The following is a 288,358-nucleotide window of genomic DNA, read 5'->3' as shown; positions in this document are numbered from 1 at the left end:
TCTTGACATGTGCTCCAGGTTGAGAGAAGAATCGTAGCTGACCGCTGTGCTGTTGGTGTCTTTTTCTCCCCCGAGCTCCGGTATTTCCTTGTACAATAAACTCTGTCGTTGAACCCCGACTCTGACTTCGAGGCTGATGATTTCCCCCATAACACTGCTTAAGAGGAATAACAATATGCATTGAAGGATCAAGAGTCAATCTCACACCAAGGACTGGTTTGGTTCTGATGATGACACCACTGCAGTCACAAAGCATGACAGCATTCACTATCCACATTGACCAACGAAGGATGGTCACTTGGTTGAGGGAATGGATTGCAGCCGTTCAAGAAGGCAGGTCCCCACCACTTTCTCAAGGGCAACTTGGAATGGGTAAGAACTGCTGGCCCAGCCAACAACAAGCATCATGTAAACTAATTTTAAAAAGTCGGTATTTGACTCTTTTGACAAAGAAATGATCAATCAATATCATCCAGAAATTTGATGGGAAAAGTAGAATAATGTTTTATTGAATTAATCCCTTACAAAAATGTGTGACAGTTGTTATTGACCATAAGGGCCCACTATAGATTTTGGTCTCTAGCACTCGCAAGTTTAGCCTGTCAGATGGCTCATTTAGCTATGCAATATCTAACATGACACTTGCAACATTTTTTGCAATAGCTCTATTTGCTAAGGAAGAATAAAGTGGATCATAATTGACAACATTTCAACAATACAATCTCTACTTCTGTAATGTGCCATAGCTTGTTGCAAAAAGTCTGTCCACAGCAAACGATTCACCTCCCTGAAGATTTAAATACTTTCAGCCTTACTTGATATATTTGTCAGGCATTGGTGAATTCTTCCAGCAGCCTTTTGCAAGTTCCTTCTGAATTTTTTTCATGAGCTAGCAAATGCCATGAGGTTAAATAAGAAGCATTATTAAACCTACCATTTCCACAGTACATTACAGTATGAACAATAATTCCCATGGTAACAAGAGTTTATAGTTGGGCCAGGGAAAGAAATCTTGGGTTCAGGTGCTTCTCCCTTTTCCTGGTAGTCAAAAAAGAATTGAACTTTTTTTATCGACTTAGCTAAAAAGCTTGACATTTATACTGTGTTACACTTCTAAAGGTGAACAAAAGCTCAGGTTTCATCATAAAATACTTTACAAAAGTGACGTTGTCAGACAATTGCACACAAGGTGGTCATTCTTATTATATATCCAGCTCTGTTCCTTTGAAGCTGACTCCATGAAATATTCAGATAATATCAACATTCAAAGGACTTGAACCTCACGACAAGTACCTTAAATACCAGTAGCTCTGTAGACATTTTGGGTATATGGATGCACAAACAAGAATCTGCAATATCCTTACTAGTTACCACTTTGCCTTTAAACTATAAGCCATATGACACAGAAAAGTCATAATTTTGTAGAAATGCCAGTATTTACATTGGCACAAGACACGATGTATTAGTCAATAACAAAACTTTTTGTGTCAATATAACAGACACACAACTCTACACACATAAATACATCCTTTTAACCACAGACTGATGAAGCCACAATTAATATATTGTCATTACATATACACAAAGCTGGAAGATTTTAACTAGGCAGTTACTACTCTTTTATTACATCTCAGATCAAAAGCACGTGCTAAAATTTAACAATTGTCATGGGGTTCATAATAATAGCATCCATCAAAATTTGACCAGATAGTAGCTTGTGAATTTTATAGCCTTAAGGTAAAGATTCCACATTCATTTGCAAACAGTTCATTACCTCAGTGATTTCATATTTTCCTGGTTCGTTGAATGGTGCTTTCATTGATAGTTTTGAAACTTTAAAAAAAAATCTTGTTTGCAGCCTCCCTCTCTTTCACCCACTTCCCTTTCAGCATCCCAAATGACAAAGGTTTACGGCCATTTGAATTAAAATGCTTCTCCACATCTCAGGCTTGCATATATTCTGAGATTGTGAACTTATGTTCTAGCTTCTCCAATGAGAAAAATACTTTCCTAGCATTTATCCTATTCTGCACTTCTCACAGATCTAATCTACTCAATCTTTCTTCATAGGAGAATCCTATAGCTATCCTGAGGATAAATGTGTGGTTATCCACTTTGGTGGCAAGAACAGGACGACAGATTACTACCTAAATGGAGTCAATTTAGGTAAAGGGGCAGTACAACAAGATCTAGGTGTTCTTGTACATCAGTCAATGAAAGCAAGCATGCAGATACAGCAGGTAGTGAAGAAAGCTAATAGCATGCTGGCCTTCATAACAAGAGGAATTGAGTATAGAAGCAAAGAGGTCCTTCTGCAGCTGTACAGGGCCCTGGTGAGACAGCACCTGGAATATTGTGCGCAGTTTTGGTCTCCAAATTTGAGGAATGACATTCTGGCTATTGAGGGAGTGCAGTGTAGGTTCACGAGGTCAATTCCTGGAATGGCGGGACTATCTTACGCTGAAAGATTGAAGTGACTGGGCTTGCATACACTTGAGTTTAGAAGGCTGATAGGGGGATCTGATTGAGACGTATGAGATTATTAAAGGATTGGACACTCTGGAGGCAGGAAACACGTTTCCACTGATGGGTGAGTCCCGAACCAGAGGACACAGTTTAAAAATAAGGGGTAGGCCATTTAGAACAGAGTTGAGGAGAAACTTCTTCACCCAGAGAGTGGTGGGTGTACGGAATGCTCTGCCCCAGAAGGCAATGGAGGCCAAATCTCTGGACACTTTCAAAAAAGAGTTGGATAGAGCTCTTAAGGATAGTGGAATCAAGGGTTATGGGGATAAGGCAGGAACAGGATACTGATTAAGGATGATCAGCCATGATCATATTGAATGGTGGTGCAGGCTCAAAGGGCAGAATGGCCTACTCTTGCACCTATTGTCTATTGTCTATAATCCCTTGAGCCCAAGAACCAGCCAGTAAAGCTTATATGTTCTTCCTCCCAAACAAATATGTTTTTCCTGAGGGAAAGAAATAAACAAGCACCCAGTGATTCTCACCATTGCCCTGAATGATCGTAGTAAGACTTTTTTACTCTTATATTCCAAATCCTTTGTAATGAAACTTAATTGTTATCTTCCTAATTGTTTAGTACAATTGAATATTAATTTTCTATAATTCATGTACAAAGATGCCCAGGTGTCTTTGAATACAAACATTTCCCAATCTCTCATCATTCAAAAAACACACATCTGTAAAATGTTTCTCATTGATGTAGAAAACCCTACACATTGCCACATTGTGTTCCATCTGTTTTGTTCTTGCTCAGCCATCCAACCCCTCTTTGTCTCCTCCTCCACTGCACTATTTTTCAACAAACTTAATTGTTTGTGTCCAGTTTCAGTTTAAACAAAAATAAAGAACTTTTTTTTAATCTTGTTAAGTTTCACCTGAATTGGGACACAATTAACAAAAATTAGCCATGGTGATTAATTTAATCAGGCGAAATGGTCAGTATTTTAGGAAGGCCAAGTTCCAGGAGAGAGCTTCGTAAAATAGGGTTAAAAAAACACAGAAATTTGATTTGTGCCAGACAGACTTTATTGTTAAGTTTCCACAATCTGTTGCACAGGTAGCAAAAATATTTTTTCTTTCTCTTTCTGTCTCATGCACTTCACACCTCCATGTCCCTCAGTTGATGTTCATTCTTTTTATGTATATGTCTTATTTATCATTATCTTTCTTTCTGTAGGTAACCCTTACTATGGGTGGAATTTTCACCATTTTGAATGAAGTCCAGTAGCAGGAGAGATTTTTGGGGGAGAAACCAAAGCTTTGATAGAATTGAAAAGACCTCCAAATTTTCTGGCAATGTGGCGCCTAATTGGTGACCAACAGTTTCAACCAGGTTAGGATCCTGATTAAGGAGATTCCATCTGCTATGAAGTTGCAATCAGAGACCAGCAGATCAGCAATGGCATGGACGGTTCTGTGACTGCTGCCCATACAACAACCAGGCTGGAGGACAACTCATGAAGCAAGTGATCGGTGATGAGCGATGTGGGCTGAAAGAGTCACCATAGGGTTTGGAAGCAAAAGCAGGAGTATGCTTTTAATTGGTCACCTTTCGACTTATGACTCTGCTCTAGATGATGCACAGAATATTGCACAGTGGAAAGGAACCCCCCAAAATCCACCTACCTGTAGACACACACACACACACACGCATGCCCATGCACGCGTGCACACACACATGCATGCCTGTGCGCGTGCGCGCGCGCACACACACACACACACACACACACACGCACAAAATTGGTGATTGCCAGCCAGCCCACACTGACTTGCCAATGTGGTGGGCCAACTCTTAAAGATCCAAATAAAAATCAAAAAGAACTGCGGATGCTATAAATTGGAAATAAAAACAGAAATTGTTGGAAAATCTCAACTTTCTGGCTGTATCTGTGGAGAGAAATCAGAGTTAACATTTCTTCAGAGGAAGGGTCACTTGTTTGTTATCTGTCGCACCTGGAGGTGTGATAATTGCAGCCCAGGCAGGACAGTGTGGAAATCTAAAAAGTCATTGACAAGTTGGTGGAGTGGGTGGGTAGGAGCAGGTGAAGTTCAACACAGAGAAGTGTGAGGTAATGTATTTTGGTCGGAAGAACACTGAAAGATAATATAAAATAGGGGACACAATTCTAAAGAGGGTGCAGGAGCAGAGGGACTTAATGGTTCATGTGCACATATCATTGGTGGCAGGACAGGTGAGAGTGCAGTAAATAAAATGGACAGTGTTCTTGGCTTTATTGATAGGAGCATAGAGTAGAAGAGCAAGGAAGTAATGTTGTACTTGTACAAGATACTTATTAAACCTCACCTGGATACTTATTACACCTCACCTCACCTCACCTCACCTATCCGATGAAGAGGGCAGACATTGCTGGGGCCCGTGTGGGTGCCCATGGCTACTCCTTTGGTTTGGAGGAAGTGGGAGGATTGCAAGGAGACAACGTGGTCGACAATGCTCTCCACCGCATCTCCTCCACTTCCCGCACCTCCGCCCTTGAACCCCGCCTCTCCAATCGCCACCAGGACAGAACCCCACTGGTCCTCACCTACCACCCCACCAACCTCCAGATCATTGTACAGAGGGTGGGTACCACATTATAGGAAAGATGCATATACTTTGGAGAGAATGCAGAAGCATTTTACTAGAATGGCTCCAATAATGAGAAATTTCAGCAATGAGGTCAGATTTAAAACATTGCTACAGTTCTTCCTGGAGAGAAGACATTTAGGAGGAAATCTAATTGGGGTTTTCAAAGTCATGAATGTGCTGGCCAGAGCAGATATGGTGAAGTTATTCCAACAAATAAAAGAAGCAAAAACAACAAGGCATAGATTTAAAGTGATATACAATTGAAGAGAGGATGATGTAAGAAAACGTCTTTTCCCACAGCAGATTGCTGAGTTATGGAATGCACTGTCGAGAAACGTGGTGGAGACAGGTGAAGCATTTAAAAGGGCATTGAATGGTTTTAGAAATGGTGTGCAAGGATAAGGGGGAAAGGCAGAAGATTGACACCACATAATGCAGATGGTTGAGGCAAAATGAGCTGAATGGCTTCCTTCTGCACTGTAGTGATTCGGTGGTTCTGAGAAGAGTCCCATAAGTATTCATTAATTAACCACTTAATGGCATCAATTGCTATGTGGGGTATGAAGCATGGGTCTTCCTGCTCAGAACTAAGTTTGGTGAATGTTGACCAAGTGGCAGGGCTCTGATATGCTACCAACACTGTCCTAATGAAGTTGTCTTTCTTATACCAGGCAAACTGCTTCCAGCCTGGAAGGTTCCAAGCTATATGTTTGTAAGTAAGTACTCACTGTAAGTAATCTAATCTAATCTAATCTAAATATTAAGTATTAAATAATATCTTATTTTAAAGAAAAAATGTGGGTGGCACAGTGGTTAGCACTGCTGCCTCACAGCGCCAGAGAGCCGGGTTCGATTCCGGCCTCAGGCGACTGACTGTGTGGAGTTTGCACATTCTCCCCGTGTCTGCGTGGGTTTCCTCTGGGTGCTCCGATTTCCTCCCACAGTCCAAAGATGTGCAGGTCAGGTGAATTGGCCATGCTAAATTGCCCGTAGTGTTAGGTAAGGGGTAGATGTAGGGGTATGGGTGGGTTGCGCTTCGGCAGGGCGGTGTGGACTTGTTGGCCCGAACGGCCTGTTTTCACACTGTAAGTAATCTAATCTGATGTTTCTATTTTTATATCTTTTAATCTGTATGGGTCTTAGATATTTCCAATAATAAACCTGTCTTTGTTAATCTATTTGTTGAAAGGAAACACTGGTAGGTATAGGGAATGCTGGATGACGAAAGAAATTGAGGGTTTGGTAAAGAAAAAGAAGGAAGCATATGTCAGTTATAGACAGGATAGGAGAAAGTGAGGACTGCAGATGCTGGAGACCAGAGTTGAAAAATGGAGTTAGAAATGGAGAGATCTAGGAAGGGAGGGAGGAGTCTGAGACGGTCCAGGTAAATTTGAGGTCGGGGTGGAAGGTATTAGTAAAGTGAATGAACTATTCAACCTCCTCGTGGGAGCACGAGGTAGCGCCAAACAATCATCGATGTAGCGGAGGAAAAGGTGGGGGGTGGTGCCAGTGTAGCTGCGGAAGATGGACTGTTCCACATACCCGATGAAGAGGGCAGACATTGCTGGGGCCCGTGTGGGTGCCCATGGCTACTCCTTTGGTTTGGAGGAAGTGGGAGGATTGGAAGGAGACAACGTGGTCGACAATGCTCTCCACCGCATCTCCTCCACTTCCCGCACCTCCGCCCTTGAACCCCGCCTCTCCAATCGCCACCAGGACAGAACCCCACTGGTCCTCACCTACTACCCCACCAATCTCCAGATGCATCGTATCATCCTTCGTCATTTCTGCCACCTCCAAACGGACCCCACCACCAGGGATATATTTCCCTCCCCACCCCTATCAGCATTTCGGAGAGACCACTCCCTCCACAACTCCCTCGTCAGGTCCACACCCCCCACCAACCCAACCTCTACTCCCGGCACCTTCCCCTGCAACCACAAGAAGAGCAAAACTTGCGCCCACACCTCCCCCCTCACCTCCTTCCAAGGCCCCAATGGATCCTTCTATATCCGTCGCAAATTTACCTGCACCTCCACACGTATCATTTACTGTATCCACTGCACCCGATGTGGTCTCCTCTACATTGGGGAGACAGGCCGCCTACTTACGGAATGTTTCAGGGAACACCTCTGGGACACCCGCACCAACCAACCCAATCACCCCGTGGCTGAATACTTTAACTCCCCCTCCCACTCCGCCAAGGACATGCAGGTCCTTGGCCTCCTCTATCACCAGACCCTGGCCACACGACGCCTAGAGGAAGAGCGCCTCATCTTCCGCCTAGAAACCCTCCAACTACACGGGATGAATGCAGATTTCTCCAACTTCCTCATTTCCCCTCCCCCCACCTTATCTCAGTCCCAACCTTCCGACTCAGCACTGCCCTCTTGACCTGCAATCTTCTTCCCGACCTCTCTGCCCCCACCCCCTCTCTGGCCTATCACCCTCACCCTCACCTCCTTCCACCTATCGTACTCCCAGCGCCCCTCCCCCAGATTCCCTTCCCCCTACCTTTTATCTCAGCCCTCTTGGCACACCAGCCTCATTCCTGAAGAAGGGCTTATGCCCGAAGCGTCGATTCTCCTGCTCCTCGGATGCTGCCTGGCCTGCTGTGTTTCTCCAGCACCACATTTTTCAACGATAGACAGGATAGATCGAGTGAATCCTTAGAAGATATAAAGGCAGTAGTAGTATACTTAAGAGGAAATCAGGAGGGCAAAAAGGGGACATGAGATAGCTTTGGCAAATAGAATTAAGGAGAATCCAAAGAGTTTTTACAAATACATTAAGGACATAAGGGTAACTAGGGAGAGAATAGGGCCCCTCAAAGATCAGCAAGGCGGCCTTTGTATGGAGCCGCAGAAAATGGGGGAGGTACGAAACGAGTATTTTGCATCAGTATTTACTGTGGAAAAGGACATGGAAGATATAGAATGTAGGGAAATAAATGGTGACACCTTGCAAAATGTCCATATTACAGAGAAGGAAGTGCTGGATATCTTGAACTACATAAAGGTGGATAAATCCCCAGGACCTGATCAGGTGTACCCGAGAACTCTGTGGGAAGCTAGAGAAGTGATTGCTGGGCCTCTTGCTGAAATATTTGTATCATCGATAGTCACAGGTGAGGTGCGGGAAGACTGGAGGTTGGCAAATGTGGTGCCACTGTTTAAGGAGGGCGGTAAAGACAAGCCAGGGAACTATAGACCAGTGAGCCTGACATCGGTGGTGGGCATGTTGTTGGAGGGAATCCTGAGGGACAGGATGTACATGTTTTTGGAAAGACAAGTACTGATTAGGGATAGTTAACATGGCTTTGTGCGTGGGAAATCATATCTCACAAACTTGATTGTTATTTCTTCAAAAAATTCACAGAGGATTGATGAGGGCAGAGTGGTAGATGTGATCTATATGGGCTTCAGAAAGGCATTCGACAAGGTTCCCAATGGGAGACTGGTTTAGCAAGGTTCGATCTCATGGAATACAGGGAGAACTAGCCATTTGGATACAGAACTGGCTCAAAGGTAGAAGACAGAGGGTGGTGATGGAGGGTTGTTTTTCGATCTGGAGGCCTGTGGCCAGTGTAGTGTCACAAGGATCGGTGCTGGATCCTCTACTTTTTGACATTTAAATAAATGATTTGGATGCGAGCATAAGAGGTACAGTTAGTGCGTTTGCAGATGACACCAAAATTGGAGGTGTAGTGGACAGCGAAGAAGATTACCTCAGATTAAAACAGAATCTTGATAAGATGGGCCAATGGGTTGAGAAGTGGCAGATGGAGTTTAATTTAGATAAATGCGAGGTGCTGCATTTTGGGAAAGCAAGTCTTAGCAGGACTTGTACACTAAATGGTAAGGTCCTAGGGAGTGTTGCTGAACAAAGAAACCTCAGAGTGCAGATTCATAGCTCTTTGAAAGTGGAGTCACAGGTAGATGAGAAGGCGTTTAGTATGTTCTCCTTTATTGATCAGGAGTTGGGAGATTATGTTGCAGCTGTACAGGATATTGGTTTGGCCGCTGTTGGAATATTGCATTCAATTCTGGTCTCCTTCCTTTCAGAAAGGTGTTGTGAAACTTGAAAGGGTTCAGAAAAGATTTACAAGGATGTTGCCAGGGTTGGAGGATTTGAGCTATAGGGAGAGGCTGAATAGGCTGGGGCTGTTTTCCCTGGAGCATAGGAGGCCGAGGAGTGACCTTATAGAGGTTTACAAAATTATGAGGGACATGGATAGGATAAATAGACAGTCTTTTCCCTGGGGTCAGGGAGTCAGAAATAGAGGGCATAAGATTAGGGTGAGAGGGGAAAGATATAAAAGAGACCTGAGGGACAACATTTTCACACAGAGTGTGGTGCGTGTATGGAATGAGCTGCCAGAGGAAGTGGTGGAGGCTGGTACAATTGCAACATTTAAAAGACATTTGGGTGGGTATATGAATAGGAAGTGTTTGGAGCGATATGGGCTGGATGCTGGCAGATGGCACTAGATTGGGTTGGGATATTTGGTCAGCATGGACAGGTTGGACCAAAGGGTCTGTTTCCATGCTGTACATCTCTATGACTCTATGATTCCTTTTCCTTTCCGTTTTTGAATACTGGAGCCTGAGCCAATGTTCCCAAACTCTGATAGACATTGAGAGTGTGATGGGGTGAACATTATTTGCCACATTATGGGAGAGAGTAAAGATCATGGGGCTATATACAATGGGAATAAGAAGTGCAAGCCTGGAACTAAGATAGGGGGCAACGATGGAGTTGGAGCAAGGGTCACTGGACTCAAAACGTTAATCCTGTTCCTCTCTACAGATGATGAAAGACATACTGACTTTCTCCAGCACCTTCTGTTTTTGTTGAGTATTTATGTCTGTCTGTGTTGTTGTTAAGTTTAAAATAAGTATCATTGCAGCATGCTTCTTATTTCATATTGGGCTGCAGTTCTAATTGTATTTACTCAATCAATAGTTATAAAAGTTATACATTAGCTATGCATTTGTAGCATATCTCAGACGTGCATTTTAGGCTCATTTCCATTTCCCACATATCAGTTGTCATATCTCAGACAATATATCTGGCATATTGTACTCCAGATGTCACAGCTGGGGCATCATGCCTCAGGTTCTAGAGTAAAGAACATAGGACAGTACAGCACAGGTACTTAGGCTCACCATTGTGCCATTCTAAATTAATCCCATTTGCCTGCACATGGTCCACATCTCTCTATTCCCTGCCTGCTCATGTATCTGTCTAAATGTCTCTTAAACCAAAACAAGTTTAACTGCAAGTTTAACTGGTCAAAAGGCCCAAAGCTCAGACAACATGACATATAAAGTACGTTCTGCAATTGCTTCTGATTTGTTAAAATCTGAACAAACTAAAATTGAGAGGATCACGGCTGTACCTTAGCACAAATAGGAATGAAACCTACCAATAATAGGGTTCAAAATTTCAATTTGGAAAAATAAGTAGCTCTACAAAGCAAAAGAAAAAACATTTGTTCTGTATTATTTCCTATGTTTGCGATATCTCTAACAATATCATTCATAGTTACAAATCACACAGATTATAGTTCAACAGGTTTATTTGGAAGCACTAGCTTTCAGAGCGCTGCTCCTTCATTAGCTAGCTTTGGAAGAGGACCATTAGACTCAAAATTCTTTTGCTATAAATTCTGTATCTTTTGACCCTCTTCCAAAGCTACCTGAGGAAGGAGCAGTGCTCCGAAAGCTAGTGCTTCCAAATAAACCTGTTGGACTATAACCTGGTGTTGTGTGATTTTTAATTTTGTCGACTCCAGTCCAACACCAGCACCTCCACATCATGGACATCATTCATTACAATCCTTTACTTTCTTTGAGAGGCATAAGATCATGAGCTTAACAGAACATTCAGCCACAGTTTACTGAAATGGATTTACCAAACCTCCAAACTCATCCTGAAGTCTCCGGGAATTAGATATTAATCTCCAGGTCACTACTGCAAGCAACTGAGAAGAAAAATAGGATGCGGGTTAAAGTTTTTTTGCAAATGTTCTATCAGTGCTTATTTAATAGTTATTTGAAAGTGGTTCTACATTAAAATACAAATATACCCTAATGCAAACAGTGCATTCTGCTGGTAGAATTTTCATGATGTTACAGTTTATGGATAGTCTGCAACATTGCTGAGAGGTAACACTTAAGGTAATATGGAAACATGCATCTATAATACAGAACAGTGTGGCAAAGAGTATGTGAGTTAAGCAAGAATAGAGCAGAACGATTCTCCTGTTATTTAGCAGCAGAGAATCTGAGGCTTGAGGTGAGTGCAGGCATTTCTTGGAGCTGAGGCCAAGTGATTGGTTAGTTTAGGGAAACAAAAACAGAAATGCAGACAATACAGGGGATAAGGTTGGCAATGCAAGCTTAGGTCCTGAGCTCAGGCATTTCTGCGACTAATGTCAGCTCTTCAGGCTTTCCTGGATGAGGGTGGCAATGCAAATGTTCCATTGGCTGACGTTTAAGAGTTTCAAGATCACTATTATAAAACATTCCAAACATGATTTTTTAAAAAATCTTTTGAAGATGGTGTCTTAAACAAAACATTGGTTTATCCCCCATTCAGAAGAGGACACTTTTTTTTTAATTTTTCCATGTGGATATCATTGGAGTGAGCAGCATTTATTATCCATTCCTAATTGCCCTTGAGAAGGTGATATTAATAACTTTCTCAAACCACCACAAACTGTCTAATGTAATTACACTCACAATGCTAATGAGAAAGCAGTCTCAGAATTTTGATCCAGTGACAGTGATGGAATGTTGATATATTTTTTTCTGGTTGGAATAGTATGTGTCTTGAAGGGAAACTTGCAGACTGAGGTCTCTCCACATATCTGCTACCCTTGTTCTTCTATCAGATGGTAGAGATAGTGAAGCTGGCAAGCATTATCAAAACCCTGAGTGAATTACTGCAATGTACCTTGCAGGTGATGCATAATGTTTCTGCTCTGCACTGGTGATGGATGGAGTCAATGTTTAAGGGGGTAGATAGAGTGCCAATCACCTTAGAGGGTGTCAAATCTCTTAAGTGTTAATAGAGCTGCATTCATCAATGCATGTGGAAAATAATCGATCATATTCCTGACTTGTCCCATGCAGATGGTGGACAGATTTTGGGGAGTCAAGAGGTGAGTCATTCAGACTGCCCAGTTTGAATGTGGACTTCCTTGTTACTGGGACTATGAGAAGGACTTCTGCAGAACATCAGGAGACTTTCTCCAACACTTTCTCAAAATATTATGAATGCTTCAGCAATATTATTTCTGAAATCCATAAAGATTTAATGTCGAAAAAGTGTCTTACTGGAGTCACCAGGAGAAAAGTATCTTGACTGTGAGCATCTTGTTGGGGATAGTCTTTGGTCTGGAGAATAAATAGGAGGGGGATGAGATCAGGCAGAACAGCAGCAACAACTGCAGGAGAAAGGTTCAAGAGGACCAGTGGCATCTTCCCCTCTAGACACACAGGACCTCTGGACCTCCTACAAAATTCTTCAGTACAGAGTCAAGACCAAATGTACTTGCTTCCTGTATTATATTGTAACCTGTTACAATGCCGCCCAGAGAATATCACATTTGCTGTGGAATTGGGTGAGAATCTCACTGTCCACAAAAAACTGCATCTAATCATAGAGTCAAAGAGTCATACAGCACGGAAACAGGCCCTTCAGCCCTACTCATCCACGTTGATCAGGTTTCATAAACTGAACTGATCCCATCTGCCTGCATTTGGCCCATATCCCTCTAAAGGTTTCCAATTCATGTACCTGTCCAAATGTCTTTTAAATGCTGTAATTGTACCTACCTCTGCCAGCCTGTTCCATATACGCACTACCCTCTATGTGAAAACAATTACCCCTGATGTCCCTTATAAATCTTTCCCTGCTCACCTTAAACTTATCTCCTCTAGTCATAGAGTCATACAACATGGAAACAGACTTTTCTGTCAGTTGTAATTGTACTAGCTTCCACCACTTCCTTTGGCAGTTCATTCCATGTATGCACAACCCTCTGTATGAAAATGTTGCCCCTCAGGCCCCTTCTAAATCGTTCCCCTCTCATCTTAAATCTATGGCCTCTAGTTATGGACTCCCTTCCCCTGGGGAAAAGACCTTGACTATTCACCCTATCCATGCCCCTCATGACTTTATAAACCTTTATAAAGTTATCCCTTCGTTCCAGGAATTCCAAACCTATCCAGCCTGTCCTCATAACTCAAACCTTCCAGTGTCAGTAACATCCTTGGAAATAATTTTTGCCCTCTTCCAAATTAATGCCATTCTTCCAAGAGCAAAGCTGTCCAGCCACTCTTACGAAGCGCAGTAATTGTTAAAGGGCAGCATGCAGATGGCCAAAATTGTACTCAGTGCTCCAATATTTTGTACAGCTGTAACATAATGTCCCAGTTCCTGCTCAATTCTCTGATCAATGAAGGTAAGTGTGCCAAATGCCTTATGCAATCATCACTCAAATGTTAAACCTACCGGGCAATTTCATACTCTTTAATCTGTAATTCGAACAAAAATTGTGCACCACATCGAGGCTTTCATTAAGTTTTGTCTTATTAAAATTGCAGTCATTTGGAACCACTTTACAATATTGTCCCAAAATAATCGCGTACAAGTGCAGACACCTTTTTTCAAACTACTAGTCACAAGTCCTTTCATACTGATGTAAAGAAATGCGCTGTTATCGCACTGCTCACAGGTAACCCCTAGGATCTCAGATGTGTAATTTTCTGTTAGAACGAAAACTTCTCATTGTCAAGTGTTATGCTTTAGTTGGCATAAAACTTTCAAGTTATTGTAGCTCCACAGGACCAGTGATAAAACTGGGACCTTGGTGGTAATTTGTGCTAAAAGTCTCTTTTTACAACTCGGAAAAAGTTCAGCATCTTTGCCTGCTTATGCTGTGCATTAATGCAAACTGTGCAATACTGTGTGGTATTTCATTTCTGATAAATGAGCTTCATCAGTTTATATTTAAAGAGCTCAGTAGATAGTGTTTCGAGGTCCCCAGTTGACGGCTGGCAGCCAGCCAGTAATTTTTCCCCTGGTGTGTCATATTTTCTTTCATTATCTAATCTCACTGTCAACTCCACTTTCTGATTAAGGAAGCAAGTTAGACAGCATCTGTCAGGTGCTTTCTCTGATACATCAATCAGGTGCACACGTTACCAAAAATATCAGGTAGCAGACCTTACAAAAGGACCCTTCAGAGATTAATCTTTCAGTTTTTGGCAATTCTGTCAAAACTTTTCTGTTTTTATTTAGTGTTGAATTTTGTTTTTATTGAAAATTAACTCCCCTGATAAAATTAGCAGACAACTTGCCCCAAGGCTTTTCTATTAAATAGGTGTGAGAGCCAGGTTCTGGCTAACGTTCCTTCTGTGTTACTGGAAAATATCAGACTGGAGGCTTAAAGATCCATGGTATTACTCATGCTCTACCTCTAATTCCAGTGAAGCAGGCATTATACATAAATCAAAATGGAAGCCAGGTCCTGCGGAGGTCAGATCACTTGAATTAAGCTGAAGGCTGCTCACACCAATACCAGCATATCTTAGGTACCTGCTTGGGAGAGATAGCAAACTGCAATATCTTCTAATTTCTTCAGTGAAATGCTCTGAGGTCAAATCAAATTTCAGAACACATTTGAAACTGGTCCCTATTGAATGAATGAATGATTTTTTTATTGTCATGTGTTTTTTGCTGTGAGAAATATAGTGAAAAGCTTTCATTTATTGCCACAATACAGTGACATTTGGTAGTTTAAGAATAAGATAAAAATTAAAAGATATAGCTTAAAGAGAAGTTCATCTATGTTATGAGCTGATTTTTTAATCTATATATTTGGTCATTTCAATTAATCTAATCTTAATATCCAGAGATAGGACAGGGATCTAAAAAAATCAACCATCCCAAATTAGTGAAGAGGTTTAACCCGATCATGCCCTTTCTTTCTCTCGACCCTGTCCATATCACGTACCTCCCATTCTCAAGATAAACAGCTTACAATGGTAATTCATGGGCTCTCTTAGTCCTTCTATAAATTCCACACATCTTCAACTTATGGAGTCAGAGTTGTACAGCAGTGAAACAGACCCTTCAATCCGACTCGTTCTTGGTGACCTTATGGAGGTTTGTAAAATCGTGAGAGGCAGGGATAGGATGAATAGCCAAGGTCATTTCCCCAAGGTAAGGAAGTCCAAAACTAGAATGCATTGCTTTAGGGTGAGGGAAAGATTTAAACGGCACCTGAGGGCCAACATTTTCACGCAAAGGATGAACTGCTAGAGGAAGTGGTTGAGATAAGTACAATCACAACAATTGACAGACATTTGGACAAGTAGATGAATAGGAGTGGTTTAGAGTGACATAGGCCAAACACAGGCAAATGGATTTAGTTCAGCTTGGAAAACCTGGTCAACAAGGATGAGTTTGACCAAAGGGCTACTTTTGTGCTGTACGACTCTATGATCCTAAGGTAATGGTGAGATAGTATACTGTGTGAACAGAGCTCATGTGGAATCTGATATTGTGATCATGGGTGGTGATAATGAGGAATGACTGGTACCTGAGAATTAGGAGTTGAAACACAGATAAATTTTTAAGTAACTCAAGACAACAGTGTTTTGGCAGGAAGAGAAGCCATTGCAGGCCTAGCTCTGGGATAGGTAAGAATGGAGCTATGCAAGCGTAGTCTAATCCTGCTGGATGACAAAGGAGGAGTGAAGATGGACTTTATAAAATACTGCAGACTGAAAAGAATGATGAGAGACTCTATTGTAGTCAGTCATGTTTTGGATACAATTTGTAACTTAGTGAAGATACAGTGGCAGAGGAATCATGAAGTGAGGCAAATGGGATAAATACAATTTCAGAGATAGAGCAAAGGTCACCTTAAAGTTTTGTCTGGTGGGATAAGGGAAAGGCGTGGAAGCTGATATTATAGGGTCTCAAAGGTTACAAAAGACCAAAGTGACACAGATTGCAGTCATGATGTCTTGCCTGAGGGTACTGAACTTGATTGAAATTGGACCCTGTATGAATTGTTGCTATAGCATGTCAAGAATCGGAAAACACACATGCAAACACACTGTGCCATAGGGAAATACTGACAGTATTAAGAAAAATGAGGAGTGATATTTATTCTTGGAAGGTGTGACATTGCAAATTACAACTGTGCATTAGATATAATGGAATATATTGACTTTTAAAAATCATGGTCATCAAGATAGGTCACAGTTATAAATCAAATTGACTATTATCAGTCCTAGTGAATTTGGTGGACTGATCGCAAGTAATCCCACACAGTTACAGTCAGTGAATGCTACCCAAACATCTGGGGCACCATTTTAGGTTATCCTCCATGTTAAGATTTTCTTCACTAGAAAGATAAAACAGAACTAAAGTTTATATTAACATTTAGATACACATGCTATTTAATTTGTGATCTCTAGGCATACTATTATTAATTAGCATTAAATATTGATTAGATATTTAGTTAACTACATTAGCAACATAGAATATGTAAGCAAAGCTTGAGCTACTACATGCTGTTGTATACACCAGTCCTTAAAATTTCAATAGCATTATTTCACTTTCATTCAATCATGATGTATAAATAACTTTAAAAGAATGTCAAGAAAATATTTTAGAAAATAGTCATTTAACCTCGGGGAAATAATATCGAGGGCAGAAAATTTGGAACACAAGATGATTTAATTAGTGAAATAGGAAATTGTAAATACCCGATAACAGGTTCAGATGCACAGTTAGAAATAACATTGTCTTTGCAGTGTATCCAGCATTGCACCAGCCTATATTATATATAATAAATAATCTTACTTGTAAGAATATATTTGCAACCCTTAAATATTCATTAACATAAAACTTTTTTTTTTAAATGACATCCTACTGTGACGATCAAGTCTGTAGGCACATAAGAATCTTGTGATATATAGTTCACATTTGTTTAAAGATGGCATGCACCTGTTGGCTTTGTTTAGTAGTGCCTGAGGTCAGTGGTTCTCTTTGTTTAATTCTACAGCACGAGACTGAGATCCTGAATGAGTTAGTATTGAATTTGCATTAGTTCCATCCAACCTGATGATGTAATGCAGACTTTCGGTAGAAAATCAGGCAAAAATGATCTTGAAAGAGAGTGATGTCTCAACTCTAGCTCCTGATATTTGTAATTATGTTTAACTACCTAATTTCACTGTATCTATTGTCATCATGCAAAAACAAAACTTTGCTATGTAAGACAATTTCTTCTCCTTGTTAAGAATCTCCAATGGTTTATCTTCTTATACTGATTATCAAACAGGACTGAAGACTCATTATAGTATGGAAGACAGGTGATAGAAAAATACCTCAACCACAAACCACCATTTGGTAGCCAATATGACTAGCAAGGGGAAGAGATGAATGATATAGAAACATAGAAAACTGAAGGAGCAGGTCATTTGGCCCTGTGAGTCTGCTCTGCCATTAAATAGGATCATTGCCAATCACCCAATTCAATACCCTGTTCCCACTTTCTTTACATACACTTCATAGAACACAGAACATTACAGCGCAGTACAGGCCCTTCAGCCCTCGATGTTGCACCAATCTGTGAAACCAATCTAAAGCCCAACTAACCTACATTGTTCCATTTTAATATGTTTATCCAATGACCATTTAAATGCCCTTATAATGTTGGAGGGTTCACTACTGCTGCAGGCAGGGCATTCCATGCCCTTATTACTCTCTGAGTAAAGAACCTACCTCTGACATCTGTCCTATAGCTATCACCCCTCAATCTAAAGCTATGTCCCTTAAATACTAGCCTTCACCATCCAAGGAAAAAGGCTCTCACTCTCTACCCTATCTAATCCTCTGATCATCTTTTATGCCTCTATTAAGTCACCTCTTAACCTTCTTCTCTCTAATGAAAACAGTCTTAAGTCCCTCACCCTTTCCTCATAAGACCTTCCATCCATACCAGACAACATCCTGGTAAATCCCCTCTGCACCCTTTCCAATGTTTCTACATCCTTCCTATAATGTAGTGCCTAGAATTGTACGCAATACTCCAAGTGCGGCTACACCAGAGTTTTTTACAGCTGCAATATAATCTTATGGCTCCGAAACCCAATCCTCTACCGATAACAGCTAACACACTGTACGCCTTCTTAACAACCCTATCAACCTGGGTGGCAACTTTCAGGGACCTATGCACATGGACACTGAGATCTCTCTGCTCATCTACACCATCAAGAATCCTACCATTAGCCCAGTACTCTGCATTTCTGTTACTCCTTCCAAAGTGAATCACCTCACACTATTCCATATTATGGTCAACCTGCCACCTCTCAGCCCAGTTCTGCAGTTTATCTCTGTCCCTCTGTAATATCCTTCTGTACTGTCCACAGCTCTCTTGACTTTAATGTCATCCACAAATTTACTAACCCATCCTTCTATGCCCTCATTCCGGTCATTTATAGAAATGACAAACAGCACTGGCCCCAAACAGATCCTTGAGGTACATCACTCGTAACTGAACTCCAGGATGAACATTTCCCATTAACCACTACCCTCCTGCAGTCTTCTTACAGCGAGCCAATTTCTGATCCAAACTGCTAAATCATTCTCAATCCCATGCCTCCATATTTTCTGCAATAGCCTACCATGGGATGCTTATCAAATGCTTAATTGAAATCCACATATACCACATCAACTGCTTTACCCTCATCCACCTGTTTGGTCACCTTCTCAAAGAACTCAATAAGGTTTGTGAGGCATGATCTACCATCACAAAACCATGTTGACTATCTCTAATCAAATAATTCCTTTCTAGATGATTATAAATCCTATCTCTTATAATCCATTAATGACGGCTTGCATGGAATCTTGGGACCTGCAAGGAATAAAGGAAGGGAGTTGTGAGAGGTTTGGACATACAAAAGTGAAGTAGGAAGGGCATGATATTCTGGGTGTACTGGGGAGATTGGTGTGAACAGTCACTCGTGAGAAAATGAGACACCAGGCTCAGTCTTATTTACGTGCTGCTCAACAAGAAGAGACAAATAGCGTTTGAAACTTTGATAATTTAATGCATATATATATGGGAATATAGGAACAGAAGCATTTTTGTATTTGCAAGATGAATTGTGAACTCTGTATTTGAGCAGTTCCACAAACCGCATTGTACTTCAGGATCAGATTTTCACTTTCATTGTGATAGCAAGAGTTAGGAATGTTTTACTCCACTCACCTTACTGAGAAGGAGGTACCCACAAGGACAGGATCTTCATTTCCGGGGTATGGGTGCTGGATATGGAAGAGCCAATCAACCCTGGATAAAGTTCATCGTCAGCCTAAGGGTAGGCGGGTGCTAAGTCAGTTTTTTAAAAGGCCAGCATCAGGGTTTTTGATCAAATCTCAATAACATTTAAAGCAGAAAGACCATCAAACGCCTATGCCCCACAGCCCTTCAACCCCTCAATTCCCATGCCACATCCATGCCACTTCATGCATTCATCCAACTTATGACCCCCACAGACATATCTAGTTGGTCCATCATATCCCCATGTAAAGATATGCCCTCCACCTAATCCATGTGCCCCCATGCCCCAACTACCAAGATATTGCCCCCCATCTGACCATGCGAGTCCATTTTCATAGTGCTGGCTTATTCCATCCAACAACCCCCCTCATACCTCCTCTAACAGGCAATAACACTCCTGTATCCATTCACCTATATGAAATATCACTCCTATCTTCACTCTTTAATTTCTTACTCAACTTCAAGATTGCAAGTATTTTAAAGAGTTTCTGTATATTGACCAGAGACGACACAGATGCATGCTAACTCATTTATCTTTCTCACTAAATGTTGAGAAAAAAAAGTGCAGGGATTCTTCCAGTTACTTCAGCTACATCAAGACTGATTTTATTCCAATGAAATCATGAAACCAAAGTATTACATAAAAGACCTTATAAGACTACTGCCCAGGTAATATAATCAAAAATACATGCTTTTTTAGGATAATCACAAAATACAATTGCTAGCCTGACAAAAGGCACCATTGGTCAGTGCTTAATGGCATGAGGAGAAAAGTGAGGACTGCAGATGCTGGAGATCAGAGCTGAAAATGTGTTGCTGGAAAAGCGCAGCAGGTCAGGCAGCATCTAAGGAATAGGGGAATCGACATTTCGGGCATCAGATGCTGCCTGACCTGCTGCGCTTTTCCAGCAACACATTTTCAGCTTAATGGCATGACTGTGGTTTGTGTTTTTCGTGTAACATTTCACCTTAAGCAAGTGCTAAGACTTTGCATTTGAGCTATGAAAATAAGTCAATAATAGATACATTGAGGAGTGCAGCTATTCACAGAAATAAGCTGCAATATGATCTGTTGGCATTTACTGCTTCTCAGCCCTCTCAGTGTTTTTGAAATTCTTGATCTTCAATAATTTAATTGATGTTTCACATCTCTCTCTAATATCATTATCTATTGACCTTGGTGTAGTATGAGGTTGTAGAAGACATGACAAGTGAAGTCCCTTCTGACCCATGAGGTTCCTATCAGGAACTTGGATCCTGACCCTTAGTGATTTAAACAGCAAGGGACTCAAATGATGTTTCCTGCAGCTGGTGTATTAATAATGCAGTAACATGTATCACCCAAGTGATGTTACAGAGATCACCAGTGGCAACCTGAAACTAGCCAATGGCAAAGAAGTTCACAGCAGTGGTGATTCTGTCAACCACTGAGAGAACAATACCAATCAAGAAGAGAGGCACAATTCATCCTGGGCATGTTGTTTTAAATGAATGCAGGCAGAAACATAGCACTACACTCAATCTGTCATATCCCGATTTGTAAACTTTAGGGGAATGGCAAACCATTGTGTAGTTTCAAGATCTTCCATCATTTAATGTTGTAGTGGTCCCTCTCCATCAGTATAAATGCAATGATGAAACTGCCAGGTCCTACTCGCTACTTCAAAAATGAAACCTCAAAAATACTGAAGAAGATGGAAATGTCAATCTTTCCAGGCAATGTAGCAACATTGCTGCAAGAAAAATATACAAAATTCCACAGCTTTTCTTGGGATCAATTATATCGCCTATAATCCAACTTTTACAATTCTCAAAACATAATATAGCAATTTGGTCTGAAGTTTCAGAACTGCAAGCAGAAAAAGTAGGACAATAAGTTTCTAAATAACCTGTATGAACCTTTCCATTCACCCACACACCACCCTTTATATCCACTAAGATTAGTTGGGTCTGCTAAAGAATGCCTGCTTTATGAAGGTGCTCAATATATTGAGCATAGCAACTGCACAGGCTCTTAAATGGATTATCCAGCAAATCCAAATTGATAGCAGGAAGAAACAAACAGCCTGTGCAAATCCTGCAGGGCGCATGTGATAGAATTGGATGAATATAAATAAATGCAGACTCTTGTTCAAGATATGATTGAAGGCAAAATGTAATCTTAAAAAGTGATATAGAATATGGAGATAAATAGCACAGTTGAAAAAGATCTTTCAGGAGTAAATCAAGTAAAATGCAGTCAGAGAAGGTGGAAATAAGATAATAAACATTCTGTAGGATTACTTCCCAGTAAATCTTGATATCAGTCTCCCCATGTCGATGTTGAAATATTTTATTTCAAATAATCAGTCACGGAAGCATAACGGCTTGCTGCATCTAAATTTTCAAAGGTATTCATGAAAGATTTACACAAAAGGCTTTTAGTTTAATTCAAAGCACTGAATACTCACAGCAAGTTCTGGGAATGGACAACGAATTGACAAATGCAAAAACTGTGAAGATGTTAGAGGAGTTACATTAAGATAGGGCAGCATTCAGGATGGTGCTTCAGGGCTGTGTGGTAGGGTCACTTTATTTTCCAATTTACATAAAGTAATAGGTTTCAAGTAAAGTAATAGGAACGTCATTCATTTCTTGCACTTAGTGGTGCAATGGGCAGGCACTCAAGCTTATGCATGTTTTCACAGCTATTTTGGTCTGGAACAGCAGTTGCGAGCCTCTTGTCAGAGATTATAACTTGAAAGGTGCTGTTGCATAAGGCAATAGTCCTAAAAGGGTTAATATTGAAGACTGCATTGTGGTGCACTCAATCTGATGATTTCATAACAACTTGTGTGGAGAAAGGCAGAACATCTTTAGATTGAGAACAGATCTGTTATCCTAGGTTTTGTCATAGTTTTTGTAACAGTATCTGTTTTACTAACAAGCTGGATCTTATGTGTTAAACAAGTTTCATCAAGTTCCTTGGGTCTCTGTGAAGCCTAACAAGATCTTTTACTAAACCCACATCATTAACATCCCTACCCTGCCCCTAATGTGGCCATTGTCTGATTCTTTGCCCAAAGCTGTCCACTGTCTACAAGGCACAAGTCAGGAAGGTGATGGAATACTCCCCACTAGTGTGGATGAGTGCAAGTCTAACATTCAAGATGCTTGACACCATCAAAGCAGCCCATTTGAGTGACACCACACTCACAAGCATCCACTGCCTCCACCACTGATGCTCAGTAGCTGCAAGATGAATGGCACAAATCCAAAGGTCTTGACAAGTCACCTTCCAAACCCGTGACCACTTCCATTTAGAAGGACAAGGACAGGAAATTCATAGGAAGGTCGCCACCTGCAAGTTCCCCTCCAAGCCACTCACCATCCTGACTTGGAAACATATCACCATTCCTTCATTGTCAATTGGTCAAAATCCTGGAATTCTCTCCCTCGTGCATTGTGTGTTGATCTACATCACAATTAGGCAGCTTGCCACCACATTCTCAAGGGCAACTTGGAACAGGTGATAAATGCTGGCTGAGTAAGCAGTGCCTATGTTCTGAGTTGGACTAAACAAAAAAGTGATCTCATTAAAACAGCTTATATATTCTATACATTTTTACAATTAAAAGAGAATCCAATTTACTATCCTGCTTTCAGAGCATGTCTATGGAGAAAGGAGGAGCTTGGTCTCAGAAAAGTAAATGACATGTTCAGAATGTGCTGATATTGTAAATCAACAGCTAAAGTGTGTACATGGCAGAACAGACCATTATGTTGATACATACAACAATCCCATAGGATAGAACAATCACAGACAAAGGACAGGATGCAAATTTTGCAGAAGACATCATGCAAAGAATATATTTCCAACATGGGGGGGAAACAGTGTTCTCAGTGTAAGAAACAGAATTGTTTTACAAACAAGTGTTTGATTAGAAAGAAACAGAAAAGACAAGCACAGATAGCCACTAGAGAGACCATACAACACGTTAGTTCAGTCAAGTCAATGGATGATACATGATCTTTGTTTGTTAGAATGATGATTGTAGAAGGAGCACATTAAGTCACCATGAACTATAAACTGGACAGTGGTGTGTCTGCAACGTCATGACCTTTAAAGGTGGTTGAACATGGTGTTTCAAAAATCAAGACTTGAAAGTAAAATTGAGAGTATATGATAGCACCATACTTTTGTTGAGAGGATAGATTATTCTATAAGTCCACTGCAATATCATGAACAAAGATCTGGAGTTCTCGATCATAGATGGCAAACAAAAGTCATTGCTCTCAGCCAAACTGAGTCCATAACTTGGACTAGTAACCCCCAATGTGCCGAAAAATATTTTCAACCTGTCCCAGTACATTACATCACTGACCATGAAACAGATCCTAGATAAGCATAATGATATGTTTGCAGGGTTACAATGTCTTCCAGGAAAATATCATCTAAAGTGGGCAAGAATGTGAACCCAATTCAGCATCGGCCAAGAGCTGGAACAAAAGGAATTAATCAAGAAAGCAAAACTCATATGGAATGGATTAATGGCACAATAGCAGTGAAACAATCTGGAAAATTGACTGTGTGAATTAAAATTAGAAATAGAATTCCTACAATGAGGAAATAGGCTGCATCAACCTGCAGAGACTTTGAATCAAACAGAAACTGCCTTGTTCAAATTAAACAAACCACTAACAAGATGTAACTCTGAGGTTTTGCAAACTATGATGATGAAACAATGGCCTAACAACCTCAAGGACATTCCTGTTACTATAGGTCCACAGTGGGCATAACGAGACGAATTGACAGTCCAAGATAATGTATTAAATAAGGGAAATAAAATCATTATCCCCAAGGAGTTTTGAGGACAGATGCTAAAATACAATCCATGCAAGTCACCAATTCTCAGTCAATTCTGAGAAAGGCAGATATATTCTGATGGCCAGAACATGAGAACAGAATCAAAGAGCACATCCACCAGCTCAGTGCTTGTAATGAAGACCAAGCTAAGCCAGACAGAGAGCTGCTAATGGCTCGGTGCACTGCACACCCATGGTTGAAGCTTGATGTAAACCTCTCCAAATTCACATGAACTTATCATCATTTCACTATGGACAACTATTCTGTTTACTGGGAGGTGGACCAGTTGACTTTGACAATTGCCGTCAAGATTGTCAAAGTCCGAAGCATTCTTCAGCCATTGTTCCACTCTCAACATTATGATGATCAGCTATGGCCCTCAGTCCATGAGTGAGGAATTTAGTCACTCCATAAAAGGTTGGGGAATTCATTGCTACACATCATCTCCACACTCTCCTCTGTCAAGTAGGAAGACTGATATGCCAATGAAAACTGCTAAAGCAACACGGTCTGTATTTTCCAATGGCTAGACAATCATTTCTTCAAAGAATATTTATAAACCATTCAATTGGATCCAATATTGGACAGCATCTGGCAGAAAATCTTTCCAGTAGACGTGAAACACTGAGTTTTTCACATAGTTTACAACAGTTCCATAATTCATAAGATTTGTAAGAAAAATATAGAAAGTTTTCCATCTCGTTTCAAACACAGGACAGGGTTAAAGACGGTAAAATTGTGGGTTAGAATCTTCCAGTTGGTGGTAGCAGTTAAGCAGTGTTTTGAAGGTATGGGCAGTATTAATGTCACAACTGCCAACATGGTGTCTGCAGCCATAATTCTATTACCATTACTATTGTCAGTAGATGTATCTCTCTTTTCGTTTAAGAACTTATTAATTTATTTTGCTATAATTTACTGTGCAAAAACATGTTTTATTTTTGTGTTCATGTTTTAAGCTGATCTGAGCAGGCATGATAGACATTTTGTTATAATTTCTTCAGAATCTTTGGGATAATGAAAGGAAAAACATCGAAGTTTTTGGTCCTATTTATTACTGAGTGAAGCCTAGTGGAAGGTTTCATGAGTGGATATGGCACAGAAACAGGATGAGTCTTGATTGCAACGCCTCTTCCCAATTGAATATTCCCTGTGGTTCTGCAGCTTTTTCCTATGCATCTCCAATGCCTGTTTAATTCAATTAAAATCACATCATTACCATGAACTAATGCTGTGAACAGTTGTACTAATTATGAACGCCTCTGTCCTAATGATAATGAGCAGGTTATTCGCATATAGTCAAATGTGTCTGTTACACCCTGAGGAAAGCACTGGAGTTGGATAGCATTGTATGAAGCAAGGGTACTGAAAGAGTTAATGTTTGAGCTATGCTGAGTTTGACACATCTGAAGGTATCACATAATCTCTGGGTCGAGAATCACTTGGACCCCAGCAAAGCCTCCCTGACAGAAGCACAAAGTGTATTCCCTGTCCCTCGATTGTAAATGTTATGCCTCAGAGTTAATGGATTTTCTATTAGCCAGTCACTGTGCAGGCATAAAGCAGAATGGTGCAATTGGCACTCTGTAGAATCCCCAACGTTGCAGACACCAAACCAATTGTCTGGGAAATTAAGATTTCACTGGGCAATTCCTCTTCACCAGGAACCCTCCAAGTATTTGCTATTTAAATCAGAGAATTTGAAGGATTCCAATGAAATTAAGTGAAATAGTTACACAAGAAAATGAAATTATTAAGTGCATATTCTAATTTCTGAGTAACTATTAAACTGACCGCATATGTAGCTCACCCCAAATACACAACCCCAGAACCCCTACGTGCCCAAGACCCTGACCAGACAACTCCACCCACCTTCCCCCCGCTTCAGCCACAGCCCCCCCCCCCCACCCAACCCAAACCCCGTTCATACTCAGTGGAGCTTTCCAGAATCTGCCAGACCCAACCTGACACCATTCTCTCCCACTCAAAAAAATCTCTGGGTGTGTCAGTGAGCAGGCTATTGCTGAGCAGGTGCTGCTTGTTCGCACTGTTGAAGACATCTTCTATCACTTTTCTGATGATTCAGAGTAGACTGATGGAGCAGAAATTGGCCAGGTTGGATTTGTCCTGCTCTGTGCGTACAGGGCATACCTGGACAATTTCCCCAAATTGTTTAGTAGTTGCCAGTTTGTAGCTGTGCTGTCGAGGGATATGGCAAGTACTGGGGTACACTTTCCAGTATTCAGTGTTTCTTGATATCACGCGGACTGATTTGCATTGGCTGAAGAATGGCACCGATGATGCTGGGAACCTCTGGAGGAGGCCCAGATGGATTGTCTGTACTCAGCATTTCTAGCTGAAAATTGTCACAAATGTTTCAGCCTTGTCTTTTACACTGATGTGTTGGGCTCTTTCACAGTTGACATTGGGAACATTTGTGGAGCCTCCTCCTCCAGTGAGTTGCTTAATTTCCCACTACCATTCATGACTGGATGTGGCAGGACTGCAGATCTTAGATCTGATCCATTGGTTGTGGAATTGCTTAGCCCTGTTTATCACTTGCTGCTTATGCTGTTTGGCATCCAAGTAGTCCAGTTTGATAGTTTCATATGTGGCACCTCATTTTAAGTGTGCCTGGTGTTGTACCATATGATCACCAGCAGGAGATTTCCTTACATATGTTTAACCTCACTTTATTGGCTCCAGAGTCAACACTGAAGACTCTGAGGGCACCTCCATCCTGGCAGTACATTACTGTAACACCACCTCTGAACAGATTGATTAAAAATACCTATAACATGGCGAATGTCATAAAATAGAGAACATGTATGTAGTTCAGATTCGGCAAACCTCACTCTTGAGCAAGAAGTTTTGTTTTGCCCTCAACCTTCTCTAAAACATCATTGAGCTGCATCAGCACAGGGATAAAGGTTCCCAAGAACGTACAAACAAGGACCAAGAGTGCTCCACTTGGGCCTTCAATAAAATCATGGCTGATTGAATTTTAACCTCAACTCGATGTTCCTGCATGTCCCCAAAAATCTTTCATCTCTTTGGTAATCAAGAATCTGTCTATCTCAGTCTTAAAAACTTTAAAGATGCTGTAGCCACTGCCTTTTGTGGAAGGGAATTCCAAACACTCTCAACCTTTTAAGAAAAACAAGGTTCCTCACCTCTGTTTTAAATAGGTGCCTCTAACTTTTCTACGCAAGAAAACATGCTTTCAACATTCATCCTATCAAGTCCCCTCAGTATCTTAAATGTTTCAACTTTGTCACCTCTGACTCTTCTCAACTCAAGTGGACACAGGCCTCGCCTGTCTAGCCTTTCTGTATAAGGCAATCTGCACATTCCAGCTATTAGTCTAATAAACCTTCTCTGTACTGCTTCTAATGCATTTACATTAAGTACAGTGACCAGTTCTGTACAGTTCTCTAGATCAATCTTATTAATGCCCGATATAAATGAAGCATAACCTTCTGACTTGTGCAATCAATCCCCTTTGCAATAAATGATAACATTCTGTCAGCTTTCCTGATTATTTTATTTGAGATGGAATATCCTAAGTTGTCCATAGGAGAAGGCAAACTTGTTACCGAATACAGCAACAATCTAAGCATAGATGCTAAGCCGTTATGTCTGTACGCACCCAAGGTGATTATAAACAAAAATGAAAATTGTTGGAGAAGCTCGGCAGGACTGACAACATCTGTGGAGAGAAATCAGAGTTAACATTTTGGGTCCAGAAGAAACATCCAAGAAGATTATACATCCCTTAATGAATCAAGCTCAGAAACAACTTCAGGAAATGACCACAATAGACATGATTTCTGAGGTGACCAAATTAACCAAGTGGTACCTGAATACGGCTCCTGTTCTCAAAGTTAATGTGTCTACAATAATATAGGTTGGCCTAACACAGCTCAACAAAACAGCTAGGGAAATCTATCCAATGTCTACTGTCAACATGACTTAAACCAAATTATCTGAAAGTAGAATCTTTATCAAACGTGACGTCAACATTGGATTCTAGGAATATCCATTAGATGACCTATCAAGACCATTTGATCCCCCCTCATTTCTCTAAACTCCATTGAATACAGATCCAGAGTCCTAATCCACTCCTCATGTGACAAACCCTTCATCCCCAGGATCATTCTGGGAAGTCCTATTAGATGACTAATCAAGACAGCACACTACACCGATTACAACATTTTAAAGATATTGATTCCACAGCTTGCCATTTAGAATCATAGAATCCCTACCGTGTAGAAAGAGCTCATTCAGCCCATCAAGTCTGCTCCAACCCTCTGAAGAGCATCCAGCCCCATACCCAATTCCTGTAACCCTGCATTTCCCATGGCCAATCCACCTAGCCTGCACATTTCTGGATACTATGGAGAACTTAGCATTGTCAATCCTGCAAACCTGTACATCTTTGGACTGTGGGAAGAAACCAGAGCACCCGGAGGAAACCCACACAAACACGGGGAGAATGTGCAAACTCCACACAGGCAGTCGCCTGAGATTGGAATTGAGCCCGGCTCCTAGGTGCTGTGAGACAGCAGTGCTAACTACTGAGGCACCATACCACCCCTTAGGGTTGCCTCAGGCACGTATTGCAATGTTTGGAAGGAGTCACAAATAGAAATCAATGAATATGACTCAAAAGTTATTACAGAGATATGAGTTGCAGGGTGATCAGGGCTGCAAACTTAATATTCATGGATATGCGACAGTCCAGAACAATAGACACAAAGGAAAGGAGAAATCATGGAAGGTGTCAGTGCAATGGTGAGAAGTGACATAGATAAAATACACTGTGATAGGGAATCGATTTGAGTGAAAGTGAGGGACAGCAAGGGAAAAGATACAAGTGGGAGTTTCCTAAAGGTCCACAAATAGATCCTCACTGTAAGGCAAAGTATAATTAAGGATATAATGGAAACATGGAAGAAGACAATTGGCATGAGGGATTTTAATCTGCATATTGATAGAATAGATTGGATGGACAAGGATAAATAAATTTGCAGAGTCCATCAAGGATTGTTTCTTCGAGCAGAAATGCAGAACCTACCTGGAAAAGGTGAAGTCGCCATCGTCCCAGAAGACCACAAGACTGCTCTCTCATTAAAGAAATATGACTGGTGGTTAGTTTAATCTGAGGGTTATCAGATCTCAGGCAAGGTACAAGGGTGAGAAGGTGGGACCTTCAACATAACCCCAGCATGTATGTGAAAGTAGGTTATTTTTTGATCCAGCAATATGTAAAGAAGTAGGATTAATTAGAGGTCTCATAGTGAATGCTCCTCTGGGGGGCTAGTGATTGCAACACAGTAACATTTCAAATTCAGTTTGAGGGAGAGGAACTCAAGTTTCAAACCATTGTCCTCAGCTTAAATAAGGGCAATTACCGAAATATGAAGAAAGGGCTGCTGAAGTGGATTGGGAAAATAGACAAATCAGTGGATGAGCAGTGACAACCATTTAAGCAGATATTTCATAATGTTCAGAAAAAAAGCATACCAGTCAAATAGGACTCAATGAACCACTTGTGGTTAACAAAGATGATCAAAGACAGTATCCAATCAAACAGTTGGCATAAAATGTCAAAATAGAGGATGGTGTCTGTGGTCTGAATTTGTTAAATTTAATATTGAAATGAAGCACAGAATTACATCATTGGTGAATGAGATGCCATTCCTCATATTTGTTTTGAGCTTTACTGGAACATTGCATCAAGCCAAGGATAGAAATGAGAGCATGAGAGCTAAATGGTGCATGAACATGCCAAATGACAGGAAAGTTAGGATCATGTTTGCAAACTAAATGGAAGCATCTCCTGCCCAGTATTGAGGAGGCCACAGTGTGAGCAGTAAATTGGAGCAAGTACAATAAAATAATGTTTAACTTGGAAGGAGTTTTGGAGGCCTTGGACAATGATGAGGACAGATGTGGGAAGGTAGGAGAATCAGTCCTCATGTTGGAATGCTGAAAAGGGAGAGGAGAGGAAAACATACTTGCTGGAGGTGGTGGAAATGCCCGAGGATTACCCTTTGGATTTAGAAGATGATGAGGTGGAAATTGCCTTCTTCACTCATGCCTTCCTTCCCTTTCCAGAATGATGGTAGGATTCCTCTTATCCTCACCTTCCAGCCCACCACTCTCTACATTCAAACAAAAATATCCCTCCATCTTCACGGTAAGGTGTGAGCTGTTCAGATAGCAGTCAGTCTGGCATTTCAGCATGTGTGGATGGGTGGCATGGAACATAGATGGTTGTCATGGGATCATTGAAAATGCAGCTTCCTTAGAAAACACAGCATGAAGGATTTTTCTGGGAGCTCTTCAAAATGGCAATCATTTTCCACATCAGTGTTTACTGTGGAGAACGACATGGAAGATACAGAATGTTGGGATTTAGATGGTGGCTTCTTGAAGAATGCCCATATTACAGAGGTGGAGGGGCTGGATGTCTTAAAACACAAAGATGGATAAATCCCCAGTGAGCCTGACATCAATGGTGGATAGGCTATTGGAGGGAATCCTAAGGGACAGGATTTACATGAATTTGGAAACGCAAGGACTAATTAGGGATAGTCAATATGGTTTTGTGCATGGGAAATCATCTCTCACTAACCTAATTAAGTTTTTTGAAGAAGTAACAAAGAGGATTGATGAGGGCAGAGTGGTAGACATGATCTATACAGACTTCAGTAAGGTATTCGCGGCTGAAAATGTGTTGCTGGAAAAGCACAGCAGGTCAGGCAACATCCAAGGAGCAGGAGAATCGACATTTCGGGCATGAGCCCTTCTTCAGAAAGGGCTCATGCCCGAAACGTTGATTCTCCTGCTCCTTGGATGCTGCCTGACCTGCTGCACTTTTCCAGCAACACATTTTCAGCTCTGATCTCCAGCATCAATAGTCTTCACTTTCTCCTTCAGTAAGGTATTCAACAAGGTTCCTCATGGTAGACTGGTTAGCAAGGTTAGATCTCATGGAATACAGGGAGAACTAGCCACTTGGATGCAGAACTGGTTTGAAGGTAGGAGACAGAGGGTAGTGGTGGTAAAGAGTTGTTTTTCAGACTGGAGGCCTATGACCAGTGGTGTGCCCCAAGGATTGGTGCTGGGTCCACTACTTTTCATCATTTATATAAATGATTTGGATGTGAACATAGTAGATGTAGCTAGTAAGTTTGCAGTTAACACCTAAACTGGAGGTATAGTGGATAGCAAACAAGGTTACCTCAGAGATCAACGGGATCTTGATCAGATGGGCCAATGGGCCAATAGGCCAAGGAGTGGCAGATGAAGTTTAATTTAGATAAATGTGAGGTGCTGCATTTTGGAAAGGCAAACCAGGGCAGAACTTATACACTTAATGGTAAAGTCCTAGGGAGTGTTGCTGAACAAAAGGACTTGGAGTGCAAGTTCATAGCTCCTTGAAAGTAGAGTCAGAGGTAGATAGGGTACTAAAGAAGGCGTTTGGTATGGCTACCTAAGACAAACAGGAAGAAAACTCACCATACGATTGCACAAACACCAGCTTGCCACTGCCAGACATGACCAGTACTCCCTCATTGTTTTTTATATTAGATTCCCTACCGTATGGAAACAGGCCCTTTAGCCCAACAATTCCACAGTGACCCTCCAAAGAGTAACCCACCCAGACCCATTCCCCTGCCCTATATATACCCCTGACTAATGCACCTAACACTCTGGGCAATTTAGCATGGCCAATTCACCTGACCTATAAATTTTTGGAATATGGGAGGAAACCAGAGCACCTGGAGGAAACCCACACAGACACAGGGAGAATATACAAACTCCACACAGACAGTTGTTTGAGGCATGAATTGGACTCAGGTCTCTGGTACTGTGAGGCAACAGTGCTAACCACTGAGCTACTGTGCCTCCCAAACCATTTCCAACCACACAGACAACAAAGGACACAAATTCAACTGGGACAATGTAACCATCCTAGCACAGGCAAAACAGAGACATGCCAAAGAATTCCTTGAAGCTTGGCTCTCCAACCAGAACTCGATCAATAGACATTGAACTGGACCCCATATACAAACCTGAGTTGAAAATGTGTTGCTGGAAAAGCGCAGCAGGTCAGGCAGCATCCAAGGAACATGAGATGCTTCGGGCATCAGCCCTTCTTCCGAAACGTCTATTCTCCTGTTCCTTGGATGCTGCCTGACCTACTGAGCTTTTCCAGCAACACATTTTCAGCTCTGATACTCCAGCATCTGCAGTCCTCACTTTCCCATATACAAACCACTCAGATACACAACTGGAAATATCAACAAACAGCAAGATATAAATACCATGCAGGATAGAGCATCAACACCTTATCAAAGATGCACTGATGATGTCACCTAGCGAGGCGACAAAACGTTTGCAGAAACGTATCCCAACTCAGCAAACAAATCTACCACTTCTTTTAACTTTTATTGGTTAGGAGGTCATGTTGCAGCTGTACCGGACATAGGTTAGACCACTTTTGGAATATTGTGTGCAATTCTGATCTCACTCCTACAGGAGGATATTGTGAAACTTGAAAGGGTTCAGAAAAGATTTACAAGGATGTTGCCAGATTGGAGAGTTTGAGCTATAGGGAGAGGCTGAATAGACTGGGGCTGGTTTCCCTGGAATGTTGGAGACTGAGGAGTGACCTTATAGTTTATAAAATTATCAGTGGAATGGATAGAGTGAATAGGCAAGGTCTTTTCCCTATGGTGGGGGGACTCCAGAACTAGAGGGCATAGGTGAGAGGGGAAAGATTTAAAAAGGACCTAAGGGGCAACTTTTTCATGCAAAAGGTTGTGCGTGAATGGAATGAGCTGCAGAGGAAGTTGTGGAGGCTGGGACAATTACATAATTTAGAAGGCATCTGGATCGGTGCTTGAATAGGAAAGGTTTAGAGGTATGTGGTCCAAGTGCTAGCAAATGGGACTAGATTAATTTAGGATATCTGGTTCGCATGGACGAGTTGGACTGTAGGGTCTGTTTCTGTGCTGTATATCTCTATGACTCTATAATGGCAGGTATCCTTTTCCCTGGGATGGGGATTTCAAAACTAGGGTGCATATTTTTAAGGTGAGAGGAGGGAGATTTTAAAAAGACAAAGGAGCAATTTTTTTTACAAGGAGGTGGTTCATGTGTGGAATGAACTTCCTGAGGAAGTCACAGAAGCAGGCACAGTTACAACATTTAAAAGACACTTAGATAATCACATCCATCGGAAAGATTTGAAGAGATATGGGTCAGGGTCAGGCAGCAGGACTAGTTTAGTTTGGGATAATGCTCGACATGGACTAGTTGGACTGAAGGGTCTGTTTTTGTGCTGTATGACTCTGTGCTGATGTTGATTATCCCTTAAAAAATATGGCTCCTCCCTTAGGATGTGCGGGCAACACATGAATCACTCTGTCAGAAGTATAATACATTAGACACAGGGGGAGCTGTGCCAGGAATTCATGAAAATCTGCAGCAATGATAATCTGTCCACTTATCTCCATGGCTGCTATTAACAAAACAACACTCATCATCTCAGGTAGCAGGTAATGTTAGACAGCCACAACAGAATCAGGTGCTTGGGGCCATAGCGATTGGTGATTCCAAAGCCTGTAGATCTCAATAGAGAAGTCAAAAACACACCACAATGAGTTTACACTTACGCTGTTTGGATATAATAGCTTCATTGTAATGATACACAACAAGCAACTAAAATAATGTGAGCTCAGCTCCAACCACAGGCCTTTGTGAAGTAGAATGTTAACACTTCTAGTAATTTTTGAACTCACCAGTGTCTCTCTGAGCAGGAAGTTCACCACCTCTTTTTAGAGTCCTGCCACTCATATGAGCAATAAATATCGCCTTGTCAAGAACAAGATTCAAAAAGAGGACAATGTGTTCAAAGGCACAATAATCAGAGCAATTGTCATAGAAAAGTTCATTTGCATGAGAGATTGGAGAGGATCATGTGTCTGAAGAGAAGGTTCCTTTCTTTAATAGAATAGCAGCCAATTCTTCTTCTTCAATCAAGATGGATTTCAGTGGCAATGATTGTCTGGTTTCTCAGTTCTCTATAACATGATTGCATTTGATTTTGCTGCCACAGCTAAAATGAAAAATATATGAGCCTTTTAAAACTATAAATTCCATACAAATAAGAGAAAGCTGTTGTCAAACAAGTGCAGTCGCAGATGTTAGTCTTCAACCAATTTACTTCATAAGATATCAGGAAATGGCTGAAGATACCGGATTTTGCAAAGGCTATGGGGTTCCAAAACACACTGATGACATGTTTTGGAGCTAGCCATGCCAGAGCCAAGTTGTTCCAGTATTGTTGTGGTTCTGTTCCCCGAGCTGGGAATTTGTGTTGCAAACGTTTTGTCCCCTGTCTAGGTGACATCCTCAGTGCTTGGGAGCCTCCTGTGAAGCGCTTCTGTGCTGTTTCCTCCGGCATTTATAGTGGCCTGTCTCTGCCGCTTCTGGTTGTCAGTTCCAGCTGTCCGCTGTAATGGCCGGTATATTGGGTCCAGGTCGATGTGTTTGTTGATAGAGTCTGTGGATGAGTGCCATGCCTCTAGGAATTCCCTGGCTGTTCTCTGTTTGGCTTGCCCTATAATGGTAGTGTTGTCCCAGTCGAATTCGACTGGGTTGACAAACAACATGAATTCGACTGGGACAACACTACCATTATAGGGCAAGCCAAACAGAGAACAGCCAGGGAATTCCGAGAGGCATGGCACTTTTCCACAAACTCATCGACCTGGACCCAATATACCGGCCACTGCAGTGGACAGCTCGAACTGACAACCGGAAGCGGCAGAGACAGGCCACTATAAATGCCAGAGGAAACAGCACAGAAGCGCTTCACAGGAGGCTCCCAAGCACTGAGGATGTCACCTAGACAGGGGAAGAAACATTTGCAAGACAAATTCCCAGCTCGGCGAACAGAACCACAACATGCAAGACAAATTCCCAGCTCGGCGAACAGAACCATAACAACGAGCACCCGAGCTACAAATCTTCTCACAAACTTTGTTCCAGTATTGCTACAACACTGACATCTACCTGAGAATGTAGAAAACTTCTGACAAAAAGCAGGACGAATCCAATATGACCAATTACTACCCTAGCAATCTAATTTCAATCATCAGCAAAGTGATGAAAGGGGTCACTAAACAGCACTTGAAAAGCGATAAGCTGCTCACTGACAATCAGGTTGGCTTCCACCAGGGTCGTTTGACATCTAACCTCATTACATCTTTGTTCCAAACACAGTCCAAAAGAGTTGAACTCCACAGATGAGATGACAATATCTGCCCATGACATAAAGGTAGAATTCAACCGGGATATATTACCAGGAAGCCAGAGCAATAGTGGAGTCAATGAGAATCAGGGGAAAACTATTGGAGTCATACCCAGCTGGATGGTTAAATGGTTGTGATTGTTTCTCAATCATGCCAGTCCTAGGACACTTCTGCAGGAATTTCTTGGGATGGTATCCTAGACCCAATAATCTTGACTACTTCCCCCTATCACAGGGTCAGAATTGCTGACGATTGCACAATGTTCAACACTGTTCATAAGGTCTCAGATACTGTCGCAGTCTGTGACTACATGTAGGAAGACCTGAACACCATGCAGGCTGGGACTGGTGAATTAATATGTAATAATTAAAACTTAAAGTAATATTTGTGCCACATAAGCACTAAGCAATGACCATCTCAAATAAGAGAATCTAACCATCACCTTTGATATTCAAAATAAACCATCACTGAATCCCCCACTATCAACATTTTTTTTTCAAATTTCAGCACCTACTATGATTTGAACCCATGTGCCTAGAGCACTAATCAAATGTTCTGGATTACTAGCCCAGTGACATTACCACTATAACACCTCTTCCTTGAGATTGCCATTGATTGGCAACTGAAACTGGACTAGCCTCTTAAATAAATACTGTGGCTACCAAAGCAGGTCAGAGGCTAACATCCTCACTTCCCAATACTTGTTCACCATCTACAAGGCACAAGTCATGGATGTGATGAAATACTCTGCACATACCTAAATGAATGTAATTCCAACAACACTCATGAAGCTCAACAGCATCCAGGGCAAAGCAGTCTATTTAACTGGCACCCCAACGTTCAGAATTCACTTCCTTCACCACCAGCACACAGCAACAGCAGTGTGTGCCATCCACAAGATATACTGAATTAACTCACTAAAGCTCCTTTAACAGCATCTGTAAAAACCATGAGCTCTGCCACCTACAAGGACATGGAGAGGAGTTGCATTGGAACATCATCATCTACAAATTCCCTTCCAAGTCACACACCATTTTGACACAGACCATTGTTGCTGGAACTCCTTCATTAACAGCAATATTGGTATCCCTACACCATATGGACAGCTGCGATTCAGGAAGGCAGCTTACCACCACCTTCTCCAGGATACTTAGGGGTGGACAATAAATGCTAGCCTAGCCAGTTACATCAGACAGCATGAAGAGAAATCCCAATGTAAACTGTATTTTCTTTTATGCATTCATGTTTAAGTTCTGTTTCTTTTAAAATTGGAAACACTTTTCTGAATTTTCCATCTCCTCCTAAGCTTCATTTGGAGTTTTAAGTCATTATACACTTTAAATCTCTTTGAATGGTCTCTTTGTTGAAATAGAGGCACATTCTTTTCCAGGACTTCAAATTGTCGTCCTCCTTACTGCCTGCACACGCCCACCCCTCCCTGTTCGTTGTTCATTCATGAGATCTGGACTTTGTTGACTCAGCCAGCATTTATTCCCTATCCTTAGTTTCCCTTGAGGAGGTAGTGAGTGGCCTTTTTGAATAGGTGCAGTCCATTACAGCTATATATTATGTACACACATAATATTCACAGGCTCATGACTGTCCGGACTAACATTAAGTTGGTAGATTACAAAACAAAATGGCAACATGTTTCTGGCAGTGTATTGTGCTTCAACAGCTGAGATCTTTGTACCCTCAGGTCACATGCTACAACAGTGAAGATACCATGAGCCTGTTTCTTCAAATATGCTGAACACTGACCATGAGACATTACATAGCACAAATCAGGGACTTTTGAAATCCAGTCTTGATTTTAGGTAATTATTATCATTTTCATACTTAGTAGTGTCATAAACAAGAAGCTTTGGCCAAAAATATTGTTTTTTATGATGAGTCAAAAAAGGAGCTGCTCAAAATTTTCCAGCCATCATGCTGAATTCCATTCCAAGTGGAATAGTAACATTTATGGAATAGCATACAATTGATCAAGACGTAATCTATGCAACTATTTTCAAATACACACTCCCCTTTTTACTTTGCAATTACTTTTGTAACTATAGTTTATCTTCCCTACAAAATAAGACTGCGCTGCATTGTTTTTTTACAAGAATTAATTATCGTTGCCATTGTAATTGAGAGTGACATCATACTTAATTAGATTCAGTTTTCACTAGCTGCCGTGATGGGGGTTTGTTTGGTGTCTCCCAAACATTAACCAGGGATTCTGGATTACTTACTCAGTGATATTATCATTGCACCACCAGCTCCCTGTTGTAACAAACAAATTAATTTCACAACGTATACTTTATGGTTCTCTGCTAGTTTTAATATAATAATGTCTCTGATTTATACCTAACACAAACATAAATCAATTTGATGCTTACCAGTTAATGCAGAATTGGAATATACTTCTACATTTATGCAATGTGTCAACATGTCCAAGTCAGTCACAATCTCAGTTCAGTTTGTCAGAGGATTAAACTTACTAAGATCTTCTCTGAACTGTTCGAGTGCTATGTCAGTGCAGAGTTAAACTCAGAACTTACTAAGTTTATCAACAGCCTCTTACATCTTAAAGGCTAAATCTATCTTCTGCTGATTTGTTTATGGCAAATACTGACCGATTGCAGACCCATGGCACTAGGATATTCTGTAATGTCATCTGCAGAAAATCGAACAGCACCTCCGGCAGCCAGTTGTTCCTGATTGGAGCTTAGTTATGTTTACTTGCAATTCAGTGTCATAGAGAATCACCCAATGATAATTGAGGCAACATCTAAATTAAATCAATGTACTGCAAATGCTGGAAATCTGAAATAAAAAAAAGGAAATGCTGGAGAAACTGAACATGTCTGGTCGCATCTGTGAAGAGAGAAACAGAGTTAACTTTGTGAATTCATTTTGACTGTGTTGTGATAGATTAGCTTGCAAAGTAATCTCAGGAATTTTGCTGTACAGATCAACAATCATTTGTTGAGTCAACATTGGGAAAAAAATCTACCCCAGAAAAGCCTCCGAGGTCGCTTGGAATCTAACTCAACAAGGATTCATCAGATATTTAGACATGGTAAGTCACGTTGACAGTACATTACTCAAATTCTGAAATGGTCTGTTTTAGACAAACATGTTGGTTTTCACACATTCCAAAAGTGGTAAGGCATCTGTTACCCTGATCTTACCGCTCCCTACCTTCATAGGTGTCATCCTACCTGCTCTCTGAAGCCTGTCCCTCGTTCCCATCCTTGGCAAGACCGCAATTTTTTGGCTTTCTTGGTGCATGTGGTACAGGGTTATCCTCACATTCCATCTATAAATGAGGTCTCAGGATTAATGCTGGCTTAGGAACGCTGCATTTCCAAGATACGATGGTGCACCCTGCCCAGATGCAGATTCACCCTCAACAAAATAAAACCAAAGAACTGCGGACACCGGAAGTTGATCTGAGGAAGGATCACTGGACTTGAAACGTTAACTCTGATTTCTCTCCACAGATGCTACCTGACCTGCTGAGATCTTCTAGCAATTTATGATTTTGTTGCAGACTCACCCTCCTTAGTTTAAAATTCCAAAGGGTTAGAATTGCAGGCAGAAGGATTGCCAGGTGGAGGGCCTGGCACCTCTGGGGTGTCTTGAGAGGAAAATTCTGAGGAACTTATGTGTAGCACCACCTCCATCTTGGTGAGTCCTGGAATCACCCTGTCTCCTTGAGAGGACATTGCACCAAGAATGAAGTAAAAGTCTCTGTCCCCTCACTGTTCTGTCATTGATGCTGAATATCATCAGCTAAAGCAATGAGACATAGGTCTGTGAGAAGCTCCAACAGCCACTGAACATTCTGCTAGGCCTGCATCTCCATGGCAGCCTTCAACCTGTCTATGGAGATAGCCAGACACATGCAAACCAGAACCAGCATGGTACAGGTAACATCGAAGGACTTCAGCAACCTTCAATCCAGCTTCCCAACTGTCTCTGACAAACATGCCTGCTGCTCCTCTGTCTGTTTGTGTATTTAATATTAATGTATTAATGGTCAATACCTTTGGGTTGTCTCCTGCCTGGTTCAGTGCAGATGTCTAATCTCCAGCACTGCTTTGAGTGCCAGTGAACTGGAGGACTTCTTCCTTGGACAGTTGTGGACATGTGCCAGTGACGCACTCACCAGAAGGTGCTCTTGAGCATAATCTAAATTCAGGATGTACCAAGGTGACAGTATCTGAGCTGATAGAGGGTGGAGGAGGCAGCCTTGCCAGGGTTTCCTCTAAGGGACCTATGTCTGCTTCCTCGGACATGGAGGAGGAGCAGCTGGCTGGTCTCTTATAGAGTCATAGACAGGAGGCTGCTCAGATACTTGTGGTTTCTGCAGAAGACAGGAAATAGAATGAGTTGGGATGGAGAAAGGGATGGAAGCTTGAGCAAGTTAAGAATTTGTTTACAGTGGTGATGATGGGGGAGCAAGGCAGCACTGCACAGTACAATACAAAGTAATTTATTTAGTTGCTATGACAAAAAGATCATGGCAGCCCTGCATGAATGACCTCTATCCTGTCTTGTCATCTCATGGATTCTCCCCTCTTAGGGTATAAGGAGATGAATGTTAGCCACCCCACTATCCATCCTGGCCGTCTCAGCCCTGTTGTAGGTGGTGTTGTCCTACGTTGACACCAATGGAGGGATTGAATGAGATTAAAGTGGTTGGCATCACCATGAGGGGTGTTGTAATTTCAAGGAGATTGGTGAGATGCCCTGAGTGAGTGAGTAGGAAGCACAGAAGGCAGGAAGGATTAGTAGATTTGGGAGAAGGAATGGGTAAGAGACATAGAGAAAAGATATTGCATACAATAGTGAAAGTGGGACGCCATGAGCCTTGGTGGTGTTTGGTACAGTCACAGAGATTTAGTGAACGTAAGGTAGCAGACAGAAGATATTGGCAATTACCATTGCAAAGCACAGAAGGGCTCTAACCTTCTTGCAGCACTGCTGCACATTCTTCCAGACTCTAAAGAGGTACTGACTCAGATGGAACAGGGAAAGAACTCTCCTCTTCATGACCCCATCCATCAGGACCTCCAGCTCCCTGTAGGTTAAGTGAGTGCCAGTCCTTTCATGACATGAGCTCCTTGGTACCACACTCAGTCAAAAGACATCAAGATCCAGTGCCAGTAAATGACCATTTCCAACAAAACAGAATTGGGCCACCACTAATGGGTGTTCAATGACATTATTATTGCTGAATCTACCATAATACAGCAGAAATTCACCAAGACTCCATCAATAGCATCCTCCAAACACAAGAACAATTCCATCTGAAGGACAAAAGCAGTCGATAAAATTGAAACACCACCAGATAGTTCCTCTCCAAGCCACTCTACATCCTGTTTTGGAAGCATATTGCTGTTCCTTCAGTATTGCTGGGTCAAAAGTCCTTCCGTAATGATTCTGTCGATGAATCTACATAAATTGATTCCACCAGTTTGATAAGACAACTCACCAGCACCTTCTCAAGGAAAACTAAGTAATAAATGCTGTCCTAGCTAGGGATGCCCATGCAAGGATAATAAAGAAAAGCACTGTGAGGGTTAATTTCAGGCTTGTCGCGTTTGAAATGATGTGTAGCTGCAGTTTAAGCATGGCACCCATGGAATGCACAGTTGAAGGTCCTGATACTGGCAAACAATTCCACAGCTGATGAATATAAGATTGCACAAGAGCAGCAGCACTATGGAAACGGGTACTTACGTAACAAGGTGGGCAGCAGAGAAATGCTTGAGAAAAGTCAACAAGGTCATGGAGGGAAACATCCATGAAACTCCCCAAAATTGACACTCCAAAATACGGGACAACGTTGTCCTCAGTTACACTTTCCCTAAGAGCATTAAAGGATGGAGAGGATTTTTAGTGGCACATGATATCTTGATATGTAAGATTACATGTGAATATATGGGGAAGAGATAGCTTCTAGTATACCTTACTTTAAAGGCTCTAATCTAGCCACGTCTTCCTTCTTTCATAACATGGAAAGAGCAGGGTTTATCCTGCATATGTCTTGGTCTAATACAGTGCTTTCAGCAGAGCTCATAAACCATCAAAGTACATCTTGTACACTTAACACTAGTCATTGTGATTTCAAGCTTTAGATACTTGCTTTGTTTCCAGATAAACACTTCTTGCCATTTTTAATATATAGAGTGGAAGAATATTATAAATGCAAAGAAACCCTAGAAAAACTAACATGTCCTATTGCTTTGTAAATATAACTTATTTTATTTACTGGCTCAGGCTAAATTAGCAGTCAATCTAAAATCAGACTCACTCAGCCTCGTGAATACCCTTAAATTAAACAAAAGCTCTTTAGAATCATACACAATGTTTCAGATGCATCAAAAAAATCTGCTCAGTCATATAGGCATCAGTATTAAAAAATAAAATCCCAATTATTTATAAAGTAGGGTAGTAGATTCTTGTCCCTCAATCAATTTGCCATTCATCCATCTATAAAAATTCAACCAACTACCTATTTCAACATGACTCATGTTTCCAAATATCCACATCATCCACAATACATCATGATGAACACTCAGCCATTCAATATCCACACATCCAACATCAACGCTTGATTGGACCAATTCAAATAATTCATGAAGTCTTTCCTCACCTTTGGCCTCACTTGTGTTTTCACTCTTTAGTTCTTCTGCCCACTATTTTATACTTACTCCTTACAGAACATCATGCAAATATGTCATATTCTCTAACTGGTTTAATCTTCTGAGCCTTCTACAATGGAATTCATATAGCTTCCACTAACATTGAAAACGTCATATTTCACTCCTGTCTTGCTGTCTGATCTGGGATTGCATCTTGACACAATTGTGCTGAGGATTCTCTTGTCTCATGTGAAAGTTTTGTCTTCTGTATCTGGTCAGCATGAAGCATTTGGTATCAACTAACTCCAGTTGTAGCCATTATTGACTTCACAGTTGCTAAATGTTACTGCTCCTCATGCATTCTGTACAGCTACAGCACAGTGTGCTCTCCTTCTGTTATAATATCTGGTGAGCTCATTAAAATAGCACATCATTCCCAAAGCTCAATGAAAGATAAATCATAGAGTGAATAGGGATAAGTCAAGAAATACAATAATTCTAGGTGTCGGGAATTCAAGAAATAATGAAAAGCAAAGGAAATTCAAACTATTTCCTTTAATGGCTTAATCATGACTTTCTAACCAGTCAAAGAAATGACATAGAACAGTTTATCAGCATGACCAGGTTTTAAAGGCTTTCAAGCGAATATCCTACTACTAGAGAAGGAGAGAAGTGGGGGCATCAAGTATATATATTAATATTCTTCCATTCATTGATTAGATTTGGAGGAAGTACAGCAAGGAAAAGCTTTTTAAAAAGGTTTTTAGTTTGGAGTAGATGAACAGAACATATAATTTAGCTCATTTATTAATACTCTTGGCTCCAGATAAAATAAATATGGGTTCAATCCCCATTTCGGGTTTTGAGCATCTAAGATAGTTTGACACTGCAGTACATTACGGAACAAATATTCCATTGTTAGTAAGCGGTCTTGTAGATGAAATATTAAACAGAAGTTCCAGGTGTTCTTTATTTTCCTCCTGAGTCTTCAATCTAAGTCTTCCTCAGAAAGACATCGAATTGCCTTTCATTTATATTATCCACTGCTCTGGTAAATACTTGCCTTAAATCTTTAGGTAGCAAATTACTTCACAGCACCATTGTTCCTTAAGTGAAAAATGTCTTGCTAGAATAAAATAAAGAACTATGGATACTGAAGATCTGAAGTAAAAGCAGAAATTGCTGGAGGAATTCTGCAGGTCTGGCAGCATCTGTGGAGAGAAAGCAGAATTAATATTTCAAGTCTAGTGACCATTCTTTAGAAGAAAGATCTGAAGAAGGGTCAATGGAATTGAAATATTAACCCTGCTTCTTCTCCAAAGTTGCTGCCAGACCTGTAGGGTTTCTCCAGCATTTTTTTTATTTTGTTAAATGTCTTGCTGCCTTCCTTTCTTAACTTTAACTTCCTAACCAATAAAATAATTCAGATACTTGAATCCTTCATGATAAAAAAAAATTCCCTTCAATCAATGTTGACAACGTCTTTCATGTGTAGAAATATAGCATGAGTGAGCAAAAGAATCTATTTCAACCTCCTGAAAATCCCAACATATATGGTCCTTGTACTGAAGATCTCGAGCCCCTGAGAGGGGTCTCTCGGTTCTGAGATCGATCAAAATAATCACTAGGATTAAGGTCTTCTTCAGCAAGGTTAGTCAGTTTATTATGACGCTGGGTACAGGTTTGTCCAGCAATACAGAGGTTAACAGCTTCTGTGTTCCTTGGAGAAAACTGCACAATTCAATTTGAACAATAAGCAATTTTATATATTCCTGAAAAGACAGTACAACCTTAATTACAAAGGAAAACCAATGAAATGTAATGAGGAGACATAATGGACAGCAGGTTTATCCAATGATATTTCCTGGGAAACAATATTTCTTATGCACATTATTGCCTCATACTAGTGGTTCAAGGTCAGTCAGAGTGGTCAATTAATGTCTTAGGATTCATTTTATGATGACTTCATCACCTACTTTATCTTTTAATTCAGCTAGCTCAGCAAAGCAGGAACGCAGCCTCCAAGCAATTTAGCGCAGTATTAATACTGAAGCCATTTTGTTATGTCACTTTATAATGAAAAGCCCTTTTGTGGTTAATAAAAGCTTGCATAGATTTGTTGATCCTGACAACAGCCTAAATCCAGATTTTAGATCCTCAGTACCTTCTAGAAAGCAATAACAGTCTTCCTGAATTTAGACTCCACACCCTTTCATATTTCGCGAAGATTGCAGTGTTTTTTATAGAATTATCATACGTGTTGTCCCTTCAGATAATATTTAACTGGTCTTAAGAAGGGTTTCAATTTAAATTTATTTTCCCTGCTTATAGATATTTTCTACAATCAACCTATTCAAAGATGTTATTATGCACCTCTGGAGAAAGAGGGACTTGAACCCAGACAGATTACATAGTTGTACAGAAATAAGGGGTGTTACCAGACCCCCTTTCTTTCTTAATAACCTACTCCCTTGAATTATGCTCAGCGTTGCTCATTCAGTTTTACCACTGGTAATCTTGATTCTTATAAATGAATTCTTAAAACTTCAATGGGGCTCAGTGTCTATCATTGTGAGATAAAGATTGATTCCTGTTCCATATCTCCATCCAGAGAAACTGCTAGTTGCATATTTCAGCTTTCTTTGAAAGAAGTGGTTTTGTCTGAATGGAAAAGCAGATGATCTAATTCAGATTCTGATACAGGCAGAAACTAGAAATTTAAGTTAAAGCCTGAAGATGATGCTGGAAATACTCAGCAAACCAGGCAACATCTGTGCACAGAGAAACAAAGTTCACGTTTCAAGTTAGTGATCTTCCATGAAGGGTTGTTGATCTAAAATGTTGAGCTGTATTTTACACTCCTGCATTGGTGGGTTTGAAAGCAGTGGACTCATAAACTCAGCACCGGATTAGTGGTGCTGGAAGAGCACAGCAGTTCAGGCAGCATCCAACGAGCAGCGAAATCAACGTTTTGGGCAAAAGCCCTTCAATCCTGATGAAGGGCTTTTGCCCGAAACGTTGATTTCGCTGCTCGTTGGATGCTGCCTGAACTGCTGTGCTCTTCCAGCACCACTAATCCGGTATTTGATTTTCAGCATCTGCAGTCATTGTTTTTACCTCATAAACTCAGCAGGCAGGTTGCCCACTGCCTTCTTGCCCACCCTTACTCTCACTGCTATTATATCAGCAGCAGTGGTGACATCAGGCATCCCACTCATCAACAGGCCAATTGAGGCAGTTTTCAATCAGAAATGAATGCCCACTTAAGAGCCTCCACTTTGGCATTGCCAGAATTTGACTGGTGCCAGTAGAGCTCTACACCAAGTGACCAGCACGGCAGGATTATCTGCAGTGGGTTCATAGTGTATGGGCAGTTCTCTTCTTATTGAGCTCCTCTAAGATTTCTAAGGTTGCCATCCCTCAATGGCCCCTCATTCCCCAACCAACCATTTTTCCTCACCAGCTACCTTACAAGGTATGCCAACTTGGCACACACCTCTATCCCAAAGTGCTTCACAGCTGCTTCCCTATTAGAGACTTCCTGATTCAGAGAGGTGAAAATCTCACCTAATGAAAAATCACGTGTTTTTCAGGACAAGGGTGTACCCTCAAATGAGTTTCCCCAACTCACCCCAGTCTTCATCTTGTGTTTGGGGAATCTAGTATCACATATAATTCAGCCCATTAACTAATTTCTTCTCTTTAGATGGATGCTGCTTGACAGTCTGTATATTCTGGTATTTTCTAGTCATATACTTCTTGGCTTTAACCAACAATATCTGATTCAGTTGTGTTGTATAGAGTTTCAATGTGCCAAATTATCTCATCCTATTTCATAAAATTCTTAATCCAACTATTAAAAAAAATCACCACATCTGATTCCTTATAAAATTTTGCAAACACATAAAATCAAGTTCTGCCAGATTTCATACAGAGTTTACAGCATATTTGAAACCTTGTGTTAAGTACTCATTCGTGTTGAATGTTCTTACTTTGTGTAAATTGAACTGCTGATTGAATGTTTAGTTGACTGCTTTGCCAAATTGGCTGTTTCAGTACACAGTTTATATCACATTTCAACAAACTAACAATGCCTTTAGCAAAATTCAGCTTCATGAATCCACTTCTTTCACTTTATCCCCTTCATAATCAACACTACTGCATGATATAATGATGCCTTAAACAATCTGATTTACTATGAGTAAATTTACTGCTACCAATCCTTTGCTATTGCTATTGGGCTAGGTTACTAATATGAAGGGAAATGGTTAAGATAGACTCCATCAGGATAAATGGTATAGGTTGATTACATAGTACTAAGATGCATAATATTCTGTTGTGAACCATTAAGCACAACCTAAGAGTAAGGACACATTGCTGTTAGTTGCATTAACTTAGCACTAGAACAGCAACTTTCAGGTATTAATTGATTTATACAAGACAGACCATTGCCCTTCAACATCCAATGGCATTACTAGTGCTGAATCCCCACTATCAACATCCTGGAGTTCAATATTGAGCAGAAAGGGAACTGGACTAGCCATATAAAGACAGGTCAGACAAAGAGCAGGTCAGAGGCTGTGAATCCTGCAATGAGTAACTTAGCTCCTGATTCCCAAAAGGAGAAAGTGAGGACTGCGGATACTGGAGATCAGAGTCGAGAGTGTGGTGCTGGAAAAGCACAGCAGGTCAAGCAGCATCCAAGGAGCAGGAGAATCGATGTTTTGGGCAAGAGCCCTTCATCAGGAAGGAATCATCCCGATTCCCCAAAGCCTATCCATTATCTTCAAGGCACAATTCAGGCTGTGATACAATATTCTCCACTTACCTGGATGAGTGCAGCTCTAATAACACTCAAGAAGCTTTATACCACCAATGACAGAGTAGCCCCCACTTGATTAACACCACCTTCACAAACATTCAGTCTCTCCACCATCCATGATATATAAAGTTTACATCACTGTCCTTTTTCATCCATATACAGAATAAATGAGATTGTAGATGGCCCACATTCTAAGTGGTGTGTGATTCTTTGACTAGAGTAATCCCAAAAGCCTTGTTTTTTTTTCTCCAAAGGCATAACTGGAGGTATTAAACTTACCATCAATTGTATTAACAGAAATTGAAATTACCTCATAGCTTCCGTCCAGGTTATGAAGCAGATCCTTTTTCATCCACTAACAGAAAACTCCTAATTTTCTTACGAAGTACCATCATCCTCAAACTGCAAGTAACAAACAGCAGCAATATCTACCCCTTCCTTACTTTAACATCACTTGGAATTAGCCCAAGCAGACCTCAAGCTGCATGAACACAACTGGATGAGTTAGCTCAAATTTGCCAGACTGTTCAATAAGATAAAAGGTTAAAATCAGACCTAGGAAAACAACTTGCATTTGTGTAGCACCTTATCAGGCTCTGGGATAACCCCAAATGCTTCACAAGCAATAAATTACTTTTGAAGTGCAGTCGAGATTATGCACTTGATATATTACCCCATGCATTAACCTAAAAATAACAATGTCCAGTTTGTATCCTATCACTGCTGAACCTGACCTCCTTCTTCCTCAACTTCATTTCCAATAAATACCAGACCACATTAGACCAACATGTTCCCTGTCCACTCTAAGATCCTCACAAATATGTCTGCATCCCCCACATATTCATGTTTGAGTCAATGAAACAGGTTTCCACTCCTGCTTTGACATTAGTGGCCCTATCCAAAGCCATAAATGACTTTCTACGTGACAGTAATCACAGTGAATCATAGTTCCTTGTTCTTCTTAAGCTCCTTAAGGCCTCTTGCTTAACATGTTGATATCACTGCAGTGACAGTGAGCCAGAGCGATTCTGTGAAGTCCTCTTCCGGTGGACTTGGCTCATTTTTGGAAACTGTTACACCCATGGAGGTCATGGGTGTTAACTTCTACATGGAAAGCTGCAGGACTCACACAAGGCAAGGAAAGCAAACTTAAGTTGTATTGAAAGTGACCCTCTTTGAAAAAAAAACTTCCAAGGGATGAAGATCATATGGTCAAGATTCAGTTTTGGGGCAGGAAGGGAATATGGTGAGGAGGTAACCAACCCAAACTTTGGCAAGAATCCAGCATTTACAATCACTGGTAGGTGCAAGCGCATGACAGATGTAGCTATACTACTAGATGGACAAATTGCTTGAGATAATTTTGAGAGATACCTAGTTCACCCAGTTCCTAAAAACTTCCAATCTGCATTGAAATGTTATGTTGCATATTTTTCTTCAAAAAATCACTTTAAAATATCCAGCAGAATTGTTTATTTGAATAAAAGATGGGAGAAGGTACAGAAGCCTGAACACACACACCAGCCGGTTTCGAAACAGTTTCCACCCTACTGGTGTTAGAATACTGAATGGGCTCACAAACTCTTAGCATTGGCCCGTACCTATGCTTTTGTTTTGCTGCTGTTTACCTATTATTTACTTATCTATGCTATTTAACTACGTGATCTGCCTGTATTGCTCACTTTTCACTGTGCCTCGGCATACGGGACAATAAATTCAATTCAATATTACATTTTGCCATTCTTGAAGCAAGCTCCACTAAGGACTAAAGACAAAGCATTTCTCTTTAGGAGTAGGTAACAAATTGTGGCAAATGTTGATCCAGCCGAGGGCTTCAAACACATATCCAAAATGCTAGTATGACAGGAGAGGCTGGGTCCTGATTGTTAATGAACAGATTTCACACAACACAAGTAAGCAATCAGTTTCTTTAAAGAAAACAGTTTGACTAAAAGAAAATAAAGGACTGCAGATGCTGGAGATCTGAAACAAAACCAGAAAATGCTGGAGAAACTCAGCAGGTCTGACAGCATCTGTGGGAAGAAAGCAGGGTTAATGTTTCGAATCTAGTGACTCTTCATCAGAACTGAAAACAGTTGGGAAATGGTGGTGATGATCAGGTGTCTTTCCTTGACATTTCTGGGATAGTCTGGTCACCAATATCCATTTAAAAATCCCACCAATTTCCAGGACTATACATTCTCACAACCTCTGTCCCTCCTGCACTTCTGCCCTCATCCCTTCCTTTCACCCCACAACAGCAACAGAGTCCCCTAGTCCTCACGTACCACCCCACCAGACTCTACATTCAAAGGATCATAAACTGCCATTTCTGTTATCTCCAAGAAGATGTCACCACAAGACACAAATTCCCCTCCTCTCCCTTGCCAGCCTTCTGCAGGGATTGTTTCCTCCAGAACATCGGGGTCCACTCCTCCTTCACTCCAAAATCCTCTCACACCTAATTGCACCTTCCCATGCAATCGCAGAAGATGCAACACTTACCCATTTACTTCCTCCCTCCCTCACTATCCAAGGCCCCATCATATCGTCCAGGTGAAGCAATGATTTACCTTCACTCAGTCTAGTCTACTGTATTCATTGCTCAGAATGTGGTCTCCTCTACATGGGGTATACAAAATGTTGACCGGGTGACCACTTTGCTGATCACCTCCACCCTACCTGTAAAAATGACCTTAAGCTTCAAGTTGCCTGCCACTTCAATGCACCATGTTCCCACATCAATATTTCTATCTCAGACCTGCTGCAGTGCTCCAGGGAAGCAAGCTGGAGGAACAATATCTCATCTTTCACCTTGGGGCCTAACAGCCTTCAGGACTCAATATTGAGTTTAACAATTTCAGAACAAGAACACCTCCCTCCAAGCTTATTACCAACTCTTACACCCTACATCCTCTTCTGTGTGGGCTACTCCAAGCACAATCAACCCATTCTCATCTATTCACAGTTCCTGTTAGCACTCATTCAGCACGTCCCTCCAGACTTATTCTCAGTTATCCCTTTGTCTGCTTTCCCTTTTTTACAATATCTGTCTCTCTGGGAACCATCTCCATCTATTGAACTCACTCTTTGTGATCAGTATAAAGACCACAGTCCCCCAGCTGAGTTCAGTTCTGATGAACGGTCACTGGACTCAAAACACTAACCCTGTTTTTCTTTCCACACATGCTACCAGACCTGTTGAGTTTCTCCAGCACTCTCTGCTTTTGTTTCAACAGTTTGACCTTTGGGAATAAAAATTTGCTAAGAGAACAATTATTTCCCTTTGAAGCAAAGGAAAGGAGAAAGTAGCCAAATCTTGTTAAAGTTGTGATTTATTTGTTACTCCATGGTCGTGCATGTAAAAAGTGACAACAGCATTCATCCGATTTGCCAGTTTTCAAGTTTTGAGCAGGTTAAAGTATAAATATTTGTGGAATGGGTTGAAGATATTTCTTTGTTACAGAAATATTTTCTAAACAGTAGCATTATCGCTCAGTGAAGTGGTGAGCAGCAACAAACCTGCACAAATTCATCCTCAAAATCTTAAAGAGACAGCACAGAAACATCATTGTGTAAAGACAGGTAAGTCTTGAAGTTTACTGTTTGCAATGTTAGTTTCCAGATTCATCATGTTTGGGTAAACTCCCTTACCTACTATTTTAACATTAATGTCACTTTTACCTGGTGAGAAAGGTCTCAAATAAAGTAACTCATGAAGGAATGGTCTACACTAATGTCACAAAAAAATTTTTTTAGGCTATAATCATGATCATCTCAAATTCTTACTCAAGATGCATTAGTGGTATTACTTCCAAGGCATATTTCAAATAGCAGTCCGAATTGTATTATTACACCTGAAATGTTATTTCCTGCAAACACAGAAGATGCTGGAGAAACTCAGCAGGACTGACAGCATTTGTGGAGAGAGACGTAGTTAATGTTTCAAGAGGGTATGATTTCTTCAGAACTCTTGAAGCTATTTGCTTTCTATTTTTCTCCTCATGCATTTCCACTTTAAAACGTGTGGGTGGAATGAAAATAAACTCATGAATACAATTAGAATTCGAGGGGAGAAAACTCAACGTACCAGAGGAGTAATGCTGCGAAAGAACTAATCACCATTCAGTCTATAAAAACATATTTACCCTCAGGTCAATTGTAAGGCTAAAACCCAAGGGAGTGGAAGGCTTTAGATAGAATAGTAGAGGTAGGTTACAATTTATTCAGAAGTTCAAATGATTTATTTGAAGAATAATTAGTAGATGTGCACTGGGATCAACATGAGTGTGACAAAATTGACAGGAGCCGTTGAGTAACAGGCTGGGTATAGTGATTACCCAAGGGTAAATTACAGGTTAGAATTTAATAAGGGAATTTGGGTTTGTTAATGGAATTCCACATACTGTACCAAGTTACAAATTGGAAGCAATCTAAGGTTGGTTGAGTTATATTTGAAATAATAGCTTCCCAGGAGTGAATTTTCCAAGTTATTTTAAATGCAGACTGCTTAAAAAAAATGAAAGAACTGTGGACGCTGTAAATCAGAAACAAAAACAGAAGTTGTTGGAAAAGCTCAGATCTGGCAGCATCTGGGGAGAGAAATTAGAGTTAACGTTTCGTGTCCAGTGACCTTTCCTCAAAATTTCTTGATGTCCAGATGATACATACATACTTAGCTTAGCTTTACTTTGTAGATATGTACCTACATTTCAATATCTAATGACATAAGATTGTGTTCAAACATTTTAAATGTATAGGATATTTTTCACTATTGTACTATAGCAAACAGACAATTTTACTCCCTGACAGCACATATTGGGAATTTGCACAAACACTGACCTCACTTTCTAATCTTTATTTGAACTAATGACTGTGCAAGTACATATTTGCAATCAGTTGATGAGGCTTCTATCTTGGAGAAAGCTGAACACAGGTATGGATTGAGCTTGTTCTAAAGTCCAAATTTATCAAGTAACGTAATACACAAATGGAGCTGGCAAATCAATTAAAAGTTATGATGGAAACAGATGTTGCTGTAAGGTTGAAATCAAAGTTTTGAAATGCAGGTTCAACTGTGTATATATGGTAGGAGCAACGTGCATAAATGATTGAGTTGGAGGTATTTCATTGGAATTAGTGTCTAATGAAGAGTCTCAATCCTAAATTTTAATGCATAAAGTAATGATGGATCATGTGAATACCTTCAGATTTATGTGAACAATTGGGGAAGTAGGAACTTGAGACTATGGGTATGAAAGTGATTTTGAAACATCTCTGAGACAGAGTTCATACACAAAGCATCTATTGTAGAGTATCAAATCACATCACCGTTCATGCATTGACTATGGTCTCGGAAGAATTTTAAAAATATTTCCAAGGTCAGTTTGCATTTGTTGAACTTCTGAGAAATATTCAGAATAAATGTCAGTACATCCAGCCGTTATTTCTGGAACAAAATAATGTGTCCTGGAGAGGCTTTCCAGTTTATTTTCAGGCATGAAGTTTTTCAATCCAGTAGTTTCAAAATGTAAGGAATCCTGAGAACTATAACATGGTAACAGTGGGAATACCAGAGACATTGATGCACATGTGTATTTACTCATGATAGTAATTTTGAAGTATGTCCCCACTGGCAAACAGTGATAAAGGATCAATATGATTTAGAATAAATGTCTAGGAATATAGTTCATAATGTCAGTAAGTGTAGCATAATCACTGTTGTAGGAAAAATATTATTACTGAAGTCAGTGATGTAAGATTTGCTATTATGGGGGCAGTAATGTAGGAAAGATATTAAGAATGAAATTGATCTTGGAAGGTAGTGCCTAAATGTAATCTACAATCTTGTCCTGTTGATCATTAGCCTGCAAATAATCTTAGAATAAAAGATATAATTTAGCCTATTGTGCCCGTACAACACTTTGAAAGATGAATCCAAGTTCTGCTCTCCTGCTACTTTGACTGGGTTTATTTCTGTAGCAATATTCCTCCTGAATGCTACAATCTCCTTAGAGACCAAAAACCCATAAAAAATGTTTACATTCCCATGACATGAATGATTTCACTGCAAGTATGACTATAAGATTTTAAACTTGACCTTTGTTGTAATGGATGAAGTGAAAGCAAGTTGATTAAACACTATTTAGTAGGTAACCAATGCTCTAAAATCCAGAAAAAACTATTGCACATTAACATTTTAACATGACTAAAAACATCATGGTCACAGTTATTGTGCACTGACTACTATCGGTCAAATTGCGGTATTGATAAGAACCAACCCAACATCATTCCCAACAGGTTTCCTTCTTTCAGTTTCTGAAGAAGTCCTGAACTGAATGCAATCAGGAAGGCCCATTGGAATAATTATTTCCTCCCACCTGGCTATACCAGGATGAATATTTTGCATTCCTTAGATTGCTATGAGATTTATCATTCCATTTCTGCTAGGTAACTCTCAAAGGCCATCCACTCCTCTCTGCCATCCACGTTAACTGCAGTCCTTTGTTTCTTTATGGGATCTCTCTCGCTCTCCATCTTTCTGTCAAAACAGTTTGAAAACTCCTGCTGTGTCTAGCTACAGGCAATGCAGCGGTCCTTGCCATTCTTTCCAGTGTCAAATGGTCACACTTTTTTCAAGATAACTGGGGCAATGTCCATATTACAGAGGAGGTGCTGCATGTATTAAAACACATAAATCCCTGGGACTGGATCCGGAATACCCTAGAACTCTGTGGGAAGCTAGGGAAGTGATGGCTGGGACCCTTGCTGAGATATTTGTATCATTGACAATCACAGGTGAGGTACCAGAAGACTGAAGGTTGGCTAATGTGATACCACTGCTTAAGAAAGGTGGTAAGGAAAAGCCGGGGAACTATAGACTGGTGAGCCTGACATTGGAGGTGGGCAAGTAGTTGGAAGGAATCCTAAGGGACAAGATTTACATGTATTTGGAAAGACAAGGACAGATTAGGGACAGTCAACATGGTTTTGTGCATGGGAAATCATGCCTCACTAACTTGATTGACTTTTTGAAGAAGTAATGAAGAGGATTGATGAGGGCAAAGTAGTGAACATGATCTATACAGACTTCAGTAAGGCATTCGTCAGGGTTCCTCACGGTAGACGGGTTAACAAGGTTAGAAGAAAGTGAGGACTGCAGATGCTAGAGATCAGAGTCAAGATTGGGGTGCTGGAAAAGCACAGTAGGTCAGGCAGCAGCAGAGGAGCAGGAGAATTGACGTTTCAGGCAAGAACCCTTCATCAGGTTAACAAGGCTATATCACATTGTATATAGGGAGAACTAGCCATTTAGATACAGAATTGACTTGAAGGTAGAAGACAGAGGGTGGTGGTGGAGGATTGTTTTTCAGACTGGACACCTGTGACTAGTGGTGTGCCATAAGCACCGGTATTGGGTTCACTGTTTTTTGTCATTTATATAAATGTTTTGGATATGAAAATAGGAGGTATAGTTAGTAAGCTTGCAGATGACACCAAAATTGGAGGTGTAATAGACAGTGAAGATTACCTCAGGTTACAATGGGATCTTGATCAGATGGGCCAATGGGCTGAGGAGTGGCAGATGCAGTTTAATTTAGATAAATATGAGGTGCTGCATTTTGGAAAGGCAAATCAGACCAAGACGTATACACTTAATGGTAAGGTCCTGGGGAGTGTTACTGAACAAGAGACCTTGGAGTGCTGGTTCATAGTTCATTGAAAGCAGAATCACAAGTAGATAGGATAGTGAAGGTGGTGTTTGGTATGCTTGCCTTTATTGGTCAGTGCACTGAGTATAGGAGTTGGGAGGGCATGTTGCAGCTGTACAGAACATTGGTTAGGCCACTTTTGGAATAATGTGTGCAATTCTGGTCTCCCTCCTATAGGAAGGATGTTGTGAAACTTGAAAGGGTTCAGAAAAGATTTACAAGAATGTTGCCAGGGTTGGAGGGTTTGAGCTATAGGGAGAGGCTGAATAGGCTGGGGCTGTTTTCCCTGGAGTGTCAGAGACTGAGGAGTGACCTCATAGAAGTTTATAAACTCATGAGGGGCTTGGATACAGTGAACAGACAGGTCTTTTGCCTGGGGCAAGGGAGTCCAAAACTAGAGGGCATAGGTTTAGGGTGGGAGGGGCAAGATTTAAAAGAGGCCTAAGGGCCAACTTTGTCATGCAGAGGGTTGTGCGTATATGAAATGAACTGCCAGATGAAGTGGTGGAGGCTGGTACAATTACATTTATAATGCATCCAAATAGGTGTTTGAATAGGAAGAGTTGAGAGAGATATGGGCAAAACGCTGGCAAATGGAACCAGATTAATTTACGATATCTGGTCGGCATGGATGGGTTGGATCGAAGGGTCTGTTTCTGTGCTGTATCACTCTATGACTGTGGGCTATCCTGTTACCACAGTAACCATGTCACCCAATCAAAACTAGTAACAACGCCTATTTCACCTGAAATTAAAGGCACAATTTCAAAACATAGTAATCATTTGAACACAGAAGTTAGAAGCAGCATTTAGACCTTCTGCCCTGCTCTGTCATTCAATAAATGATTCCGGAAGAAGGGCTTATGCCCAAAACGTCGATTCTCCTGCTCCTCTGAAGCTGCCTGGCCTGCTGTGTTTTTCCAGCACCACATTTTTCAACTCTGGTCTCCAGCATCTGCAGTCCTCACTTTCCCCTGTCATTCAATAAAATCATGCCTGATCTGGTCATGATCTCAGCTTTACTTCTCTGTCTGTAACTGATAGCCCTGGTCTACATTATCAATCAAAAATCTATAGCATTTAGCTTTGAACAAATTCAAAACCCTAAGCTCCACTACCTTCTGGGAAAGAGAATTTCACTTGCTAACAAGCCTCTGCGAGACAACCCTCCTAATTGCTAAATTTAAACCTCCTCTTCTTAAACTCTGTCGCTAGGTTTAGTATTGGCTACTGGAGGAAACCTCCTCTGGTTTTCCTTCTTTTCCAGTTCCCTCAAAATCGTATGTGTTTCAATAAGATCACCTTTCATTCTTCTAATTTCCAGTGGAGCCACGCCTATCCTATTCACCTTCACTGCATAAGATAAGCCTTTTATTCCAGGAATGACTCCTATAGAACATTACATCCATATCAAGGAGGAGAAATTACATTTAATGTCACTGTTGAAAGAATTTATTGGACATTTTTCTAATTCCTTCTATGTTGCTCAACAGTGTGACTCAAACCAACCTCAAATAATCAGCTCTAAAGGCTGTATGTATTAAGCCTAGTGAAAATGGTCATCCAAATTGCACACCCTTGCAGAAACTCTTACAACTGCCCTGAAATCCAGCAAAAATTCCCTAACCCATGGAAACCTTTGTTCCTGCCTCACCCCAAACTAACCTTTTTCCTAGCAACAACATTTTGGGTCCAGTGACCCTTCTTCAGAACAGATAGCAGCTAGGAAAAGGAAAAAGGGTCACTGGGTGATGTTAACTCTGATTTCTCTCCACAGATGCTGCCAGACCTGCTGAGCTTTGCCAGTAATTTCTGCATTTGTTTCTGATTTCCAGCATCTACAGCTCTTTGATTTTAATCTTTTCCCCAGTTTTCCCCAACTTTTCCCCAACTTCAATACCTTCCCGTTCTGACAATAAGTGCTAGACTTTCAATAAACCTTGAAACTGGACCTTGGATATAATAACACTAAACCAGGCAGGTAGACTCAGAAGACATAGTCAAGATCTTAGAGATAAAAACAGTTTGCATGAAAGCTGACTTATAAAGGCAAATGCCAGAGAGAAAATTATTAACAGGAAAAGTGTATAGTGCATTTGCTACTCACCATGTTTCAACAATGCAAGGTTACAATAGATAAAATAAGATGCCAAATTAACATAATCAAACCCCAACAGTCTCATTACAAATGTACTGGCCATATCTAGAAAGCTGTGCATTGTTCTGGTCAATGTAGCTAGTAGAGATTATTCTGGCTCTACATATAATCTAAAGGAAAAGAATGAGCCTGATCCCCATTGACTATGGGAAGAGACATGGGAACAATTTAATTGGCTACAGTTCTTAAATCTTAAAACAGCAGAAACTTTACAGATAACTACAAGTAAGTTAATTAGAAAGAAAATCCAAAACAATGTTTTAAAATGCACCAAAGGAGAAGGAAAATAATTTACAGCCTAGTGGTCATGAATAGCAAATTTTGTGCAAATTTTAAAGGTAAAGTTTTGGAGAAAGGCTCACAGCTAAAATCGGTGCTCAGGAAGAGTAGTTGAAGCATCAAGAGAATGTGAGCATGAAACAGAATTAAACTGCACTTCCGTGAGAGGAGATACATAAAATATGTTGATTTAATTTTAAATATTTCATAATAACTTTAAGATGAATTTACTATTACCTATCGGCGTTCAGCAAAATGAAATGGAGAATTAACTAACTAGGGAATCAGGGATTTAAGTCTAAATTGAACTATGGGGAACATCATTTTCAACTCATCGCCAATCTGAGAAACGCTTATCTCTACCTACCCTCTGTTTCCTATCTTTTAACCAAATTTTAATCCATGTTGCCAAGGACCCATCAATGCCAAACATTTCTAATTTGCTAACCAACCTGCATGAAGCATCATACCAAGTGCTTTCTTCAAGTCCAAATGTACAACATCCACACAGCATTACCCTCATCCATTGTCTGCGCCATCTCATCAAAGAACTCAAAGTTTGTCAGACATGACTTGCCCTTGATAAAGTCAAGCTGACTAACATTAACTTATTTTTTTCTAAGTGTATATTTATCTTATCCTGTATTACAGCTATCATTTTTCTTACTATTGACATCAAGCTGATAGGTCTGCAGGTTCCTGGGTTTTCCTTTGCCCATTTCTTAAACAATGGTGTTACATTTGCAAACATCCAGTTTAAGGGACCAATCCTGTGTTTAGAATCTGTTAACAGTTTGCAGTTTGCTCCTTTACCTCTCTTAGTAATCTAGGATACATCCCATCTGGGCCAGGTGACTCCTCCACACTTGGGAGTGTTGCCAGCCTTTTTAGCATTTCTTCTTTATCTATCAGCGTACTGCTCCATTGCTCAACACACACATTTTCAATTGGGTTACTGTGACCATTTCTAATTTAGTAAAGGTAGAAGTATTCATTTAGTACCTCTGCCATACACCTTGTTTCAGTGAGCAGCTTACCTTGCTTGTACCGATTAGGGCCCATTCTACCCTTCACTAATCATTTACTATTAATATGTTTGAAGATCATTTTACTATTTGTCATTGTGCAGCCTGCAATCCTTATTTTCTCATCAATACCATTAGTCATCCAAAGTACTCTAGCTTTAGATTCCCCACATTTATTCTTTATGGGTATGTATCTTGCTTGCACTCCATCTCTCTTTTCAAATTCTCCCATTTCTCATCCACTGTTGTATCCAAGAATGTGTGTTTCTAATCAAAGTACTCCAATTCAAATCTACCCTTTTCCACTCTGAAATTTTAATCTTTCACTGACTTTAAACTTTTTCCAACTTAATATTGAACCTTATTAAATTAGATCACTGTTTCCGAAATGCTCCCCATGCTGATGTTCGCCACTTAGCCTGCCTCATTTCCTAGGACAAGATCCAACACAGCTCTCTCCCTGGTAGGACTGGAAATGTACTGTTCCAGCAAGTTCTCCTGTACATATTATAGGAATTTTTCCCCTCTGTACCTGAAACTATCTTTTTCCAGTGTACCCTTGGCTAATTAAAATCACCAACTATCCAAAACCTACTTGGCCTGCAGATCCATAATCTGCTTCCAAATGCTCTCTTCTATTTCATCCCCATTATTTCAAGGTCTGTAATAAATATCTAAAAAGACCACTATTCCCTTCCTGCTTCTCACCTCCAAACATAGATTTTAATTTAGGAACTGCATCTCATTCAAGGATAATGATAATACTTTTACAGAGACTGCTCCATCTCCTCCCTTTTTACCCAGCCTCTTTTTAGTCAAAGTCTTACAATCCAGGTATTACTCGAAGTTTACCTGATGGAATCATGATCAGCTGTTTGATGCAGGGTGAGATCGGGAAAGTTGGAACCAAGTCATACATCACATACAGTAAAAGAATGCTTTACTATAATTAAATTGGGAAAAAGATGAGGGATACTATACTTCTCATACTAAAGACAAAGTGAAAAAATATTTGATGAAGGTAAATCTCCAGACAATCATTGAACCTGAAAGAATCAAAGGCAGGAGCAGATTACTGGGAAGGTACATTATTGCAAGTCAGTAACCCTTAACTGTGAGGTCTAAGTAGAGCTCCAAAATTGATTCCCTCCTGTTAACTGAATAATCAATATTTCAGCACAAATGTTCCAGATGAGAATATTAAAATTATTATAAAGAAAGTAACTCAAAAGGACAGTGAAGACAATGTGATGAAAATCAAATTGAAAATACTTTCCAAAATAGCCAGAGGATTGACTGGTAAAAATTAAAGATCCTTTCCTTTCCAAATAAACCCATGGACTGCAAAGCTGAAGGCATGGATTACACCCTTTGATTTGGCATTAGCTCCATCCTAAAACCGAAAGATTATAATCCATCTCCATAGGTCCTTAGAATTGTGAGCATAAAGAAAATCTCATTTTTGGACACCGATGTGTATTGCACACAATGAGCTGGGAGAAATAAGGCTAAAGATCCAATTAGAAGTAATTAAGTTAATGAATGATGAATGATTTTTTTGAAGGAATGATTTATTTATTGTCCCTTGCATTTCACAGTGAATAATACAGTAAAATATAGTGAAAATCTTCAACAGTCAAAATGCAAATAAAACCCACAGAATGAGACTAACATTATTGAACGAGGATCAGTACTGCTCTGCATTACTCTGCATTTGGAATTCCAGTCCAAAACCAACTGGATACTTCTCAATGGGAGACATCTGCAGTTGGGGCAGAAACAATCCAAATTCTGCCATAAGCATAATGAAAATATTTAACCATATTTCTCTGAAACTGGAAGGTATACACGACAGGCAAAGTAAATGCTGCTGGATATACTGGGAAAAAAAAACTCTTTATGGTAGTTGAAGGAACCATGTATAAGAACCAGTCTTACTCTTCTGGATTAGTTAGCAGTTTGCATAGAGATGATCTGTTCCTGCATTACCCAACAGAACCATATCGGAAATCTTGCAGACTTCTGAAAGGCTATCAGATGCCAAGGACACTCTTTTTATCCATTATGTTAATATCCTGGATAGGTAAACCAAATCATACAGTGCTTGAATGAGATAGACAATACCACCATGTCCATTTTATTCTACAGGCTATGCATCACCAGTAGTCCTCTATCTAGGTTGATAGAAACTGCTGGAGCTTTACTTTGGCTCAGCTGCATTGACACTGGGATTCACAATGGGAATATTACCTGGGAGCTTCCTGTTAGCAAATAGCTATCGACAATTCTGGCATCCCTCCAGATGTCAGAAATACCTCACCTTCCAAGGGACATTAACCTTAAAATCATGTCTCCAAAAGACTCAAGCCTTTATTACTATACCATCAGGAATGTGCTGGGTTCTGATTCCAGGGCAACAGACATCAAGGTAATTCGATCTGGTGTGGAAATGAAATGATAACTGAAGGAATGAGAGAGACATTATTAGTAAAGGATAGTCCTTTGAGAATCAAATTGAGGAAAGCATTTTTCAGAGTGGTACAGATAAGTACTGATACAATAATGTTATGAGAGGCGGTGCTTCTGCTTTCTAAGCCAGTCTTCATTGTAGCTGCAAAATAACAAAATACCTGACAATTTCTTCACTGCAATGCAATTGTCCCAACAAGTCTCTAACCTTCCTAAAGTGGATGAAAGCACTGTGGAAAATGAATAAATCCAGAAATTACTCACATGAACCAGAATAAGACTAAAAGCCCATTTCTAAGTAATTGCCAACACCATATCGCTGCATGCTAATACTCATGTTAAGTACACATACATTGAAGATAAAAGGTTAGTGTCAAGCTACCCAATTGCATGAGGGCACAGAAGGGAAAACAAAGCCTTTCTAAACCCTGAAGGGACAAAAGAAAGTACGAATTTATGAGTGCAAAATACCAAGATCTTCCACTGTTAATGATGTAGAGCTGAGAGAGAAACTTTGCATATATTTGTATATACTTTGTATATATTTAATAAGAAAGGTTATCTGTCCCTTTTCATTCTCTCAGTTTTCTGTCTGGGACACATTTCGTAAAACACACACAACCCAAATGCTGTCAAGATGTTAATAATGGTTTTGAACAATACAAATCAATCAGTACTTTGCTCAGTTTCATACAATAATGGTTAAGAGCTATTACGTTAACGAATGATATAAGGAATAGCGATGAGTGTTGACATTGAAGTACTTGGAACTAGAATTAAATCTGCAGAGTTCTAGGAAAACTCCATGTGATCCACTGATGTGTCGTGTGAATAGTTAATAAAGGTTGTTAAATAAAAATTGGTACATGACACCGCATGAAACACCTTCGAGCCGACCTGATCTCCCAGTCACCGCCCATTTTAATTCCCCATCCCACTCCCTTTCTGATATGACCATCCTAGTCCTCCTCCATTGCCACAATGAATTAAACTGTAAATTGGATGAACAACACCTCATCTTCCACCTGTGCAGCCTACAGCCCAGAGGACTCAACATTGAGTTCTCCAATTTCAAATAACCTCCCCTCCCTTCCCAGTTCCTCCCCCTCCATTCCATCCCCCTCAGCCACCTACCAGATTCATCCCTCCCATCAACCAACCAGGTCATACACTCTACCTGTCTCCACCTATCCCCACCTTGCTCCCCCATCCCCTTTATCTGCAGCTACCCCTACACTCACCCCTAGTTCTGAAGAGGGGTTACACCCAAAGCCCTGACTTTTCCACCTCCTGATGCTGCCTGGCTTGCTGTGTTCTCCAAGTTGGAATCTAGCTGCTGCTCGTATTTAGATTAGATTCCCTACAGTATGGAAACAGACCCTTTGGCCCAACAAGTCCACACTGACCCTCCGAACAGTAACCCGTTCACACCCTGTATTTACCCCTGACTAATGTAACTAACATTATGGGCAATTTAGCATGGCCAATTCACCTAACCTGCACATCGTTGGATTGTGGGAGGAAACCCACACAGACACAGGGAGAATGTGCAACTCCACACAGTTGCCAGAGGCTGGAATTGAACCTGGACTCTGGTGCTGTGAGGCAGCAGCACTAACCACCGTACTGCCCCCAATTTAATAAACTCATTTTCTGTTTGGAATTTTTTTAGGTTAGATTCCCTATAGGGTGGAAACAGATCCTTCAGCCCAACCAGTCCACACCGACACTCCAAACAATATCTCAACCAGACCCATTTTCCCTCTAATGCACCTAACAACATGGGCAATTTAGCATGGCCAATTCACCTGGCCTGCATATCTTTGGTGCTGTAGGAGGAAACCCACACAGACACAGGGAGAATGTGTAAACTCCACACAGACAGTCGCCCAAGGCTGAAATCGAACATGGGACCATGGTGCTGTGAGGCAGCAGTGCCACCTCACATCAACACACTAGGTCATACTCTCTACCTGTCTCCACTTATTCCCCACCTCACCACCCTGCTCCCTCACCCCCTTTATCTGCAGCTCCCCTTATACCCACCCCCAGTCTGGGAGTGGGTATAAGGTTACACCCAAAGCGTGTAGCATGCATACAATTCAGTATTATTGCTCACCAGATTTGCACCTTATTTTTTAGCAATACACAACACTGCTCCTGGTACATTAACCTATAGTCTGTCTTGAATCAGGTTGATCCCTCACTTGATCATTAGGATAGAGTGAATAATGTTCTAGGCACTGAGGTTACAGATTGTGGTTGAGTACAGTTTTGTGCAGATGGCCAGTTTCTAGCTGCTAAATCTATAAACCTATCCTATTTAGCACAGTGGTACTGCCAGACAATATGAACGTGAGGGCATCCTCTGTATGAAGGCATGACTTTGTCTCCACAGTCATGGCACAATAGTCACTTCCCCCAACACGATCAGACAGATAAGTTGACAACAGATAGTTTAGGGAGGACAAGTTTAAGTAGGTTCTTCCTTCATATTGATTCTCTTACCTAGAAATAGTCTAATAGATAATACGTTCAAAATCCAAAGGATGTTGTGAAACTTGGAAGGGTTCAGAAAAGATTTACAAGCATGTTGCCAGGATTGGAGGATTCGAGCTATTGGGAGAGGTTGAATAAGCTGGGGCTGTTTTCATGTACAATGGGTTGTACCCGTCAAAGGCTGAAGGGTGACCTCATAGAGGTTTATAAAATCATGAGGGGCATAGATAGGGTAAACAGAAAAACTCTTGTATGGGTGGGGAGTCCAGAACGAGAGGGCATATGTTTAGGGTGAGGGGGAAAAGATATAAAAGGGACCTAAGTGGCAACTTTTTCCACACAGAGGGTGGTGTGTGTATTGAATGAGCTGCCAGATGAAGTGGTGGGAGGCTGGTACAATCGCAACATTTAAAAGGCTTCTGGATAGGTATATGAATAGGAAGGGTTTAGAGGAATATGGGCCAAGTGCTGGCAAATGGGACTAGATTAGGTTAGGATATCTGGCTGGCATGGCCAAGTTGGACTGAAGGGTCTGTTTCTGTGTTGTACATCTCTATGACTTTGATAGCATGATCAGTGGTAGTGTTATTGAGTCACTCTTTGTGTTGGACATTGAAGACTTTAGTGAATAAATATAGAATTTTACAACAATCTTGAAGTCTTGATTATGTGGATTTTTCATTAGATAACTTTGTATATTTTTTAAGCATGAATCTTGACTAAGATTTTGCTTCTGAGAATTAGCCTAAAACATTGACTGTGGATATGTTTATTTTTAAACATTTAACTGAACATTTTGTATACTAAAAGATGCTATTAATGGTGGTGTAATCAAAAATAGCTGTTCTGCCCAAGAATGGCATTTTGCTGATCATAATTATATCCATGTAATGGTCAATTCAAAGTTCAGTTACATAGTTTTGAACACTAAAATCCCTACAGCGCTGAGAGTCCATTCAGCCCATCAAGTCTGCACTGACCCTCTGAAGAGCATCCCATCTAGACTAAGCCCCCAACCAATACCCACATCAACCATGGCTAATCCATCAATGCTGCACACATCTTGAACTGCAGGAGGAAACTGGAGCACCTGGAGAAACTTCTGCAGACATGGGGAGAACTTGCAAAATCCACACAGTTAGCCAAGGCTGAACCCAGGAGCCAAGTCTCTGCCACTGTGAGGCAGTTGTGCTAACTACAATGCCACTTATGTCCATTTAACAGGGCTTCAGTGCGTGAAAGGCAGAAATATTCATCATGATAAAGGAATGCTTTCATGCTCAAAGAATAAACTCAAACCATTTACAGTTATGAATTTATGAAACACATGTAAAACATCATGAAAAAGAACAGAGACCCTGGTTTGCGGACTCATTTGGTCATCTCAATCATGTTGACCATGGTTTGTGTTTATATATATATATATTATATATATAAACAGCACATGTACAATTTTTATACATACACTATTTTGAATTTTATCTTTACATCAAAATATTCTTAAAGAAAAAACAAATCAATTACCAAAAATGTACATAATTTTTAATATGTGGGTACAGTTTTACAAACCAAGACAGAAAGTATTCTTTTTGTACAGTGTGATATTCTTTTATCTGCCAGGCCAACTGTACAACATTTGTGTGGGAAAGAAAGCTGTTACACATCACTTAATAACCTATTCCATGAATTTCTTCATGAACAGGTACTTGGGGGAGTTTCCTGCCATTTTCCTCTCTCTTCCTCCCTCTGTTCCCACCCTTGTACATGTACACAATTTCAGTAGTTTACTTCCATGATGCTAAGCCCTAGATTTCTGTTAAAGCATTATGTGCTCTGCACTTTGTGCTTCTTGTACCCGCAACTTTCTAAAACAAATCTGTATGGAAAAAATACCTTTGGAATGAGCCAAAGTTTATGCAAAATTGAAGATTTGCATAAAGTGAAAACTATAATCCATAACCTTGCTAAAAAATATAAAAGATAAGTCACTGGGTGGACAAACTGCGAACTGTTGTGGAGGGTGAAAATTAGAAATGCATTGAGGTGTCGAATAAGAATTTTCAAAAGTGGTGATGCCAACATCTGAAGTTTCCCAATTAAACTCCATCCTTGAGTGAATTTTGGTAGCTCCACACTAGGATAATAATACAATTGTTGATTCAGCTGTCCTGCTCTACTAATAAATTTTGTCTCAACTGGGCGAGTTGTGTTAGGGAATGGTAGGGACCAACAAACGAACTACAAAAGCATTCTTGAAGAATGCAGTGACATCAACAGTACTTCATAGATTACTTCGTCTCTATTACAAAGGTCTTACTTTCACTGGGCACTCTGAATTCATGCAGATCATTGAATATGGCAAACATATGCAATAAACTATCATGTTTACTGTCCTTTTGTGAGAACTGCCAAATCAGAAGACTGAGAGATGCTGTTCTCCCCCCCCAAAATTAACCAAAGAAACAACTATAAGCATGTGGTAGAAAAAAATGCAATGGCAATGGAAGTTTATTCTTCATCCATTATGAACCATCATTTTCTCCCCAGTATAGATACAAACTTTTACAGCTCAGTTCTCAATCTAGAATGTGTTAAAATGACAAGTGAAGACCTATCTGAAAACCAATCTGCATTTATTTCTGCAAAACAGTTGGAATATTTATTTTGTAACTTTATAAAATTGTTCTGTTTATTGATATGCCAAGGCACATATTCTGGCTTCTAATCATTATCTAACGACCCATCCTGGAAAATGTACTCATAACTTAGTTATCATGCTGCATATGGTTGAGCAGCCTCCTTGTAGGTTCACATCTGAAAAGTGGTCATATGGAGAACTAACAAACTGATGACGGTCCTGTCGAGTCATACCACAACAGGTCAGTGATTTCCAAGCATAAAGAGAAAAATGGTTAGAGTAATGTCGTGTTCTTTTATTTAAAGAGCATCAATATGAAACATTAATGAGAACAAATAAAAATAAATGTTCACAGAGTGCTTTCTATGTATATATAGATATACACACAAATGTATATATTTATTTATATATATATTACATATATATATAAAAATATATATGTGTAAAAAACACAGCGCTGGTGCAGCTGCTGGGAGAGTCAGTCTCAATAACAAGACAATCTCCTAAGAATCTCTATCATTGGCAATAACTAGCAGACCTGCAAAGTTTACAAATTGTGCTGGATCGCTCTTCAGGTGCAAGATTTATGACAACCTTGTTAATTAAATGCATATCAGCTGAAGTACTGTCGCTGAGCACATATGTCCAATGGTTCAGCCTTTCTGATCTCCTCACTGAAGAGGACAGGAGGGGATGGAATAGGAGGAGGAGGATTGGAAAAATATACCAGCATCTCTCAGCTTTTTAATGCTGACAAATAATTTTTCTAATCATGAATATACATGCATTGAGAGCAACCCATTAAGTAAATGAAGATATGGTCAATTAAGAAGCCAATTCCACAGGAAAATCAGTCTGTGTCCAGTACTACAGCTTGTGTCACAACAGTGACATTCCTTTGGAGAACAGCAGACAAAATCAGGCATGGGCCAAGAGGTGAGCAATTATTTCAGAGATTCCAGCGTTAATAGTATGGGTTTGCGTTCTTCTGTGGCTGTGAATCTGTTGAATGAAAGTAAGAAAAGAAGAGAGTGGTATCAATCAAAAATAAGCCCATTAACCTTTTAGATATAGTTTCAGACTAGACTCAATGTCAAAAGGAGAGAAATACTGCCCCAAAAAACTGATGCATAGCTGTTGACATAATTTATTCGGTCAACTTGGTCTCACCTAGAGGTAACCATACTCACCAGCCTCGAACCCTCTGTGAAAGGAGCATATTATATCAATTATAAAGGCAAAATATTGCAGATTCTGAAAGTCTGAAATATGAATATAAATGCTCGAAACATTCAGCAGGTCAGTGAACATCCTAACATTTATTACTGCTGCCTTTTGAGAGAGGTTGGTGTCGGCAAGTTCCTAACTGGAACAGTTTCATATTTTATTTAGTTAATCAGGGCAGGCAGTGAAGAAAGGAAGCGTACACACAAGTAGACATCTTGGGACTATTTCATGCATCCATCAATACTGGTTAGAGAAGGACAGCAAACAAAGAATAAGATACCCCTCATTTCTCAAAAGCTACAATTTATGTTGATGGAAAGATCTTAGCTCACACAAAAATAAACAAAACTATAGCAGAAATGAAGCTCTCAAAAATATTACAAGTGGGTTTTGTTGGAGGAATCCCTCCTGAATAAGAGTTAAAAGCTTGGAAGAAATCTATCTCAAAAGGTTTATAGAGTCATAGAATCATACAGCATGGAAACAGGCCCTTCGGCTCAATTCCCCCGTGTCGACTGAACTAGTCCCATTTGCCTGTGCTAAACATTTCCTGTTCATGAACTTGTCTAAATGTCCTTTAAATGTTGTAACTGTACTCGTCTCTACCACTTTCTCTGGCAGCTATTTCCATAATATACATCTCCCGTTGTGTGAAAACGTTGCCCCTCACAACCTTTTCTATTCTCTCTCCTTGTACCTTAAACCTTTGCCCTTTAGTTTTGGACTCCCCTACACTGATGGATTAACTAATTGAAACAGGTAAACAGTTCATTCACTTCTCTAAATATGTATGGTTCAAGGGTATTCACAGGATGTCTCTGTATTGTAATATCTGCAACCACAGAGTTGGAAAATTTACCTGTTCTAACATCTCACTCAAAAATGAAGCTGAACAAATAGCTGTCTCTCTTACTTAATTGTATAAAACTTTAACACTGAATTTAAAAAGAGAAAAATGCAGGTTTCACTGAATTAAAAAACTGAATGGAATATTAAAAATGCAAACAATATTCAGTTTAAATGTACAAATTCAATATTCTAATTGCGCTGTGTAAAAAGCGAATGCTAATTTTTTGGAATATATTGTGTTATTCAGTGCTAAAGTTTAATGCATTTTCCTAACCTTCTGCAGGCCGTGAGTTTGCTATTCATTTGGATCTGTGATATCTCACTTTTAAAAAATGTCTGGATTTCTACATGGCATTTGAGAATGCCCCTCTTAAGAGATTGTTCAGTTCAAGTGCCATAACCTGCAGACTATGGACCAAATGCTGTGTAGCTCATTTTGTCAGCTGTAGCAAGAACAGTGGGCTGTGTGGCCTTTTGTTGTGTCGTAAACTTTCAATGACTGCATTTACAACAATTGAATTCTGAATGATTCCATATTGGAAGCTGGTGGAATTGAAGGCAAATTATTGATCTACCTGTGAATTTGGGTGAGCAGTATAGTAGAGAACATTAGAAAATATATTTAGTTGGTAGCATGTTACTAATGTCATCCCATTTGAATTTATTGTGGGGCTTCAAATAATCTCTGCATTTATTAACTTAAATGATAGAGCTATAAGCTAGATATCCAAAGTTGCTATTGTTACCACGATACGCAACATTTCACATGATATAGATGGAACATGCAGTTACATAGACATTGATAGGTAAAATGAATTGGCAACAATGTGATAAATGGATTTTAATAAAGGCAAATGTATGGCTACCCACATTGGATTCAAAAATGAAAACAAAAGGATACTTTTTAAAATGGCAAAAGATAAAATTAAAGGTCCAAAGAAAGATGGCAATCCAGGTCATAAATGTGATAGCCTACTGGCATTATTATTGGACAGTTAATCCAGAGACCAGGTAATATCCTGGGGACCCAGGTTCGAATCCCACCATGGCAGATGGTGGAATTTGAATTCAATAAACACCTGGAATCGAGAGTTTAACGATGATCATGAATCCATTGTTGATTGTCGGAAAAACCCATCTGGTTCACTAATGTCCTTTACAGAAGGAAACTGCCATCATTACCTGGTCAGGCCTACATGTGACTCCAGCTCCACAGCAATGTGGTTGTCTCTTGTTTCTCCCCTGGGCAATTAGGGTTGGGCAATTAATGCTGGCCTTGTCAATCGTGCCCTCATCCCACAAATGAATGTTTTAAAACCATTAAAATATTAGGAAAGACACAGAATATAATCATAAAGGCTAATGGAAGTCTGCCTTTCTACACAGAGAAGTAAACTACAAGGAGTCATGCTTCAGTGAAACAAAGTCTGTTTAAATCACACCTGCAGTTCCATGTATCACACTTTAGAATGTGTATACTGGCCTGGAGGTAATGCTGCATAGATTTTACTGAATGAGACTAAGACTCCAAGGATTAAAATCCAAGGAGAGATGAGAAAATCCAATGAAAAAGCTTCAATCTGAAACATGAACTCTTGCTCGTCACAAATACTGCCTAGTGTGCTGAGCATTTCCAGCGTTTACAATCTTCATTGGACAAGGCTTGAATTTCTTGGATTCAGAAGATTAAGGGAAGATTTGATGCTAATTTTTAAGGTAATATGGAGAACAAATAGTTGAGAGAGATAAATTATTTCTCTTAAATGGGATATCCATAACTAAGAAAGAATACTTAAAAATTAGAACCAAACCTTTCTGGAAACAATTCTACATGTAATAGCTTGGAACTCCCTTTCCCAAGAGGCAATTGATTTCCAATCAAGTTAACTTTTAATCTGATATTAATAGGTTAACCAAAAGATATAAAGGGTAATGGGGTAAAAGTAAGTATAATAAGCTTGATCACACATCAGCCACAACCTCAAAAACTAAATGACCTAGTCCTCATTCAATGTTCCTATTTGACCTAAGGTAGGAATACCACTGAGGAATTGAACAGGGATTTTGGGTCACAGTTGAACTAGCAGAATAAGACACTGTTAGGCTTTATTTATTCCCAATCATGATGAGCATATTTAAACAACTGGAAGTAATTAAACTTACTTGAAAGCTGCTGTTGTAACTGTCTGACCAGTGCAGCTGTCTGTTGTTGCTGCTGTGTCTGCTGCATTCCTTGTCGCTGGAACTGAAAAATAAAAATCAATTAAAACATGCCAATTTTCCCAGTGTCTTATTTTTGGAATAAGATGAATAAATCTAGGACTTGCTGCTAATGTCAACCTCATACTTGTTTTCTCACTATAATCAAAAATTCAACTCCACCTCCCCATCCCACAACAAATGATTGTGTTCAGATCCCTTAATAAAATAATAATTCATGTGGGTCGCAGAAATGCCAACAGGCGTTTTCATCATCGGAACATAAAATGTCAATGGCGCATTCATATTTTCCAACACATTCAACACTGACCAGAAGCAGGAACCCCTAGCTAAGTCAAGAGCAACAGAAGCACTCCAATTAGGGCTGTAGCCAAGATCAGCAAAATCTGCATGGGCAAGGTTTGAACCAGCAAAGATCTCAGTTCCGCTTGTAATCAGAAATATGGGCTTTTGGAAGAGGGAGGGAAAAGAAAATCAAAAAAATTCCTGGCCATTACTTTGTTTAGAAACTCAGTTTGAGCAATAAATTACAGTATCAGGTAGTACTGCACTTTCTTCTGAAAGCAGAGTGAGTTTTATATTGCTTACATATTGTAATCCAGGCTTACCATGGACTGCTGAGGTGGGATGGCCTGCATACCCAATGTCTGTGGTTGGGGTTGAGCCTGTTGTTGCTGCTGTTGCTGCTGAACCTGTTGTTGCTGCTGTTGCTGCTGAACCTGTTGTTGTTGCTGTTGTTGTTGCTGCTGCTGCTGTTGTTGCTGTACCTGCTGTTGCTGCATAAACAACAAGCATTTTCATTGTTTAAGAACATGCTGAACATTGTAGGAAAAGCTTTCCTTGGGCTCTGTGCTAATACATACCAATAATTCTGTGGGATGAAGGTGGGAGGTGAAGAAGAAATCCAATCTAGAATGATCTGATTTAACCAGTCATACAAAATTTTTAATTTTGAGAAATAAAGTTTTTTTTATTTGAAAGAACTGGGAGTGAAGATTATCAAAACAGTCAGAAAAAGGGGGATAGTGGCATAGTGGTAATGTCATTGGACTGGCAATCTAGAAACTCAGCCTGATGTTCGGGGGATATGGGCTTAAATCCCACTTTGGCAGGTGAAATTTGAGTTCAATAAAATTTGGAACGTAAAATAAAGCTAACCTAGTGGTGATCATGTAGCCATTGGCAATTGTAAGAAAACCCCTCTGGTTCACCAATGCCCTTTTGGGAAGGAACTCTGCCATCCCTCCCCAGTTTGGCCTACTTGTAACTCCAGATCCACAGTAATGCCTTATGGGCAATTAGGCATGTGCAATAAATGTTGGCCCAACCAAACACACCCACATTCCATGAATGAATATAAAAATAATCCACTGAATAGACAATATTGGCAAAAGCTTGTGGCTAACAAATGTGCATCCACAACATCTCCAATGGGTATTCCAACAGTAAAAATGCTAATCAAAGGAGCATTAAGGGCAAATAGGGATAAAACTGGAGATTTACTGGTGAAGGGAGAAGCCAGGGCTGAGGTACTGACTGACCACTTTGTACCAAAGCAATACCAAATAAGGAGGGTGCCCGGATACTGAATGAGATGAGAGGAGATTCTAGAAAGGCGAGCAATATTCAGAGAAAATAAATCACCCGATCCAAATAGAATACAATCTAAATTTGCTCAAGCAAATTAAGTTAGAAACTACAAAAGTATTGGCCTCAAATATACAAGTATCCATAGATATGAAGGTCGTAACAAAAAAGGAAGAATAAATCAAGTGTAGGGATTCTGTGGTGAGTAACTTACCAGAAGTTAGTTTATTCACTGTCTACAATGACTAAATGAAACACGTGTTGGAACACTATTCACGTGCCTCAAAGGAGCAGAAGACAGGTGGATTCACAGACAAACAGCAAGATCTAGTGGATGGGAGGACCCAGAACCAGACAGGAGCATCTTAATAAGTGACAGTAAGGAGGGCTTAGAGATAGACAGTAGCAACTAAACCTGCAGGAAGACAGGGGCAGCCAGACACAAATAGCAGCACTTAAAAGAGTCAGATTGAGAAGGACCCCAAGATGAACACATCATCTAAAAAGAGTGGGAGAGGGAAGCATCTAGATTCAGACAGCAGAACATAAAACAGTCGACGAGAAGACGACCTGGGACAAACAGAATCATCTGAAAGAGCAGGAGACAGGAGATCCAGAGACAGACAGCAACATCTAAAAGAGGAGAGAGGAGGCCCAAGAGATAGACAGTGGCACATAAAAAAAAGATGAGAGGGGGACCTGGAAAAAGACAGCAGCATCTATCTAGACCAGTCCATGGCTCCACAGCAGACCAACTGTGTTCTGAACAGAGTATAACATCACAAAAGAACAGACTGTTGTAAGATTGATAGTGGGGCTGCAAGGTGATTGAGTGCACTGATCACAGCATAATACAGAAAGCAACCTTAATGTGCATTAACATGGAATGTAGAGGCAGTAAGGGCTATAAAGTCAGGGAGATAGACATGGTTGTCTCCTGTCAAGAGTATGAGCCCACTGACTGTGTTGGGGTCTGGGCCATCTGCTCCTGGTTGGAGAGGAATTTGTACTAAGAAGAGAATCCAGTGATCATATGGATGCCAACATAGACAGCAGTAGGAATATGATTGTGCTCACAGTATAAGTGGCTAGGGACTAAATTTAAAAGCAGAACATCAAAGGTAACCTCTGGATTAGTACCTGCGTGACTAGTAAAGTGGAGTAGAATAAAGTTAAAGATTTAAGTGTGTTTGGTTGATGGAGAGAAATGGTCAATTTATGGGCTCTGGCATCAAAACTGAGAAATGAAATCATTTTGGCAATCTTCACCTGAACTGTGCTGGTCTGTAGTGACAGTCTTAAAGTAAATAATAGGAGTGAAGAATCAAATGTGGGAAGATGTAATAAATTAGAGGACAAGGCAAGAAAGCAAGGTAGTATTAATGGAATTGATAATCTGAATGGGGCAAGAAGGGACAAAGCATACAATGTTAAGACAACATCAGTGGATAAAGCTAGGAAATAATAAAGGACACAATTAAAGGCACTCTACATAAATGCGCATAGCATTTGCTAAAGGTAGATGAACTTAACAGCATAAAGGGAAGGAAATTGATATGATCTAATTACCATCATGGCGATGGGCTGCAAACTGATTAATGCTGGGAACTGAATGCTCAAGGATGTCCACATTTAGGAAAGTTAAGAAAATGGAAAGGAGGCTTGGTAGCATTGTTAATAATGGATGAGATCAGCACACCAAAAGTATCTGAGATCGTAATATCAAGATATCAAATCAATCAGTTTGGGTGGAGCTGAGAAACAGCAAGTAGCAACAAACATGTAAAGGTTGTTTATAGGTCACCAAACAGTAATGGTAATGTAAGGCAAGGTATAAATCAGGAAATTAGAAATACATCTTCACAGGGGACTTTAAGACTTGTAAAACTCAATTAACACTAATGTCACAGAGGATGAATTCCTAGAATACAAACAACATGTTTTTCCAGAACAGTTAAGTTGAGAAAGAAGCTAGAAAATGGGCAATTTTAGATCTGGTATTGTACAATGAGAAAGGGCTAATTAATTTTGTTGTAGGGGAGCCTAAAAGGAAGAATCACCAAAACATGATAAACATTCAGTTTGGAAGTGACATAATTTAATCCAAAATGGAGATCTTAAATCTAAACAGACAAAACTAGGCAGGAAGGAGGGGCAAACTAGCTGTGGTAGATTGGTACATTAACACATAAGATGGTAGATAGTCATGGCTAGCCTTTACGCATGCAGCAAAAGTTGGCCTTTCAGCCCTTCAAGCTTGCTCTATTATTCAATAAGATCATGGATGAACTGTTTGCATTTCAAATTCCACATTTCCATTTATCTCCAATAACCTTTGATGCCCTTGTCTAACAAGAATCTATCTAGCTCTGTCTTAAAAATATTCAGAATATTGAAATACTTCACCTCCACCACCTTTGTGAGGCAGAGGTCCAAAGCATCTGAGATCAAGGGTTATGGGGATAATGCAGAGAAATGGCATTTGGGTTTCCTTGGGTGCTCCGGTTTCCTCCCACAGTCCAAAGATGTGCAAGTTAGGTGAATTGGCCATGCTAAATTGCCCATAGTGTTAGGTGTAGGGGAACTGGTCTTGGGTGGGTTGTTCTTAGGAAGGTCAGTGTGGACTTGTTGGGCCGAAGGGCCTGTTTCCACAAGGGAATCTAATCTAATCTAATGGATCAGCCATGGTCTTGCTGAATGATGTAGGTGCCCAAGGAGCTAAGAGTCTTACACCTCCTTTTACGTCCTTTGTTGCCTAGTGTGTGCTGAGGCTGCATTTATGAAGAAGTTGAACCACCATTCAATACAAAGTAACCCACTTAAGTAGTTTTTCCCATCAACATCAACAAGTTGCACTGCAGGATTTCTCCAAAATGCCTGTGACTTATATTCCAAACGCTCAATCGCTACCATAAGAACAACAAGGGCTGTAGTTCCATGAGAACATCACCAACAGCTGCAAGTTCCCTTCAAGGAGCCTAACTTGGATTTACACTGTCATTACTTCAATGTTACTAGAACATAGTCCATGTAATTCCTCACTTACAGCACTAATGCTGTACCTACACATCATGGGCTGCGACAGTTACTAACATGGCAAATCACCGTGAGGACAACAAACAATGACTCTGCTCACAATGCAAGAACAAAACAAAAAGACAGTCTTTATGTGGGTGGCAAGGGGCCTTTTAGAAACAATAATCCAAAAGAAAATTAACCTCACTTGAACAAGTGAGGAGTAATAAATGAGCTGGCATGAAGTTGCTAAGAGCAAATAATAGCTCACTAATGGCATTGAATTTTTGATGAGGTAATGTAACACATGGATGAAAGCAGTGTTCAGTTCAAGACATGTACATTGTCTTTCAAAGCATTTAATGAAGTACCATATACTAAGCTTGTTAAGCAAGATGCAAACTCATAGGATAAGAGGTACAACAGCAAAATTGTTTTAAGGGGTAGATAGGAGTTGAATATATGTTTTTTTAGACTTGAGGACTGTACAGGAACTCGCTGCCAAATAAGGAAGCAGACACCATGAATGACTTCAAAAGGGAAATGGATGCACATCTGAGGGTCAGAAATTTGCAGTTACTTGTCAAATATGTTTTTTCAGACTTGAAGACTGTACAGCAACTCACTGCCAATAACGAAGCAGACACCATGAATAACTTCAAAAGGGAAATGGGTGAACATTTGAGGGACACAAATTTGTAATTCTACAATGGGATAATGGGGCTGATAATATATGTCTGTGTAGATTCAATGGGTTGACTGGTCATTTTCTTGCCATTATAACCAAGACAGTATTCCTTCACATCCAGTACTTGGACCAATGCTATTTTTTGATTAGCCAATTAATCCAATTCATCAGCAACACTGACCTTACATCCATTTAGCTACCCAGTTTCATAATTATATTTTACCTTTGGTTGTCTCAGGAAATGTTCAACTGGACCAACTATTTGACTATCTTCCATAAAGAGTGATACAATCCTTTTCAATAGTCATTTGGTAGGTCAGCAAATCAATTTTGCTGTTTTAACATGTGATTTTGCAATATTCTTAAATCTCATTGAATCATACATTTAGTATTAAATTCAGGATGATACTTTGAGGCTTTAACAATCAAATTACTGAACGAAGTAGTTTAGTGCAAATTACCCTCAGGAGCTGCTGCTGACGTAGGTACTGCTGCTCCTGATCCAACTGATTAGTCCTCAAAGTTGAATGCACACTCTGTGGGGTCATATGACTAATTCCTGTCATCATTGGTGTCTGTTGCATGGGTTGGTGGGTTAGCCTGCAAAAAAAAAGGCATCTTGAATGTTAACTTTCATTTGTACAACATGTTTAACTAAAGAAGGTTCTATGGAGACCTGGCTTTGGGGTGATCAAAGCTGTGAACTGACCATCCATTCAGTCTTTAGATTAGATTACTTACAGTGTGGAAACAGGCCCTTCGGCTCAACAAGTCCACACCGACCCGCCGAAGCGCAACCCACCCATTCCCCTACATTTACCACTTTACCTAACACTACGGGCAATTTAGCACAGCCAATTCACCTAACCTGCACATCTTTGGACTGTGGGAGGAAACCGAAGCACCCGGAGGAAACCCACGCAGACACGGGGAGAATGTGCAAACTCCACACAGTCAGTCGCCTGAGTCGGGAATTGAACCTGGATCTCTGGTGCTGTGAGGCAGCAGTGCTAACCACTGTGCTGCCCTAAGACAGGGAAAGCATAACAGGAGGGAGTTGGCATTTCTAGTGAAATTTGAAATCAGTGCAAAAGTAAAATACATTTAGTACAGGGCATCCAGATGTGAAATCAGTTGGATGGAGTCAGGAAGTAGTGGGAGCTTTCTATCAAAGGGCTCTTGTACAATGGTAGTGTCTATACCACTGAGTCAGAAGGCATGCAATCAAGTCCCATCTGCTGTAGAGGGGTGTCATAATAAACAGGAAATTAAAGATGCACGGAATAAGGATGCGAAAGTAATCATAGGTGATTTTAATTTAAATAAAGACTGGGCAAACATATTAGCAGTACTACTGTGACAATGGAGTGTGTAAAAGACAGATTTTTAGACCGATGCACGAGGATCAAATTCAGGGTTAAGGAATCAACTAGATTTGGTTTTGTACGACAAGATGGGGTTAATTCATGACATGACATGACAATTCGTGACATATTAGTATCCTTCATTGGGATAGGAAGTAGCCTATATCTAAAACCAGAGTCATATATCTAAACAAAGACATGTACAAGGGGTAGGTTGGCCATGATAGATTGGGTAACTTAAATAAGAGGCATACAGAGGATAGGCAATGGTTAATATTTAAGGAACAAATGAATGCATTGCTGCAGTTATATATTCCTTTTAGGTGAAAAAAAGAACAACAAGAAAAATGGCCTAATCACGGTTAACAAAGAAATTAAGGATAGTATTAGCTTAAAGTGAAGTCAAATAAAGTTGCTAGAATAAGCAACAGGTCTGAGGACTGGGAGTAGATTAGAATTCAGCAAAGAAAAATAATGAAGGGCAAAATACACTATGACAGCAAACTTGCGAGGAATATAAAAGTGGACCGTAAGAACTTCTATAAGGATAGAAAAACAAAAATATTAGTGCAGAAAAGGTAGGCCCCTTACAGTGTGATAATGGCAAACAAGGAACTGGCAAAGCAACAAAAGAACTATTTTTCCTCAATCTTCACAAAAGATGACATGAAAAGTATCCCAGAAGTGTTGGGGAAGTAAAGGTCTTTTGGAATGGACACAGTGAAAGAAACTCATGTTAGCAAAAAGGTAGTTGTGGAGATGGGATTGAAAGATGATAAATCTCCAGGGCCTGATAATCTATATCTCAGGGTGGGACAGTTTTAAAAATAGTGAATGAGTTGGTCGTCAACTTGCAAAATTCTGGAACTTACCCATCAGATTGGAGTTTGGCAAGTGTAAGCTCTTGATTTATAAGAAGGGAGGGAGAAAACTGGGAATAAAAGCCAGTTAACCTAACATCAGAAGTAGAGAAGTACAGCAGTCGATTATAAATGATGTGATAACAAGTTTACCCTGGCCGGTGATCCAGAACAAAGGTCCACAGTCTTGAGATACATGTAGGCTATTTCAGACTCAGATAAAGAGAAATGTTTTCGCTTTGGATATTGAACTTGCGGAATTCTCTGCCAAAAAAGACTGTGGAGGCAAAGTCATTGACTATATTTAAAGGATATATTGGGGGTGGTGGGGGGGGGGGGAAAGCATGGCCAGAACAGCAGTGGTTGGTGGAGGAAGAACAAAAATTTGGTTGTGGGCCTGATCTGAACGGGAGTAGGAGCGGGAAAGGAAGGTGTGTGCGTGTGTGAGAGAGACAGACAGACAGAGTGACAGACAGACAGAGTGACAGAAAGAAAGAGAGACACAGAGAGAAAGAGGAGAGAGGGAGGGGAGTGTGCGCTACAGCGAGTGTAATTGAAGAAGGGGAGTAGTGGAGGCAGAGTCGAGGCTTGGGATTGTGGGAGTTTATTTAGGGTGTTGGGGGGGGGGGGGGGTGTATGCACTGAAAAATGGAGTGAGGGGTCCACAAGATGGGGCAGGAGAGATTACAAAGCATTTAGTATTGCAAGTAAACTAAGTTCACAGAAAATATAAATTATAGATTTGAGATTTCTATGAACTATAGAAGGGTGCATATAAAAAATCTGTCCTCAATAAGAGACTTCAAGAGGTGGTGGCCATTGATTTAAACATATGGGATAAAGTTAAAAAAAAATTACATTTTGTAGATTTTCAATCAGATTCTGTCAAACAACAACAATACTATAATAAACGCAAGAAAATAACTGTGACTATGGTAATAGAAATGTCAACAGGGACAGACTAGTTGGAGACATTCACCAGCAGAGTTTCTCAAGGATAATCGAGGGGGCGTTTGCTAATGAGCAGTTCAGAAATGTCTTTGCAAATATGAACATAATGCAGTAATTATGGATATGACAGAAGAAAGCCATTTTTTAGTATTGGGGTATATGAAAGGAACCATGCAGAACTGACAAAGTAATTTACATACTTTTGGCATATCAGCCAGACTGTAGGTTATTGATTGCACTAGGGTGTTATAGCCAATTTTGAAGTATCAGAGTTGACTACAACAGTGAAATATCCAGAGGTGGAAAATATTATTTAGATGAACAAACCATTTAAAAAAAAATAAAACTGGCACATCATATTGTGAAATTTCCATCACTGGGAAACGGCAGGAACATGGAACTTGTTTTTAGTGATGATTCTTATGCAAATCTGCTTGGGTTCTGGAAGGATTATACTTTTTTCTTGTGGGAAAGGGAAGTAAATGTTTCCCTTTAGCTTGGGAAACCACAAAGGTCAGAACAGTAGTTAAAAAGTAACTGAGACTCTTGCTCTTCGTCAGGTAGATATAAAACTTTTTTTTTTAATTTAAAAGAAATTCTAAAAAGGGATTCAGCAGTATTACCCATTGAGTGTTACACCAATAATAACTCACTATAAGATAAAGTACACACAACCGGATGTGTGAAAAAAAACAAAAAATGAGAAGCAATATTGTGGTCTTTGAAACAGATGGTGGAGCATTAAGAGATTCTAAGTTGAAATAAATGGAGAGCAGCAGTTATCTGATTGTTTTACAAAGACAGCAGCAAGTTCTAAGAAACTGTTGGACACCCTTGAAAAGATTGTTTAGCACTTTGATGTGCAAAGAAAAAAAATACACAATCTGTTGCAATTGTGTTTTTTTTAAATTTCAAAAAAAAAGATTTGTTATCATCTGACTGAATGCCTGACTGAACTAATGGAATGAGGGAACAGGTGATGGATATATTAATTAAGAATCAACTGAGTTTGAATTGATTGTATTAATATGGGGAGCACATCAACAGTGAGATCAGTTTTATGGAGTGTGGCTAACTGAACTAAACCCCTCTGATGAAAGTGTGAACTTGAATTCTGCTTACACAGTTATCTTTTGAAGGACAGCAGAGACTGCAAAGCAGGGAGGGATAGGAAGGACTGCAAAGAAGGAAATGCAGTTTTAATTCTTTTCAACAAAGGAATAGTGTATTGTACAAACATCATTTTTGTAAGGAACACTATCAATTGGATAGTTTAACACTGAACAGTTTTATTCCATAAAAACTTATATTTGTGTTATCACATTTCAAAGCAGATGTGAATGTGACTTACTTGGAGTGCAAATTACTGTTAGGGACAGATGTGAAACAATTTAGTTGTGACTTCGCCAGTCCACTGAAAGGATTTTTATGGTGATGGCTATTTATCTGATGTTGCGTTTGCTTGTGATATTTTAAAACTTATGCTGTTAAAAATTCTCTGTTATCATGTGAAAATTTAAACACTGGTATCTTGAAATTAATGGTTTTCTTTGTGTTGTGGCTTTACGTTTAATGGAGTTGTGATGATTATTTAGGATAACGTTGAATTCTTCTAAATCTGCGTGCGAGAGTCTAAATATCTCATATGTCAACACAAATGTAGAAAACAAAGTTACCACGTGACTATTATCTAACAAAGGTGTCACTGGGAATGAAGTAGTAGACCCTGACCATCAAGACATCATTCCAAGTTCAAGAGAAGCTCGGAAAAAGAGTTATTTTAACTCTGGGTGATTGGCAAATGAGACTTGGTAAGAGTTTAAGGCTTGTGAAGCAGAGATTTGCATGAGCTTGAGTTTATAGAAGGAAGCTATCAAATGCTGGTGAAATGTGATTCAGATAGACTGATATTCATGCAACTGAAGAGGCAACCAGTGGACACAGTCATCATCCAAGTATAACCCTGTGTGAACATCAAAGGAAGAGTATATATCAAAGCAGGACTCATGGAAAGGGGCACTTGTATTGGTGAGCCAGGTTCTAATCATACCATTTTTCATGGGTCATCAGTGCCACTGAATTTACACCTGGCTTTTTTTCTGGTATCAGATTAACCTACTCCTTATACTTAGGCAATGGAACTATACAATTTCTATTGAAATACTTCACTAAAATTGCTTTCAGAACAAAGCAAGGAACTGTGCCAAATGTTACTTAATTTGAGTAAAACTATCTTTAGCAAGAATTCCCTCCAAACGTATTTCATGTTTGTATTTTTATCTAGTCGCAGTAACACCACTTCTGACATTAAAAAATATTCACAATTTGAAGTGAGACAATTTCCTACTTGCCCTCCTTTGAATAGGCTTTACTCATGTATTTTCAAATGTTTTATACGACTAATTTTGAAAAACTGCTGCTGTTATGCAAGCAAATATGACAATGCATCTTTTGTAATACCTTAAGCAATTACAAGCGGATTGCCGTATATGCTCGTGGAAAAGTCAATGTAAAAGTTGACCTCTCATTTTTGACCAAAAAATCTTGTATTTATCATATATCTTGTGTAAACATTAACCCTACTTTATCATATTATAAACCTCTTACAAAGGAAACCGCATGCTGCCATTAACCCCACTTAAATGAAATTGCATTCATACCAATAACTACTTGTCGCTCTTTGTTAACTATATTGCATCTCTATTCATTCATAACTCTACTTAGCCCACCTGGTTTACTACAGCAGGTTTTGATTCATTCATTCATTCATTTAGATCGGTAATTATCACATTTGTTCACTATACATCCAAAAGTTAACACTGTTAAAAAGTTAATCATTTTAATTGTGCCATTATATCTGAATAAAAGAGAGACATATTAGCTACATATATCTTTAATTCTTCGACAAATTTGTTAATGTTGCTGAGGTTCATTACATAGGAGAGTAATTGGGAGGGAAATGGAAGAATTTGGCAGGAAATTTCAGGATGCTCACACATTCAGAATTTAATAAATGTTTCATTTAAGTATGCCATTACACCAGGCCATGACAATGTTGAACAGTGTGATTTCACAGGAATTCAATGAATCTTTGACATGTTAAATTTCCATGCCAGTATGTATAAACAAAATTTACTACCAGTAATTCATTCTTGTCTCTCCTGCTTTTATCAGGTAATTACCTTTACCTTAATTATGTTTTTCTTCTTTACCCAGGATTAGTTGAGCAATTAAATTGACTTCTGCTAATAATACGGTATTTCAAACTACAGCATGAATTTCAGCCCCTCAAAACTAGTGCCTGTGTCACAGTTGAACCCATAAATGGAACCTTTAAAAATAGTCTACAAAGTTCAACTTCTACAGGAGCATATATTTAACCCATTAGCCTCATACTGACTGAGGAAGCAATATTGACCAGGACATATGAAGAATATCTTGTATTTCACCTGAAAAGATCATAAGATCTTGTTCACTCACCCGAACCACCAAACTAGTAAGATTGAGCCTCAGTTCAATGTTTCAGACAAAAGACAATGCAGGACTCCTGATGACACAGATGACTCAGAAGTCAGAATGCACCAATTAAAACAAATGTCAACTTGGCTTATAAGTACAGAGCAGCCATATGCAGAAAAAATGATAGACATTATTAAATCATTAGAAAGGAAAAATAATAAATAGAAAGGATGGAGCTAGAGAATGGAAAGTAATATTCATCTTTATGTTACCATTCTTAAGTGCAGTGTAACTGCTCAAAGACACTGCAACATACTGATTGGTGGGAGGACCAAAATTGGGCCTGACAAATCAGACATTCTACATTAAGTACCTCTGTGTGCTTTGCATGGAGTGTGCATAAGCTGGAGCTTGCTGGTGAACATAGCCACTTGGTCTTTGCTGCATCTGCCGAACCTGATCTGCAAGTGCAGGATTATTGGCAGTGTGACTGCCCTGGTATGGTTGGTTTGAATAAGCAGGAGGAATCATGCCTCTGGTCTGCGAAGGGTGTGGCTGCATCCCTAAATGAGATCCATAATTTGTGTATCCTTGGGAAATATTCTGGAAAAAAATAAAATTCCACAAATAACATGAAAAACCATCTAAATCATGACTTTATGTTAAACAGTTTTCAGAGCCTGATTTGATATCTTATTTCTACCTGCACACAATATAAAGTCTATTTGTGGCCACTTAAAGTCTGGTCATAATTCCTTCTCTATTTTGATATTTCTCTCCAGTAACAAATAGATTTTATTAAAAATACATTTACATTTATACAGTGCTTTATCATATACAAAGATAATTTCCAAAGTACAGACATTATGATCACAGGATAAATGTGGACAAGAGAAGTCAACTGTCCTACAGAAAGACAAAGTCCACTCACCCAATCTGTAACCTATATAATCCTAAGGTTTTCACTTCAATTCTACGTAAAGTTTTTATTACTGTTCTGTGATGGCTAGATGATTTGATTTGCTTTATTCTTGTCATATGTACTGAAATATAGTGAAAAGTATTGTTTTGCGCACTATCCAAGCAAATCATACCTTACATAAGAACATCAGGGTAACAGAACAGAATGCAGAATATAGTGTTATTGTTGCAGAGACTGTGCAGAAAAAGATCAACTTTAATATATGAGAGGTCACTTCCAATTTAGTCCATTAGAACTCCGATCTTTTTAAACTTCAGTTTTTATCTTTTTGACAGGTTAACAGAATGCTCTTCTTTATCTTTCTATAATCAGCCTGTCTTTACTTTATACCTGCCTTTATTAAAATCAATCTACTACTGGTACAGCCACTACATCAAATACGTTCATTTTATATTACCAAGTAGGCACTTCAGTGCTGGAAGTCCCCAAGATTTTTATTATTACCCTTTAAATTTATGGGTACACTTATTTTCCCAGAGATTTCAACATTTTGGACCATCCTTTTAATATGATTTTGTTTATTTCTATAATAATCTCATTAGACATTCATCATGTACTCTACAATGTATAGCAGTAATTTTTCCTCTTTATTTTAATTCTTATTTATATTAATCTTATGGTGACACTTGGTTGGGCTACACTTGACCATCCTAGGCATGTATTTCTTCTTGTTCAGCATTTGTTCTACTCAAATAGGCTAATTTTGCTTTTAGTAGGCAAAGAATCATGGGAAAATGCACAATAATGTGTTAGACGGCCATAGGGACTATCTTGACAAAACTTTTCTATCAGAGTTAAGAGTGCGCAAGAGCCAGAACTTTGAACAGAAATTAGGCAAAGGGTTCTTTGGGTCGTAGGGGTACAGTTGCTAAGACTAAAATAACATGGATCTCAAAATATCACCTGGGCTTGTGACATGGGTCCATACTGCTGAGCTGGGTTTGCTTGGCGTACCTGTTGTCCATACATTCCACTGGAATTCTAAGAGGAAGAAGGGATACAAAGGAAAATATGGAACTTAATATTTAGTCACTTTTCTTTTTACAATTATACCTAAGAAAAGGAAAGCCAATGAATTTTACTCAGGCTTGATTTCACAGTAGTTTCATATAACAACTAGTTATCGTTGTTTTGGTCATTCTGCCTCGTTCTCTTAACTTATTCTCTCAACTTGACTAATGCCTCCATTTCTACAAGTCAGAATATCTTTCCCTAATGTACACCAGAAATAAAAAGACATAGGTAACTTCTAACCACTCAGGAACAAGCCTGCAGCCACTGGAGAAAAGAATTTTACTGTAAAAGAATTGTTTTGGACTTTAATATTTTGACAACTTGCATTTATACTGTACTCTTAATGTGGTAAAATTCCCTCAGGGATTTCACGTAAGAATTATCAAACAAAGTTTCACAGAAACACACAAGTAATTCAAAGCAAAACCCGAGGGAAAAACAACATTCTGGAAAAACTCAACAGTATTTGCAGCATCCAGAGAAAGGGAAATGGAGTTAATATCAAGTTCTGAAGTGCCACATTAGACTCAAAATGTCAACTCTGTTGCGCTCCACGAAAAATTCTGACAGACCAGCTGAGTGTTTTTTTCAACATTTACTGTTTTTTTTAATGACCAGTTTATAACAAGACTAAAACTTTGTGCAAAAAGACAAGTTTGAAGGAGTTACTTAAATCAGAAAAGATCGCAAGGCAGAGAGGTTGATGGAGGGAATCATACAATCTAGGAGCAAGAGTTAAATGAAATATCATCAATGGTGGAGTGATTGAAATTTTCTAATGCAACCAATGTTGAAGATGCATAGCGATGTGGAAGACCAGCTGGAGGAGGTTACAGGACAAGAAAGGGTAAAGCTCAAGAGATTTGAAAACAAAAATGAAAATTTTAAAAGTGGAGGAGCTGCTAGATTGGGAGCCAAATATAGACGAATAAGCAGAGCATTGACAGATTAAAAGGACATGGTGCAAATTATGAAACAAGCAGTGGCTTGGATGCAACATTGGAAGCTGGGTAGGAGTTCATTTGACAGCTGAATCAAGAAGCAACAAATTCACAGATAGGAATTTTAGGAAATGATGGGCTCAGGCAGCAAGTATAGGCTACAGGTGTGAAAAAAGATGGTCCTGGTGATGGAGAGCATGTGGGATCAGAAGCTCATCTCAGGATCAAGCAGGATGCTAACTATGTAAACAGTCTGGTTCAGTCTCAAGGCAGGCTTCCAAAAAGCTATCCAGCTAAAAAGAAAAATAAGGTATGAAACAATCTAATAATATCAAACTGCTTCTATATTTTATGAACTAGCCAAAAAAACACTGTTTTGTGAGACTTCGCTTGATTGAATTTCTAGCTCTCTCTCGTTGAAAGCAAGACAGGTAGATTTAGGTAATAAGCCAGGGTCTGAATGCCTACTTGAAATTGAAGCAGTGCCAAATTGGTAACAGCTGCTATTATTTTGTATTAATTACACTGAGCCTGTATTCCTGCTTCAGTGGGCGATTTGAATGATAACAGCTTGATGGAACTAATCCAGATTCAGTAGTGGCCTCTCTGATATGTAGTTAAATGCAGCAGTCATTGTAATCAATCACTGTGTATACAAACTTCTTATACAAAACGCATTGTGACATTTTAATATGATCAAGAACTCCATAATGACATTTCACTCTAAAACAGCACAACAGTTTTTTTTAGGTCAAACAGTAAAATAACATATCAGAATCAAATAAAACAGAAAATAATACATCAAAATTGGAGAAAATACAGCCCTTCCTTCCTGGTTATGCTAAATTTGGACTTTCCAAAATAATTACTCTCAAATTTAAAGTTTTGAATCACACTGAATTTTTATCCACTCAGTCATGTTGTAGACTTGAGAAAAGATTTATGCCAATATTATCTTCAGGTTAAAAATAATCACCAAAACAATGCAATTTTCACCCCTACATCAAAGGAGCAATCGACAGAAATAAATGAACAGGAATTTCTCCACAGCTTGTGTTTTTACAAGTGGTTACCCTTCCTGATAGTGAATAAAAACCATTAACAATGTGCCAGGATCCTGACAGGACAAGAAACGATTGCTGATTTTTCAGAAGAGTTTTCAAGTTACTTCTTCAGCAAAGGACTAAGAATGCTGCAAGGTGCACCACTAATCAAAAACACAGCACCAAAGTAAAATGGCAAAGGCCTTCAAATGTACTCTCTTGCTGCATCAACAGGCATTACTGTCCACTGTGCAGCATAGCTAATTGATAAAACTATCTATACCTTAAAGACCTCTCAGTACCATACAGCTCTCAAAACTTCAGGTTGTTAGCATCTTCACAGTAAGACTGTAGTCAGCCCATTTGTATTGCTGAGCTTTACCACTGTAATAAATACTGATTAACATGACTTAAGATCCTCTAGGCAAACAGGACTCCAGTTTACATGGAAACACAGAACATAGGAGCAAGAGGATGCCAGTTGGCCATTTGAGCTTGTTCCACCATTCAATAAGATTTGGGCTGATCATCCAACTCTGCTGTACCTTGTACCCACTTGGTCCCCACCCTTTGGTCCTTTTAGCACTTTAAGAACCATATTTAACTCCTTCTTGAAAACATTCAGCTTTCACCTCAATCACTTTCTGTGGCAAAGAATACCATGCAATCACTACTCTGCAGGTGAAGGAATTTGTCCTCAGCTCAGTCCTAAAAAACCTACCCAAAATCCTTAGACTGCAACCCCTGAATCTGGACTCCACAGTGATATGGAGTATCCTCCCTGCGGTTACCTTGTCTAGTCCTGTGAAAATTTTATAGGTTTCTATGAAATCCCCCTTCATCCCTCTCAACTAGTGAATATAGTTCTAACTGATCCAGACTTTCTTCATTAGTAAGTCATGCAATCCCAGGAATCAGTCTGGTAAAGATTTGTTGTAGTCCCTCCACAGGTACAATCTAGTCTGAAGATCTCAACATCAAGTAGGTGCCCTCAAACTCTAGCCTTTTCTCAGGAAGACTCTGATTTCAGGATGTCATGGAAGCAAGGGAGGAGGCCAATCTGATCATAATACTAATGCCAGGTTTATGCTTCTAACTACTCTTCCATACAGGACATCTCTGCAGGAGTTTCTCAGGGTACTGTCTGAGGTTCAACCATCTTAATCTGCTTCGTCAAGGGCCTTTCTTCCCTCGCAAGGACAAGAGGTGGGTACGCTTGCTGATAATTGCATGATATTCAGTACCATCACAACCCCTCAGATACGGAAACAAGCTCAGATCAATTGCAACCAGATGGACAATATCCACATTTGGGCTGACAAGTGACACGTAACATTCATGCCACAAGTGCCAGGCAATGATTACCTCCAACAAGAATGAACCTAACCATTGTCCTATTATGACACAGTGGTGAACCCCTCAGTTAATTAAACCAAACACCCAGAAAAGCTCACCTCGCCTAGTAATCTGTTAAAATATATGAGTGACAGAGAACTCCCAAATTCCACTATTTAAAGAAAATAATATCAATTTATTTTTTAACTCCAAAAGTGAACATTAAACAACTATTCACAACTTTAAGCCCCCACCTTTCCCTTAACTGCTTATTATCTGCCTCCAACTAGATAACAAAATACTGTTTCCAACACCACACTTATTAAAATTACATCAACTTAATTTCAAAACTAAACAGTGACTGACATCGGTGTCTTTCTTCTTTCCCTGGGTCGTCATCCTCTTTTTACTGTGCATGTTTCATATGAAAAAGGTACCTCTGATAGAGTGTGTTTCAATCTTTTGGATCTCACACACATACATACACACAACGGCAGTTACTCTGTCTAACTTTCAAAATGCCTTCTTCTTTTTATACCCCTTTTTTATTGGCACAACAATAAATCCAAACTCGACTGTGTTTTAGCATCCTGGGGCATATTTAAACTGATTGATTAAATTCAAATTGTTGTCAAAACAGCAACCAACTCAGGTATCTATTTCATAGCCAAATGTTACTATTTTCAATTTTCCAGTACACTGAGATTGCTAGCTAGTCATATGACAGATGCTTGTAAGCTCTCAGTGCAAAACAGCATTCACTCTCTCAAAGGTACAGTACACATCTTCAATTTCTTAACAGTCCCATGACATTCAATGGCAACTGAACTGGACTACCTGATAAATATTTTGTGTACAAGAGTAGGTCAGTAGTTGCGAATCTTACGGCAAGTAACTCACCTCCTGACTACCTAAAGCCTGTTCACCATCCAAAAAGTACAAATCAGACGTGTGATAGAATCTTCCCACTTGCCTGAATGAGTGTAGCTCCAACACTCAAATCTTGACACCAACTAAAACAAAGCAGTCAACTTGATTTGCACCATATCCAAACATCTACTTCCTCAACTACCACCAACAGTATTAGCAGTCAACATTCTCTCTAAGCTGTACAGCTGCTCCAAGGGTCCATGCATGCCTTAGAAAGCACATTCCAAACCCATGTCCACTACCATCTAGAAGGATAAGTGTAGTAGGTACATTTGAAAACCACAAACTGAAATTCCTTTCCCAACCTCTTATCAGCCTGGATTCAAAATATATCACCATTCCTTCAGCGTTGTTGGTCAAAATCCTGGAACTCCTTTCCCAATAGCTCTGTGGGTATACCTACACTGTGGGAAGCAGCGATTCAAGAAGGCAGCTCACTACCACCTTCTCAAAGGCAACTGGGGATGGACAATAAATGCTGGCCAGCTGGCAAAGTTGCATCCCTTGAATAACAGAAAGATATTCACCAGTCTGACATGTAGCTGCTGGCGGAGCATTTGACCCTGTGGGATTGGAGCTTGTTGTTTGTATTGGGCAGGTTTGTAAAGTGATGGATCCATCATTCCACCCATAGGGGGCATCACTGTGCTGTACGGTGGTCTGTTCGGCATCATTTTAGAGAAAGAAGGCCGCACAGATCTGTATGGAATTGTATCCAACCTGGGTCCACCTATATAAAACAAAATATTGGTTAAAACATAAAGTAAGATTATTTTTAGTTTTACTGTCTTGTACTTTGCATATGAACTTCAACAAGTATGCACCAAGCAACTAAATGATGGAAAAAAAACTGCATTTGAATATTGAACCCAAGAATTCGGATTTGTTGACCACCAGCCTACACAGACACAATGTTAAGAGATCACCTTGAAAGCTTAAAGCTGTTTTAAATGCGAGTCCATGTCAGAGACGCAAACTTAATTTATCACTCTTTCTGATACACTTCTTGGTGCCTGCTCCTGGTAAAAGCTTTCACTGATCAGATGAATAGAGAATCATCAAACAGCAAGCAAAAATGTAACGATGGACTTACAATTTATGGGTGTCCAATCTAACGAGGACCAGCTTGACATTTTTCAATGCCTTTGAAAATGGGAGAAATATACTCCTGCTGCTGTTAATGATAAGACTTATAAGAACACTTACAAATAAAATCTCTGTTTTATTCCACAATGGTGTTTTGACTTGTGTTGCTTTTTCTCATGCTTCAAAGTACACAAAATCAAAGACAACCTGGATAATTTAATCCTTTAGATATAAAAATGTAGGATGAAAAGATTTTCTTGACTTCCTACTCTCCCAAATAGCAACAAAGGTACAATGGTGTAAAAAAAAACCTATTATTTACTGGCTTTAAAATTGGCTGTTTATCTACATTTTACATAATTCTTTCTTGAACTATCACAGTAAACACAGAAAAATTTATATCTTGCTCTCCTTTTACTTTACATCCACGAACATTTCAGATAGCCCCTGAAAAGGCAATGATTCTTCTAGATTTATGGATAGTGAAATGATTGTGTTAGGGATTGATGATGTCTAAGTTTCCACAAAGAATGCCCACTTATCATAAGTAGCATAGTTGACAAGGTATCACAATTAATGTTTCACAATTGAATGCAGTTGCACAATTAAAAAAAAAATCTCTAAAATGAACTTCTTCATTTCAAAGTATAAAGTAGTTTTATACAATGCAGTGTCACGGTTCCTTTGCTTACCTGCCGGTAAAGGCTGATTCTGTGCATATATCCCCACATTAGGCTGTCCATATGGAAGTCTAGTGTAGTGGTTACTTGTCTGATGTGGGATTAGATCAGCAGGAACCGCCCCACCATAGGCAGGTATTCTGTGTGCACTAGATGGCAAATCCAACTATCAATGACAAAGAAAAAAAAAAGTTTTCAAGACTTTCTGCAACATTACCAATAGCTATTGATGCATGGTTTTCAAAGAAAATAACATTGTCAAAAGACTGAAAAATATTTCCTAAAGGCATTGTTTGTCTGCCTAGAGCACACAGACCATAGTAGTTCAAGAGGACAGCTCACCACTGCCTTCTCAAGGACAACTAGGGACATGTAATAAATACTGGCCCAACCAGCAACACCCTCACCCATGAACAAATAAAAAAAATTCCATTCCAAATAATAAATCAGAATTTGACAGTTTCCTCAAGCCAATGCCTTGATCATCGATAATGACTGTTGTTATAATTCTGTTTCAAACTACTATATTAAGATTTTCAATAGCTGAATGACAAGATTTTAAAAGGCCCTAAACAATATTCCAGATCTTGAAGCCACAACAGGTCAGATACGCTTGAAGCCACTTCTGGTATGCCCCCTGGCAGTCTTCAGGGAACCAAAGGTGAGGGGCAGCGAGCAGCAGGCAACCTTCGATTATATTCAGGAGACTTTCCTATAGCAATCCTTGTCAAGACCAATGGAAATGCGGTACAGATAGACCTAGTTTTGGGAAGTAAGGAGGGCCAAGTAGATTAAGTGACAATGGAAGAAGATTTTGGAGTTAATAATTTTTAGGATTACAGTGGAAAAATGACATTAGCATGCCTAAGAATAATCAACTGGCTTTGCTTAGAGAGCTGACTTCAATGCAACAAGAACGGATCGGGGTGCACTGACTGGAACCAAACATTGGCAAGGCAAATGGTAACTGAGCAATTGGCTACCTCAGAAAAACTGTTTCTGACAATGCAGACAACGCTGACTTTCTGCAGCATTTCGGTGTCTGTTTCAGATTTCCAGTTTCAGCAGTATTTTGCTTTTATTTGACAGCTTAGACAGTTAAGATATATTCACTCATAAGTAACAGGTAGGACAACAAACACAGAGCTCTCTGGACCTCAAAGGAATTTGATATTAAGTTAAAGAAAAATGTAACTGAAAACACTGGCCAGATTTTTATACTTCTTCTGTACTGAATGATTCTATAAAATGACCCTCATCAATGACCCTCTCTCCATTATAAAGTCAGAAGTAGGGATTTTCACTGATGACTGCACAATGTTCAACACCATAAGAAATCCCTCAGATACTGAAGCAGTCTTGGTCCACATGCAGATAGACCTGAATGACATCCAGGCTTGGGATGATAAGTAGCAAGTGACATGCACATCACAAAACTGCCAGAAAGTGCTGTTACCAACAGAAACAGTCATTGTGCTATGATATTCACCAGATATTCTGGTCAGTGAATATCACTGACCAGAAACTTAAATGGATCTGCTATATAAATACTATGTTTCTAACAGCAAGTACAAAACTGGGAAGTTTTTGGTAGGAAACTCACCGCCTGGTTTCCAGAGCCTATCCATCCTTGCAAGTCATGAATACATGAGAGTACTCTACTCTATAATTGGGAGATGGTGCCATAGTGGTCATATCACTGTACTAGCAATCCAGAAGTCCAGCCCAATGCTCTGGTGACACTGGTTCAAACCCCACTATGGCAGCTGATGTGATTTAAAACCAATTGATAAACTTAGAATATAAAGCTAGTCACAGTAAGGGTGACCATGAAGCTATCCTTGATGGCTGTAAATGTCCATCTAGTTCACTTACATCCTTAAGGGAAGAACATTTGCCAGCCTTACCTGGTCTGATCTCCATATGATTCCAGAATCACAACTATGTGGCTGATGTAGAATAATTAGTTGGGAAACAAGTGTTACCTCTGACAGTAATATTAACATTTTATGAAAAAATGAAGAAAAGGAAACGCAAGTTTCTTTCAAGCCATATATACCATTCTAATTTGATACTATATCACCATTCCTTCATCGTCACTGTTTCAAAATCCTGGTACTGTGGCAGTTCAAGAAGGCAGCTCACCACCATCTTCTCAAGGACAATAGGGACAGACAATAACCTCTGGCCAAGCCAGCAATGCCCATGTATTAAATAGACTCCCTTCCTCTGAGCACTTTGGGTCAACCTACATCACATGGACTGCATTAGCTCAAGGCAGTGGCTCTGCGACACATTTAAAGGGCAATTATGGATGGACAAATAGCAAAACAGCACCCCACTTCATGAACAATAAAATATAAAACTTCAGAATCTTACAATGGGTCTTACTGCATTTATTGCAAAATTGAATACCTAGACCTTAATTGGGAATTTGGTTCTACCTCACCTCAGATTTACTAGGAGGCAGTCGTTTCTTTCTGGGTGGTTTCTTTTTCTTCTCTTCAGTAGTGTTAGGTTTTTCCAGCTTTGGTGGTTCTGAAGTGTTTTTTTCTGGTTCTGGAATGACTGGCACAGGTGGCTCTTCCTCCTCTGGGGGGAGCGGCAGTGGTTCCAGATAGTAACTACGAGGCTTTGGTTTTAGGTGTGTGTGATACAATAGGAGCCTATGCTGCTCTTCAAATTTGGTCACTTTGCGATCAACACGAACAGTTCCAAACCAGCCCCAAGAAAGAGGAGCAGAGTGCTTCATCCCTTCAAACACATCCCAAGGTGAAATCTTCTGTTTAGTGGAGACCTGTAGCCCCTACACCAAAGTGAATGACACATGTAAGTAGGTGCAATGTACTATTTTTTCGTCCTAGGATTAAATGTTTATGTTGCGCTTGTTAATGGTGTCATTTAAAGTCTATAACAAGCAAAGTTTAAGGGTTGTCAGAGATTTACCTTACCGATAAATCTAGAAACTCATGCCATCCAAATTACCTAAAAACTCACCCACTCCCTCTATCTTAGATCATATTTTGCTCCATTACAACAGAACAAAAAAAAACTTTAAAAAATACATCATAGTCAGTTTGATGCAGGATACTTTAATCTAGTTTCAAGCAAACTCTAAACTCTCAGTTAATGAAGGAATATCAGAACTAGTAGTAATCAAATACTTGCCTCTTTCTTGAATATTGAATCGAAACCAGCAATCTTGTTTCCTTTGGTATCAATTAGAGACCCTTGGGGCTCACAAGTGATGACATCTCTTGTTTGTTTGGGAAGTGGCAACAACTGCCTCACCTTCTCTAAGCTTTCTGATTGTCGGTCCCCAAGCTCTTTCTAGGCCAATTAAAACAAATATAAAAAAAAGAGGGGAGAAAGAAAAGGAGATATAACAATTTTTACTTGCATGCACTTTACAACACAGCTCAACAGTGAAAGGGGAAAGGGTAAATTCTTAAATCTGAAATTTCATTATTTCCTGACCAAGACTGCTGCTCACAGGGTGTGTTATTCAGGAAATCATAGCTTTGGCTTTACATCATTTAATTAAAAGGACTGAAAACCAAAGTCTGCAATCTTGGCTAACACTCCTCAACGCAAACATTTGATCAAGGAATCAACATAAAGGAGACTAAAATTTCAAACTCATCAGAATACCTCATTTATTGTTTTATAAGTGCTGATTCATCTGTTGTGCACTATTTGCATTTTTGTGATACCACTATATCTCTAGATTTTTGTTAGTGTCACTGTGGCAGAAATGGGTCACTTTGTAAATTGCTCTGCTAATTGCAGGGAACAGGTTTTACTCCACTGAGACAGCAAATTTCAAACCCCTTTCACGCGACGGGTAAACAGTTCTACCCTGAGTTTCTTTACAAGATTCATGTAGGCTCTCATTCTCCTCCATAGTGCCCTGGGAAAGTGGAGATCAAGCAAAAATCCCTGAAAGTAATGGATCAAAAGGCCCTTGCATATCAATTTGCAGCATGTTGGTACAGATTTGAAGAATTGATTATAAGACACCAAAAAGCTGCTTTAGTCAGAGAATGACAAATAAATATCGCCGTTGGGAGTGTATCACTTTGTTACTTAGAGACTGCAGGCAAGATTTCTTTCACCCCGAGAATAAGTTAAATTGCCTGCATATCAGAAGGACTCATGTCAATTCAGTCAAGCTACACCTTAAATTGGAAGCACACTAGCTTTCAGAGCGACACTCCTTCATCAGGTGATTGTGGAGGGCTCGATCGTAACACAGAACTTATAGCAAAAATTTACAGTGTGATGTAACTGAAATTATACATTGAAGAATTGATTGTCTGTTAAGCCTTTCATCTGTTAGAATACAGTGATAATTTCACTTCTTTGCAGAGTTACATTGCACTATGCTCAAAAACTGCATACATTCATGTAGAACTCTGAGCTCAAAAACTGCATGAATTTATGTAAAACTCGGTTATCTCACTTTTTAGATTAGAAGCAATCTAAACATCAGGTCAGCGACAGAGAACACAGGGGGCTAACACCTTCAACATATTGTCTAGCTACCACCATTGTCAACAGCTAACCCGAGAATGCAACTTTTAAAAAAAAGAGTTTTGTGATTTACACATGAAAGAAGTGAAACTATCATGGTATTCTGACAGATGAAAGGCTTAACAGACAATCAATTTTTCAATGTATAATTTCAGTTACATCACACTGCAAATTTTTGCTATAAATTCTGTGTTACGATCGAGCCTTCCACAATCACCTGATGAAGGAGCGTCGCTCCGAAAGCGAGTGTGCTTCCAATTAAACCTGTTGGACTATAACCTGGTGTTGTGTGATTTTTAACTTTGTACACCCCAGTCCAACTTTGGCACCTCCAAAGCCTTAAATTATATGTCCAGTTCTGGTCACTAAGGGACAATCAAAGTCTGGAGGTGATTCACAGAAGTTGACCAAAATTACCCCATTGATTAAATATACGTAAAGCAAAAACTTTTATTTCCTGTAATAAGATGGGCATATAGAGTACAAAACACTGCAGAAATTATTTTTGCATTAATGGAAGGAGGTGCTTATATACAGGTTGAAAAATAGATACAAATACAAATTAAACAACAGAACTAAAGTACAGCTTAAATCAGCAAAACAACATTTTGTTTTGTCATACATTACAGACTGAAAAACATGTGATACAGATTTAGAAAGTAATGGAGCTAACATTGTGGAAATGCTGAAGAAGCAGCTTAATGCTGAGAGTACTGAAGGTTGTTTACAATGAACTAGGAAAGGTTGACTTGTTTCCTTCATCAATAGCAATATTGTGTAAACTTGCTTTACTATTTCTACAAGATGTTTAGGAACAAAGGATAAAAGATTTTACCCTGAGTTTTTTTACAAGGTTCATGTAGGCTCGCTTGTTCTCCTCCATACTGCCTTGTGAGATGCTTGACATGTCTGCTGCCAGAGTTCCATTAACCAATACACTGAGCATATCCAGGACTGTAGTGAACAGCTCACTGGGAAACAAGACAGTTTATTCTCAGGGACATTTCACAGCAATGTATATATACAATGTATACACCATGATGCCTACTCCAACATGGGAACCTCCGAAACATCCACTTTCTTCCTCAATCGAGGATTCCCCAACACCCCCATTTTGACAGGGCCCTCAACTGGGTCCGACCCATCTCCCACGCTTCGGCTCTCACCCCACCCCCTTCCCTCCTGCAACAGAAATAATGGTTTTTCCTTGTCCTTACCTCCCATCCCACCAGCATCCACAGCCAGAAGATCATCAGCCACAATTTCCACCACCTCCAGACACATATTCCCCTCCCCTCCTTTATCTGCCCTCTGCAGAGACCATTCCCTTCAGGACACAATGGTCCATTCTTCCTTCACTCCCAACATTCCCCCAAGGCACCTTCCCCTGCAATCACCCAAGGTGTAACACTTGCCTATTTACCTCCTCCTGCCTTAGTAGCCAAGAGCCCAAACATTGCTTCCAGGTGAAGAAGCATTTTACTGGTACTTCACACAATCTAGTCTACTGCATTCGCTGTTTACAATGTGATCTCTTCTACACTAGGGAAACAAAGCATAGACTGGGCAATAGCTTCTCAGAACACCTACATTCTACCCGCAAAAATGACCCTGAGCTTCCAGTTGCCTGCCACGTCAACACACCACCCTGTTCCCTGGCCAATATCCAGGTCTCAGGCTTGCTGCAGTGCTCCAGCGAAGCTTAGCGAAAACTGGAACAGCACCTCATTTTCTGCTTAAATACCCTGCAGTCTTCTGGACTCAGTTTCGAGTTCAATAACTTTAGGGCTTGAACTCTCCTATGTCCTAGCCCCATCCCCACACACCAGGACTTGTTATCACACAGGTTATTACACACAACCCACTGTTTGATGCTAACAGTCTCCATTAATAGCTATGCACCCTCCTAGCCAGATCATTATTCACTCTTTTGTCTGTCCAACTGTTCTCTCTTTTTAGGCTCTATCGCTACCTTTCATTCATTCCTTACCCACTCCCTCCATCCTACCTTTTGCATTAATACCAACGTTTTCCTATCTATCATCAGTTCTGAGGAAGGGTCACTGGACCCAAAACGTTAACTCTGATTTCTGTTCACAGATACTGCCAGACCTGCTGAGCTTTTCTATCAACCTCTGTTTTTGTATATACAAAATGTGTTGGCTCCAAATGAGCTTCACACATGAACACCGATGGTTATAAGATAGAAATTAAGGTTAAGAATCAAAGATATGTTTTCTCCTTTGTAACACAATGTCAAAAGAAGCTGTAGAAAACCCAATTCTAACAAACCACAAATAATTCAGCAGAGATCAAACAAACCTCACATCTAAGAATATCTTGGCTTATACAACTCACCTAATCAAAAATTAAACTTGCTGAATTGTCACTGAAGTTCTGCAAGCAAACTTGAAAATATACTGATTCTTTCACTGTTTAAGTAAACAAACTGACCACCATGCTTTACGGTAAGAACAAGAACATACTGCATTTACTGGAAATCTGAAATAAAACTAAAGGTTGAAATACTCAGCAGTCCTAGCATCATCTGTGGAAAGACAAACAGAGTTAACAACTTTAATTTCCTCAATACTATGAAAGATCAGTGATCTCAAAAACCCACTCGATTTCTCTTACCACTGAGGCTACCACACTTGTTGAATATTTCCAGCAATTTCATACTACCTGGAAGCTCTGCATACAACATTCTATAGCTATCAATCCTTATAGTGCATGCAAAATGCAGCACAGCAGAGATACCAGTCCACAAGTTATTTCAGAAAAGTCAGAGAATTGCATGGCTTTATTATTTACCAAACCGCTGAAAATGGCAGGAGAAGCAGCAGCTGCATTGCTAGAAGCTTCAGAACATAAGTAACTATGGTGCATACTTGTTGGACTGCATGTCAACTGTTCCACTGCTAATTATGTCCAAGAGAAGAACAGCCCATTCAGTGGTGCCCTGTGTGCTACGTTGGACAGTATCGAACATCCCACCTACCTGAGAAGTAAATCAGAAACAAAAACATGCAATGAGTGATTATCCTTTCAAAATCTATTGGCTCTCAGCACTGAATTTAATCAAACCGTAGGTTCAGTTGATCCTACAATTAAACATTTGACTGAAAGCAATTAGAAAATATGAGGCGTTGGTGACCTTGTGGTATTATTGGTAGACTGTTAGCCCAGACACCCAGGTAATGCTCTTGGGACCGAGGTTTGAATCCTGCCACAGCAGACGATGGAATTTACGTTCAATATAATTAAGAGTCTAATTTTGTCCATTAACCCAATGTCAATTGCCAGAAGTACCTATCTGGTTCAATAATATCCTTAAGGAAAGGAAACTGCCAGCTTTATCTGATCTGGACTACATGTGGCTCTAGATCCATAGTGGTGCAGTTGGCTCTTAACTCCTCTCTGGGATGGACAATAAATGCTGGCCTAGCCACCAATGCCCTCACCCAAGAATGAATAAACATAAAACTGACTCAATTTCCAAAGGTAAACTTTGCCATTCAGTTACTGAGTAAAAGATATTCAGAGGACCAGAGTAAGTGACCATTTCGCCTGGCTCCTTAATGAGACAGAAAGTATTGACCTAATACTGAGGCCAGTGATACATCCAAATCAATTTTTAAATAATCCTGCAATCAATGAATGTTTTCACGAGCAGTAGTGCTTGAGCTGAAAGTAGCTTGAATCTGTTCTGAAGCATGGAAGTTTAGTTGCAAATTAAGCATATGTTAAGTTAAAAGGCTAAACTCAGCCCTAGACCAATAGGAAAGACAGAACAACACCACAATGAATACAAATGCAAACTGAATTGTAGTTTACTAACTGATAGGCATTTGAGCAAACAAAGGGCTCTAATTTGAGCCCTTTGATTCCTGACGAAGGGCTCCCGTCCAAAATGTAGATTTTCCTGCTCCTCAGATGCTGCCTGACCTGATGTGCATTTCCAGCACCACTCTAATCTTGGCTCTAATTTGAGCCAAGCAGACTTGGTACAAGACAATTTTCTGAAGTAGTGGTGGATACAGCATAGATTCATTTAATATCATTTCATTAATACAGGTTACATAATTGAATTTTTCAATGCAGTACTTTTGACACGCTGGAAATGTTGCACATGATTTAACATTTTTCTGTGGCCCACTATCATCGTGGATGAAGAAATAATATGTTCAAAGTAACAGCCATTGTTCTTTACTTGTTTTGATTAGATTAGATTACATTACATTACAGAGTGGAAACAGGCCCTTCGGCCCAACAAGTCCACACCGCCCTGCCGAAGCGTAACCACCCATACCCCTACATCTACCCCTTACCTAACACTACGGGCAATTTAGCATGGCCAATTCACCTGACCTGCACATCTTTGGACTGTGGGAGGAAACCGGAGCACCCGGAGGAAACCCACGCAGACACGGGGAGAACGTGCAAACTCCACATAGACAGTTGCCCGAGGTGGGAATTGAACCCGGGTCTCTGACGCTGTGAGGCAGCAGTGCTAACCATAATATATATATATATGGTTTAGACCATAATATATAAAATTCATTAAATTACAAAAATTAAGGCAGAGAGACTGCTCATTCCTGTAACTGAAGTTTGTAATTAAGAAGGAATTAAAAATTACAGTTATAGTAGTTTATAGCACAGAAAAAAAAAGGTCCTTTAGCCCATTGAGTCTGCACTGGTCAAAACAAACAGCAAACCTTTCTAATCCCACTTCCCAGCACTTGGCTCATAGACCTTTATGCCTTGGCATTATAAATGCACATCTGCCTCTCCCATCCTTGCAGGCACATAGCCTCAGGTTCCCACCACTGTCTGGGTGAATTTTATTTCCTCACATCCCATCCAAACTTCCTGCCCCTTACCTTAAGTCAATGTCCAATGTTCGCTGATCTCTCCTTTGGGGTAAAAGTTTCTTCCTGTCTACCCTAAATATTTCCCTATAATTTTATATATCTCAATCATGGCCCCTCTCAGTCTTCTTTGATTTAAGGAATGCAATTCTGGCCTACCAATCTCTCTTAAGTAGTAAAACTCACAGGCTAAAAACATACTGGTAAATTTCCTCTGAATCGTCCCGGTGCAATCTAATGAAGAATCATATAGACTCAAAAAGTTAGCTTGCTTTGTTTCACCATGGATGCTGCCTGACCTGCTGTGATCTCCAGCAGTTTTTTTGTTTTCAGTTCAGACTCTTGCATTGAATAAAGAACAGTACAGCAAGAACAGGTCCTTCAGCCCACCAAGCCGACACGAACACAACATACCATTTATTATGGACCAGGCCAGCCCACTGAAAACATTTCACGAAGGTAGCCTAGACGCTAACTTTGCTAGTTGTTTAAGCCAGTGTACAGCGGATATTCTAGGAGAGAATCAGCTGGTCAAATCAGATCGTTTTAAACAAAACAGAATTTATTTACAAGATTACGGAATGAAACACAAAGAATAGAAAACAGAATACCAAATAATCTATCCTATCCAAAAATCCAACAGATCATCCCACTTAATGATGCTGTTCCAAAATACTTGTAACAATCCCCATAAATACCCCTTGGCATAAAAGGTAAAATCAAACACAAGTTCTTATAGGCAAGGAAGAGAAAGAGAAAGAACCAGCCTGCACTTGCTTTTCAATTCTAGCAGCTTTTCACACTACTACTGCTAAAACCAAACCAGAGAATAGCTGAGCTGGGAGAACTGGCCACTCCCCTTTCATCATACAAGCTTTTTTAAAGACTTGAAAGCCTTCTGCCTGAGGCAACATCTATTAGTTGTAAACAAATTGGCCCTAAAATCCATGCAAACTCAGACTTTTTGGAATCTGTGTCATTTACAACCTCTCTGGAAAAAAAAACCCCAAGGGCAGCATATCCTTGTTAAAGGAGCAGCTTCGTCACACATTCGAAACTAAAAACTTTTGCCTTTACATGATACGTATCCCTCTATTTCCAGCCTATTCATATATCGATCAAGATGTCTCCCAAACACTGCTATTGTATCTGCCTCCATTGATATTGTTATGATTTGGGAGTTTCCACATTTTTTTAAGAAAAGTAATACATTCCAAGTATTGGGTTTTAAAGCAATGCATGAAACAAAAGGTGGTTGTACCTCACCAAATATTTTAAAAACAATATGCACTCTACAGGAATCATTGAATACATCATACCCTGGGACAGGTATTGCTTTGCAGAAGTCTTCCCATCAGGTTGTGAACATGGAGACTAGAACATTCACATTCAAAATAAAGTCTTTTCCCGATCAAAGTGACATAATTAGTGCGTAATAAGTTTAAGAAAAACAAAACAGAAAGGCAGGGAATGTAAATGAAATGAAGCAATGCCCAAATGTAAACCAGAAAGAAAATGAATGAACAACAAAGGTTAGAGAGAGACCACTCTGGCTGTAAGGCAAAGTACTTAAAAATAATTTCTCTTTAAACAAGCCTTACAAGATTTAAGCGGAGTTTCAGAGCTTCATGCATCATCTGTTTGGCTTTGCAGTCATCCTGGTACTGATCTTCACGCCAATTTGTTACAATCTGAGAAGAGAAAACAATATGATTATTGAATTTATCTGCTGGTGATCAGTTAGTTAGCACCATTCTTTCCACAAATTGATCTTCTGTCAGAATGATACGGTTATTTCATAAGAAACTCAGCTATTTAGATATCAATAAAGTTTTCAAAAACAGGTAAAGGTATTTGAGAATTCAAATACAGCTTTTATACAAGAAATTAAGCTAAATTCTTTGAACCCTTCATATTACCTTTAATCCTTGTAGGGCTTTTCACAGTACAATATTGGAAATGCCTTCGGCACTAAATTTCACATAATTCTTCAAGGTTTGAAAGGAATCACATTTCAAATCCAACTGAAGTCTAGAATATACTGCATTCGTGCACTTACTCAAATCAGTAAAATGTGAAATTCAAAATCCTATTCTTTATTTCAGTAAACTCATATGTTAGGATAATCGAGATATTTGAGCTCACTATCCCCATTTTGGTTTTTAAAAAGCCTGGTTAAGTACACAAGGTTTCGACTCTTGATCCTGTTGGAAAGTGCATTTGTTTGGATACTGGATGAAGTCAAAACTTGACTTAGCTGTATTCCATTCTACACTTACTCACTATAGACTCATGCATTAAAATGGCACTTGGTTGAGGCAGTAGATGCAGTTGGAGCTCATTAACATTTCCATTAAAGAGAATGTTTTCAGGATCTGATAATCAACAAAACAGGAGACAAATTCCTTGAAGTGGTAGAACAAAATAAAATTCTGAAGTTGTTACATCCAGCATTGGAAACAGCTGTTGCTTTATGTTTATATTGAAGTTCTGTTCCTTGAGAACAGCTGACAGGATACAAGATTTTTGAAGCACAACAGGCTTCAGACAGATATTACACTTTAGTACAAAGCATTTGTGCATAGAGACCTTTGTTGCCCAAAATGACATAATTGTAAGATGCTTGTTTTTATTTATAAAATCTGCTTTTATGCGATACCATTTAACACTAACAGCTTTAATATGCAGTTTTATATTAAGGAGAACAAATTCAGGTTCTTCAATGCATCCCAGTAACTTAAGTCCCTCATTCCCAGAACCATTCATGTAACTTTTGTTCTGCCCCTCTCTATTTATAAAACCTAGGATCCTATCTTTCTCTTCTTGCCTTGCCACACTCAACAATTTGTGCATATGCACCTCTGGATCTCTCTGCTCCTCAACTCCATTGGAACTTTACCTTGTCCTCTTAACCAATTATACCTTTTATTGCCTCTCTTTGTTCCAACTGGATCATTTTTCAACGCCACTCACCTGCATTCTGCTGACACGCCCGCACAGATCCCACTGTCACCATCCCTGCCCCCAGAACCCTGAGTGGAACACCATCCCTGCTCATGACTCCACCCCCATCCCCCCCACCTCCACACCCACTCCAGTAACCGGCCCCGCCTCCACTCCCAGCTCCACACCCATACCAGATCCCAACTCCCAGCCCTGCCAAGTTATCACCATCCCTCCAGACCTCCCCCTCACTGAGGACAAACGATCAGTCCTCAGCAAAGGACTCATCTTCATCCCCCTCCGCCCACGCATCAATGAATTTAATACACGCCGTGACGTCGAACAATTCTTCCGTCGCCTCCACCTCCAAGCTTATTTTCACAATCAGGAGTCCAGCCCACCTTCCAAGGACCCCTTCGCCCACCTCCAACACACTGCATCCACCTGGACACCCTGCACTGGCCTATTACCCGCCCTCGACCTCTTCATCTCCAACTGCCGCCGGTACATTAACCGCCTCAACCTGTCTACCTCCCTCCCCCACTCCAACCTCTCACCCTCGCAACGCGCTGCCCTCCAATCCCTCGGCTCCAATCCCGACCTCACCATCAAGCCAGCAGATAAAGGAGGCGCAGTGGTAGTCTGGCGCACTGACCTCTACACTGGTGAAGCCAAACGCCAACTCAAGGACAATTCTTCTTACTGCCCCCTCGACCATGACCCCACACCCCATCACCAAACCATCATCTCCCAGACCATGCAGAACCTCATCACCTCAGGAGATCTCCCACCCACAACTTCCAACCTCATAGTCCAGGAACCCCGCACTGCCCGGTTCTACCTCCTTCCCAAGATCCACAAGCCTGAACATTCTGGCCGACCCATTGTCTCAGCATGCTCCTGCCCGACCCATTGTCTCAGCATGTTCCTGCCCCACTGAACTCATTTCTACCTACCTCGACAACTGTCCTATTCCCCCCTAGTCCAGGAACTCCCCACATACGTTCGAGACACCACCCACGCCCTCCACCTCCTCCAAGACTTCTGTTTCCCCGGCCCCCGATGCCTCAAATTCACCATGGATATCCAATCCTTCTAACCTCCATCCGCCATGACCAGGGCCTCCAAGCCCTCAGTTTCTTCCTCTCCCGACGTCCCCAACAGTACCCTTCCACCGACACTCTCATTCATTTGGCTGAACTGGTCCTAACCCTTAACAATTTCTCCTTCGAATCCTCCCACTTCCTCCAGGCCTAATGGGTAGTCGTGGGCACACGTATGGGCCCCAGCTATGCCTGTCTCTTTGTTGGCTACGTAGAATAGTCGATTTTCCGTAATTACACCGGCACCACTCCCCACCTCTTCCTCCGCTACATTGATGACCGCATTGGCACCACCTCATGCTCCCACGAAGAGGTTGAGCAATTCATCAACTTCACCAAAACATTCCACCTTGACCATCTCTGACACTTCCTTCCCCTTCCCGGACCTCTCCATCTCCATTAATGACGACTGACTTGGCACCAACATTTTTTACAAACCCACCGACTCCCACAGCTACCTGGATTACACCTCTTCCCACCCTACCTCTTGCAAAAATGCCATCCCGTATTCCCAATTCCTCCGCCTCTGTCGTATCTGCTCCCAGGAGGACCAGTTCCACCATAGGACACACCAGATGGCCTCCTTCTTTAGAGACTGCAATTTCCCTTCCCACGTGGTTAAAGATGCCCTCCAACACATCTCGTCCACATCCCGCATCTCCGCCCTCAGACCCCACCCCTCCAACCGTAACAAGGAAAGAACGCCCCTGGTGCTCACGCTCGACCCTACCAACCTTCGCATAAACCAAATCATCTGCTGACATTTCCGTCACCTCCAAACAGACCCCACCACCAGAGATATATTTCCCCCCCCCCCACCCCTTTCCGCCTTCTGCAAAGACCGTTCCCTTCCTTGACTACCTGGTCAGGTCCACGCCCCCCTACAACCCACCGTCCCATCCTTGCACTTTCCCCTGCCACCGCAGGAACTGTAAAACCTGTGCCCACACCTCCTCCCTCACCTCCATCCAAGGCTCTAAAGGAGCCTTCCACATCCATCAAAGTTTTACCTGCACATCCACCAATATCATTTATTGTATCCGTTGCTCCCGATGCGGTCTCCTCTACATTGGGGAGACTGGGCGCCTCCTAGCAGGTCACTTTAGGGAACATCTCTGGGACACCCGCACCAATCAACCACACCGACCTGTGGCCCAACATTTCAACTCCCCCTCCCACTCTGCCAAGGACATGGAGGTCCTGGGCCTCCTTCACCGCCGCTCCCTCACCACCAGACGCCTGGAGGAAGAACGCCTCATCTTCCGCCTCAGAGCACTTCAACCCCAGGGCATCAATGTGAACTTCAACAGTTTCCTCATTTCCCCTTTCCCCACCTCACCCCAGTTCCAAACTTCCAGCTCAGCACTGTCCCCATGACTTGTCCTACCTGCCTATCTTCTTTTCCACCTATCTACTCCACCCTCTCCCCTGACCTATCACCTTCATCCCCTCCCCCACTCACCCATTGTACTCTATGCTACTTTCTCCCCACCCCCACCTCCTCTCACTTATCTCTCCACTCTTCAGGCACTCTGCCTGTATTCCTGATGAAGGGCTTTTGCCCGGACCGTCGATTTTACTGCACCTCGGATGCTGCCTGAACTGCTGTGCTCTTCCAGCACCACTAATCCAGAATCTGGTTTCCAGCATCTGCAGTCATTGTTTTTACCTGGATCATTTTTCACTTTGTCACTTGTCTATCCATTCCATCAGCAGACCTACATTCTCTTGAAGGTTTATCAGTACCCTCAAATGTTTGAATCTGTCTACAATTGTGTCCTGTACACCAAGACTAGGTTATCAAGATCTTTTAAATACCTAGTACTGACACTTAAGGAATCCTGCTGTATGCCTTCCACTAATCAAACAAATTCGAGGTTACACCATTTCCTTATACTGTCTTCTCATATCAACTGGAGTGATAGAAAAGCTTTTCCAAATGATTTCAGTGCCTGACTGGGGCAGAACTAATTTGCTTTTTGTTTTGCAAATGTCACAGAATAACAGTAAGGAAGTCATGCTGCAAATAGTAAGGTCTTTGGTGAGAATATGGCTGCTGTACTGCATGCAGCTTGACTTCTTTAATGAAGGAAGGATATATTTGCCTTAGAGAAGGTGCAGTGAGACTCTATTAGATTGTTTCTTGGAATGATTGGGCTGTTCTATGAAGTGAAATTGAGTACAATGGACCCATATTTTCAAGAGTTAGAAGTTGAGAGGTGATCTCATTAATTTGCATGAAAATATTAAGAGGCCTAGTCAGGGCAGATGCTAAGAGACTGCTTCCCCCAGCTGCACGAAGACTCAGAGATCATAGTGCCAGGATAATAGATTGACAATTTATGACAAGAAATGTACTCACTCAAAGAATACTGCATTTGTGGAATTCAGTATTCCATAGGTTTGTGGATGCTTAGTCACGGAATACATTCACGACTGAAGTCAATCGATTTTTAGACAAAAACTGAATCAAGGGATTTGGGAATAGTGCAGAAAGGGGTAGTTGAGACAGCAGATCAGCCATGATCTTATTAAATAGCAAAGCATATTCGTGAAGTCTCCATGAACTACACCTGTTCCAATTGTTTTATTTTAATACCCAGAAGTGATTTTTTTTCTCTATTACCAAATCAGCTGTCATTTTAAATTCTTATGCTTCACCCTTCATTGTTGACCAGCTGGAAATTATATTGATAAAAATGACAATTTAGCTAGCCAATCTTTCGCAGCATAACAGCTGCTGATGCTCGCTATTGATGCTTAGCTGTGCAGAATAACCAAAGTAATTGATGGTTGTCAGTAACTATTGAACTAGATTCCAAAAATAAAGATGCCCAAAATTAAAAACAGCAGACAACTGGGAGAAGGCAAGTTTAATCCAATATGATTCGACAATACTTGGTTCTTTAGTCCTTTTCCACCTGACTGTGCAAATCAATTCAAAGTAATTTCCTATAAATTGATTTATTTAATGTGGAGTCAGAATTGCTCAGGTGACAGAGCATCTATTTGAAAGACAAAACCAACATGTTTTAAACCCTTATTTCATTCCTCAAAGGTTATCAAGTTGTCATAGTTGTCAAGTTGTCAAAGTCTAAGTCAAAAGAGTGAATGCCCTACTTCAAGATTTCAGCACATAATTTAAGCTAAGTTTAGTCATAAAGTCATGCAGCATAGTGCTACAGACTAGGCCCGATCCCTCAAACATTTCAAGAAGGCAGCCCAGACTTTGCTAGTTGTTTTAAGCAGGTGTAAAATGGATATTCCAGGAGAAATGCCGTTGGTCAACCCATTTAGTTTTAAACGAAACAGAACTTATTTACAAGAAAACTGAATGAGAAAAAATATAGAAAACAGAATACCGAACAATTTAACCTCTTTGAAAACCCAACAGGTCATTCCAACTTAATGATGCTGTTCCAAATACTTGCAATCATCCCCATAAACACCCCTTGGCACAAAAGAAAAAAAATTAAACACAGGTTCTTACAGGATAGAAATCAGAGAGAGAGTACAGGCAGGACCAGCTTCTTTGCGTCCAGCAGCATTTTCCACACTACTGTTAAAAACCAAACTGAACCATACAGAAGCCGAGCTGGCATAACTGGCCACTCCACTTTCATTGTACAAGTGTTTTTCTTTTAAAACTTGAAAGCCTTCTGCCTGAGTCAGTATCTGTTAGATATTATCAAACTGGCTCTAAAACCCTTCAACCCCAGATGTTTTGGAGTCTGTGTTGTTTATGACCTCCCTGGAAAAAAAGGCCAAGGACAGCATAACCTTGTTAAAGGAGCAGCTTCATCACAATAGAAACAAGTCAACAATGTCTATACCGATCAACAAATACCAAACTACACTAATCACATTTACCTGTATTTAGTCGATAGCCTACAATGCCTTGGTGTCTTAAATGTTATGAGTACCTGCCTCCACCACTCTCTCAGGCAGCATGTTCGATATAACAATCTCAGATCTCCTCTAAAGCACTTAGTCTTCACCTTAAACCTATTCACACTGGTCTTAAATATGTCTGCCATAGAAAAGAAATATTCACAATCTATGATGTCTATACCTCTCGTACTTTCATATATTTCAATCAGATCCCTCCTTCAGCCTCCACTGCTCCAAGGAAAACAAACCCAGCTCCATCCTCTCATAACTGTCTTTTCATCCTGACGAATCTCCTCTACACGTTCTGCAGTGAATTCACGTTCTTCCGATAGAGTGGTGACCAAAACTACACATAATATTCCATCCGTGCCCTAACCAAATGTTTTATAAGGTTGTAACAAGAGTTCCTTGCTCTATATTCTTATACTCTGGCTAACAAAGGCAAGCATACCAAATGCCTTCTTCACCACTTTATCTACCTGTTCTCACATCTTTATGGACTTGTACAGTAAGGTCCTTTTGTTCCTCAGTAGTCAATCACGACCAATCACTGTGGATATCCTTCCTATATTGGACGTCACAAAATGCATTACATCATCTTTAACATCATTAATTTCCATCTGACATTACTCTGCCCATTTTACCAGCTGATCAACAGCAGACTGCAGCCTGATACCATCCTCCTCACTTTCAACATCACCACCAATTTTTGTGTCATCTGTATACTTTATTATATCTTCTACATTCACATCCAATTTATTTTTGTTTTTTTTTAAAACAATGACAGTATTCAAAGAGGAGCAAGAGAGTTTCCTACAGTGGCCTAGCCAATGTTCATTCCTCAGACTAGACTGGATGATCTGGTCATTTACATCATAACTATTTTGGCAGCTTGCTGCACACTAAATGGCTGATAAGGTTCTTTAATTACAGTTGTCACAATACTTCAAAAGAAAGAAAACACTTGCATTTATATTGCACCTTGTGATCATGAATGAAAGCATTTTGCAACCAACTAAGTACCTTTGAAGTATAGTTGTTGTAGTATTGTAAGAAAGTACTTCATTGGTTGCATGCAAAAATATTTTTGACAACCTCCTATCAAGAAAGATGCTACATAAATTATCTCTATTCCTTTTTATTCCATTAAGTTCACACAAAGTCGTTTCTTCAACATCACTAAGTTAATTTCAGTGAATTACTTCAAATAGTCAGACAATTTTTGAATAACTAATTACAGACTATAGGAAACTTAGACCCAGAAGGGCATTTATCTGCAAATCCAGCCTAATGCCAGGATATACACAGTGATTGGTCGTGATTGACTACTGAGGAACAAAAGGACCTTACTGTACAAGTCCATAAAGGTGTGAGAACAGGTAGATAAAGTGGTGAAGAAGGCATTTGGTATGCTTGCCTTTGTTAGCCAGAGTATAAGAATATAGAGCAAGGAACTCTTGTTACATCCTGTTTTGCAACAGCTCTTCTTCCATTTTAGATTTAATCACCTTTCCTTTAAAAATGAAATAATCTCAGTTTCAACAAACCTCTTAAGGCAAAACATTCCACATTCCATACCCACTGTAAAGAAAACTGGAATTATAAAAAGTCTAGTGATGACCATGAATCCATTGTCAATTGTCAGCAAAATCCATCTGGTTCACTAATGTCCTTTACGGAAGGAAACTACCATCCTTATCTGGTCAAGACTACATGTGACTCCAGACCTATTATAATGTGGTTGACTCTTAACTGCCCTCCTGGCAATTAAGGATGGGCAATAAATGCTGGCCCAGCAAACGAGGCCCTCATCCTGTGAATGAATAAATTAAAAAAAAAGAAATCTTAATTCTCCAAGTGTTAATTTTAAACTGATGACTTCTCGACACTTACTTTTCAGCCAAATAATCTATCCCCGTTCAAGGACATTATTTTGGATGGTTGGGCAAAGTGTGTGCTGAGTTTACATCTGAGGGCTGCTGGTGCTAAAATAAGATTCTGCTCAAATGATTTAAAAAGCTGTAAAGGGAAGCCAGTAGAACTAAATTTTGAAAGAATGAAATCATGTGGATGGACAGATCATCTTCAAACAAATCTAGCCTGTTTTCGTGATGTTATCTGATGATCCAGCAATGCAAATGAACTGAAACACACCAGTTTGATGGCTACACGTAAACCTGTTGATGTGAAAATCACTAACTTTTAACAATAATATGAGAGTTACATTACCTGTTGGACTTGACTGTAAAGGGATGTGAGAAGACCCTCTCTTTGCTCATCTTGTCCTTTCAGGCAAGTCAAAACCAGAGAAAGAAACGGTTGTTGGCTTAGCAGAGACATACTGGACAGAGAAAGTAAAGATTAAATAGAACATATTAATGTTAATATGACCAAACTCATTTTGTATTAAAATTAATATAACATGGAATGTTTCAATGCATTGAATGGAATCAATGTGGCCCAATATGAAGTATGCAACTGAACTTTGGAAGGCACCCCTTAAATGCAGATACATATGGAAATGAATGACACTGGTTTAATATTACACTGAATGTGTGAAAGTACAGTGCACCATCGTGACCATTGATTTATGGATAATTCGGTTTTTGGTGAAGTACATAACACCACATTGTTGCTAAAAGGGAGGGAAGAAGGAAAAATTGAAAATTTGCTCAGAGAATAACATACAGGCAGCTCATCAAATCTTAAGAACAACTCTGGATATAGGGAATAAATGTTGGTTTTCTGACAACAACTAAATCCAAAAAATGATATTTCCAAAAAGAGAAATGAGGACTGTTCTGTTGCAATTTAGACACCATTATTCAAATCAACAGCTTCAATGTAATCTAATATCACACTGACTGAGATACAAGGAAGTGCATTGCAGAATCATGACATGTTTTTAATGGATGGTTGTGATCCTGGTTAAATAGAGATCTGCCCTTTTATACTAGGCTGCAGGGCATTCTTCCCAGTATTGTGCTGCAATGCACTGGGTAGATTTGATATTGGTTAAAGCATAAAAACACCTTGAGGCCACAACAGCATAAATAATATTAAATGAGTTAACAGTAGAAAGCTGACAGCGGGGACAGCAACAAACTAAGCATATCCATTGTTCTGACTACTCAATAAAACGTTAATAATCCATGTTTACCTTTTCTGCTTCTGCCGGTCTCGTTCTTTCCGTGAGGATGACCCTAGATGTTGACCTTTCTCCAATTCTTCACCAGCTGCTTTCAGTACATGACCTTGGACAGATGTTGGCAATTTTGCAATCAATGGCGCCACCAGCCAAACACCCGTCCGCTCTGATGAGCTATATATAATACAAAAATAAAAACAACAAGCATACATATGTATATAACCTATAATTAGATGATCTTGATGCATGGAGTTCGAATGAATTCAACAATAGACCATCTTTCAGTAGCATGACCTGGAGACCATAAGAGGAGAGTTCAGTTAACAGATCCTAGGAGTTTGGAGACAAAATTAAAACAAAACTCTCCTCCTTTAAGACAATCATTAGAATTTCTTTAAATGAATTCTTGGTCACTTTTCCTAGTATCACCTTAAATAATAAAAGCAGAAATACAGTAAATACTCAACAGGTCTAGCACCATCAATAGAATGCAGAAGTTATTTATGTTGATTGCCTTACAAGTGTACCAGCTTGAAACACTAACGTTATGTTTCTTTCTCCTCAGACGCTGCCAGACCTGCCGAGTATTTCCAGCATCTATTTCAGATTTCAAACATTAGCTCCATTTTACTTTTACTTAAATATCTGGTTTTATGATTCTGCAAATTTTGTCTGATACTATTGTGATGATGATGCTCCTTTAACAAGGTTATGTTGTTCTTGATTTTTTTTTCCCCCAAAAGGAGTTGTAAAAGATAGAGGTTCTGACTTGACTGGGGTAGGGCCATTTTGATTATAGCTGATAGATATTGCCTAGGGCAACAATTGCAAAAAAAGACTTTTACGATTTAAAAAAAAACACTTGTACACTGAAAGAGGAGTGGCCAGTTCTCCCAGTTCAGAGATTTTTCTATTTGGTTTAGTTTTTGCTGGGGACCCTGAGATGCTGCTGGGGGGAGAAAAAGGAGGTTCCACGTTTTAGCCAATGATCCCTGACTGATCCTCTCTGTAATCTCTCTCTCCCCTGTAAGAACCTATGTTTGAATTTACCTTTTTGTCAAGGGATGTGTTTATGGGATTTTGCAGGAAATTGGAACAGCTCTTTGTTAAATTGTGGAGGATATCTTGCTGGTTGGATTTTCAATTAGTTGTAAATCTAAATTCTGTTTATTTTGTTTTGTTTTATTTGGTAGTCTCTAAATAAATTCTGTTTTATTTAAAATGGAGTGGTTTGACCAACTGCATCACTCTTGGAATATCCAACTTGCACCTACTTAAAACAACTAGAAAAGTTAGGGTCTGGACTACCTTCTTAAAATGTTTTGAGGGAGATCTGGCCTGGTCCATAACATTATTCCTTTGAATACCTTGGAACATTAGGCATATTATAAGCAATATGTAATAATCCGCTAGATTACAGACTCATGTACCACTTGACATAGCATCAAGTAGATCAGAAAAGGAATTAAATGCAAAGGATTAAAAGTTCGGAGTGATATGAAAAGGAAAATGTTTTGATTCATGAGGTAACGATGTCAGTACGGAGAAAGAAGAAAGCTATTCTGTTGGGATCAGTTCATTTCACATGGGGCAGGATCAATATTCTTTAAAATAATTAGAGTGATGAATAGCTACTCGTGAGGGTGATGGGATTGGGTCAGGTGAAGAAAGATTTAGAAATCTGAAGAGAGATTGAGGCATTAGAGCAGTGTACCGAATTTTAGTAGGGAGTAGAAGGTGTGGATAAGATGGGGATGCAGTTGGCACGGTCAACTAAATGGCTAGAAGGGAAAATTATGGCATAATTGATGTTTGGCAACCTTATGTAATTAAGATTGTGACCTGGAAAAGTATAATAAAAAGGCAAGGAGAGTTCTTGAGGTCCATTTGTAGTGTCCTACGTACCCCAGAGGTATATTGTAACAGAACCAACAGGTTGATTAGATATGTCTATAAAAGGGATGAGAGCAGCTACAGTAACTATTGGTCCCTTAAAAGCAAAGACAGGAGAAATCATTCTGGGGAAATAAGGAAACTGCAGAGACATTTAAAATATTGTGTGTCTATCATAACAGAAGACAAATTACATAACATAATAGATGTTCATTAATACATATTGTAACAAAAACTGTTAATAAGAATTAGGAACTCAAATCAAATAATATTTGCAGAGAAAAAGTACTGGAGAAACTTGAAGTATTAAAGTCTGTCAAATACCCAGAACCAGTCGGCCTATCGCTGTAAAAGAACTGCAAAGAAAGTGGACATACTGCTTATTTTTCAAAACTCTCTACGTCCTGAATACTCCCAGCAGACTAGAAGGTAGAAATATAACACAGCCATTCAATAGTGAAGGGGAAAAAAAGAACAGGCCCATTGGCAGAACACCAGTTTCATACAAGTAGTATAATAAATTATTAAGGGATTATTAGAAAATCATTGTATTATTAAAGTTTCATCAAACAGAGATCATTGCTCGACAAACTTATTCGATTTTTTAGGATGTAATTAGTATGATAAATAAAGGGCAACCTGCAGCATATTTGATTTTCTAAATCATTTTCTGGCCATCAAATGTCCAGACTTACTTGCAGTTTAATATTCCAAAGGGCCAGTGGCGAGAGACTGGTTCATTAGAGGGGATGACTGAACAATCAAGAAAAGGAGAAGGAATAAAATATCTGAAAGAGACACAACTATGCTTTCAATTTGAGCTTAATCTCAAATACTACAGAAGATGTACAGACCATCAAATTACAGTCTGTTCTTTTAAGACGTGATACTTGCATTCTCATGCAACCTTGTGTTAAAGAAAATCACGCAATAGAATAATGGTGCTGATGAGAAAAGCAGGGTTGGGGCAGACCACCAAAAATAGTAAAAATTGAAACAAAAAATAATTAGCCTAACACAAATAATAGCACAGCCAAAGATTGTTTCTTGGGAGCTGGTTTAAAAACTACATCTACATTTTGCTGCTTTGCTATCTTTCTTCTTTCATTAACAAGCTGTTCATAGGGTGTCAGACAAGACTTTAACGCTACCAATTGGTATCCTCCTGCATTCTGCATTGTAGTTATTGTCTTCAAAGAGCTGCAACTGCTTCTGAATTGCCCTCAGGATAGAAGAGAAAAGAGAAGTGGAAAGTTCTCATGGTGCTGCATCCTGAAATTCATAGTCTTCATCTGGAACTTCAAATTCCCCCACAGCGACAGGTTGTTGTAGATCAGTTTCCACTTCTTCAAATCCAACTTGCTTTGCAAGAGCAACACAATGTTCTTTGATTGCTGGAAGCTCCTCTGATGGTTCAACACCTTGAAAATTATGAAGTAAATCTGGGAGAAGCTTCTACCAAACTGCATGTCGGCAGTCCTTACTGACATCACCCCAGGCCTCCACAATGATGCCATTGGCATTCTTAATGTTAAAACTGTTCCGAACTTGAAGAACACTGCAACTACTGAGGGGGATAATGAAGATAATCAGCTTCCTGAATATGTGTCTTAAATAATAAACTTTAAAAGCTGCTATTGCACCCTAGTCCATGGGCTGAATGAGAGAGGTTGTGTGCGGAGGTAGAAATAACACTGCGATGTTTTCAGTAAGCTCACCAATGGTGGGAAGATGGCTTAGTGCATTGTCCAGAACGAAGAGAATCTTGAAATCCAAATTTTTTTCTCCTGCAATCATTTCTAAAAACATCCTCGAAAATATCAACAATAAGGTCAGAACAAATTTGTCCTGTCATCCAACCTTTTTTTGCTTGCCTTGAACTAAACACCTAGAGTGAACTTAAGGTAACCTTTCAAGGCTTGTGGGTTGGCAGAGTGGGACACCACCATAGGCATAAGCTTTTAGTCTCCACTTGCATTGGCAGCCAACAGCACAGTCATACGATCATTTGCGACCTTAAAACCTGGAGCTTGTGCTTCATTCTGAGAAATGTAGGTTCTGGATGGCATTTGCTTCCCGTATAAACCTGTCTCAAGCAAATTGAAATTTTGATCTTAGATGTAGCTTTCTTCCTCAAACGATTTTTTCACCACAGAAGGAAATGGCAACGCATGTGCCTCGTCTGCACTGGCAGCTTCGCCATATAACTTTATGCTATGAAAAGCAAAGTGGTTCTTAAATCCAGCAAACCAGCCACTACTAGCACTGAAGGCAGGCACACCTGGAGGAATTTCAGCTTTTTTCCTTAGGTCTTCATAAATTGATAAGGCTTTCAGTTTTATGGTGAGAAAGGTGGTCCTAGATTGCTTTTGTGATTGATCTTCTATCCACAGACTTAGAAGCTGCTCCATCTCAAGTTCCTTTTCTCACGATCGCCCAGACTTGTTAGCATTCAGACTTGTCCAGTGATGCAGCTTGCTTTAATTTGTGCAATAGCCAACGGGAGTTCACATTTTTTTAAAAATCGTTCATCAAATCACCAATCGCATTACAGCCAAATCGCATTTACAAAACATGCGTTATAGGAGAATGACCTGCATCTTGATTACTATTATTGTCTTATGGCTAAGATCATGTATGCAGGAAAAGAACTTCCACTTATATACCCAAATACATTCCTGCAAATTGCAAATTTACTTCACAACCCAGGAATTATTTTCAAACTGAAGTCATTGCTTAATAGCCAAATGCAGCATGTAATTCATGTACAGCAAGGCGCTTGAAATAATGGCCAAGTGCTGGCATAAGATTTTTAAAAAGTAATATCGGTGAAGATAGTAACGCTGGCTAGGAAATCAAAAGATCTTCCATATTTGGAATAGTATCTGAACTGGCTGGCACAGCTTTGGTTTAACATGCTATACCAAAGCAGGTAATAAGAGAATACACAAATTTTACCATTTCCTTAGTCTCTTCTCATGAAGTTAAACAAACACAACCTTTTATAAGAAAAAGACTAGAAAAAGCAGCATCTGACTGTATAAACATTTGCAATACGATTTAAAAATGGATGATGTTTGTAACTCATTTCAGGTACAATTAATCATCAGCATGATATGAATATAAATACCTTATTCAAACTGAAAAACTGAGTATCATAATTGGAGTAAAGTATATGCACATCTGGTTGATGGTCTGTAGTGTTGTACTCATGTGAGGGAAGACCCAAGTGCAACCTTCAAGACAATTAGTATTGAAGGCCCTGCTTTGAATCACCAAACTTGACGCACTCAAAAAAAATCCAGAAAATTTCAAAATGTGAGCTGCCAAATGATCAAAAGGTCTTCTAAAAACTAATATCCAGTATTAATTACAATGGGGAGAAATGCTGTGTGGGACAAATTTACGCAGCAAAGCCGTTAAGCTCCTCTCTGGACTTAAGGGAATAGGTACTGTTTTCTGAAGCAAAGACAAAGTCCAGAGCCTGTGTTGCCTAGTACCAAGGTCTAGGCACCAGTACCAAGGTTCTCTTCTGGGCTGGAGAGGAATTTGAAGAAAGAGAAGAAGGATCCAGCTATTGTGGTCCAGGGAGGTACCAACAATATGGGCAGGAATAGGAAAGAAGATCTGCTGAGAGATTATGAGTATCTTAACAATGAATTAAAAAGCAGAACCACAAACTTCCAGATTACTACCTAAGCATGTGCAAATTGGTATAGAGTAACTAAGATTAGAGAGATATATGTGTGGCTCAAAGGATTATGTGGGAGAAATGGGTTCCAATTCATGCAGCACCGGCACCAGTGCTAGGGAAGAAGAAAGCTGGGAGTCAGGGAAGGAAGATATGCAGAGGAAGGTGTTCAATTGAAGGAAAGTATAAAAATCAAAAAGAAACCAAACAGCAGTAGTGAAGAGACAAGTGATAATCTGAGTGTAAGGGGAGAAAAGAGACAAAAATTAAAACCAGAATAAGTAATAGTGGTTAAACAGTCAAACACTTAACTGTTTTATCTGAGTGCATACAGTAGTTTCAACAAGGTAGATGACTTGACAATACAGTTAGAAAATCAATCAATCAATAGGACTCGACAGTTGTGATTGAGATATTGTTGAAAATGTGGGCATGCACCTACAGTACATGGATTGTAGCACTTCAAAAGATAGCTTAGCACCACCTTCTCAATGGCAACTGGGGACAGGCAATAATTGCTGGCCAGTCCCAGGAATGAATTAAAAACAAAGTAACCAAAACCGGGACTCATTATTCAAGGGGATTAACATTCTGGAAGAATAGACTAAAAAGGGAAAGAAGGTTGAATGGCTTGGCTAGTAAATGACTGTATTTGTGCTGTGGTGAGTAGTGATATAGGTGCAACAGATCATGATTTTGAATCATACAAATAAGGAACAGCAAAGCAAAGAAGTCAAAGGAGAGAGCCATCCATAAGTCCCCAAAGAGTTGTGTCACTGTAGGACGTAGTGCAAATTGGGAAATAGTGAAAATATGTAACTATCATGAGTAATTTTAATTTGCATATTAACTAAACAAACCAGATGGACAAGGGTAACAAAATACCAAATTTGTAAAGTGCATCAGGGATAACTTTTCAGAGTCATGCATTGCGCAACATATTAATAGATTTAAAATAGCCTGTTCCTGGATGTGTAGTGGGGTAGGACGTAACACATCACATGGTGAAGGAATGTCTGAGGGTAGTGATTACAACTTGGTAGAATTTCAAATTCAGTTTGAAAGAAAGCAACTTTTTCTCAAACTAGCATCCTCAACTTAAAAATAAGAACAAATTCAGAGGTGTGACGAAAGAGTTGTCTGAAGCAGGCTGGGGAAGATAGACAAAGGAAATAACCAGCAAGACAGCAGTGGCAGACATTAGCAAATATTTCATAACACTTGGAAAAACTTTACTGAGATCAGAAAGAAGGATCTGATGAGAAAGATGAACACCAATGGTTAACCAGGCAATCACAGAGTATCCAATCAAGGACCAAGGCATACAAAGTGGCCAGAGGATTGGAATTTTTTTAAAAATGGAAGCATCAGTAGATGACTAAAACAAAGATAGAAAATTGATTAGCAGTAAATTGGCAAGTATAAAATTAAATATCAAGGGCTTCTGTAACTATAGCAAAAGAAAGAGTAGCTAAAGTAAGTGCTATACTTTTGGATGGTGCAACCTGGGAGTAAACACTGGAAAAAGGGAAGTGGCAAGCAATTTAAAACAATGCTTTACATCAGTCTTCAGAGTGGAGAACAATATAAACATAGTGTCAGAGATATATACAGCATGGAAACAGACCCTTTGGTCCAACCTGTCCATGCCGACCAGATTTCCCAACCCAATCTAGTCCCACCTGCCAGCACCCGGCCCATATCCCTCCAAACCCTTCCTATTCATATACTCATCCAAATGTCTCTTAAATGTTGCAATTGTACCAGCCTCCACCACTTCCTCTGGCAGCTCATTCCATACACGTACCACCCTCTGCATGAAAAGGTTTCCCCTTAGGTCTCTTTTATATCTTTCCCCCGCTCACCCTAAACCCATGCCCTCTAGTTCTGGACTTCCCGACCCCAGGGAAAAGACTTTGCCTATTTACCCTATCCATGCCCATCATAATTTTGTAAAACGTCTATAAGATCACCCCTCAGCCTCTGACACTCCAGAGAAAACAGCTCCAGCCTATTTAGCCTGTCCCTACAGCTCAAGTCCTCCAAACCTGGCGACACCCTTGTAAATCTTTTCTGAACCCTTTCAAGTTTCACAACATCTTTCCAATAGGAAGGAGACCAGAATTGCATGCAATATTCCAACAGTGGCCTAACCAATGTCCTGTACAGCCAAATCATGACCTCCCAACTCCTGTACTCAATACTCTGACCAATAAAGGAAAGCATACCAAACACCGCATTCACTACCCTATCTACCTGTGACTCCACTTTCAAGGAACTGTGAACCTGCACTCCAACCTGTTGCTCTCTTTGCTGAGCAACACTCCCTTGGACCTTACCATTAAGTGCATAAGTCCTGCTAAGATTTGCTTTCCCAAACTGCAGCACCTTGCATTTATCTGAATTAAACTCCATCTGCCACTTCTCAGCCCATTGGTCCATCTGGTCAAGATCCTGTTGTAATCTGAGGTAACCCTCTTCGCTGTCCACTACACCTCCAGTTTTGGCGTCATCTGCAAACTTACTAACTGTACCTCTTATGCTCACATCCACATCATTTATGTAAATGACAAAAAGTAGAGGACCCAGCACCGATCCTTGTGGCACTCCACTGGTCACAGGCCTGCAGTCTGAAAAACAACCCTCCACCACCACCCTCTGCCTTCTACCTTTGAGCCAGTTCTGTATCCAAATAGCAAGTTCTGCCTGTATTCCGTTAGATCTAACCTTGCTAACCAGTCTCCCATGGGGAGCCTTGTCGAATGCCTTACTGAAGTCCATATAGATCACATCTACCGCTCTGCCCTCATCAATCCTCTTTGTTACTTCTTCAAAAAACTCAATGCAGCACAGAAACAGACCCTTTGGTCTGACTTGTCTATGCCAACCAGATATCCTAAACTAATCTAGTCCTATTTGCCAGCACTTGGCCCATACCCCTCTAACAGCGTTCCTATTCATATACCCATGCAGATGCCTTTTAAAAGGTACAATTGTACTAGCCTCCACCACTTCCTCTAGCAGCCCATTCCATTCACGCACAAGATAACAAATAAACAAGGTACTAATGGGAGGAAAGATCTTATAAGAATATCTATCATGACAGACAAAGTATTTGACAAATGAATGTGACTAAAGACAGACAAGTAGCCAGGCCCTGCATCAGAGGTGTTCAAAGAAAGACACTGCAGAAATATTAGCGGCACTGCTCATAATATTACAGAACTTGGACTCAGAGAGGGTTCCAGCTGTTGGAAAACCACTAATGTAGATCTCCTCTTCAAGAGAGGCAGATAGATGGATAGACAGCAGGAAACAAGACAGTTAACCTATGTCATTGGGAAAATGCTACAGACCATTACTGAGGGGAAAAAAAATTGCAGAATATTCAGTAAAACTTAATTCAATCAAACAGAGTCTCAACATGGTTTTGTGAAACGTATGTTTGACAAATTTGCTATAGTTCTTTGAGACTATAGCAAGCAGAGTTGATAAAGGGAAATTGGTAGACGCAATGTATTTTGATTTCCAGAAGGGATTTGATTTAAGGTACGAGATAAAAGGTTATGGCACAAGATTAGAGCCACGGTAGTGGGGGCTAATACGTTAGCACAGATTAAGGTTTAGTAAACACACAAAAAACAGATTCAGGGTGAATGGGTCTTTTTCATGTTGGAAATATGTAATAGCTCAATGCCACAATAATTAGTGTGAGGGACTTAATTTCTTACTACCTATATTAATGACTTGGAGAACACAAAGTGTAACAAATCCAAATTTGCTGATGATACAAAAATAAGTGGGAGGCATATTGGGATGAGGACAAATAGAATTTGAGCCTTCATTGCTAGAGGACTGGAATTTAAAAATAGGTAAGTCTCGACAATCTGTACATGGTGTTGGTAAGGCCACACCTGGAGTATTGTAAACAATTTTGGCTCCTGTATTGAAATAAACCATGGAGGCAGTTCATAAGAGCATCATTCAGTTGATTTTATGGAATGAGGGGTCGATTTATCAAGAACAGCTAAACAATTTAGAAGAATATGAGATGTATATAATTGGTGGGTAGTCTTAAAAGACCTTTGGAGGTGAGATGACCACAAGTTTAGCTAATTTTGTTTTAGATTCACATGTAACAGTGACTTCCGGAACTAGAAGTCAGTGCTACAAATTGCATTGGCATTCTGATCATTGTGCAGAGACACTTAGAGTGGTCGAATGTGTAGTACGTTGGAAAGAGGTTGAGACGATGTTTGGACCAGTAGGGCCACCAATCAAAACTGAATGCAAAAATTAGATCTTCCACAAGGTAGTGATTGAAACAAGGTCAGAAATTCTCTACTACAGCGTCTGGGAGGCTAGATCACTGAAATTATTTAAAGAGACACATTTTTGAATATCAGGGAATTGAGTCTTTTGAGGAGCTGGCATGAAAGTGGAGTTGAGACCTGAGGCAGATCAGCTGCGATATTATTGAATGGTGGGTCAGTCTTGACTAGCCGAGCGACCTACTCTTACTCCAACTTTTTATATTTTTATGATCCTCACAATTCAGTTAGTTTGACCAGGCTAATCCAAGCAAAGGACAACACATGCTTGGAACAAAGACGCCATCTAGACTATAGAATAGTAGGATTGGTCGAATAACAGCCTGGGACTTCAAATCATGTATGCAATTGGAAATGTTAATGTGGATGGATTCCCACCAAGCTACTGTTTTTTCATAATGAAGTACGTAGTGGTGACAAGATCTAGAGAAAAGGGTTTTTTTCTTCTCTATATTCATGAACTGTAGCCAGCAGATAAAACCTAAAAAGGTCTTTACATCATGGACAGTTGCAGGAATGGGAAAATCATATAACAGCATGCAAAGCAGTTTGCACAATGTGTGGAAACTGTCTCCATATTTTGCCCTTTCCCACACCTCCACACTCCTGCCCTTCTCTTATGAAATCATAGGCCTGCTCTTCCTTCAGAAAAGTGGCCTGCATCCATCTTCCCTATAGCACAGACCCTGTTCTTCCCCATCTCTCTTTCACAGCTTTTGGCTGAAGGCAATTTTGAGAATTTTCTGCTTTAAGTCTATCTTCTGCTTATTAGCCTTCTGCTGTGGATATAATTTAGGGAGGCGTTTGGTGTTGCTGGATCTTGATGCTGCACTATTGAGCCAAGAGAATCATTTAAGCTGTGGGAGACCAGCTCAGCATCATGCTTGTCATCCTTTCTTGTGGTCAGTATCAACACAGAATCATGTTAAGTGAGACCAACTGAGCATTATTAATGGCAAGTCTTCACTTTTCAAAATTGGCTTGCAGATTAAAATACATGACAGTGCTGGCAGCAGAACTGCACCTTGCTGACAAACACCATCTGCTCCTCATATTGTTACAATCTTCATTCAACCAATTTGTGCAAGCCTCAATGGGACAGATGGAACAATGCTGCTGCAAAGTTTGTCTAATGTCAGGCTAGTCACTCCTGTTGTGAAAGCTAGCAGCACTGCCTTTTTGTAAAATAAATGCCCAAATGCTACCAGTAAATCATCATTTCCTGTCAAAAGACAGATTACTTAACCAAGGAGCTTTATAATTAAGATGATTTTCTTTAATTGTGTTCAGTAAATTAGCCACTCCATTCCTCTACAATCATAGATCATGATACAAAAAAGTACATCATTCTTTCTTTGATTTTCCTGTTTTATGTGATGTATCTCCATTCCTTGCATGCTTTATGACCAATAGTTTGGCAACTAGCCTGTTTCTAGGCCTCTGTCCATGTGACTCTTACATTGGCTATAAGAAAATTTCCCATGTGCATCCTGCAAATCAAATTTCCAAACCCTTTACACTTATCTTTACTACCACCCTCCCAGAGATTGAGAACTCACTGAGTGGTAAACCTTGGACATCATTCACCATGCATGTTTTAGGGTCTTCCCATACATCGTGATGTCTTGAAAACTATTCATATTATAGGAGGCACTGGAGTTCTTAAAACATATAAAAGGTAGATAAATTCCCAGGACCTGATCAGGTGCTTCCCAGAACTTTGTGCGAAACTAAAGAAGAGATTGCTGGGCCCTTGCTGAGATACGTGCATAATCAACAACCATGGGTGAGATGCTGGATGACTGGAAGTTGGCTAATGTGTGTACAATTATTTAGAAATGTTATAAAGAACAGCCAGGGAGCATCAGTGGTGGATAAGTTGTTGAAGGGGATTCTGAGGGACAGGAATTGTACGAATTTGGAAAGGCAAGGACTAATTAGGGATAGTCAACATGATTCTGTCCATGGGAAATCATGTCTTACTAACTTGAGATTTGTGTCTGTAAGGACTTCGTTTGACAAGGTTCAGTATGTTAGTAAGGTGAGATCACATGGGATCCGGTGAGGTAGCCAAATTGATACAAAACTGGCTTGAAGATAGGAGACAGAGTGTAGTGCTGGAGGGTTACTTTTCAGACTGGAGGCCTGTGATCAGCAGTGTCCCACAAGGTTTGGTACTGGGTCCACAGCTTCTCATTATTTATATGTATGACTTGGATAGGAATATAGGAAGTATGGGTAATAAGTTTGCAGATGACGCCAAAATAGATGCTATGGTGGACAGTGAAGCTGATTATCTCAAAAGTACAACAGGACACGGACCAGATGAGCCAATAAGCCGAGGAGTGGCAGTTGGAGTTTAATTTGGATAAATGTGAGGTCTTGCATTGTGTTAAGGCAAACCAGGGCAGGACCTGTGCACTGAATGGTAGGGCTTTGGTGAGCATTGCTGAACAAAGAAACCTAGTTGTGCAGGTGAATAATTCCTCAAAAGTGGAGTCACAGGTAGAGAGGGTGGTGAAGGTGGTGTTTGGGACACTTGTCTTCATGGGTCAGAACACTGAGTAAAGGAGATGGCCTGTCATGATACAGTTCTACAGAATATTGGTGAGGCTTCTTTTAGAATACTGCTTTCAATTCTGGTTGCCCATCTATAGAAATAATTTTGTTAAACCTGAGAGGATGCAGGAAAGATTTATGAGGATGTTGCTGGTGTTGGAGAGTTTCAGTTACTGGAACAGGCTGAATAGATTGGAGCCTTTTTTGGAGGATGAGGGGTGACTTATAGAGGTTTATAAAATCATGATGGATGTGGATAGGTTGACTAGCCCAGGTCTTTTTGCTGGAGGATGGGGTCCAAATCTAGAAGCTCTCAGCTTTAAGGTGAGAGGGAAAACATTTAAAAAGGACCCGAGGTGTAAATTTTTCACACAGAGGGCAGTGTGTATATAGAATAGCTACCAGAGGAAATTATGGAGGCAAGTACTATTACAACATTTAAACGGCATCTGCATGGGTAAATGAATAGGAAGCATTTAGAGGCATTTGGCCCAAAATCTGGACTAGGTCAGATTGTGATATCTAGTCGGCGTGGACGAGTTCGACCAAAAGGTTTCCATACTTTATAATTCTATGATAACAAGAGATGAATATGTAAGATGACAAGGGCTGAGAGTTGGGGGTACAGCTCGGACAGAGTCGTAATATATCAGCACGACAGAAAGCTAAGAGCAAGGATAACCGGGGGATTTTCAAATAGTAAACTGGTTAATAGAGCTTCATAATGAACAACACTGCGATCTCTGTAAAATACAAATTTTGTTGATGACTGAGACAAGAAACAGACAGTAAATGTATCCAAGTTTGCTGATGATACAAACCCAAGTCAGAATGCAAGTTGTGAGGAGAACTCAATATACAAACAGGGAAGTGAGTTGGCAACAAGGTAGCAGATAGAGTGCAATGCTGTGAAATGCTGAGTTTATTTACTTTGGTAAAAAGGATAGAAAATCAAAACTTTATCCAAAAAAAGCATGAAACTTTCACAAGGTGATGTTGAGAGAGATTTGGCCAATACTTGTACAAGGAACATAGAAAGTTAATGTACACGTCATTCAGCAATAACGCAACAGTTGTGTTCCTCTGCAACCTTGCCCTATAGAAAATCGTGCTGTGGAAGATCGCTAATAGAAAATAACGATACCCGTTCTGTAGAAAGTCTGTGTTATCCAAACAAGGTCTACAATTCATCAATAGCATTATAGCCAATTCACACTGACGAAACACATGTAGCAGAACGACCTGTATGTACATTTTTGATCTCCACATTTAAGAAATCTTCTTTCTCTTTCTTAGGCAGTTCATTGGGATCAAGAATTACTGGCTTACATTCCTGTATTCCTGATGAAGGGCTTTTGCCTGAAACGTCGATTTTCCTGCTCCTCGGATGCTGCCTGAACTGCTGTGCTTTTCCAGCACCACTCGAATCCAGAATCTGGTTTCCAGAGTCTGCAGTCATTGTTTTTACACGGCTTGCATTCCCCCAGTCCGTGTAACATAAGCCAAGAGGAATATCTGTTCTTTGTTTACCTTATCTAAAATATCTCCCGTTAAGAAATGTTTACATACTGATTAAAAAAAACACTGATCTGAAACATATGTCTGATCCTCTCCACTTATGCTGCTTAATCTATCGAGATTTCACTGTATTTTTTGCTCTTATTTCAGGTCACCAAAAAGTGCAATATTTTGCTTTAATACCCCTTACATATTTGGCAGATAACTTTCTGCTATTCAGAGATAAACCTCAAACTGTTATTTGACTATACTTCAGTGCTGAATCAATGATTCAGTGCTTTTCCCAACACAACAGCAGGGTGCCAGAACAAATTTAAAAAGTGTTCCACATACAAAAAACAATTCCATACAATAGCCAACTGGAATGAATCAAATTTCACCATCTAGGATTTAAGCCTACAGCCCCACAATATTAATGTGGAGCAATGGATTACTTGTTCAGTTACATTATTATTATGCTACAACCTCCCATGAAAATATCAACTCATATGTTCGAACTCCAAACATCCAAAATAAAACTCAAAATAATTAGAAAATACTGGAAATGTACAGATCAGTCAACAAGTTAAGAAAAAAGACAAGTTTTTAGTTTTGATTAAATTCTTCACCTGCGTCTTCTCTTTTTAGATTTGACTGCTCATTACATTTCCAGTTTTGTTTTACATTTCCGCAGTTCACATGTTTAAGTCTTTCTACAACTCACCTAAGTAACGGTTTCATTTTGCTGGTGGTATTTCCATTTATGCTGCTGGAGCTAAAGATAGGTACCCCAGCATTCATAATTCCATTACTGCTTAGATTGGAGGAGTTCATTTCTGCTGATTTTTGAAATACCTCAATGGTGGCTTTAGCAATGTTTTCCAACAAGGAATTCATCTCCTAAAATACAAGATCAGACACAATGTTCTAAGAGATACACCACTAGGCCCGAGGAGGAAAAACAAGGTGCCTAGAAATAATGACAGTGCCTAACACCTTTACATGCATTCACTCTCGGCACTCAGCAGCTCTACATGAGGCAATAAAAAGCTTGTAAGACTTGGATAAAATTTTAATAGCAGTACAGGGGACACAACTTAAGGTAATGGGAATGCAGGAGACTCAGCCCAGTACAAGAAAAAATATTTTTAATTATTGGGTAATGCTTATTCAAATGCTGTTTCCCCTCATATTGATTCAAATTAAATTCAGATACAAAATTTCCAATCTTGATGCGTACCCATTTTGGCTTTCTAACAATCACTGGTCGAGTCAGTACAGATTACCATTGAACTGGATGACATCAGTGTTGCAATTTTCTCATCCAATACACAGGAAAACTATTCTTACCAGCATTTGATAGGCAGAAACTTGAACAGGTGCAGCATAGACTAGAGTCAGATATTTCTCAAGCTCGGAAGCATTACAGCAAATGAATTAGAGAAATAAAATTTAACTAGAAATTCTTTTTAAATTGTGAAAACTCTCCCACGTTCACTTATTGGCATTGGTAAACTCACATACATCCCCCACCCCATCCCATCCCACCCCACCACGACTTATCGCTCCACCCTGGAGGGTCCCTGCCTCCATTCCTGATGAAGGGCTTTTGACCGAAACGTTGATTTTCCCGCTACTTGGGATGCAGCCTGACCTGCTGTGCTTTTCCAGCACCACTCTAATCTAAACTCTGGTTTCCACCATCTGCAGTCCTCACATTTGCCTACACATACCAAGATATTTGATTGCATATACAGAATCAGAATTGAAGTCAAACTGTAATGCCTTTCACTTTTGCAAAAGCAACAACTGCAGATGCTGAAAGTCTGAAATATAATCAGAAAATCGTGGAAACACTCAACAAGTCAGGTAGCTTCTGAGAGGAGATATTCAGGATGCAAATGGAATCACAGACGTTGTTTCAGATTGAGGACCTTTCATCAGATGGATGAACTAACTTCTGATGAAGAATTATTGAGCTGAAATGTTCACTCTATTTCTCTTTCTACAAATACTGCCCGACTTACTGATCATTTCCAGCGTTTTCTGTATAAATGCTATTTACTTACACTGATGATGCTCTGTTTAATCATAAGTTGCAGTTCCAGTGAGGATTGCCTCATTGTCCACTGATCAAGGTTCTAAAATAAATGAGAAAAGTCATCTCAGTATTTCATTTTAAGAAAGGTGCATTTGTGCAGATGGTTGGAAAAGGTTACTGTGCAGTGAGCTGCAGATAGCAACTGCATCAATGGGTGACTATTCACCTAAGTGTCTCCAAATATGGAGGCTACGTACAATTACAAAAGGATATCACAACACAGAAACAGGCCATTCAGCCAATCCAGTCTATATCAATGTTTCTGTCTACTCAAGCAGTCTCTCATCTTATCTCATCTAAATCCATTATTATAACCATACCTTCTCTTCTTCCTCACATACTTATCTAATTTTCCTTCAATGCAACTACATTATGGCTTCAATTATTCATTGTGGTAGAACAGCCCACATCCTTGCCACTCTTTGGGTAAGTAGTTTCTTTTGAATTTGTCACTAATTTCTTGATAACTATTGTGATAAACATATTTGATATGTATTAATATCATTTAGGAAATTAGAATTTTAAAATAGAGGCCGATGAATTTTGATTTCAGTTCTCTGTAGGGAACATTTACTTTGAGAGACCTAAAAACATAACTTCCAAGAAGTCACATGCCTAGGACAATATTGATGATGTTAATTGATGAAATGTTTATTCTGCTGAGTTTATAAAAGGGAAGGGAAAAAAAGACCTTGAACTTAGTGAGATTTCAGGTCAGCAGAATAAGGAGCTCACTGCAGCACAACTGTTTCCTCCTTGTAGAAGATTCAAGTTTTCAGTTCAAAATTTTCATCCTAGCAGAAGGATTTTAGATTGTGAAGCCTCCAAAGTGGTGTGTGTTTTCACAGACATTTCAAGTTCTTACAGCTGGGAGATGGATTAGGTCATCAGAGCTAGACATAGTTGTAAAACTGTTTCAGCAGATCAAGGGGACAAGAAACAGCCAGTTAAGTAGGTAGTTTAAGAGTTGAGATAGGAGTCTGTGTAAAGGACATTGATGGGAAACTTTTTTTCCCTTCTGTGCAATAAACTTGTGTTCTTTTGTTAATTCAAATATGTTCAATGACAATCCACCATGATTATCCACGACAAGAATTAACCTTGTGGTCGACCAAGCCAGGTTTCACTCTGGGATGAGACTTGTTTTGTATTACCATCACCTGGCATCATAACACTATCTTACATTGAGAATATGATGGAAGGTGTACAATTATACATATTATCATATTTGGAATTTGGATTTTAAATTCTGAGAGTCAAATGAGTATTGATTACTTATGTGAAGAATTTTCTTTCAAAATAAAACAAAGCATTTTGTTCAAAGCTGATTACCGCAGACCTTTGTAATGCCTTCAGAAGGATGTTTACACTATTGTCTTCAGAACAGATACAGTTAACATACCAGATCATTAGCTTTGTTTTTTGGTTCAAAAGAATCCAGGAACATCCAACTTGCAACTGCTCGTACTTACGAACGCAATTCCATTTGGGGGTGTATTAATAATAATTTCAAAGGTGCGACACGTGAACATTTCCTCGAATGCATCAGCAGTATTTTATATTGTCTGCAACGTGTATGACCTGTGTACAAACCGACTTGCAAACAGACTCTAGAATGGAACCCATTTGCAACCCACGTACTGCTTGTATGCAAGCTCACCTGATAGGCACAATCATTTAAAATTCCATCATGGCAGTACAGGACCTGCTGTACACTAGGTGATGCCATGCATAGAGCTTCTCCAGATGGGGAAAAAGACTCTAAAAATGATTAAGAAACATTACATGATACGTTGTAATGTTCTTTTTTGGTCACAGGTAAAAGTAGTCATTCGCCATCACCCCTTCGATCAGGAATAACAAAGAACTGTGGTTGACTCAAAATTGGTTTCAAAGTTTCAACCTATTCTGTTATTTTTGGAGCCAAAGTCTCCCTGAAAAAGCTCTTCATTCTTAGCTTTAAGAGAATACCAAGATGCTTTCTTTATACTGTATACTGTTTTTGTTATTTTCTTTCTTAAAATGCACTATTCCTTACCTGCAGAATGCGTTTGATTCTCTGACGTTGTGGGTTGTCCCCTTCCTCACTGTCCAGTTGGCGGTGTGGATAGCATATCAATTGCAAGAGGCGCTGAGCTTGCTTATTTGTCAGAACTGGATCTTGCAGAGCACTGCTATCCTCACACAAACTCTTAAGGCAGCGTTCTCCCACCCACTCCTGTAAGAAATAACAATGGCTAATAGAAAAGTGTATGTTATATAATGCTTTAAATAATGTTCTACTCTGCTATCGATGCCAAGATGCCTTCCTTTAAGATCACATACTTTTTGCTAAGTAAATCAACCATCAGCCATTTAAAGTGTAATTATTATTTGATCTGGAAACAGTGTAGGTTGGACTGTACTTGTTAGATCATTTGCAAGCCATTAGGGCTTCAAGGTTATTTTGCGTTTGTCAGCAAGTGCAACATTTGTGCACACTAATAAGTAAAAACAAAAGTCGGAATTTCAGAGTGGGCAAGGTGTAAACAGCATCAAAAGGAACATGAAGTTGTGACAAGGAAATAAAAGTTAAGAAAATTGAGAATCAAGAATACACAGAACTAAGATGTTATCTTAACCTGTCCATACAGGTGTTAATGCTGATGTAATTCTTTTCCCACTCTATTGCATCAAATCCTTCAGCATAACTTATTGCTTTCTCCCCTCCATATATTTATCTACATTGACCTCAAAGGCAGTTTTGCTACATGCCTCAATTACTCCATATGGCAGAAATTTCCACATTCTAACCACTATCTGGAGAAAGGAAGTTTCAATGAATTCCTCATTTGGATTTATTACTAACCTGCTTACATTTATAATTCCTAGTTTGGATGTTCCCACATTTGAAAACATCCTCTATACACATACACTCTTAGATAGATCTGCACTTCATACTTGTATTAAACTATTCTCTTCTAACAGCTGTATCTAAATATATTAAATATGGGCATTCCTGCTTTGAATTTCATTCCCACGTCAAAATTCTTGATTGGATGGAAGGCTTTGACAGGGATTACCACATCATCCTTGATTGATATAGTCAAGTGGGAGAAAGTAAGGACTGCAGATGCTGGTTATCAGAGCCAAAACGTGTGGTGCTGGAAAAGTGCGTAAGAGTGGAAACAAGTGAGGGCAATCCCACTTGGTAATGCAAGCACTATATCAATCAAAGTCAAAAAGTGTGGTGCTGGAAAAGCACAGCCGGTTAGGCAGTATCCGAGCAGCAGGAGAGTCAACGTTTCAAGTATAAGCTCTTTTATCAGATTTCTGATGAAGAGCTTATGCTCAAAACATTGACTCTCCTGCTCCTCGGATGCTGCCTGACTGGCTGGGCTTCTCAAGCACCAGACTTTTTGACGTTGATTGATATAGTGCTTGCATTACCAAGTGGGATTGCCCTCACTTGTTTCCACTCTCACCTATGCAGACATAGTAACAGATTGTAAACTCCACCCCTACCCCTCAAAAATTATCTACCCCCTGTTTTTCCTTTACTTATTGCCTCTTGGCGTAAGAACCTACAAACAGAACATCAGATCCCACAAGTACGTTGACATACAACTCACTTCAATCTAACCACAATGATAACAAGCATCTTAATGTTTTCATTCAACATTCAGCTCTGGAGGAGCTGAAATTTCTGCCAGTTAATCATTGAAAAGATCAAAATGACTCATCTACAGAAATTGATTCAAACTTGGCCCTAGAGTTGAAGACAGACTTTTTATAACCTTAGCATTACAATTGAGAGATAGCTTTCAACTCCAAAACTTCTCTATTATCAAGATGATCCACTGCCACCTCTGAAAGATCACAGAAATGTAAAATATAGGAGCAGGAGTAGGCCAAGTTCAAGTCCTGTTCAAGTCTGCTCCACTATTCATTATGATCATGGCTGATCATCCAACTCAATAGCCTGGGTCTTGCTTTTCCCTCATATTCTTCGGGAAAATCCACATCCACACTTGTTTCAATGTATCTGCGCTGAAACTTTTATTCATGCTTTTCTTACCTTAAGAAATAATTACCCATTGTTGCCTTGATGAGCCACCCAATGTCTACACCCCATAAATTTGTGCTCACTTACACTCCACTTCTTGCACCTTCCATCTAACTTACACCAAGTCCCATTCAACCATCAATTACTTATTCACTGCCATTCATAGGTTCCCAGTCTCTAATTTTTCAAATTTAAAATTAACAAGGAAGTGTTCAAATCTCTCCAAGGTAGCATAACCAACCCCACAATCACTGTAACCATCTACAGTTTAATATTGCTTTGATAAATTTTTCTCTTTCCCCTATTAGCTTCACCATAACATTGGTGGTAACACATTCAGGTGCCTAAACTGTAGTCCGGTTTGATTTCTGGTCAATGGTAACACCAAAGGATGTTGATATTGGAGTACTGAGGGATATTAATGCAACTGAATGTCAAAAGATGATGGTTAAATTTGGTTTTTGTGGAAAACGGTCATTATCTTGAACGTACATGGCATGAATGTTACTTGCCACTTATCAGCCCAAACCTGGATACTGTCCAGTTTTGCTGCAGGTGGACATGTACTGCTTAAATACGAGGAGCTGTAAATAATGCTGAACATAGTCCAATCATCAACTAATATCTCCCCACTTCTGACCCTACGATGGTGGGAAATTCATTAAAACAATAGCTAAATATGATTGGGCCTAGACCACTAGCTTAATGAACTCCTGTAAACATGCCCTGGAGCTGAAATGACCAATCCTCCAAGGAACAAAACTATCTTCCTTTGTGTTAGGTATGACACCAACTAGTGGAGTATTCCAATTCCAACTGACTCTAGGGCTTCTTGATATCATGTTCAGTCAAATGTGGCCTTGATGTCAAAAGCAGTCAGTCTCAACTCACTTCTGGAGATCAGCTCTTTTGTTCATGTTTGAAAGAAGGCAGTATGTTCATGTTTGAAAGAAATTTTAATGATGTCCAGAGCTGAATGACTCCAGTGCAACTGAAATGAATGTCATTATTAACCACATATTTACTTGGTAGCACTGATGATAACACTTTTTGTCAATTTACTACTGATTGAGAGAAGACTGATGGGATGGCAATTAATCACGTCGAATTTGTCCTGATTTGTGTGTATGGAACATGTCCAGGCAATTATCTATTAGGTAGTTGCTACTGTTTTAGCTGTACTGAAACTGCTTGGCTCGAGCAACAGCAAGGTTTGGAGCACAAATCTTTATTATTGCTGAACGCTGTCAGGGCCCATAGCCTCAGTGGTATCCAACGCCTTCAGCTGTTTGTTATCACATGGAGTGAACTAAATTGGCTGAAAACTGACATCTGGGATGCTAGGGACCATTAGAGGAGGCAGAGATGCATCACACACTCAACATTTCTGGCTGAAGATTGTTGTAAATGCTTGAACTTTGTTTTTGCACTCATCTGTTGGTCTCTCTATCATTGTGGATAGGGACATTGTGGAGTCGTCTCCTCTGGTTTGTAATTAAATATTCATCAAGGTTTAACAATCGGATGTGGTAGGATATAGAGCTTAGATCTGACCCAGTCTATCACTTGCTGCTTATGTTGTTTGGCATGCAGGTAAAACTGCTTTATCACCTTCACCACGTTGACAGCTTATTTTTAGGTCTGCCTGGTTTGCTTCCTGGCATGTTCTCTTGCACTCTTCATTGAATCAATGCTGATCAACTTGCTTGATGAAAATGGTGGCGTATAGGGTATGCTGAGTCATAAGTGTGTTTGCAGATTTTGTGTCTTTAGTACAATTTTGTTGCAGATGATGACTCACAGCACCACATGGATGCCCATGTATTATGAATGTTTAGAGGTGTTCTGTACCTTTAAGAGAGAAAGGAGGCTAGCAAGGACTGACCGAAAACACACAGAGGGCTGAACAAGGTAAAAGCGTAACACTTGGTTGAAACAAATAGCTGGAGTTGTGTTGTAATCAAACAAATACAAATTCAAGTTTAGCCAATCAGTTTAAATTATGCCTCAGATACCAAAATCCAATCGAATTTGCGTTGAGTGTTTTGATGACATCAAACAAGTGAAATGATCCGATGTTTTGGGATATAAAATCGGACATTTTGAACAGTTGGAGGGAGAACGGACAAGAAAACCAACAAGTATAGACTGCTAGCCGAACAGTTCTCTGAAAGGTATCTGCCCATAAGAAATTTGTCCAGCAGAACACCAAAGCTGACCTAGAGAAAAAAAAACTATAGAGGAAAATCTACAATTGAGGATCAACAAAGTTGACTGGTTTTGAAATGTGTTTTTTTTTGTAGATCTTATTCGCATTTTTTTTCATAGACCAGTATTGTAGAGTGGGAGGTAAAAGATAGGTTTAAGAGAAGAGAGTTGTAAATAGTTATGGTTTAATGTTCTCTGTTGGACTTAAAGAATAAAATTATTTTAAACAATGACCTCTGGGATAGTTCTTTGCCTTTCGAAATTTAACAGACCATGGAGCGAGGTGAGCTTCCCTGTGTATTGGGTTAAAATTACCAGATGAGTTTACCTGTGTTGCAACACCAGTCTTTAGTTGCTGTTTGAAGTCTATTCCATTTGGTATAGTGTTAGCACCATGCAACATAATGGGAGGTAACATCAATGTGAAGAGGGGCCTTCGTCTCCACAAGGTCTGTGCATTCCTATCAATACTGGCACAGTCAGGTGCATTTGCCACAGGCAAGTTAGTGAGGTTGAGGTTAGGTATGCTTTTCCCTCTTCTTGGTTCTTTCGCTATCTGTCCAACAGATTTACTCTAACAGCGATGCTCTTTAGGACTTTGCCAACTTGGACAGTTGGGACTTTGCTAAGCCACGCAGTGACATACACTGAAGACTGTGACCTAGAGTACATTTTGCATTCTTGCTACCATCAGTGTTTCCTCCAAGTGGTGTTCAAAATAGAGGAACACTGATTCAACTGCTGAAAGGGATGGTGGAAACTGGGGTTTAGCAAGTCACTTCCTTGCCAGTGTTTCATCTCAACATGACTTCATGGCATGCAAAGTCAATGTTAATGACTTTGAGGGCAACTCCTTCTGACTGTACATCACTGCGCCATCATCTTTGTTGCGTCTAAGGGACAGGTCAGACTGTAAATATTAGTAAGGAGGACTTTACAGAGCTGAGTTGGCCATTGTTGTTTCCAGTGCTGATTAATGCGAGGTGGTTTATGCGGTTTCCTTTTTTTGAGTTTTTTTTTTTTAAGTGGTTTGATATGCTAACCCTTTCAGAGGGATGTTAAAGTTAACCACAATATGTAGGTCTGCAGTCACATGCGAAGTTCCCCTTAAGCTGTACTGCTCTGACATTCCACAAAATATGATTGGCATGTTGACATGGATCACATCATTGACTTCTAGTTCTTCATGTTGTTGCTAAGGACAGATGCCTGATTTCCATGCAGAAGGAGGATTAGAGGGATTCAGTCATGTGTAGGCCAGAATAGGAAAAGACAGCAGATTTCCTTCCCTAAAAAACATTAGTATGCCAGATGGATTTTTACGACAATCAACAGAGGTTCAACAGTCATCATTAGACATTTAATTTTCAATTTAAAATGTCACCATTTGCCACGGTAGATTCAAACCTGGGCCACAGAGTATTTCTGAGATCGCTGGAATACTAGTCCAGTGAAAATGCCATGACAACATCATCTCTTCCTAAAAACTTGCCTGAATGAGTCCAGCTCCAACAACACTCAAGAGGCTTGCCACTGTCCAGGTAAAAACAGCACCATGGCACCACATTCTCAAATATTCACTCTCTCCACTACTGACACTCAGAAGCTTTAGATTATACCATCTGACAAGACGCACTGTAGAAATTCACCATGTTCGAATAGCACCTTCTAAATCCCGAACCACTGTCACATAAGACTAAGGCAGCAGATACATGGCGACATTACCACCTACAAAATTCCCTCCAAGCTACTCACCATTCATATTTGAAAATATATTGTTGATCCTTCAGTGTGAGTGGGTCAAAATCCTGAAACTTGCTCTCTAACAGCACTGTGGGTATAGCAAAGCTAAATCTACTGCAGACGTTCAAGAAGATTAGTCACTACCACCTTCTCCACTTTAGCTCGTGTATCATTTTTGTGTGAGTATACTCAGAGGCACAGGATTACAAAGCATGAAAACAGACTCTTCAGTCCAACTCGCCCATGCCAACCAGATCTCCTAAACTGATATAGTCCTATTTACCAGCAAATGTCCCATATCCCTCCAAACCCTTCCTATTCATGTACCCATCCAGATGCCTTTTAAATGCTGTAATTGTACCAGCGTCCACCATTTCCTCTGGTGGTTCATTCCATACACACATCACAATCCACGTGAAAAAGTTGCCCTCTCTACTTGAACCTATGTTCTCTAGTTTTGAATTCCCTCACCCTAGGAAAAAGACTTTAGCTTTCTACCTTATCCATATCCCTTATGATTTCATAAACCTCGAAGGAAAATCCATAACCTCAGATGGTCCAGGAGAAAATGCCTCAGCAAATGCAGTCTCCCTATAGGCCAAACCCTCGAGTCTCAGCAACATCCTTTTAAATCTTTTCTGAACCCTTTCAAGTTTCACAACAAATTTCCTATAGCAAGGAGACTAGAATTGTACGCAGTATTCTAATAGTGGCCTCACCAATGTCCTATACAGACAGAATATGACATCCCAATTCCCATACTCAATGCACTGACCGATGAAGGTAAGCATGTCAAATGCCTTCTTTTCTATCGTGTCTACCGACAACTCCATTTTCAAGGACTAAGAACCTGTACCCCTAGGTGTCTTTGTTTGGCAACCCTCCCCATAGCTCAACCATAACTCCTGCCCTGGTTTGCCTTAACAAAATGCAGCACCTCACATGTACCTAAAGTAAACCCCATCTGCCATTCCTCAGTCCATTGGCCCATCTGATCAAGGTCCCGTTCTACTCTGAGATAACCTTCTTCACTGTCCACTACATTACCAATTTTGGTGTCTCCTACAAACTTACTAACCATACCTGCCATATTTACATCCAAGTCATTTAAATAAACGACAAAAAGTGGTGGAGATAATACTGACTCTTGCAACACACGACTGGTGACAGGCCTAATTTGAAAAACCACCCTGCACCACTACCCTTGTCTCCAAACCTACAAGGCAATTCTGTATCAAATTGGCTCGCTGCCCCTTGATTCCAAGTGATCTAAACTTGCTAACCAGTCTACCATGTGGAACCTTGTCAAATGCCTCACTGAAATCCATATAGATAACATCTACCATTCTGCTTTCATGAATCTGTTTTGTCATTCTTCAAAAAACTCAATCAAGTTAGTGAGACACAATTTCCCATGCACAAAGCCAAGCTGACTATCCCTAATCAGTCCCTGCCTTGTGGAAAAATCTGGCCCGGTGTAGTTTTTCTTGTGGGATGGTAGTTGGTATAGAGGAGAATGATACGTTAAGCACAAGTTGCTCATTTAAACATGTCAGGCCTGTAAAATAAAACATAATTAAAACACAAAAATTGGAGCACTGACACCTATATATTAGTCACCAATTAACAATGAAGTGTATTTTTCTAAACTTGACCTCTATATTTTAGACAAAAATGAGATAGTTCTTGCTAAATGCATAAAAACAGAAAAACTTTAATTTCAGTGAACACACTTTAACATTTCAGTGTCCAAAATTTAAGGCCCTTTTACCTGCTGACAGATATTCTTTAACACGTATTTAGCATAAGCATCTAAACTGGCTGTTTCAATTGAAACAGTCCGACTGCCAGATTTTTTCACTCCTACATCATCGTCTGCAAGTTCCTCCATTCCACCAGAAAGTGAAAATCCAGAGCCTTTCAATTCAGCATCACCTAAAATTGAAATGGAAAAAGAATTCTTTTCATTGTGTGTTGTGAGTCTTCTAGATTACATTTTAATTGTATCTCAATGCACAGTAGCTTCTTTCTGGAATAAAGTCATCCCCTCTCTTAGCTTACAGGTAATTGTCCCGGTACACAACACCAACCTTCCTTGACCAAAGGAGCAGAATGACTGCAGCAAGAAAAGATCTCTTATCTATTAGATACTTACTCCATCAACAGTCCAGAAACATTGATTCCACTAGGACTTCCCTCATAGTTATCATCACAACCACTAGTTGTTAGTTATTTTGAAGTCATACAATAGTGAAGCTTATAAAAGATATGATTTCAACAGTGGCATCTGGTGTTCAAAAGGCAGTGTATAGTAAGAGTGCAGGTCCACTCTCCATTCATTAAAACAAAGTGTTCTGGAAGCTTTAGAGGTTACATTTGGAATTTTTTAATACACCATTTGCTACGTGTAACATCCAGTTGAACTACAATGAGAAAAAAATCTGAACTTACTTTTCATAACTTCTATGGGAAGAGAAATTAAGCATTGCTGTTGATAATTTTAAGCCTTATGGTTAAAAAAAAATATCTTTAGCCATCTACTGAGATGCTCTTAACTTCTATACATATGAATGACATCAAGAAATATTACATTAAAATCAGAGTTCAATCTGGGGCATGCATCAGCCGAAGCAAAGGGAAAGAAAACGTGTTAACTTATAAAAGCGGAGTGCAAAACACGCATCCCAAACAAAAAGGAGGCTCCATCATCCAATAGGAATCAACAATCAATATTGACAGCACTCACCCAACATAAAAATTGCTTTCAAAACTGCAAAAACTGCTCCAACCACAATACTGTTCTGTGATGCTGCCAACAAATGTCTGTCACAGGATGAACGAATCCCGACTGTTGGTTTATCTGAAACAAAAATAATCAATTGTTTCCTCTAATAGAGTATCAACATGCCAAGAATAAGCAAAAGTCTTTTAATTGTGGTCGTCATCTTACTTGCTCTCACCCACACTCTGTCATGCTCAGGTTGTAAGTTTGCTCACTGAGCTGGATGGTTTGTTTTCAGACGTTTCGTCTCTTGCTAGGTAACATCATCAGTGAGCCTGCAGTAAAGCGCTGATGTTCTGGCCCACTTTCTATGTTTGTGTCTCTTCAGGTGGGTAATGTCATTTCCAAGTGTTTTTTCCCTCAGAGGTTGATAAATGGGTCCAAATCTATGTGCTTATTGATGGAGTTCAAGTTTGAATGCCAGTGGGCGGCACAGTGGCACAGTAGTTAGCACTGTTGCCCCACAGCGCCAGAGACCCGGGTTCAATTCCTGCCTCAGGCGACTGACTGTCTGGAGTTTGCACGTTCTCCCAGTGTCTGCGTGGGTTTCCTCCGGGTGCTCCGGTTTCCTCCCACACTCCAAAGATGTGCAGGTAAGGTGAATTGGCCATGCTAAATTGCCCGTAGTGTTAGGTAAGGGGTAAATGTAGGGGTATGGGTGGGTTGTGCTTCGGCGGGTCGGTGTGGACTTGTTGGGCCGAAGGGCCTGTTTCCACACTGTAATGTAATCTAATTTAAACCTCTTGGAATTCTCATATATGTCTCCATCTAGCCTGTCCTTGGATGGGTGTGTTGGCCCAGTCGAAGTGGTGTTCGCTTTCGTTGGTATGCAAGGATACTAGTGATAGCTGGTCATGTCGGTTATTGACTACTTGGTGTTCGTGTATCTTGATGGCGAGTTTTCTGTCTGTCTGTCTGTCCGACGTAGTGTTTGTTACAGTCCTGTCATGGTATTTTGTAAATAACATTGGTTTTACTGGTTGTTGGTATAGGTTCATCAGCCACTGTTTAAGTGTGTGGTAGATTTGGAGATTACCATGATGCCAAGGGGTCAGAATAGTCCGGTAGTCATTTCAGAGATGTCTTTGATGTATGGTAACGTGGCTAGAGTTTCTGGGTGCTTTGTGTCTACTTATTTGGGTTTGTCGTTTAGGAATCGGCAGACTGTGTTTATTGGGTATCCGTTTTTCTTGAATACGCTATATAAGTATTTTTCTTCTGCTGCTCCTAGATCCTGGGTGCTGCAATGTGTTGTGGCCCATTTAAATAATGTCCTGATGCAGCTCCATTTGTTGGGATGATTGTTTCTTTAGTTAAGTATCTGGACTATGTACGTTGTTTTCATGTAGTCACTGGTCTGAAGTTCATTCCACAGTGACATCCATGAGGGGAGTCTATTGTTACTCTCCTCCTCTTTTGTGAATTTTATGCCAGTAAGAATATTGTTGATGTTGTTGTAGATTTCCTCTATTTTGTTCCATAGCGGACGCAAAGTTTGGGTTGGATCGTGGGGAGGGCTGTTCGTTCAAATCTCTGCATGACTGCTTCTGCTAAGAAGCCTTATATTGGTGATCCCATGGGTGTTCCAATGATTTGTTTGTAGGTCTTGCCATTGAAGGTGAAGTAGGTAGTGAGGCACAGGTCTACTAGCTTGAGGATATTGTCCTTGCTAATGATGTTTTGCTGTCTGGTGTACGCATCCTTGGTTCCTCTAGTAGTGCAGTCAGTGTTTCTTTGGCCAGGCTGATGTTAATTGATGTGAAGAGGGCTGTTACATCGATGGAGACCATTATTTCATTCTCTACTATCTTGGTGTCTTTGATGGTGTTCAGGAATTCTTGGGTGGAGTGGATGGAGTGCCATAAGTCTTTACTAGATATTTCAGTTTTCGGTGGAGTTCCTTAGCTAGTCTGTAGTTGGTGTTCCAAGAAGTGAGACTATGGATTTGAGGTTTTTATTTGGGGGGGTGTGGGGTGGGGGTGGTGGTGGTGTCCCCTGGTTTATGTACTTTAGGTAGTCTGTAGAAACTGGGTATGTTGGATCTCTCCAGTTACATTTTTTGGAGATCTGTCTTGCTAATTAATCCTTATTTATGAAGTTTCTTCAATGTTGCTGTGACATGGTTTTCCAGCTGTGGAGTTGGGTCTATCACTACCTGTTTGTAAGTGTCAGTATCTGTGAGCAGTGAGTTTGCCTTTTCAATGTACTGTGTTCTGTTTAGGATGACGGTCATGCGCCCTTTGTCTGCAGGTAGGATTACAATGTTTCTGTCATTTCTGAGTCCTTCTAAGGCTTTCCTTTCCTGGGTGTTGAGGGTGTTCCCTTCCTTCTTCCTGCTTCGTGTTGGTGCAACTGTCTGTCTGATGGTCTGCTGGGTTTCTTCTGAGAGTCCTTTTGGTCCACATTCTGTAATTGTAGTTGATCCTTCTTAGTAGGATGGTTTTTGTGTGTCTGTTAGTGATCGAACAGATAGGTTTTTAATCCAAGCCCGAGTTGGCTGTGTTGTTCTTTTGTGTGATCTTGTCTAGTTTTTCCTGTAGTGATAGTTTTTCTAATTTTCTGTGTTTGCTGTTGTTTGATGCTGATGGCTTGTTCTCGTGTGTCTGTCCATTCATGGTCTGTCACGTTGGTGTATAAAGCTTTTCAGTGTGAAACTTCCCGATTGTATTTTTGAAGTCGGTTGTGGGCATTGTTAATCATTTCTCGCAACATTCTGATTCTATACCAACAACCAGCAATACCAATGTCATTTACAAAATACCATGAAAGAACTGTAACAAACACTACATCGGACAGACAGACAGAAAACTAGCCACCAGGATACACAAAAACTAACTAGCCACCAAAAGACATGACCCACTATCACTAGTGTCTTTACACATCCAATGAAGAAGTACATCACTTCAACTGGGACAACACATCCATCCTAGAATAGGCTAAAGAGAGACACACTTGGGAATTCCAAGAGGCCTGCCATTCAAACTGGAACTCCATTAATAAACACATTGATTTGGACCCCATTTAGCAACCTCTGAGAAAAAGAACTGGAAATGATATCACCCACCTTAAGAGATCAAGACACATGACAAGATAGCTCAGTGGTTAGCAATGCTGCCTCACAATGCCAGAGACCCGGGTTCAATTCAAGCCTTGGGCATCTGTCTGCGTGGAGTTTGCATGTTCTCCCTGTCTCTGGGTGGGTTTCCTCCAGGTACTCGAGTTCCTCCCACAATTCAAAGATATGCAGGTTAGGTGAATATGCTAAATTGCCCATAGTGTAGGTTAGGTGCATTAGTCAGGGGTAAATATAGGGTAAGGAAATTGGCCTGGACGGGCTACTTGCCGGAGGGTCAGTGCGGACTTGTTGGGCCGAAGGGCCTGTTTCCACAGTATAGGGATTCTATTCTATTCTTTGAATAAATAAAAAGTGGGACATAACACCAGCGCTTCACCAGAGGCTCTCTGATCATGTTACCTAGCATGGTGACACAACGTCTGCAAACACACCTTCTAGCTCAGCGAGCAAACTTACAACCTGAACCACAAATCTTCTCAAGAATCGCACTCTGTCATGCTCTTCCTAAACTGGATAGTCAAAGGTTTTAGTCATAAATGTTGCAACAATCATCTATGGTGAATGATGCAGCAACACAGGACTAGCCGGACTAAGTAATTCAACCCTTCAAGCCTGTTCTGCCATCCAGTAAGATCATTACTGATCTTTGTTGTGATCTCAACACCACTTTGCTGTCTGCACCCTATTAACCTTTACTCGCTTATCTGTTAAAAATCTAATTCAGACTTCAATAAATTCAAATCATAGAATCACTACAGATTGGAAGCAGGCTATTTGACCCACTGAGTCCACACCAACCCTTCGAAGAGCATCCCATCCATATACAGTGTCCCACCTCCTTACTCCACTCCACACAGTCACCACAGGGTGGAATCAAACCTGGACCCCTGGTGCTGTGAGGTAACAGTGCTAACCACTGAGCCACTGCACCACCCTATGTCAGCCATTACCACTTTCTGGAGAAAAGAATGCTCCAGACTAACAATCCTCAAAAATTCTCCTCGCTTCTGTCTTAAATTAAGACTGTGTGCCCCAACTCGAGCCTTCCCTACATGGAAAAAAACCCCTCTGAAGCCTTCTCATGATCTTAAATGTTTCATTAAGATCATCTCTCATTCTTACAAACTCCAGTGAATACTGTACATGCTCAACCTGTTCAAGACAAACTCTTTATTCCTGGAATCATTTGATTAATCCTTCTCAGAACTATATCCAAGAAATTTCTTTTTCCCAAGTAATGAGACACTAACTGCACACACAGCAATCCAGATGTGGTCCCACCAAGACTTTGTAGAGCTGCAGTAGGAATACTTTTATATTTCATCCTCCTTGCAAAAAACCACAATATTTCACTTGCCTTCCCATCAATTGCTGTACTTGAAGACTAACCTCATGTGCTTCATGTACCTGGATATCCAGATCACTCAAACCAAAGACTACTGTCATCTATTTCCATTTAAATTGTATGCTGCTTTTCAGTTCTCCCTACTAAAGTGGACACTTTCTCACATCAATTTTTTCATCATTTAACCTATCTATATTCCTTTACAGATTCTCAAACGCCCCCGAACAACTTGTGTTTCCTACCTATCTTGGTGTCATTGGCAAATTTAGGTACCGTGTATGCACTACACTTGTTCAACCAAGAATATAGATTATAAATCGTTGAGGCCATAGCACTGACCCTTGTGGCACTTCACTTGTTTCAGCTTGCCAACCTGAAAAAAAATTTAATTATCCCCATTCTCTGCTTCCTGGTTGCCAACCAACCCTTTATCCACGTTTACATGTAACCTCCGACTCTAACTAAAGTAGAAAAAAGAATTGCTGATACTGGAGATCTGTAACAGAAACAAATTGCTGGAGAAACTCAGGCCTGGCAGCATTTGCAGAGAGAGAGAGAGAGAGAGAGAGAGAGAGAGAGAGAGAGAGTCAGGTTAATATTTTGAGTCCAGTGACCCTTCTTCAGACTGATAGTAGCTAAGAAAAGGTGACATATATTAAGATGAGAGGTGGGGTAGGGAGTGAGCAGACAAGTAGAGATGGAGCCCAGAGGGAGACAGTACAATAGCTAGGCAGACAAAGGGATAGATGATAGTATGTTTGGGACAATTAAAAGCTAATAATGGGGACCATAAGGCGACAAAATTGGGTTGGCAGTGCTGAAAACATCCAATGTCATGACAGGCCTTGGCATGTGGAGGTGGGTAAAAGACATAGAAAGGGCTTAGATTGTAAAATTATTGAATTCAATATAGAGTCCTGAAGGCTTCCTCAAAATGGAAACAAGATGCTGTTCTTCCAGCTTGCACTGAGCCTTGCTGGAGCACTGCAGCAAGCCCAAGACAGAAGTGTTAGCCAGGGTCAATGATGAAAGGTGGAAATGGCAGGCAACTGGAAATTCAGGGTTATCTCTGCAGACAAAACATAGGTATTCTGCAGTGATCACCCAGTCTGCATTTTGTCTTCCCAATATAGAGCAAACAACATTGGGGAAAGCGATTATAGTACAGCTCCTACACTATGTGCTCTCATCTTGTGTTGTAACATTTGGTAACATTATCAAATGCATTTTCTCAGAATAATAATTAATTCAACAAGATTTCTCTTATGAAGTTACTGATTCTGCCTGATCACATCATGATTTTCCAAGTACCCTGCTATAACTCCCCAATAATGAATTCTCACAAATTGCCTAAGACTGACATTGACCTAACTGGCGTATGATTTGCTGCTCTGCCTTTCCTCCTTTCTTGGAAAGGTTGCATGTTTAATATTTCACAATTTGCTCAGAATATAAGGAATTTGGAGTATGATAATCAATGTCTCAAACATCTCTGCAGTCACTTTGTTTAAGAGATGAGAATGCAGATCATCTGGTCTGGGGGACTGTCAGTCTTTCACAATTACCCTCTGGGTGATTGAAATAAAAATAAAACAATCTTTCACTTCTTGGTTTTCAAGTATCGTTGGGAAATTTTATAAATCTTCTAATATAAAGACAAAGACGGAATATCTATTTTGTCATTTTCTTGTTTTACGTTTATCAATTCCACAGACTCACTCTTTAAAGGACCAGTACATAATCTAGGTACTCATTTCCCACATTAACACTTGTGGAAACTCTTTATTAACTTCCTTTTTTAATAAGTTCGCTTTCCCTCATACTTTTTCTTCTTTTGCTGACTCTTGAAATCTGACCAATCTTCTAACTTACTAATAATATACGTTGCTGTTACTTTTCATACAATTCTTAACTTCCATATTTAGTCACAGATAATTCAATGAGCCTTTGTTTTCCACTGGAAAGAATCTCTTTCAAGAGATGTTAAATATTTCTTTTAAAAAGCCTTGCTATCTTATCATTTACCCTTATTTCCTAGCTCTCTTTGGTCAGCTCTGACTTTTAAACTTTATCAGAACTTTGTGAAGTTTAGTACAGCAGACTTAGACCCACACTTCTCCCTTTCAAACTGAACACAAAATTCTATCATGTTACGATTACTGTAATTCCTTAAAGTCTGTCTGTATATAAACAGAAAGATTGCAATTACCACCGTAATTTGCCACTTTAGCAGCTCAATCTAATGCAGAATCCTGGTCAACAGTGACCATGTATTGCCAGGGTCACAGACTTGCCAATTTAGTATCAAATGGAAAAGAAGAATTAACTGGTATTGTCTAGTGATCATTAAAATTAGAAACAGCAGTTCAATATTCTTTAAAAGAACCCCTGTGAAAGACAGCTCTTAGAAATGAGTGTCGATTTTGTAGAAGTTAAAAGATAACACTGAAGATGCTTGAAATAAAAATCCACCCAGTTAAAGTAATTTACATTTTAAAAAAGGCACTTCCAAGCATTGACCATCTCCTTTAGGTATCTATCAGTATTATACACAGCATAAGATAAACAGTCAAGATTTTTTTGAACAATCTTGATGAAAAGAAATGTTGACATAGCCTCTACTTTCAGAGGAAAACTCATAGGAACATAAGAACAGGGGTAAGCAATTCAGCCAACAAGCCCACTCTGTAATTCAAGATTTTGGCCAATCATCTCCTCAATGCCATAAAATGTGGGCATTAGACAGAGACATAGCTGCAAGGGGATCAGGGCTGGGAACTAACACCAAAGGATATGCATCTAATCTAAAGGACACAGAGGGGCATGTGTGAATGTTTGCACATACCTATTGCCCTTGTCTTGCTGGATGGAAGTGATTGTGGATTTGGAAAATACTGTCTAAGGATCTTAGGTAGATTTCTGCAGATTTGCTGTAGATAGTACACACTGCCGCTACTGAATATCGGTGGTGGAGGGAATGGATGCTTCTAAATAAGATGCCAACCAGCCGACCTAATTTGTTTTGGATGCTGCCAAGCTTCTTGACTGGCATTGAAGCTGCACCCATCCAGGCAAGTGTATTTTATTACATTCCTGACTTGTACCTTGTAGGTACTTGTCAGGCTTTGTTTCGAGAGGCAGGAGGTGAGTTACATACTGCAGTATTCCTAGCCTCTGACCTGTTCTTCTAGCCATTACATCTATATGACAAATCCAATTGAGTTTCCGGCCAATGTTAACCCTCAGGATGCTGATAGTGGGGTATTCAGTGAGAGTAACAACATTGAATGTCAAGGGGCAGTGGCTAGATTGTCTCTTATTAGAGATGGTTATTCCCTCGCATTTACGTAGGATCTTACAGGTAGACAACCCTTTATTCGAAAAGCTCCAAAATCCGGAGGATTTTTTCTGAAGTTTTTTGATCAATAACAAGGTTGTTTGGGGTGCAATCAGGTAATCCAACTCCATGCCCACTCAATGCGTGTCACTTGGATGCGATGTATTGTGTCTCAGGGCTCGTTACTCACCGCGAGTCTACTGTTCGGTAAGATTTTTTAAAAGTTTCACCGTTGAAATGTCACTTATTCCAAAATTTCAAAAGCCAGCTGGTCCCAAGCATTTCAGATAAAGGATTGTGTACCTGCACTTGCCACTTGTCAGGTCAAGTCTGGATATTATCCAGATCATGTTGCATTTAATATGAACTGCTTCACTAACTGAGGAGTTGCAAAACAATGTTGAACATTGTGTAATCATTGGGAAACATCCCCACTTCTGATTTAGGATGGAGAGAAGGTCATTGATGAAGCAGCTGACGATAATTGGGCTTAGGACACTATCTCGAGGAAATCCTGCAGGGATGTTCTGGAGCTGAGATGATTATAACCACTCAATGTTCCAACTGAAGTCTTACTGAGATTTTATAAAACTACAGCAAGACGTCTTTACTTCTGTACTTAACTTTCTAGTATTTCAAAGGGAATTTATGGTCTACCTTTCCAACTGTTTGCCGCACCTGTACGTTTTCCTTTCGTGACTTACAGACAATAAAACTCAGATCCAACTTTGACACCAGCGCTTCCCAACCCCGAACAATGTAAGAAATATTCTGCCTTTTTGATTTTTCCACTAATGTGAACATCCACAAGTAAAGCACATGTATTCACATTATATGTCTGCCATGTTCTATTCACTTAGCCTGTCCAAGTCCTCTTGAAACCTCCTTGCATGCTTCTCACAGTTTGCATGCTCACCCAATTAGGTGTCATTAGCAAATGTGGAAAATGACAATTGGTCCCCATATAAATAATTTACAGATTGAGAGGAGGATTGATCTAGCACTAATCCCTGCAGTATTTGACTTGTTACAGTTTGCCAGCCTGTTAATGCTCTAGTTATTCTTACTCTCTGCTTTGTCTATTAACCAACTCTCAACATATACTAATAAATTATCCTATCCCATGTGCTCCCTCCTAATTTACTGTGTGGGATCTTATCAGAAGCCTTCTGAAAATGCAAGTACGCAATCTACTCATTCTCATAGAATCACAAGCAGTCCATCAAGTTGGGACTGACCGTCCAAAGAGCATCCCAACCCAGACCCACCCCCACTAATCTTCTATTTCCTTTCACTAGTTTTGTTTCCTATAAATCTGAGATCCTGGCTAATTTCATTTCAATCATTCCCAATAGTTCTAGCAGATCTCCCAGCAAGAATGTTAATCCTGTCCCTGGGAAGATACAATCTGTCTATCTTGTACATGTCCCATCTACCCCAGAACTAGTCCCAATGCTGCAGATATCACAATGCCTCCCTCCTTTACCAGTTTTCGGTCTGCATGTTCAACTGTTCAGTTCTCCTGTTCCTATGCTCAACCAGCACGTGGGACTCTCAGTAATTCTGAGATTGCTGATTTGCAGGTCTTACTTTTCAATCTCCTTCACAGCTCCCTGAAACTTGCCTTCAAGACTTTCTCCCTCTTTCTACCTAAGTCACTGAGATTGAAATGAACCAAATTTCTGGCCATTCACCCCACTGCACAGGAAGATCTTGCAGCCTGTTTCATCATTAATCCTGGTGCTGACGGGACAACACATCATCTTGGAGTTACATTTACAGTCGCAGCAACATCGATCTGTTCCCCAAAAGAATTCCCTATCAGTACTGCTTGTCTTGTCTTTCCGGTCCTATATATGCAGGTTAACAGGAAACGATAGAGGCAGGTCTAATTATAATATTTAAATCGGACAGGTACATGGAGAGAAAAAGTTTTTAAGGAAATAGGCCAAATGCAGGCAAATGGGACTAGTTCAGTTTAGGAAACCTGGTCAGCATGTACAAGTTGGGCCAAAGGGACTCTTTCAATGCTATATGACTCTATGAGGTGTGACCGAGGTGCCACTGTCTTGGTTCTGATGATACTCTTCTGAGGATCCATTACCTTCACCAGTCTCCAAAGCAAAAACTGATTTGCAAAAGCAATCAGCTCTATTATCTCTTACACTACTTGTTTGGTTTGCTTCAACTGAATGGCAGACATACATTCCTTATCTGCCTGGATACCTAAACTGGAATGCAAGCACCTCCCTCAACATGTTACTGACATTGTCCTCTGCCTCACAGATGCAGAACAGTGACTCCAGCTACCAGCAACATTCAAAACCCTTCAGCTCAAGCTTATACAGTGCTTTTTCTTGCAGATTCAATCATCTCAGACACATGGTGCATCCATGCCTTCTCTCATTGCACAGGCTGTACATTCCATTTGGCTAATCTGCCCTGCCATATTTTTTTAACTTTACTGACTACATGTTACAAATTGAATAGCTGACTAGTTGCTCACCAATCAGCTCCTTCCAGCATGGAAGTAGAAGACATATACTGGACAACAAAGTAAGGAAATTAAAAAGGAATAGGAAAAGGAAAAATAGGCACCTCCTCGCCCCATCACCAAACATACCATTCTGTTTGAAATCTCCACTCTGCTTCAAGCTGCAGAGAGTCTCTGTATTTACACTATTTGGAGCTACAATGCTACAAGAACCAGACTGAACCAGTTATCTAATTAAGCAAGGTTACTCCCCAGGTCTGAAAAAGTGTAAAGTCAAAACATTAACTCTGCTTCTTTCTCCACAGATCTGCCAGACTTGCTTGGTTTTTCCAGCATTTCTGCTTTTATTTTAGATCTCCAGCATCTGTTCAACTTTGCTTTCATTTTACTTTCCAGTTGAATTGGTTTACCTTGTCTAAAGTTGGAAAAAACTGACTTTACTTTCTTACTAATTTCAGAGAAAACTACTGATCTCTTGCCCTTGGGCAAGACAGAATCCAAGCTTCAGCCAACATTTGATTTCTACGTTTCCACCAGAGAAAAGACAGCACTTGCAATGTATTTTACTTACTGCTGTCCTGATGACAAGGGTTCAACTGTGGTGTCCTAAACAAGTGAAGAAGGATTCTGCACGTTAGCCGAGCACCAGGTTCTGAATCTTGCTCACTGCAAGCTGCAATATAAACAAAATTACTGACACAGTCCGTAATTTTTACCAAGCAGCCAAGCATGAGAGAAGTATAGCTCCAGCAAATATACCAAGTATACAAACTGTACTACAATTTGTCAATTCCCTTGGAATGATAAATAGAAAAAGATAATGTTGGAAGGATACTGAAGATCAATTTACAAAAGGAAAGGCACTAAACATTTCAGGTGCAAGTCAATTGTTATTACTACACATTTATCAACTCTGCTGGATGCACATTTTGAGTAGTTTCAGACTCAGTGGTGAAGTTAAGACTAAGTTACAAACCTTTGTTGTTACTGAACAATGTAAGCTTCTTATTGACTCTTTTCAGATCTCTCATAAACCTTATTTCAATCTACCCCCACCCCTCTCACCCCACCCTAGAAGGTGGCATTCAATCCTTCATTGTTTGCACTGGCTCTTGAGCATTTTAATTCAATTACAATCTCCTGTTTTTAACTCTTAACACAAATAATAATAATCTAACGCCCTATTAAATGCCTCAATTGAACCTGTCACAACCATACTTCCACACAGTACATTCCAAAGTGGTAAAAGAGTCTAGAATTTGGCATACTGAATTAACAACTCTCTCTACCTGGCTGCGAACTCTAACCACTCACTCACAAATACACCCAGGTCTCTCTGCCACTGCACTCCTTTTAGAATAGCACCCTTTACTTTATATTGACACTTCACAGTCTTTGCATCAAATTAGTGCTAACTTCTTGCTTCTCATTTTGTCTCTACACGTCATTTCTGAATCTTCAGTGTTCAGCTTGATTCTCAAATGTATTTTTTTTTAGGTGACTGAGGGAGGGTGCTGCATAGGAGCTTTTAAAAAGAAATCATTTACAGGATGTGCCATTGTTGGCTAGGCTTTACTGCCCATCCCTAATTGCCCAGTTGGCAGTTAAGAGGCAACCGTTGACTGAGTGTCTGGGGTCATACAAAGGCCAAAACAGGTAAGGACAGCAGCTTCCTTCCCTAAAGGACATCAGTAAACCAGATGGGTTTTTCTGACAAATGACAATGAGAAACAGATTTATTATCTGACACCTGTCATACAGATCACCTCACACACCAGGTTTGCCGTATGGCACTCTATCAAACACCTCTGGAAGGTCATGTATACCATATCAATAGCTTTGCCTTCATCAATCCTCTTTGCTACCTCTTCAAAATTTCCAGAAGGATAAGTAAAAATTATTTTTCCTTCACAAATCCAAGATGACGTTCCTGAATCAAACTCCAAGTTTCAACATAACTATTAATTTTATTCTGGATAACTGCTTTTAGATGGCTGCCCACCAAAGTTAAATTGACTCGTCTTGTAAAGTAATTGCTGGGTTAATCATTACAACTTTTTAAACAAGGACATAATGTTGTAATTCTCCAGTCCTCAGGCACCTCCCCAGAATCCAGGAAGATTGAAAAATTGCCAGAGTCTCTGCATTACACACTAATTTCCTTCAAAATCCTTGGATCGCCTCATCTGGTCACAGTGCCTTATTAAACTCAAGTACCAACAGCTTATTCAATATTTCCTCCTTCACAGTTTTAAACCTTTTTAGTAAACTTTCTCCACCATCACCATGGCATTGGCAACAGCTACCTCAAAAGATAAAGACAGATGCAAAGAATTTAATTAACACTTCTTATATGCCTTTTGCCCTTCTGTTGAAATCCTCTTTTTTGATCTCTGAACAATCTTCCTCCTCCTTTTACAACCCATTCACGATTGTGGAACTGATTATGGGCAGCACAGTGGCACAATGGGTGGCACAGTGGTTAGCACTGCTGCCTCACAGCGCCAGAGACCTGGGTTCAATTCCCACCTCAGGCGACTGTGTGTGGAGTTTGCACATTTGCCCCGTGACTGCGTGGGTATCCACTGGGTGCTCTGGTTTCCTCCCACAATCCAAAAATGTGCAGGTTAGGTGGATTGGCCAGGCTAAATTGCCCATAGTGTTAGGTGAAGGGGTAAATGTAGGGGAATGGGTCTGGGTGGATTGCGCTTCTGCAGATCGGTGCGGACTTGTTGGGCCAAGTAATCTAAGTGATCTAATCTAATCTAAATTTGATAGAAGACTTGTGGATTTCTCTTTGTTAGCTGCCAGATTTTTTCTCAAAATCCCTTATTCCTTTTCATATTTGTTTTCTCAACTCCTTTCTGAACCTTCTGTATTCAGCTTAGTTCTCATTTTTATTTGTTTTATGTTGGTAGAAATGATAGAGTATTTCTTATGCTTTGAGTCAACACTATTCACTCTAGAATACACCATGAAAGCATTAGAAAATAGAAAATTTTCCCTAGCTTGTAAAACTGTACAGTTATCAAAGATTCTGGCTTCTGAAGAAGATTGAAAAAGTAATCAATACAGGATTAGTAACTCAATCAGTAAAATACTTAGAACCACTTCAAGTTTCAAAAGCAGAAGATAACGATTTTGTCCCAGTTAGATACATCCAAGTTAACCAAAGATTATTGAGAAAAATACCTGAAAGGCTCCTCAATTAATTGGTAGGATTAAGGTTTAATGTTCATAACTATTATCAAAGTATAGGCAGAATCTTAATTCAGTATTTCACATCCAGAATATCCAGTCTTGGCACTTTCAAAAATGGCAAGATAGGTGGTTACCTGCATTAAGGAGTGATGGAATTGCCACACAACGAATCAGATCCTCCAACAATAGACATTGCCTGGCTATTAAAATTGCTATAAATGTAGCCAGAGAGTCATGGAATGATAAATCACTCACCTGAAAAAAAGAAGAAAGTGCATAAATAAATAGCAGTATTTCCACTCAAACATGAAGCCATTATCTTTTAGATAATGCCTACTACTGAAAACATCAAGTAACAGCTACAGGTTCAGCAACAGCAATCACCATAAGGCAGGTTACAAGTTCATATCCTTTCCCAGGGTTTCAGCAATGATACTGGCTGGTACTCCAATGTGAAAGTGGATGAAAAACCTTGTATACGTATTAAACAAATACCTATTTGCCTACTTCTGTGTCCACTCTCCTTTATCTCCTCTCATACGTTTAGTTATCATTGTTCAGATAGAAAAAGACACAGTAACCACGAGTCAGAATGAAACACACTACTTCTCTCGGTATCTGGCAACCACTCTTTCCAGAACCAAACCTCACAAAAACAAACTAGCATATTTATTCCTGTCACAGCAAGACTGATGTATAAAGTGAGACTTAATAAGTTCGGACAATATTTACTTAAGTCTATTGATCACTTGTCCCATTACTATTTGTGACTAACATTGCAGCATAATTGCTGGTACGTTTCTATACAAGGACCACACATCAAATTGATTCAATATATGAAGAGTTCTTTGAAATATCATCCTCAGTTACATAATAAAGTACAACATGAATCATAACCATCAGAAAGCCAGCATTTAAATTGTGGGAGCTGTGGTCTGACAAGTACTTGGGTCCTGATGAATTTCATCCAAGAGTCGTGAAAATCATAGTGAGGCTGTTGAAGCATTGGTTTTAAATTCTCAAAGGTCACATGGTTTGGGGACAGTCCTATTACATAGAAATAGAGGAACAGGAATAGGCAATTCAGCCCAATACTGCCCTTGAACACTAATGCCTTTTACTCACCCCATCTATATAGCGCTGTATACCACTGCTAATGAGAAATCTATAAATCTCTAACTTAAACATACTCGAACATCGAACCTCCACAGCCCTCCATAGTAGAGAATTCCAAAGGTTCACAGGGCTCAGGAAAACTATTTCTCATCTGCAACCAAAGAGACATTTCCCTGATTTTTAAATTGTGCCCCCTGGTTTTAGACACCATTCTGCCCTTCCCCAACAAGGGGAAATACCTTTCCTGCATCTATTTTGCTTAGCCCTTTAAGTATTTTAGAGCTTTTAAGGAGATCACTTCCCATTCTTCACAACTGTAGAGAATACAGGCTTAATTTGCCCAAACTGTCTTGGAGGAAACACTGAAGGTGGTAAGGGCAAATGTACTCTTGCTGGGGATTTTCAACATCCATCACCAGTCTTGTCAGCCTGGAAACAAGTCTTATGAACCGTTGTTGCATTGCCTCTATGGAAATAACACCCCTCCTGAGATCGGGGGATCAAAACTGCACACAGTAGTCTAAGTTCTTATAAAATTGAAGCTTTTACTTTTGTCCTCAAATGATCTTGCAATAAATGCTCACACTTCATTAGCCACCTTAATCATTTTTTAAGCATTCTATTAGCCTTCTTAATAGCTTGCTGCATTTCTTAAATTTATTTATTGGACGTAGATGTCACTGACTGACCAGCATTTGTTGTCTGCCCATGGCTGCCCTCGAGAAGGTGGTGTTGAGCTGTCTTCTTAAACTGCTGCAGTTCATGTGCAGTATGTCAACCCACAACGTTGTTAGGGAGGGAATTCCAGGATTCCAACCCACTGATAATGAAGGAACAGTGACATATTTCCAAGCCAGGATGGCAAGTGGCTTAGAGGGAAGCTTGCAGGTATGGTATTCTCATATCAGCTGGCCTCACTCCTAGATGGAAGTGGAATTGGAAGGTGCTGTCTCAGGATCTTTGGTGAATTCCTGCAGTGCTTGTTGTAGATAATATATACTATTGCTACTGAGTGTCGGTGGTGGAGGGAGTGGATATTTGTAGACACATTGGCAATCAAGCAGCTGCTTTGTCCTGGATGGTGTGGAGTGTAGTGGAGCTGCATCTATCCCATTAAGTGGGCAAGTGTTCCATCACACTTCTGACATATGACTTGTAGATGTTGGACAGGACTTGGGGAGTCAGGAGGTGAGTTATTTGCTGCAGCATTCAGAGTCCCTGATCTGCTCTTGTAGCCACACTATCTACATGTAGAGTCCAGTTGAGTTGCTCAATGGTTACGCCAAGATCATTGACAATGGGGAATTCAGTAATGGCAAGACCAATGTCAAGAGACAGGTGTTAGATTGTCTCTAACTGGAGATGGTCTTGGTCTGGCATTTGTATGGGACAAATGTTACTTGCCACTTGTCAGCCCAAACTTGGATAATGTTCAGATCTTGCTGCATTTGTACATGGACTGCTTCGGTAACTGAAGAATGACAAATGGTGCTGAACACTGTGTGGCAATCATCAGTAAACATCTGTAGTTCTGACCTTATGATGGAGGGAAGGTCATTGATGAAGCAACTGAAGGTGGTTGGGCCTAGGACACCTATCTGAGGATCACCGGAGATGTCTTGGAATGAGATGACTGACTTTTAACATCCATGACCATCTTCCAATGTGCTAGGCATGACTCCAACAGTGGGCAGTTTGCCCACTGATACACATTAAATTCCACTTTTGCTCGGGTTCCTTAATGCCACACTCTGTTGAATGCAGCTTTTATGTCAAGAGCTGTCATTCTCACCTTGGCTCTGGAATTCAGATCCATATTTGAACCAAGGCTGTAATGAAGTCAGGAGGTACATGGTCCTGGTGGCACCTAAACTGGGGGTGACTGAGCAGGGTCTGGGATTTTGATGCTGTTGAGACACCTTCAATCACTTTTGTGATGATCGAGAATATTGTGATGGGGTGGTAATTGGTTGGGCTAGATTTGTCCTGTTTTTTGTGCACAGGATATTCAAGGTCAAATTTCCACATGGTCAATTAGGTGACAGTGTTACAACTGTACTGAAAGCAATTGGCTAGGGCTGCCGCATGTTCTGAAGCAGATGTTTTCAGTACAATTGCCAGAATGTTGTCAGGGCTCACACCCTTTGCACTATCCAGTGCCTCCAACCAATTCTTGAAATCACATAGAGAGAATCTAATTTAGCTGAAAAGTGACATCTATGATGCTGGGGATCAGTGGAGCAGACCAAGATAAATCATCATTCGATACTTCTGGCTGAAGGTTGCTGCAAATGCCCTATCTTTTGCAGTAGTGTGCTGGGTTCTTCCATCATTAAAGATGGAAATAATTGTGGAGCATCCTCTTCAGTGGAGGTCTTTAATTGTCCACTACCATTTATGACCAAATGTGGGAAGACAGCAGAGCTTAGATCTAATCTTTTGGTTGTGGAATTGCTTAGGTCTGTCTATCACTTGCTGCTTATGCTGTCTGACAGACAAGTACTCCTATTTGATAGCTTTACCAGGTTGAGAACTCATCTTTAGCATGACTGGTGCTGTTCCTAGTATGCCTTCCTGCATTCTCCATTGGACCAGGGTTGATCCTCTGGCTTGATAGCAATGACTGAGTGCAGGATATGCCAGGCCATGAGGTTGTAGATTGTGCTGGAGTACAATTCTGCTGTTGATGGCGCTCAGTGCCTCGTGGATACCCAGTTGCTCAATCTATTTGAAGTCTGTCTCATTTAGCATGAGTGATAGCCCCAAACAACATAATGAACGATATTCTCAATGTGAAGACAAAACTTGTCACCTCAAGGACTGTGCAGTGGTCAGTCTTACTGATACTGTCATGGACAGATGTATCTGCAGCTGCAAGATTGGTAAGGATGAGGTAAAATATGTTCTTCACTTTTATTGACTCCACCACCGTTACAGACCAAGTACAGCAGCTGTGCCCTGTAGGACCCAACCAATCCGATCAATAGTGCTGCTGCTGAGCCATTCCTGGTGATGGATGTTGAAATCCCCACCAAGAGTACATTTGCCCTTGCCACCTTCAGTGTTTCCTCCAAGTGTTGTTCTGATTCAGAGAGGTTACATGGTTACCAGCAGGTGGTTTCCTTGCTTATCTCAAGCCTGAAGCCATAAGACATCATGGCATCCAGAGTCAATGTTGATGACACCCAAGGCAACTACGTATCAACTCTATGCTACTGTGCCACTACCTCTCCTGGGTCTGTGCTGCCAGTGGGACAGGAGATATCCAGGGTTGGTGATGTCTGGGACACTTGCTTGTAAAGTATGATTCTGTGAGCATGACTGTCAGGCTATTGCTTGACTCGCCTGTGAGATAGCTCTCCCAATTTTGCAGTAGGCCGCATAAGTTAGTAAGGAGGTCTTTGTAGGGCCAACAATGTTGTATCTGCCACTGTATTTTCTGTGCCTAGGTCAATGCCAGGTGGTCATCAGGTTTAATTTCTTTGAGACTTTGTAGCAACTGATACAAATGAGTGGCCATCTCGAGGGTAGTTGAGAGTTTCATGGGCATCAGTAAATTCTTAATTCTAGATTTTTTTTTTTACTGATTTCAAATTCCACCATCTGCCATGCCAGGATTCGAACCCAGGTCCCATGAACATTAGCCAGGTTTCTGGATTAACAGTCAAATGATAATACCACTAGACGATTACCTCTAAACATTCTGCACATTAGCCATGAGTGACTTAACAACAAGAACATCCAAGTCCTTTTGTACATGTACACTTTCCACTTAAGACTGGAATATAGCAAATGCAGTTCATTTCCCTAAAAGCAGAGGAGGACAAAGCAAGAAACTACATGCCAGTTAGTTTAACATCCTAAAGAGGGCAAATGCTAGAAGCTATTAAAAATGATAATAGAACACTTGCAACAGTTCAGAATCAAATGATTTTGTGAAAAGGAATCATATTTGACGAATTTATTGAAGTTCTTTGGGGAAGGAGCATATACGCAGGATAAAGGGGAACCAAGGAATGTGCTGCATTTCCATTTTCAGAGGTACTTTATATAACAGTCTTTTTTAAAAATACAACTTTAAAACTCATGTTTTAGGGGGAAGCATGCAGGTATGAATACATGATTGCCTGACTGACAGGCACAATGGATCTTCTCCAGGTTGGAAAGATGTAATGAATGGTGTGCCACACAGATTGATGCTGGTAAAACAAAGTGTACAAATGAATGATTTAGATGATGGGATAGCAAGCAGAATGGCCATGTTTGCTGCCAATGCAAAGTTTGGAATTTGAATGGTGAAGAAAACACAAGGAGGTAACAAAAAAGATATTGATGAATAAAGTGAGTGGACGAGAATGTGGTAAAAAGATTATAATATGGAACAAGGTGAAATTGTCCATTTTGGAAGGAAGATTAGAAAAAAGCATTATCTAAACGTTGAGCGATTATAGAGCTCTGAGCTGGATCTGGCTGTCCTTGGACATGAATTGCAGAAGGTTTTCATAAGTTGGTACAAGTAATGAGCAAAACTAATACAGTGTTGGAATTTATTAAGACAGGAACTCAAACCTTAATTAAGGTGGTTATGTAGCACTAGTGAGACCAGTAACCATCTGGTACATTGTGCTCAGTATGAGTTATCTTATTCAAGGAAGGAGGTATATAATTGGAGTAGTTCAACTAGACTCAGAAGTAGAGTTGGCGAGTTGGACAGGCTAGGACTCATAACTGCTGGGGTCTGCAAGATGTGGAGGTGCCGGTGTTGGACTGGGGTGGACAAAGTTAAAAATCTCACACATTAAGTGATAGTCCAATGGGTTTATTTGGAACTACTAGTTTTCAGAGTGCTGCTCCTTCACAAGTAACTAGTGAGGCAGGATCATAAGACACAGAATTTATGGCAAAATATAACAGTGTCATGCAATTAAAACAATATATTGAACAAATCTAGACTGCTGTTAAGTATTTCATCTTTTAGATTGGCTTGCAGATTTCAGTTCATTAATATATAAATCCTAGAACTTCTTTAAAGTCACATTCTTGAGACAACATCAGGTTTTTTTTAAAAAAGTGACATCTCAGCTCAGACAATGCATTAAAGGCATGACGCTAGAGTCTGTCTGTATCCTAGTCTTGAGTCAGACTGGTTCTATTTCTAAAGTGGGGATTTACAAAATGTTATATGGATTGACTGTGTGCAGGTTGTGCTTTTTGAGCAAAAATAGAATGTATCTACAAATATAAATTCACCCCACAGACCTATTTGTGTGTGTGTGTGCATGCACGCACAAGAGGGGGGTATAGAGAGAGAGAGGGGGGTATAGAGAGAGAGAGAGAGAGAGAGGGATATCACTGCAGTTGTTTCAGTGACATACGAAGATGCACAAAGCCAAAATACCTCATCATCCCATCATGTCAGACAACAGAACCCTGTGTGAGAACCTCTCTGGCTATGTCAAGGGCATCTTGAAACCCTCTATACAGGGGACTCCCAGCTTCTGTCATGAAACTACAAATTTCTTGCAGAAACTCAGCACCCACGGACTAGTCAAACTAGGAACATTCCTCATCACAATGGATGCTTCAGCACTCTACACCAGCATCCCCCACAATGACGGCATTGCAGCAACAGTCTGAGTACTCAATACCAACAACTGCCAATCTCAGAGCACCATCCTACAACTCAACCGCTTCATCCTCATTCACAACATTCTCACCTTTGACAATCAGTTCTTCATCCAAACACACAGAACAGCCATGGGGACCAAATTTGCACCCCGATATGCCAACATTTTCATGCACAAGTTCGAACAAAACTTCTTTGCTGCACAGGACCTTGAACCAGCACTATACACCAGATATATTGATGACATTTTCGTCTTCTGGACCCATGGCGAGGAATCACTAAAACAACTGCACGGTGACATCAACAAGTTTCATCCCGCCATTAAACTTACCATGGACTACTCTTTAGTATCTATCTAATTCTTGGACACACAAATCTCAATCAGACATTTCAGTGCTTCACTCTACCGCAAACCCACAGATAACCTCACTATGCTGCACTTCTCGAGCTTCCACCTTAAACATATTAAAACAGCCATCCCCTACAGATAGACCCTCCACATACAGAGGATCTGTTCAGATGAGGAGGAATGCATCGGACACCTAAAGGTGCTGAAGGATGCCCTCATAAGAACAGAGTATGCTACATAACTCATCGATCGCCAGTTCTGACGTGTCACAGCAAGAAACCGTAATGACGTCCTCAGGAGGCAGATACAAGATGCAACCGATAGGGTACCCCTTGGTGTCCAGTACTATACAGGAGCAGAGAAGCTATGCCATGTTCTTTGCAGCCTGCAACACGTTATCGATGAGCATGAGCACCTCGTTAAGACCTACCTTACACCTCCACTCCTCGCCTTTAAACAACCACCAAACCTTAAATAGACCACCGATCGCAGCAAACTGCCCAACCTTCAGGACATTGACCACAATACCGTACAACCTGTCATGGCAACCATTGCAAGACGTGTCAGAGTGTCGACACGGACATCACCATTACACGTGGGGAGCACCATTTACCATGCACACGGCAGGCACTCATGTGACTCGGCCAACTTCATCTATCTCATACGCTGCAGACAAGGATGGCCTGAGGTGTGGTATATTGGCAAGACCAAGCAGACACTATGACAACGGATGAATGGACACCGCATAACATTGCCAGACAGTGATGCTCCCTCTCAGTTGGGGAACTCTTCAGGAGGCAGGGACATTTGGCCTTGGATCTTTAGGTGACCATCCACCAAGGCGGACTTCAGGATATGCAATAACGCAGTGTGGCTAAGCAGAGGCTGATAGCCAAGTTCGGTACCCATGAGGATGGCCTCAACCTAGATCTTGGGTTCATGTCACACTACAAGTGACCCCACTACAAACACAAACAAGCACACTTATGTATACACTCTTATGTACACTCACACAGACACTCTCTCATGCACATTCACACACACATACACCCCTCACACCTGCGTGCACACCTTCTCACAGGCTTATACTCCGTCACACTCATGCACACAGTCACGCAAACAGGCACTCACACTTACATGCACACACTCACTCTTTTTCTCCCTCACGTGTGCGTGCACACACAAGTCTTTGGGGTGAATTCGTATTTGCAGATACATTCTACTTTTGCTCAAAAAGCACATAACTTGCAGGGAGTCAATCCATGTAATATTTTATAAATTCCTACATTGGAAATAGAACCAGTCTAACTCAAGACTGGGATACAGACAGAGTCTAACCGTATAACTTTAATACATTGTCCGAGTTGAGATGTCGCTTTTTTTCATAAAACCTTAAGTTATCTCAAAAATGTGACTTAAAAGAACTTCTGGGATTTACATATTAATGAACCAAAATCTGCAACCTATTCTAAAACAAGAAAGACTTAACAGCAATCTAGGTTTGTTTACTATATTGTTTAATTGCATGACACTGTGATCTTTGCTATAAATTCTGTGCCTTATGATCCTGCCCTACTAGTTACTTGTTGAAGGAGCAGCCCTCTGAAAACTAGTACTTCCAAATAAACCTGTTGGACTATAAACTGGCGTTGTGTGATTTTTAACGGGGTCTTTAAGAATAAGAAGCAACTTGATTGAAACATTTAAAATTATGAGAGATCTTAACATGATACATTTGGAGAGGACATTTCTTTTTATAAGAGAATCTAGAATTGGAGATCATTGTTTAAAAAATTCAGGGTCACCCATTTTACTTTTGAGAGTTTGCCAGTTTTTGGAACTCTACTTCAAAAGATAGTGGAAGAGTTCTTGAACATTTTCTAAAGCAGAGATGAATAAATGTTTGCTAAAAAGGGTTGCAAGACATCAGGAGTAGGAAGGGAAGTGAATTTGAGGCAAAACTCAGATCAGCCAAGATCTTACTGAATGGTGGAGCAGGCTCAAGGTGCTGATTCGCACACTCTTTATGTTTATATAAAGGCAAAACAACAGCAGGGAATACAGATTTATCCAGAGTTTAAGAAGGAAGAGAGGCAACTGATGGAGCAGTCAACAAAGGAGAGAAATATTAAATAGGTGGACTTTCAAAAAAAAAATCTAGAGCTTCTGCTACAAATCAGAAAAAAATCTGATACTTATAAAAGCGACCATGAAGCATAAAAACCTAACTTTATTTTGGATTTCCTCACCAGAACTGCTCCAATATCATGAAAAAATGTTGTCTGTTTCCTCCAAGAACTGTATTAGTTGGGAATGAATTAGAAGTCCACAATCTGCAGATATTCACTCCAGCATTTTCTTTTGTTCTTTCTTGCAATTTGTTGCTAAGGCCAGCATTTGTTATTTATTCCCAATTCCCTTCAGACGATGGTGGTGGTGAGCTGCCCTCTTGCACTGCAGTAGTCTATCTAGGGCAGGTATGCTCAAAATGTTGTAAAGAGTTCCAGGATTATGCTCCAGGAACAGTGAAGGTCATTTGTCACTAACATCCACAAATCATGAAAGAACTAAGAACTATGAAATTGAGGGAGCCCTTCTGAGTTGATAGCGACCAAATTGTCCTGTCTTTGTCCAAAGTTTGCTGAAACACAAACATATAGTCAAGGGGAACTAGTTTGGTCCAAAACAGTTTAAAGGAGTAGCACCTTTGAACGTAAATGTGTTCAGATAGATTTTGCATTCTTTATTCTTGTCAAGGTGCGACAGTTGCTGGCAAAGCCGGCACTACTACTCCTTCTTTAATTGGCTCTGAACTGAGTGGCTTGAGATCGCATTTCAGACGGTCATTTAGAGTCAACCAATTAGATCTATGAAATTTTGATACATACAATCAGTTGTTAGTATCTTACTCATTAACTTACAGAGCTCAGTGGCTTACCAAAGTTTGAACAATTTCTTATATTCTACCAAATGAAAACACTATTACTCGAAACAATGTCAGAAATCAGGGGTAAGTATTGTGTGCCTGCTTGTATTTCTGTTTCTTGTTTCGTAAGAATCTTAGGGTTACGGAATTGTGATAAATTGATATTATTGACAAAACATTTGCATTGAACAACACTTACAATGTTCCCATCTTGTAATAAGTTTTATTACTGATTATGTCTGTTGTGAGCATGCGTTAATAGTTTTTGACTGATTGGAGCACAAAGGTTATATAGCAAAGCCAAGGCCACAGTCAAAGCGGCCATGATCTTGTCAAATGGCAGAGGATTGCTTGAGATGCAAAATGGTTTATTCCTGCTCCTAACTCATTTGATTGTACATTCACATATATCCCATACATAAGGAAATCTGTCATCATATTTGTTCTGGCCTCATTATATGATTCTTGTGTCAATGTGACTGGAATTTAAATGCCCTCTTAACTCACCTAGCAAGCTACTCAGTTGTAATGGAGAAATTCCATTAAAAATAAAAAATGGACACAACTTTTGATGGTAAAAGTAGACAGTAATGGAAGCAAAGATTTAGGCTTCTCCAGAGACTGTGCAGTTGACTATAAACCTGATTTTGAATTCTTTGGCTATAAGTGCTTAATTTCAGTAGCTTGATGTTTAAGGAAACACCTGCATAATAAATAACGAGCTACTAAACTTGCCTCGAGCAGCATTGAGCCATTGATTGTATCGAGCTTTCTGTATTACTTAAAAGATCCAGCACAGCTGGAGGAATTAGCACTACGCATCAAATTTAAAAGTGGGAGAATTGCCACGGAGACATATTAATCTGCTGAGATTAATCTGGTGGGATGAAACAACATTTTATAATCCAATTCTTTAAGTCCAGTCCACAAATTTAACCAGATTTTCCAAGTTAGTCAATCAGATTCTTTTTAAAATAGCATTCAGAAAGGCTTTCAAACTAGGAAAAACATCTTGATCACCACTATGTACTTCTGTGAGGAGAAAGTGAGGACTGCAGATGCTGGAGATCAGAGTCGACAGTGTGGTGCTGGCAAAGCACAGCAGGTCAGGCAGCATCCAAGGAGCAGGAGAGTTGACATTTCAAACATAAACCCATCGTCAGGAATGTTACTTCTGTGTCAAGTACAGCACTGGTTTAACAAATTAAAACTTGATGTTCTACACTGTCCGATCAAGCACTGCAAGTCAACATGATGTTGAATACATGCACAGCCAAGATCATTCTACCCTAGTTCTTTTATGTACTTCAGCCCTAACATCAGAAGAGTACCTCTGACTTAGCCAATCTGACACTGTAAATCGCCACACCAATTATCCTCGTGACCAGAACGAGACTGGCAATGAAGCCTGAATTATGCAGGAGCTTGCTGCAAATACCAACTGCTATAAAATGGATTGCAATGGTACAAGCACACTTCATACAAATCCTTTCCAAAGTCTGATGAATCTTTTCATTCTAGAATTAGATGCAGTTCATAGAATCTTTATAGTGCAGAAACAGGCCATTTAGCCTTTTGAGTCTGCACCAATCTTCCAAATAGCATCCCACCCAGATCTAATTCCAAACCCTATCATAGCTAAATTAATATAGCTAGTCTGCACATCCCTGAACACCATGGGACAACCTAGCATGGCCAATCCACCTAAGCTGAACAACCTTTTTCCATGCTGAATGTCGCTATCTTTGGACTGTGGAAGGAAACCAGAATACCCAGAGGAAACCCATGCAGACATGGGGAGAACATGTAATCTCCACACAGTCACCAAAGTCTGGAATTGAACAGTGGTCCCCAGCACTGAGCAGCAGTGCTCACTCATTCTAGAAATTCTGGCAAGTTTTAATGCCTGAATAAGAACTCAATTTAATGGCACCTTTGCACTCAATACAGATAGGTTACCAATATTATATACAGGCACATGCTGCATTACGAGCTACACTCAACTAGTGATTGTGTTAGAATGAAATGAGGAAAGGGAAGAGAGTAGAAATTTTAGTAACAGGTTTGATTAAAAGTCAAGTAGATCTCAATCCAACTTTCTCTGCTTTGCCAGAGAGGCAGCCAGTTGTTTCATTAACCATTGCCGGTAAAATTTTCTGTTGTCACTTTTTGACTATTAAGGAGTCGCCCATAACTGAATAACTAATATATCAGTGAATTTCAATCCTTAAAGAGACATGCTCCCTTTCAGTATTCACCTTTTGTGGTAATAACTGTTAATACTTATTAACTGAATTAACAGGCACACCGAAAAGTCAAAAGATGAAATAATTAAGAAATTAAAAACCTGTTTTATGAAAGTTTACTTACATCAACATTGCAGAGAAGATCATTGAAGCCACAAGTTCCATTATTAGATGAACAGCACAGTGCCTTGAGCACACCAAGCCACTCTGCACTGAGAGCCTTGCAATAGGCAGTCAGCTCTGCACACAGGATAGCAATGTCATTCACACTGAAAAAAAAGATAGGTCCATTTTTAAAAATACAGAGATGAATCAGGCAATTTAATCTTAAAGCAGCAAATATGATCCGGAAAATAACATTTCGCAAGCTTGCATTTGTACTCTTGCAGTTATAGGTAACTTCCATACACAGAATAAAACCATAATTTTTTCAGCCCCAAGATAAGATTTTAATGTTAATTCAAAAATAGCAGCAAAATGTCAATACAGAGGTACAGGAGGAACAGGATGATACAATAAAATTCCATTCGAAAACAGTAGCAGAAAACACTTGTCAGTTGCATGTCTTCCCTTTAAGTGAAATAAGACTGGTTCACACAATTAAATCTGCAGCAATGTGGCATAATCTGACATCAGGTGTCTAAGTCTCAGTCAAGATGGCCTGAGAATAGCAAAATGGGGAATGTGCAATTGGTACTGGTTTTCTCAAAGTGAAGTTCAGGGATATTGTCGAGATAAATTGCAAGCTTCATTTTGCAACATTAAAACTGACTTTAAGTATTTTAAATGACCAACCCAAGCTCAAAATGATGGTAGGGGAAAGGTGAGGGTGTTAGGGGCAAGCAAATATTCCATTTGCGAACACTTAAATCCTTCAACTTGATAAGGCCATAATAAAGATCAATTTAGAAATTGAACAGCAAGGTTCACAAATCAACTGAGGCTTTGATAACACCAATGTTTGGCCCAATAGCAATACAATGCCCAAGTAAATTTGATCTAGTCGCTTTATATTCAAATCTAAATTCTCTATTCTATTATTAAAGATTTTGGATTTAAAAAACATTTGAACCTTAGCGAAAACCATCTTTATTAAATAAAGGACTGAATGTTTGAACACTGCAACACAAAATAACTTTTTTTTTGCTTTTGAGTGTTGGAAGACTAAATGAGAGCAGTGGAACAGAAAAGGGAAGTACCAGAATATGTTAAAATTGAAGTCAATCTACAGCATATTCTTGCAGGAATTGGTAGTTTCTTCATACAAGTTTAAAATCCCTGATGGTCATTAAATGCCTGTGACCATCCATTGGCTGCACTATTTCTAGCCACTTACTGTTGCATTCATTATTTCTCCAAAACAGCTCCTGCATTATTTCATCCAATATTCCCAGATCAAGTGTGGCATGGCATGGTAAAATACAGCTTCCACTGCTGTATCACAACAAGGCTCAACTTCAACATCAAATCAGCAATTATTAAGTGTCAGTGTGGCACTTCTATTTTCTTGGTAAACTATACTTCTAGTGCGTTTGTGAGGATTGTCAGTTTTGTACAACTGACTTTCCGAGTAAATTTAATATTGGACCTCTGAATTCATTAGAAGTTGGAAGTAAAGTTGGGCAGTGCTCATTTTGCTTCAAATCACACCAAATAATTCTTCTGACCTGAACTTTAATCTAGACTCTTAAATGTGAATGGGTGACGATATAGTAACAAGTATATGTTCATCAGCCATTCTCTATTTTTACAATATTAATGGATTGATTCTGACTTTCTTCTCATATCAAATGAGCTGGTTTATAACTTTAACTGCCACATTATTTTCTCCATAGATGGAAAGTTAACCAAGTAGAATATAATGTTAGTTATGCACTTACCGATCAGGATCGTGATGTCCCACACAGACATGCATAAGTGCATTGCAAACAAAGCTGTAACGATTGGCTGGGTTATCATTCAGGATTTTACCAAGCATGGAGTAGCTGAAGTTGTGGGCAGAAGGGTTTTCAATCGCATCGATCATGAATTCAGGTTCCCAGAGCATGTTGGAATCAGAAGGATCTATATTACTGTAGATTGTGTTCTTGACTTTGGAACACGCATCACTTGGAGCAAAAAATAAACAATTAAATGTCATTAAATTTTAAATGCAAAAGCTTTCATAATTTGTCAAAAGACAGTGAGTAACAGACTATGGTCTGAAGTTCTATTCAAATCGAATAATAGACAGGTTACTTTACATTGTGTCCAAGAGCAAATCAGCTAGTTCCACACCTCATTTCATAGCCTAGAGTCCAGCAAATTTAGTCTTTTCAATGCTTATTCAGAGTCATAGAGATGTACACCATGGAAACAGACCCTTCGGTCCAACCTGTCCATGCCGACCAGATATCCCAACCCAATCCAGTCCCACGTGCCAGCACCCGACCCATATCCCTCCAAATCCTTCCTATTCATATGCCCATCCAAATGCCTCTTAAATGTTGCAATTGTACCAGCGTCCACCACATCCTCTGGCAGCTCATTCCATACACTTTTTCATTGGGAATAAAGGGCTTATGCCCACAATGTCAATTCTCCTGCTCCTTGGATGCTGCCTGACCTGCTGTGCTTTTCCAGCACCACACTCTTGATTCTGATCTCCAGCATCTGGAGTCCTCACTTTCTCCTGCAATATTTCAGTTCCAGTTTTATTAAAACAAAATACAATTCTAAAAACTAGTCTCAAGGGAACTTAAACAGGTTCAGCGAGGGGGCAAGGAATGGCAAATGGAATATAACGTGGAAAAATGTGTTGCTCCCCTTTGTTCGGAAACACAGAAATCTATATCTTAAATGGAGAGAGAGTAGGAAGCATTAATGCATTAGTGCACCAAGCAATTAGGAAGGCAAAAAGGGTGTTTAAGGCTTTATTGCAAGACATCTTGAGTATAGGAATAAGTGTGTCTTGCTGCAATTGTCCAGAACCGTGGTGAAAATAAACCTAGAGTACTGTGTAGCTTTGATTTCCTTTTCTCAGGAAAAGCATACTTGCCAGAGGCAGAGCAACAAACTTCACCAGGCCGGATACTCCGACTACCCCATCAATAAGGAGGCATCAGGAGATTTGCCCTATAATCTCTTGGGTCTGGAGGAATGAGGGGGCGATCTCATTCAAGTATAGAAAATTCTTGGAGTCAATAGACCACTAGTTGGTGTTTCTAAAACAAGGCTTCTCAACAAAGGGACCCAAATTGTGGTTGAAAGGTGAAATTTTAGATTAGATTAGATTCCCTACAGTATGGAAACAGGCCCTTCGGCCCAAGAAGTCCACACTGACCCTCCAAAGAGTAACCCACCCAGACCCATTCCCCTTCCCCATATTTAAACCAGATTAATGCACCTGACACAATGAGCAATTTAGCATGGCCAATTCACCTGACCTGCACATCTTTGGATTGTGGGAGGAAACCGGAGCACCTGGAAGAAACCTGGAGGAAAAGAATGTGCAAACTCTACACAGATAGTCACCCGAGGCGGGAGTCAAACTCGGGTCCCTGGCGCCCCTTTGGGTCACAAGTCTCAAAGCACCACCCCCTCCAACCTGCTCTCATTAGTCGTATCCTCCTCTCCTCATATCACACTGCTTACCAAGAGGTTGCCTCAATTTTCAAGTATCAAAAGGTGATCATTGTTGGAAGTCATTTGGGAAACATGATCTAGAACCAGGGAACAGAGTTTCAGAATAAGAGGTAAATCATGCATGTCTGAGAGAAGGAATTCCTTCACTGTAAGGGTGAAGCAGCTTTGGAATTCTCTATCCCAGAAGACTTGGGACACACAGTTATTAAGTACATTCGAGATAGAGATGATAGATTTCTCGATATTAAAATGGAGTTGAGATCAGTCATGATCTAGTTGAATGGCGCAGCAGACTCAATGAGCTGCACTGCTCCAATTTTCAATCTTCTGTGTTGACCCCAACCAACATTTTTCTAAAGGTTCATCATAATTTCTTCTATTTTCTGTGCTTTGCCTCTATTTTTAAAGCCTTAGAGCCTATGTATTCTTAACAACTCTTTCAACCTCCCCTGTCAACTTCAAAGTGTGCATGTATAACCAAAGGTGCTTAGGTTCTTGAACCCCCTTTAGAATTGCACCATTTGGTTTATGCTGCCTCTCATTATTCTTCCTACCAAAATGTATGACTTCTCTGCACAAACTTTTTCACATCAACTACCCACCCATTCAACCAGCCTATGTCTTCTTAAGTCTATCACCACCTTCTTCACAGTTCATAATACTTCCGAGTTCTGTGTCATCTACAAATTTTGAAATTGTGCCATGCACACCCAAGTCTAGATCATTTATGTAGATCAAGAAATGCAGTGGTTCTTATTTTGATCCCTGGGGATCCCCACTGTATATTTTTACCAACGTGTAATACAGCAAGAAAGCAGACCCTTTGGCCAAATATAATCCCAAAATAACTAGTCCTCCCTGCCTGCTCCGGGTCCACGTCCCTCCAAAACTTTCCTATGTATGTATTTGTTGAAGTGTCTTTTAAACATTGTAACTGTGCCCACATCCACAGCTTCCTCAGGAAGTTCATTCCACACCTAAACCATCCTGTGTTAAAAAATTGCCCTTCATGTCATCTTTAAATCTCTGTCCTCTCACCTTAAGAATATGCTCCCTTGTGTTAAAATCCCTATCTTATGGAAAATTACATCTACCTTTAAGCTTCTCTCATGATTTTACAAACCTCTATAAAGTCACCTCTCAAGCCCTATGCTGCAGTGAAGAGCCCCAGCCTTTCTTTATATCCAAACAAAAATCATTAATCAATACTCAGTTCTCTATTACTCAGTATTTATGCTGCTACTGTTTCAACTTTCCTGGCAAGGCTATTATGTGGCACTTTATCAAAAGACTTCTGAAAATCAGAGTACACCATATAGAACACGGTGCTTCCACCTCTATTAGCTCATCAATGAGCACAAAGATAGTTAAGCACAATTCACCATTAACAAGTCAGTGTGGTTTGTCTTTATTTAATGCATCTTTGTGCAACTTTGCTGGTAACTTTATGTCAAGTTTTTAAAAAGCTTTCCACCACAGAGCTTAAATTGACTGCTCTGTAGTTACAAGACTTACCCTGATATCCTTTCTTGAAAAAGGGTGTAACATTTACAATTCTCCAGTTCTCTGGTATCACTCCTGTACCTGAGGAGGACTGGAAGATTATAGTCAGAGACCTGTAACTTCCAACTTTACTTCCATTAGCAATTCCAGATGCATCCCATTAGTCCTGGTGACTCATCAATTTCAAGTACAGGCAACCTTTCTAATACAATCTATTTTTAGTTTCTCCAGCATCAAAAGAACCTCATCTCATTCAATATGGCTTCAACAACTTCTATTGCCTTGGTACAGACAAATGCTGAAGCACCCATTAATTATCTCAATATCCATGTGCAAATCTGCTTTTTTGGTCCATATTCAGTTGACCCCACCTCTTGTAAGTAGTAAAGTTTGACATATGTCTGAGAAGGCTTTTGGATTTCCTTTTACATTGACTGCAAATCTCTTCCCTTATCTTCTTTCCAATTCCCATCTGATTTTTCTCAGCATTTTCTTATTTTCTCTTCAATTAACAACCTGACATGTCCCTTTGAAAACAAGAGATAGGAAAGGCAAGGTTCATGAACCGTGGATGACAGGAGAAATTGTGCGACTAGTGAAAAGGAAAAGGGAAGCGTACATAAAGTTCAGGCAGCTAAGAACAGAATGCGCCTTGGAGGAATATCAGGAGAGTAGGACTAATCAGGCAGCTGAACTGCTGTGCTCTTCCAGCACCACTAATCCAGAACCTGATTGAGGTCTACAAAATCATAAAAGGTATAGACAGGGTAGATAGAGATAAGCTTTTTCTCAGGGTGAGAGATTCAATACCAAGAGGCTATGTGTTTAAGGTGAGAAGTAAAAAGTTTAAGGGGGAGATACGCGACAAGTACTTTCTACAGAGGGTGGTAGGTGCCTGGAACGCATTGCCAGCAGAGGTAGTAGAGACAGGTACGGTAGATTCATTTAACGTGCGTCTGGACAGATGCATGAGAGTAGGTGGGGAGCAGAGGGATACAGATGCTTAGGAATTGGGCGATAGGTTTAGACAGTGGATTTGGATCGGCTCAGGCTTGGAGGGCCAAAGCGCCTGTTCCTGGGCTGTAAATTTTCTTTGTTCTTCTCTGTTCATAGAATCCTATGAAGACAGGCCCTTTGGCCCAAAGTGGTCATGCCGACCAAAATGTCTGCCCATGCTAACCCTGCATTTGGCCCATAGCTTTCAAATCCTTTCCTATCCATATATTTGTCCAAATGTCTTCTAAATGTTGTTAATGTCATATGCACTCTTTTTCTGCTTTATCTTGCCCTTTCATTCTTTTATCATCTAAGGAGCTCTAATTTTGCTTGATCTACCTATCCCTTTCATGGTTATTAACCTCAACATACCTGAACCATCTCATTGGCAGGCAAAGCTAGAATGCAAAAATGTTTCATTCTATTTTACATATAATAGAGCTCTTCTCAAATTTTTTTCGTATCTTGACTTGAAATTAGTCTCTGCATTTTCCCAACACTAACCTGGAATAGACCAGCATCCAAGAGTGCAAGGACATTTATTATTCAATGGCGCATCTCAGTAGAATTAACATAAGCAAGATAACAGTAATGGAGAAGTGAAAGGCCCTAAAAAGAGTGATAAGTTACCAAGATCAGAAGGTTTTATCACCAGATTTTAAAAGATGTAGGATAGAACGTTGCAGATGTTTCAATTATAATTCAGGAAGGAGTGGCATAATGGTAGTTACTCAACTAGTAATCCAGATCCCCAAGCTCTAATCTACAATAGTAAAGATCACACAACATCAGGTTATAGTCCAATAGCTTTATCTGGTAGTACAAACTTGTGCTTCCAAATAAACCTATTGGACTATAACCTGGTGTTGTGTGATTTTAACTTTGTTCACCCCAGTCCAACACTGGTGTCTCCACATCTAATCAACAATGTTCTTTGCTTAAAACCCTGTGATAAAAACCATCTGGTCTAATGTTCTGGGGATATGAGTTTGAATCCCATCATGTCAGGTGTTGACATCTGAAATAAAGAAAATTTAAGAAAAAAAAATTTGGAATTAAAAGTTAGTCTAATTTCGATCATGTAAAAACTGCCAATTGTCATGAAACCCATCTCGGTCACTAATGCTCTTTCGGGAAGACAATCCACTCTCCTTAGTGTGGCCTACATGCAACTCCAGACATACAGCAAAGAAAGTGACTTTTAACTGCCCTGTGAAATGCCCTAATAATCTATACAGTTCTGGGGTAATTAGCGCTGGGTAATAAAATGCTGACCTAGCCAGCATGATGTCTACATTCTTGAACGAATGCATTCCAGAAATCTTTCAAAATTCTCTCAACTTGGGGACCATTTCCTCATACATGAAAAACATTGTGTATTTAAATTCTTAATATTGACAGAGGGAAACCAATGAATTACAGACCAGCTAAGTTTACGTATGAAGTATGGAAATTCCTAGCGAAAGATGTCTGAATACAAACTTTTCCTGCTAAGCAGGGAAACCCAGTATGGAATTGGCAATGCCTGATAAAACGGATTGCATTTTCCGAAGTAGTAACTAAAACAGTGGCCAGGGAATGGCAATGCATGTTTTATATATGGACGTTCAGAGGGCATTCCATGTAACTTATAACTTGAAGTTAACGGATTTCAAGGAAAATTAATGATTGGTTAGGGCTCTTGTGATAGTGGTAATGTCCCTTTCTCTGGACTAGGCAGCCCAGTTTCAAGTCACAAATATTCCAGAGGTCTACGATAACATCCCTTAACAGGTTGATTAGAAAACAAATTAATGACCTGGCTACAAAACTGGCTGGGTGGCAGGAGGTAAAATGTGTGGATAATGAGCGGGTGTGTGTTGAGGTTTCAACTATTTTTTCTAATTATTAATGATTTGGATGATAGGGTCAAAAAGACACATTCAAATTTGCAATTGACATAAATAGATGGCACTCAAAGCAGTTTAAATGAAAGCATAAGCTTCTAAAGAGATTGCAAAATAGTAAATGAACAGGCAAAATTTTATAAATGGATGTCAAAGTACGCATATATGAAGCTATCCAATTTAGACCTAAAAGTAGAATAGGGTACTTTGTAAAGTGCTGCACATTAAAACAATGGAGGTACAATGAAATGAAGGCTAGGTACACAGTTCATTAAAATGTCACAAACAGGCACAGGAAATAACTAAACAAATTAATAAAATGCATGGCTTTACATCTTGAAGAATTAGACACCAGAGGTTAAAAGTCATGCTTCAACCATGCAAAGATATCCTAACAACTGTTCTGAGCACACCACATAAGACTGGATATATTGTGCTTGTAGTGAGTGCAGCATGATAAATTACATAAAGTAATTACACAACTGAGGGTTGGAATTTAGAAACTCCAAGATTTTTTCAAGATACTAAGATGAATGGATGGACGAAGTCAAGAGAAATTTGCTACTAATTAAGGAACGAGGGGTATCGGAGCAAGATCGAAAAATTAAAGCTAAACCAGATAGAAGTTTGAATGTTTGTCTTCTGCGACAGAAACTGATGTTAGAATCATGTTAATTTTAAAACTTCATTTGATAGTTTCTTTTTTATTAATTGAAGGGTGTGCAGTTAGGTCACAAATCAGCCATAACATCACTGAAAAGTGAAATAGGCTTTCGGAGTAAAATAGTTTCCTTATGTTATGTTTCTAAATATTATATTTCCTGTGTTGCTGAAGCAGCCAGTAGGTTACAGCTGCCGCACAACACTCAGCTGAAGTTGAATAATGAACATACAAGGATGAATGAATGTTCTGACATTCTTTTAAGGTACATGAAATACTCATCAGAATTTTCTCTTAGGTGATTATGCATGTTAAACAGAGTCCATATTTGGAGAAGGTCAAACATGTTGGTCCAAATGGCCATTCATAGCTATGGCTTGTGCATTCTTTTAGTGTCTCCAAGTTTCAAATAAGGATAAACAAGGAGTAACAAATTCTGCAAATATTCAGAAACTGATCAATATTTTCAAAATATCTATCATTTATGGAAGAACGATTGTTAATCCATTTCTTTGTAAATCCCTCTGACATGTTTTCAATCAATTGACTGACAAAGTTGGCTATCTATTACTTTTCATACTTGCTCTTAAACATTTCTCCAACTCTTACCCAAAGAGCTCTCCAAACTTGCTCTTTAAATGACTGCAGGAGGTGTACAGATCATAGAGGTAGGCAAGGATACAACGCTCAGCAGAGGAGCAGTCTGCAGGGTTAACACCATGCTTTACCACGCCACATAAACTGAAAAGGAAAGAGAGGTTACTCACAAAAATGTTTAGTTAGCCAAGCTTTTAGATGTATGAAACATAACCAGCAGGACCAGATATCAGTTTATTTTCCTTTATTCATCTAAAGACCTAAAAAGAGCTTGTCACAGCATTTGTCCAATAATCACAACGAATTGATTTATGGATCCTTCTGTCAGAATATTGCCAATGCATTCAGTGCAACTCTGTGAACACTGTTCCAGTTCAAAACAGATATGGCCATCGCTTGGATACAACCACCTACCTAACAGCTTCTAAACTCAATCTGACAGCACTCTAGCCTCACATAAATGTGATGCTTTCATGTTTCATGACTTTCCCTTATGGGCTGCTGATGATAGTTTTTATTTAATTTGCTGTAAGAATACAAAAATTTGGTACAAAACAGCTTAAATAGCACTTTATTTGCAATACAGACATTGCTGGAGAAACTCAGCAGCTCTGGCAGTTTCCCAGTTTCTGTAGACAAAAGCAGAGTTAAAGTTTCAGGTCCCGTGACCTGGGAGGTGCAGAGAATAAGTGGCAGGTAGAGACAGAGTCAAAATGAAGAGAAAGACAGTTAGGCAGACAAAGGGATGGATAATGGTAAGCCAGGAAGAAAAAAGAGCTGCTTCTCCCTCTGCCCCCAAAGTCTTCAGCATATATTCCACTTTTACTTAGCTTTGAATAGTTCTGAAGAAGGATCACTGGACCTGAAGCATTAACTTCGCTTTCCCTCGACAGACCTGCCAAGTATCTTCGCAATTTCTATTTTTGTTTCAGATTCCCAGCATCCACACTTCTTAGTTTTACTTTAGCACTTGGCTTACTTTATCCTTTGATGCCTTCCAATGACACTGCTGCTTGTGAAGTTTTTCAGGCCAAAATACTTAGAGGCTCCCAATAACAAGATCCAAATGCATAACAGACACCAAACGTATCTTCCTTCAAATTCCATACAACATTCAAGGATCACGTTTATACTGAGACATAATAATATAAATTGTATTATACATAATATAATTTTTAAAAAGACGACTCACAAATGTTACGCTCTGGCTTCTTTTTTGATGAAATTAATCAATCCGATTAAGCCCACTAAGAAATTTATTTGGTAACAACCTTGCCTGAAATACAAGATTCTGCTTGAAGGATCACACCAAAGCTCAAAAATCAAAGCCAACACTTCAGTACCAAGTGAACTCTCAAAGGGGAAGCAGTCTTTTAGACAGCCCCAACTATTCACTCAAGTGGCTGTAAGAGAACCCAAAGCAATTGTTTTGTAATGGACAGCAGGGTAGCTACGCCCAGCTTCCTGAGATATCTTTATTCTTCTAAAAACTTCACAAGAAACACAATCATTGTCACAGCTGTGCACAATGTAAATGCTATGCTTCCTACACAGTGCCAACACTGTAAAAAAAACTTAGTTGGCTGTAAAGCACTTTCAGACATCTAGTAGTATACGCTACATAAATCAGTCTTTTGTCACATTCAATCTGCACTGAATTTGTCAATAATGCTCATGTAAAGCCATGTGACAAATATGAGGAGCAAACAACTGTGTATAATGCCCTTTCTAAAGGGAAATACAAGCCTGCATGTGGCACCATGGATCTCATCATTTGGGGGTGATGTATGTCCACCGTTATGACATAAATCTATTCAAAATGTAGTATGGCTAAGTCTCACCCTTCAAACACTTGTGCTGTCTGATCAGGGTTGAGGATAAGGCAGGAGTGATAACGTCGCAGGACTGCTACAATGCAAAGACACAAACCCGTGGTGTAGCTACCAACCAGACTGGATGACTTCAAGAGTAACTCTGCTTCCACCACGCTCAATTCATTCAGCAACTGCAGAGAAAAAACACAGAAGCAGTAAGCACAATTTCTGATCAGCTTTTACATGAATGGACCTCAGAACTAAATATCAGAACAATACAATAAAACTAAAGAATGATACATGCGGTACAGTGGCTCAGTGGTTAGCATTGCTGCCTCACAGTGCCAGGGACCAGGGTTTGATTCCAGCCTCCGGTGATAGTCTGAAGTTTGCACATTCTTCCTGTGTCTGCATGGGTTTCTGCCGGGTGCTCCCGCTTCCTTCCACAATCAAACAATGTGCAGGTTAGGTTAATTGGCCATACTAAATTGCCCATAGTGTTCAGGGATGTGCAGGGTAAGTGCATTAGTCAGGAGTAAATCTAGAGCCACTGGGGAATGGGTCACTCTTCAGAGGGTTGGTGTGAAGTTGTAGGATTTCTATGATATAGATGAGATTTAAGGATTGCAACATACTAGATTTCAAAATGAAGCTTTTGCAACCTCAAATCTCTTCTCAGGAAATGCTGACTCAAAATTCAAGTGCATTAGGGTAAGGTAAAGGTAACGTTGCATAGTCCCACAGGACAGTAGAATTACTCGCTCAGAGACAGCTGGTAGCACTTTAACCTGAGGGTCACCACATCTCAGGCGAGAGCAACACCTTGAAAAGAGAGTACTTCATGGTAACCTTAACCAGTGTGGGAATTGAACCCATGGCATTGGCATTGCAAACCAACCATCTAGCCAACTGATCTATACCAAGTAACAGAAGGTTGAACAAAGAGTCAGAATCATCTCAGGCTGCTGCAGTGCTTGCCATAACTCAAGCTGAAAGCAGTACTGAGTGAACATAAAGTCACTAGATGTTGAAGACTGGAGGAAAAGGCTTTCAGAAAACAAGTTAAACAATTAGGCACATATTTGGTAGTATACTGGGTGTTACTGGGCTAGCAATTCAGAGAAATATTTCAAAAGCCATCACCATGGTTACTGAGGAATTTAAATTTAATCAATCTGGAATAAACGACAAAATCAGCACTGATGTCCATGAAACCAATCGATTGTTGTTTGAAACCATCTAACTCACTCATTCCTTCACAAAGAGGAAATGTAACATCCTCAGTCTAGTACATATGTAACTCCAGTACCATAGCAAACTTTTTTGGCTCCTGACAGCCTTCCAAAATAGCCTAACGAATCACACAAGTACATTAAAAATCTGGCTCACCATTACCTTCCAGAAGATGAATAAAAATGTAGCCTGCTGCATCAAAGTAGATCAATACAGCCCATCTCAGCAGCAGATCAAGTGATTTAATGGTGAATACTATCCCATGATCCATTGTGGTGAAACAAACATTAACTTTTTAAAAATACATTAATGCCTGCAGTTTACAAGATGGTAGTTTGTACATCGCTGAGTTATTGAGGAAGTTGGTATTGAAATGTTCAAACCAGAAAGTCCCAGAGTCCCTCCCTGGTCTACAGCAACAAATATATTTCAATTGAACTCAGGTACTCTTCAGCAAGGGCTGGAAGAATCAGGCACACTACGTACTCTGATTGCTATTCAAGGACGTCAGCTGGCTGAGGGACACATGTCTGGACTTCAGTTCAGGCCATGATTGGGTTCAATTGCAATATCCTTCACTTTTGAAAATGCCTGCTGGCATTCACCATCTAAACTTGGGTTAAACAAGTACATCCAAATCCAGAGACATGAAACAATCCATTATATAATGTAAATCAGTTAATAACAAATGCAGGCAGTATTACTTTGCCTTTATTATACCCACCCACTAAATTTCAACAATTAGGTACAATTAAAACTGTAGCTGACCATCATAATAATAACACAACTTTAAATCGCCATTATATATCTTGAGGCTTTAAGTAAAGCAAATTGAGACAAAATAGATTAATATCAAAATTACCTGAATAGCAAAATCTATAAGTCCACTGATGTTGAGGGAATACTCCATCAGATCAAAGATGAACTGAATATGCTGAACAAGAGGCAGATGATAGGACATTCCTAAGGCAAAACTAGTGATCTGCTCCAGTACATTCCGTGACACCTTGCATCACAAAGAAAAGAAGGTAAACACTCAATTTTCATTTTGGAGAACTTACTTTTGCACAGATCTTTATCCCTTAATAGGTAGGAACAGCCAAAATCAGTGAGGAGGAATGCACACAAATTCTGCATCGTTAACAGATATTCGAAGTCACCTACACAAACAGCTTTTTAATTATAAGTTGTTTTTAATTGTACTGTGAATACATTATGGTTTTAATAAGCAGTATCTTTAAAATAAATGCTGAGATATACAATCAACACCAACAAGGCTGAACAGGGAAAGACAAGGCAAATATCAGTTGTCTAATTGTGTCTGTTCAAATAACATACTGCATTCCTTCAAATTTACGTGAATCTTAATTGCATTTATGAAAAGTATACAATAACATGGAAATTGATTATTCCTACTGCGCAGTTGAGGAGTTTAATGGCATCCTGTCCTTTACCTGAGAGGTCACCTGATGTTGATCAAAATGTGAAAGATGCTGAAATTTTGCAAATATATCCTCAGCTGTCGGAAATGCTTCTGGTTTATTTTTTTTTCGCTTCTGTCCTTCCTCTCCACCTGCAGTAAGATGATGCAAAAAAAAAGCTGCAATCTTCAGCAAATAACCATCTAAAAACTGGAGAGGAAACTTTGAAGAACGCAAGTGGAATCAGTTTATCAACAACCCATCTCAGTTGCATGGCCAATGAATTTTAGAATTACCTTTATGTTTAGCCAAGACATATCTGTCTTTTTGACACAATAGAAACATTTACTCAATTCCTATTTTTTTCTTCAAAAACACAACTCCCAGCATTGGTTATTCAAATGTGAATTATGTTTGCACACTTGCCGCTCAGGTACTGCACGCAAAGCTCAGAACCTACCTTGACAATCTACACAATACTATCAAAATATTACACCGACAGGGATGCTGGTTTTCTGGTAAGGCATGAACCAACTGCTTAATTTAATTGTTCAGTGCATATTAAAAATCCATGGAGATAATTCCAAGAAAAGAAATGCCTCTCCATACCCTGGGCGACCCTGCACACCGAATTAAAACCACCAAAAAAGATATACAAGGATAATATTGGTGCATTTTATTCCTGTGAGGTAATTATTGTACTTGTAAAAATCAAGCTGTTGCCAATTTATAGAACATCATATAGCTGCAGCAACCTTGGGGCCAATAGGACAAATGGACGATGGGGAGCTCTTTAATACATTAATCACACTTCCTCTAACAAATCTCTATCCAGTAACCATTGCTGATGAGTACAAAAACAGATGTGATTGCATGCCCTGATCACTGGAAACTTGAAACAAAGACTGCCATTCCAATAAAGTATCAGAGGTCAGTCAGCACTTGTGGAACTATAACCCATATGGTATGCTTGGAAAATTAAATTTTAGAAACAGATTAAAAGAGAACAGGAGTGGGAGATAAAGCATATTTGCAGCAAGCATTTGAGACAGCTAAAGTAGAAAAAAAGGAATGATAAATGCCCAAGAAGCTTAAATGACAAAAATGAAGAGGCCACGATAGGTGAGTTATCGACCTAGACAAGGTGACAGAAATCAGGGAAGTACTATGTATTTTTGCATGAAGGAAGTTGAACATCAGGTACAAGAACTTTAAATTTGAGGCACTGGGGGACTTGAGACAATGTAAGCCATCAAAGTAAACAGCAACAGGATAATAATTTATTCAGTCACAACTGTAGGAATTCTGTTTGAGACTAAGTGACTTGATCTGTGCTTTGAGTGAATTGAACAGAATGAAATCAAAAAGATAAGGTAGACCATACAGAATTTAAAAAGCTTTCAAATAAAAAAGGGACAACATGTAAAATCTGGTTTAAAAGAATACTGTAGTGTTAGATTATGACTTATTGATATATTTTTTACACCAGGCACTAAATAATAAGCTTTCTGTAGACATACAATTGCAGTTCATAATTGACTAGATAGCTTATACACTCTTATTTAATAAATCTGTTTCATTTACAACTCATCAGATCTGATGTGAAGGTCATATCAATTATGAAGACTAAAGTGATAGATCATGCAGAGATAGGTGTGTTACTAGAAACTTATGTTAATTTTAAAAATAGGAAAGGTACTCAAAGTTCGCTGGAGTTGGAAGATATTAATTTATTCAGAAATAGGGAAAGAAAATTTCAATGACTAACTAGTTTCAGCAAATTCCACAGAAACACTGTTAAAACATCTCAGAAAATGCATATCTATTCATACAAGCAGAGAATAATGCAAAATGGTGTTCCAATAGGGTTAGTCAAGGAATCCCAATGTTGCAAATAAATGCAAAATGTCCTTGCCCGCGTTCATTCAGTTTTTACATCATGCAATATATTCAAATTCCTGCCTGAAAGGGAACTCCCTTCACTGTGCCAGCTATGGGTCAGCTGGTAACACTGTCACTGGAATCAAAATGTTTTGGGCCAAATGTTAATCCAGAGATCTAAGTATTTTGAGTTTGCTGCATTGTTAAAAGGAGTCAACCTTAATACGAGTGGTGAAACCAAATTTATCCTCTCAGGGGGATGTAACAATCCATTACATTATTTCAAACAGCAGAATAGTTCTCCTGATGCCCTCCCCAATAGTAAACCTTCGATCAGCACTGTTAAACTAATTGTCTGGATTAACTGAAAGCAAAACATTGTAGATGCTGGAAATCTTGAAATAAAAACAGAAAATGTTAGAGAAACTCAGCAGGTCTGACAGCATCCAGGGAAGGAAAAACAGATTAAGCTTGAGTCCAAAACTTCAGATCTACACAGAACTCTTTTTCTCTCAAATTTGCAGTTTCTCAAGCAAATTCTGTTTTTAATTGTCTAGATTGTTTTGAGATCTTCAAAAGCATTTCACTGGTTGAAAAGCACTTTGAGATAGCCTGTGGTAATAAAATACACCATATAAATTCACTGTTCTTCTTATGCAGTATTCAAGTGCAGGAGAGTGTAATTTTACACCACAAAAGAACATACCAGAACTTTCTTCTACACCTCCTCCAAAGGTATCAGTCTGTCTGTTTGGGTAGTCACAAGCATACACTGCCACCCTGCATTCTCAGAATTTAAAATTTTGAAGCAAGGGTTAAATAATCAGAGGATGAGATAAATCCTAAGATGGGCTTTCAAGCCAAAATGAGTTGTATCTTGTACCAGCTACTCCCAGCCCAGTTTGTAGTAGTGGATACTACAGATCTCTGGCCTTCTGGTTATGCAGTTAGGAAAAATTCTGCTACAGGTTTTTTAATGATTCTGACACAAAAGTGTATGTACATGTTGAAATTTACGAAGGCAACACAGATGATGCATGAAGACTGTGCAGTTGATATGTGTATTAAGTTTTAAAAGTATGATGTTGCGTGTTAGCAAGTTTAAGTGTAAGAACACAAAATGAATTCCTCATCTTTATAAACCATTGTAATCATCTGTTGTCTTCAACCTCCTAGGCTGTCCAGTTTCCCTTTAAATGCATCACAACTATTCACTTTAATTCCCCTTGTAATGTCCAGTGCACCCTCTTAACTCTCTTTGTTTGATGTTTTTCTTCTGAAATCCCCATCAGATTTGTTGACTCGCTTATCTTGATGACCTCTGGTTATGCTCTTCCCCACAGTGAGAACATATCCTTTGTACCCATTTTGTCAAAACCTTTCATCGTGTTGAAGACCTCAATTAGGTCAACAGTCAGCCTTTATTTTTTCAATAAAGGGACTTGTCAATCCCTTTGTAGACTGCACACCCACACATTTCTGATATTATCCTTGCTTTTTTTTGCATTCTCATTTCTTCAGTGCAGGGTAACAAATCCGTGAAACTCATTGCCAGAGAAGGCTCTGGAGGACAAGTCATTGCATGAGGGTATTGAAGACAGAGATAGATAGGCTCTTGAATATGAATGGATGAAGGGTTACAAGGAGAGGGCAGGAGAATGCGTTTGAGAAACATATCAGCTACGATCAAAAATGATGCAGGAGACCTGAAGGGCCGAATGGCCTAATTTTGCTCTTGTATCTTATGGTCTATCCCCAGGATCTCTATCTCCTTTTCTTAATATGGTGATTTGGTGAAGAGAACTGCAAGCGGTATATAAACACTGTCGTGAATCACTTAAGACCCCAGAACTCACTCACTGTCTCAGCTTAAGAATAATGGCCGCTTGGACTACGTCATACTGAGCATCAGACATCCATGGAAAAAAGCCCGAGTGAGAGCCAATGCTTTCAGGAGAATCGCACAGCATTTGCTACTTCATACAGAAGTATAAATACACAACATGGACAAATTATATCCAAGAAAAATATGTATGCAAAACTTATTAGACAACGTTGGTCCACACTTATGCGGCATAAAATGCTAAAGTTGCACTTGACAAATTTGAACTTGATCTAAGGGATTCAAACACTACCTACCAGTTTCTGCAGTACTCTTCTTGTTCAAAACCTTCAGGATGTCTTTGGTTATTTTCTTAATTACGTGCCGAGCTTCATCGCGCTGTTTCCCAACACCATACAGAACCACCAGACGCTGATTACATTCATGACTTGCTGATTCTTCCTGTTTTGATAAGCATCAGCAAGATAGAAAAACAAGGAGGAGAAAGAGAATAGGAGAACCAGAGAGAAACTGTCAGCACAAGGAAACTTTCTATGTTAACTACAGATTCTCTTTTCTAATTACACAAGGAACCGTGATATGGTTGCTTTTGTCCTATTTCAGAGGCATTGAGACAGGCCCATGAGCAGGCAAGGGAATTTAGGGACAATGTGCAGGCAGATGAAATTAGCTTAGAAAGGCATCATGATCATCACAGATATGTCCTGCTCCTGTGCTGTTCTGTTCTTTGTTTATGTTCTATAGTAAAAATGTTGAAACAGTAAATTTAAGTGCTATAAATACATGATGGGTAAGTCAGCATCGTAAAGCAAAAGCTTGTTATTGTATCAGGTGTTTTGGAGGAATCTTTTTGAAATATTAACCTGCATTTTCTGTCAGATAGTGACTGATCTGCCAGGTGTTTCCCATATTTATATGCTGGATTTTCAACAGTCAAGGTTCCTATGCAAGATTATTCGTTTACTAGATTTTGTACAAAGTAACTTCAGGCTGCAATAAGACATTAGTGATGCAATTACAGCATTATCATGTTATTATTTTTTGTTCTGAAGTTGCAAAGTAGTCAATTTTTTTTGAACAAATTAAGTGTTCATGATTTTTCCAATTTCATATTTATTAAATTTCACTTCATTAGGTTATCAATACTGTAGAATGGTTCACTTTTATTTCAGATGCAATCAGAAACAAACGTTGCTAGATTTAGTACACCACAGATTATACAAAGCAAAAAAGATTGCTCCTCTCTGTCCTAACACCCCACATCGGGTCCGAGGAAAGTACTTCACAATGAACTAAAACAACATTTTCTTACTTAAGACAAGTGGTGGTCATTTTCACAATGGAGCTACTGTACGTCCATAAAGAACTACACTGGTATTGTCCAGATTTGTTTTTAGAAAGGAGCCTAAAGACCAGAGGGAGGCTTACCACTAGAATTTAAACTCAGATGCTGAAGATGAAAGGCCACTGATTAAAATGCTGCATTACCCGAAGTTCATCAAAAAGTAATAAATGGTTTAAGTAACTTAATTCAAATATAATGCTGACATTTACTCGGCACCTGTTCAATTTTCTAAGTTTTTTATTGAGTATTTACTTGCATTAATGTACACTGATCAGTGGGATCATAATGTCCATCAGACCTAACCGCTCAATAAATATTTTGGGAAATTGCTCTGGCAATGAAGTTTTCAGATTTGTCCATGATTTTGCATTTGCCACCAAGCTCATAGAAATGAGAAAACCTCAAAATGACAGCACATATTCTAATTGAGTTGGTAATACAGTTTGATATCATGATAATAACAGTGAGAAACCTGACATTGGATATTTGAAATCATTGTATTTTTAAAAGACAACTGAAAGCTTAAATAGGGTGAACAAAAACACTTCATCCTGCCACTGCCTCAACAATCCAACCTTGTACCTTACCTGAGGAATAGGAAAGTGTGTGGCATACTGTATATGTCTTGATTGGTCATATGGTGATGGAAATGCCACTTCATTTATTTTCTGTAACAGCTTCATGTCCTTTTCTGAGGCAGGCTTTTCTGGGGATGGACTAGTTTTTGATTCACAGTGCATTGAAGGAGAAAACATCTAAAAAGCAGGGGGAATAAAATCAATTCACATGGAAAGCTGAAATGTAATCATCAGTTGTAGCATTCAGTCAAAGCTTTCTGCAATTGTATTTTTCTGGATTCTGTTATCAACCAACCCCATATTCCGTACCCACCTTTCTGAAAACCAGTCATGGTTCATTCTTTTAATTGCTATCTAACAATCCCTGTTCATCTGTGCATAAAGTTGTGATCTAGACTTCGACACCAGAGAAGTAATTGTTGGGCCTCTTGCTGAAATATTTGTATCATCGATACTCACAGATGAGGTGCCGGAAGACTGGAGATTGGCAAACTTTGTACCACTGTTTAAGAAGGGTGGTAAGGACAAACCAGGGAACTATAGACCAGTGAGCCTGATGTTGATGGTGTGCAAGTTGTTAGAGGCACTCCTGAGGGACAGGATGCACATGTATTTGGAAAGGCAAAGACTGATTAAGGATAGTCAACATGGTTTTGAGAGTGAGAAATCATGTCTCTCAAACTTGATTGAGTTTTTTGAGGAAGTAACGAAGAGAATTGATGAGGGCAGAGCAGTAGATGTGATCTATATAGACTTCAGTAAGGTGTTCGACAAGGTTCCCCATGGGAGACTGATTAGCAAGGTTAGATCTCACGGAATACAGGGAAAACTAGCCATTTGGATACAGAACTGGCTCAAAGGTAGAAGACAGAGGGTGGTGCTGGAAGGTTATTTTTCAGAATGCAGGCCTGTGACCAGTGGAGTGCCACAAGGATCAGGGTTGTCTCCTCTACTTTTTGTCATTTATATAAATGATTTGGATACAAGCATAAGAGGTACAGTTAGTAAGCTTGCAGATGACACCACAATTGGAGGTGCAGTGGACAGCGAAGAAGGTTACCTCAGATTACAACAGGATCTTGACCAGATGAGCCAATGGGTAGAAGTGGCAGATGGAGCTTAATTCAGATAAATGTGAGGTGCTGCATTTTGGGAAAGCAAATCTTAGCTGCATTTATACACTTAATGGTAAGGTCCTAGAGAGTGTTGCTGAACAAAGAGACCTTGGAGTGCAGGTTCATAGCTCCTTGAAAGTGAAGTCACAGGTAGATAGGATAGGGAAGGTGTTTGGTATGCTTTCCTTTATTGGTCAGAGTACTGACTACAGGAGTTGGGAGGTCATGTTGCGGCTGAACAGGACATTGGTTAGGCCACGGTTGGAATATTGCGTGCAGTTCTGGTCTCCTTCCTATCGGAAAGATGTTGTGAAACTTGAAAGGGTTCAGAAACGATTTACAAGGATATTGCCAGGGTTGGAGGATTTGAGCTATAGGGAGAGGCTGAACAAGCTGGGACTGTTTTCCCTAGAGCATAGGAGGCTGAGAGGTGACCTTATAGAGGTTTACAAAATTATGAGGGGCATGGATCGGATAAATAGGCAAAGTCTTTTCCCTGGGGTCAGGGAGTCCAGAATTAGAGGGCATAGGTTTAGGGCAAGAGGGGAAAGATATAAAATGGACCTAAGGGGCAATGTTTTCATGCAGAGAGTGGTACGTGTATTGAATGAGCTGCCAGAGGAAGTGGTGGAGGCTGGTAAAATTGCAACATTTAAAAGGCATTTGGATAGATATATGAATAGGAAGGGTTTGGAGGGATATGGGCCACATGCTGGCAGGTGGAACTAGATTGGGTTGGGATATCTGAACGGCATGGATGGGTTAGACCGAAGGGTCTGTTTCCATGCTGTACATCTCTATGACCCATGTGCAAACAGACAGATTAATTGTTTAGACTCAAACATGAAGAAAGCACATGCAGTCTGGCCATTGTGGAACTGCAGCCAGAGTAGATTTGATAGCTTCAAAAGGGTGAAGAGGGAAGGAGGTCAAACAGATGGAAAATAGCATCTTAACAAAACAAAAATGGCTGATCAAATAGTTGTGAACAGGGCTTTCTATCAAGCAGACTTTCCATCAAGCTCCCATGCACTGGCTACCTACAATAAAAACAATAAAAATAACAACTTTGTCACAAATGATAGCATCAAAAACTCCAAATATTCAAAATAATCAACTTTTATGTAATAACCAGGCTTCACAAATCTACCAGAGAGTCAAACCTCACTACTGCTAATCATTAAACTACCACAAATGGATTGCAGTTTTCGAGAACTCACGTTTTTTCTTTCATCTGCAATTATATTTCACAATAGATTGTGATCTGCAGGTGGCATATCTGAACCAGAGATGGATATGAACCACATCCCAGTTATCCCAAGGATACCAAACATCAGAAGAAAAGCATAGACTGGAGCACTTTCACAAAGCACTTACTTGAGATCATAAAGTGCAAAGAAGATCAATCAAATGATTGAAGTACAAAATAATTTTGTAAAAAGCCACAATAAAGTTATGTTCTACGTGGTGACAATCCAAATAACAGAACTACGACTGGAGTGAACAGAAAAATACTTACTGCATTTCACTTGTAAGACATTTTCACAAATACTCAACAGACACTATATGGTCCTCCAAATGAGGATGGTTAAAGAATTGTTGAATGATCATTCACCAAAGTGAATGAGGACCAAGTAAGACTGAAGAACGTACGCTCAAATAAATACCAAATAATCATTTCCATTATGAGTTGTGTCCCAAGGTTATTCAGAATTAGTATATTGGGAAATCTTCCATGTTGAACAACACCAGTTGCCCTCATTGCTTCTTCCAACGAGAGTTCAAATGTACTCAGAGGAGAATTTCAATGACCATCATCAACATTGGCTCAGTAACACCACTGGTGACAGGTCAGTTCAGTTCTAAATGGTATACCTGCCAAATCCAGGCCTACAACAGATAGGAAGGGAAGTAACAAGAGTGAAAACAAATCTCATCTTTGCCAATCTACATGGTGCACATGCGTTCATTATTGCTATGAGTGGACAGTGACCTGAGACCCCCAAATCTTACTAAATGTTGAGCAGATCTCATAGCTTAAAACATGAAAGGCATTCTTAAAGCACTATGCATCAATTGTAGCAGAATTGCATTCAAACACAATGTTCAACTTTATGGTCCGGTATATTACTCACTCTGCCATTACCATCATCAAGGAATAAACCCTGATCAATGAGTCGTACAGAATAACATATCAGGAACAGAACTAAAAATGGGATGCCAACCTGATTAATCATCAGTAGATTATATGTGATATACATGATAAACAGTGGAAATAGTATGTTACAGAGTTAAACAATTCCATAACCAACAAATCAGATTCAAGCTCTGCAGTCCTGTCACATCCAGTCATGAGTGATGGTAGGCAATTAAGTATCTAACTGAAGAAGGTAGTTTTGTAAACATCTTCAGCCTCAACGATGGGGGTGCCCAAAGCATCAGTGCAAAAGACTAGGTTGAAATATCTGGAACCATGAGTAGCTAGAAATGCTGCTCTCTGTGCCAGCTTCTGACGTCCACACTCTCTTAAATGCCTGCCAAAAGCCAATGTAATTCATCCCAGGTGCTTTCAAAAACAGCTGAAGGCATTGAATACTGCAAAATGGCAACATCCTAGCACTGATACTGAAAACAAGTGCTCCAGAACAAGCTGCTTCCATTGTCAAATTGCTCCAGTATAGCGTTGGCATCAAGTGTGCCGTGAAGGAGACAACGTGGAAAATTGTCCAGCTCTGCCTTGACCACAAAACGCAGGTCAAGTCTGATCCAAGCAATTATTCCCCTCAGTCCACTCTCCAACATACATTAATAACTTGGATGGATACAAATACAATAGAATGCAAGTTTGAAAGAAAAGTAAGGGCAATAATCTCGTGAACTGTGACTTTATTCAATGGAGGAACAACTTGTTAAGCTAAATGTGGTTTATTTCTCCTTTTTCTTTCAATTAAAGTAATGAAACATGCTGTCAAGAGTGTTATCAAGTGGCACTTTCACAATAATAACCTGCCCACACGTGCTCAGTTTATGTTGTGCCAAAGCTATTCAGCTCCTGACCTCACTACAGTCTTGGTCCAAATGTTAAAAAAGTGAAATTTCAGAAATAAGAAGAGTGACTGCCCTTGGGCTCAAGGCAACAGTCAGAGATGTACAGCATGGAAACAGACCCATTGGTCCAACTCATCCATGTCTAACCTAATCTCGTCCCATTTTGCCAGCATTTGGCCCATATTCCTCCAAATCCATCCTATACCATGGATCGGATGCATTTTAAATGTTGTTATTGTAGCAGTCTCCGCCACTTCCTCTGGCAGCTCGTTCCCTAAATGTACCACCCTCTGCATGGTCCCTTTTAAATCTTTCCAGTCTCACCTTACACCTCGAGATTTGGGGAAAAGACGTGGTCGATTTACCCGATCCATGCCCCTCATGATTTCATAAACTTCTTTAAGGTCACCTCTCAGCCTCCAACGCTCCAAGGAAAAGAGCCCCAGTCTATTCAGCCTTTGCCTTTGGCACAAACTCTCCAACCCTGGCTATATCCTTGGAAACCTTTTCTGAACGCTTTCAAGTTTCACAGCATCCTCCTTATAGGAAGGAGGACAGAATTGCATGCAGTATTCCAATAGTAGCCTAACCAATGTTCTATACATCCGCAAAATGACCTCCCAACTCCTATACTCAAATGTTCTAGCCAACAATGGCAAGCATACTAAACGCCTTCTTCACTATCCTATCTACCCACAACTCTACTTTCAAGGAACTATGAACCTGCACTCCAAGCTCTCTTTGTTCAGCAACACTCCCCAAGACCTTACCATTAAGGCAAACGTGAGGACTGCAGATGCTGGAAACCAGAGTTTTGATCAGAGTGGTGCTGGAAAAGCACAGCAGGTCAGGCAGCATCCGAGGAGCAGGAAAATCGATGTTTCGGGCAAAAGCCCTTCATCATTCCTGATGAAGGGCTTTTGCGCGAAACGTCGATTTTCCTGCTCTTCGGATGCTGCCTGACCTGCTGTGCTTTTCCAGCACCACTCTGATCTAAACATTAAGTGTATAAGTCCTGCCTTGATTTGTCTGTTCAAAATGCAACACCCCATTTATCTAAAATATAAACCCCATGTGCCACTCCTCGACCTATTGGTCAATCTAATCAAGATCCCATTATACTTGAGGTAACCTTCCTCACTGTCCACTACACCTCTAATTTTGGTGTCATCTGCAAACTTACTAGCCAGACCTCTATGTTCATATCCAAATCATTGACATAAATGATGAAAAGCAGTGGACACATCGTTGGTCACAGGCATCCACACATCCGAAAAGCAACCCTTCACCACCACCCTATGTCTTCTACATTCGGGCCAGTTCTGCATCCAAATGGCTAGGTCATTCCCTCCAACAACTTGCCCACCACCGATGTCAGGCTCACTGGTCTATAGCTCCCTGGCTTTTCCTTACCACCATTCTTAAATAGTGGAACCATACCAGCCAACCTCCAGTCTTCCAGAACCTCATCTGTGGCTATCGATTATACAAATAGCTCAGCAAGGAGCCCAGCAATCACATCCCTATCTTCCCACAGAATTCAAGGATACACCTGATCACATCCCAGGGACTTATGTACCTTTATACGTTTTAAGACATATACGTTTCCTGAAGAAGGGCTTATGCCTGAAACGCCGATTCTCCTGTTCCTTGGAAGCTGCCTGATCTGCTGCGCTTTTCCAGCAACATATTTTCAGCTATGTTTTAAGACATCCAACATTACCTCCTCTGTAATGCGGACATTTTTCAAGATGTCACTATTTATTTCCCCACATTCTCTTCCTCTCATATCCTTTTCTACAGTAAACACTGACGCAAAATACTTATTCAGTATCTCCCCATCATTTCTGCTGTTCCACACACAGGTGGCCTTGCTGATCTTTAAGGGGCCCTATTTCTCTTCCTACCCATTTGTCCTTAATGTATTTGTAGAATCCCTTTGGATTCTCCTAAACTCTACTTGCCAAAGCTATCTCATATCACCTGATTTCCCTCTGAAGTAAATTCCTACTGTCTTCAAACTTTTCTCAGGAATCATGCGATTTCTGCTGTCTATATCTGATATATGCTTCTTTCTTATTCTTGACCAAAAGCTCAATTTCCCTATACCACATACTGAATCAGAATTTTTTCTTGAACACACTTCATAAATTTCTCTCCATCCAAGCTCTTAACATGATGGCAGTCCTAGTTTATGTTTGGAAAGTTAAAATCTCCTACTATGGCCATCCTATTATTTTTAAAGATAACAGATCTCCTACAAATTTGTTCCTCAAATTCCTGCTGACTGTTTTTGGGGTGGGGGGGGGGGGGGGGGGGGTGGATCTACAGTTGCATTCTCAGGTTAGTTGTTAACAATGGTGATTGATGCTAATCTAAAAAGTGAGATAACGAAGTTTTACATGAATTCATGCAGTTTTTGAGCTCAGAGTTCTACATGAGTGCATGCTTTAGATTAGGATCAATCTAACATCATGGTATAGACAGAGAACACAGGGGGCTAACACCCTTCAACATATTGTCTAGCTATCACCATTGTTAACAGCTAACCTGAGAATGCAACTTTTTAAAAAAGGTTTTGTGATTTACACATGAAAGAAGTGAAACTATCATGGTATTGTAACAGATGAAAGGCTTAACAGACAATCAATTCTTCAATGTATAATTTCAGTTACATCACACTGTAAATTTTTGCTATAAATTCTGTGTGTTAGGATTGAGCCCTCCACTACCACCTGATGAAGGAGCGACGTTCTGAAAGCTAGTGTGCTTCCTATTAAACCTGTTGGACTATAACCTGGTGTTGTGTGATTTTTAACTTTGTACACCCCAGTCCAACACCAGCATCTCCAAATCAGAGACAAAATAGATCTCTTATTTAGCACCTCATTCATCACCTTTAACATATACTCCCTGCACCACTGACACACAGTGGCAGCTGCTCTGCACAAGATGCAATACAGCAACTCATCAAGGCTCATTCCACAGCCCCTTCTAAACATCTGATCTCTTCCACCAGGGCAGCAGCCACATGTAAACAGTACCAATTACAAGCTTCTCTCCAAGTCACACACCATGCTAACTCGGAATTATTTTGTTATTCCTTTACTGTCACCAGGTTAAAATCCTACAATTTCCTCCCTACTGGCACTTTGGGTGCACCAGCAGCACATAAATTGTAACAGTTCAAGAAGGTGGCTCACCATCAACTTTACAAAAAAAATTAGCAATGAGGATCAAATGCTGGTTGTCAGTAACACTTGTATCGCATGAAAAAGGATGATTTAAAGATACAAAATAGCAGCAACCCTCCCAACTCCCAATCTCCAAATCAAGGAACTGAGACAGGGAGAAAAACGCTTAGAATTAACAATTCACTTACGGAGAAATCAGAACTAAATTCACTTTTAAAGTCATTCTTTTCCACATCCTCAAAAATAGCACTGGAGTTTGGATCTATGTCCATGCTTTCTGATAAGCCAGGATCCTGCAAAAAGACAGATTAAAATCCAAATTTAGAATTGCCTGGGATCTCAAGCATTTTTGTCCATATTAATCATAGTTGGACATCTTTTGGAATGGCAAAAAATATATTATACCTGGTACCATGCTTATTGGTAAATTCATAACCTCAACTACAAAGAATTGAGAACAGTCAAATTGAGCCCAGATTATGTCTAAGAAATTACCACTTAGTTTCCTTGGAAATATGCAAGAGGGTAAACAGGGCAAGAAACAGAATAGAGGAAGAGAATAAAACCAGGTTGCTGTCATCTACCTCTTGGAAGCTGCTTTCATAACAGCAATGCGAGACGCGTATCCGTAAATACCGTAGGCAACAATTTGATAAGCAGTTTTCAATCAAAACAAATTTTGGCACTAGGTTTGAACCATATGCAGAAACAGAAAAAAAATTTAAAAGCAATTTCATGTTTTTAGTAATGCTCAAATAAAGTTGCACAAGATTTTGCAAGGATTGATACTCATTATTACCGGAAATGCTACACCTGGCAGTATAATATCCTATCCAAATTTATCAAATCAGTAGTGAGGGCAAATAAGAAAACACAACTAGATAGAATAATCAAGCATTCAAGTAGTCTTCCCTATTTTAACAAATTTTGGGGAAGGAGAAGGTGGTACAGAAAGACAGACATGAAAGTGTATAGTGTCTTAGAATAACCACTCAAAATATCTTATGACACCACTGTTAATTTGAAGTACAGTGATGGTTATTATGGCCAAATATGGTAGGCATTTCACATGTATCAAGATTCAGTAAAAAGCAACATTTGAACAGTTGATTTGGTTTTATGATATTGGCAAAGGGAAAATTGTCGCTTATGCCAACAGAACTCTCTGAACTTTTTTTAAAAAATGCCTCTGGATCTCCAATATTCCCCTTAATCACCTGACAATAAACATGGCTACAATTTAGTGTAACTTCTATCAAACAGCTCATTTCACAATTTAGCATTCCCAGCTCAGATGAAAACCATCTGATTTTCATATGAAATAGAAAGGGAAAACCTGACTTACCTGAGGTGAGACATTGAAATAGTTACAATTACATATTAGAGTAGGCACATATTCATCCAAGAATAGAAGTTTAAATTTATTAGATATTGGGAAATTAAATTATTGAAGGCAGTTAGCCTTGAATACAGAGACTAGTTTTGATAAACACCCTTGAAGAAACTGTTTTCTCTATCAGCAAGAATACCATAATGACAAAAAGGTACAAACAAGATAATCTCACAAGTAACTACAGACAAATGACATAACAGGGGAGGCCAGAAACAATTTTGAAACAAGGTCACTGTGACTTTGAAAGAATAAACAACTGCCATTTCGCAAGTCAAATAAGAGGGAAACTGTTCCTGAAATTGTTAGCTCAGTCACAGAATCAAAGTTATACGTAGTTAAACTTAATACTATAAGTAACTTTATATTAGAGCAGATATTACAAATATTATAACAATTGGTAAAAATTAATATCCTTTTTAATTTTCTGCACTAAGATCAGTGAGGGATAGGACTTGTATACCCGAATATGAAAAGTGATTAATAAGTAATTATACCACGCGGCTGGCAAATGTCTCGGAAGGTAATAATTGGTGTTGGAATGTGATCAATAATCATAACAGCCCAAGGGTAGGTGGTAGGGTATCTGGCAAACAACATAAAATGATGGGAGGACTTAAGGTGGACCATAAAGTTGTTCATCATTGATCATGTACTCACAGGATTGGACATGTAGGTCAGAAAGGACGTGGAAGCACTGATGTTATGTTGCATGTAACCACTGTAACAAGGTATGTGTAAATATCCTGGACTTGATCAGGAACAGTACAGTATCACTGACCTCCAACTTGAGCTTTAATTAAGAGGGCAACTGGGCCCCACATGAAAAGCCCAGATTCAGAGCAGTGTCTAGCCTCTCCCACATGTGGTAAAGGAGTTCCAAATAAAGATAGATCTGTGCTGAAAACATTGAATATATTCACAAGAGGCCGCCAATGTAGTTTTAATGAAAGAACGGAAAGGTTTATTATTTGGACAAACACAAACGATTTTACATAAGATATTGAAATAAGCATAATCACCTTGAATCTCTTAAGAGTTCAGAACATTTATAGGTGATCAAACTGAAAGATAAAATTCTTAATGGGCGTGCCACTGTCAAACTGTAGAGAATGGTTTGACTTACAAGAGATTCTAGAACTAAGGGATCACAATCCCAGAATAAGAGGACTAAGATAAGGAGAACATTGGAAATGTTCTATCTTAGAGAGTTGCAAATGTTAAATAACTTAATACATTCAAGCCAGGGATTGTTAGATTTTGGGTACCAAGAAGATCAAGGGATACAGTGATAGCTTGAGAGGTAGACAAATCATGATCTTTTCACTGAATGATAGGACAGGGTTGAATTGCTGAATGATCTATCGCCAACCCTATTTCTTATTATTATACCTCAGCAATTACCTGGCATAAAGTTTGGAAAATTCGATAGAATAATTTTTTTTTGAAAAGGCAAGAAAATGTTAATCATAAATGCCCAAAATTATAAAAGGAAGAAGCTTTTAGTGTGAAAGGTATAACAGACAAGTTGAGCAACATAATTGAATTCAATCAAAGACATGCACTGAGTAACATCGCAGGTGTACAGAAACTGGATTAAGTCAAAAATAAAGGAATATAGAAAAACAGAAACAGTATGCTAATAACCTCTTAATCATAATCCACCATTTAAAAGAATCATGATTGACATACAAGCTCACTCATAATGTGTACTTAGCCCTTTATCTTTTATTCCCTTTATTAACAAAAAAAATCTACAAACTCAGATTTAATATTAACAACTTATCTAGTAGCAAGTGTCATTTGCAGACAAGAACTCCAGACAAAAACTAATAGAGATTTGGAGAAAAGTGTTTTCTGAAATCACTCCTGGAAAATCTCTGACTTTTAAACTTCATTTCAAAATCCTGGACTCAACCAGTAGAAATCATTTTCCTCTATTTACCCTATTTGTTCCATGTGATAGCTTGAAAACATTGATAAAATTACCCCTGAACCTAACACACCCAATTTTATGTAATCTCCTTAAAAATCACTCACTGAAATTATTAAATCTATGCTGTTCTCCCTATTTATGGAAGCAAACAACATTGAATGATAAAAACACGAAGTGATAAACGAAAGGCACGATGGGTACTCAGCTGGGACTTTTGATAACGTACACAAAGTCAGGTGCTTTTCTGGGTCAAACATTTTAAGGAAATATTTAACTTGGCATGAACTCTATTCATCTCATTTTTATGTTTTGTTTCTGGCCTGGATTTTGATATTTTAAAATATTTGTTAGCAATAAAAACTTTCTGGGAGTTTTAATAATGTGTTTTGGAGATCAGCATTCAATGTCACATTCTTCAGCCTGTGGCTTATCACACAAGGAAACCTCGCACCAAACATGGGTCTAAATCAGACAAGAAAGAAATGCATATTGACAGAGGTCCGGAACAAGGACAGGTTGATCAAACAGGAAATAAACAAAGAAAAAGCATCAGAGCCCAGGTAGATAGGACATGCTGCCAAGTTTTCAAAATATCAAAGACAAACACTTTGCACTCTGGAAAAAAAATTTAGTCAAGAAAGTCCTTTTCATTCTCCCCTTCCAATGCCACTTTTGAACTTAATACTTCATTCTGAAGAGTGAAGCATAAAATCAGGTCAGAGACCATTCAATCAATCAGTCTTTTATTTGCTGCCCCAAGGACATGAAACTGCGTACAACAGCCACCAGATTTTCTAGCTAATCAGACAACATCACTCATATGACACCATGTCCAGCACTAAGATTATGACTAAAAGGATTGCTAAAGTTAGAGGATAGAGGAAATTATATTTCAAAACATCTACCTCAGCACTATCCCTGATTTTCTCCATACCTCCAGCTTTACACTGCTATTTCCTTCATGTTCCTTCCGGTCCTGTTCTTCTGCTGCATCATCAACAGGTGAACGTGGTCTGGGCACATGCTGCTCCGAGGATAAATCTCCTCTGGATATCAGTGTGCACATGTAGACATTGTGAGAGAAAACATCATGGCGAATCAGCTCACAGAACAGGAGTACCAAGTTGGCAAATTCAGCCTTTTCACTTTCACTACCAGGGTCAGCTAGAAGACAATTAAGGGAAAGTTAAGGACACCAAATGAAATGTTAATGTGCATCATAACCATTGATGTACAAGCGACATTCTATGGATTAAATACATCTCCCAAGTACTAATATTACACAAAGCAGGCAGCCTGCCAGACTGGGTTGCTGGTTTCTGAGTAATCTGTGGGCTGTCTGTGTGTCAGAAGTAGTTACTTGTAAATATCTCTGTAACAATAATGACGACTTTTAAAAACAGAAGTTTTACAGCATGGCTTCAGATTGAATGGGTTTGTGTGCACCACTCATTGATTTTTTTTCTCTTTCTTGTAGATTGCTTTACGACTGAGCAAGGTAAATAACAGGGCCTCAACATTTGATAGAAACTTGAAGGGAAACACCCATAACTCAAAAGAAAGACTTCTGGTTTCAGTTTTACTTTAAGTTTTGGGTAGTCTTATGAAATCCTTGGAACAAATGTGACTAGTGAAAGGATGTAATGAACTAGACTGCATTAGAGTAATAAGCTAATGTTAGTCCTAGATTAAGAGTGTTGGCATAAAATCCTGAAAAGGTTACTTATAGTTGAGTACAATAAAGGGCAGGTGTAAATTCATACCAGGGAGAACTTATTTGCAGTTCCAGTCTAAAAGTTGAAACAACCTAAATCTGAGGTGGACATTGTGGGAAACAAGGGAAAAAATTGCGAGACCCCCAGCAGAGATACTTGTATCATCGACAGCCATAGGTGAGGTGCCAGAAGATAGAGGGTGGCTAACATTATGCTAGTAATTAAGGAAATCTGCAAGAAAAAGGCAGGGAATTACAGATGGGCGAGCCTGACATCAAAGGTGGGTACGTTGTTGGATATTCCCGAGAGACAGGATCTACATGAATTTGGAAAGGCAAAGACTGATTAGAGATAGTCAGCGTGGCTTTGCACTTGGGAAATAGTGTCTCACAAACTTGAGTTTTTTGAAACATCTACGTGGACTTTAGCAAGGTCTTCAACAAGGTTCCACGTGGTCGGTTAGTTACTAAGCTGAGATCATAGGAAATCCAAGGACAGATAGCCAACTGGATCTAAAATTGGCTTGATGTTTGGAGACAGTAGCGGTCGAGGATTGTTGTTCAGACTGGAGGCCTGTGACCAGTGAGCTGCAAAGATTGGTACTGGGTCCACTGTTGCTTGCCATTTATATGAACAATTTAAATGAGAATATAGGAGGCATGGTTAATAATTTTGCAGATGACATCAAAATTGCTGGTACAGTGGACAGTTAGAAAGGTTATCCAAGAATACAACAGGATTGTGATCGACTGGGCCTGTGGGTCGAGAAATGGCAGAAGGAGTTTAATTTAGATAAATGCGAGGTGTTGCATTTTGGTAAGACAAAGCAGGGCAGAACTTACACAATTAACGGTCGGGCCCTGGCGAGTGTTGTTGAACAGAGAGAACTGGGAGTGCAGGTACATAATTCCTTGAAAGTGGCATCAAGATAGATAGGGTGGCAAAGAAAGTGGCTGGCACACTTGCCCTCATCAGTCACAGAACTGAGTTAGAACATCATATTACGAAAGTACAAGACATTGGTTTGGTGACATTTGGAATACTGTGTACAATTCCAGTCACCGTGCTATAGGATGTTATTAAACTGGAAAGAGTACAAAAATGATTTAGAAGAATGTTACCAAGACTGGAGGGTTTGAATTATGAGGGGAGGCTGGATAGGGTGGGACTTCTTCCCTACAGCATACAAGGCTGAGGGGTGACCCTGGGTTTGTAAAACCATGAGGGGGAAAAATAAGACGAATATCCAAGATCTTTTCCCTCCTGGGAGGGAGTCCAAAACTACCAGCCATTTGTTTAAGGTGAGACGGGAAAAATTTAAAAGGGACCTGAGGGGCATCATTTTCACACAGAGCCTGATGCCTATGTGGAACAAGCCACTAAAGGAAGTGGTAAAGACAAGTGCAATCACAACATTTCAAAGACATGAATAGGAAAGGTTGAGAAAGATATGGGCCAAATGCAGTCAAATGGAACTAGTTCAGTTTAGGAAACCTGGTCGGCATTGATTGGTTGTGCTGAAGGGTCTGTTTTTGTGCTATACTACTCTATGACTCCAATGGCTTCAGGTAGGTCTACGTGAGTCAACTTTTTTCATTCATTCGTGGGTTGTGGGGATTGCGAAGTCAACATTTATTGCCCATTCCAAATTGTCCTTAAGAAAGTAAGTCACAGTCTTAAATGGCTGCCATCTATATTATTACACTGGGAATTCCAGAATTTTCAGCCAGCTCAATCCTGTGATTTGGAGGTAGAGGTAAACCCCTAGGACTTCTGTCTTTAATGTCACAATGGTAGAGCTTGTGGGTTGGAACATATTGCCGAAAGCAGTTTGGCAAATTGCTAGAGTACACCTTGCAGATGTTACACACTGCAGCCTGTTGATGGAGAGGATAAATATTTAAAGTAGTGAATAGAGTGACAAATGAGTGGACTGCATTTTCCTAGATGTTGAATTTCTTGAGCGTTTTTGAAGCAGATTGTATTTGGGCACGTGGACAACTTAGAGCCACAATCTTGACTTGTGCCTTATAGATGGCAGACAGACTTAGAGGGGGTTCAATGGTGAGTTGGTCACTGTGGAATTACATGTCTCTGACCTGCTCTAGTAACCACTATATAGATTTATATGGCTGGTGCAGTTAGATTTCTGGTTCATGGCAACTTATGAGGAAGTTGATGGTACAGGACTCAGTGATGATAATGCCATTGAATATCTAAGCGAGGCAATGAGATTAGATCATCTCATATCGGCGATTGTCAATGCCTGGCATTTGTGTGGGGTAAATGTTGCTTGCCACTTAACAGTTCAAGCCTAAATGCTATCATGGTCTTGCTGTGTATGAGCAAAGGTTTCACTTTCCCACAGAACACAAGTGCAAGTTCGTGTCCAAAGCAAGAAGAGAAATGGAATAAAGTACCAACAACGGGAAACCTGACTGCACTTTGTTCATTTCAAGTGGAGTCTAGCTGCAGTTACATGTTGAATATCAACAGGTTACAGGATTTTTAATCAAACATATATAGCGTACTGGAGAGGAAAATCTACTACAACCATTTCTTATTGATGAACAATTAACATAGAAGGAGCAAGCGGAGGCCATTTGGCCTTTTAGCCTGCTCGGCTAATAAGATCATGATTAATCTGATTAGAACTTCAAACCCACATTTCTGCCTATCCCAATAACCTTGCACCCTTCGAACACCAAAGATCTAATTCTGCCTTCAAAATATTCAACAGCTCTACTTCTACAAATACTGAGGAAAATAGTTTAAAAAACTATAATCCCCTGACAGGAAAATATCTCCTCTTAAATGAGCAACACCTTATTTTAAAAAGGAGTGTCCCCAAGTTCAAGGTTCTCCCACAAGAGGAAATGTCCTCTTTCCATTCTTCTTGACAATTCTCAAAATCTTATGTTTCAATTAAGTTACCTCTTACTTTTCTAAATGCTACAGATACAAACCTAGCCTGTCCAACCTTTCCTCAGAAGACAATCTGACCATTTCAGGCATTAGATGAGTAAATTTTCTCTGATCTGCTTCCAATAATTTACATTCGCCCTTAAATAAGGAGATCAATATAATACACACTAGTCCAAGTGCAGTCTCAGCAGCATATGTAATTGAAGCACAAACTTCCTAATCCTATGGTTAATTTTGCTTGCAATAACATTCTGCTAGCTTTTCAAATACTTGCTGGACCTGCAACTAGCCTTTTATGAACATATTTGTACTAGATCACCCGATGATTCTGCATCTTGCACTTCTGTAATCTCTCACCTTTAAATAAGACGCTATTTTATTCTACCTGCCAAAATGGAGAGTCCATTTTCTCACATCATACTCCACTTACTAGATCTTTTCCCACTATCTTAACCCAACTACATCCCTTTGCAACTCCTAATTTCCTCTTTACAATTTACTTTTCCAGTTGTCTTAGTTTCATCAAATTTGGCTACCACATCTTCCATCTATTCATCCAAGTTATTGACATTCATTGAAGTCAACAGCCCAACAATATTCCCTCTGGCACCAGACTCATTACATCTTGCCAAGCAGAGAAAAACATTTCTGCATTCTCTCTTTCTTGTTAGCGGGCCTATCTTCTATCCACATCAATATGTTGCCTCTATAATCCTTTATCTTCCCCAATAAGCTTTAATGTGATACCTTATCAAATGCCTTCTGGAAATCTATGTACTGAAAATGTACCTGATCTCCTTTACCCACAGAACATGTTATTTCTTCAAATAAGTTCAATGACTTGGTCAAACATGAATGCTCTTTCATAAAAAGATGTAGCCTTTGCCTGATTATTTTGAATTTTTTCAAGTGCCCTGCTAGATCTAACATTTCCCCTGACAAATGTTAAACTAAAAGCTTCCTGCTTATTTCCCTTTATTGAATGAAGGAGTTATATTGTCTAATCTATGGAATTTTCATTAATTAGACACAATGCATCAACTATGTCACTAGTTACTTCTTTTAAGACAAGAGGACAAATTCCATCAGAACTCAGGCACTTATCAACTCACAGCTGGAACAATTGCTCAGTACCAGTTTCCTGGAGATTGTAATTCCTCTCTTCTATTTCCTGATTTAATGAGAGGTTACTTTATCAAAATGAAAATTGATGGAAATTTCATCATTTCATCTGCCATATTATTTTCCATTATTACTTCTCCAGACTTTCTTTCGCTAGGACCAGCATTCTGTTAATGCTTTAATTTTTAGATTATATATAGAAATTCTTCCTGATTTTGTATTTCAAGCTCGCTTTCTCTTATACTGCATTTTTTCCTCCTTATTGATCATTGTTTTAGTCATGGTTTCTGTTCTTTATATGCTGCCCAATCTTCTTTGCAGGATCATATGCTTTTTCTTTAATTCTGTTCTTTTAATTTTTTGTAAAGCTTACCACAGATAGTAGGTTCACCCCTTAGAATTTTTCTTTCTGCTGGAAGGCATATTTTGTGTATTCTGAAATATCCCCTTAAATGTCCATCACTACGTCAATTAATCTATCCTGGAATTTAAATTTGACAGTTCATTTTAGCTAACCTGCTTTCATGCTCTCATAATTGTCCTTACCTAAGTTTAACATATCAGTCTTAGACTCACCTCTCCCTGAAAGTGACTATAAAATTCAATCATATTATGGTCACTACTACCTCAGGGTGCCTTTACTGAGAGATTATTAAAGAATCCCATCTCATTGCACATTACTTATTCCAGTCCAGTCTGGTTGAATTCAGAACACATTATTCTAAGAAACTCTCGTGAAAAAGTATGAAGTCAACTCTATTAGCTTCTCCCATCTGATTTTTCATACCTATACATGGATTAAAATTCATGATTATTGCCATACTTTTCTGTTGAACTCTTATTATTTTTTCCTTTGTACTCCACCTTACCATGTGGTTAGTTAGAAGGCCTTTACACCAGTCTCACAACTGACTTATTGCCTTTATCAATTTTCATCTCTACCCAAACTAGATTTACACCTTTATTTCCAGAATTTAGGCCATCGTTCTGTATTGTGTGAACACCATCAGTTATTGCTATTTGTTATTGACAAAACGCCAGTGATGTACAATTTGATATAAATAAGAGGTACAGCTTCAAAAGTGAGCTTCGTTTCTGTCTTTACATTGTTACTTCAATTTCGATTGGTTTCAATTTACTTCAGATACTGAACTATAAAAATCACCAACCTTTATGGGAAAACAGTTGCATAAGTCACATAATCAGAGGTCAGATCATAATATGATGCTTAAATCATAAATTCCCCAAAGGAAAAAACAGCATGATGGAAGCATCATTACCTGCAACATTTTTTAAAAGAAAAACTAGCCAAACTGAGCAATGAACCTCACTGACCACATAAATTAACATTATACCCTGAGTGTTAGACATGATCTAACGATGCTTGCACAACAGGTTGAACAGTCATCAGATTACCCAATAGATCATTTGTTCACGATTTCCCAGGTTGCACTGGATCAGTAGTAAAGTACTCCTCAGTCTCTTATCAATGTGCTATTTTTACAGAATTTATATCCAGATAAAACATTATAGGTTTGAGCCTTACAGTTCATGTTAGAGCATGCAATTTGAGATAATATTCTGAGAAACTGTTGCATCATCCAATGTGATAGATTCTCTTACTTTAACAAACTTATAAAAAGTATATTAAAAACCTGGAATATATTTCTCTAATTCCGAATACAATCAATTGCACAAATTAAGTGTTAGAGATGCACAATCTTATTTTACAACAAGATGTCCACTGACAAGTTCCTGCTGTAATCCCAGTCTGCCCAATCCAGTGAGAGAAGATCTTGTTAAATCAGACACTGTTGCTTCCAGTTGCATTTGTATTTCAGAAAATTTGCATGGAAAGCTAAAGCAAATGGGTTTAAGGATAATCATGTGCAAGATCTTATGGTTTAGCCTTCCCACTAACAAAGGGTAAACGTTAGGATGAATGTCCAAATGCACACAGCTGCAACTGAGATCAAAACTTTCAGCTTATTCACTCTGGCTCCTGACAGCACATTAAGAGAAAATGGTTGACAGCATTTCGACACCAACTATACAAATAAGTTAGGTGAAGTAAATTCCAACAAAGCGCAAACCAAATTACAGCACGTGATCTCATTGTGTCAAAAATTACAGATTCCTGATTTCCAAGAGCAGGTTTGTTGGTCTGACAGCACTGCATCACTGCAATATTTCCTACAGCATACTTACTCAGCATTGGGGCTTGGGTATCCAGGAATTGAAGCAATACATCTTGGAAAACAGGAATGCTGGCACTGGTGAGAGACCCAGATGAGACAGACCCCTTTTCATCCACTACTTCTGATTCGCCACACCTCTAAAGTAAAGAATATAACAGGACAAAACATTACTTGACTTACAAAACATAGTGTAAAGGAAGGTAAAAATCAAATTGATTTTAATTCATAGTACATTTCTATGATGCTACCAGTTGATGACATGTCAATTTTTGTTTTTCAGAAAATAGACATTTATTTTCTCTGCCCTAGATTTTTGTCAACACGTGGAACCACTTGCCCTTCAAAAGAAGTGGCGAACGATGTTGGTTAACTATTCATCTGAAGTTGGAAACTTAATCTCAGATTATGAAAAAACAGAAAATCCTAAATTTATAATGAACCATTATGTCTTTGGGAGGCTTCAAAGCATTTTGAAACTAATTACAGAATGGTGACAAAACAGGAAGAGGCCATGAATCCCATCATATTTACCCTGATTCTCCAAATGAGCAAATTACCTAATCACTCCCCAGACTTCTAACCATATCCCTGCAAGTTCTTTGTTTGCAGATAACAATCAAACTCCCTCTTAAGTGCCTCAATTGATCCTGCCACCAACAGAAACTCAAGCAATATACTCTAGAGCCTAACCGACCGCTATTCAAAAGTTTTTTTGTCACGTTTCCATTAGTCCTTTTTGGCAATTAGCTTAAACTTGCAGCTTCTTGTCTCAATCCATTCACCAGTGGGAATAGATTGTTCCAATCTACCTGTCCAGACCATTCATGATTTTCTAATCTGCCATCAAATCTCCTATCATCAATTCCCTTCTTCAAGGAAAACTGTCAAAATGTCTACAAATTATCTACATAACTGAACTTCCTAATCTCAGCAATCATTTCCATGAATCTTTTCCGCACTCACTCTAATGCCTTCTCATACTTCTTAAAGTGTAGCACCCAGAAATGAGTATGAATCTCCAGTTGAGGCTGAGGCAATGTTCGATACAAGTTTAAAATAACATTATTGCTTTTGTACACTACGCCTCTATTAACAAAGCCCAGTAGAGCCTATTCTTTCTTATCAGCTCTCTCTTGCCATCTTCAATGCTTTATGCCTAGGTGTATAAACATATAAAAATATAAGTATCTAAACATTAATATTTCTAATATCTAAATATACAATATCAAATATCTAAACATAAATGTGCAAATATGTAAAATAAATATTAACATACAACTAGGTTCCTCTGCTCTTACACCCATTTAGCAATTTACTTTATATTCAGTGATCTTTCTATCAAAATAAATCACTTTATAATATTCAGCATTAAATTTCACCTGCTACTTGTCGATCCATTCCAACAACATATCTGTTCTTCTGAAGTACTGCAATATCTTGTGATTATTCAAGCATGCATCACTTGCAAATTTTGAAATTATACTAAGGTCTCAGTCATTAATATACATCAAGGCCCTGAAGGGCACAAATATTAATCTGTAAAGAACTCCAGTGCAACCACTCCCCTTGTAAAAAAAATTACTTCTACTATGAATTTTTCCTTGCTCGATTCCACAACCAACTAAAATCTTGTGATTCAACAATCCTGCCCCTTAAACATTTAACAACTGAAATTCGACCTACAGCTCAACTGAAGTATTTACCTCAGCTTCAATTTCAGCTTGCCTCTTCTCCAGCAGCTTTGCCACCACCATGGCTCGGTGCCTGCCTGAACGCTTGTAGCTCACTGCCCATTCACACAGCAACGTCATAACAGCATCATCATCTGGTAATATCTGGACAGGGAAAAAGAATAAATACAGAGTAAACTGGACAACTAATTGCCTGGAAAAACAAAATACTTCAAAGTATGATCCCATTTCTCTTCAACTTGGAAAATATAAAAATATAGTAAAATCGAGAATATGAACTTAATGAACTAGAAACCATAGCATGTCTACTACGTCACACTGTCCAAAATGTGCAAATAGTTTTAAAATTTAAAACAAATGTTAGAAAACTTTGCATGATGGTTACATGAGCAAATGAATAACACTATGCAGTGTCATACCAACTCAAATTTCAAAGTTCAATTCACAATCAGTGCAGATATAGAAGTATTCGGCTGGACAGCACTGTGATGCAGGGTGATCTACAAATGCACTGATTCCAAGTGTATACACATACAATGGATTAGGTATACAGAGGAATCTCGATTATCCGAAGGACATGGGCAAGGAGTATTGAAAGTACAGTTAACAAAGCATACAGTACTGAGCGGTTAATGAAATTTTAGATAACTAAATGCCAGATAACATAGTTTAGACAAGCATCGGGACCTTGTGATCCTGCCAAATAATCCGATATTCGGATAACTGAATGCCAGATCATCAAGGTTCTTCTGTATACAAGATACAGCAGAAGTACTCTCCATTGGTTAATATAATCTGCTAACCATGCTGTTGCATTCAGAGAACCCTGGCAAAAATTTGTACCTGAAAAGGAGAAACAAACATTCCAATTTAATCTTGTGATCAGAATCCCTCGCAAATCCAAAAAGTGAATGATTCAAGGCTTAGTTAGAAGTAACAGTAAAAGTAGCTCGTAAGCTTTAACAAACAACATATCCACAAATCATGACAGATGACCTCAGAAGTGATTTGTGAAAGAAGAGCCACATGTTCAATATTACGTCAACATCAACTTTCAACAGCATTCTCAAAAGTTATCACATGTTCATGAAAACGAAATCACATGTTTTTCTGAAAACGAAATAATATTTAGTGACCACATCATCACAAAAAGATATCTGATCCCAAAGAAAATTGCGTTTGGTTAGTAATAATAAAATTATAAATATTGACATCAGCTGTGAATTTTCATCCTGCTCTAAATGAATGCCTAAATATTTTCTATTTTGAGCAACCAGCATCAACCATAAACTTTTCACAGGTTAGCGATGGCTTTGTTGATAGAAAGTAAGGTTTACTCTTCTCTGCTTCAACAATCAACTTCAACCTTGAATGTGAAAACACATTCTTCCACTGCTCTGTTGTAACACAGTGAAATTGCCAACACAATTCTATTTTTTCCTGAATGCAGGCCAATAAATTTGAAGATACCACAAACTCAAAATCTAAAATAAAAACAAAAAAGGGACAAATCTGTCAGCATCTGAAAGTACTTTTTAAAAAGCTGAATAGTGCAGGTACATCCTTTGTCCTATTAGTCCATGTCCATTTAGAACCTCATATGGACTACCAAACTTCATTTCAGGTGAATTGTTATGATATGAAGTAGCACATATTACTTTCATTTCATCACTCTAGGTTAAATTCCAATCCAGACCGCCATGATGAAGGCGACTATCTAACCTGATATTAAAAGAAAACAAGCTTCTACATTTGCTATATCTTCAATTTTTTGTGAATGAACCATCGAGCTCAGAATCACAGCACAGAGAAGTCATTTGGGTATTGCGTTTGTGATGACTCTGCAGGAACAACTAGCCCCACTCTTCTAAGTTTTAAATGAATCCATTCATTGATAGTTAGTGGAACTACCATAGTAACAAAAGTTAACAATAAACCTTCAATTTTTGATGCATTTGATATGTAACAATTCCATTTTGCATATCTTCTGAGTAAAGGGTGGACAAATCAGCTAGCTTTCCAACTATCCACTGACACCTATCAAAACATGTTCGCAATTATCTGCTCCTCTGAAAGTCCAATAATTAGATACTAATTTCATGCATGAAAAGTGGCCACATGAGGCAAGGAGGACTGCTGGAAATGGTGAATTTTGATCCTAAAAAGGAAATGCCATTATTAAAAAAGAAATTTAAAACCAGGTCGCAAAGTTTCCTAAATGCAACAATGCATCAAATACTTTTAAAGAATTCATGAAACTCACCTCATGGCCATCTTTGTTCTGCCCTGATCCAAATATCCTATTGTACAAGGAATCCAATGAGTTATTAAAATCTGATTTTTCGAAACTGTGGCTGTCAAGCACCTCCAGCGTATGTAATACACGACCAATAGTAAAACCTGCACAAATGGGATCAGTGCAGTGAGACTTACAAACATATTATTTTCAACATAAATGAAACAATATTTCATCTGCTTAATTTATATCAAGTATAATCAAAACATTTTTTTTTGCTTCACAGCCTTCATTGTTAAGTCACAATGTACCATATAAAATGAAGGACTAGAAAAATAATCATTTTTGGTCAGGTTGGCCTACTTGTTACTCCATCTCCCCAGTAATGTCGGCAGTTGTTAAGTGCCCTCTGAAATAGTCAATGAAGCCATGGATGCATCATCATAAAGTCTAAAAATAGGATCTAAAAAAGATGGATGACCTAACACTGCCCTAGGCACCAGAAACTACAAGGACAAGTGCCATGTCAACACTGGAAAGAGCTCCTTATTAACATCTAGGTGCTTGAAGCATAATGGCAAAAAGTACGCCACAGAGCAGCATTTCCAGTTTTTTTTTGTTAACAGTGCACTGATCTCTCAGGTCTGCACGAGCAGCAACTTCCAGAATCAGAAGTCAATGCCACAATTAGGGTACCAACAATCAATGACTACCTACAGAACCTTGATGCAACTTGGTGGGATTGTTGTCACAGTCCAGTCAAGAAAGAAACTAACATTCTCTGTAAGGTATGATTTCTTTCAAATGACCATGCCCCAGACACCACCATCACCACCTTTGGATATGTCCTGTCCCATTGGCGGGACAGATTCATCAGAGGTGAGGGAGCTTCTTAGAGAGTCCTCAGCATCAACTCCCAACCACATAAAGTCTCATGGTAGTATTTCAAAAAAGAGCAAGAAGATGTCCCATCTGTTAGCAGCAGTAGTTTCACATCAGCAGGTAAATCATGTATCAGTGGATAGTGCTGGAATCTCCTGGGGTCCTACTCAAAAATCAATTTTTCATTTTGATTGCCATGCAAAGATAGAGAGCAGGCTCAAAGAAGGGCAGGACTAGATGTTAAATATTCTTGGGAAGAGAGTATTGAGAAATGATAGCACAGGAAAGAAATGAGGAATGAAGACATTTTTCATTCATGAGAACATTTTTGCTCTGGTAAAAGATGACGCACTAGTGGTTCAAGGACATAATCTTTCCAGAGCGAAGGAAAAAGTATACAATTGCTTGCTTGGTGCAGTCTATAAATCATCTACCAGTGGGGCAGATGTAGAGATACAAACTTGGAAGGAAATTGCTGAGTGATGTTGACACTATAGAGTGGCTATAGTTGTGTACTCCAACAAGACAAAATGCAGACTGAGACAGTAGCATTAAAGGCAGAGAGGGGAAAATCTTCTTAAACTGTGTTCAGGCAACTTTCCTTAATCAATTTGCATCCATTTCAACTTGGAAGAATACCTCCCTGTCTTTCGGAATGGAGGTGGGCTAGGTTGTTCAAGGATTAGTAGAGGAACATTTGGAGACACTGATCACTGTATCAGAAGGCTCAAGACAACGATAGAAAAGAACAATTGGCAATCCAGCGTAAGAATGATCATGGGTTGGTGGTGGTGGCAGTGTGGGTTTATTTCAATGGGGCAAGAAAGAAGCTGGGCCAAAACCACTAGAAAAAAGATTGCAGATGAACAAATGGTTGCCTTCAAAGAGGAAATGGCACAACTACAGTCCCAAGTGACGTTCCCTCAAAAAAAAGGAGTAAAGAAATTCAGACTTCTCTGGATGACAAAGGAAGTAGAAATTAAGTTAGAGAAGAAAATGAGTATTTATCACAGGCACCAAGTAGAAAATACAATTAAAATACAGAAGTTTCAAAGGGCAGATAAAGTTGCATATTAGAGAAGCAAAGAAGAATTATGAGAAAAGACTGCCGATCAATATAAAGTGAAATACCAAAGGCTTTTACAGACACATCACTAGTACAAGAATGATGAAAAGAGTAGGGCCTCTTAGGACTAAAAAAGTCAGTTTACACACTGAGGCAAGCGGCAAAGCAGAACTGTTAACTTAACATTTTGCTTCTGCCTTTACCAGAAGTAGATGCGACCCAGACCAAGGTAACACAGGAGGAACTTGCATCATAGAAGGGTTCAAAATTGATCAGAAGGAAGTGTTGGATAGACTGTTGGTAATTAAAATTGACAAGTCACTGGGACCCAATAAGATGTATCTACGAATATTGAAGGAAGAGCGGAAATCGTAGGGACGCTGGCCAAAATCTCAGTCCTCCCTAAATTTATGGGAGGAGGCAGGTTCCTGGAGAATTGCAGACATCATACCTTTGGTTGTAAGGTCAAGTCCACCAATTACAAATCAGTCAGCTAAACGCCTCGTGCAAAAACTTCCAGAAATGATTGTTCATGACAGAATTCATCGTTACATGGAAAAAAAAGTGGGTTGTTTAGGAAGTGCAAGCAAGAAAGCATATCCAAATAAGAAAATCATACTTCATCAACTTGGGAAAGTTTTCTGAACAGAAAAGGTCACTCATTTTAGTGTTGTTGATTGGTGTGCATTGATTTTCAGAAGGCATTCAATGCAAGATCACATAATAGTCTTTTGAGACAAGTTAAGATTATGATACAAAAGGGACTATAGTAACACATACAAATGTGCTGAGATAGAAAACAGACAGTAATGCCAACTGATATTTTCCAAGTTGGAGGCAAGTTTTTAATGGAATTCCCCAGCGGTTGGTATTGATGAGCAGTGAGCAACTTCCAAGTTAGCAATATCACAAACCTTGATGATAGATTTGTTAATATAAAACTTTGAAGAAATATAAACCGAGAGAAAAGATGTAGAACTCTGAAAGGATGCTGCTAAGTTGGCAGAATGAGCAGATGGAAGACAGATGAAGTACATTGCAAATAGTGGTGAAGTGATGCACTTTGGTAGGAAGGACATGGAGAGACAATAGAAAAAAGCAGGTACAATGCATAAAGGGATGCAGGAGCAAATGTGCCTTGAACACTGAGGTGACAGATTGAAAGTACAGTTAACAAAGCATACAGTATTGAGAGCTTGATTAATATGGTATAAAGTACAAGAGCAAAGGAGGTTATCATAAACTTAAGATTATTGTTAGAGATCTGTTGGAATATTAGATTCAGTTCTGCAGGGGGGTGCGCCACTCTACACACTACAGAAGGGATATGAATGCATTTGAAAGAATGCAAGAGAAATTAACAAAAAATGTACCAGGAATGAGAGACTTCAGCTATGAGGTGAGAATGCACAAGATGGAGCCATTATCCTTAGAGGAGTAATCCGATAGAAGTTTTCAAATCCTCAAGACCTCTGGATAGAGAAGGGAGAAAATGTTTCCTCTCACAAAGGATTAGCAAACGTTATGAGAGAAAAACACTTTGCAGGTGATCAGTGCTCAAGTCTGGAACGCACCACCTGGAAGTGTATGGAGGCAGAGTCAATTGAGACATTCAAGATTAGATGGTTATTTAAAGAGAAAGTATGCAGGGTTTCAGAGAAAAGACAGAATGTTACTGAAGCCTAATGGAGAGCTGGACCAAATGACTGTTATGCACTATAACAATCCCATGATTCAGTACAGCTCCATGCTGAACATCATTTGGAAGGAGCACTAAAGATGGCAAGAGAACAGAATACATTCAGGAGGTCTTTAATGAACAAGAGAAGTCAGGAGTACCAACAAGCTGGTTGAGTCCAAAAGGGCACAGCAGCTAGCTCTGGCCTGCAAATGATGGTGAAAGAACCAACAAGAGGAAAGACGTTAATTACCTCTCCAATATACCACAATATATCAATATTTCTAAACTAGCATTGGTAGGATAACTACTTCACATTCCTTGGGGATGGGAGAGAATGAATTCCCATCTTTAGGATGGGCATACTATATATTGGGCTGCTTGACACTACCATTGCGCTAAATGGAATGGATTTCAAACAGATCAAGCAATTTGAAACTGGGCATCCATGAAGGACTGTGGGCCATCAGCAGAACTGTACTCAACTACAATCTATAAACACAAGACTCAGCAAGACCCCTATTCCACCATTACTATCAAACAAAGGAGACTATCCTCAATTTAATGAGGAGTTTAGGAAGGTTTGCGAGAGGGTCAGGGATACCTAAAAGGGAGATTTCAAACTTACAAAACCACAACATGGGATAACAAATGGTAGAATGCCTGATGAACAGTTTATGCCTGAAACGATGACTCTCCTGCTCCTTGGATACTGCTGTGCTTTTCCAGTGCCACAATTTTGACTCTGCATCAACATCAACCAGGCAATGCCAAACATTGCTCAGGTACATCCTGCACACGAAAACTCCAACCAATTACCATGCTTTCAGACTACTTTTGAAAATTGAAGTGATAGAAGGTCATCAACAGTGCCATTAAACAGCATTTATTCAGCAACAACCAGCTGACGTGAAATATGATTTCTACCATAGCCATTCAACTCCTGATCACATTATACCCTATTGCAAATGGACAAAAGAGTTGAACTTTAGATTTGAGATGACAGTGATTATCCTTGACATTAAGGTAGCATTTGACGGAGTATAGCTTCAACGAACCTTGCAAGTCTGGAGAGTTGGGAATCGGGGGAATACTCTTCACTAAAGTCATACCTAGCCCAAAGGAAGATGGTAACATTTGTTGAAGATCAATCTTTTCAGCACCAAATCACAGCAGTAGTTCCTCAGTGTCATGCCCAGCCTGAAGTATTTTCATCATCAATGGTCTTCACTCCATCATTACGTCAGAAATAGGAATCTTCGCTCAGGTTTGCGCAATGTTTAACAACATTCATGACACCTCAGATAGTAAAGCAGCCAGCATCAATATGCAGCAAAACTTGGGAAAACATCCAAGTTTGATTTGTGGCAAGTAAACGTTCTGCCACATAATCAAAAAGTATGGGTCTGGAAAAGCACAACCGGTCAGGTAGCACCCAATAGTCAATGTCTTGAGCACAAGCTCTTCCCTTTCTGCCACATAATGTCAGGCAATGGTCACCTTCAACAAAGACAAAATCTAACCATTTCCTCTTGGCATTCAATGGCATTACCATTGCTGACTTCTCCCATTACCAAATCCTGGGGCTTATCATTCACTAGAAACTGAACTGAACTGAACTAACCAAGTAAATATTGCGGCTGAAAGAGCAGATCAGAGATTAGGAATTCTATGGTAAGTAACTCACCTCCTATTTCTCCACTGCTTGTCCACTAACTTCAAGGCACCAAGTCAGAAACGTAATGGAATACTATCCACTTGCTTGCATGACTTCAGTTCCAACAATACTAGAATCTCAAAACCAGCAGGACAAAGCAGCTCACTTGACTGTCATCTCACCCAACTTCAAGATTCCCTTTTCTTCCATCATACAATTACAGTAGTATGCAACATCTATAAAATGCACTGCAACACAAAGCTTCCTCCAACAGAACTTTCAGGACAATGGGCATTAGACATATCTAAATACCATGACCTGTTGACTCCCAATCCATATATCATTGTGACTTGGGAATTATATCACTGCTTCTTCATTTTCAGAGGTTGATAGCTTTGTAATTCCCTTCCTAAAAGCACTTTGAGAATCCTTGAACCCTAAGGATTGCAGTAATTCAAGATGGCAACTCACCACCACTTTTTCAAGGGCAATTACTGATGGGAGAATAAAGGCTGACCTATTGGTGATATCCACATCCCTTCACTAATGTAAGAGTCGCATTTCTTGAGAAACAAAGTATAAACTATACGTTGAGAAGACTCATAGGTACAGTTGAGATCTATCAGAAAATTGGGCCTCACAGTATTTCCAAGTCGCTACAAATTATTTTACTATAATACTGGTTATATTCAATATTCAGCAAGCAAAATTTAATTCTTGAGTCAGTCCACTTAAAGTTGGCAAAAAAAAAACACCCCTAGTATCGGGAATTTCCATTACCTGCATTGGTTTCTTGACATTTATCGAATGACCACCTGACCTCCACAGCCTGACCTCGTTCTTTAATCTGTTCCTCAATTTCTCGCACTTTAGCTCTGACCTGTTAAAAGAATAAAATAAAGTTTCATAACAATCTGCATCTATTGAACACTTCTAACGTGGAAGTACAAAGCCTAGACAATTTTTTTTTTTTTTTACAGACAAGAGAATCTCGTATACCTGTTGGGTAAATGTTGAGTTTCCTCCTGGCATGGGTAGACTTGATGGCGCTATGGGTAAAAGATCGAGGGGCGATCCAGTCTTATTTCTGCAATCAGTCAACGAGTAATGCCACACCAATGCACTTGGACAACACAAAACTATACTCTGTAAAACAAGCAGCCGACAGTCATTCACAACAGTAAATCCTCACATCCTTCTACGCACAACTGTCTTAAGTTTATACTAAGAAATCTCTGACAGAAATCTTTCCCAGTTTCTTCACTCAATTCCAAATTTGTTTTTGTGTTTTGATTTCAGGGGCACCAAGTACCCACCTGTACCTCATTTAAATTGCAACTTGTCATATGTAATTTAAGATAATAAGTACCTACATTTCAATGTGCAAAGATCTAACTAATCCTTAGCTGATGTGGGCAGTGGGATCATTTTTATTCAGAGTCACTAGCAATGATTAGGACCCAACTAAATTCTCTCTTCCCAGCTTCTGACGTTCCTTCTCGTTGGTAAAGGAGGAAAAGAGTCCACAGGGGTGGTCTTTCTCCCCATGTCAAAACAAAAGCAAAAACATCATTTCTGATGATAAACAAATAGTGCAAGGAAACTGAACAGGTATAAAATTTAAGATAGCAGTGCTGCTAGAGCTGTACTGAAACAAAGTAGTCTACTTGATCTCTATGATAGCCTAGATTCATTTTTAGCAGGTGGTTAGCTAAAAGTCATATCCTCCTCTAACCTCTTATCCTGCTATTTGGATTCAGTAATTAACACTGCAGCCTCACCAGGGCTCGATTCCAGCCTTAGGACTGCCTGCGCGGAGTCACTCGTTCTGCTCTGGTTTTCAATGGGCACCGCAGTTTCCTCCCAGTCTAAATGTGTGCATTTAAGTGTTAACTTTTCACAGTGCCTAGGGATGTACAAGCTAGGTAGACTAGCCATGGGAAATGCGGGGTTACAGGAATAGGGTAGAGAGCTGGGTCTGGGTGGGATGCTGTTTGGAGGGTAGATACAGACGTGATGGGCCAAATGGCCTATTTCTGCACTGTAGGTACTCAATGATCTAGCCTCATACAATGTACATAATCTCTTTGAGCAGACACATTATTTAAGAGACATTAAGTGAGTAGATAAAAACTTTGAATACAAATGTACGAAAATGTGAGATTATGTACTTTGATAAGAAGAATATATATGTGCATTGAATGCAGTCTGGACAAAGTTCAATAGGTTGATCCCAGAAATGTACAAATTTTATTCTGAGGAGAGGTTGAGCAGGAGGGGCCTGTATTCATTGTAGCTTAGAAAAATGAACGGCAATCTTGTTGAAACATACAAAATTTTTACTGGATTTGGCAGAGTAGACGCAAAAGGGTTAATTCCCCTTGTGGAAGATGTATAAAACTGGAGGAATAATCTCAAAGTAACATCCATTTAAGACAGAGGTACGATCAATTTCTTCTCTTCTCTCTACTGCAGAGGGGTGTAGCGGCTGGGTCGTTAAGTATATTCAAGGTTCATTGATTGGCAGATCCGGGCTGAATGCCCTACATCTGATCCTATATCTCATGGTCTTACGGAGTGCAACCTGGCTGATACGTGCTTTTCAACTTCTGTCCAAGAGTAAAAGTCTAATTACAGATTAGGTCAGTCTTTATTGATTCATACCATCCAGGCAACGTCCCAGATGCCAACATCAGCAGGTTATGTCCTTCCCCACCCACAGGACACAATACAGTGGCACACAGCCAGGAGAAAGTTGCCCTGGGAGTTCTCAACATTGACTCTGGATTCCATGGAGTCTCTCAGAATCAAGGAAAAAGACAAGGAAAAAATATACCTATTAATTATCATGCATGGCCCCCACACCTGAAGAATCAGTCCTCATTCAACTGAACAAATGAAGTACGAAGTATGGCAAGGGCATAGAATATACTCAGATCAGCATATTCAATGCCCATCTCCAAGGGTAGCTCAGCAGCATCACCACTGACTGAGGTCGCCGAATCCTAAAGGACATGGCTGCTAGACTGATGCTAACAGAACCAACGAGAGGGAAAAATCCTATTTGGCCTTTTCCTCACCTATCTAGCTGTATCAGATGCAATTATCTACAAACATGCTGGTAGGAGTGACCACGAGCCATCATTGTGGAGACAGAGGCCCATATTCACATTGTCCATACTCTTCACCTTTTTAGTGTGGCACTACCACTGTGCTAAATAAAGCAGATTCCGAATAGATAGAATTGGCAATGCTAAATTGCTCGTAGTGTTAGGTGAAGGGGTAAATGTAGGGGAATGGGTCTGGGCAGGTTGTGCTTCAGCGGGTCGGTGTGGACTTGTTGGGCCGAAGGGCCTGTTTCCACACTGGAAGTAATCTAATCTAAAAAAAGCAATCTAATTAATTCAAAACTAGTCATCAATGAAGCACCACAGATCAACTGCGTCAAAACTGTATTCAACTATAAGCTGTAACTTTATTGTCTGGAATATTCTTCACTCTACCACAATTATCAAATCAGGGGTTAAAATCCATTTGAATGAATAGTGGCGGACAGCATGCCAGAAATAAGAAAGGGTATACCTGAGAAAGAGGTGCCAACGCAGTGAACCTACAGCATGTGACATTTATCTGTCGAAAAATAGAAGCAGTATGCAATAGACAGAGGTAACCAATCCCAAAACCAACAGATCAAATCAATGTTCTATGGTGCTGTCACATCCAGCTGTGAATGTTAGACACGCAAATGCTGCATCCTCAATGATGGCAAATCAATGTAAGAGGCAGTGCTGAAGCACTTGCAACTAGTTCAGCCAGACGTGCCAAGCTGTGACCCCTCAACCTACACCTGGAAGTCCCCAGCATCATCTCTCAATTTTTAGACCAATTGATTCACTCTATACGACATGGCTGAAGCTAGATTATTATTGCTGAATGTGTCGCTATTCATGTCCCAGAGGTCATCAATGACCAAACACTTGACAGGTCTAGCCATATAAAATACTATGGACACAAAAGCAAGTTGAACGCACAAAATTTATGTTAAGAAATTTACCTCTTGATGCTCGAACTTGGTCATCATTTACACAGTGCAAGTCAGGAGTACAATGGAATACTTTTCACTTGCATGAATGGTGCAGCTCCAAAAACACTCAAAGATTGAGAATTCAACCTAGTTCATTGGCACTGCATTCACTACCTTCAACATTCACACTCTCCACTACAATTGCACCGTAGCAGCAGTGTACACCATGTACAAAATACATACAGTACACTCCATTGTCAGTATCTTACAAATCTAAAACCGCTACCACCTAAAATTACAACAGCAGTAGTTGCATGGGATCAACGGCACGTACAAGATTCTCTCTAAATTGGACATCAGCTCGGCTTAAGAGTTATATCAACATTCTTTCAATGTCATTGGATCAATATCCAAGAAACCTTTTTGTGGATGTACCTACACCACATGGACTGCAGCGGTTCATAAATATGTAGCACCACTTTCTCAAGGGTAATTATGAATTGGCAAGGAATTAAAGCCTAGCCACCAACATCTATATCTTGTAAAATTTTTTTTTAAAAGTCACAATGGGTAATTATATAGCTTAATAAAAATTGTCTTTTCAATCCATTAATAGTCTAAATGAAACAGAAGTTCTATGTTATTAATGTGAAAGGCAATGGCTATTTGGCATTAGCTCAATTAAAGGCACAATAAAGAAAACTAAATTTCTGAAATACCTGAAGCATACAGCTTAATCCAAATACAACTGGGCGATGCTGTGGGCAAATATAAAAATCCATGAATGGAGATTGAGGCTGATTAGACCCATTAGTTGGTGGTGTTGGAGTTGAAGGTAAAGCATTTCCTGTCGGTGCTGCCATAACATGTGTCTGGTGTCCTCCTGTTACGGCATTACTACCACTATCCCCAAGCAACAAGGAGAGTCGTCGGGTGCAGAAGTAGGCCAAGCGTCTTGACAGGTATGCAGACTGCACAAACTCTCCAGAATACTACAAAGAGCAGAAAAACATAATTAAAGTCACTAATGTGCACTGGGTGTTAGTATCTCATAATTAGATATATATAGACAATTGTATAATGACTTGATAGACTGGAGCCACACTAACATTTGTACACTAATATATGTAACTATTAACAGCACTGTCATTAGGATTTTAGTGAAGTTAACATTTGACGCTTAAAAATGTTTTCTTGCTGTTTTACAGAAAGCCCTAACATACAATTGAAGCTCAGATAAAAGTGGAGTACTGCAAATGGTGAAAATTTGAAATAAAAACAGAAATGGTGAAGAAACTCAGCAGATGTGGTAGTATCTGTGGAGACAGAAACAAAGTTAATGTTTTAAGTGTGATGTAACTCCTCTTCAGAACACATGTAGGTTATGTTGTCTGCCTGGAGCTGTATGGTCATGGTTGAGCAGTTTGAATTGATAAATTAGGAGTATTTCACAAGAAATGTACTGATACGGCATTAAAAACAAATGGAAATAATATTTTAATCTATTTATTATGACATCAATAAAATAAGCAAGCCTGGTGATAGCATGCTATTAATTGATAGTTGAAATGTCAATGCTTTTAATTCTAACATTTTAAATTACCTGGGTTTATTTGAATAAACAGTATGCTCTAACTGTCAGGAATAGCAGAGCCAAACAGAAATTTACCCACCTGTAACATCAGTGGGAGCAATAACTTAAGGAGTTCATCCTCCCCTGGCCGGATTTTCTCAAAGCATTCTAGAACCCAGGTTAGGAACTCATGCCTATCCAGCATTCCGTCCTGTAACCAAAGTGAGAAAATCAGAGCTATAGAAATGAATGTTGCAAACGTAATATTATTGTTCAAAAAAGGGTCTAGAAACAAGTCATCACTTTAACTTTAGTGTTGAAGAAATTGTGGTTAATTAACTTGCTGCAGTTTCTTGAAGTAAAAAGAGAGGGAGAGTTGATCAGGGAAATGTGGTTGCAGTTGTGTACATGGTCATCCAAAAGATGTTTCATACACTGCTGCACAACAGACTGGCGAGCAAAGTTATAGTTCACAGGCTAAAAGCAACAGCAACAACATGCTGAGTAACATAAAACTGGCCAAGTGGCAAGAAACGGAGAATAGTGGTTAATGGACATTCTTTGAGTTAGAAGTAGGTTTGCACAGAGTCAAAGGGACCCTTACCATTCCTGATATATATGACTAACTTAGATCTTGTCTGGTTGGGTACAATTTCAAAAAGGCTGGTACAATGTACTTTATCTGCACCTGCCAGCCCAACATGAACAAAGGCAAAGTGATTTATTTTGCTCGGAAAAAGGCCACAATTCTAAAGGGGAAGAAAGAATGGAAATATCTTCGAGCCTGTTGCGTCATTCACTAAGATCAACTCTCTATTACCCGATCCAATAAGAATCTATCTGCGTCTGTCTTAAAAATATTCCCTGACACCACCTCAAACGTCTTCTGAAGCAGAGTATTCCAAAGTCTCTTAACTTTCATCTCTGTTCCAAAATGGTGAACACCAATTTTAAAACAGTGCTCTCTACTTCTGGACTGACCCAAGAGAGGAAGCAGCCTTTCCACATCCACCTTGTCAAGACCATTCACAATCTTCTAGACTTCGATCATCTGTCACTCTTACACTACAGTGGAGACAAGTCCAGCCCATACAAACTCTCTCTCAAAACAAGCCGGGTCTTCAGGTTTTAATCTAGGAAATTTCCTCTGAACCGTCTCCAATGTATTTACATCCTTCCCTAAATAAGGTTGGCACAAAGATTCTGCAAACGTATATAGACAGATAAAGCAAGTGGGCAAAACCTTGGCAGATGGAATCAGACATGAGGAAATGCGAGTATGTGCACTTCCACAGATAGAACAGAGGAGCTGAATGTTACTTAAATGGAGAAAGATTGCAGAAATCGATGGAACAGAGGGATTTGGGAGTCTTTGCCCATAAATCACAAAAGCCTTCAAGAGGAAAGCAGCAACGGACAGGTTTGTGGCACCATGATTGGCTCTGCTGCACAGCAGGGGAGGAAAAAGGTTGCAAGATGGATAGGAGGGATCGGAGTTTCAAACGTAAGGAGAACTGACAGGCAGTTCTGCAGCAGCAAACAAAATGATATGTTGCCTCCCAGCTGCCACAGTTAGGGATGTCTCTGAGTGGCTGCAAGGTGTTCTGAAGGGGGAGAGTGAACAGCCAGCAATCGTTATGCATGTTGATACCAACGACATGGGTTTAAAAAAAAGAGAAAATTAGATCCTGCAGCAGGAGCTGAGAGAGACAGTCGCTAATTATGAAAGAAAACTACTATGTCGGCAATCTCAGGATTATGCCCAGTGTCAGGTGCTACTGAGTACAGGAACAGGAAGATAGATCAAATGAATGCTTGGCTAAAGAGATGGTGTAGGAGGGATGACTTTAGTGTTTTGGATCATGGGACTGCTTCTGGGATGGATGGGACCTGTACAAGCCAGACACATTGAACCAGAATGGGCCCAATATCCTTGCTGGAAGGTTTCCTCATGCTGCAGGAGTTTTAAATTGATTTAGCTGGGTATGGGGCATAGAGTAGATGTAAACTCAGGAATAAGGTCCAATCAGATACAATCAAGGCATCATATGGCACAGAAACAGAACCTTTGGTTCAAAAATTAAAATACTTTTGGATAGGAACATGAATAAGAAAGGTTGAGAGGGATATGGGCCAAACTAGTTTAGTTTGGGAAATTTGGTTGGTATTGATGAGTTGGACCGAGAGGTCTATTTCCATGCTGTATGACTCTACGGACCTATAATTTGTCCATGCTAACCAAGTTTCCCCAAACGAAACTAGCCCCATTTGTCTGTGTTTGGCCTATATCCCTCTAAACCATTGTTTTTCATGAACCTGTCAAATGTCTTTTAAATGTCCTAACTGTACCTGTATCTACCACTTCCTCTAGCAGTTTGTTTCATATATCAACAACCCTCTGAGTGAAAAAGTTGCCCCTTAGGTCTTTTTTAAACCTTTCTCCTCTCACCTTAAAATATGGCTTCTTGTTTTAAATATTCTTACCCTAGGGAAAAGATCTTTACTATTCAGTTTATCTATGCCTCTCAAGATTTTACAAACCTCTCTAAGGTACCCCTCAACCACCTATCCTCCAGTGAAAAAAATCCCAGCCTATCCAGCTTCTCCTTAACTCAAACTCTCCAGTTCCAGTAATACCCTTATAAAACTTTTCTGAACCCTTGACAACTTAATAATATCCTTCCTATAACAGGACTACCAGAACTGCAGACAGTATTCCAAAAGTGGCCTTACCAACATGCATACAACTGCAACATGACATCCTAACTCTGATACTCAAAGGTCTGAGGCTTGAAGGAAAGAATACTAAATGCCTTCTTAACCACCCTGTCTACCTGTGATGCAACGTTTGAAGAACTATGTACCTTAAACCCCATGTCTCTCTGACAATACTATCCAGGGCTCTGCCATTATTTGCATACATCCTGCCCTTCCTCATCTTACATAAAAAGAATATTCGGACAGTCCAGCACATAGAGGAGAAAGGAGCAGGATGAGGCACATGGATGGGCTAGAAAGCTACGCCTCATCTTCTGCCTCGGAACACTTCAACCCCAGGGCATCAATGTAGACTTCACCAGTTTTCTTATTTCCCTTCCCACCACCTTACTCCAGTTCCAACCTTCCAGCTCAGCACTGTCCTCATGATCTGTCCTACCTGCCAATCTCCCTTCCCACTTATCCGCTCCACCCTCCTCTCTGACCTATCACCTCCATCCCCACCCCCATTCACCTACTGTACTCTTTGCTTCCTTCCCCCACACTCCTCTTTGACCTATCACCTCCATTCCCACCTCTCCAGCCTCCATTCCTGATGAAGGGTTTTTCCTGAAACATCGATTTTCCTGAAACATCCATTTTCCTACTCCTCAGATGCTGTCTGATCTGCTGTGCTTTTCCAGCACCACTCTAATCTAAACTCTGGTTTCCAGCATCTGCAGTCCTCACTTCTACCTAGAAAGCTCAACTGTACCTATTTTAATGCAAGGAGCATGACTGGTAAGACAGAAGAATTTGGAGCACTGATCACTTGGAAATAGGATATTATTGCGACTGCAGAGACACAGTTGAAGAAAGGTCAGAACTGTCAGTTCAACATTCCAAGATATAGAAATTTCAGGCATGATGTGGGAGGGGAGAGTAAAAGAGGTGGGCATTGCAATATTGATAAGGAAAATCATCACTGCAGCAATGAGGCAAGTGCCTGCAAATAAGGCCAACTGGATAGAGTTCAAAAATGAAAAAAAAAAGCCTCCCAACAGTCAAGGGAGATACAGGAGCAGATATGTAGTCAAATCACAGAAAGATGCGAGAGAAACACATTTATAGTCATGGAAGACTTCAACTTTACTAACATTAACTGGGATCACCTTAGTGTGAAAGGATCAGACAGGGTGAAATTTTTAAAAGTGCATCCAAGAGAGGTTGAGGAGTGATCCAATTAAATTCTACAATATGATGAAAGACATAGGAGAAAACAAATCTTCCAGCTCAGCGAGCCAACCTACATCCAGCCACAAAATCTTGTCAAAACGCACTAGGCATAACAGAATACAATATGAGAATCTCTTCTCCATGGCAGACGTGTCTAAGACCAGAGGGCATAAGTTTAAGGTGAGGAGAAAGTGGTTTGGAGGAGATCTGGGAAATATCTTTTCACTAGAGGGTGATACATATATGGGTCGTACTGTCCATTCGGTACATCCCATATATGTAACACCCTCTAGTGAAAAGAAATTTCCCAGATCTCCTCCAAACCACTTTCTCCTCACCTTAAACTTATGCCCTTTGGTTCTTGCAACACTTAAGAAGCATCTGTATGAGTACTTAAAATGCCAGGCCACAGTAGGCAAATGGACCAAGTGCAGTCAACTGGGATTAGCATAGTTTGGTATTTGTTGGTCAGCATAGACATGGTGAGCCATGCTGTATGACTCTTATCAAATCAGTGGCACGCTCACTGAATTGCAGAATAGAATCAATTGGATGAATAGCCTACCTCTGCTCCTATGTCTTATGGTCTTACTATCTAAAGAGGCCAAAACTGAACAAAGTATTAAAGATATGGTCTTACCACAAAAGCAAAGTGTCGGAGAAACTCAGCAAGTCTGGCAGGATTTCATGGAGACAAAAACAGTGACCTTCATCTTTTCTGGTGCTAACCTCTAAGCTACAAGATTTATTAAGATCACAGCATTCCACAGTATGATTTGAATTCCATGATCTGCATTGGAAGGGAACCTTTCATTATCTCAAAATAAAATCTTACTGCTCGAACTTTCAAATGTTCTAAATTCAAGAGTTATTGCTGTCCTGAAGAAAACTTGCAGTGTTTCACCTAGAATCATATCCAAGAGAGTTCCGTTTCCAAGAACCTCAAGAATGATTAAATTTACGAGTGCAGAGCCCATTAAAAATACAGATTAAAATTAGGTTAAAAATCGTGGATGCATGTGTTTTGCTGCAGACGTTGAATTTTGTTGTTACTCACTATTTGGCACAGATAGATGAATCCAAAAGTCGCGAACACACAGTTACTGAGGATTTACTGTATTTCACACGTATGTATAATGTTCATACACTACCTGAAACATGTAGAGAGCCAGCTTTTCATTATATTCCCACTGTTTCATGGCCTGCTCCACTTCAGGCACTGCGGGTTGTACTGGTGTCCCACAATTCTGCGAAGACATCAATCGATAAGACTCAGCAATCTTCTGTAGCTGTTCCCAAAGGTACTTTGTGATGATTTGAGTCCACTCTACAGGGAAAAAAAACATTACTGCAAATATCTTAACTTGGCACTGCTTAGCCCTAACACATTTAAATTCAGGTTAAATATGATACTCCAAAGTTACAAAATATTCATCCATTCATACAATGCATTTTAGTGTGACATTACAGACACATGTAGAAGCCTGACAACAGGAAGGAGGCAAAACTCAGAGTCAGACATAAACTAACTTAATATCACACTTCCCCAACTGATGTTTTCAGAACAGTGGCACTGGCATATTTTAGTTTACTTTACTAGTTTAGTATTTGTAACCCCCAGAACATAAAGTCCACCAATTGCAATCACAAAATTGCCAACACACACTCGAGATTCTCTTATGATGCAGAGATAGAGGCAGCACTGTGCAAACTTTTTCCATGCTATTCTACTACAGGATAATAAAAGTTAAATTAAAAATCTTTAGAATGACAAGAGTAGACATGAAAACCTAACAATGAAGTTTTAATTCAAAGCTATCCCCATTAAGCAAATTATTTACAAAGTGTTTAAAAAAAAAGACAAAACATATCAACTATACAAAAAATTACACTTTGTACATTGGACAACTGTTAAACATAAACCAAGTATGGCACAGGAACAGGCCCTTCAGCCCATGGTGTTATGCCAAACATGATGCCAAATTAAACTAATCCTTTATGCCTGCCCATGGCCCACATCTTTCCATTTGTTCCTTATTCATGAGCTTACCTTATCTAAACACCTCTATCTTATCTGCCTCCAGCACTAACCTGGCAGCATGTTCCAGGCACCTACCACTCTGTGGAAAAAAAAATCTGCTCCTCACATCTCCTTTGAACTTTCCTCCTCTTACCTTAAATGCGTGCCCTTTAGTACTGTATTAGGCATTCCAACTCTGGGAAAAAGATTCTGACTGTCAACCCTATCTCTGCCTCTTCTAATTTTATGAGCTTCTATCAAGTCTCCCCTCAGCCTCCACTGCAGCAGAAAAAACAACCCTTGTTTGTCTAGACTCTCCTTTAATCCAATGTCCTGGGAAACCTCTTCTGCACCCTCTCCAAAGTCTCCACATCCTTTCTGTAACATAGTGACCAGAACTGAATGCAACATGTTAAATACTATTAAATGCTATTAAGTATTTAAGCAGTATTTAAGTATTCAAACACGATTAAAACGGTAAATACTATTCTTTAATTTCTTGATAATTAAAACATTTCTTGATGCAGAATGTCAACTGGAGTAAAGCACTGTAATTTTGTTCCCCAACTCTATTAATACTGGCATTTATATTCAGTTAACCATTTAATACCAAAATTGGATAGGCCCAACAGTTGAATACTTGAGCTATCTGGGTCACAAGGTTGAATGTATGGTGGACTTGACCCAGAAAGTAAATAAACAATTATAGATGGAGTCCATCAACACTCACTGTAAATAAGTGTCACTGAAGCAATACACAAAAGCAATCAATACTTCTGAAAGATAAAACTTCAAGCAAAAGGGGGAAGAAAATAAATTACAGTAAAAATAACTAACTTTTCTATGAACTATCAGTATACAATCAATTTGGTATTACTGAACTTGAATGTTCCTGAAAAAAAGACTCACTTCATCAAAGCTTTTCATCTTACACAATCTGCCACCGAGTTCTCATCTACAGTCTACTGCAAGCTTATCTTCACTGGTCAATATATGTGCTGAGATTCCAATAGTATATGAAGTATCAGATTAAATTTACTGTCACATCGTAAATAAGGCCCAAGCTATTTCTTCACTGTACAAAGTTTGATGAAACAGAGCACGTCAAAACCATGCTGCAAGGCAATGGCTGCTCTAATTAGAGCATTTCTCACTGTATATCATGCAAATGCATGAATATGACTAAGGCTGTCTCTTTTGGTCTTCAGAAATATCATATCTCTGATTTCCCTGGAAGGGTAAAGTAAGTGTCAAAAATATGAGCAACAGGTGACACTTGGTTTTTACAGCAATTTCTGCTTTTGAATATGTTTTTTAAGCTGTTTACAATATGTAAGGTACTGACCTATCCCAAACAACCTCAAAATGCATTGTTCAAACTTAAACGCGATTTCATGATTGGATAATATGTGCTAAATAAGCCAAACTGTATGAAGAATTATACTGACAGCCAATTTAAGATTGTCAGTATGTTTGTAGTGTGGTACACTTGCATATACTGGAGGCTACATATTTTAATACAAAAGGCAGAAGAACATATTAAGATAACACAGGCAGAAGGAACATATGCACGTATTGCACCTGCTTCAACTTAATAAAACAGGTGACAGCCATTCTCTCGTTCATTCATCAAGGTATTGCTTTGACCAAATTTAGTCAATCTACCTGATTTAAATGTAAACAAAGCCTGGCAATTAACTATCACTCAGTTTAACTAGCACACCCCTACAATTGAAGTCTACTCATACACTAATCAGCACTCTCTCTCTTCATAATACAAAAAGATGTTGTTCCCCATTGTGTTAGTATGTTGAAACATCAGTATGTTATTCAGTTTACAGATGAATGGAGTGCTGGCTTTCTCTCCAGCATGCTTAGCTTCGCATGTAAAATGAAAGGAATTGTTCATTCAAAAGGTGTTACCAACAAAAGTGTATTCAACGTGCAAAAAGCAGAAGCCAACCAATCAAACTTGCTTATTTAAATCTAAAGAGAAATATTTTTGTTAACCCTACCTATACAAGGGTCTATGACATGACGTTTCTTCATCTTTGTTTCGGTGATAGCAGCATAATAGGCACATGTCATTTTTATCAGCCAAGCAGCTCTCATAACTGGCACTGAATATTTGGCTAGGTATCCAAACACTTCTTCCTTTTTACTAAATATAGGCACCTGAAAAAATGTTTAAAAAATGGGTGTTAGATAAGTGCACAAGATTTCTTTCAGAATAAGTTAACAATTTGAAATATGACCATATTACAAACAACAAGTGGAATGTTGAAGATAGTGTAGCGATCCACAAAGACAAAACAATGCAGCATGGGATTTTCTTTGTTTGGTGTTTCAGGTGATGAGTAGGGAGGGGCAATATGCTGGATTTGAAAGGAAGCAATAGGTAATACCCAAGCGAAGGGATTCAGTTACAATGCCAGTCAGCATAATATCCAAAAAATCATTGTTAGGTGGTCAGAAGATTGATTCAAATAGGACAGAGAAGCTATAATGTGAGTTCTATAACCAAAATGAGCCCAAAGAGATGAGAAACTGGAGGCTGATGATAGATGGAATGCGAAAATAGCAGGATTTCAGGACTGGATTCCAACATAGATGAGGTTTAGCTCATCAACAAGTGAAAGAGCTGCTAAACAGATGGTGTTACCATTGACGCTTCTTGTATTTACAATTAGAGATGAAGACAACAGGAATATAATGCAATGGTTTGCAGTGAACAAAGGGAACTCAGATTTATATTTGTTTTGCATAATTATTCTGGGATAATAAGTTGGCTTAATAAAATAAAGCATGGACCAAATGCATGATATGGCTCTGTCACAGCTGTTCATGAATGTTTAAACAAACTGTGTCCTCAATATGTGCACTGTGAACTTGAAGGGGGACGTTGGGGTGATTTCGAATGATTCAATTGGATCAGAAGGAGTACATATTTACTAAACTCTTTCGAACACTTGAGTTGTCCAATAGCAGCAGAAATGTTACAGATACTGACAGCATAAAGATTAGAAAGTTAAATGCAGCTGTAAAATAAGTTTGGGCTGGGTAGATTATAGATCCCCAGTGCGCAAGTAGAAGGAACTCATTTGGAGACTAGGGTAAGGTGGCAAGAATGTCGGGGGCAAGGGCTACAGCACATTTTGGATCAGATAAAGATCACTGACATAAAATTTTATATCTGTTTGTCTCTCCAAACATGCAGAGACCTATTAAGCATTTGAAGCCTTTTCTATTTGACTTAACTGAGAAAAAGGAGTAGACCATTTAATTCCTTATCCTTTAACATCATTTAATTAAATGATTGCTAAAGTGTAATTCAATTACATGTATCCACTGTTGTTCCATATCCACTAAGTAAATGTCATTACCTGATAAAAATCTTGCTTAATTCAGTCTTAAAAATTTCAACTGACCAAGCATCAACTAGCCTTTTGGGACAAAGAGTGCCATATTGGGCAAGGACAGAGAAATAGAACTGACTGAAACAAAAAAGGAAATTGCTTGCCAAATTCAGTTAGTCTGACAGCATCTTGGAATGGAAGTACACTTAGCTTTTTGAATCTGGTGACACTTCTTCAGAACTCTGACTGGGTCTGCAGGTCAAAGACAGGCCCCTGTCCTTAACTGCACAGTAATCACTTAATTGGTCACTTTGGGAATATGTCTCCCTGCCAGGCTATGTGTCTCTTGATTTTAGCCCAACATTGGGATCAATCAAAGGGAAAAAATGAATTTATAAGAAAGAAATGGGACAACCAAAAGAAACTTGTTGCTCTTTGCAAACATTTTAATATCTGTCAGATAAAAAGGATTTCTTGGGTTTCAGTTTTATAGATACCATTGTTTACAGATAACTGAAAACATTTACAACATTCTATAAAAGTTATCAGCACTGAACAAAGATGCTGTCCAATATCACTCAAAGGAATTTGTTTCCATCAGGAGACATTTCTTTGGAAGTCTCAGACTTTTCAAAGGTTCTGATGAATATTATTTATTCACTATCAGATGTTACTAACACATGAAGATAATTTTATTTACAGTCACATAATTGTGCAGCCATAGTGCTGCTATAAACTAGAAGCCGCCAATCATGGGAAGACGACAGAGGAGAAATTACAGAAAGATACAGCTTTGGAAAAATAGTGGGGAAACGTCAGTTATCTTAATTGAAACAGGGATAGCAACAATGTAAAGAATAAAGTGGAGGAAGAATCCATGAAATGTGTCCAAGATAATGTTCTTGATCACTGACTGCATTTCCAGCCCAGTGAGGAAGGAAGCATTGTTGATGTAGTTCTGGGGAATAAAGTGAGGCAAGCAAAGCATGTTTCATTGGCAAGACATTTGAAGAAGATAGCATGATCAGGTTAAGCTGAGTTACAGAAAAAGACAAATATTTAAATGGAGGAAAGGAGGTTTGTGAAATCAAAAATTAACAGATTAAACTGTATTTTGTATACTGAGCAGCTTTCAAAGAACAAATGATTCAGATAAAGTAAGAAAGGAAGGAAGGACATCCAAAGCTGGAACTCACTGAGTGACTAAAGACATAGTGGCTACAATGAGACAGAAGAAGGTGACATGACAATTGTGCAGCCAACACATTAGGAATTATATTCAAAATATAGAAAACAGAATGAAGATTTAAGAAAAGGGAATTAAAAAAAAGAAAATGAGAATAGATTTGTCACGATTAAAAAAGGTAAGCCAATCTTCATAAATGTATAAAGTAGCAAAACAAAAGTAGCAATCAAAGGTAGTTGAAACCAATTATTGATGACAAATATGACTTTCTTGTGGGGATGGCACTGCTGGATTACTGAATAAATACCTTGCCTCTGAATTTACTGCAAAGATAAAGTGAAGGCAGTTGTAAAGAATGAAGCAGTAGTTATAATGAACAGGATTAAAGTAAAGAGAAGGTACTTAAGAAGGTTGCCAATAAAATAAAATTACCTATTAAAAATATTCACAGTCCAATTCATTTATCTTATGTGGAGACTGGAGATACATGATTCATGTGCCTTAAGAGCAGCAAAAAGGAAGGGAGATTTGACGGGGTATTCAAAATCATAGGTAATTTGCTAACAGTAAATAAGGAAGAACTGTTTCCAATGGCAGAAGGTCAGTAATCAGGATATACAGACCTAAAATGATCAATAAACAAATCAGAAGAGACATGAGTAAATATTATTTTTCCCTCACAGCAACATATTGTAAGCCATAAGGCACTGCATCAAAGAACGAAGAAAGCAGATTTTAAAGAAACACTCAAAAGAGAAATGAGTAATAATTGTAGATTTTTAAAATTACAAACATTTGTAACAGTAGATTGGTTTTAATTGAACAGCTTACGAAAGTAGCTGGTACAGGGAAGGTGGGTTGAACATGCTGCATCATTCTATATTTGCTGTACAAACAAATTATTTACTCTTCCTGATTTCCGTGACGCCAAATGCTTGCCAACAGCAACTGTACAAAGTATATATCTTATGTTTTTTAACCCGATTGTAACAGACACATTTCTAACCAACTGACAAGACACCAGCTGATTGTGGGATAAGAGTCAACAGCCCTTTTTTGCACCTTTTCTCTGTGATTAAAAAGACTAAGCTAATTTAGTAAGTCTACAATCAGCAGCACCAAAAGGTGTTGATAAAACTGCTGAATTAAATGGTCTAACTGATACAGAAGTCTACAATGAAACCATTTAAAATGTATGTGCAGAAAAATTGACTATCTAAAAGGAATTATAAGAAAAGAAAAAGAAAGAAAGAAAGAAAGAAACAAACAAACAAACAAAGTGTCACACCTGCCAAATCGAATTTTATTAGCAGCCAGATAAAAGTATTACAGTTTGGCCATGTTCCGACCGCTGACATACCTTGCAACACTAAACTGAGCATCATTACAGGATTATAATTAGTTAAAACTATTAATATTATTAATAATATTAGTGGTTGGCAGCTGAAAAATATGACAGCGTTGAGACAATTATATCTTTATAAACTTAAGTGCAAAAACAATTGTGGATCAAAAACAAACTTACCTTTTTTGCAAGTTGCGTTAATGGTTTGGTTCCAGACAGATCAGTAAACCAGTTATGAATTGAAGGTTGCGAACGAGCTGTGACAAGCCAGAAACTATCCTTCTGATTAACCTGAGGCTTCCTTTTGCCTGTATCCGGAAATGTGTTACACCGTAACTTCTCTGCGATTATACTGCTGAAGTAGGAGCTGATCTACAACAAAGTTCAATAGAGATTTGAGTGGTGCAGTAACACAAATGCTAACTACAATGTTCATTGCTTTGTAAATTTGTAACAAAAAGGTGGCTGTTTGTGTGAAGCGCTGAATGCATTGAAACAAAAGTTTGTTAAAATATTTCTGTTAATCTAAAATTACTTTGATATGGAGATGCTGGTGTTGGAGTGAAGTGAACAAAGTCATAAATCACATAACACCAGGTTATTGGCCAACAGGTTTATTTGAAATCACAAGCTTTCGGAGTGCTGCTCCTTTGTCAGATGAAATCAGGTGTCATGTGACTTCTAAAATTACTTGTGTAAGCTCTCCAACACATTTAATTCCTCTATGGCGACACTTTTAGTTTCACCCACAGTAAGAATTGTTCTTCAATAAAAGGGCTTTACACTATCTATTCTCACGTAGTTGCCGATGTTTCTCAAGTTTATCACAGAGCATAGAGGCCCGCCTGAACTGAGTCATCATTTCAAATTTCCCTGCTTCACTGAAGACGGTTTTACAGCTCCATTGGCTTCTAACACTTAGTTCTGTCAGACAGTAGTGGATTGAAGCAAGACCTTCAACAAATAATATATATATATATATAGAAAAACATAATATCAAAAGGTGGTAAACTGTTAAAACTAGCACATTTTAGTGGAGATATAAAACTGAAACTGTGCACCTGATCAGATTGAGGTGAATATTAAAAATCCCTTGGGTCTATTAAAAAGAAACAAAAGAATTCTCCCAGCATCCTGGACTATATCATCCTTAACCAACATCTGGTAATTCATCTTATTCTCATTAAACAGATTTTGTGTGCACAAATATTGCTACATCCTGTTTGTAGATTTAGTAGTCAATGGGGAGGTGATGGCTTAATAGTATTTTCACTAGACTTCTAATCCAGAGACTAGTTTCCATACATACAGACAAAGGACATCATTTTGACTGGGACAACACACATATCCTTGGACAGGCAAAACAAAGACATGCACAAGAATCCTTACAGGCATGGCATTCTAACCAGAACTCCATCAATAAACACATCAACTTAGATTCCATCTACCTTCCCTTGGAAAAGAAACAGATATACATCACCCACCTAAAGAAGCCAAGGCCTACAAATAGAGGGGCAGGACATACCACCAGCGTTTCACCTGAGATTCGCGCTGATGATGTTACCTCAACATGGTGATGAAACGTGAAAAAACAAACCTTCCGGCTCATCGTGCTAACTTACATACTCATCATCAACCTGAGCTACAAACCTTCTCAAAACTTGCTAACCCAGGTAAAGTTCAAATCCTGCCAAGGCAGATGGCAGAATGTGGATTCAACAAAAATCTGGAATTAAGTAGCTGATGATGACCATGAAATCATTGTTAACTGTCAGGAAAAATCTATCTGGCTCTCTAATGTCCTTTAGGGAAGAAAACTGAACTCCTTGCCTGGTCTGGGCTGCACGTGACTCCAGACCTGCAGCAACGTGGTTGATCTTTGGGCAAGTAAAGGTAGGCAATAAACGGTGGCCCTATGAACAAACTTTTAAAATGCATTTGAAATGTAGTGACCATGTGAAATAATTCACAATATCTTCATACGAGTTATATAGCAGCAAGCAATTTATTTACATCAGTATTTATCAAGAAACAAAAACGGAGTCTGTAACTATGCTTAGAAAATAGATTTGAACATAGAAGAGGCTCGGTGGCATACAGTAATGTCACCAGACGAGTAAACCAGAAGTCTAAGATAACACTTTGGGCCATAGGTTCATATCCCACCACAGCAATAGTGAAATGTAACTTTAATTAATAAATCTGGAATTTAAAACACAATCTAATAGTGACTATGAAATCATTGTTGATTTATTCTAACCACCATTGGTTCACTGACGTCCTATCAGGAAGGAATCTGCTGTCCAAAGAGAATAAATGATTCCCTACAGTAGGGAAACAGGCCCTTCCGCCCAACAAGTCCACACCAACCCTCCGAAGCGTAACCCACCAGATCCATTCCCCTGCCCTACCTTTACCCCTGACTAAAGCACCTAACACTATGGACAATTTAGCATGGTCAATTCATCTAACCTATTTGTCTTTGAACGGTGGAGGAAACCAGAGCATCCGGAGCAAACCCACACTGACACAGAGAGAACGTGCAAACTACACACAGTCACCCGAGGCAGGAATCGAACCTCAGTCCCCATTGCTGTGAGGCAGCAATGTTAACCACTGAACCACTATGCTGCCCTTTTTGTAATTCAGTTTTAGCTTACTTGTCACTCAAGACACATAGTAATGTGATTTTGATTCTAACTGCCTATCAAGACAATCAATTGTATCAAACACCGACAAAGTTTATGAAAAGGAATGAAACCAGACAGATCACATTACATCAACCAAGGCACAATTGTAGCAGTTTGTACCAACTACAGAATGCACTGCCGTAACACACCGAAGCTCCTTCAACAATATCTTTCAAAACCAAAACTTCTATCATATGAGGACAAGGGTAACAAATGCACAGGAAAATAACTACCTACAAGTTCCCCTCCAAGGCACACACTATTCAAAAGTGGAACAATATTGCCATTCTTTCACTGTCACTGGGTCAAAGCTCTGGGTTTGACAAAGTTCAAAGTTCCTTAGAACACTGTGGGTATCCAAACTCTCCAAGAATTGAACAGAACAGCACCACATCCTCCAAAGCAATTAGGGATGAAAAATAATTGCTGTCCAATCAGCAAACCGACAATCCCATGAATAAATAAAACAAAATCAACAATAGCAAACTATCAACCACACAAAGCCCTTCTTTCCAACATCTGGAAACACAGTTCTATTTATCAGTCAAGCAACAAACTGTCATATTCATGGAATCATAACTTACATACTATATCCCAAATGCCACATTAACATCCTTAGGTATGTCCTGTACTACAAGCAATGCAGACCCACCAGAGATGGCAGATCTCTACATTTGTCTCAGATTTCAAGTATTTGCAATGTTTTGCTTTAAAGCAAGGAGATCAACTCAGGCTCAAGAGTACAGGTTGGCATATCATGATCAACACCAGAGATACATGGTGTCACTTGTAATGAACTGCCAACCTATTGAAGCTGCTAGACAGAACAACTTGCATGTCGAGCAGTACATGACTCACAGGGCTAACCAATCCTACCAATTAAGGGATCAGATCTAAATTCTGCAATCCTGCCACATATCAGTTTTCAATGGTAGTGAACAATTAAACAATTAACTTTTGGAGATGTTCCACAAATATTCCCATCCTTAATGATAGCAGAGTCCATTTTACAAAATTTACAAAATATGTAAAGGCATAGATAGGGCAGATGCAGACAAGATGTCTTCCTTCGTTGGGGAGTTTAAAACCTGGGGGCATGCGACTTAAGCAGAGAAATTATTTTATCCAGGAGGTTGTGAACCTTTGGATTTCTCTACCAATCGGGCAGAGTGTAGAAATTCAGTTTTTGAGTACGCTTAACGCAGACATCAATAGATTTCTGATTACCAATGGTAAACACCATTATGGGAATGGCGTGAGTAAAAGTCATTCAAGTATTTGTTCAATTATGCTCGCACTGAATAGTGGGGCAGATGTGACAGGCTGAATGGTCCACTTCTATTCCAGCACATCAGTGCAAAGACAAAATGCTTCAATCAGAAGTACTGAGCGGATGATCCATCTCAGCTTCCTCCCGAGAGCCCAACATCACAGTTGACAATCTTCAGCCAATCACATGATATCAATGCATTGTTTCGAGTACCGAATACTGTGAAGGGCTCCGACAACTTTCCAACAATACCATGAAAACCTTAAGCTCCAGACTTCATCGTGCATCTAGGAAAGCTGTTCCAGTACAGCTACAACACAGACACCTTATAAGGGACCACATATTTTTCCTTTTTATACTACAAACTGGAATGGAAGCCAGACATTGCTTTATAGCTGAAATACTAGGAGGGTTTTGAAAGTTGGAAAACCAAATACACATTTTTAATAATACAAAGCAATGCTGATTTTGGAGCAGTGAGCTTGTTACATTATTAAATCAGAGCGGCACAATAAATTTTTGTGTAAAGGAAACAGGGCCTGACAACACCACTCGAATTAGTTAAGTACAATCTGCTACAAGTTGTTGCGAACAGTGCAGCCGGAAGCAGAGTCAGCAAGCAAAAAATGGTTTTCTCCCATCTGAGTAAAAAAAAAGAATCTAAAAAGAATTCTAATATGAAAGAAGATCTCGATGCACCCAATCAACTATCAAGTTATAAAATAAACCCCACTCTACATGCAACATCATGTCATGATTACTAAAACTGGAAAGATAATAAGGGACAATGTAACACATTTTGGTGATTTAGACTTTTGATTGCTACTTTCTCATCTGTATTTTTCCAACCATAATACCTGAGTTAAGCCATTTATCGAAGGAAACACATGCTGGGTTTGGAAGCATCCCAGAAATGGGGATCACACACATGAAGGAATTTTCTTATAAAGGAGAGTCAGAGTCACACAGCATGGAAACAGATCCTTCAGTCCAACGCATCCATGCCAACCTGGGTTCCTAAATTGAACCAGTCCCATTTGCCGACATTTAGGCTACGTCACTCTAAACCTTTGCTTATCTTTCCAAATGTCTTTTAAAATGTTCTATCACTTCTTCTGGACATTCATTCCATAGATACACCACTCTGTGTGAAAAAAAATGCCCCTCAGGTCCCTCTTAATCCTTTCTTTCTTCCCTAAAAGTTATTCCTTTTAGTTTTGAACTCCTCTACGCTGGGGGAGTTCAAACCTTTGCTATTCTGAGTATGATGGCCCTGTAAAATGGAGTTCAGAAGAATGGCAGTTGAACTTATTGAAACATTTAAGGTTCTTAGGGGCTTGATAAGGTAGACACAGAGACTTGTTTAACCTTGTAGGAAAGTCTAGGACCAAAGGCCATTATCTCAGAATAAAAAGTCTAAGACAGAGATAAGGAAGAGTTTCTTCTCTCAGAGGGTAGTCAATCCGTGGAATTCTTTACCAAAGTACAAGCTGGGTCATTAACTATATTCAAAGTTGAGATAGCCGACTGCTGCTGCTACAACTCAGTAACTTATGGTCTGTCCTTAAGCTGTCTTATTTCTGAATAAAGGCATACACTTTAGGTTTGATAGCACTGCAGTTCTAATTGCTTGGTTGTAGATTGATAATCATCCTTCTCTGCCATTTGTTACAAGAATATCTGTGCATACAATAAATAGTTGTTACCATGACAAAACATGGTAAGAACTATTTTGACCCACGTATAAGTCAGTCAGGTATATTGATCATTTGATAGTTTTAATGGACATTTTGACCTTTGTGATAGCTTGTGGAACAGAACTGCTTGATTTAGGTGAAGTTTTCCCAGTGAAATCATAATAATTTACCCAGCTAAATGGAAAACGTGTAAGGTATTTCCTGTCCACAAAAAAGCAAAATAATTCCTACCCAGCCAATTATTGCCCCATCAGTCTACTCTCTAGCAGAGAAGTGATGGAGGGGATTGTTGGCAATACTATCAAATTTGGGTTCTGCATGCCACTGAGTTCCTGACCTCAGTGCAGCTTGGCCCAAATATGGACAAAAGAAATAAACTGCAAAGGTGAAAGGAGAATGATTGCTTCTGTCATCAAGGCAGCATCAAACAGAGTATGGTGTCAGAAGTTCTAGCAAAGTCGTAGTCAATGGAAATCAGGGGGAAAAATTATCAACTGGTATGTCGTAAAATGGAAAAGGGCATGGTTAATTGAGGCAAATCATCTCAGTTCCAAGAAATCATTGCAGGAACTCCTCAGGATCATGCCCTAGTCCCAACCACCTTCAGCCTCTTTATTTATGAATGTCCCACATCATTAGGTCAGAGGTAGGGATATATCATAATCACTTAATATGCAGTACCATTCATAACTCCCCAGAATGTGTGAGGCAGTTTGTGTTCAGACACAGAAAAACCTGAACAACATCCTGGCTTGTGCTGGTTAAGTGAGGAGTGACACTTATATCATACAATTGCCAAGCAGTGACCATCTCCAAGCGAGAATCTAATTATTGGCCCTTGATATTCAGCAATATTACAATCACTGAACTCCCATTATCAATATCCTTGGGGTTACTATCTATAGAACAGACCAGGATTGGCCATATAGATATTGTGGCTATAAGAGCAGGTCAAAGATCATGAATTCCACTGCTAATAATTCATCTCCTTCCTCCCAAAAGCCTGTCCACAAGTCAAAAGTGAGATGGAATGTCTTCCACTTGCCTAAGTGCAGCTCCAACAACAATTGAGAAACTCAACATTATCCAGATCAAAGTAGTCTACCTGACTGTCACAACATCCACCACCTTGAATTCACTCCCTATGCCAAAACATACAGTGGCATCAATACATATGATCAAGAAGATGCACTGCAGCAACTAACTCACACTTCTGATACAGTATCTTCCAAACCTGCAACATCTACCACCGAGGGAAAACAGCATCAGCTGCATGGAGCGCCATCACCTACCTGCAAGTTTCCCTTCAAGTCACACACTATCCTGACTTGAAGCTACACTGTTCTTCACAGTCACTGGGTCATTATCCTTCAACTCCTTTCCTACAGGGTATATCTAAATCCCAACGACTGCAATGATTTAAGGCACTTCATCAGTATCTCGTAGTACTTAAGGATGGGGAATAAGTGTTTGACAATTCTGCAACACCAAATCTCATAAATAATAGTTTAGCTTAAATTTTGCCCACTTTCAATCATTTTTAACAATATGCTTGCTGTAGTAAATTAACAAGGTCATGGTGCCACCTTGAATTTGTACATTCATATAAAATAGCCATTTTGAGATTCATAAATTATCTCATTAAGTATACTAACATTTGTTATAGCAGATTAGTAACCAACCAGTAACAGATAATTGTATCTGACAGAGACAATTCAATTATGCTGTAATTCAAAAGTAATTAAGTAGTTGACGAGGGCTGGATCTTTCCAAACATCTTTGTGTCAGAAATGGAACATCAAAGTGTACTGCTAAGCTGCTGCAGTAGAAGAGAGAACACTAAGGCCATTAATCACACTGGCTTAAATTACTTAAAGCAACAGTCATAATGAATATAAGCAAGTATTATTTCAGATATTTTGCCTCTTCATGACCTGCCTCTGTAGAACCCGCTCTGATGGCAGCTTCTTTAACTCAAATGTATCTGAGTATTCAAAGTTTGTGAAAAGATTTGTAGCTCGGTTGCTCGTTGTTGTGGTTCTGTTCGCCGAGCTGGGAATTTGTGTTGCAGATGTTTCGTCCCCCGTCTAGGTGACATCCTCAGTGCTTGGGAGCCTCCTATGAAGCGCTTCTGTGACCTTTCCTCCGGCATTTGCAGTGGTTTGAATCTGCCGCTTCCGGTTGTCAGTTCCAGCTGTCGGTTGCAGTGGCTGGTATATTGGGTCCACGTCGATGTGCTTATTGATTGAATCTGTGGATGAGTGCCATGCCTCTCGGAATTCCCTGGCTGTTCTCTGTTTGGCTTGTCCTATAATAGTAGTGTTGTCCCAGTCGAATTCATGTTGCTTGTCATCTGCCTGTGTGGCTACTAAGGATAGCTGGTCGTGTCGTTTCGTGGCTAATTGGCCAACTATCCTTAGTAGCCACACACGCAGATGACAAGCAACATGAATTCGACTGGAACAACACTACTATTATAGGACAAGCCAAACAAAGAACAGCCAGGGAATTCCGAGAGGCATGGCAGTCATCCACAGATTAAATCAATAAGTACATCGACCTGGACCCAATATACCGGCCACTGCAACGGACAGCTGGAACTGACAACCGGAAGCGGCAAATTCAAACCACTACAAATGCCGGAGGAAAGGTCACAGAAGCGCTTCATAGGAGGCTCCCAAGCACTGAGGATGTCACCTGTATCTGAGTATGTTGCTACTCCCGCACCCATCTTTAGGGCACATGTAGTTGTCTGTCATCCAGCTCTTATAGTAGACCCTGCTTTTATTTATCTCCAAATGTGCTCTGAAAACTCCAAATGCAACTAGACTTAGAGTACAATGGTGTTGCAAATAATTACCAGAGATACCTAGGACAGAGATATGAGGAAGAAAAGACTGGCCAGTTTTCCCAAGCCAATATGTAAACTTGTCATAGAAACACTAAGAAATGGAAATGGTCTCCTTGTTACGAACAGCGGAGGATACTTGAGACAACGTCAGTCAGAGTTGGAGGACAGTGATTTAAAATCTTGGCAAGAGTTTAAAGGAAAACACAGACCCTGGAAGTAATGGTCAGCCAACAGCTGCAGAAAAAAAGAATGCAATGTCACATTATGCATCTTTGATCCATATAATCAATAGAACCTCAGACTTTTCATGCCTAAACAAATGTCACAAAATTTTCACAAAACCCCCCTCTATTCTATATGATAAAAATATAATACATGAATTCTGAGCCATTATTTATTTTAGTCCAAAGTTATTATGAAGAAAACATTTACACTTTTAATTCATTATTCCAACTCGAAGTATGTCAAGTACAATGCATAACTTTGATCTGTAATAACTATTATGCCAACTATTATTAGATTATATTAGATTCCCTACAGTGTGGAAACAGGCCCTTCAGCCCAACAAGTCCACACCCACCTTCCGAAGAATAAACCACCCAGTCATTTCCCTCTGACTAATGCACCTAACACTACGAGCAATTTAGCATGGCCAAATCACCTGACCTGCACATCTTTGGACTGTGGGAGGAAACCGGAGCACCCAGAGGAAACCCGCGGAGACACAGGGAAAACGTGCAAACTCCATACAATCACTCAAGGCTGAAATCGAACCAGGGATACTGGTGCTGTGAGGCAGGTATTATTTACAGCAAAGTCCCATAGACCACAAAACTAATGTTTTATCAATCTTTATTTATAGAATGTTCACTGGAGAAACTTTGATCTGAACACCAGAATTAACCCCTCTTCAAATAGTGTAACTGGATTCTTAAAGTTCAACTGAACCACTGGAAAATTCAACAGCTCAATTTAACATCACACCAGGGTGACACTACCAAAAACACAGAACTTTTTCAGAAAAACCTCTCTATTTGAAAATAGCGGATAAACATATAGTTGCTCCCACTTGTTTTCAAACAAATGATAATGCCGTGTTTTACGTTGCAGCACTAGAAATGACTGACTGCGCTATCTCACTAAATAGGATGAATAGCATTGAAGTGAATAGAGGTTTATGAACAAAAAAATTCTCAAAAATCCATCAATCATGATGAACATTTTAAACTGCAATATGTTTATTTACACTTTAAATCACATTCAAAAATAGTAATGGTGTGCACACTTACATAATTATTAGCTTCATTAGTTATATTACTTTTCTACTATTGATCTCAATTTTAGCAAAAGGTTCTCATAATTCTCACTTTGCACTTTAACTTAATATCAGGTTCTCAGTCAGATCTATCTATTGTACAGTCCAATACACAGAGGAGACTTTGAGCAACAGTGAGAGCATCTTACCTTGCCAGGATTGAAATTTACATTTTTTGCGCTACCATGTTCATCCCCGGATACTGCAGGCTGATTGTTAAAGCCTTGTTTAACATTCAGTGCTGTCAGCTCGTCCTAAAACAAAAAGGAACATTTAAGTACCAAGTAAAACGGCCAACAAATATGCACAAGACACGATTCCTCCCATTCTCTGAGCAGAGTATCATGCATTATTGCGATACATTTCAAAAGTATTTAATTGGTTATAAAGTCTTATGGAATACTCATCAGAAACATTATATAAATAAAACATTCTTTTTCTATAGTGCTATGTTTTGAACTGTTCTCACAAGCTTCAACTAATTTGACTGATATTTTATGTCGTGATAAGTAAGTTATTTGAACATTGGTTTTCATTTTTGTTCTTCAACTAACTTATTTATTCCATGTGGTTTTTTTTAAATATGAGCCTAGGTATAACGAACTTGTTAACTGATGTGTTTGTAACCTTTGGCTTCTAGAGTGTTGTTGCATTCTCTGACAATCACAAAATATATCCACTTTAATCCATGCTCAAGGCTACGATTGAGAAATAGTCCAGAAATCAATTTTAAACTAAATAACAATTTAAATGAAATACATGTTGTTTTTGTTAAATTCAAAAGCTAATCATAAAATTGAAAGAATGGTAAACATACATAAGCTAAAGAATGTTGCAGCCAAGTTGGCAGGAGGTTACATTTAGATTTGTTTTTGACAGTGTAAACTGCAGACCCATTCTATCATTTCGGTAGCTTGGCTTCTATCATATCACATTGATCCAAAGACACCAATGTTTGTCTGCATAATTTGAGACAATAAGCTGTGACAATGGAGATTGAGAGTTGGAAAAAGGTCATGAAGGAGAAAATGCAATAGCCTCTTTGTTAAGCTTAAAAGCAGGAATACTATTGTCTTTAGACAGAAGATAAGGAGTTGATAATGTCTATATGGTCTATAGTCAAATACTTTTTGTGATAATGTATTCCTGATGGTGCACCAAGTTTACTAAATATTAATAAAAATCCTTCAATATACGGTCATGATTTCCAACTGTAAATTGGACAGTCAATTCCACTTCCTGCCCACATTCCCTTGCCATGAGCGTCTCTTGACAGTTGCTCACACCACCTGGCATTCCCCCAACATGCATGTGTCTGAAAGACGATTTTACCATCTTCCTGCATTTCCTCGCTGCATGCAGATCGACTGTCCTGCTGCTGTACAAGTTCCATTTCAGGAAGCCGTATAGTTCAAGAAAAAATTCAGATGCTCCTAGGTTTTGTCAACTTGTTACATTGTGTCAGTTTGGTTGTGGTGGACTATCACAACAGGATAAATTAAGTTTTGTGATGGCAATGCAAACAAATCAAGATAAATAAATTTCAAAAACTCAGATTTGATCTATGAAGTCAGTATATTACAGTTATAAAAACACAGGAGGCCATTCAGCCCATCACACTCTCTGCAAGAGTAGCTCAGCTGTTCATTCTCCATTGACCTGCAGTTTTATTTTCCTTCAGCTGCTTTACTAATAAGTCCATGCAGAATAAAGAAAAAAATTACAAAGCTGCTGCCATCTTCCCCATCCAATATCCTATTGCAAAATAAGACAATCAGGAGCCCTGGAAGTAACCCTCCTGTGCCTCCACAATTGAAAGCAGCCAGTGGCATTCTGAGTGTTCCAGAAGCACAGATCCAGAGGCATACTTGCAGCTTGAGCAATGTAAAGTTAGGTCACAAACTATGAGGTGAAACAGCAATAATGAATGATGAACCTGATCCATCTAAAAGGAAACCAAAACTGTACTTCTATGCTGAACAGGAAAATGAAGTTCTGTTCACAACTGCAAATGGTAAGAGTTGCCTTATTTGTCACCAAAGTATGTCAAATAAGTATAAAGCAGAATTTGGAACACCACCACACAATGATGCACATGTAATTCAAGGATAGTTTTCCTCTGAACAGCACGCTTTGGACAAAACAACTTTAAAAGCTGAAGGCGATTTTGAAAGCTCAATAATCATTACTTTTTTCCGACATCGCAGTAAAATGTAAGGTGTGCACTAAAGAATCACTTTTTCTACCTAAACACAAGAAATAATTCACAGGCAGCGAAGTAATTAATGCAGCAATGATAGTGACGCTTTACCCAAAGACTTCCAGAACAAAGAAGCAGAAATAATTGCAATCCAGAACATGTTAATCAGTGCTTCCACAATAACAAAAAATTAGTGGTATCTTTGTCGAAGACATTTTTCAGTAACTACAGCAGGACCAGCGTCTCCCTTTACAAGTAGAATTAGAATCCCTACAGTGCGGAAACAGGCCTTCGGCCCAACACGTCCACACTGACCTACTGAAGAATAACTCACCCGGACCCATTCCCCTACCCTATATTTGCCATTGACAAATGCACCTAACCAACACATCCCTGAACACTATGAGCAATTTAGCCTGGCCAATTTACCTATCCTGCACATCTTTAGATTGTGGGAGGAAACCGGTGCACTCAGTACAAACTCCACACAGACAGTCGCCAGAGGCTGGGATCGAACCAGAGCCCCTGGCACCATGAGGCAGCAGCGCTGACCACTGAGTCACCAGGCCGCCCTTTTTGTAATTCACAACCTTGACAGCCCAGCTGATTGTTTTTGTGCACATGGTTTTTAATAATTTAACAACTCTAAGGTTTCTTCACCGCTTTACTCCTTAAAAAGAGCACAAAGGATGAGGATATCTAATCAGCCTTTTTTATTTAAATCCTTATTAGAAAACTATGAAGACATAATCTTCTATGCTGAGGGGAGATAGTCAATACAAGGGAATATCCTACAGAGATTATTTAGATCTGATACGTGAAACAGTCTTTTTTAAAAACCAAGGAATGAAGAGTGCAGTGAGCTGTCAGAAAATCGCATTGCTCGACTTCAGGTTCCTAATAGACAAAACATCAAAACTGAATAATCTGAACTGTAAACTGCAGGGAAAGGACAAAGACGTAGCACACATGATCAGTGCTGTGAATTCATTCCAGTTGAAACTGGTCCGCCAAGTGAAAAAATAAAATGCAGCAATACTACCCAAGTTTGGAGAACATACTAGAAAAAAAATTCAAAAGACAAAGAAAAGTTGTTCCACCCAGTTGTTCACAAACCTTGCAGTTGTTCCACCCAGAAAACTCTGCACATTTGATGACGTTAGCAGAGAAATTCAACAGGTGATTTCTGAAATTAGATATGATAGAACAAATCATATTTATCTCAAATCTACTTTAGGTTAGCTACCAAATTTCATCAGGTATTTAACTTACAAAAGCAGTAAAATAGATTTGGAGATAATTACTATATAAAATGATAGTATGTTGAAAGTCAGAGCAAGGGACAGTGATTTGTGGGCATTCAAAAACAGAAAAATACACACTCCTATCATCCTCTGCTTTTAAAGTGAAATCTTCCACTGACTCCACAGATTTCTATGAGACAGCATTCTCCCAAATGAAGTTAATTAAGTCCAAGTATCACACCCAACTCACAAATTCATTTGAAGAGCTGTATACGACTAGATGACTCAAGCTAAAATCCAGACTTCAAGGCACTGATAGAAAACTTGCAATCACAGGTGTTACTCTAAGACATGGTAAGTAGAGAATAAAATTAATCTGACATACTTGGTTTTAGATTTATGCAACATTAAAAAGGAACTATTCTACATTTGCTTTGGGGTAGATCCTGGTTTGCACTTAAATGTAAAATGTCCACAGTGCATCAGTGAGTGTTGGTGGAGTAGGGAGTGGATGTTCGTAATGTGGCACCAATCAAACAGGCTGCTTTGTCCTGGAAAATAAAAACAATGACTGCAGATGCTGAAAACCAAATACTGGATTAGTGGTGCTGGAAGAGCACAGCAGTTCAGGCAGCATCCATCAGGCATTCCTGATGAAGGGCTTTTGCCCGAAACGTCGATTTCGCTGCTCGTTGGATGCTGCCTGAACTGCTGTGCTCTTCCAGCACCACTTGTCCTGGAAGATGTCAAGCTTCTTGAATGCTGTTGGAGCTGCATTCATCCAGGCAAGTGGGGAGTATTCATTTCATCACACTCCTAACTTGTGCCTTGTAAATACTGGACAGGTTTAAAGGAGTCAGGAGGTGAATTACTCACCACAATGTTAGTAGCCTCTGGCCTGCTCTTGTAGCCAAGGTGTTTGTGATGAATTCAGTTGAGTTCCTGGTCAATGTTAACCTTAAGGATGCTCATAGTGGTGGATTCAGTGATGGTAACACCAATGAATGTCAAGGGGTGGTAGACTGTTTCTTATTAGAGATGTTTATTGCTTGGCTTTTGTGTGGCATGAGTGACTGAAGTGATAGTAGGGGAACACTTTGGGTTTAATGACCATAATTCTATTTTAAAATAGTCATGGAAAAGAATAAGCCTTCCATAAGAGTTATGGTTTTTAAGTGGAGTAAAGCAAATTTTAATGGTATGAGACAAGAACTTTCAAACATTATTCAGAGTAGACGGTTTGCAGGGAATGTTTGTTAAGTGGGAGACTTTCAAAAGTGTGATACCAAAGGTTTAGGGGCATTATATTCCTGTTAGACCGAAAGGTAAGGCTGGTAGGATTAAAGAACAGTGTTTGAATAAAAATATTGAGGTTCTAATCAAGAATAAAACAAAATCATTTATTAGGTATAGACATGGGTTCAAATGAATTGCTTGAACAGTATAAAGAGTAGGGAGAATTCTTAAGAACGAAATCAGGAAGGCAAAGAGAGGCTATGAGACAGCCTTGGCGAATAAGGTTAAGGAAATTTCAAAGAGATTCTACAAGTACACGAAGAGTAAGAGAGCAACTAGACACAGATTAGGATGCCTGACAGATCAAACAAGCTGCCTTCATGTTGAACCTCAGGAGATGTGAGAGATATTAAATGAATATTTTGTGCCAGTCTTTACTGTATTGAAAGGAACGGAGCTAGAGAACTCCGGGAAATAAATATTCATTTTTGAATGCAATTCACGTTATAGAAGAAAATGTGCTGGAGGGTTTATAAAATATAAAGCCAGGTAAATCTCCAGGACCTGATCTAGTCTATCACAGGACATTGTTGAAAGTTAATGAGAAAATTACAGAGCCCCATGCAGAAATATTTCTATCATCATCATCATCATCATCGATCTATGGGCTGAGCTGCTGGATGACTGGAGAGTGGCTCATGGTGTGCTTCTGTTTAAGAAGGGATGTAAAGATAAACCTGGGAACTACAGACCTGCAAGTCTGACTTCAGTGGTGGATAGGTTGTTGGAGGTGATTCTGAAAGATAGGATTTATTTGCATTTGGAGAAGCAAGGAATGATTAGATTAGATTACTTACTGTGTGGAAACAGGCTCTTCGGCCCAACAAGTCCACACCGACCAGCCGAAGCTCAACCCACCCAAACCCATTCCCCTACATTTACCCCTTTACCTAACACTATGGGCAATTTAGCATGGCCAATTCACGAAACATGCACATTGTTAGACTGTGGGAGGAAACCGGAGCACCCGGAGGAAACCTACACAGACACTGGGAGAATGTGCAAACTCCACACAGTCAGTTGCTTGAAGCAGAGGTTGAACCCAGGTGTCTGGCGCTGTGAGGCAGCAGTGCTAACCACTGTGCCGCCCACACAAGTCCACACCGATCCTCCAAAGAGTAACCCACTCAGACCCATTCCCCTACCCTATTACTCGATATTTTCCCCTAACTAATGCACCTAACCTACACATCCCTGAACACTATGGGCAGTTTAGCATGGCCAGTTCACCTGACCTGCACATCTTTGGACTGTGGGAGGAAACTGGAGCTCCCTGAGGAAATCCACGCAGACACAGGGAGAAGGTACAAACTCCACACAGACAGTTGCCTGAGGCTAGAGTCGAACCCAGGTCCCTGGCGCTGTGAGGCAGCAGCACTAATCACTGAGCCACTGTGCCAGAGAATGATTAGAAATAGTCAGCATGGCTTTGCATGAAAGAGACTGTGTCTCAAGAACTTGATTGAGTTTTTTGAAGAAGTAACCAAGAACAAGTCAGAGCAGTAAGAAATTGTTTACTTGGACTTTAGTAAAGCCTTTGACAAGGTTCCACATGGTAGACCAATTAATAAAATTATATCAAATGGGATTCAGGGTGACCTTGCCAGTTGGATACAAAATTGGCTTAATGGCAGGAGACAGACAATGATAGTAGAGAGTTTTTTTTGGACTGGAGGCATGTGACCAGCAATGTTCCACAGGGATCAGTGCTGGTCCACTCTTGTTTGTCATTTATATACATGATTTAGATGAAAATACAGAAAACATGGCTATCAGTTTGCAGATGACAGCAAAACTGACATAATGACAGTCAACAGTGATGAAGGTTATCTGAGATTACAAAGAGATCTTGATCACCTTGGTCAATGGATTGAAGTGTGGACAGATGGAACTTAATTTGCACAAATACAAACTATTGTATTTTGGTAAAACAAACAATGGCAGGACTTATTACAATTAAAATTAGGACTTTGGGTGTATTGTAGAATAGAACGACCTAGAGGTTCAGGTCCATAATTCTTTGAACTTTGTTCCACACAGAGACAAGGTAGTTAAGAAGGCATTTAGCATACTTGCGCTTATTGCTCATACCTTTTGAGAATAGGAGTTGGGACGTCATGTTGAGGTCGTGCAATCCGTTAGTGAGGCTTCTTTGGGAGTACTGTGTCCAGTCCTTGTCTCCCTTGGTAGCAATGATATTATTAAGCTGGAGAGGGTTCAGAAGAGATTTACCAGGATGTTGCCAAGTATGGAGGGCTTGAGGTTAAGGAGAGGCTGAATAGGCTGGGACTTTGTTCACTGGAGCACAGGAGGTTGAGGATTGACCTTATAGAGGTTTATAAAAAGCATGAGCTGAATGGCAAGTGTCCTTAGGATATGAGATTTCAAGGCTAGGTGACATATTTTTAAAGTGAGATGAGAAAGATTTATAAAAAGCCATGACGGATAATTTTATTTTTAAAACACAGAGTGGTTCATGTGTTGAGTAAACTTCCAGAGGTAGTGGTGAAAGCAGGTACAGTTACAACGTTTAAAAGACATTTGGATAAGTACATGAATAAGAAATGTTTGGAGGGATATGAACCAAGTGCAGATAGATGGGACTAGTTTAGTTTGAGATTATAGTCGGCATGGACTGGTTCGACCAAAAGGTCTGTTTCCATGCTGTATGCCTCTATAAATGTTACTTGCCACTTGTCAGCCCAAGCTTGGATAACGTTCAGATCTTGTTGCATTTGAACATGGACTGCTTCAGTATCTGAGGAATTGCAAATGGCATTGAACATTATGCAAACATCAGCAAACATCCCCGCTCTGACCTGATGATGGAGGGAAGCTCACTGATGAAGCTGCGGAAGGTGGTTGGGCCTAAGACTCAATCCTAAGGAACTCCCAGATAGTCCTACAGCTGAGATGACTGGACTTCAACAACCGTAGCCATCTCCCTATGTACCACATATGATCCCAACTAGTAGAGATTTTGCTTCTTGATACCCACTGATTCCAGTTATGCGAGGGCTTCTTGATACCGCACCCAGTCGAATGCAGCCTTCTTGTCAAAAGCGCACCTCATCTTTCCCCAGTAAAACAATTTCGGTCTTCTGCTAACCTCTAGATACCCCATCACCCAGACCTGCTGTCAGATGGGCTTCTGTGCAGGTAAACCTAAATTTACTGACAGTCCCAAAGCATCAATCTTACGAACATCATAACGGTAATACTTGATGCTGTTTCTATTATTGATTCACTTCATATATACAATATCCACGGTGCAGTTTTGATCTCTCATCTGAGCTATTAGCTAATTTCAGTCAGAAAGGCAGTATGACACTGTGTTAAGCTTTAATTCAGAGATGTTGGGGACAGACCATGCAACAGCTTAACACAAAGATTTAATGTTTCTGGGCAGTTTGGAAAAATCTTTTTAGAATAAAAAGGTATTTGTCCCTTTCACCAATTTGTTTTTCTTCCTGAAAGTTGGAGATGATTCCACAAATGGCAGTAACTTTCCAGTATTCACCCTGTTGCCACTGCTCACATACAAGCCTTTCCAAAAAGTATCAGCATTCTATAAAATCATAAAGGATTTCATATTCACACCAAATCTTTCAACCACATTTTGTATCAAGTATAGACTACTGTAAACAATGTGGCATAGATATTTTCCATGGATATATTCCCTCTCCAAAAATGGGGCACTGAGACACCCTAAAACATTTCCCACTGCTGCCTCCACAGTAAAATCAATAGTGTTGGGAAATTACGTATGTAAATATAACAGTAGAAAAATTGGTAAGAAAAGCAACAAGAATATTTCTGAACTCTTTTTTCTTAAATATAATAAAAGTCCCATAAAGTACTTCTGAAAGAACTCGGCGGGCTGAACATTGACCACAAATTTAAAGAGTGATTGAAATTAAGGCCAATGAGATTTAATAAGATAAAGTTCAAGATGAAATGTTTAGGAAGAGACTTTCAAAGAGCAGAGAAGGTCAGAAGTGGTAGGATCATGGGTAGGCCATTTGGTCCCTGTCATTCAATAGACCCTGGTTTGACCTGACATTCCTCATGTGCACTTACCTGCATTTTTCCTGTAACCCTTGATTTCCTGATCAATCTACCTCTCTCAACCTTAACCATACACAAGGACTCTACCCCCACAGCTCTCTGGGTCAAGAAGTTCCAAAGACACTCAACCGTTTTGAGAGAAGAAATTCCTCCTCATCTCAAATGTAAACTGGCATCCTTTTATTCTGGCCTAATGCCTGCTGGTCCTAGACTCCCACGAAAGGAAACATCTTCTCAGCATTTACATTGTCAAGCGCCTTAAATAGGAAAAAGTGAGGACTGCAAATGCTGGAGTCCAGAGTTGAAAAATGTGGTGCAGGAAAAACACAGCAGGCCAGGCAGCATCCGAGGAGCAGAAAAATCGATGTTTTGAAAATCCTGAAGAAGGGCTTATGCCCGAAACGTCAATTCTCCTGTTCCTCGGATGCTGCCTGGCCTGCTGCATTTTTCCAGCACCACATTTTTCAACAAGCGCCTTAAATATCCGATATGTATCAATGAGATCACCTTTCAGAGCTCCATCCTGTCTAGCCTTCATTCATAAGACAATCCTTCCATACCAAGGATCATTCTTTCAAGCTTCTCTAAATAGCTTCCAATGAAATGATATCTTTCCTTAAATTAAGGGAACAAAACTGCTCAAAATACTCAGATCTGGTATCACGAGCATCTTGTACAGTTACAGTAAGGGTTTCCTACTCTTACACTCCAACCCCTTTAAAATAAGGGCTAATATTCCATTAACCTTCCTGATTACCTGCTGCACATGCATACTAGCTTTCGCTGTTTCATGTACAAGTACCCCAAATCCTTTGTTGCAGCTTTTAGCAGTTTTTCTCCATTTAAATATTCTGTTCCTTTGTTCTCCCTTCCAAAATGAACAACTTTGCATCTTCTCACATTATACTCCATTTATCAACTTTTTGCCCACTTACTTACGCGATCAATATCTCTTTATAACCTGTTTATATCCCTCTTACAACTTGTCTTTCTATCCATTTTCTACAAATTTGGCTGCAGTACATTTATTTCCTTCCTCCAAGTCATTACAAAATGGCAACTCAAAGTTCAGTACGAATTGTGGGATGGAGATGTACAGCAAGATAGAACTGCAAACATGAAAGATGCATCATATATGTAAAGCGAGATTTGGCTGGTATAAATCAGTGGTGATGTTTGTATTCATGGATTAGATTACAAAATCCCCCCCAATGTGCAGGTGGACAAAAATAACTAATGAATGTTGATGGAAACATAAACAGTTGGTGAGTCAACTTAATCTGAAATAGCCTGTAAACTATGAAGTTTGAAATCAGTTGGAGTTTTATCTAGTTTTACCTAAGAACTGATAAAGACAGTGCTGGATGAATACAGTTGGAGTTAACAATGCCATGATTGACAGCAGTATCATCTCACTTTTGATCTAATACCATCTTTCCTCACTACCATCAGAGCACCCACTATTCCACAACACCCAACTTCCCTCTTTTTGCCTCACTGCCTTCAAGCACAATCTCACCAGGTAAATACTAAGCTTACATGAAAAAGAGAGACTTAGACAAATTACCAGAGCATCACAGGGCACTATTCAGTACCCAGAAAGAATCCACAATAAGGAGGCAGAGAAATATAATGACAGTTGCCATTTTATTCCCAAAATGCATACAGCAGGAGGTGGCCATTCAACCCCTCAAATTTACTCCAGCATTCAATACGTTCTTGTCTGATCAATTGCAACCTCAAATTTGCATTCCCACCTGATCGTTCAGCCTTTGTTTAAAAATACTCTACTGAGCAGAATCTATCCACCTTGGCCTTAAAATTATTCAAAGACTTTGTTTCCATTATTCTTTTCTCAAAAAGAGTTCCAAAGACTCTCAAAATTCTAACAGACTCAAATACATCAATGGGCAAATACAAAAGCAAAATAATGGATGATGAAAATCTGAAATGAAAATAAAAGTATTGAAATACTGTGATCAGTAGTATCTGATAAGAGAGAAACAGAATTTAAGTTTCAGGTTAGGTCATATCAACCTGAAATATTAACTCTTGTCTCTTCCCACAGATACTGTTCAACATTATGACTATTTCCAGCTATTTAAAATTAATTCTGAACAGGACATATGACCAATAGATATTGCAAAGATCCACAAGTAACTTGAAAGCAAGGGCTTCAAAATTAATTCAGAAGAATGTGGAGTTCAGTAGGGAGTCAGAAAGAATCTAGATGACAGCAATGCTGTATGTTGTACAGCTGAAGATGCAGTTCAGTGTTCTTAATAGTTTCACATTTTGAGGTATGAGGTCTAGTAAAGCAACTGGGGGGGGAAAAAAGCACTTGATGATATAGTGCGGAGCCACTGAGTATGGAAGCACGGCAAATGCTCAGAACTTCCAGATCGCTTTAGAGTAAAAATATGCTATCTTTAAGATCAATTGCAAACACTGTAAGTTTACTGCCTTCTGGGTTTCCCCCAGCTGGAAAAAGTGAAGGTCTGTGTCATCTATGATGAAGTTCCATATTAACCAGATGTTATTGATAGGTTAGTCCAGTAACTAACTGCTAAATATCTGAGTCGAGCCGCAAACGCTCTCAATCCCACACAGGCAGGGTGACCAACCTAAGGTTGGGGCCCGACAAGGCAGGAGCAGGTGTGTGCTTGTTACTCCTGTCTGCAGGGCTGCTTAAGGCCCACGTCCACCCATACACACGGACTATTTATTGTTTACATGGATGCTGCTCTAGGCCCGGCTCCCCGCGCCGGCTTACTCACCCCGCCGGCCCGGCTGCCTGACTGAGTGACTGGCCGTCCTCCCCTGGATTCTCGACGATTTTCCTACCTCTTTCTGCTTGGGGTCCTGCGGATAAACGTCTGGCGGCCCGAGCCGAGACCTTTTCAACGGCCTGTGCTCATAACTCAATATCCCGAACGCCGCCATCTTTGGGAAAGCCGGCTTCACCCAACGAGTGGCTCCGAGCGCTGGCGGAGATGGTCGATTCCGAGCGCAGGCGGAGATGCTCGATTCCGAGCGCTGGCGGAGATGGTCGATTCCGAGCGCTGGCGGAGATGGTCGATTCCGAGCGCTGGCGGAGATGGTCGATTCCGAGCGCTGGCGGAGATGGTCGATTCCGAGCGCAGGCGGAGATGGTCGATTCCGAGCGCTGGCGGAGATGGTCGATTCCGAGCGCTGGCGGAGATGCTCGATTCCGAGCGCTGGCGGAGATGCTCGATTCCGAGCGCTGGCGGAGATGGTCGATTCCGAGCGCAGGCGGAGATGCTCGATTCCGAGCGCAGGCGGAGATGCTCGATTCCGAGCGCTGGCGGAGATGCTCGATTCCGATTCCGAGCGCTGGCGGAGATTAACGGAGCTGCAGGGGCATTTTGGCGAAAAGGACAAATGACAATACATATAGTACCTTGTGTGAACCACATATATACTTTAAATACCCACTTTCCATAAAGATAGAGACTACCATAACATTATCAGGGGCAACATTCCAGCTAATTATTTTTGTGTGAAGGTGAAGGTGTTGGTGTTGAACTGGGGTAGATAAATAGACAATAGGTGCAGGAGTAGGCCATTCTGCCCTTCGAGCCTGCGCCACCATTCAATATGATCATCCTTAATCAGTATCCTGTTTCTGTCTTATCTCTATAACCCTTGATTCCACTATCTTTGAGAGCTCTATCCAACTCTTTCTGAAATGAATCCAGAGACTGGGCCTCCACTGTCCTCTGGGGCAGAGCATTCCACACAGCCACCACTCTCTGGGTGAAGATGTATCTCCTTATCTCTGTCCTAAATGGTCTACCCCATATTTTTAAGCTGTGTCCTCTGGTTCGGCACTCACCCATCAGCGGAAACATGTTTCCTGCCTCCAGAGTGTCCAATCCTATGTCTATATGTCTCAATCAGATCCCCTCTCAGTCTTCTAAACTCGAGGGTATACAAGCCCAGTCACTCCAGTCTTTCAGCGTAAGGTAGTCCCGCCATTCCAGGAATTGACCTCGTGAACCTACGCTGCACTCCCTCAATAGCCAGAATGTCTTTCCTCAAATTTGGAGACCAGAACTGCACACAATACTCCAGGTGTGGTCAAAAGTCACACTACACCAGGTTAATAGTCCAACAGGTTTATTTGAAATCATATGCTTTCCGAGTGCTGCTCCTTCAGGGACAGAATTTATAGGTGGAGAGATCAGTGCAAGATGATTCTAGGTAACTAAGAGTGTCAAAAGATGTTACAAATGGTGAGGGTAAAGTATCAACAGCTGAATAGCAAGTGGAGAGATGACCTATGATCCCATTAATTATGGCAGAAAGATAATTACAAAAATAATGTGGAACTTCAAAATAAACTAAACCAAATTGAGACACAGCCCTAAACAAAGAAAAATCAAAGAACTGTGGATACCTGAAATCTGAAACAAAATCAGAAATTGCTGGGAAAACTCAGCAGGTCAGGCAGAATCTGTTGCAAGAAAGCAGAGTTAATATTTTTGGTACAGTGACATGTCTTCCGAACTGGGCAGTTCTGTTTTCTGTTCTGTTCTATTTCTGTTTCTGCTTTAGATTAGCTCCTTCAGTACTGTGCTGGTGAATGGACAGCAGGACTTTGCCCAGGCACTAGTCCATCACAATCTCTTTCACTCCAGTCCTGGTGGTATCCCACTCTTGAAAGTCTTCCTTATAGATACTACACCAGATCTTCTTTGGCTGGCCATGTCTTCATTTCCCATCTGATGATGTCTATTCAACTGCCACTCTAGCAATATTTAGTCCAAATTGCAAAATCAGCATCATATCAGTCTCAGCCTCTCTTTTCCACTTTTTCACACAGAGGGTGGTTTGATTGTGGAATGAACTGTCAGAGGAAATGGTAGATGCAGGAACAGTTACTAATTTAAAATACATTTAGACAGGTACATGAATAGGAAAGATTGAGGGGTATGGGACTAGTTTAGTTTGGAAAACTTGATTGGCTTGGACAAGTTGGATGGAAGGGTCTGTTTCATGCTGTATAACTTCACGGCTCTATGTCACAATGTTAATTGTACTCTCAAGTGCAGAATTTCTTCATTGATGTTGTCTCTGCAAATGAAGCAACAATTTTACAAAAGCAATGCTGGTAGAAGACATCCGAATTTGGCATCTGATGTCCTCTTCCATGTCTCACTGGAATAGATTGCAGTTGGTACACGACCCTGTGACTCTCTAGTCAGGTCCACACCCTCCACCAACCCACCCTCTTCTCCCAGCACCTTCCCATGCCAATGCAGGAATTGCAAAACTGACTCACAGCTCCCCCCTCACCTTCGTTCAAGGCTCCAAAGGAGCCTTTCACGTACATCAGAGTTTTTCCTGCACTACCACACATGTCATTTACTGTATCTGTTTCTCCCGATGTGGTCTCCTCTACATTGAGGAAACAGGACGCTTACTTGCAGAGCACTTCAGAGAACATCTCCAGGACACCCGCACCATCCAACCCCACTGCCCCGTGACTGAACACTTCAACTCCCCCTCCCACAAAGGACGTGCAGGTCCTGGGCCTCCTCCATTGCCACGCCCTAAGCACCCAATACTTGGGGGAAGAACACCTCATCTTCTGCCAGGGGCCTCCAACCACACAGCATCAATGTGGATTTCACAAGTTTCCTCATTTCCGCTTCCCCCAACTTATTCCAGTTCCAAACTTTCCAATTCGGCCCTGCCCTCATGACCTGTCCTACCTTTCCATCTTTCTTCCCATCTATCTGCTCCACCCTCTTCTCTGACCTATCACCATTAGCCCCACCTTCATCTACCTGTTGCACTCTCAGCTACCACTCCCTTATCATTTATATCTCCACAACCTTGGCTCACAAGCCTCATTCCTGATGAAACGTTGATTAATCCTGCTCCTTGGATGCTGCTTGCCCCCCTATGCTTTTCCAGCACCACATTCTTGACTCTGATCAATCCAGCATCCGCAGTCCTCGCTTTCTCCCAGGGTCCATTGAATGCCCAGTCATCATTGCCTTTGTCTCCTTACGACTGGTCCATAGACCAACCTCAGTACCACTGTATTCAATACTTATGGCTGCGTTTTGGAACATATGTTAGTCTTTAGCTACAAAGACAATGCCATCTGCAAACAGTATATCTGTGAACCAGCTGTGTTGCTATTGGGTACCAAGAGTGCACCAAACATCACCTTCCTCATGATGAAATCATTGTCAGAAAGGAAAAGGAAAGGAGAGAGTATGAAGCCTTGCCAAGCTCCTGTGATGATATTGAAGCCCATGGCACATGCAGCAGCTGGAGTCATGGGAAAATATTTAGAAGATATTAATAAACTGCTCCAACATGCCATATTGTCTTGTGACGTATCAGTTGCCAGTGGATGCTATTGAAAGCTTTCTTGAAATCAATGAAATGGATAAATGTAGGCTTTACCTTAAATATTTTTAGGTAAAGATCTGCTCTGTTTTAAGTTTTAAATATTTTTAGGTATGATCTAGCACCTCAGAAATAGCATTGTACTGAAGACCATTTCTGTTCCTGACAGCAGAGTTATACCCCTCCAATTGTTGTAGCTATGGAGTTTCTTTGGCAGTTTGATTATTAGTCCTCATTTCCAGTATTCTGACGTATCCATTCACACAGTTTATATCTTGTTAAACAGGTCTGTGTGCTATGCTGACATTTCTTCAATTCCAGATGTCTTGTTGTCCTTAAGACTTTTAAAAGGATTTCCCAGATGGCCCTAGCTTTTAGGGTATTGATTTGCAAAGTTTTGTGAAGCAGAGTCTAAATTATCCAAATTTTCAATGGCAGGTCTATCTACCATTCCAGATCCAAGCACTGTATTGAATCAGAATCACTAGTTCAGTGTCAGGAATAAACAAATCAGTTTATTGGGACTATGTCTTCCAGCCTGACAGCCATTTCCAAGTCTACAGTCCACTCTAGTCTTATGAATGACCCAATCCAACACTGGAGATCAATGTATCACTGGAGACTTTAGTTGAATACATTGCTGAATGATTATTGCTGAAATTATTTCCTAAATCCATTACCTGCCAACCCAAAGAGCCTTTTACTTTGTAACTCTCACAACTTTCTATTTAATAAAGCAATATGTGCAAAGAAAATTTAATTTGTTTTAGATTAGATTCCTTACAGTGTGGAAACAGGCCCTTTGGCCCAGCAAGTCCACATGACCCTCCAAAGAGTAACCCACCCAGACCCATTTCCCTCTGACTGATGTATCTAACACTTTAGGCAATTTAGCATGGCCAATTCACCTGACCTGCACATCTTTGGACTGTGAGAGGAAACCGGAGCACCCAGGGGAAACCCATGTAGACACGGGAAGAATGTGCAAACTCCACAAAGACAGTTTCCCGGGGCTGGAATCAAACCTGGGACCCTGGTGCTGTGAAGCAGCAGTACTAACCACTGAGCCACCCTCCCAAATTGCTAAGTCTTAATTAATGTTCAATTCATGAAGATTCTGACACAATCCTGGAAGGTTGGAAACTGTAGAAAGAATCTTTCATCATCATTGGATGGCATAGTTGCTCAGTGTTAGCACTTCTGCGTCATTGTGAACCAGGTTCGATTCCAGCCTTGAATGAGTGTTTATGTTGAGTTTACACATTCTCTCCGTATCTCCATGGGTTTTCAGTTTCCTCTCCTGATCCAAAGATGTGGAGATTATGTGGATTTTCTGTAATGTCCAGGGGTGTGCAGGCTAGGTGCATGGTAAATGTGGGATCACAAGAACGAGGTGTGGCGGCTGAAGCTGGGTAGGATGCTCGTCAGAGACACAATGAGCTAAATGGCCTCTTTCTGCAATGTCAGGATTCTATGATCTCAGCTTTTGTTTTGGAACCCTCACCTCCCTGTTCACTTCTAAAAATGGTAAAACTCATTTTTATCACTATATTTGCAAACACATCTCCTAACTCTTAATCAGACTGTTGTCTGATCCATATATTTATCTTTTTTTATTATTAATTGTACACCTTTACACATTTGTAGATTAATAGTGCGTTATTAATGTTTAAAGGCTTTTTATTTTATGGTATTTTGATTGTGGACTGAAATGGGAAAAATGACTATTCTCAAAAAAAAGGCCTGCTGCACTTTTTTAATAAGTAAGTTACAGAAACTCATTTCCCCTACTGCTTTGTTCAAGCAGAGAGGAATGTTGATGACAGATTGGCTGACACCAAGGCAACTGTAGAAAGTGAGATTCAGCCAGCAACAAATAGCTGATTGATTTGTGGAGTAATAATGAACTGCTGATAACTAAGGCCTTCTGCATCCATCACATCCACCAACTTCCACATTCACTCCCTTCACCACTGTTTTAAGGCAGCAACAGTATGTAACGTATGTCAATGCAAAACAATAACATGTTAAGCCTTCTTCAACAGTGCTTTGCAAACCTGCCACCTCAGCCACCAAGAAGGACACAAGCAGCTGATACATAGGAACACCAATAGCTGCAAGTTTCTCACCATTGCACACACCAATAAAACCATAAGAAACTGAAACAAGAGTAGACCATTTAGCCCCTTGACCTTGCTTTGCCATTCAATAGGATCACAGCTGATCATTCCTCATGTCCACTTTCCTGCCTTTTCCCCAGAACTCTTGATTCCACACACAAATCTGACTGAGAATATAGCACCCACCATTCCTTTACTATCAATGCATCAAAATCCTGGAATTGCCTTCAGTAGAGAGTGTTGCAGTACCTACACCAGGTAGACAACAGCAGTTCAAGAATACAGCTTACCTTCTCAAGGACAATTAAAGACATGCCAAAAATGCAGGTCTTGCAATGGATGCCCACACCTCTTGAAGGGATTAAAGGAAGGTTGCAAAACTTGTTTTTTCCTCCCCCCAAAATATCTGTTATCAGCATGATAAGGCAGCTTGCAACCATTTAAACATCTAATGTTCTAGCCATTCGATTGCTGTAATGCATAGCAGGCTTAAGCAAGTAAAAGCAATACAGAATTGCTACCTTTTGTTCAAACTACATGGCAATGTGGGATTGTCTATTCTCAGTGTTTCAATTGGCACTCAATGATGTGCGATCATGTGGACATCTCTAAAAATATAAACCTGTCACCAAAAGCGATCAATTGAAATGGAAGATTATTTACAACTCACAACTGTTTATAATGGGACTGTATTCGTTATTGAGGCTTTTAATCTTGTTATGTTCTATGTTTAGCGGGCAATAAACAAAAGCCGCATCTGCATTCAGTGTATTCCCCGATGTTGTTCTCCGTGGGATTCTGAACTGGGCACAATATATAGCAAGCCTGGTGTAGGCAGGAGCAACAAAGCTCACCTCGATGTCAGATGCTGAGTTATGAAGAAAGCTTCAAGCTTTTCAACTGTGAAGGGGCAGCCCAAGAATGGGAAAAAGGTTAAACCTAGAGTTTGACTTGAAATTAAAGAAAAGGGAATATAGTTTGAAACTACTAAAAGACTGCTTTCGAGCGAGATAAAAAAAGATTTTGATTGACATTTGAAACAGGCATCCAGTCAGAGTTCGCAAGGCAGGTTTCCAGGAAGCTTGATATATTCATTTAGCTCCTGCCATTAGCAAGTGAGGGTTACAGTGTTTGTAGCTCCTGCTGTCTGTTGCTGCGAAATCGGGTGACTCTCCAAACAACTACAGGTGTCGCTTCTGAGTGAAAGATTCAGGGTCCAATGAGGATTTGGGAAACGTCACCTGTAGCTGCAGGTCGGGGCGGGCCATTTGGAGTTGGTCGCTTGGGTGTTGGGCTGAGACACGCTGAGGACGTGCATTGCAATACTGTTCGAGTTGAAACTCCTCCACCTCCATGTCGGCTGAGCGCGACACCGTGCAGATCCCCGATGACTTGGCGTTCGCCTCGTTTAGAGAGCGCTGTGAATCGGAGCACGGCTGGCAGCAGAAATACAATAAACTGGAGATAGGCGTCTGGGTGCAGGCCGCGACTGAGGGCAAAGCTGTGCACAGAATCAAGGTAAAAGAAACAACTGGGCACGGGAATGACCGAGACTGGGAACATTAGGGCCAACATGGGTTGTTCTGGGGAATGAGGAAATAATGAGAGAGAAAAAATAAGTCCTCATTACTTGCCACCACCACAAAGACCAAACCGCCTGACGAGCAGTGAAGTCCGTTAAGCGAATACTCGCTGGTGTAATGCATGAAAAGGTGGTTCTACAAAGGCAGACAAGTGAAAAGATCGTCTGCTTGATTTATACAGTGGCACAAATGTTAGCTTGCACACTGAGCCAACTCCCCTACTCTTTTGAATAGTGTCATGGGATCTTTGAAAGGACAGCCACAATTTAACACGTCATCCAAAAGAGGGCTCCTCTAACAACGCAGCAGTCCCTCAGCAGTGGCCTTACTTACTGTATATCCAAGTCTGGGGCTGGAACCCCATGAGTTTCGGAAACTGGTGGGAATACTACGGGGCCAAAGCTAAATAAAACAGCTCCGTAAAATTTATAGCAGTAATGGAAGGGGTGGATGGTTCAGAAATCCAGAAGAGAATGACAAATATACACAGAGGGATGGCAGAGATGAAAGGGACAAATACAGTTGAAACTGTGCAACAGGATCCACAATTTCTGAAATGGTTTGTGAAAAAGAATGGATTACTGTTCCAGTTGCAGATTCCTTATCCAGAGTATTAGCCTGTTTCTTCTCAGAAGGATGGGCTGCATATTTCCACCTTTTTAATTCATACTTTCTGGTGCACCCCTCATCTCTAACCCCAGTATCACTTATCACTGTAGCATCACTGCAGACTTTGAAGTCATTCACTTTATTAAAACAGCTAGAGATGAAAAATAAATTAGGTGTTCTGTTATTATATGCCAAGAACACATTAAAAGAAAATATAATTATTATTTATAATTGATTTTTTTTTATCAAGAAGGGGGCATGATGCCGTTTAGAACCAAAAAAAATGTGGCAAAGGAATTGAATATTATTGGCCCCAAATTGAGGTCCCAATGAACAGAAAGAAGTACTACACTATCCCTGACTCTAGTATCAATAAGATATGTTGATGCTGTTGTATTAAAATATGCAGTGTTAATTTACAAATCAAATGGTGGAGAGTTAGTGATTTCTTTCTTTTTTAGCATGCTAATTTTGATACTCTAAACCTACTGACAATACTATTATGAAATTGCAAAGTATATTGATGTCTTCTGTGCTATTAACTTGTATTAAGTGTCTTTAAAAAAATAGAATTTCTATGATCATAAAGACTTTTCTACCAATAATTATATAGTTGTCAATCTAAAGAACAGGAATATCTTAATTATAGGAATTTTCAGAGCTTGCCATTGAATACATCTGCTATAATACTAATAGCTAGTTTGTAGCAGATCCCTGAAGTTCCACATTATGCTGCAATATGAGCCCCTTTACCTTTTAGTTTACGTTTTCCCCTCGAGCTTCTATTTTACCATGCTCTATTAGCAAAATCCTGGTTATTTCTGAAGCAGCAGCCACATGATGGCATGGATGCTTTAATCTTAAATCAATACTAAGTTGGTGGCATTCACCATGGCCTGCTTTGAAGTTGGCCACTGCTTGCAAGAAAGGTTTTTTTTAAACCTCAGTTCTCCTGTCATTTCTTCGTATAGAATCTATTTGTAACACCTCAATTGCCAGCTTTACTCAAAGGTTTGCAAGGCTGACAAATGAAAAGCTTCAGCAAGACAGGGTGGTAAAGAAGGCCTTTAGCACACTTGCCCTCACTGGTCACCATGTTGAGTATCAGAGTTGGGATGTCATATAGCAGTTGTACAAAACATTGAGACCATTTTGGAATGCTGCATACAATTCTGGTCGCCCTGCTGTAGGAAGAATGTTGTTAAACTGGAAAGGGTGCAGAAAAAATTTAAAAGGATATTGCCTGGACTGGAGGGTTTGAGTTGTCAGGACAGGCTGGATAAACTGGGACTTTTGTCCCCTGGAGTGTAGGAAGTTGAGGGGTGACCTTAGAGGTTTATAATGTCATGAGGGGCATAATAAGGTGAATAGCCAAGATCATCATCCATAGGTAGAAAAGTTCAAAACTAGAGGGCATAGGTTTAAGGTGAGAGGGGTAAGATTTAAAAGGAACCTGAGGGGCAACGTTTTCAGACTTTGGTGCGTGTATGGAATGAGTTGTCACAGGAAGTGGTAGAAGTGATACAATTACAACATTTAAAAGACATTTGGTTCGATCCATGAAAAGGAAAGGTTTCAAGGGATATGGGCCAAATGCTGGCAAATAGGATTAGTTAAGTTTGGGAAACCTAGTCAGAATGGATGAGTTGGACCGAAAGGTCTCTTTCCATGCCATATGACTCTGACTTTGTTAAACTCACCACCTGCTTTTATTAGACAGCTAACCATGATAAAGCAGTCACATGTTTTATGTAAAGTGATCTGGCCTCTTAGTGAAGTGTTCAGGTTAAGTTTTATAGCTGTAAATGGATTTTTAAAAAAATCTTCAACATATGAATAAAGGAGCTTTTTGAGTGAAACTCAATTTATTGCTATGGACCAGGCCAGACCCCCTCAAAATATTTCAAGAAAGTACCCTAACTTTGCTAGTTGTTTTAAGCAGCTATACAGTGGATATTCTGCGAGTGAGGCACTTGGCCCAACCACTTAGTTTTGATAAAAACAGAATTCATTTGCAAGATTACCAAATGAAACACCAACAAAACAGAACAGGAATACAGAATAATTTAACCTATCCAAAGGCCCAACAGATTATCCCAACTCAATGATGCTGTTTCAAACACGTGAAACATTCCCTATAAACACCCTTTTGCAAAAACAAGAAAAAATCAATATAGATTCTTACGAGAGAGAGAGAGAAAGATGGCAGAGTGATTCAGCAGGGAACATCTTTTTCTGTATAGTTATTTCTTGGACCAGCCTCAAAACTGCCTGCTTTCAGTGAACAGACAGACTGCTCAAACCAGACCAGAGAAAAACTGAGCTGAGTGAACTGGTCATATCCCTTTCGGGTGCTTTTTTGAGAATGCTTTTACAGTTTTAAAGTAGTTAAAGCCAGACTTTTTGGAATTGCTGTTTTTATAATCTCTTCGGGGGGGGATAAAGATTTAAGTATATGATATAAATATGACAAGGAAACTATGTTTAAACTGAGGAGTTGCTATCCAAAACATTACTGTAAATTAACTTATAGTCATATTTGAATACAAACACAAGGCAGTGTTACTGAAAATTTAAGGGACTCAAGGAAATTGATTCTGATCTAATATAGAATGTTATTCTAGTGCTAGGGTGCAACATTTATCAAGTCCAGGATTTTGGCATGGGGGTAGCCTGGATGGACTCATGCTAGTCATCACCATCTCTAAGAAATAATGGAAATGTAGGGTTTAAGTATCTACAAATGTATCTTGCTTTCCTACTGGATACCTGGAACACTGACCATTGTGGTGTCATGCACATGTTTTCAGGAGTTTACCTAATTTTATACATTGTAAGACAGGACGATTTGTGCACTAAACCATTGTATAGCTTATGCTTGATGCTGCTTTTATGTATTGCAGCACCATATTTAGAATTATTTTAAATTCAGAGTTCAGATGCAAGTTTTACCCAACACAATGTTGGTGTCCTCAGAATGAAGATTGGACTTGGCCTGTACAAGAACTGTGTAGGAATCACTCCCATTAATAATGGCCAAAGTCCATTTGTGACCAGTAAATTTTTGAGTCCGAATAAGTGTTTTTCCCTCTTTCCCTCACCATCAAAGGCCCAAGCTGCCAGTTATTTCCTTTTGAGATTCCGGTTGCTCAGTCAGTATTTGTACCACTGGAGGACTAAATCCATTAAAGTGCATTCAGGCCCTTGCCGTTTTCAGTTCAGTATGAAAGTATAATGATTGTCTAAGGTCTGCCTGCATGACCTCATTTCTATGAGTTCCCTGATTGGGGCTGTTAATCTGGTCCAATCAGGGAGCTCTGGCTGACAGAAAAACAGGTGTGTAATAAAATACAATAAAATAAAAAAAACAGGTGTCAGAGGTTCTGTTCACTGAGAGCTGGATCAGTGTCAAGGACTCTCCACCTCTAAATAAAAGGAGATTTGGTGATGGGATACTGGCCTCTGTAGAGTTATTTCTGAAAAAACATTGATTCAGCAGATGAGAGATGACAGTAAGTGGAAATCAGGGCATTTGTGTATTTTTACCCTATGTCATGTGCCTTTTGAAGTTTGGAGCAGTGTTCTCTCTGAGGTGCATGGCTGCAAGATCAAAGTACACATGAAGGTGCAAAAGTATTGGTGCACTACATTCCTCCCCAACCCACCCACCCAAAAATGTTCCTTTTGGTATGGAATCGTACCTTTCAAGAGGCATTCCACCCTCACCGACTGTGCTGCTATCTCTGGCGGTCTGTCCTTGTTTAGGGACAGAACATGCTGGGGGATCATTCTCGAAGTGTACATGTTAAGTAAAAGTCCTCCGCAAAAAATATACTGGGCTGTTGCTTTACTACCTTATGTCCAACTTTTATCAGGAAACTCAAATGTTTGTGAGGAGACCAAGTGCTTTGATCCTCTGATTAGTATTTCTGTTCCATTCAGTTTTAATCTTGTATCAAAACCACAATGAGAACCTACATATTGGAGACTTATTAGGCCAATCAAAAAGCAATTAAAAGTCAAGCACATTGCTGTATGTCTGTAGCTACATAATTGGCCAGACTGGCCAAATACATCAGGGTGGTAAAAACAATGACTGCAGATGCTGGAAACCAGATTCTGGATTAGTGGTGCTGGAAGAGCACAGCAGTTCAGGCAGCATCCAAGTAGCTTCGAAATCGATGTTTATTAGATTAGATTAGATTACATTACATTACAGTGTGGAAACAGGCCCTTCGGCCCAACAAGTCCACACCGACCCGCCGAAGCGCAACCCACCCATACCCCTACATTTACCCCTTACCTAACACTACGGACAATTTAGCATGGCCAATTCACCTGGCCTGCACATCTTTGGACTGTGGGAGGAAACCGGAGCACCCGGAGGAAACCCACGCAGACACGGGGAGAACATGCAAACTCCACACAGTCAGTCGCCTGAGACGGGAATTGAACCCGGGTCTCTGGCGCTGTGAGGCAGCAGTGCTAACCACTGTGCCACCGTGCCGCCATTCCTGATGAAGGGCTTTTGCCCGAAACATCGATTTCGAAGCTACTTGGATACTGGCCAAATACATCAGACAACCCTCCCTAAAAGACTTTTTATGAATTATATAGGTTTTTATTAGAAAATCTGAGGGTTTTACAGTCAGTGTTACAGTACTTGTTTTTCACTCCAGCTCTGTTTTATTGAATTTGGCCTTTGGCCTGCTGGATTTTAAATTGTCTCTAAATCTTTAAACCAAGCTTTTTAGAGTACTGCTCCGGGTGACAATTGCTATGCTGTTGTCGATGTCTGTGTCTGTGGTGGAGAACAGCTACAGACACTCATGTAAGCATCTTTATGCCATCAGCTGTTTATTTTATGTAGTTATGGAGGTCTAGACTAGATTTGCATGTGTTAGGAATAATCAAACAGAACATTTGCCCCATCTTTATTGAAGAGTTTGTAATCTGTCTGTGGCAAGAGAAGAACTATAAAGACACACACAAATGTTTTCATATTAAATAATGGGGTCTTTAGTATTGCCTCAGATTTCACTATGTTCAAATGAAACTGCACCCTGATTTAGACATTGTAAATTCAGGCTATGTTACTTACACAGATGCACTTTAACTGAAACTGACATTTTTTAAAGTACAATGTGATTAGGAAGGAAAAGCCTTCATTTACATACACTTTTAACATGTCAAAATGTGTCAAGAACTGCTTCACAAAGTGTAAATTACTTTATAGTGCAATTTTACATATGTGACAAATGTCCTACTGCTGTTACATTTCAGTAAAAAAGATGAATGATTACCTTAGTTTTTTTTAAACAAGATCATAGAATTATACAGCACTGAAGTAGGCCATTTCAGCTTGTCATGTCTGTGCAGGCTCTTTGAAAGCCCTGTCCAATTAGTATCTCCCCCCATTGTTTCTCCAAAGCCCTGAAGATTCTTCCTTTTCAAGTATATATCTGATTTTTGTATTTGAATGTTCAGTCAAAGCTGTTTCCATCATCCTTTCAGATAGTGCTTTCTGGATTATAACTCACTGTAGAATAATGTAAAAAAAAAGCCAGTGGAAATAGTTTCTCTTTACTTATTTTTAACAAAATCATACATAATATGGAAACCCTCAGTTAAATATCCAGTTAACCTTTTCAGCTCTGGGGAGTGGAACCCTGAGGTTCCTGGATGTTTATGTAATAGTCCTATCAGCTTATTCCGCATCATCAAAAGGTTGATACAGGTGAACCTTCAGGTCACCCTGTTACTAGATTCCCTTTAATATTGTTTCTCTTCATTCCTCATTTTAATGACTCCATCAATGCCTCTGCATTCAATTTGATCTGCCATATTGCTTATTTCAGCAGAATGAATTCTGCTCACTGTGTTTACTCCATGACCAATTTTGTGTAATCTGCCAATGTTTTTGAAATGATGGTTGTTATACTCCAATGATATTGGTTAGCTGGTTCCAGACCAAAAACCTTGTCCATTTGTCATTTAAAGAAATCATGTTTTGAGGGGAGGGTGGACAAAGATGTACAGTAGATTATCTAGAACAGATATGCAGTCAATCTACGTAATAACTAGTAACTTCCATTAAACTACTATGGTATTTTAATTTGGCCAGATTCTCTATTTGACTGAAATATCTCTGGTCTTTGGAATGGTGGCTTTCACATGCTGTAGATAAGTTGCATTCTCCTGATTTTGAAAATGCCAGAGTTAGTGTCCTGTTGAATTGACCCATCCACCATCCTTCAAATATTTACCTAACAAAAGCAAAGTTAAAGGTTGGATTTAGGGTCGTTTGCATCTTGCTGCAAGAAAGAGATTGATCTAGAGATTTTGTCACTGATTTAAACAGTATTCAGTGACAACGCTAGGATGTAAGTGAAGGTATATTTTTCGAGTCATTGTCTTACAGTATAGAAGCAAATTCTTTGGTCCAACCAGTTAATGCCTAACATAATCCCAAACTCAACTAGTCTAACCTGCCTGCTCCTGGCCCATATTCCTCCAAACCTTTCCTATTCATGTATCTATCCAACTGTCTTTTAAACATTGTAATTAAACACACATTCCACCACTTCCTTAGGAAGTTCATTCCACATGCAAACCACCCTCTGTGTAAAATTAATTTGCGTTATTTTTTAAAAAATCTTATTCCTCTCATGGCGGCACAGTGGTTAGCACTGCTGCCTCACCGCGCCAGAGACCCGGGTTCAATTCCCGCCTCAGGCAACTGTCTGTGTGGAGTTTGCACATTCTCCCTGTGTCTGCGTGGGTTTCCTCCCACAGTCCAAAGATGTGCTGGTTAGTTGAATTGGCCATGCTAAATTGCCCGTAGTGTTAGGTAAAGGGGTAAATGTAGGGGAATAGGTCTGGCTGGGCTGCTGTTCGGAGGGTCAGTGTGGACTTGTTGGGCCGAAGGGCTGTAAGTAATCCAATCTAAAACCTTAAAAATATGCCCTCTAGTCGTGGGGAAAAGACAACTACAATTAACTTCTTCTATACCCTCATTATTTTATAAACTTCTATAAGGTCACCCCTCAACCTCCTACATTTCAGTGAAAAGAGTCCCAGCGTATCCAGCTTTTCTTGAAACTTAAACCTTCCATATCCGGCAACATCCTGGTAAATGTCTTCAGAACCCTCTCCAGCTTAATAATATCATTCTTATAACTGGGCAGCCAGAACTAGACACAGTATTCCAGAAGAGGCCTCACCAATGTCCTGTACAACCTCAACATGACTTCCCAACTCCATACTCAAAGGACTAAACCTTTTAACCACCCTGTCTATATGTGACACACACTTCAATGAATATGTACCTGCACCCCAGGGTCCTACCATTAATTGTATAAGTACTACCTTTGTTTATTGTTCCAAAATGCAATTCCTAGCATTTATTCAGATTGAACTCCATCTGCCATTGTTCAGCCCATTAACCCACTTTATCAAGATCTCATGCTAATCTTAGAAAACCTTCTTCACTATCTACTATGCCACCAATTTTGGTGTCATCTGTAAACTTTTTAATCATGGCTTCTACATTCTCATCCAAATCATTTATATAAATGACAAACAAGAGGACCCAGAACTGATTCATATGGAACACCACTGGTCACAGGCCTCCAGTCTGAAAAGCAACCCTCCACCACTGTCTCCTACCATTAAGACAATTATGTAACCAATTGGCAAGGTCACCCTAAATCTCATGTGACCTAACTTTACTAATTAGTCTACCAAGTAGAACCTTGTCGAAGGCTTTAGTAAAGTTCAAGTAAACAATGTCTACTGCTCTACCCCATCAATCATTTTGGTAATTTCCTCAAAAGATTCCAAGTTTCTGAGACAAGGATTTCCTCTCAAAACCATGCTGACTATACCTCATCAATTGTTTTGCCCCTCTGTGTCCTATCTTTTGTAATCACATCCAACAATTTACCCACAGAAGTCAGATTCACATGTCTATAGTTCCCCTGTTTCTCCTTACAACTTTTCTTAAACAAAGGTACAACATTAGCGACCCTGCAGTCACCAGGCACCTCGCCCGTAGTTATAGATGACACAAATATTTCTGCAAGGGGTCTCTCCAATGGTTTTCCCTTATTTCCCACAATGTTCTGGGATACATTAGATCAGGTCCTAGGGATTTATCCACCTTTATATTCCTTTCTTCAGTTTTGTTTTAAATCTGTTATTGAACAAATTGCTAATAACCGCACCTCCTTGATATGACTGCATATCTGAGAAAGATAGATTGAAGGCACTATGAGGCTTCACCTTCCCATGGGAAACTTGTACCGTCAGGAATAGGTTTTTAAGTTCTTCTCCCTCCTTGCCCTCGCTCACAGTATCCTTAGAATCCTGGCTGATTTGATTTTTACCCTATAAAGATCTGAGTTGGACAACACTTCTATTATTACAGTAATGGTATCTTGGAGTGCTGGTGGTTTCATACTGTCCTTTGTATTTTGACTTTCCTGGAATGAAGCGTGGATTTGGTGCTGTCTGTTTTCATTTGTAACAGCACAGGGATAGGAAGATAAAGGTCTGTTGGCCTAAAGATGCTATGATTTTGCCAAATCTCATTTGAGAGTGACTAATTTTGTATTTCTGTCCTCAAGATCCATTATGACTGTCTCACATGGTCTGTTTACACAATGATGCTGAGATCATATGCTTTCCTTTCCCTTCAATTTCAGTATTGGGTCACAATTCCTAACTTAGTGTCTGAAATTATCCTTGTTTCATTTATTCTCATTTTCCCTAATGTACCAACATCCCAGGGTTCCATGTAATCCCAATATTACATGGTGTTTCAGTCTTATTATCTGGAGCTCTAAGGATTTAATTCTGCAATTCCAGCCATTAAATGATGATCTGATTAATCAAAGCTTTACAGAGGATGTCCAGTGCAGATTTACCAGTCAAAACTGAAAGAACTGCAGATGCTGGAAATCAGAAACAAAAATAGAAATTGTGAGAAAACTCAGCAGGTCTAGCAGCATTTGTGAAGAGAAATCAGAGTTAACGTCTTGGATCTGGTTCTGAGGAAGGGTCACTAGACCTGAAATGTTAACTCTGATTCCTCTTCACAGATGCTTTCAGACCTGATGATGATTAGACTAGATTCCCTACAGTATGGAATCCTGCTGAGCTTTTTTCAGCAATTTCTGCTTTTGTTGCAGATTTACCAATCCCTGCTATATAATTTGCATTACATCCACTACCACATTTAATACTTTAAAAATATCCAAATTGTTCCACAGTCTGCTTACATCTGGATTAAATTCAAACTAAATTTGGAAGCAACTTTACAAGTTATGTTTACATTGTGTGTGTCAGAAAGATTGGAGAACAGAGTGATGGATAGAAATTTAAGAAGGTGATATCAAGGAAGGAGGAGAAAAATGCTAAGGCCTGGAAAGGGAATTTGATGAGGCTTAGAAACCTAAAGAAGGAGGTGATAGTATGGAGGCAATGAGGGAAGAGTTCTAGAGGGTGAGAATATATTGGCCTCCTTTCAGAGGTCAAAGGAGCATTAAGCAGCAAATAGACTGATGTAAGCCACGCAACATTTTGGTACAGGAAAATAGAGCCAGCAGCGATGGTGGAATAGGCAAGGCCAAGGAGGTATTTGAACAGCAGGTAAGAATCTTGGTGAATCTTTTGACACTTGGAAAGCCCCTGAAACTTGGTGAGACTTCAGTGGCTATAGCAATGTGGAGATTAGTGCAGATGCAAAATAAAATGGAGTTACATTTCATATAGCATTTTTAAAGTGGTTCAAAGCTACTTCATTTCTTTATAAATATAAGCAAATGTGATGAGTTAATGTAAAGACAGCAAGGTTGCCTTAACAGTATTAGAAAAATAACTCGTTAGTCTCAGCAATGACTGGCAGATACAAATTGGTCAAGTAATTGCTGTAGTAATTAATACGTAAGGATAATTAAGGTGTAAATCGTGGTTTTGGTGGTAGAGGAGTAGTAGAAAAGGTGACTGATCTGTCAGAGATCATATAACATATTCTTGGGGTGACTGATTTCAAACAAGGAGGAAATTTTAGCTCAAGGTTTTAGTGCAGCAACATCTTGAGTTTAACTTAGTGTCAGGTAGGAATGTCATAATGAGATTACAGACAGTTTTCCTATGTTAAATATGAGATAAATGTAAGCTTGTTGTACAAAGTTTGGCTTTTTCTGTTGGCCTTTCCCTTTCATGGCTTTGGTTCAGAGATGACTGTGTTAAAACCAATTCAACACGTTTGTCAAGAGTTAAAAACTACAACAGTGGATTCTAGCTCAGTACACAAAAAAAACTAGAGGACAGATAGGAATTAATTTCAAATGAGAATGAAGACTGACTTTTGTGTGAAAAGAGCAAAATTATCCCCGTGTCTCTCTCATTACTGATGAACAAGGTTTAATGTTCCCAAAGGAAGAAATCCTTTATAAACCTCCCATATTAAAGAACTTTGGATTGTTTGTAGTTCACTTAACTTCCAAAGGTTGTGTTAAGAGGCATGAATGTGAAAATTTTAGATTTTCACATGAAATAGCTGCCCTCAGCTCTCCATTTTCTGAGATCCTATGCACCATTCTTCAGACAGCTAATGTGTAACTGCTGAGTCATTGCATTTAGTCATTAGAATTTGCAATTAAATTCAGTCAACATTAATTTGGTAGAATGATCTTATTAGGATTTCTGTAGTGAGTGAATAGTGAAATATGAATTATCTAGAATGTTGACAATGTTTGGCTTGACATATGGTACTAGTTTTCTAAATTAGTCTGATGATAGCATTGGTTGTAAATAGAAATGGAATTCACTTTTTTAAGAAATAGATAGTACATGCCAAATGTACAAAGTTTATTTTAAGAGAAACAATGGAGAATAGTTTTCCCAGTGTTGTGATCTCAATTGATGCTAATACTGATTCCAAAGTGAAACCTGGATTCAGTTTTATTTCTATAATTTGGTTTCTGTGATGGTCAGTCACTGAACATTTTCATGTGAGGCTGTCAATGTACTTTTAATAAACAAACATAAGAAATAGGAGCAGGAGTAGGCCATATGGCCCATTGAGCCTGTTCCACCATTCAATAAGATCTTGGCAGATCTTTTCATGGCCTCAGCTTCACTTAACTGCCCACTCACCATAACCTTCAATTCCTTTACTGTTCAAAAATCTATCTACTTTGCTGTAAAAGCATTCAACGAGGTAGCCCCAACTGCTTCACTGGGTAGGGAATTCTAAAGATTCACAACTTTGTGGGAGAAGTTCCTCTTCTACTCGGTCATAATTCTGCTCCCCCTTATTATGAGGCTATTTCTCCTAGTTCTAGTTTCACCTGCCAGTGGAAATAATCTCCCTACTTATCTCTTACATATTTGCTTCATAAGTTCATGTTTCTTTAAGAATCCACCCCCTTCCCCTCACCCCTCCGCCCCCATTCTTCTAAATTCCAATTAATATAGTACCAGTCTACTTAATCTCTCATAGGCCAACCCTTTCAACCCCGGAATCAACCTAGATCAACCTAGTAAACCTCCTCTGCACCCCCTCCAATGCCAGCACATCCTTTCTCAAGAAGATCAAAACTGTGCACAATACTCCAGGTATGGCCTCACCAGCACCCTATACAGCTGCAGCATAACCTCCCTGTTTTTTAAACTCCAACCATTTAGCAATGAAGGACAATATTCCATTTGCCTTCATAATTACCTGCTGCACCTGCAAACCAACTTTGTGATTCATGCACAAGGATACCCAGATCCCTCTGCACAGCAGCATCTGCAATTATGCACTATTTAAATAATTGTCCTTTTTGCTCTAATTCCTGCTAAAATAGATGACCTCCCATTTACCAACATTTTTCTCTATATGCCAGACTCTTGGCCATTCACTTAACCTATTTATATCCCTTTGCAGACTGTGTCCTCCTGTACACTTTGCTCTACCACTCATCTTGGTGTTTTTGTGAACTTTAACACACTACACTTAGTCCCCCAACTCCAAATCATCCATGTAAATTCTAAAAAATTTAGGTCCCAACACTGATCTCCAACCAGAAAAAAACCCATTTATTCCAACACTTTGCTTTCTGATAGCTAACCAATCCTCTATCCATGTTAATGCGCCATTCATTTTTATGCAGCAGCCTTTTGTGCAGCACCTTATCAAATGCTTTCTGGAAATCCAAGTACACCACATCCACCAGTTCCCCATTGAGAACAATCTGAGTAAGTTGGACAAAGAATTCCAATAAATTAGTTAAATGTGACTTACCTTTCATGAACCCATGCTGCATTTGACCAATGGGACAGTTTCTATTCAAATGCCTCACTATTTCTTCCTTGACTACAGTCTCGAGCATTTTCCCCACTACAGAAGTTAAGCTAACAGATCTATAGTTACCCGCCTTTTGTCTAATTTCTTTCTTAATGGTGGTGTCATATTTGCTGCTTCCAATCTGTTGGAACCACCCCAGAGTCCAGCAAATTTTGATAAATTACCACAAGCACATTTGCTATTTCCCCTGCCGTCTCTTTTAGTACCTTGGGATACATTCCATCAGGGTCAGGAGATTTGTCTATCATTATCTCCATTAATTTGCCCAACACCCCCTCTTCAGAGATGATAGTTTTTAGGTCCTCACCTGTCGTAGCTTCCTTGTCCTCCATTATTGGCATGTTATTTGTGTCTTCTACTGTGAAGACTGACTCAAAATACATGAATGCCTTGGCTATTTCCTTATTTCCCATTATTAAATCTCTCCTCCTTGTCCTCTAAAGGAACAATGTTTATCTTTTGCCATGGAGTCTGATACAATTACAACATTTAATTGTAAATATGAATTGGAAGGGCCTAGAGGGATATGGGCCAAATGCTGGCAAATGGAAGTAGATTAATTCATGGTATCTGGTCAGCATGGACGAGTTAGATCGAAGGGTCTGTTTCCATGTTAAATGTGTCTATGAAAGAGTAAAGTGCCCTTATACTAGTTATTATACATTCTTTTTGATTCTTAACATCTCCACCTGAAGAATCTTTATTTTTATACATTCCCTCTTTTTCTATCACCACCTGGTTTCCATTCATCGTAGTGCTATACTGCTCAGCTGCTTCTTGCTTTTTATTTCCTACCTTGACAGTTCATATGAATATACAAATTAAGAGCTGGAGTAGGCAATTCAGCCCCCAAAATCTGCTCCACTAATCAATGTGATCATGCTGACCTAATTGAACCTCCATTCACATTCAACCTGCACTGATAATCTCTCACTCCCTCACTTAACAAGAATCTATCTAGCTCTGCCTTTGTCATCTTCTAAAACATTTTGAATACTAACCATCCTCTTGAGAAGGGGGAAAAAAAAGCCAGATCTCGTTTTAAATAGTGTCCCCTAATCCTAGTTTCTCTAAGATAAAAAATCCTCTCCACATCAATCCTTTCAAGAAAGCTGAGGATTTGTATGTTTCAGGCAAGACAACTCTTGCTCTTCTAGGCTCCAGTGGATTGAAGATTAGCCTATCGAACCTTTCCTTGCATGAGAAAAACATTCCAGAAATATGTCTCGTAAATCTTCTTTGAGCTCTGTCCAATACATTTATATCCTTCTGAAACAAGGTGACCAATGTTGTAGTGTACTGCAGATGCAATCTAGTTAGTGCCCTGTATGACTGAAGCATAACCCCTTTACTTTTGTATCCAGTTCCTGTTACAGTGAGAGATAACATCCTATTATCTTTATTAATTTTCCTAACTGATGAAGATGCAAGCATTTCCTTTTGGTGGCTTTCTGCACATTCGTTACTATCTCTTCACCAAGACACACCACCACCCAGACTAAATTATTGTCTTTTCTTGCTGAATTCCAAGAAATAAACTCTCAGTTTTGGCTACATTTAAGCAGTGAAGGAGGACATCTGGTCGGGATTTTTTTTACTTCCGAACTGTCACCTGCTTCTGACTCCTGACTTCCTCCTGTAGGACATGAAAACTTAAGTAAACATTTAGCAGCCATTACCTCACTAGGTAGTTTGTTGAGTCATTTAGTTTAAGTCACATTTCTTGGAACAGCTGTCTTTAGCTCTCTGTTTCAGATAACTTTTCTAACTTCTTTCTTAAAAAAAATCAGACCATCACAGCATTGAAAACCAAGTATTTTATGAACTTTTGTCATACCTGCAGTACTTTTGCAGAAAACTGATCATTTCTATTCCCTTTTTGTTCTTATCTGAACTAACCCCTCAGTGAGTTAAACAAAAATACGAAAGAACTGTGGATGTTGGAAATCAAAAAAACAAAAATGGCTGAAAAACTCAGCAGGTCTGGCAGCATCTGTGGAGAGAAACTGGAGTAAACATTTCAGGTCCAGCAACCCTTCAGATTATTGATGGGGGGAAAAGTTGGGAAATAGAGGAACCTCGATTATCTGGCATACAGTATCCGAATATCGGATTATCCGGCAAGATTGCAAGGTCCCAATGCTTTGCTAAACTGTTGTCCAGCATTTGATTTATCTGGAATTTGATTAACGAAAGCAATACTTCCTGCTCTTGTCCTTCAGATAATCGAGGTTCCTCTGTATGTTAGAGGAAGGGTAAACAATAGGTGGAGATAGAACACAGAGAGAGAGAAACACAAAGGACTGGGTAGAGGTTAGCCTGGGAGAATCCATAGATGCTAATGGGTTCTGTTAATGACTGATAATAGGTTGTTTGTGGTAGCAACACATGGTGATAAGGCCTAATGTGTGGGGGTTTGGGTAAGGACATGGGAGAAGATGCTCAAGCCTAAAATTAGCAAACTCAGTATTGAAGACTGCAGGGTCACCAAGCAGAAAATGAGGTACTGTTCTTCCAGTTTCTGCTGAGCTTCTCTAGAGGACTTTAGCAAACATGTGGCAAAGATGTTGCTCAGAGAATATGCTGGTGAGTTGAAGTGGCAGGTAACCAGAAGCTCAGGGTAAATTTTACAGAAAGAACATTGGTGTTCTGCAGAGTGGCTGCCTGAGTGAGTTAAAGAAATGTCACTTAACATTTATCCTCTGTCCTTTACATAGAAAAGGATCAGATAATTGCTGGTGTCAGATAATTGAGTTGCATGCCTGCTGTAATGAAGAGTGAAGTGAATCACTACAGAAAATGTGATAAGAAAATGAAAGAATCTGTTGGACCCTCTGTCACAGGTTGAACTAAAATCAGAACCTGAGAGTCCTATGATGAAATGGTAGTTTCTCTATCACTGGGCCAGAAGATCTGAGTTCAAATCTCACTTCGCAATGTGGTGGCCATGGTGTGATAACGTCAGGCTGAATCTTTTAAGGGTTTTTGGGAAAGGAGCAGTTTCTGTGAAGTCATATACAGCATGGAAACAGACCCTTAGGTCCAACCTGTCCATGTTGACCAGATACCCCAACCCAATCTAGTCCCACCTACCAGCATCTGACCCATATCCCTCCAAACCCTTCCTATTCATATACACATCCAAAAGCCTCTTAAATGCTGCAATTGTACCAGCCTCCACTACTTCCTCTGGCAGCTCATCCCATACACGTTCCACCCTCCGTATGAAAAAGTTGTCCCTCAGGTTTCTTTTATATCTTTCCCCTCTCACCCTAAACCTATGCCTAGTTCTGAACTCCCCGACCCCAGGGAAAAGATTTTGCCTATTTACCCTATCCATGCCCCTCATAATTTTGTAAACCTCTACAAGGTCACCCCTCAGCCTCCTATGCTCCAGGGAAAACAGCCCCAACCTGTTCAGCCTCTCCCTATAGCTCAAATCCTCCAACCCTGGCAACATCCTTGTAAATCTTTTCTGAACCCTTTCAAGTTTCACAACATCTTTCCGATAGGAAGGAGACCAGAATTGCACGCAATATTCCAGCAGTGGCCTAACCAATGTCCTGTACAGCTGCAACATGACCTCCCAACTCCTGTACTCAATACTCTGACCAATAAAGGAAAGCATACCAAACGCTGCCTTCACTACCCTACCTACCTGTGACTCACTTTCAAGGAGCTATGAACATGCACTCCGAGGTCTCTTTGTTCAGCAACACTCCCCAGGACCTTACCATTAAGTGTATAAGTCCTGCTAAGATTTGCTTTCCCAAAATGCAGCATCTCGCATTTATCTGAATTAAACTCCATCTGCCACTTCTCAGCCCATTGGTCCATCTGGTCCAGATCCTGTTCTAATCTGAGGTAACCCTCTTCACTGTCCACTACACCTCCAATTTTGGTGTCATGTCCAAACTTACTAATCATATCTCTTGTGCTCACATCCAAATCATTTATGTAAATGACATAAAGTAGAAGACCCAGCACCGATCCTTGTGGCACTCCACTGGTCACAGACCTCCAGTCTGAAAAACAACCTTCTATCACCACCCTCTGTCTTCTGCCTTTGAGCCATTGGTCTATAGTTCCCTGGCTTGTCCTTACCGCCTGCCTTAAACAGTGGCACCAAGTTAGCCAACCTCCAGTCTTCCAGCACCTCACCTGTGACTATCGATGATAAAAATATGGGTGGCACGGTGGCACAGTGGCTAGCACTGCTGCCTCACAGCGCCAGAGACCCGGGTTCAATTCCCACCTCAGGCGACTGACTGTGTGGAGTTTGCACATTCTCCCCGTGTCTGCGTGGGTTTCCTCCGGGTGCTCCGGTTTCCTCCCACAGTCCAAAAATGTCTGCCATGCTAAATTGCCTGTAGTGTTAGGTGAAGGGGTAAATGTAGGGGAATGGGTCTGGGTGGGTTGCGCTTTGGCGGGTCGGTGTGGACTTGTTGGACCGAAGGGCCTGTTTCCACACTGTAAGTAATCTAATCCAAATATCTCAGCAAGAGGCCCAGCAATCACTTTTCTAGCTTCCCACAGAGTTCTAGAGTACACCTGATCAGGTCCTGGGGATTTATCCACCTTTACCTGTTTCAAGACACCCAACACTTCCTCCTTTTGTAATATGGACATTTTGCAAGATGTCACCATCTGTATGTCTGAGTATATTTTTTGCAGTCTTAACCTCTGACAGATGACATAGGTATGGTGACTAGTAATTTCTACTGAGTTTGATCCTCAGTTTTTAAACAGTCCAATATCTTGCCTATGAGACACTGAGTGATTTATTTGTAATTGCAGTTGACCTAAAGTTAAGGTCCTAAATGGGTATGGTTTGCTATAGCCTGTCCATTAGAAATTACAGAAATATGGTGTCGGTAGAAAAGTTAGATAACTTGGAACAGTAATTCCCAATTTTCAGCTTTTTCTCTGTTTACCATGCATGTGTGTATTCACCGTTTGAATTCACATTTTTTTTTCCCCACGTTCTCTTGCTCATTTTTTTTGTAAATGTTCAGCACCTTCTCCAGGTGTTATACTGTACATTAAGAACTCAGTGCTCCCAAAATTTCATTTAGGGTGTGGTTTCTTCTGTTGGCGCCACGGTGTGTTTCAGGTACAAGCATATTATCTTCTTTTAATTACAATCATAAAAAGAATTATTCTGAGACTTTAACAACTCCTTTCTCTTCCTGTTTCAGTGTAGAATTGAACTTAAAGATGTTTCTGCAGAGACGGTGTATGATGTGCTACATGATAATGAGTATCGCCTCAAGTGGGATAAGCAGGTCATCAACACTTTTGACATTGCGCGGCTCACAGCGAATGCAGATGTTGGGTATTATTCATGTGAGTTTATTCAAAGATTCACCAAATAGATTTCTGAATCTGCAATTGTTGAAATTACAGCACAGATGTACATATGACTCCCTATAAACTGACAACCTCTTGGGAAATGCTTACCTAATATCCAGAAGGCCTGCTTGTTGGGAATGCACATTGTTGAGCTTAAGTGTTATAGATGTCCTTGAAATGCCTAATTGTCATGTCAATATGAGTTTCAGACAAATGAGTCTTACTATCTTGGTTTGCTCATATCAGTTTCTATATAAAGGTGTTGAGATGCAGTGGAAAAAGTGAATCCGTATAAAATTAAACTATAAAGACTAGAAGGCTGGTTATATTCCCTCAGTTGGGTTGCTAATTTTTCTTTGTGCTACTGGATTGAGTGGAGAAGTTACTATTTGATTCATCCTGGCAAGTGTCTGGATATTAAATTAGGATAGAATTAAAGCTGTTGAATAACCTGTCAGGATTCTCTTAAAGAAGTTGGTGCTTGTGGAATTGTAGTACACAGGTAATTATTGAATGTTTGGGTAGGCCACAGAAGTTTATTTGGCTTTGATTAATCTAGGGTAAATTCCTGCAGGGAGGGGCTGTAGTAGTGAACTGCATTCTTTTGATGGTACGGTGTTGCACTTGCAACATAAGGCTCAAGGGTTTCTGAACCTTGAAAGGTTTTCGTGGCTGCATCAATGTGGCTTGGACTTGTCACAGGTCTTATCCAGTTGGACTTGTCAATTTGAACTATGTTAATGAGGTTATTTGGAGAGAGTGTGGTTTGTGGAAAGCTAGCTATTTCACCATTAATGGTTTCGTGGACATAACACCTGCTTTTTTTGGTACTAGTATAAATACAAGATGTTTTTTCCCCCAATGTTCTCAAATTCTCTCAAAATGCTGTGCTCAAAAGTTGAGTTTAAAATGTAATTATTGTTATGTAGTGGAAACAACATTGAATTAGCAAGTGATTAATCAGTTAGCTTGCTTGCTTTTTATTTTGCTGCTGTTTGAAAATAGTATGACAACCAGTTTAAAAAATTGTTCTTCAGCTACTGTCATGGGATCTTTCCTATCTGCTTGATTAGGGAAATAGGACAGAGCATTTTGAGTGGATATGTTTCTCTCAGTACTTCACAACATTGAGAGTTTTGGTTATAAATTCGCATCCTGCTTTGGGATTTGGTTCCTTGTTATGTCAAGCAATTAAGATGCAATAGGGGATCATTAGACAGCACTGGTAATACTGTGGCAGTGATCCTTGTTGCCCGGGGATGCCTTTGTGCCAAGGAGAAGTGCATTCCCCCCCCCACTAATTCCAAATGAATACGATAATATATAATGACATCAACAGAGTTGTTTAAGAGTGGGCTGCTAGATGCTGTCTTGACTAGGGATGATGTATGATGTGAAATACTGCGTTTAAAAAAAGTCAGTTCTTTGTGATATTTCCTTCTCTTCCTCACAGGGAAATGTCCAAGACCCCTAAAAGACAGGGATGTGGTTACTTTGAGATCATGGCTGGTCACAGATAAAGATTACATGATTATCAACTACTCAGTCAAACATCCTGTAAGTATGTTTCAAAATGTTCTGTCTCCAATATGTCCCACAGATAAAGGGAAAGGAACTGCATATGGCAACAAAGGTCTTTGATATAATGTCATACTCAAACACGTGCATCATATTGCTTAAGAACTTGCTTCAGTTTAAGAAAGCAACATAAATGTGAAGTCTAAAAGCAATGTTCTGTGGATGCTGGAGACATGAACATATCATATAATGTACCTGTCTTAGATTTGGCGTTTGATGTGGACCTGAGACAGTGCTATGTTATGCCCCTCAACAGTGCAAATGCTCAAAGCTATTAGTCTTTCACTTCCTAGAGCAGGGTGGCTTCACAGCAAATTTGTAGGTATTAGTCTTTGCTCTTCATACTGAAAATGCAATTGGCAGCACACCTAGGAACAGCTGCACGAATGAAATGTAAAAGAACCTTGAATATGCTGTGATTTTATAGTTCAGGCATCTGTAACCTGGATACCTTTTAAAAGGAATCCAGTTTTTTTTTGTTAATGAAAACACAAACTATGGAAATACTCAACTGGTCTGGCAGCATCTGGGCAGACAGGAAAAAAATCAAGTTAATTATTGAACTTGAAGCATTTAGAATCCGGAGGGGTTTTGATGTGGAGAGGCTGGAAAAATGGTATGGTATGGCATATACCTGAAGTTTTAGTGAGGTCAGAACAATTTGCCCAGAGCAGGATAGATTGGAAATGGCCTACCTCAACTCAATTGGCTCACTTGGTTGACTAACGAGAGGGGGTAAGCTTCTCACTAGATTCAATGGGGGAAGGTTATATACAAAGGCAGCAAGATGACTCAATGACAATCATTTGTGTTGTGTGTAATGACCTTTGATCATTCTTCCAATAGCTGCCGCATTGTGGTTGTGAGTTAGCCCTCTGTTTGCACCAGCAGCTCTTGTGGAAAATTCCCAGTGGCAACCACTTAATCACTTCTTACCTGTAAAAAGTGTCTCCAAGACCCAAAGTGAGGTAGCCTCAAAAGGTAGCAAGAGTCCCTGCTGCCTTGGTAAATTTCAGTCAAAGCTTCAGGAATGTAACCTTTTTGTCAGAACAATTCAAGAAAAGGTCAAAGACTTGAAGAATTAACTCTGTTTATCTCTTGCCACAGACATTGCTAGATCTGTTAAGTATTTTATGCATTTTCTGGTACATTTCTAACATGCACAGTATTTTGCTTCCACATTAGAATTTTAATATCTGTCATTGTAAAAGTACTTTAGAGGTTTTTAAATGGTTTGATTGCTGTTTAGGATGCCAGTGTAGTTTTCGTCACATTAACGACGATGGGTCTCAACCTGGTAATTAGATTTTGATTTTTTTCCATATCCTGTGTAATGCATTCTAAATAGTAGAAAATAGAAAGTGAGATTGTATAGTGGGCCAAGTTAAAGTTGCTCTCATGTTGCACTGTGTCAATTAACTGTGCAAGTTGAAGGATGAACCTGATATCTTATTGATCTGCATGTCAAAATGTACTTTCTCCATTGTGATGGTGGGAAAACAAGACTTGTTATTCAATCTAAGATATGTTTAATTTCTTAAGTATTAGTGCCTTTTGCTTAATGATATATCAAAAGAGGCTTTACAGACAGATCATTAAAATAAAGCATAAAATGGGAATTTGTGGAAGTGATCGAAGGAAGGTACTGTTAAATAACCAAGTTTTTGTTTTTTTTTTGAGGAAGTTTTGGAAAGTAAGGAAAGATAGCAGTTAGTCTTGAAGAAATTAACAACATCATTAGTTAAGCCAATAGCTCTGAAAATGAGGATGACTACAGAAGTGAAATATTATTGCTGCACAGAATTTTAGGACTAACATCTGAAACAACATTTGTAATACTGCACTTTTTGTATTAAAGTTTTCAAAAGGTATGTCTAATCCAATTACTTGAATAAATAAGTGGAAGCTAGTTAGTGTTTATAGATTTTGCACAATGCATATATTCTGTTTCATCTGTGGATGTTAAAATTTCCTTTTATTGTCTGTTCCAAGTTTGTTACCAAAGATCAGCATTCTCAATTTCAGCTCACTTCCTTTTCACAGAAATATCCTCCTCAGAAAGATCTAGTCCGAGCTGTGTCCATTCTAACAGGTTACAGAATCCTACCTACTGGGTCCAAAAGTTGTAATCTTGTGTATATGGCTGATGCAGATCCTAGAGGTAAGGATTGACAGCAATAACACTGCAATATGAAACTTAAGATGTCAAAAGTGTTGCCTTTGTTTTCTTTTCTCATTTGAGTCAAGACAGATAGGTAGATTTTTAGATTACGGATGTCAATGAATATGGAGAGAGGACTGCAAAATGGATGTGTTGTACCACACCAGCTATGATTTAATCAGTTGGTGGAACAGGTTCGAGGGCTGAGAAGCATATTCTTACTCACATTATTTTCTTAGAGCTGACTTCTTTTTTGTCTAATCCAGTTTTCTCAAGTCTTGATTCCTTTCATTGGGTACAGTTACCCCCTGTCCTTCACAATCTCAGTCTTAAATATATTCACAGCCCTCTGTGGCAATGAATTCCACAGATTCACCACTCTCTCTGGCTGAAGAAGTGTCTCCTTATCTCCTTTTCTACAGAAGATCTTCCCTTTACTCTCTGAGAGTTTTCAGTAGCATCTTCCATGAGAGTCAGGGACTTGTTTATTACAGCAAAACCTAATTTAATTTACTCTAAAAGTTGAGTAATGATTCAGAACAGGAACCTTTTATTGATCTACCTTTCAGTATCAATTGGAATATATGAGGAACGTTTAAAGACTCTGGGTCTATACTCAATGGAGTTTAGAAAGCTGGGGGGAATTGAAACATACAGAATACTGAATAGCCTCAATGATGTAGATGTTGAGAAGATGTTTCCACTGGTAGGGGAGACTAGGACCTGAGGGCATAACCTTAGAGTAAAGGGAAGATCTCTTTTGGAAAGGAGATAACCAGAGAGTGGTGAATCTATGGAATTCTTTGCCACAGAAGGCTATGGAGGCCAGATCATTGAGTATATTTAAGACCGAGATGGCTAGGTTCTTGAGGATCAAAGGTTATGGGGCAAAAGTGGGAGAATGGGGTTAAGAAACTTATCAGCCATGATTGAATGGCACAGCAGACTCAATGGGCTGAATGGCCTAATTTCTGTTCCTATGTCTTATGGTCTTATGGAATTACAATTAAATAATAGTTCAAAGCATTTAAGCAAAACATCATGATTTTTACACCTGAGAAAAGAAAGCCCCTTTGCACAGTCTAATTAATAATTGCTGTTAATTATCTTCAATTTTGCTTTCAACTTAGCTGTATTTTCACTTGCGTTTTTCTGAAGAATATATTCATCACTCACTTTGGCATTTGGGCTTTGTTCATAGTTCCTGCAACTAATTCAATAATTCTGGGTTGTTCTTTCAGGGTCTCTTCCAAAGTGGGTTGTCAACAAAGCTTCTCAGTATACGGCTCCGAAAGTAAGTAGTAATCACTTGCAGACTATGTTCCCGGATTGATTGAATAGACCAACATTTAATAAACAATTGGATCTGTCCAATTGAAAATGGCAGTATAAAAAGAAACATGAAATTATACTTGTTTTAAAAAAAGGTATTGTACCTTCATTCCCAATATGAAGAAAGAGAGAATGAAGGCCATTGTTTAATCACTTTTCAACTACACATTGCTGTCCTGTTCTGGGAAGCGTGTACAGTACTGACTTTCTTCTGCTGGAAACATTTAGTAAGCCTTTTATTTCATCCAATACTCTGTTTTGGGGATTTTCTAGAACATGTGTATTTTTTAAATGGTGAGACAATTCATAAAGCCAAAGTACAAAGGGATCTGGGAATGCTAGTCCAGGATTCTCTAAAGGTTGATCAGGTAGAGTCCGTGGTTAAGAAAGCAAATGTAAAGTTGTCATTTATCTCAAGAGGATTGGAATATAAAAGCAGCGATGTGTTTCTGAGACTTTATAAAGCTCTAGTTAGGCCCCATTTTGAATACTGTGTTCAATTTTGGGCCCCACAACTCAGGAAGGACATACTGGCACTGGAGTGTGTCCAGCGGAGATCCACATGGATGATCCCTGGAATGGTAGGCCTAACATACGATGAACGGTTGAGAATCCTGGGATTATATTCAATAGAGTTTAGAAGGTTGAGGGGAGCTCTGATACAAACTTACAAGATAATGCGTGGCTTAGAAAGGGTGGACGCTGGGAGGTTGTTTTCATTTAGGAGGGGAGACTAGGACTTGTGGGCACAGCCTTGGAACTAGGGGGGGGTCAATTTATAATGGAAATGAAGAGACATTTCTACAGCTAGAGAGTGGTGGGCCTATGGAATTCATTGCCACGGAGTGCAGTGGAGGCCAGGACATCAAATGTCTTCAGGGCAGAGATTGATAAATCCTTGATGTTGCAAGGAATAAAGGGCTACAGGGAGAGTGCGGGTAAGTGGAATTGAAACACCCATTAGCCATGATTAAATGGCAGAGTGGACTTGATGGGCCAAATGGCCTTACTCCTATGTGTTATGGTCATTCGGATGCTGATATAGCTGCATTAAGGAATTTTCTCTATTTCTGTGTGGTTCAGGTTCTGAAGAGAATCCATAAAGTGTGTTTGAAGTACCCCGAATGGAAACAGAAGAACAGGCCAAACTTCAAACCTTGGCTTTACCCAGAACAGAATACCTTGCCAACCATGAGCCTGTCTGAACTTGCAATCCAGCATGCAGATTCACTGGAAAATATTGATGAAAGTGGTCTATCTGAAGAGAACAATGGTAGTGATGAAGAACTAAGGGCCTAAAAGACTGAAACCATGTTGCATTGCTTCCTTGCGGTGCCGTAGGCCCTTGATGTTTGGGGCTGCTGCAGAGGAGTCAGCAGGTGTTCATATTAGTTCTTGGAATTTGGGAGGAAAATTTCTTAATTATGAATTAATTTAATTATTGGGGAGACATATTGAACCAAGGTAATATACACATAGAGAATGACATTCAGACAATAAATTAAATACCTGTGCACTCTGAGGGTTAATATTAGTAGTGACACGTTAAAATGAAGGAACAGCCATGAAAATGACTTCTGTAGTTTTAGTTTTGAATGCATCTTTCAGACAGAAACATTATGTTGGGGGTAATGAAAGTTTTCTTCAAAATTCCTCCCTTTAGTGAGATTGTAAGTCTCTTGAATTACAGGTAGTGTATACAGAGTTTGAAAGAGTGCTTACAAGTATTATGTGATATTGATTTTGATTTCAGAGTCACTTTGAAAATGTTTTAAGTATTTTTGAAGCAAAATTACATATTCCAGTTTTAGACTGCAGCATCTTATCACATAATAAGGTTCTGATCATCACACATTCATTTTACAAACAGTAATTCTCTATTCTTGAAACTACTGAGTGGAGTAAAAAGTACTTGTTTGTGTTCTGCAGGGTCACAACATTTAAAATTTACACTACAACGTGTTAGTATAAGTGAAGAAAATATTAACCTTAAAATTAGTTATTAATACCTTTTGGGAATAGTGAGTGTTCATTTTGTTTTTTTTTACAAAAAAGTTCATTTAAAAGATGCTAAGACTGGAAAAACCTTGGGTATTTGGGGTTTGACATGCGGGATGAGGGGGTCTGTTTCTCTCCGAGTGGAACAATTCTTTCAAAGACTGAGGATCCTTCATATATCGATGTATTTATATCTGATTTTCTTTTATGGCTTGATATTTAAATTGAAATGTTCCTTTTCAAGCACTGCGTTTGACACCAAGTTCCCTCTTTCTTTTTAAATCGGAGTGTGGAGCAAGGTAATGTATGGGAGAAAGACTTTACAGTTTGCATTGGGATTTGGGACTAAAGTGGAATGTTAATATTTAAATGTGTGAGACTCCTAGCAGATATGCAATTGAGCAAGGGCATACTGGTTGAAATGAGAAATAGTGGAAAAATGTATAATTGATATCAACTGGCAAGAAAGTCATCTTTTTGATGGATATAAACTTCCTATTGCCCTTCATGTTATCTTGTAAAACAGTTAATTGCAATTTTTAAAAATGGAATTGGGGTAACCCTCTGAACCAGCTTGTGTGCATGTCATGTGCAGTAAGTATAGGGGAGATGAGAGAAATTAAATTCTCAGGCAAGTTGGTTTCACATTTAAAATGGTTAGACCCAAATGAGTAATTCTAAATCGTGAAGCTTGTGACCAGTCAGCACCCAAACCTTTTATTTAATGTTGGCTGCAGTGTTTTGTTCAGAATTTGAGAAGTTATTGGATACTAACAGTAATTGAAGTACACTGACCTAGAACACAGCTCTGCACTATTTTTGTGATTCCTGAGCTGAAAGGAACTGCTTATTGTTTCATTGTTGAATGCAGTTAAATCAATCTGCAATCATTTTAGTCAGTTGATTAGTAACTACATTTAACTGCTGTAGAAGTCTTTTTCAAAGTAGGAGACATGATTGTGGATCATATTTCTACACTTTTTTTTAATATTTGCAAGAACGGACAGCCACTTGTTCAAAAATTGCAAAAGCCTTAAGAGATCAGTATATTGTTCTTAGCCTGTTGATGAAGCCTTACAGCAATAAGTTTAGTATTCATTGCTTCTAAATGTGAATCAAAGAAACATTAAGGCAGGACCCTAATTTTCTTTCCTGAACTTCAAAACAAAATTGTCAAACTGAGCAACTTCAGGTGCCTACAGTAATCGTACAGAGAATGTAGATGTCATGGTGCAATAGAAACACTGACATTAAATAAATTGTTGAAAGTGTGAGTTAAAATAATATATTTTGAGAACAAAATCATGGAATTGGAATTTAGGGGTATTTTTGGTATTTTGTAAAGTGGATTTTTGTAACTGTTGAAAATAAACCAGAAACTTTGAAATAACTGCAGAGAATTTGGGACCTCAAAATTCTCGTAGGTGCACAAGAGTCCGAAAGCATTTAAAGATATGTTTAGTAACTCCGTATTGCCAATGAAAAATTCTCAACTAAACAATTGCCAATGCGATTCTAATCATTCTTTTATTGATGCCTTTTATTTCCTTACTGGGAATCTGTAATGTTAGTACACCTCTCCTGTCATCAGAGCCTTCTAATCAATCATTTGAAAGTAGATAACCTGCCCTGCCTCATAACCAACAAATGGTCTTAGCTAAAAAGATGACAATTTGAGAGTATTTATTAAGAGTAATGTGTGTTTGATAAGAAATCCATTTCATGTTGTTTAAGCATCTGCCAATTTTGAGGTCCCTGAATGTTTCCAACAGGCTGAAAAAAGTTCTATTTTTGTGAAAAGATTGTTCCTGCTGAGTCATTTGGTGCCACTTTGTGTACAACGGCATTGTCTCTGTTATACACCAGGTTTTTGTCCTGTAAAAATGTTTTTATAATGAAATTCAGCTAACGATTGACACTTATAATATTGCCATTTCTGTAGTGTTTGCGGTGCTGTCAGTTAGGGTTATTTATTGTATGTAAAGCAAAAATTATGCTGTCTTGTCAAAACTTTGTAGTAATCACTGTCACCGAAATGCTCAATCAAACTCCTCCAGTTTAAAATTTCAAATAGCCACACTGTTATTTTATTCATCATTCAAAGGGCCAAGTGTGAAAATTTCACACACCCATCTATTGTTTTCCTGAAATTTTAGTAAAAATACTGATATGTTGGCAGTATGTTTTTTCCCCACTGATTATAAAATGTTTATTAATTTGCTGGCTTCTACCTTCTGTAAATGTGACAGGACTTTGTAATTAAAAATATTTAAAGTAGAAATCTGGGCCCTTAATTTGCACTGAATGGAGCATATTTAATGCTTACATTTCATATTTCTTAAACTTGGAAAAAACCTGAGAAAAATATCTTCAGTGTTTGGAGTTTGGGATATGTATTTTTCTCTTGCCTGCACTATCAAACAAAAGGGAGCTCAGTAATTACTATCCCATTAGATTTTACCTCCTGGTTGAACAGCTTCGGGATCAGGCCTTTGTCAGACTAGGGAATTTGCTGGATCACAGGAAGTCAGGTGTATTCCATGCACAAACACTTTTTTAATTCCACATTTAAAAATAATGTTGTTGCATTTATCTGAGGTGAGGTTTGTCATCTTGGGAGAAGACTGCAACTTTCCAAAATGATGAATGTTAGGATTTTTTTTTTAAAAAGTGTATTTTTGAAATTAACAATGTAGCTGCACTCCCAGCCTGTCTTATTTATAGTGAATTGTCAAATCTTTGGAAGTTGCTTTAACGTTTGGATCTTCATGTTATTGCCATCAAATCTGGTTGGTTTCCAACCTCATCCTATTTGGCTAACTATCAGCTGTAACCATATCCATATAATGTTAGTTTTACATCCTTGAATAGAGAAGCTTTAAAGTTCCCAGAATCATCTTATGATTGATCATGGGTCGAGAAGGGAGGTTATTCAGCTTATTCATTTACCCTACCTGAATTATACTGCTGACTGAAAATTTTAAAAGTATTTTCTTTTTAAAAGGTTAGGTTCCCTCCTTGCTCCCTCTTTCTGATTCCATTCCAGCCTATTCAAGGTATCTCACAGATGAAAGACCCAAGTGCAATTTTGTATTACATCTAACTTTGAGAGAGGGGGATTATTTTCCTGTTTAGATGTACTTAGTATCTCATATGTAGTTTTGATTGTTTTTGAAAAATCAGCATAATTTTTTTAAACATTGAACTGGAAAAGGAAACTATTTTCAATTCAATGAGTTGTCCCTCTGGCATTTTTGTGTGAAAGTTCATTTTTTCTAATGAGGCAAGGTTTATCTTTTAATGTCGGCTTTATCTCTGAAACAATTACATTAATCAGTGCAGAATTGCAAAGTATCAAGATATTTTAATTAGCATCTATAATTTGTTCTGTAATTATCTGAGCCATTTGTATCCACACAAGAATAGCTACTGTCTGAGAAAGTGTTTGAATTAAATCTGCAACTATCAAACTGGAAATCTGGCTTTAGCTCCCTTTCATTGCATAACTTTCTAATAAACTAAATTTCTGTATATGCAAATAACATCTGAGATTAAGCAAAAGCTGAAATTTAAAAATCCTTAAGACAATTTGAGTTGTGCATATGAATACTGTTTAACTATTGGGAATGGGATGTTGTAATAGAGTTTTGAATTATTGGAGTAGGTTGTAAGAAAATGAGTAGATTAAAGTATAACTTTGACATACCCAAGACCTAAATGATAGGATCTTTCATTTAGCTTCAGTGCCCATTTTGACTGGAAAGCTAACCAAGGTTGCCAACTTGTCCGCTATCCAAAAACTCAAGCTTTGTTTTAGTTCATAGCTGTGAAACAGTCTGAATAACTCACCCTAAAATAGTTTATAAATAACTCTGTGCAATTCCAAAAACAGTACAGCATAGACTCTTGCACTGTTAACATTGGGAGAGTGGTAGAATTCCTGGATAGCCTATGTCATTTCTCCTGGGGTTTCCATGGCTTTTCTGCAAAGCCACAGAACACACTTTAAAGTTTCTCTAATGTTTTTGGTCACCAAAAAAAAAATGATTACTTGAACAAGCTAGCAGAGGACAATTGGCCCTTGTGTATCTTTGTTTAATATATGACTTCTGTCAAAAATTTCAATCTGTAGTAGTGAAAGGACACGTTTGGTTGAATGAAAACCAAACTATTGAAGTTTGGTCGTTGGTAGTGTACTTTTTCCCAATTGACACATACCAAATATTACTCTGAGAAGGAACAAAAGGAGAGAAATGCCTGTTCCCATAATGTTTCAAACACTTTTCAAAGTTTTATCATTGTTGTCTAAGGAATACTTATAAATTGCTTTTAAAACTAATTAAGTAGATGATCGGTTTTTGGGTAAAAAAAAAAATGAACTGCTGTGCACTGTAGGGAGCTGTTTCCTGAAGTATTAATTAAGGTGCACTGATCCGATTTTATAGAAAGCTTTATTTCAACTATATAACATTAAAATGTAACCTAGAAATAATTAATAGAGTAGACAGAAACCTTTATGCTGCATCTAACTGATCAGAAAGGGTTCAATACTGATAAGCGGACATTGTATACCAGCTACAAACACATCATGTGTACCTTTTTAACTGTTTGAATCGTTAATTGGATTAATTCACTTAAGTCAATATATTAGGGCTTCTTGTACCTACTCAGAGAAAATATGAATTCAGGCACTCCCTATTGTTCTAGACTTAAAAAGAAATGAGAAGCAAAGTTTCATATCTAATGCTTTACTGTTTGGCAAGAGGAAATTGCATTTATCCTAATGAATTGCAGTCATATTTCACACTGTAAATTTGGTGTTTGTCACTTTTTAAAATAAAGATCATTATCATGATTTCCCCTCCATTCACATCACTATTTAAGATTGCATAATTTACCGACACACCAGCTGGACTTGCTTGAAGGCAAAAGAAAATGACCATTGAAAATATTTCAGTTGTTAATATCAACAAGAGGATAAAACTGGTGAAGACTGAAATAATTGGACAAGGTGGCTTCTGTTGATTTGAGTCAGATGAACAGATTATATCTGGTACTGTTAATTTGTTTGATTCTAGAATCTTCTGAATTTCTAAATCCAAATACTAGTATTACAAATACTTAGTTATGTTTACATTGATTTCATGTTGTAATGTTGCTTTTTTAAAAAAAATTGAATAATGTAACTATATTATTTGTTAACTCTTTTGCAATGGATAATTAGTATAATGGAAGTGATTTCTAACTCAATTTCATTTACTAAACTGCTTTGTAAATTTTACTTGTAAGAAAATGTTTTAAAGAAGAATTAGTCAGTGAAACATGGTGTCAGTGCATATTTCCTATCTGACATTTGTGTCAGACCTAAAGGATTTCAAGTGAGGCATTCATCCTGGCTAAAGTCTACCTTGGAATTTGAGGGGGTTGGATAAAAGGGGACTTTTTCTCTCAACTGGTTGCAAAAATAGAATGCTTTTATTTTCAGCTTCCTTCTCCTGATATCAATTTACCTAAATGTATATACATTTTAAAAGCACTCATGGTATGTGGCCTTTGCTAACTAAACCAGCAATTGTTGCCAGAACTACTTCTACAGGAGGCAGTAAGTTGGTGCCTTGAACTATTTTCGAACATCTAACAACATTATGGGAAGTGAGCTCCAGTATTTGGACCCAGTGACATGCAGGAACAATGAGAGTATTCAGAATCAAGATGATGTGTGATTCAGAAGCAAACTTACAGACAGTGATGTTCTTGTGCATCTTGCAACTGTACGGGAACAACCTTGCTGTATGGTGTGTGTGTGTGTGTATATAGTTCTACGTCACAGCAGAGCATTTGATTGCATGAAGTAAATCAAATTTATTAAAGATTAACATCTGGATAATTGAGGTTTAGAGGGTAAAGATGAATCATTCAGTCAGGGGCTGTAGTTTTGCATGCATGTGCTGGGTCTTGGCATCAGTGTGGATGGACAGGTTAGTTGTTCAATTTCCCATTTGTATTCACAACTTGAAGTATACTGCAGAACCTCTAGCTGATGATGTGGGATCAATTAGTGCTACATTTTGCATCCTGTTATAAGATACACATGTTGTAAGTTCAGCTTACTAATGTTCTCAAGTTGTATAGTAATCAAGGTTTGTACAAAAGCACTTCCACTCTCATCCTCAAGAATTGCAGATGGTCTTAATTTAGCTTTTTGTTTAGATATGTCTACCTTTACTCCTTTTGTAGATTTTCCTGTACTTTGAATAAAGGAAATTACATCACTGACCCAACATATCAATAGAAAGCAGGAATCATCAGCAGTGCTTCGTCCAGAGGCTCACTGAACCTTCCAGCTCAGCGAGCAAACCTACATCCAAAGGCTCATCTTCAG

General features: G+C 39.5%; 2 protein-coding genes across 2 annotated transcripts; one reads left to right on the top strand and one right to left on the bottom strand.

The window, feature by feature from the left end:
- Positions 1–64,569: 64,569 nt before the first annotated feature.
- On the bottom strand, positions 64,570–249,472 carry med12 (mediator complex subunit 12). Its single transcript, XM_072595208.1, has 44 exons — positions 249,343–249,472; positions 237,840–237,944; positions 228,048–228,239; positions 223,996–224,155; positions 221,112–221,287; positions 216,128–216,238; positions 215,174–215,446; positions 211,430–211,576; positions 211,211–211,310; positions 205,175–205,311; positions 202,924–203,055; positions 201,231–201,357; positions 194,195–194,424; positions 190,123–190,227; positions 182,587–182,754; positions 180,951–181,095; positions 176,964–177,082; positions 176,372–176,515; positions 174,304–174,467; positions 172,475–172,606; positions 165,076–165,303; positions 163,320–163,464; positions 151,067–151,187; positions 148,303–148,404; positions 137,444–137,557; positions 136,469–136,632; positions 128,740–128,919; positions 126,670–126,741; positions 125,325–125,500; positions 110,642–110,803; positions 109,711–109,822; positions 101,146–101,235; positions 97,562–97,671; positions 95,506–95,641; positions 93,306–93,467; positions 92,587–92,943; positions 90,150–90,303; positions 88,899–89,101; positions 84,012–84,089; positions 82,500–82,729; positions 75,954–76,092; positions 70,811–70,978; positions 70,146–70,227; positions 64,570–66,908 (listed from the first exon to the last, which is right to left on the bottom strand). Exons 1-44 carry the CDS (start codon positions 249,439–249,441, stop codon positions 66,871–66,873), a joined length of 6,489 nt encoding a protein of 2,162 aa, XP_072451309.1. The 5' UTR covers positions 249,442–249,472; the 3' UTR covers positions 64,570–66,870.
- A 6,658-nt stretch (positions 249,473–256,130) lies between these two features.
- stard14 (START domain containing 14) lies at positions 256,131–284,257 on the top strand. The gene is made up of 6 exons (XM_072595207.1): positions 256,131–256,523; positions 274,754–274,901; positions 276,361–276,464; positions 278,529–278,646; positions 279,888–279,940; positions 281,062–284,257. Exons 1-6 carry the CDS (start codon positions 256,359–256,361, stop codon positions 281,275–281,277), a joined length of 804 nt encoding a protein of 267 aa, XP_072451308.1. The 5' UTR covers positions 256,131–256,358; the 3' UTR covers positions 281,278–284,257.
- Positions 284,258–288,358: the final 4,101 nt, after the last annotated feature.

Source organism: Chiloscyllium punctatum, chromosome 25 (genome assembly GCF_047496795.1).
Source record: "Chiloscyllium punctatum isolate Juve2018m chromosome 25, sChiPun1.3, whole genome shotgun sequence".
NCBI lineage: Eukaryota > Metazoa > Chordata > Chondrichthyes > Orectolobiformes > Hemiscylliidae > Chiloscyllium > Chiloscyllium punctatum.
This window is presented reverse-complemented; position numbering and strand designations above follow the sequence as displayed.

What these genes read in the sequence shown, in the direction of transcription:
- med12 (XM_072595208.1), bottom strand. Translation starts at nt 249,441, where the DNA reads ATGGCGGCGTTCGGGATATTGAGTTATGAGCACAGGCCGTTGAAAAGG. An exon ending in GGACATCACGATCCTGATCG is followed by an intron (nt 163,465 to 165,075) that starts GTAAGTGCATAA and finishes CTTTTTTTTCAG; the next exon opens with TGTGAATGACATTGCTATCC. An exon ending in AAAATGAAACCGTTACTTAG is followed by an intron (nt 110,804 to 125,324) that starts GTGAGTTGTAGA and finishes TATTATATATAG; the next exon opens with CTCATCAGAGCGGACGGGTG.
- stard14 (XM_072595207.1), top strand. Translation starts at nt 256,359, where the DNA reads ATGTCGGCTGAGCGCGACACCGTGCAGATCCCCGATGACTTGGCGTTC. An exon ending in AGATGTTGGGTATTATTCAT is followed by an intron (nt 274,902 to 276,360) that starts GTGAGTTTATTC and finishes TCTTCCTCACAG; the next exon opens with GGAAATGTCCAAGACCCCTA. An exon ending in ACTACTCAGTCAAACATCCT is followed by an intron (nt 276,465 to 278,528) that starts GTAAGTATGTTT and finishes TCCTTTTCACAG; the next exon opens with AAATATCCTCCTCAGAAAGA.